We start from the raw sequence: 204720 nt of genomic DNA on the forward strand, positions 1-204720 counted from the left end.
CCTTGAAGACGTATGTGGCTGCTACTTAAGGTTAAACTTAAACTTAGCTGTTACAATCACTGTTTTGAACATAATGATTTACAAGTAGGTGTGGTGTAATCAAAGAAGGAGATTTTCTGCTTCCACATTCAGGTGCTCCGTTGCCGTTTTCTTTCTCAGTTTTCTGACTGTGAGCATAATTTTAATCCGGCTGAAAAAAGAGACGTTCTTTCATTTTCATATAAGAGCCACTTTCCCCCTGCCAGAGTCACCATGAACTCAAAAACTGTAACAGTACTAGTGAACTGCCTTATTTATTCATGGCACAGATTCAGCAAGGTGATGGGAAGATTCCTCTGTGATTCTGGTTGATATTGACTTGACAGCATCGCACAGTTGCTTAAGATTTGCTGACAACACAGCCATGACATGAATCTCCTGTTCCACCACATCCTAAAGATGCTCTACTGGGTTGAGATCTGGAGACTGTAGAGGCAACTCATTGTCATGTTCAAGAAACCAGTTTGAGATGGATACAGGGTCCTCATGAGGGCATGGACATGGTCAGCAATAATGCTGAGGTAGGCTGGGGCTTTTCGTCATTTTGGTGAGCCCACGCTGACAAAAGTGTGGTCTTCTGCTGCTGTAGCCCATCTGCTTCAATGTTTGGCTGTTTGTGCACTCGGGATGCTCTTCTGCATACTTTGGCTGAAGCAGAGCTGACGGGTTATTTGAGTTAGTGTTGCTGCTCGAAGCAGTCTAGCCATTCTCCTCTGAACTCTGGCATCAACAAGGCATTTTACACTCCACGAACTGCCGCTCATGGGATGTTTCCTCTTTTTCAGACCATTTGCTGTAATCCCCAGAGATAGTCATGTGTGAAAATCCCAGCAGATCAGCAGGTTATGAAATGCTCAGACCAGCCTGTCTGGTACGAACAAACACGCCATTATCAAAAGACACTTAAATAACCTTTCTTCATGATTCTGATGTTCAGTGTGAACTTCAGTAGGTCACCATATCATTAGACAGAAGGGCGTACCTAACAGATTTCCCAGAAGTGTATTTTGATTATTTATTTTAATCGTGCACCCAAATGAAGGTGTACGTAGCATATTAGGATTTCAGTAGAATTTTTAATAACAACATTGACTATTCTGGATGTTATCAGAAGGTCTCTCCATTCATGAACATCCATTGCAAGTTCATTGTAAAATATCTCGGAACAGCTTTATATCCTTATGTTTATCATTTTATGACCTTACTCTAACCTAACTGATTTTTTTTTACGTATTCTAAATGGGGTCAAAAATATTAAAGAGCCATTCAGACTTTTACGAAACACACTCAGCTCTGTAAATTAAGAAGGCCAGATTGGGAAAAGTATGAAAAGAGAAAACAGTAAGAGGGGTGGAGTGATGATACCGAGATTGGGTGATAAATCTTGTTCTGATCAGGTTTCTCTGGTGCCCTCACACCTCAGTCTCTTTCTTGGGGTAATTAATCAATCCCAGACTGGAGCCATTGATCGGCCTCTTGTAGCCCTCGGTATGTTTACACTCCTCGATTGTATTTGCCACTAAGCCCCTCGCTGCCGCTCAATCTCATCGGCAGAAAATGTGACACTCCGCCCTCTGATGCCTTCAGCAAAACAGAGCATCGATTGACATCTCGATGAAAATCAATCTACCTTTTTTTTTTTTTTGCATGGGGGATTAAATTTTGTCATAATCCTTTGTTGTAAATCTGTTTTTCGGGTTGCAATGCATTAAGTTTATTGTGAGCACACAAGTGTGTGTAACTTGTGTGTAACTTCTCATGGAAGTTAGCTGTTGTTCATAAAATATATATATAATAAAGAATATTTTAATTACTTTTATCAAATACAATGTAATCAAATGTAATAGAGAACACTGAATATGATTTTCAGATTCATGTGCATAATACAGACATTAGAGTTACTATAGGTACAGGTATTTATTAAAAGTGCCACCACATAACTTCTAAATGTAATCACATTTATTTACATAGCGCCAGTTCACAACAAGAGTTCCCTTAAGGCGCTTTATATTGTAAGTTAAATCTTACAAAACATCAGAGGGAAACTCCAACTCCAGGATGATACCCTAAGAGCAAGAACTTGGCGACAGTGGGAAGGAAGAACTCAAGTATCTGTTACTTAAAACCTTTTAGACTCTTAAGTAAAAACCACCGTTAGTGGAGTAAAGAATACACCGTTTTATTCTGAATAATAAATCACTGGAAATAATTTGCAAATGAACATAACAGTAAAAAACCTGAATGCACTTTTGACAAACTGCATTAAAGTTCATTTTTTCATTTTCAAATATTTTTTTCTTGTTCCTCCACTGTCTGCCTTACATGTTTATGTTTATTTAAAAGGGTCAGTGCATATAATGCTGCACTCCAGCTACCTCGGAAATCAGATGTCGCAGCTCGGGAATGACAGAGAAGAAAATAACTGATGTTATGTTGTGTAGCCCAAAGAGCTTCTAACGTGATAACATACATCTCAGATTTTATCCTGCATTGCTTACATTCCCAGAAAGAATTAAAGCAACAAGCAATGCTTTCCTTGTACATATGGGTGGTCTGTGTGGCTGTTATGAAAAAAAATCTCATGTTCTGTGCTTGTTCTTATATGTTGTAGAGAAATTTAAATATATTTTTAATACCTGCAAGAACTGCTGTTTTGAACTAAAGCTCCTCTCAGCTTCCACATTTCATCCCTGGATCTCTGATTGCCTCCCCCAACAGTGAAGTGGAATGAAATAACAATTCCACCTGATTATCAAGCCGTTAAATCTCAAGTGAGTCATCTGGACTAAGTAGTTATGTTGCACTTCTAAAAAAATGTTAAAAAGCAAAGCATTCATATAACTTTTCTAATTATCTTCTTACTGAGTCTCTAGGCAGCAGCTCATGATTCAACATCTTATTCAGAGACTGTTTGTGAGATGACAGCTTTGTGCTGCTGCTGCTGGAGGACAGGAGGATGCCGCAGAGAAGGCAACATGATTAGGAAATTAGTTACAAGAAATGGTACCCCAGTCATTAATGCTATTAAATAAGAAGCAATTTGAAGCACTGTTATTAAAGGTGTTCTTAGATATATATTTTTTGGCACTTTTAATATTTAAGAAAACTTTGTATCAAAAAGCCTCATTATTGGCTGACGTCAGGCTCTCTTTGATCACTTGGTTTGACACAAATAAAAATACAACAATGACCCGTTGACAGCGCCAAAAGCCACTAACATACTTTATGTCTGATTTAATGTTTGAAACAAGGTGATTTTCAATGACTCTCAAATTACTGAGATATTGTTTTTTTTTCTCTAAAATTTAGGAAAACACTGAAAGGGGGGAACGGTGGATTTCTGTTTATGCATTTGTTTTCTAAGATTTCTCGTAAAGATATTTACTCAGCCCGTTTCTGTTTGTTCTCTTCTGGTCAGTTTGGATTTCAGTGAGATTTTTGACATTTTGATCTTCTCGGATTACAGGGAGACGTATGGAAACTTGCATCAGCCAATTAAAAAAAAAAATTACATTCAATATTATGTTATGATTATGCCAATATTATATTCTCAAACTTGAGTCACATTCTCTGAAGTTTAAGTCTGTAACTCAAAATTTTGAGATAATTCTCTTAAATTCCGATGCGCTTCTATAGAAACATGAGGAAACTTGGTAATTTACATGTGAAAGTTTATACAGTTCAGAAACTGGCCTGTAGAAGGTGCTAAAATATCTATAGCTGAAAGAAGTTCCAACGTGTGTGTGTATACTATTCCATATTTATGAACTCTGATCCAGGACTTGTTTTTCTCTGCACATGAGTCAAAATGTGCTTGAAGCTCTGAATAGGTTGCTCTTTTTTAAAAACTTTTTTATTCATCTTTCACTTTTAGGAATTATAAGCTTGCTTAATGCTTTTGCATGTTAACAAATCTAAATTCAGTTTCTTCTTTTAAACTCTCACGAGGTTACTATCTGAGCTCAACAAGGAGCTTTTTTTAAGCTTTTAATGAAGACATATACTCCAAGGACAGCGGTGCAAGGACATGAACACATATCAAAAAGGCTTTAAGTGCAGCTGTTTTCTGGGTAACTGGAATGAAGTGAAGAAATCAAAGAAAACAATCGCAGCCAATCACGCCCTGATTTTCACTTGAATGAAAAGCCCTGCTCTCCAGTCCCACCCAGGACATTTGTGATTACTTCTCCTTCTTAAATACAGTAAAAGACCAGCTTTGAGTGGGTTGTGTGGTAACGCACGCTGCTTCCCCCCCCGTGGTGCTGAACTGTTGAGACCAGCCTTTTTTTCCCTTTTTTTCTTCTTCTTTTTTTTTTTAAACTGGCTTTCAGTGGAAAGAAAAATAAACAACCAAATTCTGAAAGAGCAGCATGTGAAAAGTACATGCATCTCCTCACAGATACCCAGCACACATGGTGTTTTATCAGTTGATAAACACTCTGCCGTCAGCGGTCACATAATATTTCTCTTTATATTCCTGACTGCTTATGAGAGGTCCATTCACTTTCCTTCCCATTCACCACATAAATTCCTTGACAAACCTGTCTCGGCTTTGATTGTCATAACCACAATTGAACCCTGCTTAGCCAATCAGGTCAGGCTACCTAAAGGTCATACATATTTCATGCGGCATCGCATTTATCTGACAAAGTTTTTTTTTTATTTTTCCTTGTTGAATTGAAATCACGCCTCATATTTCATTAGACACTCGGAAAGCCGCCGATCTGTGGTCAGATGGGCTGTATGTTTTATTCATGTCCTCTGAACATCTGCTTGTCCGGGTGTCAAAAATCATCCGATTCCCAGAGGACTCCTGCCTGACTGGTTGTAAATGAACTCCGAAGCTGAGACTCAAAACAACCTGTCAGATCTCCTCACCGCCAGAGGAATCTCTCCGCACAGCTGCAGAGGTGGGCTGCTGAGATCTACTGCTCCAGTAAAGATTCATTAAAGTCAGCTTTGGACACATGCAAGTTGTCTCTTTCTCTCTTTTTCTTTTCTTTTCTTTTTTTTTTTTTGAAGTAAAACATAATATTTAGACTCTGATTCATGATACTGTGAAAAGCTTTTAATACAAGTTGTGCCTTCTTCCCACAGCTTTTGGTAAATTTTGACACTGCTGTTCACTCTGGCTCTTGGTCGACAAGTCTCCCTGAGTCACTGGAGGTTTGTGCCAACTGGAGGGAAAGAGCCTGACCACTAACAAGTGCTCACTGACTCAGAGCCGCCACAGTATGTCCCACTGTGTTGGTGCATGTGTGACTGTGCATGTGCGTTTTATATACTAATCAATTATATACCATTCTATTTATCACTTTGCACCCATCCCACAGAAAATGTGTTCTTTTAGAAATGTTCATGTATTTTAGCTCACACACTGTGCCCTTAAGAACCACGGCTTATCAGCAACAACACCTAATTGATAAAATGAAAGGATATAAGAGTAAAAATAGATCCCAATTCAACCGTAAAGAGAGTCTTTACAATAACTTTTCACACAACCTATGATCTACGGTATAATTTTGCTTCTTTGAATCAGCTGCTTAAATTAGATATTGTGAAACATAACATAACAAAACATACTGGAAAAAAGGTAGCAATTTTAATATCTGGAGAATTAAGGCATTATTTTAACGAGTACTTGCGAGCACATTACTGGGTCACAAATAGATACTGAGAACAGTAAATGAGAAGAAAAATTCCCTGTTAATTTTACATTTATACACACATTTTTCTTACTGCACAGTTAAAGGAAAAGAAATCTTAAAGATTAGTTCTAGATGTAGTAGATTACTTTTTTAGTTACACTCTTAACTAGGGCTGCCACGATTAGTCGACTAGTCACGATTACGTCGACTATCAAAATCGTCGACGACTGATTTAATAGTCGACGCGTCGTTTGAAGCTTTGTAAGATCACAAAAGACGCAGGAATAAGTAGCAGGATTTAAGAGTGTAATAACGGACTGAAACAGAAGATGGCAGCACTGCATGTACAAGGATGCCAGCTGCCGTTAAACCCCGAAGAAGAAGAAGAAGAAGCTGTGTCCCAGAATTCATAGCGCAGCCCAGTTCAGTTTCCAACAATGGCGGCAGCTAGTTAGTTTTAATATTACTCTTATTATTCTTTCTGGGTTACAAAATAAACGTTTAACATATTTTCAGGCGAGAATGTAGCTGTGTAAACCTCAAATATCTGCTCAGTTTATCAAGACACCACATATTTTCAAAAGCGCTCCGACGCTTTCGGAGACATCTGTTACCCACTAGCTGATAGCTAGCCGGGAGCTAGGCTCACTAGCGCCGTGAGAACACCGGACTCCCGGCAGATCGTTTTCAAACCCACCGCCGTCTTTCACTACTCAGGTTAAACATGATATATAAGTCACTTAGATAACTTAAAAATGTTATTGTTTGGCTTTTTTCAGTATTTTATTTGTTCCTGAGTAATTCGGCTGAGTTTATTAAACTTCACCAAAACAATCTGCACATTTAATTAAAATTTAATAAACTACCATCTTGTCTTTATTTTTAGTTAGCAGAGACCTTAAACACTTAAAGCTGTAAGCTAATGATAGTTATATAAGAGCAGATGCTGCTGGTGCAATAAGCTGTCGTTTTACGTCCAATGGATGATGATCTGATTAGTCGACTAATCGCAAAAATAATCGGTGACTAGTCGACTATCAAAATAATCGTTTGTGGCAGCCCTACTCTTAACAAACCTCTCAACCTATCACTCTACCCTTTACAACCTGCTTTATCAAATTTCCAAAAGCTTGGAAATGTCCTTTGATTCATTCTTCTTTGTATATTTAAGTATAAAACATGAATTCATGTGAAAAAGAAAGTTTTCATAGGACTCTGTGTAGCCCTTTGAAAAACTCAGCTCAGTAGCAGGAATTTGAAGTGATTGTTTTCTGTATGGCTTTATCGGTCTCTCCGATCATTGTGGGGGAATTTTGGCCCCCTCTTCTTTATAATGCTGCGTCACTTCATTCAGATCTGTGAGCATTTGTTTATGCACCGCTCTCTCAAGATCCCACCACAGCATTTCAATGAGGTTGACGTCTGGACTTCAGTGTTGGTGTCATTACTCAAAAAAAAAAAAAATAATAATAATAATATTTTGTACATTACTCATTACTTTTCTTAAAAGTAATGCAGTATATTACTTAATTACTCATTTGGAGAAAGCACTTTGTTACACTACTCGTTACATTGATTCCTTATCACGCTTTAAAATGACCTGAAACACATTGTCACATAATTATCAGTTAACAATACAAACCTTAGGCTACACCCCCACACACCAGCACAAATCCCTATTCTATATTTTTTCTTTTTGTTCTTAGTTATGAAAAGAAAGCCAGCAACACAAAGACAAGAAGAAAACCAGCACAAACAGACTTTACAGCGATCGCCACAGTGATTCTACTTTAGAACCACGAACAGGTAGAAATAAAGTTAGCTTAGCGTTAGCATACGGTCTGTGCAGATGCTTGCACTCTCGTCCTTTTGTGCTATAAAAATGAAAGTAATGTCCATGTCTCCAACCCTATTGACAGTCCACTGTTTTCCATGAACTGAAATCAGCTGATTGTAGCAGAAATGCACATAAAGAAGAAAGTATTTTTGTTAGATTTTTTATTTTTTCATTTTATCCGCCTCTGCTATGCATTGCGATCATTGTCCCGTTGCATGACTAAATTTCTTTCGCTTTTCTGATAAACGGGCTAATACTTAACTCTAGAATATTTTGGCATACAGAAGACCTGATGGCTCATATGACTGCAAGGTGCCCAGAATCCTGTGGCCTGTATGGCCTCCCTGCATTGTCAAATACCACTGATATGTGTACCAGTGACATCTGACCCTCCAATTTGGCTAGAGAGTCAGCAACACCAAATTTTTACTTTCTCCCAGAAAGATGATGTCCTCTAGTCCAAATTTACAATAACCCATAAAAAACTATTTTAATGGTTCTACTAATGGAAGAAGACCAAGACAAGGCTGCATGCCCAAACATGAACATTGCATGAAAATGATGCTAGGCTACATCATCTAAAATCATGATTAGGGAAGTTGCACCTCTCATAAATTGTTTTTATGTGGACTAAATTATGACATCAGCACACAAAGCAACCAGCACATATTGTGGGCGAATGTGCTGCTGATGTTTGAAATGAATTTTTCAAAGTAACAAAAACAAACATAAAACTGATGTCATGTTTTATGGCCTTTAAATAAAGAATACCAGCAAATTCTAAGCTTCATATATTTCTTTTCCCCATCAACACTGTGTTCAGGTAGTTCAGCTCTGTGAGTGATCTCAGGACAATATGAGCAAAGGAAACTATAGACTAGAATCGATTTATAGAACAGAATACTGATAGGAGATTCATCTTGAATATCAAAAATGCGTCATTGTTAGCTGGTTGATTATTCCTCAGTTGGAGGACTTCGTCTCCCTCTTTCATAGAGAGGAGGCCTTGATGCATTGTCAGTCTAAGAAACTGATTCATTTTTAAATGAATCATTTAAACCACATCTAAAGCCTGGTTTCCCTTTATCGTTCACTGGCCTGAGACAGACAGAGGTGGAGAGCCTTCATGGCCAAGCTACATGCCAGCCGGTATTCTGGACATTAACTCGCTCACTTTTCAAACTGACTGTGAATGCCCTTCAGAGCCAGACACCGGCTTAAATGCCACTACATGCGGCTTTCTCTGATTGTGAATGTATGCAGGCTTTATTTCCATTTCCATTATTCCCCTTAAATCTGTTATAAAACAAACAAACAAACAAATCCTTGCAAAAATGCTCACACATGTGTAGTTTTTCACACATAGGGATCTGAGGTGCTGCGGTTATCATTGCGGTTGTTGCTTTGAAATGAAATAAATGTGGAAAGAAAAGTATTGATTAGCCTTTGGGAATACGTAAAAAGCCAGATGGACTCTGTGAAACCCTTGATCTGAGGTGGTTTTATATAAACACATAGCATAAATATATAACCTTTGAACTGTTTAGTTGATGGGTTTGATGACCTAAGTTTGTAAAGTAACACCATTTTCATTGTGAAATGTTACACCATTTAAACAGCATATACTTTTAGCACTGCCAGCAGCTTTCTTCTGGCAACTTTTGAGTCGACAATCCCACAAACACACTTTGCATTTTGACTTCCATAAAATTTGTAATCAAAGTTTTCCTCCTCCAAAACAAGCCGGACCATCCGTGTTTTTTCTTCCTCTGTGATCCATCTTTCCCACCTGGCAGCGAGGTGCCATCGACAAAGTGACATCCTCTGCATTCATGAGCACATCATCATCTGCTCTCCTCACCAGGAATTAGCCCGTCATCACTCAAATCTCACAGAAGCTTTAGAAGTGCTTAACTTTTATCTGCATGGGGCACTGAGAAATGGCTGGGGCCATTTGAATCGGGTTAATAGGACAATATTACAACATTTTTCTTAAACTAATGGATGCAAATGGTAAATTCCCACTGGCAATTAATAAGTAACTTCAGCCTATTTCCCATCGAATTGCCTCAGCATTCATTTCATGACTATATCTGTGCAAAGTCATCCTTCACTGCCAGCTCCTAGTGACTCTCCTCTTTCTATCAGTGGCTGTATGGATTTTTTCCAAATGATAAATTGGACACAGGGAGCCGCTGAGGTGTGACCAGGTGTCAAAGGGGTATAGCTTTTTTGTCTTAAATGGTCCTAATTATGCTGAGGACCTTTAGAGCTGTTCCAATAGGCGCTGATAAAATGTTGTGGGATGTAACGCTACAATAATCAATGAAAGTAATGCAAAGCCCTCTGCATTAAATGTTTGTATTTTTTAAAGTAAAGTTGCTCCCTTATTTCAAAATCGACTGCATAAAATAAAATAGTCACGTTTCAGTGCTTCAGAGTTGCATCAGTGTTTGTCTGTCGTTCACCTTCTCTCTTTTGACTGAAGAAACGCACCGATTGTATTCCATCCATCACTTCCATCCATCCCTCCTCCCACTCTTCAAACCCAGAATCGAGTAACGGTTAATTTCTTATCCACTCTCTCCTTTGGCACCGTGGAAGGCAGAAACTTTGCACCGCATAACGCAGACTGGCATCTTCCTCCAAGCGATTCCAAACGACTGATGCTCTTTCACGCGTTGAGAAAGTGGAGATGAACCAGTTCGACGCTTAAAGAGAGGCATTAAAAAAAGTTGTGGATGGTTACTTTCGCGCACAAATATTTAAAGGACTATTTTGTCTCCATAAGTTGCAGGGCTGTGCAGGAGCAGGTCAAATTCTTCCCTCAGCAAACCTATCCTCCGCAGGCAGGCTGGAAGACCATCCACCCGGGAGATCACAGCGAATCCGAAGAGCGCAGATGATCGCATCTGGTGTTTGTGGCGTCGCGCTGGTGCTGGGGTTGGTGGTTCTGATTCCGGTGGTGGTGAACTCCGCCGGAACTCCTGCCCGCTATGAGATGCTCGGATCCTGTCAAATGGTGTGCGACTCCCACGGGACCGCAGCTACGGCTACAGCCAAGGCAACCAACCCGATCAAAGACAACCGCCTGGTTCAGTCGCTTCCCACGTTCATTCAGGGTCCTCAAGGAGAGCCGGGACGCGTCGGGAGGATGGGTCCCAGGGGTCCGATGGGCGAACCCGGGCCACCTGGACCTGCCGGTCCGCCCGGGGAGAGGGGGCCACCTGGCCCTCCGGGTCTACCGGGGGCACCGGGAGCGAACGGGCCAAACGGTGCCATCAGTGCAGCCACTTACAACACCGTCCCCAAGATAGCCTTTTACGCAGGACTGAAGAAGCAGCACGAGGGATATGAAATACTGAAATTTGACGATGTTGTTACAAACCTTGGAAACCACTATGATCCCTCTAGCGGGAAATTCACCTGTTCGATACCGGGGATTTACTTCTTTGTTTACCATGTGCTGATGAGAGGCGGGGATGGAACAAGCATGTGGGCTGACCTCTGTAAAAACAACCAGGTAGGACAACTCACGATTGCTTTATAAAAAAAAAAGATAAAAAAGCTTGATTATTTTGATATTAGTTTGCTTGCAAAAAAGTAGACTTTTTGAGATTTTTACGCACAAGTCGCAGAGCGACACTTCCTGGGTATTGTGAAACAAACAAAGTTACGTGAGGGATTTTTAAAGCTTCAAATCAAGATAAGACGTGGAGCTGTCCGCGGTTCTGATTTCGAAACGAAGCCGTTTCACAAACTGTCACATTTGCCTTTCAGGTGAGAGCCAGCGCCATCGCCCAAGACGCCGACCAGAACTACGACTACGCCAGCAACAGTGTGGTTCTTCACCTGGAGCCCGGGGACGAGATTTATATTAAGCTGGACGGCGGAAAGGCGCACGGGGGCAACAATAACAAGTACAGCACCTTCTCCGGCTTCATGTTGTACGCTGATTGAAACACGGACAGATCTGCTGAAGAGACGAGAGAGAGAGAGAGAGAGACTGGGAGGATAAAAGAGCTTCTCTGCATATAGCTTGCTTCACCGCTCGTGCTCAGTTCAATGTCAGCTGGATTATTAGAGGAAGAGCTCACCGTTTCTATAACTCAAACAGAATCAGCAGTGATGTGGAGGAGGTCATGCAAAAACAGAAAACTGTGCTGGGCAATAGCGACGAGCTGAGAGTGTAATTACAAAACCAAAATAACAGTTTTAATTTGTACAGCACCCACTTGTACCCTTGTCACATTGATTAGTGTTGCTCGTGCTCCCTGAATGAAATGTCGTGCTTTATGAATTAAGTTTGCAGACGGTAGCTCGTGTGGTTACACATGTCCCTGTAGATGGAAAGTTTATAATGTGATGACTCACCTATAGGTGCAAATATGATATTATATATACATATATATTCACATGACCGCTTACAGTGCTGTTAAATCATTTGTGTGCTTTATTTAAAGGCAAAAAAAGAGTCACAGTGGGTGAAATTTGGATGAAAATGTTGAAAAGCTGTAGTTATGCATGTTTAATCAAAATGACGTTTTAACACTGTGCAACATTAGGAGACTTGACAAGAAAAAACTGTAAAGGGCCATTCGTACTGATGCACGAATTCATCAGTGTAACTCGTTTTTCTTGCGTGTGTCAACATGGCATCTGGTTGAGACAACATGGTGGTCTGGTGGTTAGTCACAAAACTGGACAGCCACCGCTGACAGAAATGTTATATAACGCTCATCAATCTGCTTGCTGATTATTAAACTCCTCCAGAGTCGACTGTCAATTCAGATGTAAAATGTAGTGCGGTATTAAATTCTCACGCTCACTTTGTAATCCTCCCCAGAAGATTAATCAAAGTTAGATGGTTGTTCACGCCGCACAGTCAGCTGTGGCGATCGCACCATTGATCATGTGGCGAAGTCACCCTGCGAGGCCACCTGTTCCCAGATGAGAGGAGAACATGTCCTTCATCCGGGCCTGCCAGCCAGTCAGCCTCCCATAGACACGCAGACACCCACCGAGGGGCAACAGGACAACTCATCTAACACAGCCACATTGTGTCAAGAGCAGAGCAGCATACTGATTAGTAATGCGCTCATTATTTCCCTTCCATATAACGTGTTTGCATAAGTGTCGCCTACGAATACAAAGAGAGCAGCTATGACATTGAAATTACAAATAACAATAAAAAAAATTGAAAAAAATCAATTAGCACCGTGTTTGTGAGCACCTGGAAATATTTATCTTGGATTGCAATCACACTTCTACTGACGAGCAAAAGATTTTCTCGTGCCATAACAGGCACCGTGACCCTGCAAGGCCTCCTTTATTAATTTGCTTACAAAGTGAATCATGTATAATCACAAATATTTAAACAAAGAGAACATGTTTTGCACTAAAAGAGCCTCTATAAAAATCCAAAAGCCTGTAATTATTTTCCTTTGAAATATAATGGACGTTTTGTTTTGCTGAAAACTGTGAAATTAAAGAAAAATTTACATACAACGGTGGCAAGCCCGTTGCTATATGAGCCCAAGAACACATTAATGCATGACTCCGGATCGTGATCAGTATTCATTACGAGTCGTCATCAGAAGACGAATAATAGCCGGGTGAATTCGCCCTCCTCGCGCCTCTATTTTTTAATTATTTGAAGGTCAACCAGCATTTAGGATTGTCGATAAGGATCTTGTCCACCTGGTGCTGCGATATGCCCCTCGTCAGCATCTTTGGCACGATGTTCTTCAGGATGTGAGAGTAGCCGTGGCCGCCGTACTTGGTCAGGCGGTTCTTGGTGTGGATGTCATGAGCGATCACGATCTTGTCCTCATAGCCCTCCTTCACCAGAAACGCCAGGCTGAACACGAGAAAACAGTGGGGTGAAAAATGAGGGGCCTCGGTCTTTTAGCCTTCATTCATATATAGGAACAACATATATACATGAGCATAACTTATTCAGCTCTCTTAACGTTATGGGAAATTTGTGTTACTTTAAAAAACAACTACACGATGAGCTCTTCTTTATAGTGAAAGTAAAAGATTTAAGGTGGAGTTAAGCTCCAAACACAAGGATTTCTATTACTGGACTGGACACGGATTCCTGGAGGTTTCAAAATAGTGAACAACACGCACACACAGAAGAAATCCTTACTCACGCTTTCACTCTCTGGCTGTCGCTGGGCATGTCCACGTCCAGGTTGTACGGATAGTTCAGCATCTCAGTTCCAAACAGATCATACTCCAGGTAACTCCCCAACTTAGCAAACTCCAGCAGCTCACCTTCATCCAATATCGTCCTTTTAAAAAGGCCAAAATAAAGCTGATAGTTATGATGCTTTGTTTGGAAAAACGAAGCTGTTGCAAAGTTGCTTTCCAGATAATGATGCATGGCGGATCAGAAAAAAGATGGCGCTTTTTGAAATTTGAATTATCAATCCATGAAACCTGTTACCACTGATATTCATTCCTATTCTTCTGTAATTTGGCACACCTCAATCACTTTCTCCTCATTTCCCTTCCCTAATGAAAAGGCTTCTTGTAAGGCTGCTCAATTAATCGAATTTTAATCACGATTACGATCTGGGCTTTCAACGATCATTAAAAATGACTGAGCCGATTATTAGCCCCTCCCTCATGCTTTACTCTCGCGCTGCTCCATGTGGCAAATCAAGCGCACTGCTCTGCATTTCGAACACGCGTCACAACAATTAAGAGGACCCGAGGGAAGCTCGGAAAGCTAAGCAGAAGTTATTTGGAGAGGAGTGGACTGCCGTTGGTTGAAAAGAGAGGTAAAAAAAAAAAAACTTAAGTGGTGTGGAAACATTATGGCTTCGCGGAGTCAGACGTGGATCAAGTAGACACAGTGTGTAAACTTTGCTATGGTGTCGTAGCTGCACCACAGAGCAACACTGCAAAGTTCACATTTTTCATTTATTTCTTATATTGCAAACATTTGCACTGTTATCAGTATTTGCACACTATTTTATATTATTTTTTAAAGTCATTATTCAATACATTGTTATTGTTAACCCTTTAAAGCCGGTCAGAGCAGCATACTCGTTTTGTGTAACTATTTTTAAATCCCTGTAGAACCTGAACGCTAAGCTAGCACAATAAATTTTTTTCCATATGAAACCAGAGGAGTTGTACGTACTTCTTATGCCATCAGCTTGTCCTCGGTCACGGTTTCCTTCCACATATAGCTTTGCAAAAATTGCATAAAAAGAGCTTGCAGGAACAAAAACATAATATTCCAGAAACACGCTTTGCCGATCCGATCAGCTGTTCTTAACACTTCCCACATTGAAAAAGATGTCAACGTGAACTATCGCAAGTGACGTCATTTTTGCGGAAAATGTAGTTTTTTACTTGTAGGCCTTAGAACTCGAATTGCACTGCTGGAAATAGTTTATTTTGATGCACATGCACATTCTTTGCAAATTTGCATCATAGGATTGTTTTTTCGTTTTTCCTGCAGTATATAAAAATTGCTGTATCTCCAAAAATAAAACTATGAAGACACTCACAATAAGTTTCCTGTTGTTGTAAACTATTTTTTGCAACTTTTTTGTATTTAAAGTTTTGAGGGATAAACCTCTTAAATTTCTCCAAGTAGAAATATATGTAAAAAAAAAAACAAAAACGATTTTCAATTTTTTTGTAGTTTATTGCACTTTTTTGCAATTAATGTAGTTACTAAGGACTTAATGCATACATATTATTAAAATATGGGCTATAACAGTTGTATTGATGTATAGCAACTTGAAATGCTCCCACAAATGGCACTACAGCATGTAAAAAAATAATATAAGCTCTGGCGGACGAAATAAATATCGTCAAATAATCGTGATCTCAATTTCAGTGAAAATAATCGTGATTATCATTTTTGCCATAATCGAGCAGCCCTAGCTTCTTGACATGCTCCCCTCCACTGAAACCATTTCTGATGAGGCTTCAGTGAACAGAAGGACCAGATGCATCTCTGAGGTCCTGTGTCAGACTTTTGTTCGATTTTTTATTATGTCTTAAGTTCATGACTTTCACATCTTGTTCATCTGCTGTACATAGCACTTCCACTTCTTCAGTTTCCTAAAGATTTTTTAAGATTCACTGCACATCATGCTGAGATATTCAAAAAGCTATCAGTTTTAGGCTAAGAGCAACCTTGTTTGTGTAAAAATAATACATTGTGCCTATCAAACTGTTTTATTTTTGACATTTTCATAGGTTCAACTAAAAAAGTTGGAACAAATTATGTGTTTTTGGCGGCTCACAACAAATCCTAAAGATACAATTTAAAACTGGATCTTTGCTAAGTTGCATGTTATACACATACAACACTGATTCATCCCTTAATTTAGATGGGCCCGTGTTAAGTAGTTAAAAAAGCATTCCTCTAAATATGGTCAGGTATACATATAAAAGGTATAAAATTACTGAAATAGCAGCCAAAGAAAAAGAAATGAGGGGTGTCTCAGGACTTTTTGGCCAGCTGTAACTCAAGTCTGAGAACCAGAAAGCCTTCAGCAGCTAAAAATTAGGAAATATGGAGCAAACAGCATCATTTCAAGCAGTCACTGGCAACACAGTCTCACGAGCCTGACCAAGGACACCAAGGTCCAGGCTTTTTCCCCTTCCATCTGCTAAATCACTAAAATGTATTAAGATACTGAAATAAAAAATGTTTCAAATTAAATGTCAGAGAGGGCACGTGTCACAGGAAATTGTGTGTTTGACAGGAAAACGGCGCCCTAATTTTCGCTGTATCTTAATGACTTTATTTTAGTGACATCTCACCTGTCTAGGTGAGACATAACAGTTTTGCTGATGTCACCCCCGGCCTCCTGGAGTATCCGAACGATCTCAGCTGGAGCGGCGTGATCCCGGCCAGGATGGATGATAACAGGACAGCCCAGCTGAGCCTGAGCGTGCGCCGAGGCTCGCAGCACCTTAGTCTCGCTCTCCGTGATGGGCCAGCTGGTGCCGATCTCACCGATCACACCGCAACGGATGTCTGTGCCGTCAGCGCCGTGAAGGACCTCACTGATGATGATGTCTGTAAGCTGAAGGTCAGGAAATGAGGAGCTGGCATGTGTTCATTTATTGAGAATACGTTTTCTAATTTCCCTCTTTCCCTTTACTAAGGATTGAAGGAGATGATGAAAGCATAGTTATAGTGTGTCTAAATATCGCTGAGTACGGTATTCTCAGGGTCATTCTCAGGTGTAGCTACCAAAAGACTAGACAACGTTGTCAGAAATCCATTCAAATCAATCAAAAGGCATGAAAAAAAAAATCCTCACATACTGAAACAAGCATGCTTAAAACTTTCTAACAAAGGTGTGTGAGCTCCAAACCCCACCACAAACTGGGACGCACCTTCTCCACACTCATTCCTTTGGTGGCCTCAGAGTGGGTGCAGTCCACGTAGTACCCTGCACCTGCAATGATGTGGACCCCGGTGTCCTTGGCCAGCTGTCGGAGGGTGGGAAGGTCCCGTTCGATTCCAGTGGTGGTGTTCTCCACTATCGTTCCCCCGCCGGCTCTCCTGTAGGCCAGCAGCTCGTCCCGCACAGCGGCGGTCTCCTGCTTCAGGAGCAGGTTCTCGGGGGAGCTGTACGGGTTTTGCCTGAGCCAGAACATGTGCTGCATCTGAAACGGGTTCTCTGCCACTGCCTCGTCTCCTGGGGGAGGGGGCGAGAAGCAGCACTCGAAGCTCATGGTCAGGTGCTCGTGGGTCATAGTACGGCCAAGCTGGTCTGGATCTACTAAACCCAGCACGGTCTGGACCCTCCCACTCAACTCAGACATGATGCTATGAGGAGTGTTCAAGATTTCCCACAACCTGAAAAGACATACAGTATCATTTTTTATTTATTTTTTACATCTATTTATTTTTTACATCTCTCAGACAAATATTTCAGTTTTTATAGAAAGATCATTGAGATAATTGAGGAATTTGGTCATCCCATGACTGTAAAGCAGAGCTGCTCCTTCTTAAAAATGACATTAGCTACAGTTTCATGTCTGCACCCACGAGGCTTCTTTTCAACATAAAATAGCAACTCATTTAAAAGAATCTCAAACTAGTTTTTACCTCGATATGACAACGCTGTACATGCCTTGCAGATGTAGCCATGATTTACACAGGGGGAAACAATTATCTGATCCCCAGCTGAATTTGAAAGTTTGCTCACTTCCAAAGAAATGGGAGTTTCCCCTCAATGACCTCAATGTGCTTGGTGGTATGTTTTGGGTCATTTTTATGCTGGACGACCCATCTTCAGTGTTCTTGCTGGGAAAAGGAGGTTTTAGTCCAAGATATTATGGTGCATGGCCCCGTCCACTGACGTCCAAATTAATTTATAATTTATAATGCGATGTGATCTTTTTCTAGATCTTTGGTTGACATTCTGTCTCGCTCTATTAAAATGAAGCTTCCATTTAAATTAGAGACTGTTCATTTCTTTGTAAGTAAACAAACTTATACATTTCTGAGGGTCACTGACATTGCTCAGCTTGTGAACACAAACAGCAGGCATCTTTCATTCCCGCCTTTGGCTGCAGCCGGTCTGCTTCTTTCAGCTTCTGTTATCGACTCAATTCCTCATATTTATTTAGGATTACTCATAGACTGTATATAAGAGGATTACCCACGACCCTTTACATAAAACATGATTTAAACCAGCACTGAGTAACAAATGGGCCCCTGTAGACCTGTCAATGTTTGCCACTGTCATCTGTTAGCAACTCCACCCTCTGAATGTGCACGCGCGGAAGACCTGAGCTGACCCTGAGAGCTGTTGTAGGCTTGACAGTCGCCGTCACGTGACCGCTGAGCCTGGTTACCGATCAGTGAAGCCAAATAACAACATCCATCCTTTGTTTTATAGTTCCCGTGTAAAGTTTCGGCCGTGCCGTGCAGCACTGTTACACATCAGACACATGTGTGAGTGCGTGTGTGTTGGCAAAAAGACAACGCATTCGCTCACTCTGCTGACTTTACAGTGCATACCAGAGCGGGACCTTTGGACTGCCAAGTACAAGCCCCGAGCCACACTTTGAAAAGTTGCATTTACTTACTCAAATCTTTGCTGTATGCTCGATGAAAAAAACCCTTCAGACCAGCACTGTACGCGTTAAGTTGTTGCTCTACTGGAACAAAGTAAAACTGCTTCTCTTTAAATAATGTGCAGCGGAGTCAGACCTGCAGCAGTATATTTAGGGGATTTAAACTTTCACCGAGCTTTAGAATAAACTGTAAGACAAACAGTCTGCTAGACCTTGTTTCTGCTCACTTCAGCCCACCTCCTCCTTCAGCCGAGTACGGATAGCTGCTTTGACAGGTTAGCTGAACGCCTTCGGTGATCATCGCGAGACATCGCGAGAATACGCTTCTTGTAGCATATAACAGGGAGAGCAACAAAGTTTGTTGAAATATAACGCCAAATCACAACAGCGGTAACCTCGGTGCGCTTTATTTTGTAAGGTAGATCCTTCAATAATACAGAGAACACCCCCAACAATCAAGCAACACCCTGGAGCAATTAATTTATTGTAATTTTTTGTATTGAAGCAGCTATCTTCTATTTTTTTTTTATTTTATTTTTTACATCCATCCAACTTTTATCTGATCAGGTAAGGTTAACTCAGAGGTTCCCAAAGTGTGGGGCCCGCCCCCTAGGGGGCGCAGTATGAAAAGGGAAAAAAAAAAACACTTGGACACTGCTAGCATAATGGACAGAACTTTTGACGGGGCTCCCACACAAACGCAAAGCAGGAGATGAAGCATAGCCAAATATGTTTTCAAACAAACTTCCTTCTAAGCCAAAGACTAGAAAATATGGTGAAGCATATCTTCCCTTTGGCTTCACCTGCACAAGTGCCAAGGTAGGTCTCCCCTGCAGAATTAGTTTTCTCTGTCGGGAGCACGCATTGGGTTCTCCAAATCACGGACAAACAGTATCCCACATTCTTGATTTTTAGTTCACAAACACTTCTTGTAACCACTAACTACTCTTGACATTTTGGAGATGTTAGCTCTTTATATAATAATGTTACAGTGGGATACAAATATTATCAGACTGATCCTGCTGTAATTTGTTCCCCCGGTTCAAATCACAGACAAACAGCATCCCATCCCACAGTTGTTTATGTTTTTAAACCCATTTTGGACAGAGATTTAAAAAAAAATGTATTGATAGCAATGTTGAATATTATTACACAGGAAAAAATCAACTACACGTAAAATAATTACACCGTGACACCTCTGCCTTTCTAAATGGAGGGACAGTAACTGCGAGTGTATATGTAAGCATGTAAAAACTGCAGATAGTCAGATTAACAGTATTTTGTCTCTATCTGCCATTCTGCAATTCATCTCATGTAAATAACGTGGCAACATGTTACCAATTTCAATGGAATTTGGAAACAAAATATGGGTGTGTGTGTTGTTGGAGGGTGTGTTTTTTTTTTGGGGGGGGGGGGGGGGTGTTACAACATTTTTCTTGTAAAACAAAGGGGGGCCCAGCAAAAAAAAGTTTGGGAACCACTGGGGTAACTAAAGCTCATCCCAGCTGATTGTGAGCTGGACCTTAAAAAGACTAATCAAAAGTGTTATTAAAACACTTTATAAACCTCTTATAGATGGCGATTAATGAAATGTTAACACCAGTTTATTTTGAAAGCATGAGCAATTTAACAGATTTATTCACGTAACCACATCAAATGGGAGGACATATGAAGATGATGCAGGCTTCGGCAGACAGACTGTGACTCTTTCTGTTTGCTCTTCACTCAGCAGATGGTCTCCACAGCAGCATTTGGTCTGCTGGTGCAGGGAACTGCCCTGTGAGCACTCACCATAGCTCTGGCCGTCCCTGCAAATGGTTTGGCTAAATCACATGATGCAGGGGCCCGTGGCATCGATTTGTCAACAAGATGACTCCATAGATCAGAATGATAACATATGGGACTGGGTTCAGTTTTCATGTTCAGAGTGAATAAATGGCCATATGGCTGTGGTGGGTTTTTTGTGTTTATTTTTTCATTTATTTATTTTTTAAGCCCCACGGCAGACTGGCAACCTGTCCAGGGTGTATCCTGCCTCTCGCCCTAAGACAGCTGGGATAGGCTCTCCGCTGCGACCCTGACAAGGATAAGCGGAAAAGGATGGATGGATGTTTATTTTTTTGTCTTGCTCTAACCCAACTGTGGTTCAAACAGGATTGTTTAGGTTTTATTTCATCACCTCTAGATCTTTGTTCCACTTGAAGTTGAAGTTGTGTCCTTTGGACTAAAAATTGTGGAAACCCCACTTATTTTTATCTATTTCTATCACGTTTTATTTCTCTATCTTCCTTAGTTTACTCTGTTGTCTATTCATTAGCATTTAATGAAATAAAAACTCTTAACAATAAATAAAGGAGAAACATTTTGACTCAGTTTTACTCCCCAAAACAGGCACTCAAAATGAGACCAAAATACACGACAAATCGCAGAAATATACAAAAATGAACCTTACACAAAAAAGCACTTATATATATATTTAAAGAAAATCAACCAATATTACTTATAGTAAGCTGAGAAACAAAATCAATGCTGCCAGCCACCGTGACAGCAACTACATAAGCACATAAAATAATCAGGCAAACTAGCAGGAATACAGAATAAAGGTAGTGAGTCAAAATATAAGGATTTTTCCAGTGCTGTTACTCATGAGCCCATACCATACCACTGCAGGGTTCCTCATTACAAGAGAAGATGTCACCTCCCGTTCATCTGCATGGATGACATATTTCTGAGGGTCATAACCAGAGGGAGATTCTCTGGCATGAGTAAAACCATCTCTCATGTGGACTTATACTTCCCGAGGCCCAGCTCAGCCTTTAACAAGCATTTAAAATAGATATATAGTTTGATTTTATGGAGATAATGTTCTTTTGGGGCAGTTGTTCAGTCCTGATCAGAACCATCAGATTTGAAAAGTAGAGTGCAGACTGTTCTTTTTCCAGTTTGGAATGATTGTACAGCATACATCTTTAATCACATGAATTGGTTTGAATTTGTTTAGGATTTTCTCTAATCCACACAGGGTCCAGACCATACACCTCCACTAATATTTGGTCAAATGTCCCTTAGCAAGTTACAACTTGAAAAGACGCTTCAGGCATAACTGTGGCTCGATATTTGACAATTCTTCTTGGCAGAATTGGTAGAGTTTAAATCAGTTTGAGGCAGATTTTAAGGATAACCTACACATTTTCAATAGGATTGCACTCTGGGTTTTGGAAAAGCAATTCCATCAGCTTAATGTTTGGCTGCTTTATCCATTACAAAACCAGTTTTGATGCATTTTCATGCAGTGCTTTATTTTTTTGGTCAGCATCCCCTCAGTCCATGGTGAAAACTCTCCTCACTGTGGACAGTGACAATGGTGTTCCAGCAGTTTCCAGTTCATGGCAGGCTTGAGTCTTGGTGGCTCTTTGGTTATTCCTGAACATCCTAACAAATTTCTGCTCATCTGAGGGTGACAGTTTGGATCTTCTTCCAGACCATGGCAAAGTGATGACAGATCCAAATCACTTCTACTTATGTAAAACAGTTTGAAAAAATGATCCTGGAATCTGCAGTTGTTTAGAAAATGCTCAAAGAGACCTTCCTAACTTTAAATCTACAGTTATCCTTCTGACGCTTTCACCCAGTTCCTTGGACTTTCCAATTGTTATGGGTAATTGGTCAATCCAGTGAGTGCTGTCAACATCACATATTAAAATATTAATGTGATTTTTACCCGGTGTGGATAAAAGAAAATCCAAAATAAATTCAAATTTGTGCCCCCAGTTCTTCTTTGTTTTTGTTTTTAAGTCATTAAAGATGCATGCTGTATATTATTTCCATCCTGGAAAAGGTTTTTTTTTTTTAAAAATCACTGAAAGCCCAAACTTACCACTGCGTTCGCGCCAATGAATAGTGTATGGAAATGTATTCCCTATCTTATTTTCATTTCTCCTTTTTTCACTGTAATTTAGATATAAATTCAAGATATGATTGCGCATAACCTAAAATCATTACTGTGACTGCTAAAAACCCTCTGAGACTGGACTTCAGGCAGCACGTCGAGCAGAAAATAGAGCAAACGTTGTGCTCTGGCGCCCTCTGGAGGCAAATTAAGCAAACATCAATTGTAGTTTTATGTGAAAGGCAAAAGATAAAATGCTTTAATCGTTTTAAATACCCGCTGTTGTCCACTGATGTAAGTAAATATACACATAGCTGTACTCTTGCCTGAGGGGGGGACTGTGGTTCTTTCAGTCAATAACTCTGATGTGAATGACAATAAAAGCTGTGGCCGCCTGATTGTTGTTTCTGGTCTGTGTCACATTTTCAGGCTGGTTAGGCTGACCAGTGCTTCAGGCTCTGTGAATCAATAAATTAGTGTCAAGAAATAAAAGTGAGACAATGGATTATGAGGACAATGAACTGTGATGTACCGCAAAACTCACCCTCAAGTAGCTACAAAATTCAGGCAGAGGCAGAGATTTCTTGATGGTCCACAGACAAGAAAATGTGACTGAACACTGACCTTCCATTCAGGTTTTATTCATTAAGATTGTTCTATCATTTAAAAGACACATCCTCATTATGCCTTTCTTCATGCCTGGTTTGATTTAATGGCAGGAAATACATAAATCCAACTAAAGTAGAAGAGAAAGTACATCTATAAAGATTCACCATACAGCATCTGAAACACTGGATATCAGTTGAGTATCAGCTACAGCTTACGCATTAATAAGTCACTGTAACAGTCACCACTCATTTGTGAAGGCTTTCCACAAGATCTTGATCTCTAGCTGCAGGGCTTTTTATCCATTACATCATCAGACGCATCAGTGAGCTCAGTCTGATGTTGGCTTGTTAAAGCATGGCTCGCAGTGTACTTTATATTTAAGTGTATTGTGGTAGATGTGCATGCCTCAGGGTTGTGTGCATGCTCTTGGTTCTTTGTTTGCCAAAGAAAGTCAACTCTTTTTTTTTGAAACGAACCGCTTTTGTGTGCAGGAACACTTGAAACAGGAGATGTTAAAGCTCAGTTTGAGATCTTTTTCAGCCAGAGGGCCCAAAAAAAGAAAAAAAGAGATAACTGAAGTGAAATATAGTACCGAGTTATGTTAAATTTCCTGAATCTGATAAACACGACAGACTGTTTAAAAAAAAAACCAAAAAAAAAAACGGCTGTGTGCCCACACAGACGGTCAGAGAGAGTCCATGTTTCAAAAAAGTTTCTGTTGGAATCCAATTAAATATGAGTCCAGACTGGAGATTCAACATAATGCTGCTTTTACTGATTTTAGGGGTTTTGTTTTCTTTTAGGGATAAAGAGATTTAAACTTGAAACACAATATTGTGTAAAATATTAATACAAGCAATCATTTTAAATCATCATGATGCACCGACTGTTTCTTCTTGCACTGTGCGATGGGACGCTGATTAGAGGTTTCTAAACTCCATGAAAATGTACTTTCTTACTATAAATCCCAATCGATTTCTATGGGCCATGAATTTTGCATAAAGCATCATGCTAATCCTTTCATCACAGGTCGACATGACAAGTTGATGGTCTTCAAGTTGCTTCTTATCATGTGATCTCCAATATAAAAACCAACTGGGTAAACATCCTTCCAGTTCAGCTTCTGGAGCAAAAAAAAAACTTCATAATGGCTCCGAAAGCTTTGGTTGTGGTTTGTGCTCTGTTTATGGGAATGTGCATCATCACAACAGGAAGACCTGCAGTTGCAGCACACGCCTTCTGCAAGATTATCTGGTAAGAGTTAATTTATCCATGACTAGACAGACTTCAGATTTCCTTCTTTTAGCCAACAGTGATTGATAGATAGATTACATGATAGACTTTTTCTTTTTTTTATTCTGTGCCCAGGTTATTTGGAGTCCTGTGTGATAAAGTTAGCCTCACCATTGTGACACAGATTAAAGCCATGGGTTCATACAAGGTCAGAAGACTGCTAAAGTATTGTGTTCTTTTTGTAGGGTGAAATAAATATTTATAAATAAAAAAACATTTGACTGAATTTCCATTCCAGCTGGGCCCTGTGACTCCATTCCTAATCCAGGCCACACTTCTGCACTCGGTCAGGTCGAGAGCGTTAACTTCACCATGATCTCCACATCTATGAGCCTGGGCTGCCATGTAGAGGTAAAAGATGTTTTCCTCCACCTGATCAACACCTGATCAACACAAGATGATCTCTGACTTAACTCTGGTGCAAAATGTGCTAAACATGCTTGTTTTGATTACTGATCAGGGTTCATCTGTGTCTGCATTTTGGTACAGCTTGTTTGACAATGGCACTAATTACTGCAATCTGCACAATGGAATACAAGGCACGTTTTCACACACTCTGACTGGATTCATTCTTACGCTAATATTAAGCTCTAATGTTTCTTATACGCAAAGAAAACCTTCCACACAAAGAAAATCCAGTTAGAATCCAAACCTATGATGTGTAAATGAGTTCGGTAACTGTCTGTCTTACCTTTTTGTCTCCTATCTGGATAGGAAGTGGACTTACCAAAGCTCCAGGCTTTATTGAGTTCACTAATGAGTGGCTCTGCCTCAGATTTGGAGTCTCTGCCTGCAAATAATCAGGAGATTTAAAGTGATCTGTCACCGTAACTGGAATTTCTGACAATATTTCAAACAATAAGAAGAGGTTCACTGAAATCAAAGCCACCGTTTCTGCGTTAGCAAGGGAACTTCTTCTCTGAATGGTTTGGTTTTGAGTAATCTGTCTCAGCTCATTTTTGCATTTTCTGCTGCAAATATGTGTGATTTTATTTTTAAAAGTTTCATCTTATCCATCTATATTATACTTATTTTTCACTGAAAGATGACAAATGTTCCAAAAATAAGAATTCAAATGTGCCAGCATGAACTTACTTGGAGCACAAATCAGAAGCATGATAACACAAGACCTCTTTATCACATTCATAAAAAGAGGTAATAATAGACTAACTGCCTTAAGTGGCAAACAAACACCTTACTGACAATAAACAATAATCCTTTATTCTATATTTTCATTCAGTTTTAATTTAAGGCATATAAAATCCAGAGCGTTGGTCATTTTGAATATATTAAAAACCTTAAATGTTGTAAATAAATAATAGTAAAAAACAAACACAAGACCATTAACAGACTTTTTTCCCCCCCACCTACAGCATGCTGTGCTCTGACTCTCACAGGCTTCGGGTCATGCTGAGCAGATTTATTGGATTTTCTTTAAGAACAGCTCAGTTATTAGCCTCACAGAGTTGGGGTTCACAATTATTAAGAATTATTGACAACTCTTAGTTGAATTTCAGTAAACACTGTTATCATTTGCTTGATTTTGCAAGTCTTGACTTCATCGTCTGTGTTTTCTCAGCGGCGTTGTTTTTCTTTTTTTGCTTTTTTTCTGTTAATCTGATAGCAATCAAGCATCAAATCAAACGTGCTGGCCTGCAAAAGCCGCCTGGTCAAAAGTCAGAACAGCAATCTTAGTTGGTCACAGCATGTAATATTCTCATCTCTTATCTTCTCTTCACTTCACTAAACTGTGAACGGGTTCGACGAGAGGTCGCCCGACAGCGACTATAAAGTGATTATACACATAAAAGCGTAGGAGCGCAACACTCTGACTTTGTCATGCAAGCCACAATATTCTTGAGCAGTAGGAAAACAACCGGTCATGGTCGGTTTCATTTGTTTTCCTTATCAGAAGAATTCTCCTCTGCCTTCTGGCTGAACACAATCAGGAGGCAGTTAGTCAATCTGATTGGTGTATTATTGTTGCGAGATCAGGTTTTAAGGAGGAGGTAATATGTTGTTACAGGCTCGTAGATCTTCACTGCAGTGTCAGTGTCTTCATTTATCCAGGCAACCAGAAAGCAGCCAGCACTCCAAACCTGAAATGATTAGCTGATCAATGAGGTAGAAATTTGGAGAAAAAAAAATCAGTGCGAGTTTTTTCTTCAGTTGGTTAAAAGTGCTGTCAAAAAAGGTTGGGATCAGCTTGTCCTTTATGTGGAATAAAGCTGAATTACCCCGTTTATAATCCAACCATGTGTAAAAGTATACTCCGTGTTCCACTCCTTTTGACCTTTTGACAAAACTTTTGCCCCCATTTTGAAATAACGATCTTGAGAAATGTACAAGAAATAAAATTCACTTGGGTTCGATGTTTATGAGCACTATTGACTTGAACTGGAACAGAAAAGTCAAATTCTCAGCCCAGAGGATATTTGGGCTTTCTGGTGATTTATTGGTTTGAGATTGTGGTTTAAGGGGCATAAAATCTGATGTTTTACTGATATTTTCATTACTAGTACATCCCTACTGTACAATGCAGTTCGGTCTGTTTGTGCTGTGGGCAAACTGATATACTTAATCACTTAGAAAGGGGAATAAATACAGGTGGTGCAACTTGTTTAAATAGATATGATGTGTATAAACACTGTATTTTTATATACATCAAAACGCATTTGCATTTACGTATGACTGAGAAACCACATATGCAACCATAGTGAAAGTTATGGTTGTATATTGTATGTCCACTGAACAAGTGGATGAGAAAGAAGTGGCAGGCCAAAAAAACAACAACAACAAAAAAAAACAAACCCACTGCAGTGGCTGAGCATTATTTGAAAGTCACGTGCTTAAGAAATAGGGGGGGAAAAATCAGAACCTCAGAGATGTATCTGAGGCCCTGAGTGAAGTGCTCTAATGGACCCTTCAGTTGGATCAACTGAAGGGTCCATTAGAGCACTTCACTCTCATACTGCAGGCTTACTTATTGTTCCTAGAGTATTTAAAAGCAGAATGGGAGGGAGAGCCTTCAGTTTTCAGGCCCCTCTTTTGTGGAGGGGTATTGAGTGTTCCTTCTTGAGTCACTTGTCTCACTGTCTATGTGTTAATAGACCTCCCTCTAATGAATCATACTTGTTATTAAGCTCAGTCTCTCTCCCACAGCATGTCTTTTGTCCTGTCTACCTCCTCTCACCCCAACCAGTAGCAGCAGATGGCCCCGCCCCTCCCTGAGCCTGGTTCTGCTGGAGGTTTCTTCCTGTTAAAAGAGAGTTTTTCCTTCCCACTGTCACCTTGCTAATAGGGGCTCATACGATTGTGAGGCTTTCTCTGTATGTATTATTGTAGGGTTTGCCTTACAATATAAAGCACCTGTTGTTGTGATTTGGAGCTGTATAAATAAAATTGAATTTAACTGATTTGGACTATTTACTACAGAAATGTTCTCAGTAGAAAGGAGACTGTTTCATTAAGGAAAGGTAACCAGAGGAAAATACTGAGGTATGACAAGTTACACCTTAAACATCATACATTTGACAAAATGAGTCAGGTTTACAGAGCATAGCTACGGATCCAGATCTCACATCAGCGCAGATTTTAAAATTGCACTTTTTTTTTAAAAAAAGTGCAATGCTCTCATCATAAGTAGGGGCGATCGTGGCTCAAGAGTTGGGAGTTCGCCTTGTAATCGGAAGGTTGCCGGTTCGAGCCCCGGCTTGGACAGTCTCGGTCGTTGTGTCCTTGGGCAAGACACTTCACCCGTTGCCTACTGGTGGTGGTCAGAGGGCCCGGTGGCGCCAGTGTTCGGCAGCCTCGCCTCTGTCAGTGCGCCCCAGGGTGGCTGTGGCTACAATGTAGCTTGCCATCACCAGTGTGTGAATGTGTGTGTGAATGGGTGGATGACAGGTTGTGTAAAGCGCTTTGGGGTCCTTAGGGACTAGAAAAGCGCTATACAAATACAGGCCATTTACCATAAGTAAATGAGGCTTCTTACTAAAATCAAATCAATGTTTATGGAAATTATTTTTCCATACTGTAATACTTTCATGATGGTTCCCAGTTGATTTTGTGGCTCAGGAGGTCTATTAAGAAGGTCAGCAGTTCAATCGCTGCTTCCCAGTCAGCATGCTGAAGTGTCTTTGGGCAATGTACCAAACTCCAAATTGCCTCTGATGCTTCTATCAGTGTGTGAGTGTGTGTCTGAAAGATAAAGTGTGTATGCATGAAAGCAGTGTGCAAATATGAGCAGCAGTATGCACATTCACATAAGTCATTCCTGTTTTATAAAAGATACTCACCTGTCAGCCAGTTTTAGAGGCTGCGGTGGTTGGAGCCACTGGATATGAGAATACGAGAGAAGCAGGATGACCCTGTATAGGAAGAAGGTTAAAATAATAATGTTTTATGTCCTATTTACTTGATTTAAAGGACTGACTTATAAAAACACTGCCACCACCTGTTTTTTACAGTTTATCTGATCATTGCATTGTCTGACCTTTGGGTGAACTTACTGGGATGTCCACTCATAAGAAGATTGGCAGCAGTCTGGAATGTTTTCCACATGTGAATAATCCTTCTCAGTGTATAATAAAGAACTTCAAAATGTGTTGGAAATGACCTTATGACCCTTTCCAGATTGCTGGGTAAAAACAGTTGCTTAATGTCTTTCCTCCTTGGCATTGTGTTACTCTCCTCCTCTCCTTTCAGACCAGCCAAATGCCAAAACTTCTGCTTTTATATAAGCTGCTGATGTCCTGGCTGTTACTTACCCTCTTAACGCCATTGGAAGCTGTAATGGTATGTTTAATTTTTGACACTCTGCTTCTGAATTCTGGCTTCATGTTTGTTGAATAAATATTGATGTAATGTAATTTTTCCTGTGTTCTGAGGATGTATTTAAATTTTAAGATGAGATTATTTTTATGCCATTTTATGTAAAACCTTTGAACTTTTTTACCATGACTGTACAGCGATTCACCTGGAAAAAACAAACAAACAAAACAGGACTGTAAATCACAACTAATCATAAATGGTTGTTGCTATGTCATGTGATTACTGAATCGCTCACAATTAAATGTGTCACGTTCAGACGTCCTGTTTGAGAGAAGTAAGGCAGTGGCTGTCTGAGCCTCACGGGTACTGCTCCACTTTAACTGCATGATGAAATCATGTCCTCTCCTGTCCTCAGCACTATCAGCCATCGCCGCGGCTTAAACGTGGCCTAAGAGTAAATTTAATCAGGATATTCTCATTTGCCCAAGTCAAACCACAGCCGACAGTGACTAATGTGAAAACCCAGTTCTACTATCCTGTATTAATCCACATGAGGATCAGAAGAGGGCAGTGACAGTCTGCTTTTGTAAAGATGTAAAGAGATTTACAGAAATCTCTTTACATTGAAGAGATTTTATCGGTTATTTAAGTCAATTTAAATACTTAATGCTCAACCTGTAGAGCCTCATTGAAAATAAACAAAAGAAGATTAGACCAAGTAATTTCTTCTCTGTACTTTATCAGGCTTTTCAGGTGGCAAGTTTGTATCCCAGGCAAAACCAGTAGTTGGTTAATGCCATGAAGTCCAATGCAGAGGTGAGTTCACTTACTAGAATCAAAATGAATTATTTAGGATGTTCCACCTTCTTCCAAATAATCAAATAGTATGTGTTTATTCAAAAAGACCCTGGCTAGTACTGACAGCAGGTTGGGCACGTTGCTGTAACTTTGGCTGTTATTAAGAATGCTGCTGAATCCATAAGAAGTAGACTGGGCTTGGAAAGTCATTCAAGTACATAAACAGATCAATACAGAACTCGTATGCATTCGCATATCATAGAGGCAAATTAGAGCTTCCTGGTAGGTGGAGTTAATTATTACAACTGGGAGCACCTGGCCAGTCTCCCTGGGCATCTAAAAGTTTGTTTGGTTGGCTGCGGCCTGGTTATTTTAGGTTTTCCTCACACATAACACTCTGCACCTAACACTCACTCACTCCTCCAACTGCTGACACACTGGTGAAACTGACGAACGCATGTTATGAACTTCATTATGATTTATGATTAATAAAGGGAATCTCCCAATATTTGTTTAGGAAAAAACTGACATATAACCAACAGCAACCAAACACACAGATACTCAGCTCAAAGAAATTGTTAATCTGTTTCAGCTGCTTTGGTGTTAATGGAATAAAAGCAGGTGCACTAGAGGGGCAACAATGAGAAAACCCCCTAAACAGGAACAGTTTTGTCTTTTCCGACTGTTTTTTTCACTAATTTTTCATATGACTAGGCTCAGTATCACTTCTACTATATAGCATGAGGTGATACCTGGACCTTGCTGAGGTTGCACACATCGTCTAACTCCTCCATCAAAATGTACCATCGCCAGAAACATGGAGTTCCTTTTGGTGAGCTGCACAAGGCTGTAGAGGGTCTGGTATCTGCTCCTTTGTGCAAGGAGGAACAGGATGAGCACTTCCAGAGACAGATACAGACTTCATGAGGTTGGCCTGAGGACCTGATGTCCTCTAGTTAGGCCCTATGCTCACTGCCTGGCATTGTGAAGCCCAATTAGCATTTGCCGTAGCAGATTTTCAGGACCACCGCTGGTGCCCTATGGTTTTTACAAATGAGAGCAGCCATGACAGGCATTATGTTATGTTATGTGATGGTCTTGGAGACATATCCATGGAGGGATGCATACTAAGCAACAGGATCCTGACTGCCATTAGGTATCAGGATGAAAGCCTTGGGTTCCAGCTGGTGCCCAGCTATGCCCGTACTCATGGCGAGAGTATGCAGGCAGTTCCTGAAGGATGAAAGAACTGATCCCATTGATTAGCCCCACGCTCGCCTGACTTAAGTCTAATAGAACACCCCTGGGACATTATGTTTCAGTCTGTCCGACGCTGCCACGTTGCACCAGCGAGCCCTGGTCCAGATCTGGAAGGAGATCCTCCAGGATACCATCTGTCGTTTCATTTCCAAACATTGTCAGGCAGGAATTCAGACAGAGAGATATCCTTTTTTTTAAAAAAATTTTCCTAACATGCTACCCAGTATCTATGTCTGTAATGATATCCAACATGCCTTCTGTTCTCAATGAGGTCTGATGTGTTTTTAAAATGTTTCTTTATTTTTTTTAACATCACTACAACATCAACAGAGAAATCATCATTTAGACAGACTGGTTCGTTCGTGGGGTGGTTTTGCAGTTACAGGCACCTCCTCTCATTTATGTCTTTCTGCCATCACTTTGCATTTTCAGGCATGACCTAAAAACAAACAAGCCTAACAGCAAAATTTGTGCATGAGCAGCTTTTGCATCTTAAAGTTTTCCTCAGTATTTTGAACACATTTTTGTCATTTTATTTTACTGAGGCGGAGCAGTTTCCCATTTCCATGGTATTAGCACAGAAAGAGCAAATTTATCATGCCAAAGACATGCTACTAAAATTAGCTCTACACATAAAAATACATTTATTTGCTCCCTTTTTTCTTTAATAATCTGGATGTGTAAGGCATGAGAAGTGTAAAGGATCTATTGCTCAGGTGAAACTCACTTTGCACTGTTGCATTTAAAAAGAATGGGTTGTCAGGCTGTGTGTGTTTAAAAAAAGATCCCATCCCAACTGATTTACAGGCTCTGGGTCTGTGTTGTAATGAAAGGTGGCCCTGCTCTGTCATCCTTGTGTAGCAAGTGACGCAAATATTGCTTTTTCTAATTAGACGTCTTAAACATCTTTGATAAGGGAAAACGACATGCAGGTGACTGGCGTAATTTTTTAAAGCTCAACAGTTACACACAGCTCTCACAGCCATGTTACTGTTATTAAGACCGATGTGTTAATAAAAGCTTCAGTGTAATGAACAAAATTAGAGCCATAACTATCTCTGAAGGCTACATAGCAACGTGGTAGAAATTTGGCTGCAGAATTCAACCCTCAGTATGTTGTAGTGCTTGGAGTAAATGTTTCCAGCCTCAAAAAGTCTGGTGAGTCCAAGAGAAACAGACTGTGCCAAATTAAAATGCAATTAAAATGCAAGTAAACAGGATTTCTAAAGGATACATGCTGCTGAGTTTTATATAACTCTTTTACTAATGATCATACCTACAAGCAATTAAAAGAAAAGGTAAATCAGGAAATGATCTGGGGTGGAATCAAACCCGAGTTACCTGCCCTGCCATTAACTTATTTTGACCTTTAATGACCATTAATGTCTATTAATGTAATAATCCATCCACCTTCTTCCTGTTCACCTGGAGCATGGGATAAACTATCACTTGTTATACAGTATCAAGTATAAACATGTCTCCCTGGACTGCTGAATCACAAGATGTAACGCTAAGGGAAATCATGTTATTTGCCAGTAACTACTGTCCGACTGTGAAATCGAATAATCGTGTGATTTCACACAACATAGCCATGACAGGCCATGGTTATTACAGCCACACACATCTCCAAATACCAGCACTCACACTTACATGCAAACTCATAAACAGTCTCCCACTAGAGAAAGTGAAACCAGGTCATTCAGTATTTGTTTATTCTCTTTAAAGAATTACACCTGCAGCGCTGATGTAAGCGATACTCAGATGCGAACAGGCCCAAATGTAATAAAACCTTGAGAGGTACTGTGTCTTGCTGATTTGCTTGAAGGCTGCTTGTTTTATTCGGGGCTGACATGTTTACTTCCTCCACAGCTGTCTTGTTGTGTTAGAGGGGTTTTGTGTGTCCTTGCAGTGCCCCTGCAGCACACTATGAGCAATACGGAAGCACTAATTAATCAGCTTAAAAATGTGCAGAGTGTCCACTGGAAAGTGGGGCACCTTCTGGCAGAGGTGAGCATCTGGGGGCAGAGCCCACACCCATGGGCTTCGACTTGGACAGACTAAGTTCCCTGTCCCAGAGAACTGGCTCTGGAACAGTCCAAAGACCAGAGAGTCACCTCCAAGCACACCCAAGGTACAGGAAGGAAGTCTGTCTGTTGGGAAGGAAATGGCAATTGAGGCTGTTTAGGTGGTTTGAGAATTTAGTGAGGGGTATAGGAGACGGTGTGATTAGGGGACTTCACAGTTATAAAGTTGCACAATAGAAGGGAGTGGCTTGTTTCATAGCTCCTGTGATCTGTGCTACATTTAAGCTGTTGACATTAATTACACTCCTATATGGTTTAAAGAAGAATAATTATTATTTTATTTTATTTAATAATAATTTATAATAATTTGAAGTATTCACCCAGCAAAATAGTTGTGAAAAGCGTAAAATGTACTACCTTGCAGCTTGTGTGTTGTAATTGCTGTCTGAACTATAGGCAGGAATTACTGTTCTCTGTAAATGTCAAGCATTCAGGGAAAGTTTGTGTATTTTGGTCAGCAATTATTTTCCTTCACGTATAAGCTTTGCTGAGTTTTACAGTTCAGAGGTTCTTCATCTGCTTTGAAAGGGTAAAAAATTTCTATGCTCACTTCTAAACTCTGTTTAAAATAAGTACAATTTCTAATGTCAAAGGTATTAGTGTTCCAACAGTCAACATACACAAATATGAGCTGGGTCTTTCAGTAATAAATATGACTTTTTTTTATTTTGGCCAAACCTTTAGAAAAAGAAAATCACTTCTGGATTCTTGAATAAGGATTTCTAACCAGGAATTTAAACTTTTTATTTAAAAAAAAAAAAAAAGAATGTTATTATTGTTAAAGGTTAAACCTTTCAGTTATCTATTGAAGCAAACTATGGTGAAGTGCTTTCATTTCTGTAAGTCAGCTGGTAAGGTCGTGATTTAAAAGAGACAATAATTGAGCCATGTAAAGAGGCACTGCAGTCGTTTGAATCACATTTGTCTAATAGACAGATGGAGTCTTCACCACACACAGAGGTTAATTAGATATGGAGTTCTGCAGGGTTCCTTGGTAGGACCAGTTCTGTTTACACGACATGCTTCCATTACGTTTTTGTTATTAGAAGGTATAGCATGCATTTTCATTGCTATGTAGATGATACCCAGGTCTATCTGTCAGTGAAGCCAGAAGACAAACACCAGTTACTTAAACTGGAATATTTTGAAAACATAAACATAAAGACCTGTTTCTAAATTTAGATAAAACTGAGGTAATTGTAGTCTACCCTAAAAATCTTAGAAATATGGTATCTAACCAGATGCTTAGTCTTACACAGTGTTACTGGACGGCATTTCCCCTGGCCTCTAATAACAATGTGAAGAATCTTAGAGTAATATTTTACCAGTATATGTCCTTCAAAGCATAATGCATATTAAATTAGGGCTGATTTCTTCTGTTTGTCCAGTATCTCTAAAATGAGAAGCATCCTGACTCAGAGTGATGCTGAAAAACTAGCTCATGCATTCTAGGATGGACTTTTGTCATTTATTCTTGTCAGGTTGCCTTAAAAGCTCCCTGAAAATTCTTCAGTTGATCCAGTGAGAGTAGTGACAGGGAGAGAGAAGGTATTAGCTATATTGTCTTCGCTTCATTGGGTCCCTGTAAAATCCAGAATCAAGTTTAAAAGACTTATTCTCACATACAAGGACTTGAATAATCAGGCCCCATCTTATTTTAAACACCTCACATACTCTATTATCCCAGTAGAGCACTGCAGGTTTACTTTTGGTTCCTAGAGTATTTAAAAGTAGAATGGGAGGGAGAGCCTTCAGCTTTCAGGGCCCTCTTCTGCGGAACAAGGTCCCAGTTTGAATTCTGGAGACAGGCACCCTCTCGACTTTTACGATTAGACTTAAAACTTTTCTTTTTGACAAAGCATATAGTTAGGGCTGGATTAGGTGACCCTGAATCCTCCCTTAGTTACACTGCAATAGACTTAGGGTGCTGGGGGTATTCCCATGATACACTGAGTGTTTCTTCTTTACTCACCTTTTTTCCACTCACTATGTTTTTATACACCTCTCTGCATTTAATCAGTAGTTATGATTCATTTCTTTCTCTGTACCACAGCACGCTTTTGTCTTGTCTTCATTCCCCTCACCCACAGTTGGTCATGGCAGACAGCTGCCCTTACCTGAGTCTGGTTCTACTGGAGGTTTCTTACTCATAAAATTGAGTTTTTCCTTCCCACTGTCGCCAAGTGTTTCTCATCGGGGGTCATGTGGTTGTTGGTGTTTTCTCTCTATTATTGTAGGGTCTTTACCTTAGAATCCAAAGTGCATTGAGGCTACTGTTGTTGTAATTTGGTTTTATATTAATAAAACTTTCTTTTACTTCTGTTTTTCTCAGTCTATAGACATGGTAGTGTATTCACAGTATTTATTAGGTTATTACGACATGTTTAGTAAGACTCTTGACATGTAAAACATTGTGCGTCAACTGCTTTCAGTAGTTGTGTTTTGATTGTGGTACCTGTACTGATTTTACTAAATCTTGCCTCTATGCAATAATACTTAAAATGACTAAACACTGAAACTAATGAAAATTAAAATAAAAAAAAACCAAACCCTAAAACACACAAACTAATTAGAAAACACAAAACTATAATGACTCTCATTCAAACCATCAATTCTTCCTCGGAAGTGATGATGCTAACCATCACACGAATCACTACTGCATATATCGGAGACAGACATGTTTTATTATGAAAATCATACCTTTGTTGTCCACCTATTCTAACACTGGAGTTTGTTCATCTTTACCAGTGGTGAAACCATAACCCAGTACAGCAGTTCAGGTCAGTCCATTTCCTAAAATCAAGAAATGGATACAAACAAGGTATTTCCACACTTGAAACTCAGAGAAAATAAGCACCTACCTTCTTTAACATTTAATTCTAACATGTGGAAAATTTGAACCAGAACATTTTCTGCACTTTTCTATTGTAACTCTGAAAGAAAGCGGAGAGTCCCACACAAAAGGCTACATGTTGAGTAGGCTTCCTTATCCTGCATGTGCCATCGTCAGTGATTTAATAATAGCTTTAATAATGTGATTTTTTTAATCTTCTCAAAATCAAGGCCTAAAAGCTTGGAACATTGAGTCTTCTTGATTGCTTTTGTCACTGTTCATTTCAGACATGCTAAATGTATCTTGTGCAAAACTGAATCCCAGTTTCTTAAATAAATTATCTTTTAATGCTGCATATAAATGTGCCTTTGCATGCTGTCGCTGTAATGGAGAGACGGGTTATGTTTGTGTGAGAGCGTGATAACAGGACACGTTCATTATGCACTTGTTTTATTTACAACACACAGCATGTTCTTTATCCATGAAATGGATGGATTAAAAACAGAACTGCCTGAAGGAAACAGTATACAGTCTGGCTTATATATATATATATATACATATTATGCCAAATGTTTACTTCTTATACACTGTGCCTTGGAGTATATATGGCATGTACTGCATCTGGCTATCACATCTAGACTGCAGTGACTGCAGAATGCTCCTCGTCTCTTGCCTCTCTGGTGTAATGACTGCTGTCTAATCAGCCTCATCCACTTCCTTTAATGACACTCTAAATTAGCCCTAATGCTTAGCAGCATGTGTCAAGGCAGACCTTAAAAAAAGCACTCAGGAGTCTGGGGACAACCAAGGACATGTTGACGCGCTGTGACCTTCTGCTTTTCACATATCTAAAAAAAAGTCCAGCGGTTCGTTCACTTGATGCATGACAAAGTTCACTGAAGAGTTTTTAACCTTTAAACATTTGGTCTCCCTCTCAAAGACGGAAAACCATATGCCACATGAAATGGTTTGTTGCTTAGGCAGTAACAGAAGGACAAGGATTACTTAGTAGCTGTGAGACTAGAAAAAATATTGCATTTCACTCCCATTTTATTGACAATTTCTTGCCCTCAGTACAATGCAATGCGAGAGTTGAGGTTCTGAGCACACAGGAATAAATACGGCAATAAATACAGTACTGACCTGCCTCACTTCACACGCTCTGGCGCCACCAGATCCTCACCACAAACACACAAACTGATAAGACATCATACACGACACTGAGCCAAAGGCTTTTGCTTCAACTTGATCATGGATCGACAGGGACTGATGTGCACAGCGATTTAGCACTGCTTCGGGAAAGCAAAGCTGCTCCTGTCTTTACATTTTCTTTCATTACTGTTGACTGTTGCATGAAAACTAGAACAGCAAGGACAGAGAAGGAAGCTAGCCATTTTTACATGGATCATATAGCATGACTGCCAATGCTTTGAGCAGAAAAAATCCAAGTCTGACCAACCACTTCATCTAAATACCGAGGGAAAGACTGGTACGAGGATGACCCACGGGCAACGGCTATGAAAGAATGACATCTTAGTTTAAACACGGCATGCATTGCCCTTATTTAAGATTTAATTTGTATCTGTTACAAATTATGTATAATAAAGGTTTTAACCCATCAATCACAGCTCCATACATGTACCTTTCAGTAGATCATTCAAAGATAAGAACATTTTCAATCTAAAATTCCCTATCTGATATGTTATAAAATGGCATTGCCTCAATATCAGCGGAGGGTTATGTAAGATATCCTGTACAGTTGGTGCCGAGGACCATTTCAAGTAAAAGAGTAGCAAAAAGAACTGAAATCACATCATGAATGGAGATGGATCATCTGGCATACTCTGAGAAATGCTACGCCGCACAACCCCGTCGTTACATATATGGCAGACCGACATATTAATTAGGATCCAGGCTGTATTGCATTTATAACACATTATATGGTGACAGAAAAGCTTTTGCTCAGTTTGGCTCCATCTCACCTCGGAGAGAGCCTGTCTTTTTATGTTGTTTTGTTTTCCTAAATTCATAAGATTTATATATGTACTATGCATATATTAAATGACACATATTATACTGTATATGAGAAATATTTTAGATTAAATTTAGCTGTTTTTGTTTTTCAAATAATCCTGTTAATTCCATTTTTTATTAGTTCTATAAACTGGGATTAGTAAATTGTTAATGTAACATAGTGTTTGTATAGTGGTTAGTCAAGAGTTAGATTGCATAAAACAGCCTGAGTTTTAAAAACACAGACAAACCTGGTTAAGAGTTTTTTCAAATATCAAAAAAAGTTAGTGTCTTTATTTCTGCTTTTTAATTCCTCTGCATGTTTAGACATATTTTCTTGATTACAGCAGTGCTGTGCATCAAAACCTTGTTGCACAAAGTAGTGAGACGATGGAGCAATCTGGGCAACAGCACTGGCCACTGATACGTGTTGTGCTTGTGGTAAGTAGAGATTGTTTGCTTCTATTAAGAAATATGTTGTCTTCAAAAAAACAGGTGGATCAAGTTATTTTGTTCGATATGAAATATTATGTAAACTTACAAACCTTGTACCAAAAAAACATGGATTTGTAAAGCTTTTTAAAATATATGGATTAACGCTGTTTGGAGTACTGTTGTCCAAACCGGGCAGGTAAAAAGGATGCAGGTTGTTGGTTGTTCAATATAATAGTTCAATAATAGTACAGTACATCTATAATGTGGGTATCCACCCCTCTTTTCCCTCAAACATACACTGTAAAAAAAATAGTAGAAATGCAGTACAATGTACGGTTTTAAAATGAATTAATTTTCCATATTTATATTTTACTCATGGTTTGTTTTTTTAATGACCTTTCGATTTTACCACTTACCGTTCATGGAAACTTCTGTAAAACCAAAAACAACAACAACAACGAAAACAGGTAATGCACAATGTAAATTACCCGCACATTTGTGCCTTTTTGTTTGTTTGTTTGTTTTTTACAGTGTACAACAAACGCCCTCCTCTCTCATACCCTCAGGTGATGGAGTAAATGAAAGCTGATAGCCTACTTTCCACCAGGCACAGCTTAGCACACTTCAAGAACAATAAACCTCCTCAAATACTGCTTTAACGTCTGGGCAGTAAGGAATTCACTCAGCATCTTCAACTCTCTGGACCAGAGAAAAGGAGAAAGAGAGCAAAGGGAACTTTAAGCAATGTGTGGTTAAGGCAGTCTCATGAATATTGCAGAGAGGTTTTTTTGGCCCCTGTTTTGGAGATAGACTCCACAACAGTCTTGAATTCCTACCTCTAACGGCTGCGTCTTATCCCAACAGATTAGTGAGCAGACGGGTGGATATGAATAGACATGGCAAAAGAAAATCAGAGTATGGTCCACGAAGTTTGATCCACGCAGGGGAAAAAAAAAATCCCATCAAAAACAACACATCAAGCAGTAATCCTCTTTGGAAGAAAAAGGTCATATTTGGTTCGTGTGTGAATCCGCAGCACAATGAATAATCTTTTACAGGGGACCCTAAATTAAGGAAAGCACAGCTCAGGGCAATTTAATTAAGAAATGAAAGCAAAGTAGAAGCCTATATCTAATTTGTCCACTGAAGTTAGTGCTTGGGGCTTTTTAAGTGGCGTGCAGAGATGGGGATAGACAAAGGTCCCACGTACACAAGCTTAACTCTGTCTCACTTAATTGAGTTCATTCCAAGATACAGAAAAAGTCAAAGCTGATACATACATATTAGTTAGACATAGGTGTGGCTCCAGCACCGTCCTCGTTTGAGTTCTGCTGATCGTTTCACTTCTTTGCAGTTTGCATGTCACGAGTTCGAGCAGTTCTGAAATCTGCCTACATGGCAAACCTCATCTGCTGTACCCTTTACAGCGCTCCCAATTACTGTACTTAGGGCTTGGAGCAATAACTAGACCTTTATCAGAGGTTTACAACCCTTTCTATACAGTGCAGCGACAATCCCTCAGACCCACTCCTGCATGGAGCGTTTGCAGTACAGTATGTGGCGCTGCGTGCTCTTCCTCCTGAACTGGAAAACAGTGTAGAGGAGGACCATCATGCACAGCGCCAGAACGCAAGGGATAGCAATGGCCACCGCTTTCTCCGTACCTCCAGCGCTGTCTAGTTTGATAACAACGTCTGCATCACCGTTGTCATAGTGGCGCTCCTCTACCACCGTGGGGCTCCAGTCCCAATCGGGGTCGGCGGGTAGGCTGTCGCAGCCCATGAAGTCCCTCAGAATGGACCTCGGGTAGTTAGGCTCCACGCGAAGCAGCTGGTTGTTGAATTTCCAGTACTCCTTTCCTTTGTAAAAGTAGGTGAAACCTGGGGATTTAGGGATATAGGCAGTCTTTTAAAGACTTTTTGGGGATATTTTGAATTTGTTAAACAGTGTAGAGACAGCTGGAAAACAAAGTAATGGATTGCAAGATGCACCAAAGGTCTCCAGCTGGAATCAACATGTCTTATTCAGCTGCCCCCGCCGCCCACTCAAAACACATTACTTACTCTAAATGTATTTCACAGCTGGTTGCACTACTTTATAGTACTACATACTAGTCAAAAACAAACTGGATATTGCCACATAAACTTATCAACTTCCTGTTTTTGTGTTTGTTTTTATTACCTTTTACAGGCATCTGGTATCACATTGTTATTTCTTACAGATTTTACAGTCAGTAATGCAAACATACCGTTGGCCTTGTCCACAAAAGCCCCTTGTGGAGAGTCAGGGATGCCCTTCCAGATGGTGATGGGTTTTGGGTAACCCGGGTCCATGGTTCTCATATCCTCGTTGTACCTCCAGTATCTACAACAGGACAGGCAAATATATCAAAAAAGAGTCAATACAGAGGTTCAGGGACACCTGTTAGTTAGTGCAGTAGTCATAATAAGTATTAAAAAATGTTAGCACACTTGTGTTACCATCACTTAGTCACTTAAAATGGAAACAATAGATGTATTTGTCATTTTAACAACCCTGTAGCCTTGAACATCACAGGCATTAATATCATACAAGGAGTTAGGACTACTTTCCTCAAAACACACTTAAATATTTTTTAAAAAAATTGTCGCTAAGTTTTTCTTTTACTCGACAGCTCCCTTAATCGGGACTTCACAAAGGCGTTGGGTGGCAGTGATTTGTAAAGAACTGCTGGCCAGGACCTCAATAATGACATTGACGTTTTAGCTAATTGGAGATATTAATACTGATGGCGACAGATGTTTTGAAACACTCTTCACACATGAGCAGGGATCATGCACATACAAGCAGCCATCAGTGGATCAGTGGATAAGACATAATAATCAGACGCAGCATTAAAAGGAGAAGTTGGGATAACAGTGGGTTGCAAAAGCAGCTGACAGACAGGATTATGCTGAGCTTGACATCATGGCCTGCCTGAATTTATGCTACAGCTCTGTTTATTTGTGTAAGATATAAATTATGCAATATAGAACAAAACCACTTGGGAGACAAAGTCTATGTTTAGCTTGAGATAATCAGGACTCACCAACATGTCTGCAACACTGAAAATAGGTCTACTGCTCAGTAGGTCAACCAGTTCAACACAGAACAGGCCTTCATTTCAAGTTGATCTGCTTAAAAGTCGCACTAAGCCCAGAAAGCAATAACTGTAGTTCAGCATTTACCTTCAGGAAAACAAAGACATCATAGCCTGGGATGACGAGAGCACTGCACTGGATTTCTGCTTACTGTCACAAACTCATATCTATAACTTGCAATCAAATGTCGTTTTTTTCCATGTGACTATTTAACGATCAGCAACAGACTTCAAGTATTTCACATGACCACAGAAAGTGGTAAATCAATCATCCATGCTCTGTGTGTATCTGCCACATAGATCTGTTTCACTAGTAGCTGTGATTGATGTGCTTCTCATACACTCGTGCTCACGCACATAAATCTCGCTGCAAACTGTCATTTCTTTGAATTAGAACAAACACCTCCCTGTCATACACGCGGGGAGAGAGAGAGATAAAATCACGCTCAAGACAAAATGTCTTGTTTGTCAAAATGTGGCAACTTGTGGTTTGGGATGATAGTATCATGACAAAGCATTTTGTCAGCTCCCATCACAGCGTCCTATGACCTCTTAGGATATGATTTAACTTGACAGCTTAACATGTGAGTCACTCTGGCATAAACTCAAACTTTAGGACTTGCAACACACTCAGATAAACACCAGATTCTCATATTTGGTGTCTTGGAATGAATCCTTGGATTCAATTCAGTTCAAACTGCAGGTACCCAATTATACTCTGCATGAATCCATGCACAGGATAACATACAGTCCAGATGCAAAGCTTTTAAGATCAAAGAAGGTAGTAATCTCCATCGTTCCCAAATCAAAGAAATCTCAAATCCCCAGCGGTTCCTTGATCTGGCCAAACAGATCAAACTCAGTAATCTGCTAACTAAGAACCAAGTGGTTACTTTGAATCAAACCATTCCTCATGAGGGCCACCAGGCATTTGCCAAAAGGTACCTTAACAACTCCAGAGAAGCAACATTTTACAGACTGAAGACTGAAGTATATCACCATGATTCTAGGCTGGAAACCGCCCACTGAGCACCACCTCCACAAACCCATCTGCACAGTCAAACAGCGGTGGCAACCTGATGCTGTCAGGAGGCTTTTCAGCAACAGGGACTGGACACCTTTTCCAAAGTGGTCCAGCTTAGGCAAAAGCTCACGTCTTGAATTCTGGACCCAAAACAGCATTTCTGGAGAGACTAGAAAAATGGGAGCTCACTGACAATCCTGATCGAGCTTAAACTGTTCTGCCAAGATGGATGAGAGATAATGTTTTTAAAAGAGAAGATGTGCCAAGCTTGACGGACACTTGTAGGAGACTTCAGGCCATCAATGCTGCAAAAGGTGTCCAAACCAAGCATAGCCAAAAACCTTCCCCTTATATCGCAGTGGAGGAAGAGGAAAGCACAAAAGATGCTTTCTTTTGTCTTTAGGATCTGCTGCGTAACATAAAGGTTAAAACATTTAAATTGAATTCAACTTTATTTGTATAGTTGTGAATCACAACAACAGTCTTTATATTGTAAGGTAAAGACAATAATAGAAAAAGAAAACTCTAACAAACAGACGACCCCCTATGAGCAGGGACTTGGCAACAGCGGGAAGGAAAAACTCCCTTTAACAGGAATAAACCTCCAGCAGAACCAGGCTCAGGGAGGGACAGCCATCTGCTGTGAACGGCTTGGGGTGAGGGAAGGGAGACAGGACAAAAGGCACACTGTGGATGTGATGTAATCAATATATGAGTGTATAATAGATATATAATCTAATAATCATATGCTATCTATAATAGAATATGTTAAAAAACATTCTATCCTTCAAATGTCCCCATGGTGCATGGTGTTTTTACTCTGAGCAGTTTCAGTTCTGTCCAAATCTTTACACGACTAATAATCTACACAGACCTGTCTCCTTTGAAGAAGTAGGTTTTGGCGACATCCTCCCACCAGACAGCTGTCTCAATACTCTGTGTGGGCATGCTACTCCCGAACAGCGAGATGTCCTGAGGGTACGAAGGCTGGAGAGTTGTGTCCTTGAAGACCCAGAAACGGTTTCCTAAAATACACGGGCAAAGTTAGATTGCACTGGGACAAAGCAAATAACTAAATATGAGTTCAAAAAAAGCACCACGGGCTTTCAGCTCATTCAACTCTTTTGTGTTGTTGCTTTTCTTTCTTTTCATTGAGGCTTTTTTCCCCTGCTCATGTAATTTCAAGAGTCAGAAGATGTCACCTTGTTTTAAGAATATGTGTTCAGCAGGAAAATCTATGCAGTGTTATCTACAGTACAATACAATAAACAGCAAGCTGATGCTCTGAAGACAACTCTACTGAGACTTGTTGTGTTGAGCTTTATTGAAGCTATTGTTGCATTTAATTCAGTTTGATCATAAATGCCTCAGGCAGAGCAAAGAAGGGCTGCTGTGCAGTAAGTAGCTCGACGCTCACATGCACAAACCCACCAATACACACACACACAGTTAAGTCCCTATGAGTGAATAAATAAAGCATGAGGCACTCTGATCCCACAGAGTGACAGATGTCATGTTAATCTGCCTGGTGGACGGACGGCTCCACTGGACCTGCACTCGTTCTCCTACCAGACAGAAAGCAAAACAACCTCACTGTCGCCTGTTACAGTAAAAAAAAAGAAAGATATGTACTGTAAAGCTTGCCCTGCTCCCCAGATTTTCACATTCCTTTGTATTTTGTGCCTTAATGCTTTGTTTCAGTTCCTGTTTGCTCCCATTAGTATTCTGCTTATGCTTTATTTTCTGCAATCTCTCGTTCTGTCCTTTGTGTCCTTCTGTGTCAAGCTTAAGTCTTGTTGCGGTTTCTTGAGTAACTTCCTGTTTTATTTTGATAGTCTGTTGTCACTCATGTAGTGCTATTAGTTTTACCATGTTAACCCTCAGTGTGGTCCTAGTATAAATAGCTGTGTGTTTTAATTTGTGCTCTGTTGTGTTGCCTGTCACCTGCATGTCTGTTTCTCTATGCGTTTAGTTGTGGTTTGGACTCACTGGCCTTCATCTTGGATTAATCTTTGGACTAATAAACGTTTTCTCTGCGCTTTGAATATCAGGTCTTTACACACACATATACATACCAACACAACATGCCCTTTCCAGTGTTCTTGAAGTGATGGTATGCAATAAAATATTATTTTAATTAACCAGAATATGGAATTTCTGCAGAAATTGTGGTGGGATTGCTTATCCTGCCTAATTTGGTCTGTGGCTCGCTGCTAATAAAAAATTGGATGTAAACAGCTTGGCTACAAACACAGAAGGAAGATAGATGTTAACATTTAAAAGCCTAAAAACTTGAAAAAAATAGTTGGGTTGTATTTTTAAAATGTGGAAAGAGGTAGGCTGTTAGAGACTATTAGCATATTTGGACTTTTGTGCATGTGTGTGTGAGAAAGAGGCAAACAGGAGCAGCTTTACTAGTGTCTCTGAATTTCTCATTCTGTATGGGAGCACACCCATGGATTAACTCTCACCCAGGTGTGCTCTGGGATGCCTAAGAACTCATAAATGACTAAAAAATACTGGCATGTTTGTTTATCCCATGTTATATTCCCATAGTCAAAATCGCAGACATTATTAGATACACATATGTAGCCGGTGTGTACCCAGGATACTTAATAAAAGCACATTTTGTCCATTTTTTTATTGGTAGGAACATTTCTTTAGTTTAACTTTTAGTGGCAAACTGTTCGCTACATATATTGTAGTTAAGGATAAAGAAGATTTGTTGTATAAATTTGTGTTTTTTACACTAAAATGTTTTTTTTAGTAAAGCCTGGCAAATATGAATGCATTTCCTTGCCCCAAAAGCATATGTAATTTTAAACGTAGCATTGTTTTTACATTTATTGTCATATTGGAGCAATAGCTTCAATTTTGGCATGTGTGGATCAACCAATCAATCACACCTCTGGTGTCTCCAATAAACAGGAAATGGCACACGCGCACAAAAGCTGTCACTTCGTCTAATTTGCTTTCCTCTAAATAGGCTCAGTTCACGCTAAACTGTGGTAATTCTGGTAATTCTGGCCCTTTTGATTGCAAAGTATAATATGATTAGGTCCGCCACTGAAGCTATAATAAACAGCCATCGGTAGCGATGAGTGCAAAGGCTGATTCTGATTTTCTTACATTTTCTTAATTCTTCTTTTTATTGAAATTAATGACCTAATCATCTCAGAGAATATTTGATGTCTCGTTCTAAAATGGTAAAATTGCGAGAAATTTATTAGAGGTTGTTTGTGCAGTATCACACATTGCCCCCCTGCTCTTTATGGCTTAGTTTTTTCTTTACCTACCTTGACTAAAATACACCGTCATATTTACATTCATGTTTAGAAACCTACATTATTTTTTGGTCCTGCAGTCATTAGACTGTTTGGTGCCCTAATGCCATGAACAGATCATTTAGGACCAGTTAACGTAAAGGGGGTGTTAACTACCAGTAGCTGAACTACAGTCACACCCACACACACACACAAAAAATAAAGAGCGGTTGCTGTTATTACCTTTGAAAAAAACAAATTTCCCTTCGCTGTTTTCATACACGGCATCAATTTTGGGAGGTAAGCCATTCCAGAAGTAGCTTATCTGCATGGGGTAGCCAGGAACTACTGAATTGTCTCGTACCCTCCAGAACCACTGGTCCTGTAAAAACGGACAAGGTCAAATCATCACTGCTCTTTATCGCCACCGATGAAATCCCAGAATGCTCTGATGTGATGACCGATTTTACCTTGAACACAAAGAGCTCATTTCGGAGAATGGCCAGAGTGTTGAAGCCTCCATCACAGATGTTAGGTTTGGAGTTTGGGCTGGAGGGTTTGGCACTCAGTGGAGGCCGATGGGGTCTGGCATGGCGATCGTGTTTACGTGGGTCGGAAGGAGGGTGAAAGCGAGGAGGTGGGACTGTGGGTGGAGGCCGGGTGGGCTGTGGGGCTCTATCCGGTGGACCTAAAAAACCCAAAATAGAACGTATTTTATCTGTGTAGCTGCCGTCATAGGCAACTCTCGCATTTAAGTTCATTTTATTAGATATGTAAGGTTGAAACAATTAGTAGTTGAAATATTAAGAAATAAATCAATAGTAATTCATGTTTTGTTCATTGGATTTATATGTTTAAATGTGTTATTTTTACTAATTGTGCAATTAGATAGGAACCTTTTCTATAGTTCCGTCTGTTGTTGCTAAGAGGGTATTTTTGGCTGGCACACTCAGCAAGCTAATTGAGACGAGCCACGAGGTTTGCACGTCCACAGTAAGATAGTAAATAGTAAGATAAATAAAAGAGTGCCTTTTTTGGACCTCCCCACGATGTAAGGATTAAAGTTTTATTCCCTTTGAGTGAGGCCAATGAGGTAAATGTTTTCTTTTGTTTATTTTCGTTGTATGTAAATATGCTAGTGTTGCGTGATATTCTAGTGCAATTACCACAGTGTGAGGTGTAATGTGTATTTTATTGATTGTTTTGTTGGAATGTTTCGCCATATATAATGCTTAGGGGCTTTATTAAGAATATTCATTTAAGTTTGTATTTCTTTTTAGTTCTGACGGCATTGTATCGGCTGTGGTTGGACATCATTACAAGTTAAGGCATGTCGAAGAATCCTCCTGTCCGAAATAAATGTCAGTTAAAACACAAGGAACAAGTTGAGCTTTATTACGACTCGAGGGGAGTAACAGTCAGAACTCAGCCTGCTTCGTGCTGGAGGAGAGAGAAGGAGAAAGAGGTCTGCCGCAGCGGAGCCGAGCGGGAGCGGAGCTGAGCCGAGTGGGAGCGGAGCTGAGCCGAGCCGAGCCGACAGCGCGCCGGGTCACGTGATTAAGCTCGCGTCTCTCTCAAGCATCAAAGACGCTCAAACACACACACAGACATCTCATAAAGCAACCAGAGTCCAGCGGTGCAGCTTGGTTAAGCTACAAAGAAGTAACACGTTTATACAAGTTAAATGTGGAGAGTAGATTTCTTTAGCTCATCTTAAAGGGACTCTGTCAAGCAATGAAAGTGGAAGTGTGGTGGTTTGGAGTAAAAGTTTAAGCTCATGTTATTGTTGTTTATGCTAAGTAACTGTAATTAAGGTACGTTTAAGTTGATTATAAGGGTTTGCTTATTTTAAGACTGCATTAGATATTTAAAGGTCACATTATAGTATTTTGTTTGACATTGAAGGTTATTTTCTGTTTTACTACAAGTGAAGAGCAATTTACTATTTTGGTTTAAGAGTTTGTGACATATGTTTAAGTTGACTCTTTAAAGTAAAGCAATTTAAGGTCCTAGGTGCTTCATAAGGTGACTATTCACGTATTTAAGTTGACCTAGGTGACTTGAGTGTAGTACAATACCTTTGACTGTCTGTGACATGGAGCAAGAAGGCTGTGACACTGAAGCTGTGGAGCAGCAAGAAGCTTTTGAAGAGCAAGAAAGTTTGCCAGAACCATGCACAAGTAAAGCTACTAAAGAAGGAAGTTTGAGGAAAAGTCAAAGAGTTAAGAAGTTCACTGAAAGGGGCCAAGCACTACATGATGAAAAGGTGAACAAGCTTCAAGCTCGCTTCAAAGTCAGTTATGAAATGTGGAAAGTTGTTGCAAAACAAGGCAAAAAGGCACTTGAAGAACCTGTTAGTGCAAAACTTAAAGAGCTTATCGGCCGAGTTGAACATACCTCGGCAGAAGTGAAACAAGTTTATGATGAACTGCGCAATCATGAAACTCCTGATGCAGACACTCGCCGCAGAGTGGACACCTGTGATGCGGTTTCTCAAAAGATGATAAAGCTAGCTCAAGAAAAATTAGCAGCAGAAGAAGACGAAGAACTTTCTGAGAGATTGGTTCACTGGAGTGATATAGGATCAGCATTCAATTCTGCCGCCTCTCAAAGATCCAAAGGTTCGAATAGCAGGCAATCAAGAAGCTCAAGTAAGTTGTCTGTAAAGAGGCAAGAAGCAGCTGCAGAGCTTGCAGCTACTGAAGCAACTCTGAAGATTATGGAGGAATTGGAAAGTGAAAGAAAGGCACTTGAAATCCTTGAAGCAGAGAATGCTGAGAAACAGAAGGCCTTAGAGCAAAAGCGAAGAGAGCTTGAAAGGCTAGAAACAGTAAAGAGAATGAATGCTGCTAAAGCACGTTTGAAAGTGTACAATGACGAAGGAAGCTCAGATGAAGAAATATCAGACCTTCTGCACGAAAGGAGCAAACGGAGAAATGTCACAGCTAAACCGATGAATCAGTTTGCACATTCGCAACTTAATGCAAATGCAGAGCCGTTTGATATGCCACAAGCCAACTTAAGGTCACAACCAAGAGAAAGCAAACAGGAAGATAGTACCACAACATTGGCCCAAGCTCTAGCTGAGTCCATTCACATAAGTCGCCTACCAGTACCAGAACCTACAGTCTTCAACGGAGATCCTCTCAAGTACAAGGATTGGAAAATGTCGTTTCAAATGCTGATAGACAGAAAGAACATCCCAGTGAATGAAAAGATTTACTACCTTCACAAGTATGTTGGAGGACCGGCGAGAAAGGCTGTTGAGAGTTATTTTCTGTTGGGAACAGAGCGTGCTTATTACTCAGCATGGAACATTTTGGAGGAAAGATATGGAAGTTCATTTGTAATCACCAAAGCTTTCAGAGATAAGTTGACATCATGGCCAAGGATTGGGAACAAGGATAGCGTTGAACTTCGAGAATTTTCAGATTTTCTCAGAGGATGTGAAGCGGCCATGCTTCAGGTTAAAGGTCTTGAAGTTTTGAATGACTGCAATGAGAATCAGAGAATGCTAAGCAAGCTACCTGATTGGTTGTCAGCAAGATGGAATCGAAAGGTCATTGAAATTGAAGAACAAGATGGTTCTTTTCCAACATTTAGCCACTTTGTTGACTTCATTGCGAGAGAAGCCAAGATTGCGTGCAATCCAGTAACATCGCTTCATGCACTCAAAGCAGGTGACTCAGAGAAAATGAAATCTTTCAAGACAAGAAGTGTTGGAGCAAAGGTGCTAGTGAGTGCTGCAGAAGAGACGTCCAACACAAAAAAATGTGTGTTTTGTGAAAACTCAAATCATAGCATTCACACATGTAGGAAGTTTATGGACAAGGTCTTGAGTGAAAGAGTCAAATTTGTGCAAACTAAGGGACTGTGCTTTGGATGTCTAGGCTTTGGACACCAATCAAAGAAATGTGAAAGGAGAAAGATGTGTGACACATGTAAAGGGAAACACCCGACATGTTTGCATGAGGAACGAGACAAAACCTCAAAGAAAAGGAAAGAAAAGGAAAGTGACAAGGAACCACAAATGAAAGAGATGGAAGGCAATAAAGAGAGTAGAGAAACCAAACCCAAGGAAGCACCAAGTGAAGCAATATCAAACCGTGTGATTCAAAGTGACAGAAGTAATCTCACATCTACAATCATTCCAGTTTGGTTATCCACAACAAGCAATCCTGAACATGAGATTCTTCTCTATGCTCTTCTTGATAGCCAAAGTGACACGACATTCGTCTTGAAGGAAAAGGCAGATGCTCTGGATGCAGAGAAGGAATGTGTGCAGTTAAAGCTCTCGACAATGTCTTCTAAAGACACTTTAGTACCAAGTCAAAGGCTGTCTGGGTTACAGGTCAGAGGTTTCTCTTCTTCAAGGAGAATTCCTCTTCCTGTGACATACACAAGAGAGTTTATTCCTGCGAATTTGAGTCATATTCCCACACAAAGGACAGCAAGAGCGTGGCCACACTTAGAGCACCTGGCTGAAGAAATCGCTCCACTGATTGAATGTGACGTAGGCCTGCTCATTGGTTACAATTGTTCACAAGTGTTGGTACCCAGAGAAGTTGTGGCGGGAAAAGATAATGAACCTTTTGCCCAAAGAACAGACCTTGGCTGGACAATAGTTGGAGGAGCTAATCCATGTGTTGACTATGGGGATGCCATAGGATGTAGCCACAAGATCATTGTCAAGGAAGTGACACCCAATCAGTCAGCTGAGCAGTTGGTCAAAGAAGTGCAATACGTCTGTCGCACACAAGTCAAAGAGGTGGTCACATCTGCAGATGTAATTAAAGTGCTCGAGTCCGACTTCAATGAAAGAAAGGTGGAAGATTCACACTTCTCACAAGAAGATTTAAGGTTCATCTCCATAATGGAAGAAGGAGTGAAGATGAAAGCAGATGGACACTGTGAGTTACCTTTGCCATTTAAGGAAGACAGACCAAGTCTGGCAAACAACCGGAGCTGTGCAGAACACAGACTCAAAAATTTGAAGAGAAGATTTGAGAAGGACAAGCAATACCACAAAGACTACACAGAGTTCATGAGAGAGACTATAGAGCGTGGTGATGCAGAAAGAGTTCCCTCTGTAGACCTGGACAAAGGCCCTGCCTGGTACATTCCACACCATGGAGTGTATCATCCTCAAAAGCCTGGTAAAATAAGAGTGGTGTTTGATTGTTCAGCAAAGTACGGAGGGGTGTCCTTGAACGACTACCTGCTTACAGGGCCAGAGTTAACCAACTCTCTAGTGGGGGTCCTGTGCCGATTTCGGAAAGGTCCAGTTGCAGTGATGTGCGACATTGAGCGCATGTTTCATCAATTCAGAGTCAGAGAAGAAGATCAAAATTACTTTCGCTTCTTGTGGTGGGACAATGGAGACTTCAACTCTACTCCATCTGTCTATCGCATGCGCGTACACTTGTTTGGAGCTGCTTCTTCCCCTGCCTGTGCGAACTTTGGTCTCAAGTATATTGCTGCACAAGGTCAAGGCAAGTTCAGTGAAGCTACCATAAGATTCATTGAGCGAAATTTTTATGTGGACGATGGTCTTATCAGTTTCCACTCAGAAGAAGAGGCAATTTGTTTGGTGAAGGAAGCAAAGGAACTTTGCAGCACAGGAGGCTTGCGACTTCACAAGTTTGTTTCAAACAGTAAGCAAGTGCTTAATTCGCTACCGGAAGAAGATTGTGCAGAAACAGTAAGAAAGGACTTGTCACTGGGCGAGCAACAAATTGAAAGAGCCCTAGGTGTCAAATGGTGCATCGACTCGGATTATTTCCAGTTTCGAGTAGTTGTGAACGAGCAGCCACTTTCCAGAAGAGGAGTGTTGTCCACAGTAGCCTCTATTTACGATCCACTTGGCTTTGTGGCACCTTTTGTTCTACTTGGGAAGCAGATACTACAGCAAATGTGTCGAGAGAAAGCAGATTGGGACGAACCACTCACAAGCGATCTGAAGTCACGGTGGGAGTCCTGGTTGTTGGATCTAAAAAATCTAGCAGATGTCAAAATTGACAGATGTTACGTGCCAAAAGATTTTCAGACAGTTCAGAAGTACGAGCTTCACCATTTCTCAGACGCAAGTGTTTCAGGGTATGGTGTTTGTACGTACCTGAGAGCTGTCAGTGAAGCAGGACAAGTCCACTGCGCTCTTGTCTTTGCCAAGTCCAGAGTAGCACCCACGAAGGTTACTACGGTGCCACGATTGGAGCTGTCTGCAGCAGTTGTAGCAGTGCGGATTAGTGACATGCTCAAAGCAGAGTTGGAGCTAGAAGATGCTCAAGAATTCTTCTGGACAGATTCTCAAGTTGTCTTGGGATATATCAACAACGATGCGAGACGTTTCCATGTTTTCGTTGCAAATCGCATTCAGTGTATTAAGGAAAGCACTCAACCGATGCAATGGAAGTTTGTGGTATCAGATCTCAGTCCAGCAGACCTATCACCCCACATTTACTCAACGATCCTACTGGACCTCAGCCACTTACACCTAATCTTCTGTTGACCATGAAGTCGTCAGTAATACTGCCACCACCAGGAGACTTTGTAAAGGAAGATTTGTATCTTCGCAAAAGATGGCGTAGAGTCCAGTACTTGGCCAATGAATTTTGGCACAGATGGAAGAAAGAGTACTTATTGAGCCTACAACAAAGACAAAAGTGGCACAAAACAAACAGAAATGCAAAGATCAATGACATAGTGATCGTACAAGATGACCAAGCATCAAGAAACGACTGGAAGTTGGCCAAAGTTGTTGCCATACACCCGAGTGAAGATGGATGTATACGCAAAGTACAACTGTTAATGAGTGACTCATTGTTAGATGACCATGGAAAGAGACTGAGTAAACCAGTTCTACTTGACAGACCTATACACAAGACTGTGACACTATTAGAAGCAGATTAGTTTACATTTCATAAGTTCATAGGTGGAAATCACAAGTGATTTGGTGGGAGTGTAGCTGCCGTCATAGGCAACTCTCGCATTTAAGTTCATTTTATTAGATATGTAAGGTTGAAACAATTAGTAGTTGAAATATTAAGAAATAAATCAATAGTAATTCATGTTTTGTTCATTGGATTTATATGTTTAAATGTGTTATTTTTACTAATTGTGCAATTAGATAGGAACCTTTTCTATAGTTCCGTCTGTTGTTGCTAAGAGGGTATTTTTGGCTGGCACACTCAGCAAGCTAATTGAGACGAGCCACGAGGTTTGCACGTCCACAGTAAGATAGTAAATAGTAAGATAAATAAAAGAGTGCCTTTTTTGGACCTCCCCACGATGTAAGGATTAAAGTTTTATTCCCTTTGAGTGAGGCCAATGAGGTAAATGTTTTCTTTTGTTTATTTTCGTTGTATGTAAATATGCTAGTGTTGCGTGATATTCTAGTGCAATTACCACAGTGTGAGGTGTAATGTGTATTTTATTGATTGTTTTGTTGGAATGTTTCGCCATATATAATGCTTAGGGGCTTTATTAAGAATATTCATTTAAGTTTGTATTTCTTTTTAGTTCTGACGGCATTGTATCGGCTGTGGTTGGACATCATTACAAGTTAAGGCATGTCGAAGAATCCTCCTGTCCGAAATAAATGTCAGTTAAAACACAAGGAACAAGTTGAGCTTTATTACGACTCGAGGGGAGTAACAATCTGCATTCCTTTATATTCGTCTTTTTCAAAACTTTCATCAAGATTTAAGTCGGTGTCCAGTGAGTTTACAGCTTTTTGGCCATTGCGCCTTTTATTTTGGCACGGAAACTGTATCCTTTTTTTGGCTGAGCATTAGTGGACTCACGTTGTTTTGAAAGCATAGATTGGCTGCCCTCTTTAACAGCTGACAAATGCTGCTTACTGGCATCGAACCCAATATGACTGACGCAGCAGCATTTGAATAAGCAAGTGACTAAGCTTCAGCGCTTGTCTATTTATGTTGTTTTGCTATACAGCTTCAGTGAAGTGTTGGAACAAAACAAGACGTAAGAGTCTTGATTACGTGCTCTTTCAGACTTTCAGCTCGTGCTCTGAAGAGAAATTCACTTGGGAAAGTTACCGTAGATTTTCTGGATGCCCTGTAGGTCATCGTGAGGTAGTTTGAAGTCCTCAGTGTCCATGTACTGATAGAAAGGAGCCATGATAGCAGTGGGGTCATTGGAATGCTCCAGACCGAGGGCGTGGCCCAGCTCATGAACCGCAACCAAGAATAGGTCGTTACCTGGAGAGAGGAAGAGGATGGCATGAGTTAGAATCCAAAAGTTCAAAAACATAAAAAATAAAGAGAGATTACACATTATGATAAAACAGAACAGGCAAATATTAACAGTATTAACACTCATGATGGTATGATGACCCTGATTCTTGACCTTTTCAATTAAAATCTGTTTGCTCTTGAGTCCAGGTGAACCTGTAAACACAGGTCTCCATCCACAGCTATCACCAGTGCAAAAGCTTAACAAGTGAAAAGTACAGAGACACCCTGCAAACTAGATTCACAAAAAAGAAAAAAATACTGTGTGAAAAAAAGTTTTTATGATTACCTAGCATCAATATGTAACCTGCTCTGTGCAGACAAATCCAATAATTGTTTAACCATTTATCGAGCCCAAAATGCCAAACAAGTACTACTCACAGGATTTTAAATGTGAAAATTTGATTCTTTTTATTGTTTTGTTATTTAAAATCCTGCTTCTTTTGGATTACTGTTGATTAAAAATCACAAAGTATTTTCAAGGCTTTGCATTCTCCAGGTGCAGCTTTCACAGTTTTTCTTTTCTTTTCTTTCTTTCTTTTTTTTTTTTTTACAGACTAACCATTCAGTGCATAATAGTTAATTTATCAGCAGCGAAAATCATAATTACTCACTGCCATCTGCTCCAGTTGTACCTCCACTGAGCTAATGTGGTGCAAAAAGTTACAAGGAAAGCGAACTGGAGGTAAAATATGAAACAGGTGCACTTTTTCTCTTTTAGTACTTAAAGGAAGATAAGCCACATGAGAGCATCAGCAAGCGGGGAGGGACACACTCAGATTGCTGCCCAGGGCATCGGGCAAGAAGCGCTCATTTATTGCACCTGAACCCATATGAATGTTGGCGCAAACAAACATTGTGAGTCTACGTCCCATTGCATGCAAGCGCGCGCGCACACACGCACACAAATGGAAAAATAAAAATGTCACAGTTGGTACATATGGCCAGCGTTCAGCTCATAGTGTCAACCTGATTTAGAGAGAAGTACACCATTTAAGTACAGCTTGTGACTGAAGCTGTCCCCAGGAGATTGTTGCCCTTTACAACATGATATCCCCCTCTGCCAGGAGCGCTGCACAGACCAGCGACTGACCGTCACCCAGCAGCTAAAAGGTTACCCACCCCCACCACCATTTATCTAACACTACCAGCCTCTTCCACCTAACCCAAATTGTCCCATAAGGACTCCCAGGAGACAAGCCCGAGCTACCATTAGCGCACATGTCAACATGCAACATTTACAATTACACCGCTGTGAAAGCCCATTAAAGGCTGCAAAGCTTTCCAGACACATAAGCTGAGACGGGTGCTTTTCAAAATCAGCCCCAGCACTCCAAATGGATAACCATGGGATGCTGCACAAGGGTGAACGTGAATTCAACTCAGGAGCCTGAGACAGTTACCATTAGGGCATGAGAAGAAAGGGAGAGGAGCTGATGGGTGGCAAACAGGTTACCAGAACAAACACAAAGTGAACTGTAACCCCTCCCCTGCCTCCCCTCAACCCCAATAAACCGGATGGGATGGGAGAATGCAAGCACTTAGCATATGGATATTAGCAAAGTAGCCTAATATCATTAATATTAAATTATATAATGGTACAAATACCAGTGGGCTACATCAAATTCAATAAAACTGAATAAGCCAGCAACCACTATCTTAAAATAGTAGGGCCTTCTATCCTCTCGTGTGAAGAGCTTATTACACCACAAAAAAACATCAAAATCCTGACAGATGGAGTGATGCGTCTTTACAGAGCACGGGCGGATCAAAGACATCTCTGCATTCTTAGTTTTTTGGTTAAGCATCCCTCACACTCATGCCCTGTGATACCATCTCTGTCATATTGCCCTCCTGCCGAGCCATCTTTATTTAGATGGTTTTCCTTCAGTCAGTCCTCATTTACCTCTTTTTTTTTTTTTATTTCTCTGTGCTTTCCTCACATCTTCCATGCAGTTTTTGTTTATATACCTTCCTGCCAACATTCAGCATTTAAAACCCTTCTTTTTTTAATTATCTTAAAATCCCCCCTGCCCACCTCCCTCCCCATCCTTGCTGTAGCTTCTCCTTTCTTGTGCTTTGCTTGCTCCATTGTTGCCGGTCTTAGTCACCTTGTCTCATCCCTCACGCCAGCTTTCCCTTTCACTCACCATCATGGTTGGGGTTCCCAAGCGTCCAAGGCTCATCGGAGTCAAAGTGTGTATCTCCTCCTATGCCTGGGCCCGGAAAATAGGCGTGGGCGAGGAATCCTCCCTCCCCATCGAAGGGTGAGCTGTCACCGTGAAAACCAGAAGCGAAGATGATAGTGATGTCTACGTCACGCCTGCCAGTCTCCAGGGCGCTGTACGGAACGGCCTCGAAGCGTAGGGGAGTCACACCCTGCCACACGTCAAACGCCCGCCGGATGGCATCGTGAGTCTCACGGGCGCCCACCTTCGGGGTAACATTTTTTATGCTGCGGGAAACCGAACAAGCATACCAAGTGAAAAGATTGCTGAAGAGGTGGTCGAGGAACTCGCTCTAAAAATACTCTGCAAAGTCCGAGTTTAGATAAAGACACAAATCGCATATAATTCCAAACTTCAGGGAGGAAAATAAAACACATCCTGCTTCATTGTCCTGTTAATTTGTCTGATCACCCTCCCCCCCACACACACACTTTTCAGAATGAGAAGAAGATCCTTAAAAAAAGTTGCACTTGACAACTATTTCAAGCCCGGCAGCTTTTTACTGAACTTTTAACACAGCAGTCGTTATCAGTGTCTGGCAGGCAGAGAGGAATGGGAAATCTTCTCCTCGCTCCCCGTTCATTTTCACGAATAAAGTGCAGTCAGCAGCGGCAGCACTGGCTCAGCACTGATTGACATTCCATTAGGAGAGGTGGCTCATCAATTCAAATTCAGGCAAGAAGGGAGGATTTGAATAAATTGCCAGTGTTATCGTCTATTACTGCAGAAACCTGTCAATTTGCAGTTGTGCCAAAGACCCGTTTATCGGTTCTTCTCAGAACCTATTAAAAGCGTGGGCTTAATCGGGCCTGATAAGGTGAGTGTTTAAATATTTCTGCTGAGATTATGGATAATTTACACTGTGAATTTTCAAACAATTTAATATCGGGGAGCGAAAAGCCCCCATTTCATAAAACAAAACGGCTCGTTTTGTTTTATGAAAATGATCGAGCAAAACAAAAAACAGGAGAAAAAAAAGCAAAACAAAACAGCCTGATCTTGTTTTGTTTTTTTGTTTTTTTGGTTTCGCCACCAAGTTATTTATAACTGTGGAGCAAACATACTCGCAGCACACATGGGTACATTTATGTGTTAATTTATGTGTTTCTGGATGTGTGATTATCACTGTATTTTTGTGCGCGAGCCCCCCACACACACGTGACGTACTTGCTCGGTCTCTATGACAACACGGAGCATGTGATCCCAGGTGGTTAAAGAGGAGGAGATGAGAGACAGAGGAGAGCTGAGGAAATTAACACTAGCAGATCTGAATCCGTAACCTCCCTATGACAACATGCCTCAGCCGTCTGTCACCTGTAGGTTATGTGTGTTCGCTGCCACTTCTGTCCCGTCAGAGCGTATCTCCGCCTCCGTGACCTTGACGTGCTTCTGAATTTGTCCGGAACACCGCAGCGTGGCTTTTGCATCCAGCTTAAAAAGTGAGAAGAGAAGAGAAGAGAAGAGAAGAGAAGAGAAGAGAAGAGAAGAGAAGAGAAGAGAAGAGAAGAGAAGAGAAGAGAAGGTGACTTAAGTTTGCTGACTAAAAAACTTTGGATCTCAGTTTTGCGTCACAAGACAACAGGAATCATTGAAGTGAACTCAGCAGTTCTCTTCCTGACAGGTGCCAGAGAATCACAGAACCAAAATAAGGAATGCAGAACAGCGCTAAACTACTCCAAACTACAGCCCTTCATGTTTCTCATTCATACCCACATCACAACTACAAAACAAACACAATACATAGGCAAAACTTTAATTCTCACCTCAGGGTGATATCACTGCATCATCATGCAAAATGAGAAGAGGGAGAAGCGTTAAAACCTTCAACTGAGGTTGTGTGAGGTGAGGTGACGCGAGGTGAAACAAACATCTCTGTCTCTTTACTAATTCTTTGCAATACTGATAGTCCGTCCTTCTGCATTTTAAATGAACGAGTGGAGCATAATGCATTAACATGACATTAATGGCCTAGTGGAAGTGCATGTGCTGCTCAGCTGTTTGTGTTTGCGCAAGTACGTCCACCACACATGTATACACTCACTCCTTGGTTTTCTCATCCAGTGTCCCTGTGACATTGAGCCCGTAGACACGCTGCATGGCAGCAAGAGCTGAGTGCATGGTTTGGGCCGATCGCAGGACAGACATGCCTGGTTCTGTGCGGGGAAGGTAGCCATACCTCTGTAGCCATCCCTGCAAGGGGTGAAGAAGGAGAAAGATTTGAGCCATCATATTTTGTTTTGGTTTAAGACCAAAGCTCAGATCTGAGAGAGGAAAACAGGAAAGATTACACTACAGTGTTGCACATTTTGCAAGTTTGGGAATATTACAAAAGGCATATGATTCACCACACAACACACATATCCACCAAACTCTTGTAATGTATACAATACATTAAAAGTGGGAGTATAATAATAATATGAAAGTGCATCATTCATTGTGCATCTCACAAGAGACAGTGACTAACCTTTGGCTACAGTACTACTGAATATTAAATAAAATAACAGAATGAGCTGCAGCAGTGTTTTATTTAACATCACAGTATGCCTGAGAGTATCAAAAGCTAATTTTGAGAAAAACACACATATACAATAATTTATAGTCAGTTATTTAGTTAAATTGTCTATCAAGCACATTTTTTTGGGTTTAAAGGGTTGCTTGTGTGGACAGCACTGCTAAAACAAAAGCAGCTGAATCCCTGCTGCTGACCTTAGTCAGTGTTCGTGTCTTGCGGCTCTCGGTCAGTGTTCATGAGCAGGACTGTGGCCCTGCCTCCTCCTGCCCTAAAAAGCCAGAGTGTGATTTGATGCAAACAAGTGAGGTGAAGCTGAGAATCATTCAGGGGCACCGGCAGGTTCAGTCCTGAAAGTGAGCTTGGCACCCACACTATCCACAGCTGTCCACACACCAACCAGGTGCCTCCCTATCACCACACAGCCAATGAGATATGTTCCAGCTAGCTAATCTGACTAACTGTCTCCTCTGCCCATCCCTCCCTTCTGCCTCTGTCCCTTACTCAGCTTTGCTAAACGCCTTTTTTTATCCCTCTTATTTTTCCCGGTTTCTCCCGTGGTGTGTTTCCTGTATGAGTTGTGTTTGTTCAAAGGCACAGATTTCAGAGAGATATCAGGCAAGATTTCATTGAGCCATTAAATTGAATAATGGTGTGTGTGTGTTACTGTCAGCTTCAGCATTTAATTTCTTCCGAGTGGTGGGAGGGGAGCCTGTGGTGAGGATGGAAATGACATCAATTAATAAGGTAGAAAAAAGAAGCAAATCCTATTATGCAACTTGTGTCATTAGATGTTTTATCTCCTCCAACACTGTGATGCTGCCAGAGCACATCTCACTTCATGATGACCTGTCAAAAAAGTAGCTTCTCTAGCAATACAACAGACGCGCTGAGGCATTTTTGGGTTCATTGTACTTTAAATAGACGGATCTCAGTGCATTCATATGTGCACATTTTGGATCAGTGGGCTGGATCACCTCACTTCATGAACCGCAATGTAATAACCTGAAATGAGCATCCTTCTGTTTCATTGCACCCAACAAATGAGGGGTATTTTTTTCCAGTGCGTGAGCTGTCCTGACAGGCTTGGAATGTCTCCATGTTATGCTTTATCGCATGTGCCCACGGATAGCGTGGGTAACTCAACATACATGTTCTGTTCTGTTTTTGTTTTGTTTGTTTTTTTGTTTTTTCCACGCTGAGGCAGACGATGTGGAGGAGAGAGCACGGTCATTTATGATTCTCAGAGTCGGGGGGAGGTGGTGGTGGTAGGGGGTAGGAGGCCATTTATCTTACCTCAACGCTGAACTGATGATCCCCCTCTCCGGACACGGCACACGAAATCCAAAGCAAAAGATGCAAGCAGAATGCTGCCGCGTAAAAACAATCCGATGGTTTTCTTTTACTGGAGGATACTAAGGTCATAATGACCCGTTTTTCCCAAGTGTTTATTAGAAGAAGCCGCCCGTCTGCTTTGTGTCAAATGAAAACCATCGGGCGAGCTGTCAAGACAGATTCAGATGAAAAAAACGGACCCCGCGTTTTTCTTTCTTTCTTCTTAAATATAATCCCGATGGTGTGATGTTCCGATGTCAAGCAGAGATAACTCGGCGTGTCAGACCCGCTGCCCTCGCCATTCTTATTTACATCGGGGGCTACATCTATCCAGCAGCATCAATGGCCATGTACAGTATCCAGCCTGCGCAAGATAGGCTCCCTCCCGACTCGACGCCTGCGCTTTGATTTCTCACACAGCGCAGCGCTGCTTGGCAGCATCATAAGAGCTGCCCTACAGAGTGCATACGAGATAAAAACGCAATTTCTCAGCACTGCCTGCACATCTGACGTTTACATTGCAAAGGCGACGGCTCTGTGCAGTTTGAAGCGCACACGTAGCCGTATGTTTTGATCTTAAATGCCGAAAAACAAAGGCCGCAAAGCCAGATTTTAAACTGTGTGGCTTGCATTTTCGCTCTGATAAAGCAGGTAACTGCCTTTATGCGCTAGACAAACTGCTAAATAGTCCCGTGCCACGAATAACCATCAAATACAGTGTATCAGGACAGATGCTGATCAATTGCATGATCGTTTATCTTTAAATGTTGGTCCTGCACTTATCCCACTATGTGCCCTCAATCTTGAGGACCCAGAATAGAAGACCTGATCGACATTTTTAGCTCAAACGGCACCAAAAACCTGCCTGAAGCATAACGAGCCACCAGATGGCAGCATTTCGTTGAAGAAAGCGCCACTAGCTGCTTTTTTTTTTTTTTGCCAGGACACTGAAGACAGGACAAACTGAGACAGGAATCCACCCCATATAAACTAATGAGGCGAGAAATTAATCCGACATTCATTTGATATGGCACACAGAAAGGCCCTAGGCCTGTGGGAAGGAGTGCAGTAGGAGCTCATGACAAAAATCAAATCAGACTTTAGAGTTTTTTAAAAATATTATTTTATTATTACCATCATTATTAATGTTTGCACACAGTTTGCACCCAGGAGGGAGGCAGGTGTGATTTATTTGCCAGCAGACATGAAAAATAATTCAGGGACTGAATAAAAAGATCGTATGGAGACATCAGGGAAAGCTGAGTGGCCTAGTTAACGTTTAAGCCTCCCAGCGTGTCCTATCCTGCACTCTTCTGTCTGACCTATGGACAATTTCAAAAGGAATTCTTGTTTTTCAAAGTGTCTGAATCTGATGTTCAAGTGGAAAGAATGAGGCTACCTGCAGAGAAATGTGAGCTGATTAAATCTACGCTGCATTTCTGATCTGTCACTTGCACAATACAAGGTTGGATTAAATATCACCTGCATTGTGCATTGCTGCAGCCAGTCAATCACTCACGAATGACTCAAAGTTTCCTGTAGTCACGCACACTGAATGACAGATTTGAAGAAATATGATGGCATGGGCACGGAAGCGATCAGTGTCACCAGATTTAGGAAAGTAACCCTCTACCCAGCTGTGATGCTGAGAAATGAAAGCCTATTAAGGAGCACACACATAAGTGAAAATGTCATCTTAGATTCTAACCATTTATTATGACTATTATGCATATTTAGATGTTTATAAGAGTAAATGGTAAATGGCTTGTATTTGTATAGCGCTTTACTAGTCCCTAAGGACCCCAAAGCGCTTTACACAACCAGTCATCCACCCATTCACACACTGGTGATGGCAAGCTACATTGTAGCCACAGCCACCCTGGGGCGCACTGGCGAGGCTGCCAGACACTGGCGCCACCGGGCCCTCTGACCACCACCAGTAGGCAACGGGTAAAGTGTCTTGCCCAAGGACACAACGACCGAGACTGTCTAAGCCGGGGCTCGAACCGGCAACCTTCCGATTACAAGGCGAACTTGTAATTGGAAGGCTCAACTCTTGAGCCACTCTTGAGCCATGAGTAAGACTAAATATACTCAAAACATCAAAAATGAACATATTCTTAGTGAATCTGATCTTTTAATCATAAAAGACTCCATGTCAGACTGTCAGACTCCTGAACTCTGTCTCCTGACATCTGACCCACATTTAACTCATGGACTGAACACACACACACACACACACACACACACACACACACACACACACACACACACACACAACCACCTATAACTGAACACACACACAATGGACAAAAACAAACATGGACTGAACCACCACTCACAACCACTTGCACTTTATATACCCACTATAGAAATTAGCCACATATCACTAATCTAAACTGCACTACTGTAAATGCTGTACAGACAATCATTCTGTACAAAACAATAATTATAGTTCTACAACTTTTTACAACTGTTTATAACTTATATAGTTAATATTTCATATTTCTGTATAGTTTTCATATTTGTATCCTGTTCATAGCCTGTACATACTTATAGTTATAGCATATTCATAACAAACCTTCATACCGTGTACATTGTAACATACCTATAATAGACCCTTTTTTGTAATATATCTATATTATTGCTAAAGCACTTTCTGGATGGATGCAAACTGCATTTCGTTGCCTTGTACTTGTGACGTGTGCAATAACAATAAAGTTGAATTTTATTCTATTGTATTCTAACATATGTGTATTACTTTGTTGGTGTATGCGTTTACTACACACACTTATATATTTTGTAAAGTGCTACTACCAGTATGGCTTCTTCATCTTAGCTGCACACATCACAATACTAGAGCTACACAGCTAAATTACCTGTGAAGCCTGAGCACACACAACCTTCAGGAGATTATTGCCATTACTCATAACTGTGAACAAGCTGTTCCATGTTTTGAAACAGGATGTGACTGGTTGAGAAGTTGAGAAAGGGACGGTCATTGGTTTAAAACCGTTCATTCATTTACTTTGAGGTGTTTACTGTGTAACGCACTGAGATGTCATGGAGACCACATGCTCCGACAAGTTGAACGTGGCTCAGGGCCAAAGACCAGGGGCCTCATCAGGAGAGGTAAACCATAATGCAATAAGACGAGCATGCACGAGCACACGCGCGTGTGTTTGTTTGTGCGTGTGCACGTGAACTCGGTATTACAAAACAAACAATTCCTAAAATCAAATATTTGCCTTTTACTATTTTATTTACTAAGTTTAGCTTAAGGAGACTCGCCTTGAGGGGGGCCAGATGGTGCGATACAAGGTAATCTCACTGGCTTCTCTAATTAAACCTAATTAATTGGTGGCTGACAGTTTGCTGTGAATGCCTGGGGCTTTTCAACCATACCACTGCAGACAGGATTTATCATGCTATTATTAAAGCTTTTAGGGATTCACTCACATCTAATCTCAGCCTTGCAGTATCTCACATGTCATGAATATGGCAGCCATGACAGTCCAAACTAGAGCAGTGAGATTCACAGGAAGGAGTCAAAGAGTTAATGCTATACACTCAAAGCAGATTAATCTGCATTATGAAGATGCTGAAACAAAATTTGATGGTTCCGCTCATCATTTTCCAGGAGAAGCACCTAATGTACAATAATGCTTTCTACAAAAAGGTAATCGTGAGTTCTCAAATAAATGATCTACTTATTGTTGTGCCTTATATCTAATTTAGGGGGGGGGAAAGGTGTCTCACATTTAAATGCAAAACAGTAGAGCTTTCCCAGGGTTTTATTCCAGCTTAATTAAAATGCATCCTTTTGTGAGGACAATGTAAAAACACAGTATCATTTCTGACAGCCCATTGTAAATTACTTTTTCCCCACTCAAACAATAGGCCAAAACATAGTTTGTTTTGTGTTAATCTATCACACGAGCAAAAGAAAGCATTAAACTTCCCGTCTGAGAAGCTGGAACCAGCTAAAGTTTGTAGAAGATCAAAAACTGCTGCTATGCTACTAAACTGCTTCATTTGTGTTGGTTATCTGCATCCTCCTTCTTTGGATCATAACTAGGGATGCTATGGCTCCGAGTGACAGCTGATCCTGTATGATCCCGTATTTTTTAATCCTCTTTTTTGCTTCTTCAGCGCAGTCTCAACCCTGCCATGTACAAGAAACAGCACAGCGACATAACAACAGCAGCAGCGGCGGCAGTGGGGATTGTTATTTTGTTGCACTTGTTTTAAAACTATATATATTTTGGGATGTTGCCAGCCCACCTGGGCTTTGTCATGCTTATCAGATATAAGACCTTAGGGATAAAGGGGTAATCTCCATCAAAAACATGGTCACATACTGTACCAGTTCTGCCTCGTTGAACCACTTAATAAGAGTCCTTGTATAAACATTAGTCAAAGAAATGTTTTTAGAGGTTGAGGATTATTTATACTGCTCAACTTTTACTGCACTTCAAAGACCTCAAGCTGCGAATATGAGCTTGATTAATTAACTCGTACTGCTAATCTATAATCTTACTTGAGGAACAAATACCGCAACACGCAGCGCTTATTTAGCATGAGAGATGGAAAATGTGAGACTATTACAAGGTAGCACATGCAATTATTTTACCAGCCGTAGCTGTCATCTCTCATCCTCTGAACACGTCCGCCTCTCTCTTTCTTTATCTTACTCTGTTTTGATTTCCTGGTTCTGGCCATTATTCTTGTTTGTTCAGTGTTTCTGCTTTGTCAGCTCTCCAAGACACACAGAGCCTCAGAGCAGAATGTGGATGGCGACTGCAACGCCTTTCTTTCAGACTGTGAAACATTTCATAATTGAAATATTGGCCACTGGTGTAGAAATTGGTCTCTGGAAAGAAGCCGAGGTGATTTCTCTCCCCCTTTTTTTCCTCTCTGCCTCAACTGTGGCTGAGTGTGAGACAAACCTTATGATGCATGCTCAATCATCCAGGTAAGTAAATCTCCAAAAGTTGATTCTGTTCATCTGGATGTAGCGTTTTGTGGGAGAAACGTTTTGTCACTTCTTCAGTCTCAGCTGACTGCCAGTTTCCCCAATCATATAAACAGTACATTTGCATAATGACTGAAACCAGCCCACTGAAGAACAATTGGCTGGGAGGTCAGTTCCTTAATCTTAATTATGCAAATTCTCATGACCATTGATCAACAACCACTGACCAAAACCCACTGATCAATGGCCATGAGTACCATTCACAGACAGTTGGGGAATGGCTGCAATCTCAGCATTGTAAGATGGCGAAAGATGTACCCTTAGGCCCCCTCCTCGATTCAGAGATGGTCTTTACCTTTTCACGTAAATTGCCTCCTTGACTCCGCACTCAAACCAGCGTTCCTCTGAATCTTTTAGTGAAATTTATTTCACTGAAAGTACAACAGGAATATTTTACCTCCCTGGTAAAATCGCTCGCTTTATGAACTTTGTACCAATTTATATCTTCATTGTGTTTCCTTAGTTTACAATATTGGTCTTATTGGTATCTTATCTTATTCGTATATATGTATGATTTCTATACATTGTACATCAGATGACCACTTTGGTTGTAAGATTCTGAATATTATGTATTAAAAGCTAGATATTTTAAATGAGAATAAGAAAGAAAATTATTTCTTTGTGCCCCTCTTTCCCTGTTAATGTCCTGCCTGCCCCCCTGTCAAAATTTTGCTAGATCCTCCTCTGCACAGTTACCAGCTGTCAGCTACTTAGAAAAGTATCCTGGGGTTATTTGTCTCTCAGAAACAGTTCACCACTTCCCTTCAACTCATTCATGTCACCTAAAAGGTAAACCTGTTTCTCCATCACCTGTTCAGCTCTACTGATTAAGTAAGGACATCTCCTGGTTTCATCTTCACATTTCCCTCTCAACAGATATCCAAACCGACATCATGACCAGCAGCTTTTACCGATGTGGCTCCAGCAAACATCAGCTGATACTAGAAATTAATATTAAATAAATTCTAACAACAGCGTATCAAGCTTAAACGTACTGCTGTTGTTTCACGCGACATCCGCTGATTTCCTCGTTCTGGCGCAAAATGGGCAATAAACAAACAAGAGAGACGAGGCTAGTGGTGACAGAAAAGCCGATCAGCTGATCACTGATCAGTTTCATGATTGAAGTAGCAACAGGAGAGAGAGGGGGAGAGGATGAGAGAAGAAGAGGCAGCAGCGTAAAGACAAAGAATAACTCCAGCTTTGTGTTTTTTTTTTTCATTCTAACTGAAGAAAGGGACAAATCGCGTTCCTTTTCACCTCAATACCAGGTGGTCGGTTGCATGTGTGCAAACCTGGTGACATCTATAAGAAACGTGTTCCTGCTGTGTTTGTCAACAAAGGTTTCTCAACAAAGAACTAAGTCAGGTTTTGCTTGTGGATCAAATGCTCATAAACAACAAGGGCCACTGACTTTTTTTTTTTTTTTAAGCAATCACAATACGAAGAACAGTCAAATTGACAGTTGCACTATGACTATAGCACAGGGAACAAAAGCTCACTGTGCCGTCTCAAGTGAAACGTTAGCCTCGCATTAGGTAATTTCTCCTCGAGGAGAATGGTTATAATTTCACCAGACACAATAACCTCTTCCTCCAACAGTACGAGCAAAGACGCTTTGCTGTGCCATTAGGCTGCGATAATGAAATAAACACCAGTGTGAAAAATGATTTCCATCACTCCTGTCCCCATAGAGTCTGATATACAACAACAAACACATCTGAGCAGCTTGACGTCCAATTAGGCTCAGCTCTCATAAGACAGACACTCTGTCAGCACTCTCAAGACATTTTGTACATTCAACCCCTGCTTGACACTGATTCTGACGACCGTCTTTCATACATCGCCAAATGAATACGGATAACATCGAAACAGGATGTCAAAACTTACTGTTGGCTTTGTTTTTATGGGCACATTCAGTGAGGCCTCTAAAAGTTATAGGCCTTGGTATCCTGGATGAGTCATCATCATACTAGCTTTTTCTGCCTAGGTGTTTACTTAAAATAGATCCAGGTCTTCTGCAAAGTGACAAAAATCCACCAGTAAGGAGGCGTTTGGCTGTAAAACAATGCTGTACGTACATATTTGTCTCTCTATAGTCCAGTTGCAGCCACTTGGGTCAGTGTTATTACATAAAAAACACCAAAGGATTGAAATCACACCAAAAACAGACAGAACCAGTCTCTGTTAAAGCCGCATTAGAAAACTGGGCCAAGGAATGTGGCCACCTTTCAGTAAATATTGGCTTAACCAGCAGGAAGTACTGGAAAACCAGTCAATGTTTAACCATTTTGTACTATCCTTATTTGCAATTCAGAAAATATTTATTTGTTTTTTAAAGTGAATATGTATTTGATTTTGATTAGATATCATCAATTACTATATAAACTAATAAATATCAGTCTGATTTTAATGCAGCTATACATTTTTGTAGTTTTCAGTATGATTGCACTCACTGGGCACCTTATCAGGTAAATCTGCTCAACTGATTGTTGATCCAAATATCTAATCTGCTAATCACATGGCAGCAACTCAGTGTACACATGATCAAGACAACATGCTGAAGTACAAATTGAGTATCAGACTGGGGCAGAAATGTGATTTAGGTGTTGAGGTCAGCCGAGCTGGTCTGAGTATTTCAGAATCTGCTGGTCTGCTGAGATTTTCCCACAAAGCCATCTCCAGGGTCTTTTTCTGGTCTGGAAAAGAGAAATAAAAAAATCCAGTGAGTAGCAGTTTTCTGCACAAAAATGCCTCGTTCACGCCACAGGTCAGAGGACAATGGCCAGACTGCTATAAGCTGAGTGGAAGGAAAAATTGAAATGAACACTTATTACAACCAAAGTGTGCAGAAGAGCATCTCTGAATGCACAACACAGCAGCAGAAGACCACAACGTGTCATACCTGTCAGTAAAGAACAAGAAACTGAGGCTCATCACAACTGAATTCAATTCAATTTTATTTATATAGCACCAAATCACAACAACAGTCGCCTCAATGCGCTTCATATTGTACAGTAGATCGTACAATAATAGATACAGAGAAAAACCCAACAATCATATGACCCCTTATGAGCAAGCACTTTGGTGACAGTGGGAAGGAAAAACTCCCTTTTAACAGGAAGAACCCTCCGGCAGAACCAGGCTCAGGGAGGGGCGGGGCCATCTGCTGCGACTGGTTGGGGTGAGAGAAGGAAAACAGGATAAAGACATGCTGTGAAGAGAGACAGAAATTAATAACAGGTGCGATTCAATGCAGAGAGGTCTCTTAACACATAGTGAGTGAGAAAGGTGACTGGAAAGGAAAAACTCAATGCATCATGGGAATCTCCCAGCAGCCTACGTCTATTGCAGCATAACTAAGGGAGGATTCAGGGTCACCTGGTCCAGCCCTAACTATATGCTTTAGCAAAAAGGAAAGTTATAAACCTAATTTTAAAAGTAGAGATAGTGTCTGTCTCCCGAATCCAAACTGGAAGCTGGTTCCACAGAAGAGGGGCCTGAAAACTGAAGGCTCTCCCTCCCATTCTACTTTTAAATACTCTAGGAACAACAAGTAAGCCTGCAGTGCGAGAGCGAAGTGCTCTAATAGGGTGATATGTTACTATAAGGTCATTAAGATAAGATGGGGCCTGATTATTTAAGACCTTGTATGTGAGGAGCAGGATTTTGAATTGAACTGAGCATCCTTCAAAAGCCACAGCCTACCTGAGGATCGTTGCTGACCATGTCCATCTTATTATGGCTTCTTACAACCATCAGACAGCTCAGATTTTCTCAAACTGATTGCTTGAACATAACAATATGTCCTCTGTACTTATACAGCCTCCAGTTACCAGATTCCAGTCCAATAGAGGACTTTTGGAATGTGATGGAACAGGAACTTCGGATATGCAGCCGACAAATCTGCAGCGATTGTGTCATGCTTAATATGGACAAAAATCTTTGGGGAATGTTTCCAGCGGATTGCTGAATCTATGCTACAAACAATTAAGGTGGTTATGAAGGCAAATGCGGTCCAACGCGGTGTAACTGTTTTGTGCCAAAAAGCAGTGTTTCTATTTTCTATGTGTAATGGCAAATGCTGACCATAGTCAAGAAGATTTTTTAGGGAGACATATATAAAATAAAGAAATAGCCTGTTTTCCAAGTGTCTTCATGACTCTGATGTGTTATTTGCTTCAATTTCCACTGGTCTCATCTGTTGATGAAGACATTTTTAATGTCAATTACACTTTTATTTACCCAGATAAATAAAGGATATATAAAAGTCACTTTCAAACAAACAAACAAACAAACAAACAAAAAAACTGATTGCACCTTCTATGCTCTGGCTAAATATGGTCCACAACTCATTTACCACAATTTAAATACAATCATTTTTGGCACAAAATTAACGAGGATTTTTTTTTTTTTCCTTTTGCTTATTTATTTATTTATTTTCGTATTTATGACAAATTTCAAAAATAGAAATTAAAATGTACTGATGAAAGAAAACAGCTGATATTCCATTCATCGAATATCGGCGAGGCTCTTTCAGGTTGTCAATGACTTTATGAGGGACATCTTCCTCTTTTGCTTGTTTGTCTTTTTCTTCACCAAACTAAGAAAACAGACCATAAAAGCCGGTGTTTCTGTTCTGCAGCTACTAAGCTACTGTTATTGCCTTTGTTTGCTCAAGGAAGTTTATTCAGCTTTTTTTTTATTTGTACATGTTTTAATGCACGCTGTAGCTCACATTATGGCCACTTTTCTACAGTGCAGTCCATTTTCCGAAAACACTGCCTTTCTTTCCCCCTTTTTTTCGTTTTTTCCTGTTTGGTTTGTGCAGTTCTTTGTACATCCGGCGTGTACCTGCGCGAGAGGCGCATCTGTCCTACCTCGTGGTGACGTCAGATCAAGCCAGTAGTTTGTCCTCAGTCGCTGCCTGAGCTGGGACTGGTGAAGATATCTGCGAGGAGGAGGAGGAGCTGTCAAAGTTTGAGTTGCCCACAGAAGGAAAAGTCTTTTTTACTCAACGAGCAGAGAGAGAGAGGGAAAGGCGACGTTTTTAAGTTTTGGGAAAGCGGAATATCTCGGCTTGTTGGCATGGAATGACACCTTCTCACCGGGAGCTTCAAAATAACACGATGGCAGCCCGTTTTCTCAAGTGGATCAGTCTCACGTCTCTGCTTTGGCTGAGCTTCTGCGGTCTGGCGCAAAATAAAGGTATGTGAGGTGTACGTAGTTGGGTCTTAATGGTAAGCAGGCTTTCACTTTCTTCTCTGTCAGCGTTAACTTAAAATCACAGAGAAATCTCGGGCCGGTCACGAAGCCGCAGAGAAACTTGATCCAGAATAGGAGGGTGGAGAAAGTTTCTCACAGTCTCGCTGCTCCGGCTGTAACCTGGTTAAAGCTACAGAGGGGCTCAGAAGAGGTTAGTCACTGAAAACGAACACACCGATTTTATTTTTTATTTTTTTTAAAGAAAGAAAGAAACGAGAAAAAAAGTGATTTTTCCTTTTAGTCAATTGTTCAAATCTTTCCCCACCAAAAAAAATCTGGCACTGACCGTACCGAGAAAATCTGCACCACTCTTGAGGATCATGCAGGCAGGCAACGGATGTGGATTTGGGAAATTTCTGCCTTTTAATCTCGTCTGTTTATGAAATGTGCGAGCACTGTGTGAGCTTTCCATACTCCGTTTTGTGACAAAACTCTTACTGGCATATGCTGAAGTACACTTCATAAATGTGGATTTCTTATCCTTTCTCACAGACCAGATCTCACACCAGCGGTCACATTTGTTTGTTAGTATTTTAAGCATCTTCAGACGTGATAAACATCTGATCCTAGATCAGCTCGAACATTCTCCTTAGTCGACTTGCGCAAACGATATGAAGTTGGGTTTTGTTTAAGTGTTCTTTTGGCCCTGAAAATAAGGTCAAAGTAGTCTTATTATTTTTAAAGATAGCAGTGTTATGACTGTTCCTTTACTTTTCTCCCGCTATTTTCAGTATCCTTGAGTTATTTGAAAAATCAGTAGTACATTAGTTGTTAGCCTACTTTCAAAAACTTACAAATTATATATATATATATATATATATATATATATATATATATATGTTATTTACTCCTTGTTGGTTTGAGTTACTCAGGACCCACAGAGGGGAGATGTTAGGAGAGAACGTGACCAAACATATCACTTTAATCCCTAATGGATTTAACTTCCTATTCTCGTGAATCATGTATCATTACTCATTACAGTGTTGTTCCCCTTTTTAAGCGGATAAGCGTGTACTCATAGTGCCACCGGCCCACGTGCAAGCCCCATCTCTCCTGTCTGGTTCCACGAGTGGAGACCAGTGCCGCTCTGAAGAGAACCATAACAAATCAAAAGTGTTTGCGAGCCAAAAAGACAGAGTCCCTAAATATTTCTGGGCTTCTAAACAAACTGGACATTTCATGCAGCAGCAAGTCTCCCACAGTAAATAAGGATTTTGGAATTTTATTAAGACAAGAGAAGATTAGTGATGAGCAGCTGTGATGACAGATACGCTGTGCAGTACTATTAGGTTTAATTACACTTCTTTTTGTTAGGTTTTTTTTTTTTTTTACAACTGATCCCATTTGAATTTCCAGTGAAGTGTGAGCTGCAACATATGTTTTTGACAGTTCAAGTTGTTGTTGTTGATTCGTGTGTTTTTGGCCAGGGGCTGAGACAGATGTTTCTATGTGCCACGCTGTGTTTTAACTAGCACACAGTGTCCAGAGCAGTCAAATTGATTTGAACAAGATGGCAAATACATCTCCATGACGCTCCTTTGGAATCAAAAGTCCAAATAACAAACTATTGGATATTTGGGCTGTTGTGCAATCGTAATAAACTCAAGTAACATGTAAATGAAATCATGTTATTGATTAAAGAAAGAGTTACTAGGGGGGGTCGTGCCATCGCTGTGCTGCAGGTTTATCCAGTAACTTGAGAAGAAACCAAATATGGAGTGAGTTTATTAATAATTACATGATGAACACTTGAAAACTTGAGCTGTTTAGTGCTTGGATTATAGTCTTGTCTTGGGGAGATTTACATGTGTATGTGTAAAGACATGCTGATACCAGTCTACTTACTGTAGGACTGGATATACATGATATTACTATGGTAGTAATGGGGGCGCGGGTGTGTTACGCCTTCTAGTATTTAATTACTTTTCCTGATGTTTTACATTTTTACGGGCACACCTTCTCAATATTTTTATTGTGATATTTGTGGAGATATCATATTCATACATTTTCTTCTCCAAGGTCACACTTGTTCTGAAAACTATACTGGCTGTCACAGGGCAAGAGGTGGGGTACATCCTGGACAGACAAAGACATATTTTCACCTATGGGCAATTTAGAATCACCAATTAACCTAGCATTCATGTCTTTGGACTGTGGGAGTACCCACACAGGACAAACTCCCCAGTAAATGCCCCAGATGTTTGGTAGATTTGATCCAATGCCTTTTTTGTTGTAAAGTGATGGTCATCACCATGCCACTCCAGCTTAAGCTTTAGAAAAAAGTAGGGTCGTTTTCTTAGGACATCAAGGAGAGTGTAGTCCTTGGACTTTAAAAAACAAGACCGGCAGATGCACATTTTCCAGGGATGCTTGACTAGTCAGTCTAACTAAGCAGTGTCTGTTTGACCTATTAAAATGTGTTTGTGTTGCTGGGAAGCAAATGAACATCTGGCCAGTGGTTTACACTTAGAAGAAGCAAAAAAAGAAAGAAAGGAAAATGTAAGTTTAGAACAATTTGAAATTGGTTGCGATCATGGAAACTTTTTTGCATATTGTTCTGTGTTTGAACTCCTGTTTTTTAATTTTTTATTTTTATCTAAGTTTACAGATCATGTGACCTATTTCACCCTGGAGGTCTCTGTGCTGGAACTGAGTTTCTGTCATGGAAACACAATCAGCGGCATTTTTTTTTAAAGGTTTCACTGAAGAGGCCACCTGGTAGAGCTAAAATACATGCAGAACTGCCGTGCTTCAGTTCTGTTACATCAGATTTAGGAGCGTTACAGTTGAGATCAAACTTGTGGTCGCTGGCAAGATTCAAGAAGCATTACAGATGTAACTTTGTATTTATTATAATCATAACTTCATATTTATAACAATATGTTTGCAATTTCCTAATGTTGTAAACCCGCTCAACATTTGGCAATAAAACCCTTTCTGATTCTGATTCTGATTCTGATATTTACTTTGGAGGCATAGCTCCGGTAATCCAAAGAAGCATTTAAATCAGCCAAAGTTGCCATCTGTGATGATTTAGCTTATTACATTTCTCCACTTTGCTCGCCCATTTAGCCCACCTGTTTCTAGGGGTGCTACTGACAGGCCATTAAGGCTTTTGGAAATGAATTTGAGATTTGATAATGCAGAAGCTTTTCCCTCAGGACGCCCGCCTGTCACTCTTGTGTTCCTGCTGCAAAATGGAAAAGCTCCTCGTTCCTTACACTGGCATAATTAGTTTGTTATTGCGAGTAATGCCCACAGCTTCGCCCAGCAGCCGACCGCAAGTAATAACGGATGATTTATTTCACATTCGCTAAATGGTTTTAGAATGATTACTCCTTTGTGACTGTTTGTGACTGGCTTTGTACTGCAAAGGCGATGATTATATATTTTTTTTATTGTGCACTCAAAAATTTCTAAGCACTTCTACTTTTTTTGTAGAATGATGCCAAGCCAGAAATATGCAGTAAAACCTTCCTAAGAGCCACTCTAACTGACACATGCGTTAACCAGTGAAAGATGAAACTAATCACAGGAGCATGTCAAGAGCTAAATCCTTAATCCCAAATCGAGGCTCCCTCGCTTGCTTTTGACACAATGTAACCCGCTTATATCAATATGCTTCCCCCCCAAGTTAATCAAGTTCTTGACAGAAAGCGATAGAAAGATAGGAGGAAGTCTGCCTCAATCACTGCATTTACATCTGCTTGCACACCTGCAAAAGTTAAGCTGACTCATGACAACATTTCAGTCCTGCAGTGCATCCTGAGTAAGTGCTTTTCCCTGTGTAACAAGCCAGCTTCCCCCATAAGTCATCTGTTTTTTTTTCTTTTCTTTTTTCATCACTTTAAGAAACCCATTTCTTTTCTAGGATTGGATGAATGTTAGTAGTGAAATATAGTTTATGATCTTGTGTAATCCTAGAACATCTTGCATGCATTTTAGTGTTCTGAGTGATCCAAGTACTGCTGTGGCTGCTGCTATCTCTTGCAGGTCCGCTGATGACCTTCCCAGATTTACATCTGCTGCAGTCATTGTCAGAAATCATGTTGTTTTTTTTTTTCCTTAATGTTTGGGCCATGGGAGCAGGAATATAATTTCTTCGTCCTTCTTCCGCCTTCTCTGCTTGCTTTGATGAACTGCACCAGGTCTGAGCAGCATAGACTGCTGCAGAGGTGCAGGATTTCGGTTTCACCCTGTGACAATAGTGCCTCTGTAGAAAGCAGGGGATCTGGCAGCACTGATACTTTTGTCGAGCAACTGAGATCTGTGCTGTGTAGCAGACGCACCCGAGGCTAGACATCCATGTCATCAAGAGGAAGCCTAGAAGTGAAGCAGCTTTTGTTCTTTTTACCTCATTTTTTTTTCTGAAAAGACAATAAAATCTATTGTGTTGACCTACAAGTCAAGTAGTATTGCACTTCTGTAAATGTTATGCATTCGGTTCCACTACCATGAAGCATAAACCCAGAAATCCTCGAAAGCCTAAAGAAGTTTCTTCAATGAGTGATGAAACATTTCTCCAGATGAGCAGAATTAGCTTTCTGGGGTGTAGCGTGTAGACTTTAGGCAATATTATCCATTAAATGCTCCAAAAGCCTCCAACACCACAAACAGAATCTTGTTCATTGAAGACTCGATAGTTTATAGACAGTAACCAATGGATATTCACAGCATTTATGCAAATGCCATCCCTCCTTACCATACAGACTGTTTACCTCAAGGCAACTGAGGCTTGCTCAAACATGACTGGTCAAAAGAATTCAGACTACAAAAGGAGGACAGATTGAAACCAAACAGCTAGAATACTAAAAAAAACAAAACAAAAAGAACTGCAACCATTGCTGCAGATTAATGTTCATATTGAGATATGTGTTTATAGTGGCAATGGGGATTGTCTGGCTTTTGGAGTCAGCCTCAAGTGGGGTGGATTGCAGTCTTTAAAAACTTTGTTTTCTCAGTCAGTAAGCCAGTGTTTTTACTGCAACAACTAAAGATGCTACCCATTCTGTAGTTTATATACATTAACGAGAAACCAGCATGGAGTAAGGGGCTAGATATGTGGGTTACTTATTGGGTTACTTATGGTAGCAAAGCCATCCGCAGCACTTTATGGCCTTTCCATGATCCGCTGGTTGTGCATGGAGTATTCAGTGGAAAGAGACCCAGAGTTGAGCTGGAAAAAAAGGCTTTCTGCTATCTGTCATCTCATCAAGTGCAGTGTCGTGTCAAAAGGGAAAGGAGGCCAAAGCTCCAATAGTTTTATTATGACTGCATTTGTATGTCTTAAAGAATGCTTTGCTGAGGTAGGGGGGGGGGGAAAGGGGCGTTGTGGGATTGTCACACTTTTGTCTGATTTCATTCTTTTTCCTTTTGGAGTAATGCTTCAAGCCCTTGTTTGGCTGAAAAATGTCTTTATCTTTGGTAAACATGCCATACAGCAGCTCACATCTGATTCATAATGTACTAGAAATTCACAGTGTGTTGATAATCAGTGTTTTTCTAGGAGTGCCTCATGTGTAAATATGAAACTTGGGTTAAGCTGCAGTGAAACTGCTGAAACAGTAAGCTGACTTTAGCTGGAAAGTGGGCGCTGAACATATTTCCATCCTGCAGGCTTTTAGCCTGAATGAAAGCCATGGTTCTGCCACACTGCATAGCCTGTTCTGAAACACGTTTTTCTTTAGAAAGAAATAGGTTGCTGTATTTGTATTCAGTGTGGAGCTCTATAGATGTGCATGTCATTGAGATGTCAATGGGACGGACAGGGGTTGTGCACAGATCAAAGGAAGAATCGCAGCAGCAGAGACAAGCAGGAAAGTCGGGATACGCAAACAAACATCAGAAGGATGGAGTGCGATCTTTGACTTTGTTATCCGTGTCCTCGTTTAATTGTTCATCAAAGAGGCCTCGTCTTCTTTTTTTAGTTTGCTGCCGCTTCAGTGTAGCATCCAAATTGCAGATGAGAGTCTCTCAGCATTATCCTGCAGACCTCCTGCAGGTGTGTCGTCACCTCTGTTGACCTCCACGTCATTATGAGGCGCGATGCTTCAAACTGCATCCCGGCTAGAAGAGGAATCCCCTACAGGGACGAGAACAATAGCTTCACAAATAAATGTCCATCTCAGAATATTTCAGAAGAAAGCATTGTTTGTGAGGGGTGGTGGCCGATCTCAGAAACTTGCTTCCCTAATAGCATTTAGGCTCTTCCTGTGCGGTCTGAGCGTGATTCACTAATGTGAGACTGTGTTAGAGGTTTGGACCTTGTGACACAATATGGTTAATTAGTCCAGGTTATGTATATGAGTCCCAGCGTTTGTCAAAAACTATTGCATTAAAGGTCCAGGATGTTTAATTGTTCACCACTTTGCAGTGTAAAGAGAGGGGCTTTCCTGCTTCTCTTCCTGATTACAAAAGGATGTTAGAGGTCCCCAAGAGCATTTAACCAGAAGCATTATGCTATTTTTTTTTTATTGGCGTGCATTGGCTTTGGTCCATTTTTTTGCTCAAAAGATTTGTTTTTTCCATGTTCACTCCTAACAGTGCTGACAGATACTGATGTAAAATTGTTCTGCTTCAACTGATTTAAATTGACTTCATGCAGCTGACTGTGTAAAGCTTGGCTTGAGAGTGAACATCAAACTTTATCAGCTTAATTTTTTGCAAACATAAATCCTGATGCCTTTCAAAGGAGTTCTGATCAGGCTTGTCTGGTCCGTAGTTTTTATTATCTATGAAAAAGAGTGTTTCCTCTGTTATTAAGGCATTATATGCTCCATTAAAAGTTTGCATGTCATGTCAATCAAGACAGACAAGACAAGACGACTCCCTTTTATACATTGAAAAGGTAGTGCTGTTGAGTAATTTCTAGTCAAATAGAAAACAAAAGGGATTTGTCTTGTTTTGTCCAAAGAATTTGGCATGTACTGTGTGTTCAGTGTGGAAAAGAAAAACAGGTTCAGTGATGTTTTTACCTTTTCTCTGTCGTTCAGCTCGGCTTACACTTCGGCATTAAGATAAAATAGGCTTGTTGACTTCATGAATTTAGTTTAAACTCTATGTACACAGGAAAATTGTGTGGTCATGTGCTATGCTCACATCTACAGACATTCAGAATCTCTTAACTTATTTCTTTTATTCCAGTCTAGACCTCCTTTTCCTGTCATTGAAGATTGATCTGAGCTTACTGGGTGCCAACTGTGGTGAGCTTCCCTAACAGGAAGGATTCTTTCCTAAAGCAAATTTTAAAGCTCGAAATGAAACAACATTCATAGTCTGTTTGTGGCTGCCTTCTAAATAAGGTAATAGGAGTGCGCGCTTGACTGAGAAACGCACACAAAGAAAAGGAAACATGAATACATCAGCCTCAGAAACCCCAAGTCTGGACAAAGGGTTCCTTATTCAAGTCTTTGTCGTCTTCTTTGACCTTATCTTGTCATGTGGACATGACTTTACAACCCTGTGTCAACAGGGAGAAGAAAGGCATGCCTATTAGCTCAAATTCATGAGGCTGCTGCGTGAATAGCGGAATCAGTTGAGCTGATATTGAATCAGGGCAGCAAATCCAAGTTAGATATAAGAGTTTTTTTGGAAATGAAAAGCTCCACTAAGGCACACAGTGTTACATATTACAGTGCTAAAACACTGATATTTAAGTATTGTTTTAACTGTGTTAATGATCAGTACAGCTAATCATTCAGATTCCTATACAAATAAAGCTGGGACAGGTCTACTGATATAACTGAATGTAATAGATTGTAAAGCAGCACATCCAATAGTCTAATACAGTGGTCCCTCGCCATAACGCGGTTCACGTTTCGTGGCCTCGCTGTTTCGCAGATTTTTTTGTGTGCAATTTTGCATGCTTTTTTCTTTTTCTTTTTTTTTTTTACAGCGCATTGTGTTCTGCGTCCTGATTGGCTGTAGACAATTGTCAATCAATCTCGTGCCGTGTCTCCTGTACAGTACAGAATGCGTTCAGCTTGTCAAATTTACGTAAATCTTTGATTGCTGGCAGGGTGACTCTGAAGTGCTGTACTGTATGTTTGTAAGTTTTCTCCACAACAAACACAACAATGATGACGAAACGTTTGCACCGTCGAACGCACCTGTGGTAGCACCCAAAAGGCAGAAGAAGATGCTAACCATCACTCAAAAAGTTGGACTTCTGGACATGCTAAAGGAAGGTAGAAGTTACTGTATTTTACAGATTATAAGGCGCATTAAGCGAAAACAAAACATTCAGATAAGTCAAACTTTACTCAACTTATTCTTCTTGCTTCTATCACTTCCATACCATTGATTCATTAATGTTGAATTCTCTCACAGCTGCTCCATTCCCATGTTCTGAACCAGAAAACAGGGTTTGATCTTTGGTTTCATTCTATAATACTGGACTTATTTTTCTACGAAGGTCGAACTTTGAGAGTGTTTAAACAAGAGAGAAAAGTGTGACAATGTTCATGCCTGTCTAACAAAAGTGTATAAAGTGTGCAGTGAGGGGTTTTATAGCCTTAAAACATCTATATATATAATTGTAAAAAATAAAGCTGACTACTTCGCAGTTTTCACCTTTCACGGGTTATTTTTAGAACGTAACTCCTGTGATAAACGAGGGACTACTGCACCACAAATTTCAGCCAGTCATTCATATCAAAAGAAGAACCGCTGGACACCAAATGCATTAGGACTTATCGTTTAGTCCTTGTCCAGTTTCTTCACATTCTTTTCAGGACACACTGCTGACCATGCTGAGATATGCCAAGTTCTCAGCTAATAGCTCATTGGGATTCAACCTGTTGGTGCTAAAAGACTATTTTTATGCTTATCAAACTCAAACTGCGCTATTGTTGGCATTTTTTGGGAGATTCGTTGAAAGAACAAATTATGTATTTCTAAAATCACTTTAAAAAACTACAAGTAAAGACATCTCATTGGAAGCAAAACATAAAGAAATGAGGCTTATGTTTATGCCTACAGGTTTGTCTCCAAAACAGAAAGAGCTCTGTGATTACCACCAGGTTATCTCCTGATAGCAAGTAAAGTACAATTCTGACAAGTGAATAACCGTCCTTCCTTATGATAAACCTCTGCCTCAGTTACGAGCAGTTATAACACTGTTGGCAGTTTTGTGGCAGGGTGTGTTAGAGGAGGAAAAGAAGATCAGCTCTTCTCTTGCTTTGGTTCCAGCATTTTAGAAGCCAGCATCACCTCTCGCCGATTTCATCACCATCGTAAAACGTGTTTCATCGCAGCCATTTATAGATGAGCTGACAGCGTTGTTCATGATATTGTAGCTGTGGCAGTGACTTCTACAGAGTTGATCCTTGATTTGTTTTACTCCAGCAGCACTAAAATGTAATATACTCAACGCCCCTCGTGAGGTACCTTTTCTAATTGCCTGGTAGGTTTCACAACACCAATGTTTCGTTGAGCTCAGAATTAATTTCCTGGTGGGACTTTGAGCGGAACATCTTCATTACTGCATGTTTTCATAATTGAAGCCAGAGGCTTGTAAAAAAAAAAAAAAAACAAGCACTCCTTCACTGGCAGCGTTTCCTTCAATAAAAAAAGATTGAACCCAACCCTGTCGTTGCGAGACTTCCCACTAAACCATTAGTCAAGCTCACATATTTTATATACCCACAAATCGTATCACTCTTAAAGCATTACTGATAAATGGTCAATATATACACCTCCATTTTCATTTTCATAACAAACCACTTCAGCTGGGTGGAGGATGGGTAGGGCTGATATGCCCTGGAGAGTGCAAACCTGGACCAGTGCCAGGAAGTAGGATTAGCCCGCTGAACTGTCACTGTATCCACTTCATCAACAACCTCTTCCTGAGCTGATTAGGCAGGAGTCTGAGATTATTATTTTTTTGTCATATCAATCCACTTGTTTTAGTATTATTCTTATTATCAGTCACCAAGATTTACACAAGATTAAAAATACTTAAAACCAAATTGGGTTTTCAGGTCAGAGGACACGTAAGCAGGCGACTAAATTTGATTCCTTTTAAACACTCGAGTCACTGACAATATTGATGTTAGAAAGCCGTCTTTGCTGTCTTTCTTTCTTCCTTTTTTGTCCACGTTGGTTACTGTTTAATCCACTGATTCCTTATGCTTCTGAGCTATAAAATGATCAAAGTAATAAATGTTTGGCAACTGCTGGTCAATTTGAAAAAGAAAGTGACAAATCTGAAATGGGATTCTGTGTTTGGAGTTGGAAGCATCTTTACATCTGCTGAGCTGTGTTTAAATCACGGTTACTACAAGGTTCACTGAGGAACTAGACTGAGGCTTTTGATTATGGTAGATGAGACATTCAGATTTCCTTTTTCCGCCACTTGAGAGACCTTCTCGCTTAAAGGTTAAGTCAGTTTAACCTCAAGGTCCATTTAGTAGCCGCTCTTGAGCTTTCAGATATGTCAACTTATCTATGCCTGCTCTAGAAATTTGCACTCAAGCAAATTTCCCTAATTTTATTTGTTTATTTTAAAGGAAATCTACCTGGGAGAGTGGGGATTTAGGCTTGTGCATAGTCAGAACTGAGTTTTAACTTATTTTTAGCCAGTATAAAAGACATGCTTAGGCCGCATGCCTGTCTGTTCGAAGACAGGCATGCGGCCATAGGGGAAGGCTTGAAGATGGTTGCCTATTTTTTTCTTCTTCTATCTCTGCAGGTTTAATGTTGGAAAGTTTTTTTTGTTTTGTTTTTTTGTTTTTATCCCGGCGTGCACACTTATCGTCCATCCTCTGGTGTAGTCATTAGAATTTGTAGTGTGTGTTTTATACACTGTGCATCCGAGCCGTGGTCCTTGTGTTCAGCAGTGTAGCTGATAGCGAGAAAAGAGTCTAGTCTGCCAAGTCTTTGATGACTGACGCAACGCAGCCAGGCCTGAGGTTGTGCAAACGCCCTTCTCTGTCTCTAGTGAGGGGGTGGCCTCCTCAGTCATAATCAACTTAAGCAAGCAAGCTTTGGACATTGTTTTGGAGCTGCATGTGTGATGTGCTTTTTTTGTCAGGAAAAGGAGAACGCCCCGCACGTTAACAATGGAAGAAAACTGAGCTGTGGGCTTTGGAGAGAGGTGTTCGATGAAAAACTACCAACACTTTCTGTCAGTCCCTGCTATTCATGCTTCTATTGTGGAGATGAAAATACTCCAAAGGTTTTAACAGAGCACTCCCTGGATTCATGTGCTTGGCAGCGGCCCACCATAGCATCTCAAGCATTTTTAGCTGTGTGTCACCAGGAAGACGTAGCTCAACTGTAAAGCATTTCTGTGCAAATTAAATCGGTCATGCTTTTGGCAAGTACAACACAACACGCAACTAAATACCCTTTCACAGCGCTGAAAAATTATGAGAGTTCCTCAGCTTTACAAACTTATTCCCTGAGCTCCGTTTGTCCCTGACACTTGCCCTCTGCCAATGTGGATGAGGAAGAAACTACTCATCGGTGGACTTGGGGCCTGCTGATGTGTAAAGCGCAGGCTGAATTTGTGAGTAAGGGATGAGCCACAGAGCAAGGCTTACTAACACAAACCCCAGGGCTTTTACAGAATATTCCTTTTATGGGGTCACTCTCTGTGAAGACTCCAGTGGGGCAGAATTGCTGGAGACATGACTAAGGCTCTAACAGAGTTGTTGGCAGGCAGCGCTGTGAAGCAGTGGCTAGAGCTACACAGAAATGAGCCTGTCAGCTATCGGGCTAAAAATAAGAAGTCCTTAAGCAGAAAGGGTGTCTCGAAGAGCGTTTATCTCTTTTGTTTGGATGAACTGAGGACTTCAGTCGATGAGAGTTATCTGTCTGTCCTCTGTGTTGAGGTGCTCCAACCTGGGGGCAGTTGAACTGGGCTGGGAATGCTTAAACCAACAGGGATTTCCCGATCCACATCTGCTTTGTCTTGCTGGAACGATGTGTGAAGTGTGTGGGCTACTTTTGCTAGTGGTTGTTGGTTTTCTTTCTCGCTCTCACTCACCCTCATTTCTTCTTTTCCAGGCATGGCTCAATGATGATTGTTGGAAAGGAGGATTTTGGGGGGGGGGGGGGGGGGGGGGGGGGGTTGGACGCCCACTCGCTCAGTCTTCCTCTCCAGCTTCCTGTGGGATTGAAGAGTAGTATGGTTTTAACAGGGAAGGAGAAAGAGAAGGAGAAAAAGTCGGGGGGCTGGGAGTTGTCTTGGCCAGAACGGTCTTCAATAGGGAGAATGTCTGGATGTTAAAGAGGGAGTGGGTTAAATGTCGGAGCATTTCAGGGGAATGGTGGGTGCATTATTGGAATGTAAATGGGGATGAAGTGGTGAGTTTTGAGTTACAGCAGTGGAGCTGATGGGTGCCTTTACTGAGCACTAATGGACTTTCCAACAGGCTATGAAGGAGACTCGCCTAATTAAAACTATTCCTCAATTATTTCAGCTGTTCTTTTATACTCATCATTTATACAGGAAGTGTTTCAGCTCTGGAGTAGAAGGAGCACAGTTTTGTTTAGTTCACTCCGGAAAAATCGACTTTCTTCCCACAAATTTCCTTCTGAAGGTTTATCTCTTCTGTTAACTATGAAGAGAAATGTTGATTATTCACAGGAGAAGCTCAAACAATAACTAGGATGAAAGTCAGTGAGTTAGGCCCCTTGTAAGTCAATAGGCACATACAGTAACATATTTATTTTTTAAGGATTGGGTGAACTTTGTTCACTGAAAGTTAAAGAAAACCAACACACTTTTTTCTCTCTCTTGCCTCCAGCAAACAGTTGCTTTTGTTTCTCTAGTTTCTCCTTCTCTTTGTCTGAGACTTCTGCCCATGGTGCCCCCCAAAACACATCATTTCATTCAACAGCAACACAGCAGGCTATAAACACAAAAATGACACATATAATCACACGATGAGTATTTAACAAACACAAGCAGTAGATAGCAAACAAAGCTTTTTAAGGATTTTCTTTTTCCAAGCAACTAGGCAAACAAAACTTTGGCATCCACTGTCCCTTTCATTCTGTTTTGGTTTCTATTAACTTCTAAGCAAAATCATGTTTGGCGCAGTGGAATTATTGTGCAATAACCTAAACTGCTGGACCAAAACGGTAAAGCTGTTGGATGAGAAACCAAAACAATGAGCTGATAGAGTTTCGTGGAGCTCAAGGTAACTTCATAATCAGGTGTTATTTCTTTGTCGAGGTTTGTCCTTTCACACACTGTGAGCTGACCTGTTGTTAATATTAAATATTGATTATTGTTGCCTAAATTAAGGAAAAGTAGTAGTTTTTTTTTTCGTTTATAAATCGAGCTCACTGCTTTCTCCCAAAGGTCAGTTGATTATCCCATTAATGTAGCCTTTCCAGCACTGTGTACTGCCTTAAGGTCTTGAAAATGCTGATCACAGTATGCAGCAGTGAGTATACATACTTTTTTCCTGTGTTTGTGCAGAACCTAAATCCACAGTTTCCTCACACTGAGGTGGAGAGTAAACATTATGATGGGTCCAGCCACAGGTATCTGGAGTGTCTCAGTGACTGGTAGAGAGGAATCATCAGGAGCAGAGAGTAAACACGAGCCTTTTTGGTCTTTATTTGGTCACTTTGCTGAGCTTTTAACAGCTAAACTTCACTGACTGCGCTCCATCTGCAGTGGGGCCAACAAATGCAGTCACTGGGACTGAACTGTTATGAGGACATGTGATGTATTGAGTAAGACCCTCCATTTGCTGGTCTTCTACAGCTGTCCACCCCTATGTTTTGTCCCCTTTGTTGGTCTTTAGGGAAAGGTCATCCACGGCCATACGTCAAGTGTTCAGCTTTACACCCTCTTTCCACAGTTTGACCCCACAGCCGGGTGTCCCACATTTACTTCTCTGTTGGCTAAACCACAAACCAGTCCTGACATTTTTTTTGTTCTTTTTGGTTTCAGTTTTTTTCACCCCTGTCATTTCCTTTCAGTCACTTCTTATTCTCAAATAGTACATGAAGTTCAGTTTAAATCATTCTTCGTGTCCTCCTCTCCCTAAAGACGACTGTTAACAACCATCTGGTTCAGTGTTGCGGGGTAGCCAGCTAACCCCATGCAAGAGCAACTTCCTGAGATGTCAGAGGGCCTTGTGTTTTTGCATTCATTGGGGATAGGGAGGGAGAGTGTCTCCATGTGTGTGTGTGGAGGGGAGGGTATCCTCTGAGTCCACACTGACCCCTTTTTCTTTTCTGAGGCCCGAAGATGTTTTCTCTTAGGGATTGATATGACTCCCACGCAAAGGAAGAGTGCATTTCCCCTCAGCAAAAAAAAGCAGGACTTAAAAATTCCTGATATCCTAACTACAAAGTATGTTTATATGAATGAACACCACTGAATGCACATATGACCACTTGTAGTGCCTTCTCAATCTCAGCCAATCAGAAAACATAAGCGAGGGAAAAGGGAGCTTGAATGTACTTCTTTGAATTTTTTTTTTTGCATCATTAACTTACTTGCCTTTGGGAAATTTATAATTCCCTTAAATCTGAAGGTTCAGGAACTAAAATAACCACAACACCAGTAATCGTCAACTTGAAACCGAAGCCAACTAAAGCAGATGGTTTCTTCTTCTCTTCCCATCACTATCCTCTTACAATACACATGTACTTCTAAATAGGTGAATTAATCTTGGCATCGATTTGTTATAAAAGTGGCGGATACACTGGAGATTGAATTGTGCAAGATATTTTACCGTAATGCTGTTGACTTGAGAGAGTCCTGTCACTTAGCATCGTTACCTCCCTTTAATCATGTATACGTTTTCAGGTAATGTAATTATGAGACTCTGGACAGAGCATAATTGAATCGCAGGTAGTGAGTGAGAGGAAGAGAAAGTGGCAAGACCATTTCTGTTGTCTGCAGAAAGGTATAAAGCATTATGATTTAATTTTGTAGATGGCGGCTCACTTTGTTGGAGGAAACCATTAGAGGGATATCAGGGAAGTTTGGTTTACTTTCGTGAGGACTCGTTATTGCCTTAAAGGGGGGGGGGGGGGCTAAGTTTCATCCAAACATGCAAATAAGACCTCAAATGTAAATTTGTACAACTGACTTTTTCTTTTCTTGTCTGGGTTTAGTGAGTAAGATTGTACATTCGATCTCATCTTGTTTGGTTAATGTCTCTCAAATGTTTACACTATATTGTCTGCTTTGACTGTGGTGTTGTGGCCCGTTGCAATTTGTACCCATTTTCTCAATAAATAATTATGATTTTGCCAACCATCAAAGAAAAGGTTTACATTATATACATCAGTCTACGAATATAATCTAAGAATATTTATGCTAACACAAACATACGACAGCCCTTTAGTCGTATCGGATGACGATATAAAAACGTCTATCGTTTCATTCATTGACTGTAGAAAACATGGTTTCATTTTATGCTATCGTTTGTTTCGTGGTGTCGCAAAATTTTACGGCAATATTTTTTTTTCATCGTTTTGATGGTCACTGTAGTGGCTATATTAATTTCTTAAAGTTCTCTCTTTCTCTTATATTTAATATAACCACACTACCGACGGACAAGTGCCTGTTTTTATGGGTTGTCTTAGCAACAACGACGGTAAAACCATCGCATGTCCGCTTGTTTATTTTCCACATAAACCTTTCACAATAAAGCTCAAGATCCTGTTGAGACTTTTCAAAATAAACGGAATCACGTGAAAAAGTATGCAGAGTGTTTACAGATGAAAAGCAAAAAAGAGCCGTCAGGTGCTAAAAAATCAACCTTAGACTCAAACGTTAGAACAGGCTTTTCCCCGCAGCACGCCGTGTAATAAATGCTCACAAAGAAAACGGCGGCCGTTACAACTTATGTCTAAAAATGTGTAGTATCGTGCATCGGTTAAAACACTCGACTCCAGCTACACGACGCCCAGCTGGAAACACTTCACGCAAGTCGAGCTGCCCGAGATTCACAGAATTTACAGAAAATATTAAATTTTTTGTGATTTATATCGTTATCGGGACGATAGATGTTTTATATCGGGATATAAGATTTTGGTCATATCGCACAGCCCTACCCTTTAGTTCATGTGTCATTTTAAAGATTTTTAAAGGAAAAGTGCAAGATTTGGAGCTCAGCAAACATTATTTACCAGGATAGAGAGTGTTGATGTTCTAATGTAACCCCTACATCAGAAAACAAATGTGCATTCGCCAAAACGTTGACCCATTCCTTTGAGTCCTCAGTCATACAGGCCTAGAAACCGATCAGCAACCACCGGCTGCTAATGAAAAATGTGTATTCCCCGAATGGTTGGCTAATGGTAGCTGGAGGTTGATGGTGTTGCAGGAAAAGCCTCCTTGTGATTGCTTTGGTTGTTAGCAGGTTGCCTGTAGTTTTCAAGGAATCTGCTCATGCGAACTAGTCATTGAGCCTTAGTGGAACTTGAAAAAGTATGACACAATCCAAAACCTGAGACGTTCGCCTTCACAGTAAAACTTACACATTTTACCGCTACAGCTAACCTATTTCAAAAGGTGCAAGGGAAACGGTGTTTGTGATTTCACAGTTTTGTTACCACGCTATGAGATTGAATGCAAAGCGGTCGCAGCAAGGCCTTTGGTGCAGCACATGTATATCTTCACCTAGCAACTGCTAGCGGCCTCCAGCAACACAAACACATTTTTCTTTGACAGCTTTAAGCTGACAGGTGAGTCATAAAAACTAGCACCAGTATAGTTTTTATAGAGACAGGAATTAGTTATAAAGGGAGGAATTGCAGTTTTTGGCACTTTTGCCTTGACTTCATTTTTCAATGCTGGATGTTGCAGCTCATATTTATGCTTTACAGACATTCAGTCTCAATTCTCTCCAGCCCAATTTCCAGGATTACTAGTTTGCCTACTCGAACATTGACTTGAAATCTCAAGAGGAGCGCATTTGACTAATTTAATAGAGCACCTGTCGTAAAAACAAAAACCAAAAAAACAGAAGTCTTTTCTAAATCTGTCATCAAAAAATGTTGAAAAAATATAAAAGATGTTGTTCTTTATTAGGCAAATAACAAACCAAAGTCACCTATATTTGAGCTGGCACACAGGACTTCTCTGAGAAGTAAAAAATGAACAGAACATTCAACTGCAAATATACGTTTTCTCTTCAGGAATCCATTACTTGTGTGGTGTATTTTCAGCTTTTTTGCAAAACAGTAAAATTAAAGATTCATGCATAACAACAATAATTGCACTTTAGCATAGCATTTTGATTAAAGACGGCTTGCACACACTGATTTATTACAGCAACACAGCAAACAAGAGCAACCAGAGAGCACAACTTCCCCTGAAGGGCAAGGGCCATAGCCTACTAAAACTCTGGTGTTTTATGATGTTTTTATTACAACATGCTGACATCAGCCTTTTGTATACAACACGCTGATGACTGAGCTTTGACCATAACCTTAAAGTATTACATATTAAAATGGTGTATTTTATTATCTTTATCCATATGATTGAAGCAGGATTGGCAGAATTTTTTTGGCTTCCAGAAGCTGAAAAAATTAGAGATTTTAAGATATATTCATGTTGTGTGTGCTAAGCTGCGAACAAACAGACAGACAGACAACCGATTAACCCCCTTTGGGGGAAGAAGGACTTTGGTCATTACCAATACTGTTTATTTATTGTTGTTTTGTATGTGTGTATGTATGAATGGTGAACCAAAGACAATTTTCCATTGATCGGGTTAATAAAGTTATTCTATTCTGTATTCTCTTTGTAAATGTTTATTAAAGACATAATGAGATAATTATCTCAAATACTAAACAATGGTTTCTTTTTTATGTAGTGGTGCAGATGCCATAGCCTCCAGAAACAGATATGTGCCCGCACACCTTCGACTTCCAGCACTAGTTCCCAAGTAAACATCAAAACATGCGACTGGACGTTTCTGCAAGTTTAGATGACTCGTGATCGGGTTTATCAGGTCCTTTGTCATTCTCTGACTGGGTGCTGATCAACGGAGCTCAATCCAGCTTGTGCCGCTTAGAGTGTTGCACACTTGCATATATGCTAGTGCACACACCCGCACACTCATGCCGTACCACTCCCTGCACCTACCTCCTGGACGTTTTGTGACGACAGTACAGCTGGAATGAGTGAAGCAATCTGCAATTAGTCTTTGTCACAGTATCAGTTACATCATAAGAAACCCCACCCTTAACCTTGCATTATAGCAGGCTGCAGACAGTAGGTTACATTTCAGAATCAACGGTTTATGGACTAAAAAAGCAACTAAACAGGTTCCTGTCATTTCCAGTCTGCATGTTCATTTCCTCACTAGCAACAGTTTGTCTCTTTCAGAGCGAAGGTAGCTTACCACGTCTGCAAACTTTTATTGTAAATGTGATTCAACATGAGTCATTTTCACTTGGAGAAGGTTCCCAGGTTAAAGTCTAACACAAATTATTCCCAGCACAATTATAGAGCACTCTTTCAGATTTTAACAATTATGTCCCACAGCTTGACCTCATTTGTTTTTTCTTTTGTTGCTCCTGGAAATCCATTTATGGTCATAGAATATCAGATCATTTACCACCTGCAAGAGAGTTGTGAAATCACCAAGTGGACAAGGAGAACCTTTACTGTGGCTGTGTGCCTGCTTGCTCGGCCAATTGGCTGTTTGCTTTACTTCCTTGTTTGGCACTCAAGGTCTGATCTTCCCTTGGAGGAGATTTGTTGAACCATCAGCCTCACCTGTCTTTTTCCACCTTCACTGCTCATAACTCAAAAAGGGAGCAGGCTGCTTATATATAACTGGGAGATATGCATGTATATATACTCTAAGTGATTGTCTCTGTTTGCAAAATAGCATTCACGATGTTCAGATCAGGTTTATTAATATTCACAGCTGCAAAAACCCGACAACCTTTTGTTTATTACAGTTTGGTTTTCACAATCTGAGTAATAATTAGAGGGCTAATTACAACTCACGTGGCTCTTCTAATTAAAACTGTCAGCTTGCTTTTGCTCATCTGCCTCTGTTACTCTGGTGTTGGGCTGCTGGACTGCAGGGTTCATGTCAGGGAGAACCCTCAGGGACCAGCTAATGAGGAGGAAGAAGAGGGAGGGCGGTTGACAGCTGTTTGTGCCTAATTCTCACTGATTAGCTTCCTTTTGCGCTTAGTGTGTATGAACCCAGCACAACATCATAAGTAAAACACACAGTGCGATTGAAAAACGCAGTTTTATCCTTTGATACCAGTTGAGAAACCCTGTTCTTTTCCCTCAGTGATGTGAATCACATGTGTCTTGGTTAGCACAACTGCATGAGCTGTTATGTGTTGTGAGGTGTGTCTGAGAAATCGGACCAAGTTGTTTGGCTTTCTTTTGTCAAGAGCAGGCATGTTTGGGAATGTGCTTTAGGGATTACGCCAGCACCGCAATTTCTAATAATCACGAGGAGGAATATTTTGTTTTTCAGAGTTAATTGCTCAAGTGAACCCATCATTTAAATCTCAATCAATGACTTGCTTATTATGCGTGCATACACTGTATGTGTGTGTGTGCGTGTGTGTGTGCGTGTGTGTGTGTGTGTGTGTGTGTGTGTTAAAAAGCTGTTGCGGTGATTAACTGATGGCTCTCTCTTCATTGCCAGTCAGAACCTGTTTCACCAGCTTGGGGCCTAAACATGCATAAGAGAAGATGAGCTGTTCTAAATAAAATCCATTCATTCATTAAAACAAAAAAAAAGAGCCTCCCTGTTTGTTGCACTACCTTCCTTATTCACTCATTGTATTACGTAACATTAAATAGGCGAATTTATCAGCCCATAGTTGTTCTCTGGGAGCTGAAAACTCAGAGAGCATTCATTTATCAACATTGTTTAAGCACTAAATTGTCATTTCGTCATGTCATGAATCCTGCGATTGAGTCAAATATGGTTAAACTAGAAATTAGACTTTTAATTTTGAGATGTAGACATGTGAATCTCCTCTCCAAAAAAACAAAAACCTACAACTGTCATGGAATTTGTGACACACCAGAACTTTTCTGGAGAATACCACAATGGGTTGGACTTACTGGTCACAGGGATTGTTTTAACCAGCCTTCATACAAGTGGAAAGATTGAGACCTTTGCCAGCATAAAAACACGCAGCTGACTTTGACTCGCGGGCCAGAACTTAACTCGTCACTGAGATTTGATTTTGTTGCAGATGCAGCCCAGATCTGTTATTTTCACATGAAAGCATGCCAAGTTATGACTGCACAGACTAAATTCTCCAACAGAGATACACACACACACACACACACACACACACACGCACACACACACACACACACACACACACACACACACACACACAGAAAGTCATAAACGGAGCCAGCATGTTGCATAAGCAGGGAATGTTTCTGTTTCTGACTGATTGCACTGTGGGCCTTGGTTTAAATACTTTGGTGACTCTCCACTGCAATTCCACATGATTTACAATCTGAATCTTTTAACATTTAAATGAAACAATGATGAATTCTCCTTTCTTGCAGTGTGCCAAGGTGTAACCAATCGTTTAAACCTTTTGGGAACTAAAGAGGACCACTACAGGAACATGGTGAAGACCTACAGCAACTGCACCGTAGTCTTGGAGAACCTGGAGATCACACACATGGAGGATCACCGTGACCTGTCCTTCCTCCGGGTAAAAGCCGCACTTTGTTAGGAGTTGAGGATAAGCATGTATATAGCAGATTAGAGAAAGAGTGCGATTAAAAGTTGTCCAAGCCCCTTATACTGGATGTGTGTAGCCTCTTGCATCGCTTCAGTTCAGATAATTAAAATCAGTGGAGAGTGAATAGGTATGATGATTCGGTGTATTTATAATGCTGTGGATGGAGCTTTGCTTAAGGTTGTATAGGGGTTTGCACACTGGGCACACACACTCTCATGAAGGGTTGCACACACAAAGACAGAAAAGCATACAGTCAGCAGATATTATTCAGAGGTTTTAAGGCTTTATTTCCACTGATATTAAGAGGAAGTGTCTTAAATGATGTCACTTTTAGAGTCCTATTTTTTCATCCTTACTTTTCTCTCTCATCACTTTGGACCTGCCCAGCGTCCACAGTTCAGATTAGCCCATCTCTATTGTGGCTCTGTGTATTACCTATTGAGCAACATACTGTACATACTGTGCTAACCATTCTACTGGTGGGCTGTCTGTAGCCCTAGAGGTAGACCTGAGGCAATATAGTTTGGCTGAAAGTTTTATGATTCAGTGCCATCGACACATGTTTTTGGCTTGTGAGCACATCTGTCTATTTCTTATGTATTTGATATGTGAAGAGCTCGTCGAAGGAATCCTTTACATGAAATATCTCAAGAAAGATGTCAAAAATAAAGGTCACCCTGACTTCATGAAACACATTATTTTGCCATAACTTAAGCATTCATATGCTATTGATGACCGCTTTTCACCAGAATAGTACAGAATAGAATTAAAGGGATGACATATAAAGTGAAACTTGACTGGTTAGCAAATACAAACAACTGTGAGTCTTATTCTAGTTGGACAGAAAACCCGATTTGATTTATAAGATTTAGAGTTGACATTGTGGAGTTAACCATACATCTCTTAGCTTTTATTTATATTTTCTTATTTTTAGCATCCATCACATACACTGTATGAACAAAAGTATTTGGGCCACACCTCTTAATCTTTGAACCCAAGTGTTTTCAGTCCCATTGCAACAGGCGTGTAAAATCGAACGCCTACCAATGCAGTCTGCATTTACAAACATTTGTGAAAGAATGGGGAAAGAAAAGACTGAATTTGACTTTGGTGCTATTTTAGGATCCCACTGTTGCATCAAGTCAGTTTGTGAAATTTATTCCACCATCAACTCTATGTGCTGTTATTGGAAAGTGAAACTCAGCCTGAAAGTGGCAAGTTACCAGTCACCAGTACCTGAGGAGCACGGTGTGCAAAAGTCACCAACACTCTGCCAGAGGAGGTTTAAACATCCTCTGGTATTAACATCAGCACAAAACCTGTGTGCTGGGAGCTTCATGGTATTTTTCAATGTCTAAGCAGCTCATTTAGGTGATATGTGTAGGTGTCCCTGTGCTTCTGAACATTAATTTACACACCTCTATCAGACAAACTGAATGTGACTCTAGCACAATAAAAATAGGATTAATCTTTGTCTACCAGTGTTATGGACCACCAGTTTCACAGTTTTCTCTTAAAATATTAATGTAAATGTATATAAATGCAGGTCGTTCAGAAAATACAAAAGTTTTTGTTTTTTTAATTCAAAAATGAAGTTTGTCTTTTTTTCGTTCCAGTCAATCAAAGAAGTTGGTGGCTACGTCCTGATCGCCCTCAATACAGTATCCAGGATTCCTCTGGAGAACCTGCGCATCATTCGAGGCCATTCTCTCTATGATGGAAGTTTTGCTCTTTCTGTGATTTCCAATTATAACAAATCTACAAATAAGGGCACCGATCAGATTCTTCTGACCAGCCTGACAGGTAGGTTAACCCCTAAATATAATCATGTTTTATATGACACTCAGTATTATTACAAACTATGTAAATATTCCAACGTGTGCATGTTTGCGTAGTAGTTCATATGAAGTTTTCTTTTTGCAGAAATTCTTAAAGGAGGAGTAAAATTTTTGACCAACCAGCTTTGCAATGTGGAAACAATCCAGTGGTCTGATATTGTTAATGTTGGAAACATCAGCATTGATCCAACTCCTAGCAAAAACAAAAATTGTAAGTATTACTTTACACCAGAAGACAGAGATATAATTTGTTGTGAGTTAAAAGGTTTTTAATTTGGTGCTTCGCAATGTTTCTTTTTCAACAGGTGGAAAATGTGACTCAGGCTGTTTCAATGGCTCATGTTGGGCACCTGGTCCTGAAAACTGTCAGACTTGTAAGCACTGTTTTATTAATTGTTAGCTTATTTACTGCAAACAAGAGCAAGGTAAAACAAATCTGTGCGCACAATCCTCCAATTTTTCATAATTTGAACATGTTTAAAGTACTGTAATGCACGGTGATGATAGGGCATCAGAATCAAAAGAAGAACAAATTCATTCCTGGGCTTGGACACTCCACTCAACTTCTGCTGCTCTCATCTCCAGTGACAAAGCTGAACTGTGCCCAGCAGTGCTCCAAGAGGTGCAAAGGACCTTCACCGAGTGACTGTTGCAATGAGCATTGTGCCGCGGGGTGCACGGGACCCAGAGCTGAAGACTGTCTGGTGAGACAAAGGCACTTTTAATGTTACTGTGTGATATCATACAAACATGTGACCAAGGCCTGTGTTCACCAGCTAATGTTTTAGTTATGCCTTGCTAATATAGGTCGGATCCCCTTTTGTCTTAAATGACCTTAATTATTCATGCCATTGATTTTACAAGGTACTAGAAACTTTCTTCAGAGATTTCGGTTCATGCTGACATGATAGCATCACACACATTTTGCGACACAAAATCTTCTTTTGTCCAATTTTGGTGAACCTTGTTTGAATTGTACCCTAATTTTCCTGTTTTTAGCTAATAGGAGCAGCCATTAGTGCCACGTGATTGGTTGATTAGATATTTGCATTAACAAGAAATGGAACAGGTGTACCTGGTGAGTGTAAGACTCCCAGTCAAACAGAAACCAACACAAAGACACCAAAACTAATAAAAAACTGTTCCTAAGTGCAACACTACACTACATAATTCTGCTACTCTGTAGGTTCCTGAAGAAGACCTTCCAACAGAATAAAGCTCTCACTCTCAGACATCTGTTTTTATCATCCGAAGTTTGTTATTGGTTTCAGTAGAGATGAGATGTGGAGCGTCTGATTAGATCTTGCACTTGGCAGTGCCTTGAATAACAGCGTCTGTTCTGCCTCTCTGTGCAGCTATGAGTATTAAGCCAAGGCTGTGATAAAGGAATGCAGTGTTATCATTAGTGCGGGGCTCTGTTTTGGTCCCAGTGTGCTAGATGACGCTTGTTTGTGCTGCAGGCCTGTCGGGACTTCCAGGATGATGGGGTGTGTAAGGACTCCTGCCCAGGCCTTCATCGTTACGACCCCAACCTGCACCAGCTGGTTCCTAATCCGCATGGAAAGTACAGCTTCGGGGCCACCTGTGTCAAAAGCTGCCCACGTAAGGCCGGCTTTAACCAGATAAATTTTTAGGTTTTTTTTATTTTAGGTTTTTTTTTGCCAATTTCAGTTAAACTTTTAATCCTGCTAGACAGATATATTACATTAGCCTACATTGATGCGTGCATTGTAGCTATGTCTCGACAGTCAAGATAAATAAAAGTAAAATAATGGGTCCCAATCGGCAGTATGAAGCTCATCATGCATGATTACACTTTTGTTCCATATTGCGGCATGCTGACTTGCAGAACAGTTGCCCAGGTTGTCCTTCAGGGTGGTTAGACATTCAGTCGTGACAGTTTGTCCAAGTTTAATTTTAAACTGTATAAACAAGAAAAGCAAATGATTGAGAGTGTGTTAATGCAACAACTGCGTTTTATCATTTTAACTTGCACAGGTGTGTCCCTGTATTTCTGTGTTTATATTCTGTCATCATTATGCATTAGAATAGAGAATAGAATAGAATAATCCTTTTATTGTCCTACAAGGGGAAATTTGGTTGTAACAGCAGCAAGAAAAAAACACATATACAAACAAACAGGACACAGGAAACAGAACAGAAACATACACCTTTTTTTTTACATATTTACATCAAGGACAATAGTTACCAAAAGCAGAGTACTGTACAGTTATTAAAATTAAATATGTATGTAAACAAACATGTTCAAATGTGTTTGTTGGGAGCGGTTTTGATTGTACAATCTGACAGCTGCAGGGCGGAAACGCTCCTTCATGCATCTAGGATGCAGCAGTCTGTCACTGAAGGAGCTCTGCAGTTCAGCAACATTGCTAGTTAAGCTGCTGTATAACTAATAAAAGATTATTTGCTACAAAAAAGCTTTTTCCCCCCAGATATTTTAATATGATTTTAAGATGATTTAAGATCCATCTAGTGCACATGAATATGAGATTATCAGCAGCAGCAGCAGCTTATATTTTGCATATTCTTCCAGGTAATTATATTATTTCTGATTACGGCGCATGTGTGCGGACGTGCAACGATAACACATATGAGGTGGAGGTAGGAGGAATCAGGAAGTGCGCCAAGTGTGACGGGCTGTGTCCAAAAGGTAAGAAGATAAGCTGTTACTGTGCAATCTGGACAAATATTTCTCACCGTGTACAAAAAACAAACTGTTTGTAGCTACGCTAAGAACAATTTCTTATTATGTTGTTTTCACAGAGGTTAAGCTGTAAAATGTAAATACGACAGAATGCAGTAATTTGTAAATAATTTAACCCTTTTTAATTGAAAAGAGTGAAGGAAAACAAATGTTTCATTGTTTTTAACTTGATGCAAACGTCTTCAAAAAGTTGGGACGGGAGCATGTTTACCACACTGTACGTTCTAATGGAAATGTATATAACTCCTGCCAAGTTGAATCTTTATAATGAATGCACATTAGACACATGCACTAAATGCACATATGATTTCGATTTCAAAGACATGTCACTCATCCTTAAGCTATTTCTGTTTGGTTTTATATTCAGAGGAACACAGATACAACTGAACAACATTTTTATTAAACTCAGTCATTTTAAGGCATTTTAAACAACTGAGATGATTTTTTTTTAAGCAAATGGTATTGTTTTGGTGAAAACTCATAGGCCAGATTTTATGCACCGACTTGTTAAAATGTATGTAACTCCTGAATCTTTATGATGAATGAATGCATATTAGACACATGCTCTAAATGCACATAAGATTTCGATTTCAAAGACATGTCATGCATCCTACGTATATTCAGAGGAATTTTAAACAACTGAGATGAATAAAAAAGCAAATATTATTGATTTGGTGAAAATTTATAGGCTATATTTTATGCACTGACTCACTTCATTAGGTGTGGCTTATGTTCAAGATGACCTGCTGAGGTGAGCATCAGAATGGGCAAGATTTTAGTGACTTTGATTGCACCAGACGGGTTGCTCTGAGTATTTCAGAAACTGCTGATCCACAGAGAAAATACCCAGTTAGCTGCAGATCTCTATGCAATTAATGCTGCCGCTGACCATGTCTTCCCCTTGACCACAGTGTTCCCATCTTCTGATGGTTGCTTCTAGCGAGATAATATTTCACATCACAAAACTGAAATTATCTGAAATTGGATTCTTGAACATTTTGAGTTCGCTGTACTGAAATGACAAATCGGGAATAACTGTGTGATGCTATCACATTAATATGGACCAAAATCTATGAGAAACTATTATTAAACTATTATGATTCTTTTTTATTGTTATTAACTACCGTAGTATTTTTTTAAATGTTTTTTTTAGTGTGTAATGGACTTGGAACAGGAGACTTGGTTCACACTCTGTCTATCAATGCCACAAACATCGGCTCCTTTGAAAACTGCACCAAAATCAATGGAAACATCGACATCATCCACACATCAATTAATGGGTAAGTCTGGGCTATGACTAGCATTGCTGCCTTTGTGCTCGATCACCTTTATCAGCAGTCAGTACGGTGTATTTTCTCATTTTCAGGGATCAATACACCAAAACACCAAAGATGGATCCTGCCCAGCTTAATGTGTTTAAGACAGTTAAAGAAATTACTGGTAAGACTGCGTAAGGGCTGAGTCATGCATCTAAATGCGTGCATCTAAACAGTTTTAAGGTTAACAAACCTTGTTGCTTCAGGGTACCTGTGGATTCAAACGTGGCCAAATACCATGAGCTCACTGAGTCCTTTTGAGAATCTGGAGGTCGTTCGGGGGAGAACTAAACGGTATGTTCCTTGTAAAGACCCCCTGTTGATTCAAACCGCAGTGTTATTCAACCCGTCACAAAATGTTTTGTTTTTTCTTCTTCTTCTTATTTTGTTCTCGTTTCCCATTTGGTAGCGGAAGCCGCAGTTTGGTTGTGGCTGCTCTACATATCACCCACCTGGGCCTGAGGTCCCTCAGAGAAATCAGTGATGGAGATGTGTTTGTCTCTAAGAACTCTGAACTCTGTTACACCGATGCAAAGCACTGGCAGAAGCTTTTCAAATCACCACACCAAACTGTTAATATAGAGGGCAATGCCAACGCTGCCACCTGCGGTAAATTCTGTTTGTCTCACACCGGCTTCAGTCGGATCTTTGCTGTTGTTGTTGTTTTTGATTATGCGCTGCACGAGTAAGATTTAATTACAGGATCTTAATTTCAAAATTGGATAATTATGCAGGAAAGAGCTCTCGCTGAGATTGTGTGTTTGGGTTTCAGCTCTGAGAAACGACACTTGCGACAAGAAGTGCACGGCGGACGGCTGCTGGGGTCCGGGCCCCAGTATGTGCATTTTGTGCCGCGACTACAAGCGCGACGGGAGCTGCGTCGACTCCTGCAACATCCTGGAGGGGTGAGGGAGGCATCTCTCTGACTGCCTTTAATAAGCTTTGAAAAACAAACAAGCTAAAAACACAACAGGTCTCCATGCTGTACAGTTCACTCCTTCAGAGTCTATTTTTGTATTTCCAAGACTTTGACGCTACACGATCCTGAGAATTAATTGACAGAAAAAGAAAAGCAGATATGATCCGAAGCATTTTGAAATTCAGTCTCCAGTGGATTTAAGACAAACACTGGAGGCGAAACGACATAGTCGCTCACATCTGTTTATCTTCGGAGACCTCTGTCCAACAAAGAATCTCGACGTGCTTACAGTTTAACTCCTGTCCTCAAAAAAACTTTAAAAATAAAACACATATAATAGTTTCAAACTAGGCATGTCATGCTTTTTATTGTTTGTTTTTTCTTTCTTGTTTTTGCAGAGAGCCGCGCGAGACAGCTGTGAATAAAACCTGCATCAAGTGCCACCCCGAGTGTCAGCACATGAACGGGACCGCAACCTGCAGCGCGCCTGTATGTTTGCCATCAGCAGCTAAACTAATATTACAAAACAAAACACTTTGCAGTTGTGTTAAACAGTTCTGTGAGCGTTGCTTAGAAGAGATTAACATTTGCACAGCGTGAAATCCAATCCAGACACGTTAGTTCTGCGGATTTGTCAGTCAGCAGCAGCTTTGATCGGCTGTAATGCAGCGCAGCCACAAAATGTGCAATCTGGTTGTTTTCTTTTTCTTTTACTTTGATAACTGGGAAATAAACCCTCTAATTATCAAAAACAGAAGCACAACCTGACAAAGAGAGAGTGGGAGGCAGATCTGGGAAACGTATTAAATTACCGCTATTTTATTCAGGCATGATCAGTGCATTGAATCATCTTTTCACTAGCCTGAACCAAAAAAAATTAAAGATGAAGAAAAGAAAAGAAAGATCTAACTTGGTTGTATTTGCCAAACATTTGCTTTGAGAAATTATTACTATGAGACAGTGTAGTTTACCAAATATTTATAACTGCTGTCAATAGAGTCGTAAACATAATAAATCTTTATCTTCTTTTTTTTCCACTTTCAGGAGTCTGCTAACTGCACTAAATGTGCTAACTTCAAAGATGGACTGTTCTGCGTGCCCCGCTGTCCCCAAGGCGTGCTGGGGGAGGACGACGCACTAGTGTGGAAATACGCAGATGAACAGAAAGTGTGCCAGCAATGCCACAAAAACTGCACTCAGGGGTAAAAAGCACTGCTCAGCTGACCTGAGAACAGGCACAGGCATTTTCTCTGTTTTGGAAACATTTGTCTGTTGTAACACTGATGCAGAAATGTGCCCCGAGCTTGAAGCGTCTGCTGAGGCGGTTCTTGGACTTCTGATTAAAATCAGACACCCCAAGAGACGAGTTGTTGTTCTAGACTGCAGGACTTTTGTGTGGTTTTGTGTGTTTTTCAATTTAAAACAAACCGATTATGTCTGACTTAATTTCTTCTTCTTTTAAATGCTTTTTGGACCTAGAAGGTTTACAGTCATGTGAGGAGGCTCTCTGTGAAGAACTAAGAACACCTTGTGATGCTGTGGCTTGTATAGGCACCTTCAGCAGCAATAGCAAAAGTATATATAACACCTCAGCTATACCAAAGGAAAATTATCTCATGTCTTATAGTAAATCTTGTTAAACACAAGAATAGAGGCCTCATATGAGTTTTTTAAATAAAGGTTTTTCTGTCTTTGAGCGTATTTTGGTGGAAGACAAAGACCACCTGATTGCTTCAGAGCCCTCATGGCAAAAAGATGGGCTAATTGACAGGGAGTGAGGTACACAAGTCCTCTGGACCTCCTTGGAGACCCATCAGAGACAGTATGAGAAGGTAAACATGGAGAAAACTGAAACATACGGTACCAGATTTTCTGAATACCTGCCAGAATAGATCAAGAAGGAGAATTCACTGATTGGGTGAGCTAGGTCGACTCCCCTCGAGAGCCCCACAGCAGGTCTACCTTTGATTGTGTTCAAGTATGTTTTTGGAGGGTTTTTTAGAGGAAGAGGTATTTTCCAAACAAGCCATACTTAGTCTTTTTCTGATTGTACTATCATGAACTTCACTTTCATTTAACATCCTAACTGAGGCCTGTAGAGTCTGAGATGTAGCTCGTGGAATTTTTTTCCAGTTTCTCTGACCTTGGGGTGAGTTTGCTGGTGTACAATCCTGGGAAGCTTGTGGCATTTTGTTAACACACACCTGAATGCTCCAGAGATTCTCACACTTAGTGGTGATCAGTTAAAGTGCTTTTGATTAGCTGAATTCCTTGAGAGGACTGGATTAGATTCCTGTGAAAAACTTTCCTTTTCAGACAACTATATGTTGTTTTTGCAAATCTGTAGTACTTTTGAGAACAAAGAAATAATAGCAACAGCAGAACTAAAAGCAGACACAGTTTTCACAATGATAGAGGATCAGTGTTAAGCCCAATGAGTAACTTGGGAAGTCGTCTGAGATACCTTTAAACCACCGAAAGCTGCTGTGTAAATGAGCCTCAGTGACTGTTACGAAGAAGAATAGGATATGTGTTTCCACAACTGGGTTTAGTAGTTTCATAAATAAACCACTGGACTGCGTGGAAATAAACAGTCCCCGGTTGACCCCAGTGACTGATGCATTGATTGAAAGTATTTAGTTTTGTAGGCATTTTACAGACGATTTTGGTGCTTTATGTGGCAGAAATGAAATCAAGTACGCTGGGAAACATAAGCGTGGCAACAGCATTGGTTTCTGATTGGTTGCAAAGGGTTTTTCATAGGAAAACAATCCCTCTGTGCTGATTTTGTCAGTTGCATTAGACTCTTCGCACTCATTTGTTTACAGGTGCATTGGACCAGGTCTTGAAGGCTGCCACAGCAAAGGGTGAGTAAACACAGCAACACAGATCACCACTTCTTAGGGATAAGTTAACTGAGGTAGATGTGTTAATCACATTTCTGCTGAAACTCACAAACGCACTCTGTTTGACAACCTCCCCCCCCCTTCCTGTTTTTCAGCCCCCTTGGTCTTTCCATGGTCGCGGCTGGTGTTGTCGGTGGGCTGCTGGCCGCTCTCATCGCAGGCCTGTCTGTTTTTGTGTTGCTCCGCCGACGCCACATCAAGAGGAAGAGGACCATGCGTAGACTGCTCCAAGAGAGAGAGGTAAGCTGAGTCACCGCGCTTGGAGGAGTACATTAAGATGATGAAGGAAATGTCAGCATTCATTTACAGCTGAGACAATATGCAAGACTGTGATTTCTTCTCTCTAGTTGGTCGAACCCCTCACTCCCAGTGGAGAGGCACCGAACCAGGCTCTGCTGCGGATCCTGAAGGAACCCGAGTTTAAGAAAATCAAGGTGCTGGGATCAGGAGCTTTTGGTACTGTTTACAAGGTAAAAAAACAAAACAAAAAGCGGCACCCTGGAGTTGTTTCTTTTTTCTTATAATTGAACCCCAGTGCTGAGCTTTACTGAATCTGGGTCTCTCTCAGAGCCAGAACCAACACACCGTCAGCGTTTTCACTCATCTGCTACATCTGTTGTCAATTTTTCTGTTATAAAACCACATTTTTAACAAGCCAGGTCATGCACGGGTGACTTCAGTCTCACTTTCGGTGCTCGTGTGTTAATTTGGGTTTATGCGTTTATGCAGTGACATTCTGGAAACTCTCCTTCCCTGTGGGGACAAAACACTGGTCTCCTCAAGGTTAACCATTTATTTTAGGGTTCGGTTTTAGGTTAGCGTAACTCTCCAGAGAGAGAGGGAGAGACTGTAGGTCAGCTCGATGTTCTGCTTTGTATTTCTGCCTGTTTGTCGCTTTTTGACCTTCGTAGTGTGGACAGTTTTGCAAAGAATGGACTGCAAGCAGAATACAAATGCACTGTTTACTGTATGTTTGAGAGCAGGTGTAGCTTTGGCTTGCACATGCATGTCAATATTTGTACTTGTACTGCACAGTGTATGCTAACATTTACACATATGCTTGTGCGCTCACTTGATGATTCAGGTCTAATTGCAGCACATAAAATAAAATGCTTGTGTCCATGCAGGGTCTGTGGGTCCCGGAGGGAGAGGACGTGAAAATCCCGGTCGCCATCAAGGTTTTGAGAGAGGCCACGTCCCCTAAAGCAAACAAGGAGATCTTGGATGTAGGTTCACTCATTTTATGTGGTAATTTTTGGCCTCTGTGCTTACCGTAATACTAAATTGGAGCTGAACACAACAGCTCATTTGAAATACTCCCTCCCTGCCTCCTTCTGTTAAGGGCTGGAAATGAAAGTATACATTTTAAAAGTTACAAATGTTACGCACATTTTTTAAGGAATTATCACAATATTTTGACTCAAAACTACATCAGCCTTAAGGAGCGACAGTTGTTGGCTGCTGGTTGTCAAGTTTCCACTAATGTGTCCTATAATCTAGCTAATGGCCACTTTTCCTTGTAATGGAGAACGTGTCTGTTTACATGGCATTCATCTTATGGGACTGCTGGAAATGGGATTAATTCATGGGAAGGCAGCGAGTGGGCGTTGGTGTAATCCAAGGCTGAGGTGTTCTGGAAAGGAATGCAGCGCTGATGCAGTGCCGAGAAAGCAGCCTGTGTTAAATGCATTATGCACACAGACAAATGTGCATCTTGGATCCTGTGATTTTGTGGTTCTGCTGCTCAGTCACTGCACGTCCACTCGCTGTGGTGGACACAAATGTCCTCTCAGCTTCTTAACTTAAGGGCAGTCTTTCACTGTAAAGTAGAACGTGTTTGGAAACCTTGTTTTCATCAGGCTGTCTGAATTGCGTAGCCCCAAGCCGAGAATTTATTGAGCAATACTGATATCGTATTAGGCGTGTAGACAATATTTTGCATGCATTTCTGCTTTCATGACAGGAAACTAGATAAAGTTCAGTTTGAATTACTGCTTGCAGTGGTTTCCTTATCCCCATTTTTTAAATTCTTAAAGTACTTTGTCTCTTTTGATAATTTCCACTGTCGAGCAATAAAATACACAGCTGTTGGTGCTGTATTACTGCTCCTGAGAAACTTATCGCCTGATAACGGGTATTTAAAAAAATGTCTTGTTTATCATTCACAAGGATATCTCTACCAGCCAATAAGTCACAGGACCTTTGAATAATTAAAAATGTATTTTTTTGCTTTTGTACCTTGAAGGGAACCTGTGCTTTCCCTTACTTACTTACAAAATGTGGACAAAGTTTGCAAAAAATGAAATTAAACACACATAAAAGTATGTGTCCTAAACACTTGGTTATTTGTTTACCTTGTGTTTTCTTTTTAAGTTTTTTTCTTTTAATAATCTTACATGAATCCGATGCTAGCATGGCATGGATTTCCTAAATGGCTTCCATCACCGGGTTTCCTCGCAGAAGTCCATTAAAAGGAAGAGGGCGCTAAGCAGACACGAGCTCAGGGGCTGCATAAACAGCCAATACGTAAAGAAGAGAAATAAACATAATTTTGAATTGTAAATCATGTAAATCATTTATGTCATCTTACAGGAAGCTTATGTGATGGCCAGTGTGGAGCACCCCCACGTGTGTCGTCTGTTGGGCATCTGCCTCACCTCCACGGTGCAGCTCATAACGCAGCTCATGCCTTACGGCTGCCTGTTGGATTATGTCAAAGAGCACAAGGACAATATTGGCTCCCAGTACCTGCTCAACTGGTGTGTGCAGATAGCCAAGGTAAGAGGGAAAGTTCATAAAGGTGTCACGTTACAGTTGAGTAATCTGTTGATTAGGTTGGACCTGTTGTTGCTGGAGTTGTTTTACATGCGCATAGCTCTGTATCAGCCAATGAAGATATAAATCTAGGCATTTTATTTATTTTATTTTCAATAACAATAATATTAATCACATGCTTTTGTGGGTTTAAGTCTTAGTGGGTGTGCAATTTCAAAACATACGCTTAAACTTAGATTTGCAGAGCGAGTCAAGTCGTCAGCGTTTTTGTTAGAGGTTTTATAAAGAACAGCCGTTTTTTGTAAAGAAATACCGTTTCTTTTATCTGAGTAATCAGATTATCATGACAAGTCTGTCGTGACAGATGTCATTTTTCACTTTGTCTGAGCAAGCGGTGTTTTCACGTTTCCAACAATATCGGCGAGCCCGTGAAAGCACGGCTCTTATGTAATCTGTATTTCACTATTTGTTTGATTAAAGGGAATGAACTACCTGGAGGAGCGCCACTTAGTGCATCGTGACTTGGCAGCCAGAAACGTCCTGGTGAAGACTCCTCAACATGTCAAGATCACTGACTTTGGTTTGGCCAAGTTGCTAAAGGCAGATGAGAAAGAGTACCATGCGGATGGAGGAAAGGTTAGTTGGGTTTTTTTTTTAAATTTATTAGTCAGTTGTTGTGAGCACTGTTGCATCACAGCGGGTGATCCCAGAAGTTTAGAATCCACTCGGCTTCCTCCCACAGTCCAAAGACACTGATGGGTTTGTGCTAATTGGAAATGCTAAATTGACCTTAGAGTGAATGTGAGTGTGAATGGTTTCCTGTCTCTCTGTGTTAGCCTTGCATTAGACTGGTGGCCTGTCTAGAGTGTACGCTCCAGCCCCCTCACAACCCTGAATTAGATAAGTGGAAGAAAACTGATGGATAGAGTTGTTGCTGCACACAAATGGGCCTAAATATGAACATGATCTTGTTTAATGAATTTATAGCCAGTTGCCAACTGACAGACCGCTTCCTGTAGTTCACTCAGCTCGACTGCATAAAAGATATATTTTTGTACTTTGTTTTGTTCTGTATCTCATGCAAGTGGTGCTGTATTTAAATAGCTTCTGTCAGTGAATTACATTCAGAGAGAAATGACAAATCAAAAGGGTTTCTTGTCTTTTGTTTCCTTTGGGAAACTGAAGGATTCCTTACTCAAGAACATGCTGTGCTGTTTGTTTTTTTGTGCCTGTAACTACAGGGTGAGCAGTGCATGTTATATCAGATGTAATTAGGAGAAATAATATAATACAAATTCAGCCCAGACATCTCTCTGTATTGCCTGTCAACACCAAATGTGCAGGTGTGGAAAAGAAACATCTGGACAAATCCAGATGAATCACTAAACTTCAGACACTCTTTTGTGTAGTGCAATTAAAAAATATATAATTGGCTTATGCAGAAAAACTGCCATAAGGTTTGTGTGACGGTCTTTACATACCTTAAGTCTGCCTTAACCTCCTAGGACCTGGCATCCACATATGTGGACATCACATTTTGGGTTATTTAGACCAAAATACAAAATTTGCTCTACAAGGGCCTGATATCTACTTACGAGGACATTATACTGCTACTGTTCTATCAAAATTTTAAATGAATATCCTAATTTTTCTTAGAATCAAAAATCAGTTAAAAAAAATCTGGTAATTCTTTGTTTTTACATTCACCGGGTCCCAATATGCCCAAATATCAAAGAGAAATTAAAAATGCATGCAGTGGAAGAGTTCGGGTCTCAAGAGGTTAATAATAAAAAGAGACTTTTGTATATCTCACCATTAGGTGGCAGCAAAATTGCATCATAAACTCTAATGAATTGGCCAGAGACATTAATCAATTTCAGAAATATAAAGATCTGCAGCGTTTTAAGTTGAAAACATCCCTGCAAATACTTGATGCAAAGTGATGCCAAAAAATAAACTCACTGTTATCAGTAGTGTCACATTTAATTCATCCCATGCATGCATATGCAACATGATATACACACCATACATTATAAACGTGTTAGTGGGTAACTTGTCATTAGTTTAAGTGCACACGGGTTTTGCATTCTTTTTAATCACACTGTAATGATTATTCCCACAGGTGCCGATAAAATGGATGGCTCTCGAGTCGATCCTGAACAGAACTTACACGCACCAGAGCGACGTATGGAGTTACGGTGAGTCACAAGGAAAGAAAACCTCGCTTGCGCTGTCCCAGATTGAGCCCGAATCCTTGTGTAACTTCTGATAAGTAAAACAGCTGGCCCTCCGTGCTCCTGAGCATTGGTGACATTCTCACTGGAGCAATATTCATTCATCGCTAAATAAAGCGTTTTAACAGAAAGTGAGGCAGGGAGCGGGCAGTCGTTTTGAAGCTTCGGATAGCGTGTTGTTTTTGGAGTCAATAAAGCTCATCAAACAGGGAGTGAAAAGGGAGAACATCTTGTTAGCATCTGCAATTTTAGGTAGCGCACACCTGCATGCTGGCAGTCTCGGATGGACAATTTCACATCAACCCACATATACAGTTCTACCAGCCCAGGAGCACACACACACACACACACACACAGAAACCAAACACAGTACAGCTTTTTTTGTGGGCCAGCTTCCAAATCTTCTTTCCCCGAGGGTTTGATCATGCTTTCCGCTCAGTATGGCAAAAGCATCAGCAGACCCTAGAAGAAGTGGCGGGCTTCCTTTTCTCCTTTTCCCTTTTTCAGTTCCTCCAACGCAGAGAGGCATCCTGCTCACTCCCACTCCTGCATGCAGAGCCAATTTGTCAACATAGCTATTTTGATACTGTGCAATACTTAAGAAGCGTACATCCTGTCACTCTCATTTCTTCCCTTCTTTTTCTTTTCTTTTTTTTTATTGGGAGCAAAACAAAGTCAGTGACAGCTCATCAAACTGACATTTACCATCTGTCCTCGTCTCTGTACTGTAGGTGTAACAGTTTGGGAGCTGATGACATTTGGGACCAAACCATACGATGGGATTCCAGCCAGTGAAATAGCTGGGATACTGGAGAAGGGAGAACGCCTGCCTCAGCCACCAATCTGCACCATAGATGTCTACATGATCATGGTGAAATGTAAGCTCGTGTACAAAACCCGTGTGCATTTATTACTTTATGTAAGAGCTGCAGTAATTACTAGTCTGTTTTGGGGGGTGTTTTTTGTCTGTTTCCTCCAGAACAAACACACGTGACAGTTAACAGCAAATGAATCAGGAAGGAAAAAGTAATAATTAGTTACATCACCATTTGTTTTATTGTTTTTAAGACATAATGCACTTTAGCAAACAGTTGTTTTTTATGTTACCCCTGTACAGCCTACAGCAGGGGTGGGAAACTCCAGGCCTCAAGGGCCGGAGTGTTGCAGGTTTTAGACGTATCCTTGATCCATCACAGCTGATTTAAATTGCTAAATGACCTCGTCAACATGTCTTGAAATTTTCCAGAGGCCTGGTAATGAACTAATCATTTGAGTCCGGTGTGTTGACCCAGAGTGAGATCTAAAACCTGCAGGACACCGGCCCTTGAGGCCTGGAGCTCCCCCACCCCTGGCCTAGAGTATCATATCTGATACGCGAGACTCCTACATCATCGATGTGATGTAGCAAATATGATACAAAGCAATTTCTTTTTTGTTTAGTTTTTTTCGTCAGAATGTTCAATAAACACTCAAATTTTATGGCAGTTGTTTTGTGGTTCAGGCTTTTGTTCTAGTTTTGTCTTTATCATCCGTCTTTCCCAGTTCTGCTTCCTGCTGACCTGCTGTTTTTACAGATTATGTCTGCTAATGTACTCACAAATTTAAAGCTTCATGTTACTGAGTCAACCCACCCTGATGATCTCTGCTGATGCATGTGTGCAGGTTGGATGATTGATGCAGACAGCCGCCCTCGTTTCCGAGAACTTATAGCGGAGTTTACAAAGATGGCTCGGGATCCACCGCGTTATCTTGTCATCCAGGTATAATTTTAAGCCACTTCTTTCTTTAAAATTGCTTAAATATACAGAATATCTGATGATGAGCAGCAGTGATTTTTTACGTATAACAAAAAGGGTAAACTCTTTGATTTTAGGGGGATGACCGCATGCACTTACCGAGTCCTTCAGACAATAAGTTCTACCGCAGCCTGATTAGCGGGGAGGACATGGAGGATGCCGTGGATGTTGATGAATATCTGGTGCCACAGCGTGGCTTCTTCAGCAGCCCGAGTACCTCCCGCACCCCACTGATTCACTCAACAGTAAGACCCTTTATGGAAATGTAAAATCAAGTCTGTACGTGGTTTACAGTAATTTAGATTTTAGAGAAATCTCATAAATCATGCAATCCTTACACAAAAAAAGAAATGGCGTGAAGCTTTTCTGCTTTGTCAGGACAGGCCTGTAAGAGTAAAACTAAAAATCATTAGAAATTATGCAAAACTTAGGAGTGTTGGAGAGCGTGCTCCTGCTTAACTAGTGCAGCTCAACTGAAAGCGAAATCAAAACTGATGTAATTACGAGACGGGAAATCATCACAACTTGCGTTGGTGTCACACTGAGTAGTGATTACTCCTTATTACACCCACAAGGTGACGCAGCTCACCAGAAACCCACTCTATCGTTCTTGTGAACATCACACAAACTGACTGTGCTGTGTGCACCTAGTAATCAAAAGGCTGAAGTCACTGCTGCTGTGAATACTAGGAACTAAAGTACTGTGCAAAAGTCTTGAGCAATTCTTCATTTCATCACATTTTCCTTCCAAGGAGCCAGACTGTCTTGTAATTTTGTAAGTGATCTTGAGCAATAGTTCTCCAGACTTTCTGAAAGGTTTATTAAGTTTTTCATTGGCTGCTTTTTCACTCATTTTAATCCAGTCCTTGTACATGACCATTTTCCAAGGAATGTTTTTTTGTTTTTTTAATCCTCTTAATACTTAATAATGTGTCATTCGAGCATAAAAAGGCACCTAACTCAGGGGATGAGGCAGTGTTGTCTACACATAACAGGCAACTTAGGGAAATAAAACTTATTTTAAATTGTTTCTTCAAGCATTTTGTCTACAGCAGATGAACAGTGTCTGAAAAATCCAGGATCTGAGAGATGCATCTGCCATTTTTTATGAAGGGAAACAGGAAGAGTGAGTGAGGCTCAGTAAACGGTGTAGGCTCTGTCATGGTTTGGATCTTGCAAAATTGATGCAATTATGACTATAGACACAGAAAGAGCCCTTATATACTTACAATATATCCTCTCTCTACATATATATATATTGCTGTCCCTCTATTAGCACAAGGCTGAAGCCAAATGCTGAACTGCTGACCTGTTTCAGCACGTTCACTTCTAATTTTAAAAGATTTTGACACAAATACAGGATCCACATGGAAAATATTGCCACTGTATTTTGTGCTGTGAGCTGTAAGGCCCCTAATGAGCCATGTAATGGTGCGTTTACCACAGACACACACCCACACCAGATTCACTCACACTGACCTTCTTGGTTCACACAGCTTTAGCTGTGAACACTTTACCAACAGGCAGTCAACTGTTTGAAAATGTAATTGTGCTGTGTTAACTGTGTTTTGGGGAAATGAGATTTCGGCATAAATCATTACCCTGTGAGTCTGGATGGAAATAAACACAGTCATTATTTTCTTTTACTGTGTTGAAAACAATTGCTCATGCCTTCAGTCAGGAGAAACAGAGCTGCAGCTGCTAAACTCTACCACAGGTGTTTAGACAGAATTTAACTCATTTTACTGACTTGAAGTGGGAAAAGGCTGCTTTTGACCCCAGCGGCCCTGCTTCTGTTTACCTGGCCTGTCGTGACTGCCACCCACTCGCCCTCCTTAATCAGCGCCTCTCCCACGTTTCCTCCCAGTTGTCCTGTGATTGATGAAGGTGGAATAAGCAGAACTCTTCTACTGCAGGTTCAGTGAAGGCCATGCGTAGGTCTGGCTCTTTTACCTGGGATTATTGCTGGCCACTGACAGCCTGGTTAGTCCATATGAGGTTTCAGGTTTGATTACCTTTACAGGTGCCTTTTTTTCCCGTTGTTGTTTTTTATTTCTGTCCAATAAAACTTCAGAATAGGTCTGTTTTTGTAATATTACTGTTGGGACATGGCCCAGTAAGGCCTTCTTTCTTTCTTTTTCCCCACATGGTCAGTGCTTCAGCGTATTTAATTTCCTTTTCTTGTTGAAAGTAATTGCATTGCCACAGCTGTCACCCTGTTTTCCCTGTTTTCCCATTTTTCATGGTTTTATGCCACTCACAGCCCTTTGATTTGGACACAGCAAAGCTTGTCAGATTGTCTGAATCCATATGAATCTGCACGGCGAACGTTTATTTTGATCCCTATCAGCTTGTACTAAGAATGGCAGCTATAACTTCTCGGGGACCATAAAAACACGTTCATGTCACAGTTCAGAGAGAACTTGCCGTCCCTGTGTCCAAAAGAAACATGCAGTAACAAAAAATAAGAATAAAAGAAACTAAACAAAGCAGCCTGTCTTTGTACGGTGCCTTATGCCTGCTTAATAAAATGTTAAACCTTCCTCTTCACTCAGTGGCTGCTTTATGGTTTATAGAGGATTATTTAATTATGTTATGGCTTCATAAAACACAATTTCCTGTGTCGCATTTGATGTGGCATCATCATTTGATGATTAACAAAACGTTTGCCGTACCTATTTTTCAGAGCCTCAACAGCAGCATCGGGACGTGCCACAGCAGAACTGGCTTACTGGTGAGAATGCATTAAACCCTTATTATACCTGTAAAGAAAAGGATTTTTCTCTTTGTGCTGGCCTCTTTGCAATATTTTCACAGGGAGTGCCACAGCCCTGAAAACCTCTGCTCTTTGTTACAGAACGGATTCCCGAGCAGAGATGGAAGCATGGCCCTGCGATATATTCCAGACCCCACAGACAAATTTCTCGATGAAGCCTTCCAGCCGTCTCCAGGTTAGTAAACTTCAACTAAATGCCATTACTTTTTAATTTAGTTCAAGAGAAATCTCAACATGGCTTGCCTCTGTGTTCTTTGGGTGATTAAGTGAGGAAGGGGGACATCTAGTGGCCAGCAAGTGTACTGCCCCCCTCTTCCTGTAATGCTGTTAGCAGAACATGCAGTAACCCATGTATTGTTTACTAGTTACATTAGTGTTTTTGTCAGACGTTGTAAGGCTTTTGCATATGTGTCTTTAATGCTTATCAACCTTGACGTGCCACACCTATTCATGTCCCAGTTTCTTTGGAGATGAGAGGGAGGCAGGTGAAGCAGGGATGATGTGAGAAGTAGAGTAGCGAAGGGAGCTGACTTTAAATACCTGGGGTCAACCATCCAAAGATCAGACAGTGCACAAGAGAGTACAGGCAGAGTGGAGTGGGTGGAGACAAGTGTCAGGGGTGACTTGTGAGATAAGGACAGCAGTGTGAAATAGAAGGTTTACAGGATGGTGGTGAGACCTGCTATGATGTACGGTCTTAAGACGGTGGCACAGACAAAAAAAAGGGAGGTGGTGCCGGAGGTGGCAGAGTTGAACATTTTCATCAGGAGTGAAAAGAATGGACAGGATTAGAAACGAGTGCATCAGGGGGACGGCTCAGGCTCGGAGACAAAGCTAGAGAGGCCAGGCTGAGATGGTTTGGACATGTGCAGAGGAGGGATCGTAGATATACTGGACAAAGGATGTGAGAGATGGAGCTGCCGTGGATGTAATGAAAGAGGACACGGAGAGAGGGTTAGTGATGATGAGGATGATAGGGACAAGGTGAGATAGAGGCAGAAGAAGAAAAACAAGAAAAAGAAGACTTTCTTTGTTGGATAAAATGAGTCTTATTAATGCCTTTCTGCATAGATTTGTAGATTTGTAGCATTTTGTCTTCAGAATCAGAATACTTTATTAATCCTTATGAAAGGTATGTGGTTACAGTGGCTCCAAGGTAATAAGAACAGTAACAGACTGAACTAAATTAAATAATACAATATATATATATATAATAATATAAGTTACAAAATATAAGAAATAGCTCTAATATATGCAAATAGCTCAACGTAAAGATTACAGCATTATTTGGGAGCTTTCGGAAAAGACCTGCACTGATGGTTTCAGCTCGTGGCGCATCAAACCAGGGGTCTCTGCTGCATGTCATGACTCATCTTTTAGCCTTCACTCATGCCATGTCTAAATAGTCAGTTGATCTAAATAAATAAATACCCTAAAATATGCGGCGCTCCTGTTATGATCAGAGAAATTGTCTGGTGCCCTCGTTAATGTAAATGCCTTTCTTGCAGGCTACATGAACCAGAATCCCATCTCAGATGTGGTGAATCCTATCTATCAGCATCCCGGTCCACCTCGCACCCTTCTTCCCACCATCTCCTCGGACCATACGGAGACAGAATACCTGAACTACTTTAAGAACGGGGCCGCCGGACCAGAATATCTCAATGAGATTCTGTCCCCGGCCGTCCTCCCGCTCACGTCAAACGGCACGGTCCACAGCATTGAGAAATACCTGCCTCAGCAAAGCATAGACAACCCCGACTACCAACAGGATTTCACTCCCACCTTCAAGACCCACACCAATGGACACATACCGGCAGCGGAGAATGCAGAGTACCTGGGCCCGGACTGACTTAGTGGAATGTGACAAGAAATAAGAGACTACTTATGAAAGGCGTTATCTTCAGTATCTTGGCTGGATTGCTGAGTGGTACCACCCTACTCTGTCCTATCTTATGGAGTCAGCTGACAGTTTGAGCAGCATTGTTGGCATGCTTTCAAGTTAAACCAGTCTCATTCCAAAGACTTTTTTTTTTCACACCACCTCCAAACTACCAATGAGAACGACAAAAGTTGTTTCGCATGTCTCAGCTGACCTTAAGAGACCAGATAGACTCCACCTTTGTGACGTACCTCCTGACAGGAAGAGAAACTCTCTTCTGAAAATGTGAGAAGTAGAAATGTGTAGATGCTATGCACAAAAGATGTTGTGATCCAAATGTGTTGGTGGAGGAATGCTATTAAAAGCGTGTAAACACCTCCGGTAATATTTCAAGAACGCCGAAGCGGGCAGCGCAACCCAAAAACACAACTTGAGGTACATGCATTGTAGACTCGCTAGTTAGAGGCTGTTTCTCTGTGGTGAAGTCAAAAAGATTAAAGGGAGGTTTTTTTTTAAAGATTCCCCAGAATTCCTTTGGCACCCCGCCTAGAGGATGAGTCAAATACCTTGGAATGTAGGGAATGTACAGTCGGCATAAAGGGGAATTCTGGTGAATTGTCATTTTAATGTGTGATCTTTATGTTCTAAATTAATTCTGTATGTATTAAAAAAGACTGTCGCATCACCTGGCATAGAACAAGAGAGCTGAGCTTCTTGTTTTTCCCTGTCGTAACTATGTGGAGAATGTGATGGTAAATACAGCAAATGTTCCCGTTCGTCCTGCTGTGTTTTGTAGCTCAGAATCGGCAGCGTTCTTGTAACATGAAGCATATTTGTGGAGACCCACAAAGCGAGATAGTCTGAGGTTTTTTTATCAGTGTGTCATACTAAAGTCTGAGTATTAAGGAAGTCATTTGTAGCCCTCATGACTGAGTACTTTTCAGAAAACAGCTGGGTTTTTTTGTTTTTGTTTTTTTATTTTGGGCAAGCAAAAACCACATCATAGATAGACAAGTTGGGGAAAAATCTCAGCAGCACCAGTTGTGATCTATATATATAGTACGTTTGTCTTGTTTGTACCATGTTTGAAATGCTGGTTGACCTGTCTTAGGCCGTTTGAGTAAATTGTTTGAACTGTAGCAGTAGTTGCACTTCCCTGGGACATATTTTAGAGATGAATGTTTCTGACGCCCGCGGTCTGTTATTATCACCAGAACCCCTTTGGCTGGTTCCTTGTTGTTTCGCAAAAAATGTTGACAGTCCATCTATGAATCTGTTCCTAGCTTTAAAGCCTTTTTTAGTCCTGCAGCAGCATTAAGCCTCACAAATATTTATTCCTAGTTTTAAGGGAATATAGTTTTGTAGCAGCCTGTAAACCTACCTTTGCAGATTTTACACAGGTACATGTACAGGTAACAGTGTGTATGCTGTAATATAACCCGGCATAGTCGCCTGTAATTTATACTCAGTACACAGTTTTGTCATATCATATGTGAATATGCACTTATTCCTGAATTGTGATTATTTCATTCAAAAGTGTAAATGAATAAATCTTATTTTCTATGGACATGTCTCCTGTTTGTTGTTATTTCAGTGCAGCCTGAATGCTTTCCCGTTTCTGTTTTAGTGAAACAACGATGCATTAAGGTGTTCTGCTCACAGCTTTAAAGAGATCCGGACATCAAGATATGCTCTTGATTGAATTTTAGCTGTGTGCATAGACTAAAACATTCAATTTATTTGGCAGAACAAATTACAGGTTTATATGTCGCTTATGCACTTTTTTCTGTCCTAGCAGACGACTTTTGGTGGACCTCAAAAACTAGGAATGTGAAGGGAAACAGAGTCATTACAAAAAACACAAAAGGTTTCTTGCAGTACCAGGACATGAGATAAGGTAATGACTGCTGGGTTGTGGGCAGAAAAACTTGAAATTAAAACGTCAGCCTGCAGGAAAGAATTATTTAAATTAGATTTGCAACTGCAGAGAGCCACTAACATCGCAGCAGGATCAAAGGTAAATTAAATCGTTTGGCTTCAGGGGAAATGTGGAAATATCCTCTGCTTTCTTGAAGTTTCTGTCCTGTCTTTGGACATTTCCAGAATACATAATTATAACAGTAATATAAAGCTGTTCAGGTGACACATGAGCCAGAACTCTACCCTGTTTTGGTAAAATATTCAAACTTGTGTGTTTCAAAGGAATGCTGAAAACACATGTGGTTTGTGGTATCAGAATAAAATAGAAATGCTCACTTCCTGGTTGGCAGTGTTTAAAAATAGTTGGGAAAAGGAAGGCCAAGGAATGCCACATCAACCCCGGGACAAATCTTGAAACAAACAAACTCTTGGCACACATATTTACATAAAGTACAGTCACTTTTTTAATGATTGTATTTATGACATAGGTCAGGGTAGGGCTGTGAGTGGTAAACTGATACGGATGATTGACTACTGTATGATATGTTCCATAGATGTTAAAAAATGTTAGATTTTATTATAAGGTATATATGGTTTCCCCTTATAAGCTAAGGTTAAATAATTTTTCTATTGTCTTAAAATAAGGTAAATCATTTATTATGTAAGCAAGGAGATGTCTATCACTACAACCCAAATGTATCTGACTCAAGAACACTCTAATCCCTAGTTTAATCATGTGAATTCACGTGAAGACAATAAAAAAAAAAGGTAACGGGGATTATTAAATTAAATGGGGGAGTTCCTTTCGTGGCCTTCGTGGTGCAGTGGGTCATCTTAGTCGCTAGGGGGCAGCGCTGGGATAAATATTTATCTCCGCCCCAAATAAATATTGGGAGGAAGAAGAAGAAGAAGAAGAAGACAGTTGTGAGGAAATGTAAAGTTTACCTGAGCAAGTCAGTTGAATTTGATCGTTTCAGGCACCGAGATGGGGCTCATGGCAGGGAGAAGCTTCTTAAGTCTGCTCTTCCTCGTTATATTCCTGGCCGAGGGTTATTTTAGATCGGTAAGTTTGATTTAACGTCACCGCTCTCGTGACTGTTTAATGACTCAGCTCAGGCGTAGCTAGTGTTTGTTTATCAGTTGTCGAGGGAAACTCGGATTTAGGCTGAGTTGAGCTATTAAAAGTATTCACCCTATTTTGCATATATTGAAGACAATATTAGACGATAATTGGCTTAATGTCGGTTTGAACATATAGCTGGGGTTAGTACTGCTGCTTTGTTGCGGACTAACATGAGACCGGCGGTGCGTGTACAGGTTCTAGGTTCAGCGATTGTCGAAACCAGATTTGTGTGCTGACTAATGGCTCCCGAAATGTCATCACAGCTATGATAAATGTCGCTAAAATCTCAAGCCTGTCAAAGGGTGAACAAAACCTGCGAGTTAAAAGCTAGCTAGTTAGAAGGAATAGCTGTGGTGAAAAATTCGCTTTTTATTTGGATGTATCAAGTATTTGAACTACACGTCATGTAGCTGATGTAGTAACCGCGGAGCTGCTGGAAAAAAATGGTGCAATGAGAGAATACAGACGCTCATGAGACTTGAAACTACTGGGGTTTATTTTGAGATTAACATCAATTCACATTAAAAAAAAGCACAGTTTTGTGTGCCAGCTTCAACTTCTGCATGTATTGATAAACGTTTAAATTACTGCATCTCCTTAAGAAATACCCATAAAATAATTTAAGATCAGTTTAAAGGATTTTTGATCAAAGCAGACAAAAAAAAGAATTTGTCTGTGATTTAATCAGATGTAGATAATGCTAAGCCTCCCAGCTCCTGACTGTCACTGCATTGTTTGCTCTCCTCATGATGTAATTAGGTCAGTCCACTGACTGCACTTTTTTGAAATCCTGCTAAAACACCAGAATCTGATTAATCATTACCTCTTTAGGATAAGATATCCTGACAGAAGCAGCAGGAATGTCAAAATCAGTGAAAGAGTATTGATTTGTGGCTGCTGTGGATGAAGCTGAAAGTATTTTAGCAAAGGCTCTGAGTATGCATGGCTCCTGAGTTGAGGTGAATTTCTCTGAATATTCCCAGGCGGAGTTTTGCTTTTTACCCTGAATTAACAAGACTTAATTTTGATAGATGCAGAGTTTGGTCACTAGCTCTGGCTGCACTTTCAATTTTTAGTGATATTCTAATGTCAAGTGTCATCTTCGCACCACAAGACACGAGTAGGACAAAGTGTGACAGGCTTTCCCATAAAAGTTTGTGGAGTAAGTGAATCAACTTCCTTAAGTTACTCATCGGAAAGCAAAAAGCATGTGAGAGCGCACTGATGCTGAATAAACAGAAAAAAAAAAGTTTAGTTTTAAATCTTTATGTAAGAGTATCTCTCCATGGTTGACTGATTGGAAAACAAAAACTGAGAAATGTGTCTGTCTGCTTTTCAAAGGGTATTCTTAAAAATACCAGATGAAAAGAAAACATGTTTGCAGAAGTGAAGTGACTATTTTCAGACATACAAAGCACAAGATACTAGAAACACAGGAAATGAGACCCGGTCTGATATTTAACTCTGTTAAATGTCGTCTGCATCCAAATTTGTTAAATCCCCTTAAGCAGTTTCAATGAAAGTCACACAGTCTGCTGGAGGAAAAGCTGGCGGAGAGGAGTGAAAGCAAGGAAACCTCCCTCTATTCACTTCAGCTCTTCACCCTCTTGGAGGGATGACAGGAGAGGAATGGAGAGAGACAAATGTGGCCACTCTTTGCGTTTGTGTAAGGGAAGTGAGAATCTGCAGTCATGTACCGATGAACTCTCATTACTCTCAAACACAAATGCAAGAATGCATAAATGTGGCTCTGTTAAGGGGTGGTCTCTTTTCACACATATTTGAACGCTCGTAAGGGCCACCCACTTCTGCTGTGGCTCAGGAGGTAGGTTGGTGGATCGATTCCCCAGTTAGCCCCAGCCTGGGCACAATGCTGAACCCCAGTTTAAGTTGGTGTGTGTGAATATTAGACCTTATAGAAAAAAGTGATTGAGAGTGAGTGAGACGAATTAAAAAAAAAAAAAAATCACTGTGTAAGTGCTAGCATTTCTAACTGCTGCCACTGTTTCAAGTCTCATTCCAACATCCTGAGTTGATATTTAATCTTGTAAACTTTTATCAATTACATTTAATCACAGTTTTAGTTTTTTGGTGTTTTTTTGTTTTTTTTTCTTTTTCATAAATCTCTGCAGCCCTCAAAGCACACTCACTCTGAAAGTCTTTGAGGCGGAAATGTATCTAAAGGAAGTCAGGTCATTGGTCTACAAAGTCATATGGTCTGCTGTAGCCTTTAGAGAAACTAAATGCGTCTGGGCTTTCTCTTTGCCCTCTTGGTTTTGACCATATCCTCACTTGGTGAAAATTGAAGTTGAGTCACATGAGTTAAAAAAAACAAAAAACATGTTGTACTGGACTGTGCAGCTGAAACGAGCATAAACTTGCACTGCAGTTGTCGCTGCGATCACTAAATAAATGACTTCTGATTTTCTTGTTTTACAAGTATCATGTTGCGGCCCATCACTGCGTGTGGTACGGTGAGTGCGGTAACTCGCCTGTGCCTGGAAAAAAGTACAACTGCAACTACACTGGTCCACCTAAGCCACTACCACCTGATGGTTATCTGCTTCTCACTGTACGTACAGCCCTTTGATGTTTTTTTTTTTTGGGGGGGGGGGGTTTCTTCTCTTATTGCTCACATTTTTTGACACCTAAAGCATCCCACAGGTTTCCTCTTACAGAAATCTTCTTATAAAGTGTTGTCATTCTCTTTGTGTTTGAATATGAAGGAGCTCTGTCCTGGGTACGACTATGGAAACAAAAGTCTCTGCTGCAACGTTGACCAGTTGCGAACCCTCAAAGGCAGTCTCCAGCTGCCACTTCAGTTCCTGTCTCGGTACGCAAAGATGTTATATAATAAACTGCCAGAACACATGACCTGCTTAACTTGGCATCATTGTTCCCTTTTTTAAAAATTTCTGATGATAAACTCTGCAGTGGCACACAGCACACAGTGTCAACGTTGCATTTTCCAGTTAATTGATTTAGACATGGACTCGCTCAAAGGCCAAAGGAATTTCATTTTATGTCAGCACACTTTTGTTTTCTCCAAGAAACATTTACAGACTTTTACACTTGTTTTATTATTTTGTGAGTTATAGCAGCAAATCTGTTTCCCTGTTTCTGTCTGACTGTGCGGCTGCCTGCAGGTGCCCGGCGTGTTTCTACAATCTCATGAACCTCTTCTGTGAGCTGACTTGCAGTCCACACCAGAGTCAGTTTATGAATGTCACCAATATTACTGGCGAAGACGTAATGGCAGTGCAATACTATATTGGACAAACATTTTCTAACGGTGAGGTTTTTAGCCAGAATTCCCAGTATTGTAACAGTAGGGAGCTTGATCAGTTCTATACAAATTCTTGTGTAATTGTTTCATTTTTGGTGACTGATAATTATAACATTTAAATTTGGAGTTGACTTAATTATTTATATGCCACCTTTTTGTTTTTTGCCTTGTTTTTAAAATTATGTCATTTGACTTCTGCCAGCCATGTACAATGCATGCAAGGATGTCCAGGCACCATCTAGCAATGTGAAGGCCTTATCTCTTCTGTGTGGCAAGACTGCAGAAGCATGCAATGCTACCAACTGGATCCAGTTCATGTTCAATACCAAGAATAAACAGACCCCTTTTCCCATCGATCCAAAATTCACAGGTCAGTATTTTTCAAGTACTTTTTTTTTTTTTTTCCCCAAAAGCAGTAGTTTTCTGAGCTTGAGTATTTTTAAGTGTCTGATCCCTCTGTTGTCCTGTGATGTGCAATGTCTTTACTCTAGATGTCCCGTTGGCTGGTTACACTCCCATGAACAACAATACGTACGCCTGTAACGAAAGCCTGGAGGATGGTTCAGGTCCGTGCTCCTGTCAGGACTGCGCCAAGTCCTGCGGCCCGAAACCCGTACCTCCACTGCTCCCGCCTCCATGGACCATCCTTGGTATCGATGCCATGGCTGTCATCATGTGGATCTCCTACATGGCTTTCCTGCTCATCTTTTTTGGAGTTCTTCTGGGAGTGTGGTGTTACAGGTAATGGAATTTTTTAGCTTTGAACACACACTGTATAGTTGGATGTGGAGAGATTTGTATGATGACACACTTCAAGGAAGGTTAAGCAGGGTTTTTCTGGTACGAGATAAGCCTTGAGGGTTGACTGCACGCGCATGATGGGTAAAGGCGATGACTGTGTGAAGAGGTTTGATGCTTTGCGAGGCCTTAACTGCAGCTGGTTTCAGTTGTCAGGTTTTTTTGTTTTTGTTTTTTGTTTTTCTGCTTATGGTTTGGTTTTCATCTGGGGAAATACATCGTCACTCATGCTGATTTTGCGTTTGTCTGTCCAAAGAGTTGATGTGATTCTTTTAAATTATCACTACTGTTCAAAGGATCCTGCAAGCATCCACCACTTTTGCCTTGAGTTGGAACTCGAGCCTTTTCAAGTTGCCACGTTTTGTGATTCATTTTATTTTTCCCATAAGTTTACCAGACTGTTTATCCCACTACTGATATTCTCTCTCTCATTCATTCACTCAAACATTCATATGAAAAGAGCAGGAACCGGTGTTGTTTTTATAGCATAGGAATTGTCTGATTTACTTGCCCTGAGAATTCATTTAGTCGCAACTTCCAAATGCAAATGCCACTCTCTGAAGTTAAGCAGGCAAAAGGTCATAAACTAATTGATCAGGCAAATTTAAAAAGAAAAAGGGCGGGGGGCGGAGTGCCTTGCACCTTGCTTTACATTGAAATTGTAACTGCATCTTATAATTCGTTGAATAATTAAAATAACAAATCTTTCTGATTGTATACTGTTGGGTCCTGTGTCAAGCAGTACATAATGTAGCTGAATATATTTCATAGTGGAAAACAGATTTGGATGATATCGTATGTTTGTCCTTCTTTGCAGGAAAAGAGCTATCACATCTGAGTATGGCCCCATTTTGGACAGTAATAACCCACTGTCACTTAACAGTGATGATCCTGATCAAGGTACAGCTATGAAATGTCATTGAGACTGCATAATTTCTCCAAATGTGTCTTGATGTAATTACCACACAGCCCAAACTAAGTTCTAGGTATTTCCTACCTTTCAGTAAATGCATCATGCTGTGAAACGCTGGGTGAGCGTTTTGAGAATGGCCTGCGGATGCTCTTCAGCTCCTGGGGTTCCTTCTGCGTGAGGCATCCATTTCTCATCCTCTTCTGTTGCCTGGTACTGGTGGGAGCCTCAGCTGGGGGCCTGGCCTACATGCGCATCACCACCGACCCCGTTGAGCTCTGGTCATCTCCCAAGAGCCAAGCTCGTCAAGAGAAGGATTACTTCGACAAACACTTTGGACCTTTCTTTAGAACTGTGCAGCTCATCATAACTACTCCACTCGAGCTCAATGAGACCTACAATCCGTATTTTGGAGGATCTTTCCCATTCGGTTCGGTTCTGAACAAAGAGCTCCTGCATCAGGTGAGTTGAAGTCAGACTGGTTTGAAAAAAAAACAAAACAATTGGCCTGTATTTGTATAGCGCTTTACTTAGTCCCTAAGGACCCCAAAGCGCTTTACGCTACATTCAGTCATTCACCCATTCACACACTGGTTTATTTTGGAAGCCTGTTCAGTCTACTTTGACAATTTTTGACACATATAAACTATATAGAAGTTTAAACAAAAGGTATTAACGAACCATCCAAATATTTCAATGAGGTTAGATATGATTTAATGCTCTCCCAATGTACACAAGCGACTTTCTTATCTTCAATAAATAAATAAATACAGCACCATGGTGTCTCTGTTTTGAGCGTATCCTTGGCTAATATATTCCACATTAATGGCATTGGCTGAACATGCAGACTCACGCAGGTTTTCAACCAGAGACCGTTCTGCTATGAAGCAACATTGCTAACCACCGAGCCACAATGCTGTCAGTGTGTAAATTCTGTAACAACGTCACTGTTTCCTTTGTTAGATAAAATAGAAGCTTTGCACGTGAAAAGCAAGCAAATTTTTCATACGGTGGTTAAAAGGTTCTCCTTTCTTTTTCCATTTTCTTTCAACTTACCAGGTCCTGGATCTGCAGCTTGAAATTGAAGGCCTCGTAGCCTCATATAATCAAGAATCCGTTACCCTGAAGGACATCTGCTTGGCTCCTCTGGCTCCGTACAATGACAACTGTACAATTCTTAGTGTCCTAAACTACTTCCAGAACAGCCACGCTACACTGGATCACTTAATGGGAGATGAATTTTATATCTGGGCTGACTATCATGACCACTTCCTCTACTGTGTCAGGTAAAAGTATTTGTATCTGTTTTATTGATAGATTTAGCCTTTACTTTTCTTATCAGCTTGTTTTAATTGCTGTCACATTTGTGTTAAATGTCTAAGAAATATTTTTAAAAGTTAAAAAAAGCAAACCAACAGTTGAAAAATGGCACCTGCAGTTAACAAGAATCTCCTTTGTGCAGTTGAGGTCACTGAAAAAAGTGTCTTCTTAAAATAGTGCACTCAAACTTCCTCATTCGCTGTCATGTGCAATAAATGTTTATGTGACGCAGATTTCTGCAAACCCTTACTGACGGTTGTCTTTAACATAATTGTTTTCTCTTTGCTTGTGCAGTGCACCGGCTTCCCTCAACGACACCACTATGCTACATGACCCTTGTTTAGGCACCTTTGGTGGCCCTGTCTTCCCTTGGCTTGCACTGGGAGGATACGATGGTGAGTTGTGAAGTATATTCACATGACTTCGGTTTGACACAACTTCAATCAGAGCATGGGGGTTATACTGGCACAGCTTTGTATGTTAAAAGTTGTTTGGACGCCACCCTGGTAGTTAAACTGTTGCATTGGGGGGGAAACTTGCGTATTCACCAATTCCGAATTTTGTTTTAATGAAATTGTACTTTTAAGTTGCATGCAACACGTTTCATAGAAAAGCAATTCTAAGTGCAAATCATTACTGCTGTTTGTCCCAGAACTGTGGGAATAGTTTTTTGTTTTTTTTCTCCCCTACAGTAGTTACATAATTGGTTTACAGCTTCTCGTATTATTCCTTTATTGAGTTTTACTGCGCTGAAAGAAACACTTTGGTCTTTGATCACTCGCTGTACTCTGCGTATAAACTTTCCATTTGTAGCAGTGTATGGAGGGCCTAAAGTGCCAAAAATTTGATTAGAAATTATAATAAAATAATGGAATAGATTTAAAAAAAAAAGTGCCATGAAATGCATACAAAACAAACAATGGAAAAAAAAAAAGAGAGATAATTCTGTGCAAGTTAAAAGCAGGAAAAATCCAACGGGGGAAATAACATGTGTCTAAATTTCAGTGGTGTTAAGTTATAAAATATATAAATAGGTAAATTAAAAAATAATAATAATAGTACTACAGTGCATGATTGTTGTAGAAGAAAATGTCTGGCCTTCCAAATGACTGATTATATAATTCATTTATACCTACATTAATTTAATTTTATTCATTTTATGTTGTAATATTTTGTTGGAGTTACCATGGAAGGATGGGTTTTGTAATAACTTTAGAGGGGACAGCTCAGGTTGGAGACAAGTATCGGGGCGAGGTTTAGATGGTGTTGGGCTATGTTGCAGTTGTAGTAGTGTTGATTCAGAATAAACTGTGGCATTGCATTTATTATAGTGTAGTGCAACATCATTAGAACTGATCTTGTACTACAATTAGAAAATGAAAAACAAATGACTCAAGTACTAATAGCAAGAATATGGAGCATTACTAGATCTGAAATGTTGCATCCAAATAAAGCCTAAATCAAAAGTAAGAACAACTTCCCATTTTTGTCTTCAGCCAAGTGTGACGATGTAATTTAGAAGCCATTTTAATCTGTACACTTTTTCAAAAGGAACATTAAGCAATAACTGTCAGTTCAGTAATCCTAATTATTATGATTGATAAATGAGAAGCATTTTAAGTGGTTCATGCATCTTGTTTTTTGTATTCCTTCTTTTCCCACTACAGACACAAACTACAACAATGCCACTGCGCTCGTGATCACTTTTCCCATCAACAACTATTTGAATGATACCGTCAGACTGGAGAAAGCTCGGGCGTGGGAAAACGAGTGAGACAACAAACGATCAATAAGCTCACGGTAGCTCAAGATGCTGCTCCTACGTTAACATCTGGGTTTTTTGCTTCCATTTCAGGTTCATCAAATTTATGAAGAACTTCAGCAACCCCAACCTGACCATCGCTTTCAGTGCAGAGAGGAGCATTGAAGATGAGATCAACAGAGAGAGCAACAGCGACATCAGCACTGTGGTCCTCAGCTATGGCATTATGTTCATCTACATCTCCTTGGCCCTGGGTCACATCCACAGCTTTAGAAGAGTGCTGGTAAAAATTAAATTCTTTCTCTTCACTGTGCATGTGCTTTTAATGATCAGTGAACATAATCCATGCCTGAAATAGTTTGACACATTATGCTTTGTAACTCCTCCTTCCTGTTTGTGACCATAGAATTTAACACATGACTTTAATTTAGCTAAACTGGATCAACATGATTGGCAGCTTTTTTTCTAGTCGTGCATAAAGTGTGCACATAATGGGCTTTTTATACTTTTGCCCCTACAGGTGGACTCTAAGATTTCCCTGGGTATAGCAGGTATCCTGATTGTGCTGAGCTCTGTGGCCTGCTCACTGGGGATCTTCAGCTACTGTGGTGTCCCACTAACGCTCATTGTGATTGAGGTCATTCCCTTCCTTGTGCTGGCTGTTGGAGTGGACAACATCTTTATCATAGTACAGACATACCAGGTAAGCTCTTTCAATCCAGTCCATTAAACTGACACATAATTAACAAGTGGTTTGCCATATAATGTGGTGCTACTCTAGACCTTTATTAATATTAAATATAAATTATTGTCCAGTTTTCTGTCTCTCTATTATGTTTTGTTTTGTTTTGGTTTTTTTCTTATAAGCATAACTAAACGTTCAAGTGATCCATGTTTGCCAAAAGGTCAGTCAGGCTGACAACCAATCAGAGTAAAGAGGGGGTGGTCTAAATAGAAGGGGAGATAAGATGGCATGTTTCAGATGGATGATGAACTGAGGGGCTGCGCTCAAGCCCAGTGTAAGATTAATAAGGATTATTTCGGACGGTGAATCATGTTAAGCTACTCTGGTGAGTCCAAGAATAGAAAAATGGAGCTGTAAATAAAAATGGGTCCCTTTTGTACCAGCTACGTGTACTAAATTGGTTCTTCATTTGTATTTTCGAACAGAGGGATGAGCGGATGCCACAGGAAGAACTCCACCAGCAGATCGGTCGTATTCTTGGAGACATCGCCCCAAGCTTGTTTCTGTCCTCCTTCTCTGAGACTGTCGCCTTCTTCCTGGGTAAAATAGATCGGTTATTACATTTTCCTTTATTAATACATCAAGTACACAGAGAGCTCTCAGATCAAACTGCTCTTTTTATCATCAATACCTACCCTGACATAGTGTTCATACAACAGTGATTGTATAATAAATGCTCTGTAACACTGTTTGTACTGATGGGACTATTTCAAATCTCTAACAACTGAGTCACTTGGCAGTGACGGTGCTATTTATTTCACTCTTCTGACTGTATGCCAAGGCTGTGTAACGCTGATTGTCTGAATCTTGATTCTAATAGTGTTTGTTTCCATTACACTTATCAAAGGCATTAAAAGCTGGAACAATTTTTTTTTTTTTTTTTTTTGGGTCCGAATTGTTGCCATGGCCACAAAATGTGTCAAAGTGCCCTGGTGAGTCACATACTGATAAAATAATTCTTTTCTTTTTCTTTTCCAGGAGCACTGACCAGCATGCCAGCAGTCAGGACGTTCTCCATGTTTGCTGGCTTGGCTGTTTTTATTGATTTCCTTTTGCAGATCAGTTGCTTTGTCAGCTTGCTCGGTCTGGACGCTAAAAGGCAAGAGGTGAGACGATCATATGAACAGAGTTAGAGATTTACAGACTGAGGGTTTATGGAGATGTTTTGCCAAATATTTAAGCTGAAAGTTTCAGTCCCAGCAAACTCTTAATCTAATTTTGAGGAGATTTAAAATGAAATTGGTGCAGTGATGTTTCTTCTTATTGTTCAAATTTCCTAGTGGAGTTTGGAGTGTATTTGAATCTCAATAACAAATGTTTGAGTGCATATTCTTGATAGTTTCAGACTAGGTCAGTAGTGGTAACGTACACTTATCAAATGCTTTGTTGTTTGTGTCTAATAGAGGAATCGACTTGATATCTGCTGCTGCGTGACGCTGCCAGAAGGACAGGAAATCAAAACAGATGGCTTCCTGTTCCAGTTTTTCAAGAAAGTCTTCGCCCCATTCATCCTCACAGAGTGGGTGCGACCGGTCATAGTGAGTACCTCAGTGCAGTCATGCACGCCTGCCTTTTAATAATTAGCTAAAAACAGGTTTTTGGGTTTGATTTGAAGAATTGTTTATCATGAGCATGCATTCATGATCATTGTTATTTATAGGTGGCAGTGTTTGTGGGAATGCTCTCCTTCAGTATTGCTGTGGTGAATAAAGTTGAGATCGGACTGGACCAGAAATTATCCATGCCGGATGTAAGTTTTATGTACACCATTTCAACCATTTTGATACTTTTGGAAAAGTTTGTCTACAGGTTGATTGTAGCAACATTCAGCAGTGACATTGAAATTTGTAGTCTGGTTAGTTTGCTGCTTAGTCATTCAGGAAGCTAAATCATGCATGTAATGTGCCATAATTTCTCACAGCTGTGTGTGTGGGGGGGCATGGAACAAGCACGATATCTTGTCTCACATCCTTTTTCCTGCGGGCAGCTCTGACAGTTTCTTTCTCTCTAGGACTCGTATGTATTGCAGTACTTCAAGAACATGAGCGAGTATCTCCACACTGGAGCACCTGTTTACTTTGTGGTAGAGGAAGGTCTCAACTACAGTAGCCCAGAGGGTCAGAATGCTGTGTGTGGAGGGGTGGGGTGTAACAACAACTCCCTGGTGCAGCAGGTCTACACAGCCTCACTTATAAGCAACTAGTAAGTCTGAGCTCCTGATCCAACTGTTTAAGTGTTTGTGTAAATTAATATATCAATTGCTAAACTTTAGATCCTGCAAAGGTTTTGAAACCTGTCTGCTTTGATGTTGTGATGCCAGAGCTATTTATTTATTTGTTCTTCTGCTTATAGCACAAGCATTGCCAGCACACCATCCTCCTGGCTGGATGACTACTTTGACTGGGTGAAGCCTCAGTCCACCTGCTGTCGGTACTACAACACCACCGGGGCCTTCTGCAATGCCTCCGGTAAAGTTTTATTCAGTGCTTTGAACGCTTGTTTCATAACCCCATAACTCTGCCGTTACAATGGGCCAGTCTGGCCAAAGGTTTTTATTTCTAGTTCTTCATATGAAACAATGGCTGTAAAACGTATAATCCATGCCAAAACAACAAGGCAATATAAGAACTTAAACAGTTAAAGTAAGGTGCATTACATTTTTCAGAACAAAAAACAGGTGCAGGAATCTGTATCCATGGTGATGATAATGGTAATCTTAGTAATAATGTTGACAGTGTGATCTGTATATATTGTATGTTAATCACCTCTATGTTGTATATCAGACTTTCCAAAACATTCACTTGTTACTTTATTAGTTTTCTGTTCTTGTGTTTTTTGTCACAATAAATGTGCAGAATTATATGTACTGATTGATGTATTTTTCCAGTGGTGAACTCGTCCTGTGTATCCTGTCGGCCGATGACTCCCAGTGGAAAAAAGAGGCCTGAAGGAGAAGACTTCATGCACTTTTTACCCATGTTCCTGTCTGACAACCCCAACCTGAAATGCGGAAAAGGGTAATTTTAAAGCTCTGTCGACATCTCCTCCTTCTATTGAAAGCACGGTGTACCAGCTTTGTTGTGGATTATGATGTTTCACTTCTTCCCATATTCCTCTAGTGGCCATGCAGCCTATGCTGCTGCAGTTGACCTGTATCCCAACAACACAGGGGTAGGAGCCACGTACTTCATGACTTACCACACCATCCTAAAGGAGTCCCCAGACTATGTAGAGGCTCTGAAAATGGCTCGAATCCTGGCCAAAAATATCAGTGAGTCCATGGACCACAAAGTTTTCGCCTACAGGTAAGACCTATCGTATCAACCTGCCGCGCATATATATATATAAATCATTTTATAGTTCTTTATTAAAGTTTGTTCCAAATGAAAAGTTTTCAGTTTCAGCCGCTGTTTTATGGTTTATGGTGGTGTATGCTGAATTTTTTGAACTGAAACTTTAGGGTTATCAGAGGTGGGGAAGTAGGTTGTAGATAAACACACAGCAAAGAAAACAACATTGCAATACAATACAGTACAATTTTATTTATATAGCAGATTTAAAACCAAAGGTAGACCAAAGTGCTTCACAATAATGCAATAAGTTATTGATATAAAACATTAACGAAGTACAAAAACAGGTAGGAAGCACCAGGAGTGGGGGCTAAATAAAATGGGTACGGCACCTCAGGGTCAATTCAAAATATAAAAATATTACCTAGGAGAATCAGGAATAATGCAGTGAAAGGTTAACATTTATGGAAATGCAGATGTTTGACATTAAAGCGTTTTCTGTTCTCTACAAATTTCACTTTATTTTTTTATGAAATTACATTTGCTGTTTGTCAGAACAGGATGATTGGTAACTAGTTTAAAAATGCAATGTAATAAAGCGACAGTTCCTTGTTGTTTTTAAACATATAGACCAATATTTCAATACAAGTATTAAACACATACTCTTTTTATCTATTGAGATAACAGTTTATTGCTAACTAATATGTCTTCTCCTCCTTTGCAGCGTCTTCTACGTGTTTTACGAGCAGTACCTCACCATCATGAATGACACGATCCTGAACCTGTGCGTCTCGCTGGCAGCCATATTTGTGGTGACGACGGTGCTGCTGGGCTTCGAGCTGTGGGCAGGCGTGCTGGTCAGCATTACCATCGCGATGATTCTGGTCAACATGTTCGGTGTCATGTGGCTGTGGGACATCAGTCTCAATGCAGTATCACTTGTGAACCTGGTTATGGTAAGAGCACCTTGAATTCACTGGACTCGGAGTTTAGGTTTGATAGAGTGAGCCTGTTTTACACTGTAATCATGTGAAAGTCTATCATTTAACCAAAATATCCACTTTAATACAGTGGAAAACCAAAAAGCTTTGTATTTTAAACCCAGATTTTGTTGATTTTGTTTTCTATTGCATGCTTTTCACAATACAGTAACAACTAATCCTAATATACTGGTTCATTGAGCGTTAAGTGTTTTATATAGGTGTTGTTTTTTGTGATATTATTAAAGATATAACCTTTAATAGCTCAGTCACAGTAGGAGAAAAATGCCTTTTTTTTTTTTTTTGCAAATAGGAGTAGAATCTGTGGTTGCCCAGTGATTGCACTGAATTCTTTATTTATTTTTTTTTAAACTTTAACATCCAGCAACTCATTGTAAGCAGTTCCAGCAGCTACTTGAGTCAATTGCACAGATTGCCTTGTGGGAGGCAACCTGTCTTCAAACAATCACAGTCTGACTGCAATCAGTGAGACAAATTTCCAAAGAATTCTCTCACTGTTAAACGCCTATAGATTGCAAACACATCTTTGCAATCAGTGATTCCGGTGGCTGCCAGCTTGACTGTGTTCTCGGTATATTTGTATATAAAAGCAAGGTTGCCATGGCCGATGTCATTTTGTGCTGCTGCCTCCAGCCACTGTTTCCCCAATTGTTACTGTAGAATAGGTGAAACGGAACACAATGTAGGTGTAGTCAAGTTTTGTTCCTGTTTGCATCTGGTTCACACGCTGTACCCTTTAAACTGGGACTGTTTACATTTTCAGTCCTCCAATCAGGGATTTTGTCTTTGCAATGTAACAGTGTCCCTAAAGGTTTGCAGATGTGTTGGCAAAGTAATATGTTGTATTAATTAAAAAAAAAAAAAAAACACACACAAAAAAACCACAAAAAAAAGATTAGAAAACCTCACACAGAATAGAACTCCTGAATGTTCATGTTGGTGGTGCTGAGGTGTTTCCTGTCCTCTGTTGCAGAGCTGTGGGATCTCGGTGGAGTTCTGCAGTCACATCGTGCGAGCCTTCACCGTCAGTGTGAAGAACAACAGAGTGGAGCGTGCTGAGGAGGCCCTAGCTCACATGGGCAGCTCAGTAAGTTTTTCACCTCTCATTAAATCCACAAGAGGGCGTTGTATTATGATCTCTTTTGGCTTAAAGAATAATTTTGGCACTTTGGTAATGCAGCGCATAAAAAAAACTGCTAGATGAAAGGGTCACGTTTACTTTTAATTATCACTGCCTCATGTAACTTTTTCCTCTTTCTGCAGGTTTTCAGTGGGATCACATTAACAAAGTTTGGAGGCATCTTAATCCTGGCACTTTCCAAGTCGCAGATCTTCCAGGTCTTTTATTTTAGGATGTACTTGGCCATAGTGCTGCTGGGGGCGGCGCACGGCCTCATCTTCCTCCCTGTACTGCTCAGCTATATAGGTCAGTAATGCGGTAAATAGAAGAAACAAGTGCACCAATATAGAGGCTGTTTATACTGACTTTAACGTGTTTGACTCTTCACAGGTCCGTCAGTGAACAAAGCAAAGGTGTTTGCTGCTAAGAAGAGCTGGTCTGGCACAGAAAGGGAGCGCCTACTCAACTACTAGCAGCTTGCTTGAGCCAGTGAACAATGAACTAACTATTTGTCTGTGAGCGACATGCGTGGGTGTGAGCGCGAGCAATTTCTGTGACCACTGACGCACTCGTCGTCATTGCCACTACTATGCATGGAGTTCACTCAGGAATATACTTTGGGAATGGGAGCGCCAGAGGCCTTGCCCGAATACATACTTACCGAACTTCCTCCGAAGACTTTGGATCCCACCAATCCTCCTCCTTCCTCTTCCGCCTACTCACACTACAGGATAAGTATGACTTCAGAGTTTGAAGCTTGAGCAACATACCACAGAACAGACACTTTGCCAGTCTGAATGTGGGAGATTCACCACCCCCGGCATCATTTTACAGACAAATCCTCAGTCAGTTCCAAATGGTGCGTGTGGTTCTGATTCGAGAAAACTAAAAAGGGTGATATTGGTTACTTTTATTATAAATGTATATAACCACAAAAACATGTAAATGGATTTTGTCAAAGCAGGACTTTTATATAGCTATTTGATATTATACAACATTAGAGCTAATGATGATAATGGTATCACAGGCTCTTATGATATCTGGCATTAGCATGAATCATAACTTCAGCTTCACATCACACAAAACGACACATCAAGCAAATAATGATCCACCACATTTTCCAATTCCAGCGATTTGACCCCAGTGGGCTGCGTGTAAACATTTTCTAAGGTTAATCAGGTTTAACAAAGCAATACAGAAACTATGCTTAGCAGCAGCGTTAAAGAAAGAGGACTTTTTCTGCATCTGGTGGATATAAACGCCATCAGTGTTGAAACACTGTGACACAGAGCCCAACCAAAACATTCCATATATGTGCATTCCGCATTGTTTGCTTCCACATTGGTAGTTGTCGCTTTTTACTTTCAAACCTGCTTATTTATCTTTAGTGCCTCAAGCGACTGCAGATGTGGATTGTTGGACTTAAATGCAGCCAGAATGCATGTTGATGCCAGGTGCAAAGGGAGCCATGGTGCTTAGAACGGTTTTATATTGAAGTGTTTAGATGCAGTTACAGTGCAACGTGTTGCACCAAGAAGGTGGAGAGATGCGGCTTCACATTCAGCCATGAAAAAGCTTTCACAGGACTGAATTAAAATACACTTATTGTGCTGTGCTCATCTAGAGTCATCCCTTCACCTTTTTAATTTATTATGTAGTTGATTTTTAACTATTAAAGTTTTGTTACCATGCATTACTGTCTTAGAATTCCTTCTGGTGTCCTTTTAAAAACAAAAACAACTAATTTGTGGGCACTCTGAAATTGTAACTACATTCCAGGACCTTGTTCACTTGCTTCACCCAGGTCACAGCACGTCTGATACGGGTGACGGCGTCTCTCCACTAAAGGAGGTGAACTTTTTTTTTTTTTTCTTTTTTTTCACACCCACGGTATACTCTGCTGACACCATTAATACCTCCCATTGCTTCCCATTTATGGTTCCATGTTTGTTTTTTAGTGATGCAGTGATATTGTTTGGAATTTGAACTGGATATGAAGAATGCTTTTGCACAGCTGATGTAATCATTAATAATGAATTGTGGTGTTTTTGTTTTCTTTTAATAGAGCTGTGCTTTAACACAGTTAATCGCGTCTAAAATGATGAATTTTGTTGTCAAAACTGAATTTAACAAACCTTTGGGATTCTTAAGTTTCTAAATATTTTAAAATAAAATAAATGGTACTTTTAAAAATACTGCAGAGCCTACTTCATGTTGTTTTCAGAGTATATGCTATAAATCTTGCTGATGTAGCTTTTTGTTGTTGTTTTTCTTCATTATTTTCAGTGCTGTGAACTGTAACTGTAGCAGACGTTAATGTAGCATAACCCACTCAGTAAATGTAGCTGAGGCTGCTCAGACTGACCACTGTGTGGCGCCTGAATCCACGCTCTCAGTTATGTAGTGGAAGTGACCTAATTTTTATGGTTTGCAGAGAAGCGGTCCTGCAGTGCTTTTAATTAGTCAGTGAATCAGTTTTCTGCAGCATGTCACCATTTCACAGCTACACAGACGTCTTAATGGAGCTGATTGTTTAGCATCTAAGTTTTGCAGCTTTTTGGAAATCAACACCAACACTTTGGGGGCCATCAGTCACAGTCGCATCCCATTTGAAAGCAGTTGCCAAACCTAGAACTGTCTTCTTCCTGCCAGCATGTGTTGTTGTGACTGTCTGTCGAGCACTGTTGTCACACAATCCTCCAGCTCATGACTTATTTATCCACTGCCCCGTGAGAGCAGGGAGTGTTCTTTGAATCAGGCAGACAGGTTGTCGGAGGACTATTATGTAAGATGTGCGAGGCTTGCCTCTCACTGGACTCTGACCTGTCCTCATCTTTCATTATGACAGAGACAGATGTGCACAGTAAGGTTATTTTAGAAAAACAGGAAGCATGGCAAACATTTCGCTGCAACCGTGTGTGTGTGTGTGTGTGTGTGTGTCTGTCTCTCTCTCTAAAATCAGCTGGTGTGAAATTATTTCCTCTGCACTACTGTACAAGAATCTCTTAAATACGAGACAAATTTTGCTTGGTAGTAACGCCCAGAATAGATGACTCATGATTATTCCTGAAACCCAAAACCTGAAACTAAAGTGAAAATCGAAAATTGTGGTCTGGAATTGAAACTAAAGATTAGTTGATTTACTAGTGTGATTGTAATCTATAATTTACCGGCAGCCCAATAAAATTCTAGTTATTATTACAGCTGCTGAAAAGTTTGGGTTACCCATGTTTTGTTTTTTCAAAAAAGAGAAGCACATTTGTTTTTATCTAGCTACATTAAATTGATCAAAAATGTACATGACCATGATTAACAGCGTCATTCATGACACATTGTTTATAACTTGTAATGTAAGCTTGTGTTGGCACAACTAAAGCTGTTTTACTGATTAAAGAAGCAATAAAAAAGGGTGGTGTTTTTCTGCAACTCATCAGCATTTTTAAGCTTCTAACAGATGAAGGTTGCAAGCAGGGAACTCAAAGCCGAAGCTTCCATATTTACTTCTCCCTGCACAAACCAGCACAGCTTGGCTCTGATAACTTTTCATTAAGTTAACCCTTGAGGTGTCCGTTTGTCAGACTAGAGAGTCGGGGATCCTGATAAACCTCTGGGGGGAAAGAAAAAAGAACCAAAGTTGTTTTCTACTGCTCTGCTCTGTCTGGAGCCAGTGTGCACGGTTTTGTCAAAGGTCTCAAGTGTTTTTAGCCATTCTCTTCATCTCTTACAATAAACGATAGAACAAAATTTTCTGAAGAAATTTCTTCGGTTTTTTTTTTTTTTTTTTTTTTTTTTTGTTCATTTTTTTTGGTTTTCCCGAATAGATTTTGGACATCGAAATTTGTTGCATCTTAAGATTATTCTTTGAGTCAATCAGCTTTTTAACATGCTAAACCAGGGGTGGGCAATCTAAGTCCACGAGACCTGGTTTTAGATGTGTCCTCGAACCAACACAGCTGATTTAAATGGCTAAATTAGCTCCTCAACATGTCCTGAAGTTCTCTCAGAGGCCTGTTAAAGAACTAATCGTGTGATTCAGGTGTGTTGACCCAAGGGGAGATCTAAAACCTGCAGGGACACCGGCCCTCGTGGACTGAGATTGCCCACCCCTGTGCTAAACAATGATTGTTGGTTTAAAAAAAAAAATGGGTCTAGTTGTGTATATTTTCTAATAACCACTTATATTTCATCTTTGCAATACCATATACTTTTTGTGCAAAGTGTGCCAGCTCACCTAATCGCAAATCTACTCGAGGTAGATTTCATTTCTGTGAAAAGGTTACAGTATGTTGTGTAAATCCCCCACATACAAAGTCACCGGGGATGATTTTATTATTTTAAAAAAAATCTCATTGTATAATTTGTACTGTGACACTGACTGCTGTCTGGATGAAGGTGACTCTGGATTATCAGCAGCTGGAAACTATATTATTTTTTTCTTAGGTAACAGGACTATTCTACAAAATAATCTGTTAGCTAATACTGACTGTTTTTAACACAAGTGTATCCTGGTAGATTTTAAATTCTGAAATGTCATCTATTACCATCGCATCTGCTTTCAAAGATCAAACGTAAAGCCTCGTCCTTGAACTCGCACTGGAGCGTCCACTCAACCTACTTAAAAAGTTGATCTGTGTGTCCATCAATAAATAAGTGGAAGAAGCGTTTAATGACCTGCTTTGCGTCACTGGTTTTTTGTTACAGTGGGCTCAGTTGTCCCTGAAATAGACTCTTGGGGTGGAACAAAAGAGATTAGGTAGCCTCGTCAAACATGAGGAGAGGATCAGATTTTTAAGTCTGCCTGCAGAGTTTTCCTCTCCTGACCGTGCAGCAGCATTAGAAAAATAGCACAGTGGTTACTGAAAGATGAAGCAGATGTGAACAAAGAGACCACCGAACTCGCTGCTCAACAGTAATTTGCCTCAATCCTTAGCTTTCATCGTTTCCTTGTTTACAAACTGTACATGATGGAAAAGCCCTGAGTCACTGTATCATGACAGGAAAGGGGGCAAAATGCCATTTCAGCCAAATGTTATTTTAAAGGGAAGGGCAATAGGCTGCAGCTTGCCCCAAACGATGGTACACATATTTTCACAACGAGGGTCACTTATGTGTGAGCAGGGCTCAGGAAGGGCTGTCAATAGATCCCTTTATGAGGTGGTGAGGGGGGAATTAGGCCCTCAATGGAGGGGACTAAGCCATGTAGGACATGTGCCCACACTCAGGCCTGACCTGTTTGTTTTGATGGCAGCACGAGACCGGCGTGACTGCAGGCCTTGTTTACTTTGGACGTGTCAGGAAGAGGACAGTTCCCACTTGATAAGAAAAAACTAAGGTGGCCCGATGTTTTGTTTTTGTTGATTTATTTATTTTTAAATTAAAGCAGTAGTTACAAAACAGGGCAAATGGAAAGAGAGGGGAGACATGAGGTCTAAGGGGGTGCTGCAACTATGGTCACTATGCTAACATGCTAAGTAGGTGTAATGATTAGCATGGTTCAATTTAATATTTTTAGCTGGAAATATTCATTCCCTCATTTACTAGTAATAAAAAACTTATCATATCGGAACAATATTAAGTTTGATGACGCTGGAGCCAAAGAATTTGAAACTTATTGGAAAACAAAGGCAGACACACTCCACTAAATCTAGCCACCATCACTTATGCGCAGCAGATTTGGGTAAAGCAAGAAAGAAAAAAAGAAGCATGCATCAGTCTTTTTCTGTTTCAACTGAACAAGCAAAGCAATTTATTTACACACACACACACACACACACACACACACACACACACACACACCATTTAGTGTGCATCTTACAACAACATCTTTGGGCTTACAAACAAACATAAGCTCAGCATTTTTACCCAACTTTGAATCAAGACAATCAAAAGCGGTTTGGTTTCGTCTCGTGATCATTTCAGCTCATAATGCTCTGAGTAGCATCAAATACCATCTTTCTCTGTCGCCTCAGCTTCTGATTCAGTGGAACACTGGTAGTGTGCGAGACAAGTGCAAGGTAGGAAGCAAAAGATCAAGTTGTGAAAGTGACATGCCAGAAAAATGGAATGAATCACCTTTAAGTGGTCGCGCCGGTCGAGATGTTCAGTACTTTTTGTTTTTTAATAAAAAACATTGTGGATTTCAAATCAAATGATGATTCAAGGTATACGTAAATGTTTGATCTATGACTAGATCCCACGTGAGATTTTGCCTGGATTTTTCCCCTCTGCAGAGATCAGAGAAAGGTCAGAGGTCAGGGTCAGCTAAAGAGATGCATCTCTGCAGCCTGTAGGGGCTCAAACACACTTATAGTTACTGGCATGTCCTCTCGGCACCCGAGCATCCTGCTGATACTGATCACTGGTCAATAGCGTGTCCTCAGAACAAGCATCTGTTAAAGCACTGTAAACGTGCTAGCGATACACTCTAACATAGAGCACAGAAAATTCAACTCTGATAAAAGACTGTGGTAGAAAAATGAATGGAACACTTCAGTGAAAAACAGGAAGTCAAAACTTCTCGGCAGGTACCTGCGTACAAAGAATCACTACTTTTCATGCAGACTGTGGTTGGAAAACTGTGAATAAACCATAAGAGAGAGAGAAAATAAAAACTGAACAGTCCGTTCCAATGTCTTCTGTACGGTGCTTACGAAGACCGCATACTTTTCAGCAAGGGCTACTTCAGGGTTAGTTCTCAAGCTTGTTAAAAGTCTGAAAAACCGTCACCCTGCCCCAGTGTCTTCTTCAAAAAAAGTGCACTTTTAATGAAAACATGATTCACGCTGAGGAATAACAGTCCAGCCACAAAACCAGCCTCTTAAAAGGCTTCTGTTTAAATTGTATGCAGCTCATGAGGCAACCAATCATAAAAAGTTTACAAAAAGATTAAAGAAAGGATCAAATTGTTACAATCACGGATTGTTTTAACTGACAAAGATCACTATCAGATTCAGTTGTTTTTTTAAAAAGAGCCTCGTGTCAACATGAGGACTAAGAATACAAAATGATGAAGGATGCGATGTGAGAGATGCAAACTAGAAAAACCAGCTTGCTTCCAGACGGTTGAACCCTTTTCTTTCAGTCCATGTAGTGATGCCGAATGCAGAAGTCAAACAGTGTTTAAAAACACGTGTCCCTTTGGCTGATGTCGGTCCAACGAGGGGAAGGAGCGGGCTGTCTGTAGTGATCAGTGGCTATGGCTCGCCAACAGCCAGAGGTACCTTGAAGTGATCAAACAGAGACGAGGAGAGAAGACAGAGGATGGATACTGTGGTAAATGTGGAAAGCTGGGAGATCAGAAGGAGAACCTGGCGGTCGTCCTCCTGATGGATCACTAATGCTAGGAGGTCTGCAGGAGGCGTCTGTAGTGAGGCATGATCTCGTGCTCTGGCAGGTGCAGATTAAACTCCAGCGCCACCAACACGGGGAACTCGAAGGCTATCAGCTCTCTGCGGTTCACTCTGAACCTTTCCTCCAGTTTCTGGCAGAAAAATAAAGCAAGTCCGTGTGAGAGGAAAAAAAAAAATGCTTCGACTCATAATCTTCTTATTTAGATTTATTTATTTTTAACCCTGGATGTGGTAACACCTGGCCCTGCACTGCTCACAGCACACTTGGCTCAGAAGTGTAAAAGTGACGGCTTTATATTTAGTTGCCGTGTGCAAGAAGCCAACAAATGGTCACAAAAAGTGGAGCATTTGCTACTCTAACAGGGCTTTATATATTAAATATTTCCTTCTCTCATAATCATACGATGCACTTCTTTTATTCACTTGAAATTGAAAACCTGAAACTGCACTTTTTGGAGATTAAACACATTGAAAACTAAAAATATTTAAAAGGTTTGCTTTTATTATGCCGCTGTGGTAATGTGGGGGCGGACTTTAGGACCCTGGGGAACTGGGTGGGGTGTGCATCCAGGTACCAGGTTGCCAGGTGCAACTCAGCACATATCTCACCACACCCAACCAGAGGTTAAGGGTTCAACACTAATTCCCTTGGATTCCCAGTTAAATAAAGCTGTTGTTAAAGCATTGAAGAGACTAGCAATGTGTTACCCTGTAGGGGGGAAAAAAACAAAAAGCTCTCCTATTTAGAGATTCGAGCTTCAGGCCCTGTTCTCACTATTTTTTTTTCAGGTCAATTAAATATTAGTAAGTTTTTGAAACACTTTATCTTGTAGACGGCTTATTACAGATGATTTTATTCCATTATGTTATGTTGTGTAGGCTGTTTAAAGTTACACTTGAACCCTGAGGGGTCGATTTTGCCTCATCAGCTACCCACACCCAGCCCAGTGGACTCTGTCACTGAGAGCAGTGAAAAATGATGCTCAAATATTTGGAAAGAAAGCCCTCTCCCTTTGATCAGAGTGAACTGACCCTTTGATCTCTTGTACTGTAATTAAACATTGGGGTTGGATGGGGAAGGGTTGGATGTGTGCATGAGGAAGCTTACATCTATAAGAAGTTTGACCTCCTGTTTCTTCAGATCACCCCCGATCTTGGCTGCCAGCAGGACACAAGCTCCAGCGCAGAGTTTACGGTTCTGCTTGTTTAGTTTGCCTTGGAGAACGAGTTTTTCAAAGTAGACGAAAGCCATGGCCACCGTCGGTTCCTCAAAGCCACACTCATCCTGAGCCAGTTTTCTTATCTCCCTTTTCAAGCTGCACAGAGTTAAAAAAAAAAAAAAAAAAAAAAAAGAACAAGGAAGGAAAAATGAAGAGAAAGAAGTTGGTAAAGAAAACAAAAGAGCTTCTGTTAAGGTGAATATATTCTGTGTGGTGTTTGTTTTACCTCCTTATTTTGCTGAGTGTCAGCTTTATGTGTGGGAATTTTTCCTTGAAGGTTTCGTTCATGTCCTTTTTGAGGTCAGAGGGTTTCACGTATTCGATGACCGTAGTCTGGAAAAGAAAACCAGAGGTGGTGTCAAAATGACCACACTTTCAATCGAGTAATTAATCCTAACACTTCACACATGATACATTATACTGTGTCAATATTTATTTGAAGAAAAATAAAAAACTAAATGCAGGAGCAGCTGTGTGTAAAGCTGTAGTTGCATAGCAGCAATAACTTGAAGTAACTGCTTTCTCTGGAAAGTTGTGAAAGACCTTTGGCCCACTCGTCTTTATGATGTTGCTGCAGTTCATTGAGGATTGTGGCCTTTCGTTTATGCGCAGCTCTCTCAAGGTCCTGCAGCAGTATTTCAGATGGATTGAGGTCTGGACTTTGAGTGGGTGCAATACTGTTTTCTGTTTCACTCATGCTGTTGTAGGTTTGCTGCTGTGCTTGGCATCACTGTCCTGTTGCTTGACCCAATTTGTCCTACAGCCCAAATCATCACCGCGCCACCACCGTGCCTGACAGTTGGCAGTAAGTGTGTGGCCACAATGCACAGCACCACGGTAAAACAAATAAAACAACCACAAAAATTTCCAATTATGTCTCGTCCATTTTCTCCTGGCATGACTGGTAAGTCTTCTAAACAAGCTAAACTTGTTCACCACCTGGCTGCTACTTTCCCTCTTAATTCCTATGGAAGCAGTGAGGGTGTATTTAATTTTTCACACACTGCTTCTGCATTTTGACTTTGCCTTCGTTAAATAAATAATGACATTATATAATATGTTGTTCTTCTGAGGTTGCATATGAAATGATTTTGGAACCTAGTAGAGACCAGATTAATTTTTTTATTATGTCCTGACACATAAAACCATAGAAATGATGAAAGAGTGTGTGGTTTGTTTGTTTTTGGGTTTGTTTGTTGTTGTTTTTTAAAACCAAGACTGTAAATTTTTTTAAAATTGCTCCGTGTCACAAAAAGTAGCATTAAAAGACAGTAACAAGATAAACTGATGCCTTTGGCCAAATTTTAATTCATCATGACGGCCACAAACTATTTAGCAGTCAATCCCACACAGATGGTTCTGCTGCTAAAAGCAGGATTTTCAGTTTCTCTGTATCTTTCCATCTTATTTTAGCATTATTTTAATCTTAGTTTTCAGTTTTATATGGTTTATAGATTTTTTTTTTTAACTTGCCTTTCTAATGTCTGTTAAACAATCCTTAGCCACATCATACTCAAAGCATGCCATAACAAGCACTGAGTCACACTGGGAGAGCTTAATGTGTGGGTGTGAGTTTGGGCTAGGAGTTAGATCCCCGTCGAGGCCTGTCTATTAATCCCAGGATTAAAGGTCCATAAAAAAAATTGCTTTTGTTGCTCTGGGATGGTGAATTTGTAGTTTGAGAGCTGATAGGACCAAATAGGGAACCTTCCTTGGGTGCAACCCATTTACTATGCAACGTCGCCAGAAATACAAAGAAGACTTTCAATATGCACAGATAATTTTATCCCCTGTTTGAACCTGAAAGCTTGAGAGTCAGGTCTCCCAAGCAGCCTGTGTCCAATTCCTGAAGTGCTGAGAATTCACTGCTTCCATTGCGGTAGTAAACACAATAGCTATTGTTGTCAAGAGTAATTGGAGGAAGAGAGGACAAAAAAACCCTGGCCTTGACTAACATTTCAACTATGTCAGTACTCGTTGTGCATTCTGCCAGTCTCCACAGCGAAAACTGAACCCTGGAAAGAATGAGGAGGGAATCGGGCCGTTTTGTTTTTTCCCTCGCTTTTCAAACCAAAGTAAAACATCCGCGCTTTTCCGGAAAAGTAAAAAGAATGATTAGTGTTGAGGGAGAGCCACAGTAGCTCTTTAATAGCTACTGCCAACTACACAGAGATAAAGTATCTGCATCGTTTCAGGCCCAAAGCGGTGGGAGAGCGTCTCATCCAGTGACCTTGCTGATAAAGACTAAATAAGCAGATAAAACTGAGGATTTTTTATTTTTGGTGAAGGAACCCTTAGACAAATATTTCTGGTTTTATTGTTCTCTGTTGTGGTGGGAAAACTGAGCACAGAAGCCCAGCATGATAAAAAAAAAAAAAATTAAATAAAAAATACCAGTGAGATATTTCAGAACATTTCAACAAAACATCTCAAAGCAAATGAAGCTGCGGATAAAAACCACCATTCCTTTCTGCTCTCAAGAGGCTACGAGGCAGCAGTTGCTGCTGCTGTTGTGATTGTGATGTATTAGATTAGTATTTTCTCACCATGTAGGAGGGGAAGATGAGGACTCTCTTGTGTTTACCACAAGGCCATTGTGGGTCATCCAGCAGATTAGGGTCGTACTCGCGAAAGTCCCCGAAATCATTCCCTGCCATTTCCACGCAGACAACGAAGGTTGAGTCAGATTTAGAATTTCATGCATTTCCTTTTTCAATAAAAATATACAGTTAGGGCCAAAAGTGCTCGGACAGTGAGACCATTCTTCTATTTGTACACCAACACAGAGCATTTTAAGATCAAATAATCATGGTGTGACTGACATGTGGACTTTGAGCTTTAATTCGACAACTTTACCCAAAATATTTGGCATTAAATGTTTAGGAATTACACCGAGCTATAGACAACGAGCGATTATGGTTGAAAGACTCAAATACAGACTGAAAATGGAAGAAGAATACCAGACTGGGAGAAATAGTTGCCATACAAAGTGAAGAAATTACTTAAATTAAAGTAACTTAAATTATTAGAAGAGGCAGATTTGCTCCAACTCATTGTTTTTCTACATATAAACAAAGCAAATAAAATAAAGTTATAAATGTTTAGGAATTAACAGCCATTTTTATTTGTAGTCCCCCATGTTCAGAGGCTCAAACAATCAGGTGACTGACTGATCCTTATCCACTTGTACCGAGAAGCGTCGTCTCATCAGTTCTGCGGCGTTTGGCTGAATCTGAGCAGAGAGCATAGCCCTGGCCACGTCACAGTCCAGCCTGCTATCAGCGCTCACATCATAAACAAACACTAGTGGCCCAGTTGCACTGGCAACCATACAAGCCCACAACACAACACCTCCTGTAGCACATTTAGCAGGTAATGTGGTTGAATCACAGACTGTTTCTTTTCACTTTATTTGAATATAATTATTATTATTATCATTATTATTTTGTACACTATTCTGATATGAGGAAATCTTGCTTTCAAGATTTTTCTTTTGGATTGTACGGGCTCTTTTAAGTTTGTTTAGATGCTCTCTGACAAAGTCTAACTTGTCCTTCCTGTTTTTATGTGTAACCAATAGCTGTTGCTGATCTGGATGGTGAAATGCTTCTTTTTAAGAATGAGACAGATTTTTTAGCCTAATTACGGCCTCTCAGCTCCAGACGTTTTATCTAATCAGTTTGTCGTGAATAACAGGGTCTCACCTGGCCTAGAAATGCTCATCAGTGAGCTGTCCAATTAATTTTGTGCCTCTGAAAGATGTGCAAGGCTTTTGTTATACCCTATGAATTAAAGCTTAATGTTTGTACTTCAATCACATCTTGATTTAAAATAAACTGATGTGGTGTACAGAGACAAAATTGCCAAAAAAAAAAACCCCAACAAAAAAAACAAAAACAACAAGCCCTCATTGTCCAAACACGTGGACCCAACTGTAGTAAACGATGAAAAGGTAAAGCCTGCAAACCAACCTGTGTCTAAGCTGCTCTGGTTGCTGTTGGCTCGGGCCAAGCTGAGGCTGCGGTGGCTTGCGTTGCGAGACTGAGAGAAGGACGAGGTGGAGTCGATTGTGTTTCTTCGGCCACCCAGCACATAAGTGGGATACAGGAACTGGGTGTACGACACAGTCTGCAAACACAGATACAAATTATTATGTCTATTCAGTAGAGCCAAAAAAAAAAAAAAAGACTTGCTCGCTCTGATGTTAAACCCGTTCAACCTATTAATGTTATCAGATCCGTTTTCCAGCACAAGAGGACCACAAATAAGTATTAGCACTAACAGTGTCCCAGTATAACGTACCCATGAGACATCACACACAATAACAAGAGACTGGAACTGACTTGGCTAAAAGGAATGCAGTTGTTATTAATGTGCTTAATTGCACATGGGGCGTTTGGACTCCCCTGACAGCAAAATAGTGCCAAAAAAAAAAAAAAAAAAAAAAAGGCTCATTGCACAGGGTTCTGAAAAAAAAAAAAAAAAATCATCTCGCTAAGCACTAAAAAATAAAAGCCTTTCACTTCATTTTCCTCATTTATGAAAACTAAACAATGTTTATAACCAACATTAATATTTAAATGGAAGTAATTTGTGCGAGAAGAAACTTTTATAAAATTCTACCTTCTGTAGCAACTAGCAAGCTAGTTTGCTAGCTAACGTCCATCAACAGTACAACACTTCTGAACTATTACGATGCTAATGTGCCATTTTTAGCCAACCTTAACCATTTTTGGCCTTTCTGTATGTGCAATAATGTGCACAAGTCCCTCATTTCTTTATAATTTGCTGGAAAAATGAGAAATCTTTGCTAAAACATATGTACAGTTCTCCAGACCTCTATAAGGACATTCAAAGCTCTTCTTTGGATGTTGGCTAACAATCTCTGTTGAGACGATCACACACTGATTCAAAAATGTTGACGTTCTGGCTCTGGAGAGGCCACGACCAAAATCTGACTGCACTTCATGCATTCATAATTCCATCAGTTTTGATAAGATCTCAAACACCACTGGCTGAAATGCAGACTCAAACCATGACAGAGCCTCCACCATATTTTACAGACAGCTGTAGACACTCACTGTTATACCTCGGTCCTGACCTTTGTACATAAAGATGACGATTTAAACAAAAAAATTAATTTAAAAAAAATGGATTAATAACTCCATAAGACCTGTTGCAGATGACCTTCAGTCCAGTTCTTGTGCATTTTGCCCCTTTCTCCCAGTTTCCTTTTCCTAAAAATGGCTTGATGCAAACACTGACACAATTTTAGCAAATAGTATATGGATCAACTGAAAGGACAGATGTAGCTCTAGACTGCATTTTTACTCATTTCTTCAGGCCATGCTTTTCAGATATTGTCCTTGTTTTAGGTCAGCCACTTCTTTTATTTTCCACCTGTCTTTGAGTTTCTGGCTAATAGCTCTTTTGAAATCCCCTTGTTGGTGTAAAAATCCTGTTTTATGCTGTGTTATCTTTGGCTTTCTTGTAGATTCAAATAACGAAGTGAGAACAATTTATATGTTTTGTAAAAAGTAAGGCACTTGTAACAAAGTTCCTAAAGATACTTTGCAAAGTTGTTGGGTATTTGTCGATGACACCCTCGAGTTAGGTGCCTTTTTATCAAAGACAAACTTAAAAAAAAAAAAAAAGCTTTAAAAGTTATACCAAAGTCTGACTTTTGGAAACAAGATATAAAGAAATGAGTGGTGGTTTAAGACTTCTGTATCAAGTATCCAGTGAAGTGTCCCAGTAAACACACCAATCTATATTGATCCACCACACATACACATATTTGCTGGTTTCTCACCTTTCCATCTGCTCCCAACTCCACTCCCTCCAGCCCAATCACCATCTCCCTGGCGCCTCCTGAAGGATGCCGCTGACGCCCTCCTTCCAGCTTTGCATCCCTAACGAGAACAAGACTTTTTTTTTTTAAAAACACATCTTTCCTGATACAAAGTTTTCCTGCAGCTTCTTTAAACTCCTTTTCCTTAGCAATCTTTCAGAGGCCTGTTCTAGCTCACCTCTTCACTTACACACTCTCCATTTCACAGATTTGGGTCCTGCATCGATCTGAGCTCATCAGCTGGCCTAGTTTCTTTAACTGCTCGTGTCTTTGGGTGCATCTCGGGGCAATCAGTAATAAAGTGCGCCCTTGGGAGGCAGGACGGAGTAGAGTACGGTTTCGTTCTAGCAGGCAAGCCTCTTCAAACTCAGCTGCTGCCTGAAATGCCATACTGCTGTGGGAGATTTGTAGGTCAAAAGATGGCCAAAGAGGGAAGTGTGTCGGTGGAGCTTGACCGACACATGGCCCAAATCAAATATACCATAATTAAAGTAAACACTGTTTACTGCTAAGATTTAACTTGATGCGATATTTTTAGGTCGCTGTCAGTAAAAGCTAATTTAAATTGTGTACAGTGACAGAGAAGATTACATGCCTGCAGTCTGCCACAAAGAATAACCGATAACACTGATGGTAAGCTGAAGGCTAAGTCTTTCCAGCGATTTGTGATTAAAAGGTTGGTAGAAAATTAAAATGCTCTAAGCAGGAGCTGATATTCATGTTCTCCCATTTTTCCTTGGGTTGAAATAAAGTCCACAGCTATTAAAATGTGGCCTGTTTGCTGACAGATAAATTTCCACCTGTGTTTGTGTTACATTAACTTTAGCCTTATCTCAATATTTGTACTGTTGCAACATTTCACAGCGGCGGCAGAAAGTACAGGCTCTACACAGTCTTGTTTTTCTGCGGCCCCCTTATCTTTCCTTTCCTTTGTCTTGCATTCTCTTTAAAATGTCGTTCATACACAAAGCGTTAACGACACGGCGGTTCCTCACATGACTATGCCAGTGTTTTGTTGACATGTGGGGCCAATCGGCTTTCATGAAAACAGCGTTATCTGGCAGACGGGCACGGCAGGACACGATGATGACAGATGCATCGTAGACACGGAGATCCCCAGGCAGTGGACCTCTTACAGAACAGTGAAAATCAAAGAAGAAAGGGGGGAAAAGAAGAGATGGGAAGCTTTCTAGGGAGAGCGCTTTTCTATGAAGCCATCCAGAAAATAAAAAGGTTTTGCTTCATTTGGTTGAGAATACAGAGAAATGAAAGGAAATGACAGGAAAAGCTGCTCAGCAGCATGCACGAATAGGAATCACTGGCGCCAAACATCTGTATGTTAGTATTGGTGAAATTCTTGCAAAGTGTTCGTCACGCATGCTTCGAAATTCAGCGTCAAGAAAGTAAAAATAACCACAGCTTAAACAACTTTGACCCCATTACAAATACTTCATAGTTCACACGAACAGTCGAGGGTGACTGCTTCCAATTATATTCCAAAGTCTTTTTTTTTTAACTTCAAATATCCCTGTGAGGAAATTCATCCCGCATTCGATCCATGTAATTTTTTCCACTCCGATGCCAGAAGTGTTCCTTAACGTGCCAGAGAAACATCGGAATCCAGCGCTGCTAAAGAGGAAACATGCAAAGTCTACACGGGAGTGTTTGAACTCAAAGAATTAGCCCATGAAAAGACAGTGATGACCCACAGCCTGAGGTTTAACCGCCTGAAGCCTGCTGCATTCCACCTTCTTAGTTTACGAAAGTCCGAGCTGGACTTTGAGCTGCAGATTTAACCATGTATTTAACTTCTGTATTGAAAATTTGCAAAATTACTCAAGATGCAAGGCATACCAGTCTGCTGAATGTACTCTGAAAATAAATAAATAATTTAAGTAACAAGTTGTCTAATAAAATATTTTTGAGTTTTGGCTGTCCCAGCCAAAGTCGAGCTGGAAATGGGCGATTAGCGTGAAGGAGCAGTGAAACATGCTTATCGGAGAGCCCCGGGAGGTTTATTAACCCTTGACCTTGCACTGATTGGCTGGCTTAGGAAATTCCCCGCTCTTCACTAAGCCGTGGTGTGTTGCTTTTCTTTCTGTGCATTGTTTCCTCTGGTGTTTATCTGTCGCCCTTTCTCTTTCACTTCCTCCAAAACACACCTTTTTTTTTGGGGGGGGGGGGGGGGGGGGGCGTCAGAAGTAAGGCCATACAACAGCTAAACTCCCCAACACAGGGCTCATGTTGCTTTAAAAGAAAAGCAGGAAAAATTATCTATAGATAAGATCTACGCCGCTAAGACATGTAAACCCTGGCAGTTAAAAAAGAAGTGGTTAATAACATGTTATAAGTGTGCAGACAATAGAAATCCTAGTCTGTCAGCACAGTGGAGAATTAAAATCAGTTGACTACACACCGAAAACGTCTATTTCTAATAACCAGGTAAGGTTCATATTAAATGCTGAATAGCGAAGCCAGCAACAGCTGCAACAGACAAGAATGGGTTGACTTGAACAAAGAAGGATGAGTGCCCAAGAGCCACCACGGGAAAAGTATCACAAGCAACAAGCATTAGGCGACAATCTAAGTCTTAAAGTCCTTGTTAGATTACTTTAAAAAAAAAAACATTTTTATTAACCTATTAAGATAAAAATGCATCCACCAAAACAAGAGGGATGAGGAAAACAAAGGGAAAGAGGAAGCACAGGTTGGAGGACGTTACGACGTTCGGCATGCCGTAGGATACATACCCCGCTTGGCTACAATCTCGATAGGGCAGGACAGAAAATACACTATAGAAGGATCTTCTGCCACTGATAAGGACTATCCTACAAAAACAAAAATGGCAAACAAGCTAATCAACATCTATCGGACAAGATGCACAGGTTACACTTGGTAATAGTTTGCAGTAACAGAATGAACTGAACATTCTTGGTGTGTTATTCTGAGTTTCTTGCAGTTTGGCACATACACTCAGTTTGTGTGTAACAGTGATGCGTTTGTTACAAGACCTTATTTTTAATAACTAAGGCATCCAATCAGAGCCCATTTCCCGATGACCTGAGGTCAACAGCACAGCGAGCAGAACGGCTCTGACTTTAACTACAACAACCTCATAATTCCAGCTTCCTAACTCGGGCTCGCAGACACGTGGTGAACCTTATTACTACAAATCAGCATCAGGAAACAAACTCCACACGAGGGTCTCAAAAAGCTGAGTCTTTCAACATCAGCTGAAAACTGGATAATAATTTCAGAGGTGGTACACTGCAATGTTATCCAAATGTTGGATAAAATAAGTGAAGACTAACTCATAGAGCTACACTTTGAGACAATTGAAAATCACCAGAGCACGATTGTGCCACGCAAATCACCGATAAATAAAAGCTAACTGAACTCTCGTCTAAATCCAAACGAAGTGGCAGTGATAATAAGAGTCACCCCGTCAGTATTACACAGACACGCTCCCTAGATACGTTGACCTCAACGTCAACATCAGAACATTTCTGCCAAAATTTGTTTGCATTTAAAGATTTGCGTGCTGCATTCATGCTACAGCACAGTCATCTTATAATTTAGTAGCGAGTGATTTGTGGCGTGATTACAGAATTTGTGACAGTGATCAAATAAAGATTAACATCAAAATTCATCAGATTCTTCTGCACGTGCAGGATTGGCAGTTGCATCTATCTATAAGCTGAAACTGTGGCCGGGGCCTGGCCTGCTTGTCTGCGATGTGGCTTGTAATGTGAGAAACATCCATACTGCAGTTCATTGACTGGGGCAGCCTCCATTATTCAGTGAGGACTTGTATCGACTGCGGGGAGGCGATGTTTGGCTTCATACCTTCCATTGCGCATATCGTGTTGCCTCATGTTCTTTACGAAGTGAACCTTCTTGAAGCTCTTTGGTCGGGGTGAACCCGATAGGGTTCGGCATCTGAAATGTAAAACAAACAAAAAACTTAGAAACAGACAGTTCCCCCCAAGTGGGGCGCACGACACTGTGCTAAGTGACTCATGTTGAGACACAGAAATACACAGGAATGGTAAAAAGAAAGCAAACCTTTTTTTAGCTTTAAGGTTTTACATATTGGTACATTATACATTTTTTTTTTTAAAAATAAAATCATATAATCCTTACCAGTAATACTAGGGCTGTGCGATATGACCAAAATCTCATATCCCGATATAAGAATTCTATCGTCCGATAACGATATAAATCACAAAAATGTAACATTTTCTGTAAATTCTGTGAATCTCGACTTGTGGGAAGTGTTTCCAGCTGCGCATCATGTAGCTGGAGTCGAGTGTTTTAACCGATGTATGAAACGGTTAGTTATGTCTATAACTTCTATTCCCTGAAGGAGAGGAACGAGGTACAACACATAAGTATGGGATATCACGCCCTCGCGTGTCCTGGCTGAAGAAACCTTTATTCACGCCTTTACGGCAGATGACGTGTGATGACACGCGCAAGGCCCCGCCCGCACATATAGCCGCTGCCATCACCGTCATCCCTCAGTTCGATAGCCGCTCTTCACCGAGCCAACTGCTCAGTGGGGCCACCCTGTGTTGTACCTCGTTCCTCTCCTTCAGGGAACAGAAGTTATAGACATAACTAACCGTTCCCTTTCAGTCGATTCACTCGGTACAACACATAAGTATGGGACCTATATACACGCCCCGCAGAGCAGCCACCGAACCGGAACGGGACCACCACATCCTTAGTGAGTGGTAGACCCAGCAGAAAGGACAGCATGAGCCACCGAAGGGGCTGTAACGTCCAACCGATAAAACCGCACAAAAGTGTGCGGCGACGCCCAATTAGCCGCTGCACAAATATCAGCCACAGGCACCCCTCTAAAAAGAGCCCATGAGGTCGCCATCCCCCTGGTGGAATGAGCTCCCACCCCGTGGGGCAACGCAAAACCTCCGGTGCTGCATGCCAGCGAGATAGCTTCTACAATCCAGTGGGACAGCCTCTGTCTGGACAGAGCTCTACCTCTATTCGGATTAGCGAAGCAGACAAACAACTGGTCACACAAACGCACATCCCGAGTGCGCTCAATGTAGGTGCGTAGCGCACGCACCGGACAAAGAGAATGCACCCTCCTCTGCTCCTCAGATTCAAAAGGAGGGGAGCAAAAGCTCAGCAACTCAAACTCCATTGAACTATAAGATGCAGGCATGACCTTGGGAAGATAGGCGGCATTCGGACGCAATACGACCTTGCGGCCATCAGGAGAAAACTGTGTGCAGGCAGGATGCACAGACAGCGCATGAAGGTCCCCCACTCGCTTCGCCGAGGCCAAAGCGAGAAGTAATGCGGTCTTATACGAAAGAAGTTTCATATCTACCGACTCAACGGGTTCAAACGGAGGGCCACAAAGGGCCTCCAGCACCAAAGACAAGTCCCAAGCCGGGACACTGGACTTAAGCACGGGCCTCAGCCGGCGAACCCCTTTCAGAAAACGCACGGCGAGGGGATGCGCACCTGGTGTCACCCCGTCAAAACCGATATGACAAGCAGATATAGCCGCTAAATAAACCTTGATCGTCGAAAACGAAAGGCCTTTATCCAACAGCTGCTGCAGGAATGTCAAAACATCCACAATAGAGCACTGAAATGGGAGAGTGTGGCGGTCCTGGCACCATCGCTCGAAGGCTCGCCATTTGTAAGCGTACAAGCCTCTAGTAGACGAGGCCCTGGCGCTCTGAATCGTCGCTACCACACTAGGTGGCAGACCCTTAGCAACCAAGTTTAACCTCTCAGCAGGTAAGCATGAAGGTGCCACAGATCCGGGCGCGGATGAAACACTTCCCCCCCCCCCGCCTGAGAGAGGAGATCCCTGCGGAGAGGAAGCTGCCAAGGACTTGCTGCAAGCAGGCTGATTATTTCTGCATACCACGACTTCGCGGGCCACCAAGGGGCCACCAGGATCAGAGAGAGGGAATGCCGACGCACCCTCTCCAGAATTGGAGATATCATTTCCACTGGGGGAAATGCATACAGGAGCACGTCTGGCCATTGGTGCGCTAGCGCGTCCAAGCCCAAGGGTGCATCGTGGTCGATTATGGAGAAGTACAGGGGGCAGTGAGCATTCACCCTGGAAGCAAAAAGATCTATTTGCGCCTCGCCAAATAGATCCCAAATCTGAGCCACTATTGAAGGGTGTAACCTCCATTCTCTCACCAGAGGACCCCCCCTGGAGAGAAGGTCCGGCCCCAGGTTCAGGTGGCCCGGGACATGGGTGGCTCTTAGAGTCAGAAAATGAACACTGCACCATAACAGCAGAGAGCGAGACAGCTGCAACAGGGGAAGAGAGCGTGTTCCTCCCTGCCTGTTTATATAAGACACCACTGTTGAATTGTCCGTCCTGACTAAGACATGCTGGCCCTGCAGGACTGGACGGAAACGCTTTAGAGCTAAGAACACTGCTAACAGCTCTAAGTGGTTGATGTGCAGCTGGCGCTGAGCCGCGGACCAGATCCCTCTCACTGACGCACCCTCGCACAGCGCTCCCCACCCACTTAGGGAAGCATCTGTGGACACCACCTTGCGAAACAACACCCTCCCAATCCGAGAGCCCTGGTGCAGTAGCCCGGGCTCCCTCCAAGGACGGAGAGCTAGCATGCAAGACGCAGTTACCGGCAGCCTCCTCCGGAGGTGACGCGAAGCACACAAACGGTGAGAGAGAGTCCAGCGTTGAAACGCTCTCATTTTCAACAGCCCAAGCGGCACTACGGCGATCATAGATGCCATCATGCCCAACAAGCGCAATATCGTCTGGAAACGCAGTCTGCGTCCCAGCTGAAATTGAGCGAGGCAGCGATGAAACGCGGCCACTCTGTGCTCTGACAACCGTGCGCGGCTGGAAAGAGAGCATATTTCCAGACCGAGAAAAGCGATCTGTTGACCTGGGATTAGCGAGCTCTTCTGAAAGTTCACAGAGAACCCCAGTGTCTGAATGTGTGACAGAACCCGCGACAGCTGTGTCTCCGCCTGTTCTCTGGAGCAAGCCACGAGAGCCCAGTCGTCCAGGTAGGCCAAGATGCGGATGCCCCTCTTCCTGAGGGGCGCTAGCGCTGCCTCGGCACATTTCGTAAAGGTGCGGGGAGCGAGCGACAGCCCGAACGGCAGCACTAGGTATTCGTAGGCTACGCCCTCGAATGCAAACCTCAGAAACTGCCTGTGTTTCGGGTGTATAGCGACATGAAAATAAGCATCTGTTAGATCGATTGTCGCAAACCAATCTCCCGGGCCGACTGCACTCAGGAGCTGTCTGAGTGTTAGCATCTTGAACCTGTACGTTCGCAGGTACGTGTTCAAGACTCGCAGGTCGAGGATGGGACGAAGCCCTCCCCCTTTCTTCGGAATGACAAAATAACGGCTGTACCAACCTTTGTCCGTCTCCGAAGCGGGGACCACCCGTATTGCTCTCTTCTGTAATAGCGCCTGTATTTCCTCTCTGAGTACCAAGGCTGCCTCGGGGTTGACAATCGTGTTCACGACTCTTTGGAAACGAGGCGGCTTGACCCGGAACTGCAACCGGTAACCCATGGCAACGGTTTGCAGCACCCACGGAGAGGGGGCGCAAGCGCGCCACTGAGGGAAGTGAGCAGCCAGCCGGCTGGCCTGCAGCACTGACGGCGGGGCGCCGTCGCCCCCCAGTGTGTCTGCAGGGGACTGCATCCCCTGTCTGACCTGGCTCATTTCGCCTGCAGGTTGAGCATTTGAGATTGTTTGAGAGTAAACAACACTCTTTATTGATTGCAACATGGGAACATGTACATTTATACATTTTGTTGGGTGCACCTTTTCCGGGGCATAACAATGAAAAACAGCGGGAACACTCGATGTGGTCGCTTGAACATTCAACACATCTGAACCGTGTGCAGGGGTTATGTGCTTGGGAGACCGCGATAGGGAAGTGCAGCGCCTTCTGGGGCTGACAACCTGAACAGAACTTAAGCGGCACCTCTTGTGCGGCAACAGAGGGGTAAGAGCAGCGTCTCCCTGCTGCCGGATCCCTTCCCCACTCGCAATCACAGCTAGGAGGGCTGAGGCTTCTTCCTCCTGGGCGTCGGGTCCCGTCGGGGGCCCGGGGGAGGGCCTTTGCCCCAGGCCGACTGGCGTGGAGCTCGGGCCGGAGTACGTGCTCTCGCCGGCGGCCCTCCCACTCCAGCAGTGGGCGCCGGTCTCTTGCCAGCTGTCAGAGGAGCGGCGGGCCTGTGAGAGCTAGCAGTGGGCTTGGGCTGGGGCTGGCGTCTGGGGATGATGTCGCGCAGAGCTTCCGTCTGCTTCTTCCTCAGATCGAATCTAGCCTGAATGGCTTCAAGTGAATGTCCGAATAACCCAGCCGCAGACACTGGTGCGTCCAGATACACAGCTCTGTCTCTATCAGGGACGTCGGAGAGGGTCAGCCACAGGTGCCTCTGCGCCACCACTGTCGAAGCCATCCCTCTGCCCAGGGAGAGCGCTGCACAGCGAGACGCACGGAGGATGTAATCCGTGGTGACTCTAACCTCGTTAAGAAGAGGTGACAGCGGGCTGTCCTCCGGAACCAGCGATCCAAGCTCCGCCAGGCACATTGCTTGGTACGTCTGGAGCATGGTGACGGAGCTCATGGCTCGAGCGGTGCCGGCCTGAGCCCGATAAATCTTCTCCAGCTGCGAGGCCGAGAATCTGCAGTGCTTGGACGGCAGAGTTGCGGGGCCACCGACACCATGGTTATGGGGCGGGGCCAGATAAGCAGCCAGAGACGGCTCCATAGGGGGTGGGTTAGCTAAACCAGCTCCCTCGGCGCCGTCCAATTCCATGTACTGTCCATAGCCGGGCACAGTGACGCGGGTAGACAGAGGTTTGTCCCATGACGCTGTTAGCTCGCAGAGAAAGTCTGGGAACATGGGGAGGCAGTTTTTGGCCGTTGCGGGCTCCGGTGGAAGGAAAAAACCCGCAAACTGCGACGGCTTCCGAGCTGGTGGAGGAGAGGGCCAGTCCACCTGCAGCTTCTCAGCGGCACGGCGAAACAGGGAGAAAAGAGAGGTGTCATCGTGGCCGACCGGCGCAGCAGCGGCGGCATATTGGGTCGACAATGAGCTCTCCTGCTCATCCTCCGACAAACCATGGATGTCCAGGCCGATGTCCAGCACGTCATCGTCTTCCTGGGGAGCGCTGGCGGGCTTCAACCCAGGCTGAAGCCCGTCAGCGCTCCTGCATGGTTCCGGTCCGTCATCGGCTAACCCGTCAACGTATTCCATGTGGTCAGCCCAGCTAATCGCGGGGACATCGACCTGAAAATTTTCGTCTTCGGACTCGGACGAAGCCGGGGCTCCAGACTCGGAAAGAAGAGGGTCATGCCGTGCGACAGCCGAGCGTCCCAGCACTCTTTCCACAAACGTCACCCGTCTTTCCAGGGTCGAGCGTCGGAGCTGGCGACAAAACGCACAAGCTTCGGGCTCCGTCAACGCTCTCCTAGCGTGGACGATCCCCAGGCAGACAGGGCAGGCATCGTGCTGGTCGCTGTCGTGCAAAGAGAAACCACATCCCTGAGGACAGGGGCAAACAGAAGATTTCTGCTTTGCTCGCTTCGGTTTGGAGTCCATTCCCAAAACGCAAAGCGAAACGCTGCACAAGAAAAACTTGAAAATAGCGCTCCGCGGGCAGCCTACGCACCAGCTGGGCGGTGGAGGCTAACACCAACAGGGGCAGTTAAGCTAGGTTCAAGTTGGCAGACAACGGAGCTAACTAGCAGTAGCTAGCTAGCCCAACTCAGCAGAGGTGTTCTCAGCGAGGTGAAGAGCGTAAGAACTGAGGGATGACGGTGATGGCAGCGGCTATATGTGCGGGCGGGGCCTTGCGCGTGTCATCACACGTCATCTGCCGTAAAGGCGTGAATAAAGGTTTCTTCAGCCAGGACACGCGAGGGCGTGATATCCCATACTTATGTGTTGTACCGAGTGAATCGAATGAAAGGGAACTATACATTTTTAGACATAAGTTGTAAAGGCCGCCATTTTCTTTGTGAGCATTTATTACACGGCGTGCTGCGGGGGAAAGCCTGTTCTAACGTTTGAGTCTAAGGTTTATTTTTTTAGCACCTGGCGGATCTTTTTTACTTCTCATCAGTAAATAATCTGCTCTGTCATGTGATTCAGTTTATTTTGAAAAGTCTCAACAGGATATTGAGCTTTATTGTGAAAGGTTTATGTGGAACATAAATAAGCAGACACGATGGTTTTACCGTCGTTGTTGCTAACGACAACGCATAAAAACAGGCGCTTGTCCGTCTGTAGTGTGGTTATATTAAATATAAGAGAAAGAGAGAACTTTAAGAAATTAATATAGCCACTACAGTGACCATCAAAACGGTGAAAAAAATATTGCCGTAAACAGTTTATTTTGCGACACCACGAAACAAACAATAGCGTAAATGAAACGATAAATGTTTTTATATCGTCATCCGATATATATCGTTATATCGAACAGCCCTAAGTAATACTGTGCAATACTGCAAAAATGTTTGTATCAAACAAGGTAAATACAGAGCCAGTAATGTCGATACCAACACTGACATAGATACTTTTGACCTACAAAAGCACCTTATGTAGGCGATAGCAGTGTGTCATGGTTGCTGAGATGATCACCATCAATTTGCAAATTGTGAACATATTTTAATGGACGGCTAAATCTCTGTGATTTTTACTTTTTTTTTTTTTTTTTTTTTTAAACTTCAGCTTTTCGTGTATTTGAAGCGAGGTTTTTGGAGACCAGGGATGTAAAAGTGTCCGTTTCCAAAAAAGCAAATTATTTAACTAAATTCAGTGAGCTACATTCTGAACTCAGAGGATAGAAACAAAGTATCGATCTTATCGTGCCATTATCAATCCAATACCAGCATACTGATACTAATCAATATTTGAATTGATCTGCCCACCTCTACATACCAGACCTTAAAGTAAGCTACATACAGCCTCAGAAAACACATAGTCCTTGTTTAGTTAAGAAAAACTAATATGCAGAAGCAGTGTGGGAAAAGCTAAGTGCCATAAGAATTAAGAGAGAAAGAAGCATCCAGGTTGTGTTAATCAAATACATTTGTTTTATTAATCATGAGTAAATGTGAGTAAATGCCTCTATAAAGGCAGTCATTTTGGCAGTTTGCATGTCTGGGGCATTGGGGTGTGTGTTAAATCAATGTCTTCTTGCAAAGCCTTTGGACAGACGAGACCAAAGCTGAGATGTTTGGCAGAGGGGTGATGATTTGAGTGGTTTTTGCAATCAGAGGATCTGGGTAACTTTCAACCACTGAGGTAAGAAAAAAAAAAGAAAAAGAAAAAAAGAAAAAAAAGGAATCAAGGTGTTGCAACGGCCCAGTCAGAGACCAGACCTCAACCTGATTAAAACGCTGTGGAGGGACCTGTGCATAAATGAATGAATGAAATCGACTAAACTTCCTCTAAAATTTTGAAGAGACTGATGAAGTCATACAGAAAAATATTACATCAAGATATTGCTGCTAACGTTTCTACCTGATGCAGCTGTGCACGTAGTTTTTCACACTATGAATGTGTGACGATTTTGTTTTTAAACACGTCCAAATATGTAAAAGCTTAATGAAAGAAGGTGTTTTTCCCCCCTTTCCACATGACTGTAGTAGCAGTGTGAACATGTAAAGCGTTTACCTGCGCAGAGGAGCATTTTCTTCAATGTCCTCTAGAGTTTCAAGCGACGAGCGCTGAGAGATGAGCCTTCGTCTGGGGGGGCACATAGAGGGGAAGTTACATGTTACGGGATATGAAGAAATATCAACATCACACCAACACTTCACAAGTTCAACAGTCAGCTTTAAGAGGAACTACCTTTTGAATAATTCTTTCCACTGGGTCAATGTTATATTTTTAGTCTGTACTCAAAAAGGTTGAATGTTTAACACCCAGGTTTAAAAACAATACGTGTGGTCAGCAGTGGCCTGGAACAAAGGTTAAACTGTGGTTTCCAATTTTAACTTTAATTTTAAGTTTCTATAAATTCTGAGATTAATTTGCAAACACCGGTTTTGGATGGTTGACTTATAACTGTCATCAGCGAACGCCACTGTGCCCCTGTGTGGTCAATGATCGCCCCCCCCCCCCCACTCAGTCTTGCGTGGATCACAGTGAATTTTCCAGGATCAGAGCTGCTGAGAGGATAACGAGCTGGCTCTGCGAGCACTTTGTGTAACACATTTGGTCACAGATGGCCTTTATTTCACACTTAAGTTGCTCGACTCAACAGTCTAATTCTGCTGGATCGCTTTTATATGATCAGCTGCCAGTTTCAGAACAAACCCACATGTGACAGCTAAGAAGGTCTGAGCCGTGCCAAAATTAGGTTATAATTGCACGTTTAGCACCACAATAACAACACGTCCTTCAAAAAAAAAAAAAAAAAAAAAGTGTCTACATTTAAAGGAGTGGAAATTAACGTATTAGAGGTCAGATAAGAAAAAGCTCACACATTTCCCCAGCGGGTTATCTGTCATGACGTAGAAGACAAATCTGTAACAGTGCCAGAGGGTAAATATACTTACTACTGTATACAACGCAGGACTTTTTCCTGCAGAGAGAAATTTGCAAGCAGTCTGTGTTAATTGGGGTTTGGATCGCTTGAGCAAACTATCTGAATTAGCATAAAAATGCAAACATTTCTGTCAAACAGAGGTTGCACACACTTTGACTTTACTGTACAAGGACAGATAATGGTTATGTGCATAGGCACGCTCCCCCCAAATGCCCATTCTGAGCCAGGAAAAAGCCTGTAATTGTGCAGCATCCAATTCTCCTCATAAATCAAGACGTGCTATAGCGCTGCAAGATGCTGCAGCATCAAGACAAACCGAAGACGTCCAACCGGACACACTTCACACCCGCCGGAGCGTTTCAGCTGACCAAAGGGAGAGACGGTAGAGTGTAAAGTAAAGCGGCTGGTTAATAAGTGACAGAGCGTGCAGACAAATGAACAAAAAATAGCTCCGTCCTCGAGGATCCAACACAGGCTGAGTGAACAGTGTATACTAGAGGAGACTGGGTGAGCTGAGTGTTTACATGAGAAGCCAGGCCACTGGAGCAGACAAAAAAAGCTTAAGGCCTTTGTACTGACTAACCTTCTGCACTCAATATAATGGGCCTAATGATCATAAACTGAAGGGGAAAACATCAAGCCTTCATAAAAGACATGAGCAGTAAAATCGGAGTCTAAATGATAAGAATGATCAGACCTGTGGGCAGCTGACACAAACTCTGTCTCCTGCTTGCGTGAGTTGAAAGGGCCATAATAAAAGGGTTTGGCCTGACCTCTCCGTGAGGGTCAGACAAGTGGTGTCATGTGATTTATGGCCAGTCTTACATCATCCTCCTTCAGTGATAACCCTGAGGGATGGACTGGCTGGGTGATTTGGGATCTATGAGTGCAGATACGGAGGAAAGTAAAGGCTTCTCTACTGAACATCGCTTCATTCATTAAACTACTTTATGCTGCATGAGGCTCTTAGATTCAAAACAGGTTGATCGTTTTATATGGAGAATTGTCAATTAACAGTACAGTCCTCTTCAGCGTTGCAGAGCACTTTAAGCTTTTCCAGCTCCTTGTTTTGACATTATGGCTGACAAATTACCATTTTGGTTTGCTCACCACTTTTATCCTCTTTGTTTGCAGCTGCAGCATTTTAGCAACTCAGAAAACGCACACCAGACTCCAAAAGCCCTCCACTACTACTAGTGTATCCTGGTTGTGTAAATAAGCCAGTGTTTTCCAGCAATAAGACCCATGTTAAGGGTATTTCCATGTTGTTTTTAACAGCCCGCATGAAGGAAATTTTTTTTTAAAAAGTCACAAAATGAATCTTTAAACAGGTTTTACTTGCTTTTCAAGTTTATCTGCATGTATTACTCACATGCTAATGAATCCACTGAAAAAGTTATTCTTTACTGTAACTGTTCTTCCACATGGATGTAAAGAGAGGAGATAGAATCCACATTCCACCAAGACAATGTACAGGGAGTGCAGAATTATTAGGCAAATGAGTATTTTGTCCACATCATCCTCTTCATGCATGTTGTCCTACTCCAAGCTGTATAGGCTCGAAAGCCTACTACCAATTAAGCATATTAGGTGATGTGCATCTCTGTAATGAGAAGGGGTGTGGTCTAATGACATCAACACCCTATATCAGGTGTGCATAATTATTAGGCAACATCCTTTCCTTTGGCAAAATGGGTCAAAAGAAGGACTTGACAGGCTCAGAAAAGTCAAAAATAGTGAGATATCTTGCAGAGGGATGCAGCAGTCTCAAAATTGCAAAGCTTCTGAAGCGTGATCATCGAACAATCAAGCGTTTCATTCAAAATAGTCAACAGGGTCGCAAGAAGCGTGTGGAAAAACCAAGGCGCAACATAACTGCCCATGAACTGAGAAAAGTAAAGCGTGCAGCTGCCAAGATGCCACTTGCCACCAGTTTGGCCATATTTCAGAGCTGCAACATCACTGGAGTGCCCAAAAGCACAAGGTGTGCAATACTCAGAGACATGGCCAAGGTAAGAAAGGCTGAAAGACGACCACCACTGAACAAGACACACAAGCTGAAACGTCAAGACTGGGCCAAGAAATATCTCAAGACTGATTTTTCTAAGGTTTTATGGACTGATGAAATGAGAGTGAGTCTTGATGGGCCAGATGGATGGGCCCGTGGCTGGATTGGTAAAGGGCAGAGAGCTCCAGTACGACTCAGACGCCAGCAAGGTGGAGGTGGAGTACTGGTTTGGGCTGGTATCATCAAAGATGAGCTTGTGGGGCCTTTTCGGGTTGAGGATGGAGTCAAGCTCAACTCCCAGTCCTACTGCCAGTTTCTGGAAGACACCTTCTTCAAGCAGTGGTACAGGAAGAAGTCTGCATCCTTCAAGAAAAACATGATTTTCATGCAGGACAATGCTCCATCACACGCGTCCAAGTACTCCACAGCATGGCTGGCAAGAAAGGGTATAAAAGAAGAAAAACTAATGACATGGCCTCCTTGTTCACCTGATCTGAACCCCATTGAGAACCTGTGGTCCATCATCAAATGTGAGATTTACAAGGAGGGAAAACAGTACACCTCTCTGAACAGTGTCTGGGAGGCTGTGGTTGCTGCTGCACGCAATGTTGCTGGTGAACAGATCAAAACACTGACAGAATCCATGGATGGCAGGCTTTTGAGTGTCCTTGCAAAGAAAGGTGGCTATATTGGTCGCTGATTTGTTTTTGTTTTGTTTTCGAATGTCAGAAACGTATATTTGTGAATGTGGAGATGTTATATTGGTTTCACTGGTAAAAATAAATCATTGAAATGGGTATATATTTGTTTTTTGTTAAGTTGCCTAATAATTATGCACAGTAATAGTCACCTGCACACACAGATATCCCCCTAAAATAGCTAAAACTAAAAACAAACTAAAAACTACTTCCAAAAACATTCAGCTTTGATATTAATGAGTTTTTTGGGTTCATTGAGAACATGGTTGTTGTTCAATAATAAAATTATTCCTCAAAAATACAACTTGCCTAATAATTCTGCACTCCCTGTATATTGGAGCTAAAGCTAATTTAATACTGGGACGGATAGAGTTGGTTTCTTTGTTAGATAAATCAGGCAAGCTTTCAAACTTACATTCTTGGCAGTCTCTCTTTATGACCGTGTGGTGCTGCAGTGAATGAATTGCATTAGAAGCCCACAACTCTGCAAGTTACCTGCTTCATTTCATTATCTTGAAAGTTTCTGAGCTACATTTCTTTCCAAATTCTATCAATCAAGTTACCAACCGCTCCATATGCATGTAGGACTATAACAGGAAGAACCCCCCCACCCCCCTTAAAACTCTGCAAAGAGTGTGCTAAATGAGAAATAATGTCTCTACATGAACATCAGCAGCAGCACGTGCTTTTAATGCAAAAGATGTTTTCCAAGCTGGTGCAAATCCTGGAAACAATAACACGGGACAGGCCACTCATTCACTTCAGACCCTGCTAGGGAGGGTTAGAGCAATCCGTTTCCATCCAGTCTGGCATTAACTAGGCCCAGTGAGAAGGGTCAGACAAGCGTCCGTGTAAATCAACAGCAGAGTCTCTGAAAGCAACTCCTGCCACTGTTGCCTGGGAAGTGATTTTATTTAAACACCTTTTCTTGAATGAAGTCAGACACAGTGTAAAATTATTTTCACTACAAATGCACACCATGCTCCTGCAATATAAAAAAGAAATGTTTTTGAATGCTATTGACAATCCTGCTAAGCAATGAAGCCGTAAAACTCAAGTTGACTGTTTAGATGTGGAGATTAAACGGTTTCACGCGTACGACCTGTTGGCAGCTTGCCACAGGACACAGTCTTCCATTTTCCTGCAGAGTCGCTGAGTGAAAAATACATGTAATGTTGTGGGCTTATTCACACAAATATAGTCAGGAAAAAGGGAAATGTGATTACTGTGATAAAAAAAAAAAAAAAAAAAAAAAATATAGCACTCTGGGGAGTTCAGCCCGTCTGGTCCGGAAAGGTTCAAAAGTATAATGAGTACAAACGGGATGTAGCAACAAACGCGAGGAATGAATGGGCAAAAAGGAAACAAGAGAAAAAATAATAATAATAATAATAATACAATAATTACATCAAAATAACTTTCAAAACACGTTTCACACACAGGCTGATCCTGGTTAATTTTGGGGGCTTTTCTTAGCTTTCCTTTTATCCACGACTCAGACGCCGAAAGATTCAGGGAAGGAAAATGAGGCATTCTTATATAATCCTGAGATTATGCCAACCATGACCTCAGCGAACAGCAATCGGCCCCATAACCAGAAGTATGTGACCCGAACACACAAGACTCCAGAGAGCCATTACGGTGGCTTGTGCTGCTTGTTTTCCAGCCACAGTTTTGCTTCCACATGCAAAAAGGCCTGTTAAAATACTTTAAAGTACGTGTTTCTGGGTAATCTAATAGTGATGGGAAAATAACCCACGCAGGACGTGATAAGACTCAACCTGCCTGTGTTTTACAGGGGAAACAATATAATGAACATTGCTCTACACCTCAGGCAGACAGCACCAGATGGTACTCACTATTATATATTTAAAGCACAGCTCTTGGCTGATTCTTGATGGATGAACGCTGAGGAGTGGAATATGAAATTAGCTATCGTTTCCACGCATTAGATTCTGATGAGGATATTGTCTGAAGCAGCTTTGGGCTCAGAAAGTCTATTTTGGCGGCACATCAGAGGCTCTTCGGCTTCCTCAACGAAAGCAGGATTGAAGGCCAAAAAGTCTGAGGGGAGAGTGTGTCTCCGATTCCCCTGGGAGAGGAAGTGGAGGACAGAAAATACAGAGCTGAGAGCCAGAGCTGCTCCTCAGAAAGCCCGGGCATCCTGCCTCTCCCGGCGAGGGACCTCTGTACACGTTTCCACCAGCTGCCCTCAGAAAACAGACCAGGCACTGTGCAGAGCGCTCGTCTGTCCGCACGCTGGTAGAATATGGCCGCGCTCAATCAGCAGGTTGCATATTTCTCGACATCAGAATTCATTTTATGTGGGCGTCCTTCGAGCGGATATCAAAAACAGGGGGTAAAGTCAGGCTTTAACAAATTCTGACTGTATTTGCAAAGCAGAATAAGAAGCATCAAATCCATTTTCTTAACCGCTTATTCAGCTGAGGATCTTTGGGGGATGGAGTCTCTCCCAGCAGAGGCGGGGTAAAAAACACAAACCGGTCGCTGGTACATCACATGGCAAAGCAGAAACTGGATCCAACATGTGCAACACTGTGGCTGGAACTCAGTATTTCTCGGGTGCTGAGCTTATTAGCACAAAATATGAAAAGCTGGCAGGTTTGTACAAGCTGACTTCCAAGTATTTAAAACCAGCATTTCAAAGCAAAAGCTTATCGTAATCTTTAAGATGTGTAATGATTAACATTTGAAAAGTTTGGCTTCTAATGATCTGCAGCCTGACTAATACTGGATACCAATGTTTTAAAGGTGAAAAAAATAAAAATATGATATCAGCAATGAATGTCACAAATCAATCTGCAGCTTACTGTGAAGACGCTGCTTCACTACTAGGGATGGGGCAACAATACAGCATAGTATGGTGCTATTATGCATAGCGATATTGTGTGTGTAAATACTCTGGTGATGCTACTATACTTTAAGAAGAGGGCTAATCTCCTGCAATATATTAAATCAGCTAGCTCGCAACAATATCGTGTTGAGAGTAAAATATGGGATGATTCCCCTTTCTACTGATTGATGAGCTCTGATGCTACTCTGCTACCTGTGCTACAGACAGCATAGAGTAAACAGGAGCTGAAGCCCTCTGCTGGACAAACTATGTGATGACACCCTGATCAACTTAACAGAGATCTGCATGTTCTACAGGTTAGTTTTCATACTAGTGAATACTGCACAACATATGAACCAATACCACTTCTTTTTTATTATTACAGCAACTCTCATTAGTAGATATGTTGTTTGGTTCAATAATGCTGCCTCTTGTAAGCTAAACAAGTTAAAATGTGTTAGTGATGTAATGATGTCAGTCATGCATTTTCCCCCCCCCCAATATTTAAATATATAGCAAAAAAGAAAAGTAGAGAATAAGACATTCCAAACAAGTTGATTTGACAAATCAATTTCAGTGCAGTAACTAGGCTCATGAGCGTTTCCCTGTGAAGCAGAACTTCCTGAGAAGTCTGGCACGCCCTTCAGCAGGAGGCGAGGATTTGGATAAAAGACGAGGGGGCTCTGAACAGAGAAGATCTGACGGCAGGTTCTGACAGTGAGAGAACCACAAGATGATCCGCACTGACAGTCGTCCCTCTTCGAGGTGGAGACCTCCAAACTCTCCCCCTTGTGTGAAAATAAAGTAGACAAAGAAGGCAAATAAAAAGACACTCGTGTGAAACAACAAGCCCCTGTTGCATGTGGAGCTGGACAGCAGTGCAGAGTTACAGGATGTTTGCGTCACACAGAAATGAAGTAGACAGCAGGTGTGTGCCAAGTTTTGTCAAGACACTCACTAAAAATAAGCTGAGGACAATTTGACAAAGAGCCGAAGAACGTTTATGTAAGAAAGACAAACAGAGACTGAATAAGATGCTGGATTTTCTCCTCGGGGGGAAACGAGGGTGCACAGCTCCATGGTTTGCTGGACTTGTGATCAAACCTATCTGCCCCCCATCCCCTGTGCATATCAGTGAGTCATAAGCCTGCAGGCACCTGCATGGAGTAAAGCATACAGCTGAACTTTTTCCTCATGCTGTGTTGGAAAGACTGATTTCTCAGAAGTGCAAGTATCTTTTGAAAACAGCTGATCATAAGAAACCTGCAAGAAAATTGCCAAGAGTCCATTTATTTGGACGCCCCTCCGTTTTTGTCACACAACAATGAGAAACTACTAAATCAGGGACGCTTAACTTAAGAAAAATAATCTCCTTCATATTTTCAAGACCCATGCAGTGGGGCTGGTGCCCCAAAAAGTGATTTCCAGTGTTTCTGTGTGTTCTTATGTCTAACACCTCTGTTTATTATTGATAAGCAGTCTGCAGTCAACAGGATTTCTGAAGGGGTTATATATGAGATAAAGAATTGACCTGTTTTGCAAGCATCTTTATGACTCTGCGTTATTGAACATAACCTGTGTTGTACCTTACGATGAATCCAGTGCTTTTTGATGGCTTAAAATATCTTTATATAACTGTTACATGATATTTGTTGCAACTTCTACTGCATCTCTTTTGAAAAAGACATTCTTAGTGTCGTTGATTGTTTTCCATTCATAAATAAAAGGATGTATAAAAGTCACTTTGCAAGAAAGTGACAGCAGCTTCAACCCCCTAACAGAAATGTTCTTTCTGGCCTAAAATTGCTCAATGTCATTGACGAGAGATAAGTTTGACAAATGTTTCAAAGATCATGGGCCAACAAGTCATTTACAACACCGAATTGGAGTCCTTGCCTGGTTGAATATGGCCCCTGGGGCTTATGTTTGACACCCCATTTCTAAATCATAACATAATAAATAACAACTGATGTAGGAAAGTCTGGAAAGCTAATCATCCTTAACATTTCCTTAAGAACTTGCTGGAACACAACATACCCAATAAAACTGATTTTGGAAAGTGCCATGGTGCTTTAGAAATACTAACAGATATGCAACATACAGTGAGTGTGCAAACACTTTGCAACTTGTTCTCTAATGTGTGCCTTTCTCTTATTTTGTATATATAAGTCTCTTGATTGTGTATATATATTCCTGCTGCCTACTATTAATATTTCATTCCTGCACAGTTGCTGTAGAGCACCCACAATCTCGTTGTACAAGTACAATGCCAATAAAGGGCTATTCTATTCTGCTGGCGAGATTTTAGAAGTGAAAAAGAAAGGTTTGCCTGCGAGATGCACTTCGTGTGCAGTTTAATGAGCAGTCTATGGCGATCCTGCAGTGCAGAAGTGAACTTTGGTCGTTGTGCGCTCAGACAGTGAAGTAAAACCGTTGTGTACACAGTTACCTTGACCTCTGCTGCTCTATCTGTCCGCCCTCCGGGCAGTAGTTCTGGGAGACTTGCCTGGAGTAGGTCGCAGGTAGGATTCCCTGAGTGTACGTCTGCAGCCTCCCTCTAGTCGAGGGTGGGACCGCGGAGAAAGGCGAGCTGAACGTCGAGGGCACAAAAGCGTCGCCCTCCGCGTCTGTACCGACGGGGGGAGCAGTGGGACCCGTCCCAAAACTGGCCCTGCTGCTGGCGTGGAGAGCCTGGTTTGCTAAAGCGAGCGCCTGGGTGGCTGTGGTGGTGGCCGCCGCCGCTGCAGCCGCCGCGGCCGCCGCAGCAGCAGCGGCTCCGTACGCCGAGGGCTCCGTAGAAACCAGGCTCTGTCTAGTCCGAGCTTCCAGCGGGGTTTCCCCTTCGCTCTGACTACCCGCATCGTCCTGCACGGGCCGTCCATCCAGAGAAATGTTGCTGAGAAAGGACAGCGCCGCTTGCCTCCTCCTCGGGTCGATGCGTTTCCGCGTATGCTCGAGACTGGAGTGCTTTATCTGAAGCGTGGCTGTGGATGTGTTGCTGCTCGTGGCAGCCGCCATGGTCCACTTCCAGGTGTCCGAGTCCCACCCTCAGCAGCGGTCTCACCTCGCGGGCATGAGTGCTGATGGGATGGTCGTGCTTGTGTTGGCGAACGGTGGTGCCCGTCTTTTTAAGTACACGCGTTAAACTGGGTGAAAACAGCGAGGTCACGTGTGCGCAGTATTGTGGCAGCACAGGGAAAATTTGGACCAATGAGCTGTCGGGAATACATGTGGGTTTTTTTTCTTTTTCCTGACTGCTGAAGCCTCCACTTCTCTGATAGTGCGTGCTAAAATTACATAAACTCCGAGATGTTCGTAACATCTTCAATAAACTTTTTCTACCTGCTGTATTGTTTTTGCAGCCTTCACACTCCTGCAGGGTGAAAACTTTTTTTTTATCCTTCTTTGTGCATTTCTAATTTTATTCATACATGTAGAAACTGGACTTTCTAAATGTGCAGACATGTGTTATGTGCGGGGATCGTTGTGCGCTGATAGAATGGGGGCCTTGCTCTGTTTGTTTTGATAAAATCCATCGGTTTCGTGCACCGTATGAGTCAGCATATCTGAAGCGATAGCGCCATCTGTCCGCTTGTCATGTACTGGGTATGCTTTTTTTTTTGGCCATAACCCAATTAAATATGCCATCTAGTGGAGTTTTTTGACGGGTGCTTGCAGCAACCAGCATATTTTAGTCTAGAGCTAAAAAGGGAAATTTGGAGCATGTTCAGTGTTGGGCCTAATGTTTGATACCCCTGTACTACATAGTTAGCAAATCAATTATAACGAATAGAAAACACACATTAACAATAATAATAATAATAATGGTTGTAACAGTGATAATAAAAAATTAAATATGACAGGAAGACATAAAAAGGGGTATCTTGTCCCATGCCTTGTAGTCTACTACATCTACACTATGTTTCCAAAAGTATTCACTCACCCACCCAAATCATTTAATTCAGGTGTTCCAATTACTATCATGAGTGAATAAAACCAAGCACCTAGGTGTGCAGACTGCTTCTACAAACATTGTAGGAAACAGTTTGGGGATGACCCCTTCCTGTTCCAACATGACCACACACCAGTGCACAAAGCAAGGTCCATGAAGATGTGGCCAGAACTTGACTGGCCTGCACAGAATCCTGACCTCGACCCCAATGGCGTGTCCAGCGGGGTGGCCTGGGGGGGCACAGGCCACCCCCCCCAACCAGACTGGCCACCCCAGGTGCCACCCCAAAGGCAAAACAATAAAATTCAATCAAATATCAAATGTCCGATTATGTTTTCACGGTGACGCTCAGATATCCGAGTGTAAGTGAATGCAGCATCGGCTTCTGCGCTATGTGCATCACGTTAGCAAAGGTAGGAGAGCCAAGCACGAAAGACGGCACTGCAGGAAACAATTTTTCGGTGAAAGAAAATGAGGACAGAATAAATGTCCCGGTAAGTAATATTAAGTTTGTTGAGTTTAGTAAACTTCGGCGAAATTAGAATACCAAGGAAAAAATAACACTTAAAGAATTATTGCAGCCGTGGAATATTTCAGACAGTATGCTACAGAGGGGAGCTAACATAAGAGTTATGAGTTATAAGATGTAATCTAAGTCATAACATTGCTGTATGGAGCTGCAGATTTGGTTGCAGGTTAACATAGCTGGACTGGCCATCGGGCTTATTTGACTTATTTTTTATTTTTTTTGTAACGGCATGAACAATGAGAGGTGGTGGATTGGCCAGATGCAGGTCGATGTGTAGAAATAACTCCGTTGTTTGGTGGTGACTATGACGGGGCTTCCACAGAGGCAGCAGGTGGATGAGGGAAGGGGAGGCAGGAGGAGAGCCCCGAGGCAGCCGCCAGTCCGAGTGTCAGGTGAACTGAACTTCAGGTAAGAATTTATGACCTGCAGTCTATCTGGGTCAGATATGAACTAAGTTTAGGTGGAGTTTATTTTCGTTGTGCTGACTTTTTACTGTCAGTTGCAATAACTCATACTGCGTTCTAGCCAGCTTGGAGTTTTTATACAGCTGTTCGGTTGCTATGATGTTACTGATAGTGAACTTTATTTTATTCATAAGGTTAGTTAGTAGAGTTGCCAACGGCTCCTTAAAAAAATGGAATGGTCCCTCAATCAGAGAAAATATTACGTGTTTCGTATTGAGCTGAGAAGAGACGCAGTTTGTCCCGAACTTCAGCTAGAATGGAAAAAGACACAAAGCTGGATTTATTCTGTCGTTACGCTGCACAGCTGCCTCGTCTCTCATCCTGCCTCTCCTGTTGCTACTTCAATCATGAAACTGATCGATGATCAGCTGATCGGCTTTTCTCTCTTGTTTGTTTATCGCCCACTTTGCGCCAGAAAGACGAAACCAGCAGATGTTGCGCTAAACAACAGCAGCACGTTTAAGCTTGATCGGCTGTTGTTAGAATTTATTTAATATTAATTTCTAGTATCAGCTGATGTTTGCTGGAGCCACAGCTGTAAAGCTGCTGGTCATGATGTCGGTTTGGATATCTGGTGAGAGGGAAACGTGAAGACCACCCACCAGGATCCTTTTTTATGTAGCTGACAGCTGGTAACTGTGCAGGGGCGGGTCTAGCAAAGTTTTGCCAGGGGGCCAGGTAGGGCATTAACAGGGAAAGGGGGGCACAAGGAAATACTTTTCTTTCTTATTCTCATTTAAAATATCTAGATTTTATTAAATAATTATCTAAATCTTACAACCAAAGTTTTTATCTGACGTAAAATGTATAGAAATCATACATATACCAAAAAGACTGTACATCACTGTCACAACAGGGTTTGTTTTCATTCAAAGGCTTTATGGCTTTAATACCTGGTGGGTCGGTCTGTAGTCAAAATGCCCGATTTTCTGTCCCAGTCCAGCCCTGCAGGTTATACTGGCAGTGTCACCATGCCAGCTGAATGTATTTCATCATCAGCCAGTGTTGTTCTTTATCAATATTACCAAAGTTTACCATAAGGCAGCATAGAAAGTATTTACTTGCTTTCAGGTTTTATTCAAATATTAGTCTTGTCAGTTGTTTCTCCACTTTTTTCCTGTTTCAAAATCAAACACCAGTTTGTGAGAAGATTATCTTCTTTTTTTAACAGGCAGAGAAAGTTTTACATTGGAACTGGCTAATTTGTCAATTGTTTGCTACAAATGTTCGTATTTTAATATTCAAAAATGTTTTTGCCCAAAACATATGTGCACTATATGTCAGTAAAAATACTATGCAAATATTGCTGTCCTTGAATGCTGAGTAAACACTGACAAAGCACTGATTGTATCTCTTGTACTTTATCAACGCAGTATCTAAAAACTTTGCACCGTAGTGGTTAAAATCTCATTCTAATAAGAGTTAAAAGTGCATTTGGTTATTAGGTTTATAGGATTATTGAATTATGGTTAAGGGTTGGTAGAATTTTTTTTTAAACATTATCTGCCAATTAAATCTGCCACCCTTCTCCAAATCTGTGCCCCTACCTGGCCCCCCCAACAAAAATTTTCTAGACACGCCACTGCTCGACCCATCAGAACACCTTTGGGATGAATTAGAGCGGACACTGCAAGCCAGGCCTTCCCATCCAACCAGTGGCGTGTCTAGAAAATTTTTGTTGGGGGGGCCAGGTAGGGGCACAGATTTGGAGAAGGGTGGCAGATTTAATTGGCAGATAATGTTTAAAAAAAAATTCTACCAACCCTTAACCATAATTCAATAATCCTATAAACCTAATAACCAAATGCACTTTTAACTCTTATTAGAATGAGATTTTAACCACTACGGTGCAAAGTTTTTAGATACTGCGTTGATAAAGTACAAGAGATACAATCAGTGCTTTGTCAGTGTTTACTCAGCATTCAAGGACAGCAATATTTGCATAGTATTTTTACTGACATATAGTGCACATATGTTTTGGGCAAAAACATTTTTGAATATTAAAATACGAACATTTGTAGCAAACAATTGACAAATTAGCCAGTTCCAATGTAAAACTTTCTCTGCCTGTTAAAAAAAGAAGATAATCTTCTCACAAACTGGTGTTTGATTTTGAAACAGGAAAAAAGTGGAGAAACAACTGACAAGACTAATATTTGAATAAAACCTGAAAGCAAGTAAATACTTTCTATGCTGCCTTATGGTAAACTTTGGTAATATTGATAAAGAACAACACTGGCTGATGATGAAATACATTCAGCTGGCATGGTGACACTGCCAGTATAACCTGCAGGGCTGGACTGGGACAGAAAATCGGGCATTTTGACTACAGACCGACCCACCAGGTATTAAAGCCATAAAGCCTTTGAATGAAAACAAACCCTGTTGTGACAGTGATGTACAGTCTTTTTGGTATATGTATGATTTCTATACATTTTACGTCAGATAAAAACTTTGGTTGTAAGATTTAGATAATTATTTAATAAAATCTAGATATTTTAAATGAGAATAAGAAAGAAAAGTATTTCCTTGTGCCCCCCTTTCCCTGTTAATGCCCTACCTGGCCCCCTGGCAAAAATTTGCTAGACCCGCCCCTGCACAGTTACCAGCTGTCAGCTACATAAAAAAGGATCCTGGTGGGTGGTCTTCACGTTTCCCTCTCACCAGATATCCAAACCGACATCATGACCAGCAGCTTTACAGCTGTGGCTCCAGCAAACATCAGCTGATACTAGAAATTAATATTAAATAAATTCTAACAACAGCCGATCAAGCTTAAACGTGCTGCTGTTGTTTAGCGCAACATCTGCTGGTTTCGTCTTTCTGGCGCAAAGTGGGCGATAAACAAACAAGAGAGAAAAGCCGATCAGCTGATCATCGATCAGTTTCATGATTGAAGTAGCAACAGGAGAGGCAGGATGAGAGACGAGGCAGCTGTGCAGCGTAAAGACAGAATAAATCCAGCTTTGTGTCTTTTTCCATTCTAGCTGAAGTTCGGGACAAACTGCGTCTCTTCTCAGCTCAATACGAAACACGTAATATTTTCTCTGATTGAGGGACCATTCCATTTTTTTAAGGAGCCGTTGGCAACTCTACTAACTAACCTTATGAATAAAATAAAGTTCACTATCAGTAACATCATAGCAACCGAACAGCTGTATAAAAACTCCAAGCTGGCTAGAACGCAGTATGAGTTATTGCAACTGACAGTAAAAAGTCAGCACAACGAAAATAAACTCCACCTAAACTTAGTTCATATCTGACCCAGATAGACTGCAGGTCATAAATTCTTACCTGAAGTTCAGTTCACCTGACACTCGGACTGGCGGCTGCCTCGGGGCTCTCCTCCTGCCTCCCCTTCCCTCATCCACCTGCTGCCTCTGTGGAAGCCCCGTCATAGTCACCACCAAACAACGGAGTTATTTCTACACATCGACCTGCATCTGGCCAATCCACCACCTCTCATTGTTCATGCCGTTACAAAAAAAATAAAAAATAAGTCAAATAAGCCCGATGGCCAGTCCAGCTATGTTAACCTGCAACCAAATCTGCAGCTCCATACAGCAATGTTATGACTTAGATTACATCTTATAACTCATAACTCTTATGTTAGCTCCCCTCTGTAGCATACTGTCTGAAATATTCCACGGCTGCAATAATTCTTTAAGTGTTATTTTTTCCTTGGTATTCTAATTTCGCCGAAGTTTACTAAACTCAACAAACTTAATATTACTTACCGGGACATTTATTCTGTCCTCATTTTCTTTCACCGAAAAATTGTTTCCTGCAGTGCCGTCTTTCGTGCTTGGCTCTCCTACCTTTGCTAACGTGATGCACATAGCGCAGAAGCCGATGCTGCATTCACTTACACTCGGATATCTGAGCGTCACCGTGAAAACATAATCGGACATTTGATATTTGATTGAATTTTATTGTTTTGCCTTTGGGGTGGCACCTGGGGTGGCCAGTCTGGTTGGGGGGGGGGTGGCCTGTGCCCCCCCAGGCCACCCCGCTGGACACGCCATTGCATCCAACATCACCTTACAAATGTGCTTCGGAAAGAATGGTCCAAAACTCGCTTAAACACACTCGTAAAGCTTGTGGATAGATGTCCTCGAAGAGTTGAAGCTGTTACAGCTTCAGAGTGGGCTGGCATCATATTAAACTCTATGGATAAGGAATGGGATATTAGTTAAGTTCATGTGTTTGTGAAGGCAGAAGAGAAAATACCTTTGGTATTATTCACCATAGTTCTTCTCTTCTAGAAGCCCTTTTCTCAGGCCTGAAGGTAGATACTATAAAAAAGTGACTAGACCCTCAAAAACAGCTCATTTCCTTTTATAGTTGCATGTAGTTTTTCATGTGGATAAATTAAAAATTCCCCGGTACCAAATGCTAACACTTGGCAGAGAAGCTTTGATTCAGTTGTGTAAAAACCAACTTTCTGCCAATTAAAAGAAGCTTCTCCAGATGTCTGTAATGTGCTGTGGGTAGATGCAACTCTCTAGAGGGCAGGCCTAAGAGTGAAACACCAAGATCCTTTTTTATTATTTGTACTCAATTAAATTCCTTAGAAATAAATGTTCAGAACCTGGAAATCAATTTACACTCCCAGAAGTAGTGAAAATATGTTCGCCTATCAACAAGGCATTTCTAAACATATTAGTTTTCTTTAGAAAGTGTAAATTATTTCTATTTGCACACAATACCAGAATTATTTCAGAACAATGAAAAATTACCAGGGTCAACATTATTAGCCACCTAAAAAACTGATCTCTTTATGGAGCCATAGCACAAACCACTGTTGTGCAACGGTGTGCTTTAACATTGTTATGGTCAAAGCTTGTAAAATCCAGTTAAAAGTTTGCACACAATATAGAAGGATTTGAGCTTGAGAAAGCATCATGCACAAAACAAAAGAAATCAGTTTAGACTTGAGTAGAGTAGTTGATATACAAAGTTATCACAGCATTTCCTGCGTCATGAACTAGAGTGAGAAGCATCATCGAGAAATTCAAAGAGAGCCACACAGTGCAGCACAAGCCTGTCAGAGGCAGGAAGTGAAAGATTTCGAAGAAAGAAAATTGAGGTATGCTAAAAACAACCTGAGGAAAGATTACTCATACTGGAAGCTCGTTCTTTGGTCAGAGCTTTGGTTTGGCCACAGAGATGCACTCAGAAAAAAAGACATTGAGTGGTTGTTACTTTTACAAGAGTCTAACTTGTAATTTGAACAAAAAAATCAAATGTTTCTATAGTGAATGTAATTAAATCTTTTATGATCTGCATGAAATTTAACAACTTAATTTGTTCTTGTGGAGATGACATGATGCAATAGTGGTTAGTTGCCTGGACTCGAGAAATTCACAAGATGACATGAGATTTCAAACCCCAGGAAATCACTGGGGTTATAAGAGGCAGAAAAGCACATGCACACTTGTCTGCTATTAGTATTTATTATGGTTTAACCTGTCAAAAACAAAAATCTAAAGAAAATTCTGTAGCAAGCTTTGTCGTCATCGCTTTCCTACTGTTTTTAAAGTATGGATTGACAGCTTGCTGGTGCACTTTCTGTGTGGAGTTTGCATGTTCTCTGCATGTCTGCCTGGGTTCTCTCCTGGTACTACGACTTCCTCCCACAGTCCAAAGACATGCAGTTAGTGAGGTTAGGTTAATTGGTAACTCTAAATTACCCATAAGTGTGAATGTGAGTGCAAATGGTTGTCTGTCTCTCTGTGTTAGCCCTGCAATAGACTGGGAACTTGTCCAGGGTGTACCACACCTCTCACCTTATGACATCTGGGAGAGTGTCCAGTCCACCCCGTAAGATGGATGGAGTAACCAGTGGAGTAACACTGGAACTGGGAATCTTGTCAAGCCCCCAAAAGTTGATTCTGTTCATGTGGATGTAACGTTTTCAGTGGGAGAAACATTTCGTCACTCATCCAAGTGACTTCTTCAGTCTCAGCCGACTGCAGGTTTCCCCAATCTTATAAACAGGGAGGAACGCTGGTTTGAGCGGGGAGTCAAGGAGGCCATTTACCTGAAAGGGGAAAGACCATCTCTGAACTGAGGAGGGAGCCTAAGGGTACATCTTTTGCCATTTTGCAATGCTGTGATTGCAGCCATTCCCCAACTCTCTGTGAATGGTACTCATGGCCATTGATCAGTGGGCTTTGATCAGTGGTTGTTGATCAGTGGTCATGAGAATCTGCATATTAATCATCAAGGAACTGACCTTCCAGCCCATTGCTCCTTCAGTGGGCTGGTTTCTGTCATTATGCAAATGTACTGTTTATAAGATTGGGGTGACGAAATGTTTCTCCCACTGAAAATGCTACGTCCAGATGAACAGAATCAACCTTTAGGGATTTACTTACCTGGATGATTGAGTATGCACCAAAATCTTGTCAAGGCAGAAGGAGTCATGAAGAAACAGGGAAGTGAAGATTTTGAAAGAAAACCTCCAGCAGTCAGCAGCAAGACTGGCTTGAAAGACATTTTCTTTGTCTTTCAATGCGACAGTGACTCAAAAGATACATCATTCCTGGTGAAGAACTACCTCAAGGATCCAAAATGAATGTTATTGACTGGACGTAGGTAGCACAACTTGACTGGGGAAAAAAACAGTATTCACAAAGAACTATTGGCAAAAACTTTGCATATCTCATCATAGTGTTCACTGTGTTCTTAAAAACTGAGGAAACTGGACAAGATGAGGACAGAAACAAATGAACAGTTCCTGAAAATCATGTTCTTAAGAAACAGGAAAAAATTTGTCCTGACACAGGACCGGATAAATATATCTGACCCTTCAGTTGTTTGCTGAAGCCTCATCAGAAATGGTCTCAAAGGAAGGATGGCTGTCAAGAAGCCATTCTTAAGGGGAACAGGGCAAGAAGCTGTAATATGTCAGATTAAACAATAGCTGGAGTAAAAATCATTGGCAACAGGTTTTATAGAGTCATGAATTCAACACACACTGATGACAATTTACCACCAAAATTAAACCAATTTAAACAGTGTGTACGGAGGACGTCGGCAGAGAGGTACAGAAGTGAGTGTCTACTGCCAGCTGTAAATCAATGTGGAGGCTCTGTCATGGTTCAGGCAGTGCTGTTGGGGATGTTGCCAAAATGTATAAAATCATGAATGCAGAAAAGTGCCATCAGATTTCGAACCACCTTACAATATCATCTGGAAAGCAAATGGTTAATTTTCTTCTAACATGGCAATAATCCCAAACACACTGCCAGTGTGGTAAATGCATACCTGGATAGAAAACCATGCAGTGCAACACTATCAGTCATGGACGGGGCTCCCCACAGCCCGGAGATCAACATTACTGAGGATCATCTTGACAGGAACTAGAACAAAAGAAAGTAACCACAGTTTGGTTTATTTTGATAAATGCATTCAAAAGAATTTGAAAAACAGTCTAATAAATTATATCTGCATATATCCAGTTTTATAATTGTCATTCTTGGCGAATGAAAGCTTTCATTTAGGTCAGTTCAGGAGTTTAAACCATACTTGACTACCTGATGTCAAAGAACCGATAACTTTAACAAAGACTCAAGAACCTCTGAAAGGCTTGACAGTGTGACAACAAGCCATATCATCTCACTGAAGCCAAAACAACCGACTTTCGTTTAGCCATCAATCCCTTTATTTGCTCGTTTATTTGCACCTGTTCCTACACTGTGACCTCTGTGACGTCTGTTTAACAATGTGTGCAACTTGTGAGAAAATACACACTTGAAGCCAAAATGTTAAATTATCATTATGGTAACGGAAAGAAAACAAGAAAATAATACAGTCTGTCCTAAAGAAGAAAACCGGTTAAATCAACTTAGAGCAGATGTTATAAAAAAGACAAAATGGGCCTACTGGTCGTTCTGCTCTTAAAAGATTGCAAGTAGCATAACGTTTTGTTACCACTAGAGGTCTCTGTTGCACTGTGTTGCATGTTTCCGACTGAATGCTCTGCATTGCCAAGAGTTTATATTAATTTATACTAACTGATGTTTATGACACTTGTCGCCACATGTATATAATGACATTAGTAATAAAATCCTGGCAGTGTTTTTTTTTTTTTTTAAATTTTAGATATATCATAACTAGGTTAATATAATAATGGCATTGACAATTTTGACCTTATATTTAAGGTTATGTTAATGATATTTAAAACTATACAGATTTAAAGACTGATTCAGTTCAGTTCAGTTTTATTTTATTTATACAGCACCAAACCACAAGAATAGCTGCATTAAGATCCTTCATACTGTAAGGTAAAGACCCAGTAATACAGTGAAACCCAACAATCAGACAGCTTCCTGTGAGCAAGTACTTGGTGATGGTGGGAAGGAAAAACTCCCTTTTAACAGGATGAAACCTCTGGTAGAACTAGGCTCAGAGAGGGCCATGATAATATATTATAGTTACATAGATAATACTAATTTTACCTTTTGACCTGGTTCCCAACATTGAAATCCATATATATATATATATATATATATATATATATATATATATACTATCTAAATTTAACAGTAGGCTCTTTTTTTTTAGAACACTAGACCATATAGATCTATGCAGCGATGTCTTTCTGTAGACAGTCTGGACAACAATGAAGAGTAGGAACTGCAGGTTCTTTGGCCCCCGTTAATCTGAGCAGCCCATCAGTCCCTGCAGCGCCACAGCAAAGACTCCTGCCCTTGGTGAGAAACAGTGAGCTTCCTGTGTTTGTGTGAAATTTCCTACTCATGAAGTACTTCAGCACCTCATTGTGAGGCTCTGCGCACATGACTCTGCTATTACGTGCACAATGATTAAAGAAAAACATGCAAGCATGCATCATACATTTTCCTTGCCCAAAGAGGTATAAACACAATACAGTCAACTCGTCATGGATATATTACTGTGCAGCACAGCAATAATTAGGAGAAAGGAGAGGTCTGAAAGAAAAATGAGATGAAGGTGAGAGGGCAGAATGTGGAAGGAAATGGGTAAAGATCAGCCACAACAATGGGAAAATAAAGTTGAATCGTCCATAAATTTACTGTACTATTAAAATCATGGAATTTCACTCTCAGTGGGAGAAAGTGGTTGCCATGACGTGCACTTGAGTTCCTGGTAATTTACACCAGGAAAGGTTAGCCTTTTTGGTTTTTGGTTTATTTCTATGCCAGCAAAATTTTGAGCCATTGCAGGGTAAAGCAATTAAAATGCCTGTCAAGCTATTTCAGGCGTGCTAATGTCACTGCTTGCCTTAGCTGGCCTTACTGGAACACACATTTGACATTGATACATCACACAAACACTCATTCAAACACACGCACACACACACACACAGAGGAATGCATGACAGAAAGAAGAAAAAAAAAGCAGAGCATTAAGTCTTTATTCAGGGATTTGAAAAAAAAAAGGTTTTGATTTTTTTGACACTGAGTTACTCCCGAGAGAGAAATCTATCAACATTAACAACTGTGATCAGATTAGGTGTGTGCAGATGAAGGATTTAGATAAGAGCAAGTGTGTGAGGCCAGCACAGAGCTCTCAAACGGAGATGGCCGGTCTTAATGGGCTGGGGTCTTATCAGAGGAATCTAACGAGCTCCCTGAAGTTCACCTCTGTTTAACCACGTGCTTTTGAATGACACTTATACGGCTCAGTGATGTGCTCTGGCACGAGGACCATTCACTTTCACCAGAGTGAGCATCATGGGAAATAAGTTTGTGACACAGAGAAGGGGGGGGGGGGGGGATTAAATTAATATTCATTAAATCCCTGAGGATTCTACTAGAAACGGAAGATTATAAGAAAATAAATATGAGGAATATTGGACTTTTGGGGACTTTTTGCCAACACTTTGAATAGAACAGATACAACACCTCATATAGAAAATATGAAACCAGCTGTCAGCTTAGAAAACAAGAGTAAACCGCTCGCGTGCCTCTCTCTTACCAGCACACCTAACTCTCAGAAACTTGTGTTTCAACAGGAGGATTGTGTGCCACACTATTTCTTGCAAATTCCAGCGACAGTGACTTCCTGAAATCTTGTTGCCACTGTGCGTTTTGATTTAGGAATGTGTGTCTGTGTGTCAAAAGCTTACAGCCTCCCAGCCTGCACAGCTGTGCCTGACACAGGCAGATATGCTTATCCTGGTTGAGTGTTAATGCTCTGTGGTCAAGAGGGCAGGGCCGGTTGTGGTTGGATACACCAAATGAGGAGAAGGTGGGTTTAGGGAGGGGGGTGGTGGATATATTTGGCAGACGGTGTGACAAGGTAGTTGGATGTGCAGTGGTGTCCCAGGATTGATGTCTCCGTCATAGAAGGCCCACCCATGTGACACAACCCCCACCCCCAACATCAAACGTGCCGTATTACGTTGATCTATGGAGATGGCTGGGCAGCACTTTCAACCGAGTCAGGCCAGGTCCATCAAAGGATTTATCTCTTCACAAGATTAAAGGAGGCCAAGGCGTCTGCCAAACAAAGACTAACTCTGAGGGTCAGCCTGGGTCCTGAACTGAGAGATTTAAACTGATACAAGCTTCATGTCGTACTAAGAACCAGGAGAACGCTTAAAATCAGACGTATCCTAGCTTATACTCATGATTGTCAGCGATGATTGATACATTAGTAGTTTCTGCATGTACAGCAACACTGTAAACACATTAGCGCATACTTTCTGCCAGACCTTAAGTCAGGCAGGGTTATTCAAATCCTCCTTTATATTTCTGACATGTTCCTGGCATCTTTCAGGATTCCTCAGTAATGAGGAAATCACTTTTTGGGAACATTAAGGTCAATTATTTTTTCCTGTTTCCCTTTTAAATGGTACGCTGGACTCTATGTACGTGAAAATCGGAACCGCCTTTATACAAATTCATGTCACGTCCAGTGACTTGTTCCTGTTGCTTTGACCTTTGCACTCCTTCCTATTAGTCACTTTGTAGTGTTTTTGGGTCTAGGAATGCAGCCTGGTTTCACTGTTTCACTGTTTGGCTGAGACAGTTTGGCTAATCTAACAGATTAAATGCCAAAAACAAACCTGCATATGTAGAAAGTGGTTTCCAGCATGAACATAATTACTGGATTTGTGCCTTGTTCTCATGTTAACGGTCTTCCTCACCTTACTCTTGTGCCCCAGCTGTTCTGCAGTTTGTACTGAATGCAGACATGAAAAAAATAATTTAGCTACTTCTCTGTTTTTCTTGGCAAGAATTTCCTTCTTTTGTTTTTCTTTTACACGAGCTTGCTCTTTTTAAGAGTATTAGTGTTTTTGGTCACATAGTTTGCTGTTTTTGGTCTGTCCCACAGTGAAAACACTCATTTATATTCATTTGGAATTCAAGTGGGTGAGAGACAAAGTGGACTGGTAGTGAGATACAATCAGGTACTGGATGACGTGGCTCCTTTCATATTAACGTGTAGGTTTTCAAACGAGCTGAGAGCCCGAACATGAACGAGACGGCCTTAAATCAGGATAAAACATCCTCAGGAATGTAGCTTTGCATACCTTGCAGTTGCTTTCACGTGGGAATATTTGTCTCACTTATAAAATCAGTGGCTGAGAGTGTCTGGTGATGTTAATGGAAGAGCGAGATGAAGGAGAAAGACGACTTTTATTTGAGTTCTTTTGTTCTTGTGGAGCAGCTAATCCATAATAATTATACAGTAGAGGAGAAATGTGACCCGTGCTGACTTCTTTTATGCACTATCATCATTCAGCTGATTCGACTGGCGGCTTGCAAGGCGATGTCTGGTTCACAGCTAACAGTGCTGCTATGCGCTGCGCCGCCAAGCCTCGCCCATAGTAGGAGGAGAGTGCAGGGCAGGGTGAGCACTGTGGAGGAGACTCTGTGCCTGGCACGGAGACACACACACACACACACACACACACACACACACACACACACACGCACACTAGATAGGTAACCTTGGGAATCACAGCCAAAGCAGAACAGAATGTACATTAAGGAGGGAATTTCTCCTCCCCTTTTCTTCTTATTTCTCTTCCTGCAAAACTCTCTCCTAACTTCACGGTGAGGCCGAAAAGTTCCCCAAATTCTCTTCCTCATTTAGGCAACTTTGTTCCCTCTTGCTTTTTCAGTGGCGCAACCTGCATTGCCTCCATTTTACTGCAGCAATGTTTGCTTCTCAACATCAGGCGCGTTTAAAGGTTGAAGAGCACTACGCCATAATCAAGCCCTCGCCCTGCTGCTCCCTTCCTCCTTCACTCACTGTCAAACAGTTCAAGCGCGGGAGGTCACATGGGTAAACTTTGCCTTGTAAACACCCATCAGAGGGTTTTACCTTTGTGTTAAAGGTCCTGCTTTAACAGTTCACCCAATGAGGGGCAGATGACGGCAGTTGTGCCAGTAAGGGTGTCTGTGTGTCAGCGTCAGGTGTGCTGTCATGCTGGACGCGGAGGATCTATTGCAGGTCTTTGGTAATGTAGGATTAGTATGAGGAGAACAATGCTCTGTTTTGCAGTCAAAATGCCAAACTTTATCCTTAAAGGTAACTGACCCACCGAACACAGAGAATTTAAAGCCAAGGAAGCATAAAAAAGCTGCGCCTATAAAAGGATAATTCTCTTTTATTAGAGGTTTGGAGGTCTTGGCTTTACAGCTTAAAGATGACATGAGAATTTCAAAATGTCATTGTTTTTGAGCATAACTACATACCCCCAGTGTTTCTTATGAATATGATGCTTTGATTTGGACCCTGCTGTGGTGTCAAAACAGGCGAGGCTCCTCCCCAGCTGGAACAGACAAAGGGTTAGATAGCCAGATGGTGACGTTGTTTCCACATGCAGAAACGGTCCAGTTAGACTCTTTCTTTTTTTAACCTATTTTTGAGGCTTTTTAGCCTTTATTGCATTAGGACAGGAAAGCTAGGTGAAATCCCAAGGGATCGACATCTTAAAGCAGATTCAAACTTGGGCATAAGCAACAAGCCTTCCAACATTCACCCAGTGAGCTAAACCAGCATACAGTTAGGCCATTTCTTAAAAATCAGGAAATATTAATGATATTGTAACAATTAATGCACATACTGGTATCTGTTTGATTGAAAGCAGTTTTTAAAGATGAAAAAACCCATTTATGTATAAACAGTATACACGTAAATTATATTCTTTGTTAGGTACACCTGTTTAACTGCTCATCATCACAAATATCAAAGCAGATGGCTGATTACATCACACCAGGTGTACCTACCAGACTCCTGACTGGTAGGTACAGGAAACTGAGGTTAATCAAAATTGGGAAAACATTGCCTGGTGGTTTAATGTGTGTGTGTCCCCTTAGTACCAGCTGAGACATTTAAACACCACAGCCTGCCTGAGTCATGCTGATGACCATGTCCATCCCTTTATGATCACAGTGTACCCATCTTTTAATGCCTGCTTCCATCACATAATACACCATGGCGCAAAGCTCAATTCATTTCGAACTGATTACTTGAACATGACAATGAGTTGTCTCTACTCAAATGGCCTCCACAGTCACCAGATCTCAATCAAACAGAGCATCTTTAGGATGTGATGGAATAGGAGATTCCAATCATGGACACGCAGCCAACAAATCTGCAGCAACTGTGTCACGATGTCATGTTAAGATTGAGACATTTTTCCAGTGCCTCGATGAATCTGTGCCACAAAGAATTAAGGCAGTTCCGAAGGACAACCTTGTACAAGTAAGGTGTACCTAATATAGCGTCCACTGAGCCCATGTGTACTGTTACATCTCATAACATCCGCCCTTTTTCAGTTCCCATGTCAGCCATATAAGCCTGTGATTTCAGTGTGTTGAGTGCTTAGCTCTATAGACGTGTTTAATTCTGAATTTCTTTGTCTTCCAGTGATGTAGACTTCTTTATTTTGTTTTCTTCAGTTTTAAATGGATAATATACAAAATTTATTTGCACAAACTTCCCCTTGCTAAAATGTCCAGGATGGATGTCCAGCCAACAATAAAGAAGGACATTGAACAGACGGTGAGGTAATGTCGGTGGCATCCACACAACTTTAAGTTTGAAACAATTTTTCAACCAGGACTAGATGTCTGAAATGGACGGTCAGCCAACGGTTATTCAGCACTGAAATGTTTTCCGGGAAACTGTGCCCTGAAATTCCAACCTAGCAGTCGCTTTGCTGTCTGTCATTTATTTCATTTTTAATCGCACTCCAAAGCTGCTTCTGCTAACTCTCACTCTAAAGTGTCTCAGTTAAATTTGGGTGAAAGATGTACAGCGTTCATTGGAGTTTCTGTTCCAGCAGAAAGGGTGCCGGCATTATGGCCATTATGGGCCAGGATACCATGGGTATTGTACGGTATTTGAGCTGGAACTTGAAAAACACAATCCGGCGACATGTCAAAGTTAAAGTAGCTTTTTAAAATCATGTAGGACCTTTAAGTTGTGATTCTGAATGATAACAACAACACTCTGAACCTTTTAACTTTCTTTATATTGGTCTGGTGATGTTACAGAATTGTCCAACTAGTATAGAAAACAGTGTTTGAACCAAAGAGTCGAGAGTAATCAAGCTTACTTCAAAGATAAATCACAGGTGAATGACCTGTAGTACCTACATGTACTGCTGTTTTCACTTTCAGTTTTGCTCCAGTAAATACGTTTTGATAATCTGTTCTCCTATAAGTGTTGTTAAAAACATGTGAGTGTGTGACTGTGATTGTTTTAATTCTCAGCTCCATTGCACCAAGCACAATATTATCATACCCAAAAGAAACGAAGGACGAAATTACAAAAATAAGTCTGAGAGCAAAATAAAAGATGCAAACGATTGGGGGGGTTTGTTGGTGGCTAAGTGGTATTTTGTATAATTTACATGAAGCGTCTGCAGGTCAATTTTGTTTGGGGATGTTAATCGCGTGTCACTTTGTCCCAGTAAATCAGAACTGCCGACTTCTTTGTCCTGCTATCCCTTTTTCTGTTGATGAGAAAAGGTTGAGGGAGAGAAGAGAAAACACAAGCAGCAGATTTCAGGCATTCTACAATGCATTAGGTCATGAGAATTGGAACTCGTACTGTTTAAATGATGAAATGGCTCACCAAAGGGACCTCAATTGAGGTCTACACGATTTGGTCACCAAGAGGTCATTTCCATTCGAGAGAAGAGAAGGAATGATAAATACGCTTGGCTCCACACAATTATTAAATTTCTGTGTTTTTCCCCCCCTCTCTCTCATCAACAGTAAATGAAGTTGTTCTCGAGGGCTGTTTAGATTCGAACATGAGCTTGGTCTTCGTGTGGGAATTCAAAAGTGACAGACGCACAGAGAGCGACGAGGGCCAGAAAACAGAGAGGTCGTAGCCAGACATCAGAGCTATTTTTGTTTGTAGAAATTCAGAAGTGGTCCTGTTACCCTGGAGGCGGCTCGTGTTTTCCATATAGCTCAGCGACTTGGCAGGCCTCTGGAAGGGGCAGTTTCACATTGAGCCCCCCTCTCCTTCCCTGCTTTATCCTTCCCTCCTCCTACCCATCACCCCCACCCCCTCCCACCCCTCTTCTTTCCTTCTTATATCCTCCAACCATGCTGCTCTCACCCCCTAGCAGGAAAACGCTCGTGGCCCGCAATGGAGACAGCCTGACTGCGCAGGCGGCCCGGCAGATGCACTGGAGATAAGTTTGTGTGCGTAAGCTAGGCCGCGACCCTCGGCGGCAGGACATTGACCAGATCCTGTCAGTGAGAGGGCAAGAGCCGGCCCAGCACCTCCTCTGTTCATATGTTTCCATGCTGCCCCCCACCCCTCCACCCCCATCCTACTGTCTCCACGCCTGATTTCCCCAGGCAGCCCAGGATGGGGCAGAGGGAAGGACAGGCCCCCCTGGAGCCACAACTTTCCCCTGGGATCCAAGGCTGCAGCCTTGGTCTCCCCAACACCCATACCCAAGCACAGTACGAGTGTCACCAACTCAATTAAACACAGTCAAAACTCCACCAGACACACAATAGGTCCCCAAGACAACTTCCCCTGTCCCAGAGAAAGATAATGGATGGTGTTGTGTGGCAGGCTTTGTGACAGAGACGTCGAACCACTTATGAAAACACCATCCTTCATGCTACATCAGCACTTTTTGGTTTCTTTTGTCCCTGGAATGGTTTTGGAGGAAGCACCTAGGCTGGCTGGAAATGTGAATGATTTGTCATGTGAAAGCATAGCTGGTGGCACCAAGTGGTGACTGTGAGAGAAAGTTGCTTACGTTTTTGTATAGTCAGGGTTTTTTCTCCCCCCAACAGTTCTAATGTAGTCTATAACAGGATTTCTTCCTGTTTGCAGACACTGACTCAGGGAGTCAGTGATAACTGAAAGTAAAGTTAGGACAAACTGCACCATTAGATCACAGGTTACAGAAAGAAAGTTTGGCCATATAAGTGTTCCTACAAGGATGGTTGTTTCTATGTCGTATACAGTGTTCTGTCTGTTTTTCCACATCCCAGAATGCCAACTAGTACCAATGACTTCCTGGCTCCATCTAAGTGCCTGCTTCTCAAGGACCATGTGTGAGATGAAAGAACTGGCACAACTTGAAATGCTATGCGGAAGTATTGACAATTTGGCTGCTTTGAAGTACAGATAATTGAGCTTTCACTAGTTTTTATCTCCTCCTGCTGTGACTATATTTAAACCAGTGTGCGCTGGCCAATGTCATTTAGATCTTGCCAGCAAATGAGTGTCCAGATCTCTCTAAACAGAAATCATGCATACTGCACTATTACAGCAGTTTGCATTTAAGGGAAGTTCAAACAGTAGTTGACAGTCATACCTCAGCATTTCACAAACAGGGATGACAATTTTAATCTACACTTAGCGTCCACTTCATTAGGTATACCTGTTCAACTGATCCTTATTGCAAATATCTAATGAGCCTTTCACACGGCAGCAATGCATTTAGGTATTTGTCAAGATGATCTGCTGAAGTTCAAACTGAGCATCAGAATGGGGAAGAAAGATGATTTAAGTGACTTTGATTGTTGAATAGTTGTTAGTGCCAGACGGGTGTATCACTCTCAATCATGTGTTGTTTTTGTTTTCCCAGTAAATGTAGACATAGAACTTTTTCTCTTTCCATTACTGGCATTAGTATAAAGGAAGGTTTTACCATGCAGACAACTGCAGCAACTGAAATCAAAGATTTCCTAAACTAATACTAATGCAAAACATTGCAACCAAAAATAGTCCTGGTAAAATTAACAATAAACCTCATAAACATAATATAATGGAAAACAATCTAAAGAGACAATAAATTGTGTAAACCCCCCCCCCCCCCCCCCCCAAAAAAAAAAACAAAAAAACAAAAAAAACAAAAAAGCAAAACAAAAACAAAACAAAACCCATCATGACACAATATATAACAGTTTAGCCAGTCTAGGTTTGTAAAGTAAAATAACCAAATTTACCACCTGAAGGTCAGGGACACAAAAGAGGATCTTTTTGATGTCTTATTGATGTCAAAGGGCTGAGGAGAATGTGCAGACTGACAGGAAGGCAACCAAGGTATATAGACGAACATCTCTCAACACACAACACGTTGAACCTGGAAGAGGATGGGCTACAGCAGCAGAAGACCACACTGGGTGCAACTCCTGTTAGCTAACAACAGGAAACAGTGAGTTTACTGTATTCAAATGGCTACCATATTCATGCAAATGCGCTTCTGGAAGAATGGTCAAAAATTCCCATAAACACACTCATAAACCTCGTAGAAAACCTTGCCAGAAGAGTTGAAGCTATTATAGCTGCAAAGAATGGACTGACAGCACGTTCTCTATTGCAGTTCAACTAAGGATTGTCGTGCGTCTAATCACAGTATGCTGAAAGGAAAATACTTCTACACTTCCTTCTTCTCTGAATCATAAACCACCACTAGAATTCATCTCTTCACTAGACAAGCAACTCCTCCACACAAAGCAATATGAAGCTAAACCCAGCGCCTCATAGCTGGGAGGTTAAACCTAGTTTGTCATCAGGGAGGGATGAAGACATTGTGCAAAGAGCAACCAGGTCTGTTAACAGGCAGAGTCAGACTCCTACTGACACCTTTTCTTGGAAATCTCATCAGCAAATTTCCTTTAAAACCAGATGCTTCATAACTTTTAATATGAGTCCTCTTCTTGCTCCGTAGTTTTTCTGGGAAAATTATTGAATAACAATTCACTGGTCTCTACCTAACACCTGCAAATGCAAAACAAAATTACATAAGTTTGTGACTGAATAAATTTATTTTAAGGGAAAGCTTGACATATTTCGTTCTAAGTGTTGACTGTTACTTGTATGTATTAGTATGTCTAATATAAATCTGGAGCCAAAAAAATGTGAAAAAGGAAGCACTATATGGCTTTTCCAACAGGTGCACATCAGTAGGACAGAAAGACTCTTCGGAGTAAATCTGGAGTCATTAAAAAGATATGTTAGCTTAGTATAAAATGCATGTAAGCTAAAACAAACTGTTACTCCCCAAAGTTAACAACATCTATGTACAGCACCTCAAAGTTTTCCAGTTAATATTTACAGTATTGTTACATCTTTGCTAACAACAGATTATATGCTAGCTATACGCTAGTCCAACGATAGCTTAGCCTTAGTTACGCTTCAATAGACTTATAGGCCTGTGTATCCAGGTCCTTGTTTCACCTGACCCTACATTGCCACATGTCCAAAATGTGAACGCAGTAATGTCAGATAGTTACACGTGGTGACTGTAAAACCTTAATACATATGTAAGAAAATTAGGCAGCACCATCTGAGGCTGAAAATTGCAACCAACATGGTGGCTCTGAAAATAGTTCTCTTGGTCACTTGAGGCCAGTTCCACAATTATCTCAATCCCCATCCGGTCGCATGTTAAAATACTACGAAAATAACATTTCTATAGTTTTGGTTTTTATAGCCATAATTTTCCTATTCATCCAAACATATGGGCGTTATTATGTTTTCTTTAGAAAACTTTACCTCTTTAGGTTTTGTTAAAGCTTAACATTGGGTGTGTACTCCTGCCTAATGAAGAGTCATGCCCACACAGGCTGCTGTAGGTGATGGTTGTCTCTGCTAGGTGTTACCTTTATATCCTTTATATATCTATATCCACTTTCTGAATTGGACGTTTGACTATGTTTTGGAGTATTTTAATGAAATTATCTGGGAAATAGTACAGGCTATCGAAGAACTTGGTGTTTCAGTTTTGGTTAGTGGAATTTAAATATTTGTATGTTACTTGCCAAAAATTAGCAGTTTTTTGCTTCTATGGATGCAACCAGGCTTGCTAGTGTTAGCTGATAACTTAGCACTAACCCTCTCATTTAAATATATAAATGTGAACATCTGGCTTTTAAAAAGTCATGGCTAATACTCTAGTTTTAAGTATTTCAAATGTGGAAACAAATGGCGTGAGCATTGTTAAACCTATGGTAAAATGAACTCTTGGCACTGGCAGGTGGAGCACTGAAATTAGTTCATCTCTTTCTCAATCACTTCACTGTGTGTGAGTCACACAAGCTGTAAAAGGCAGCAAGCTAGGATTGGTCCTGGTTTAAAATGTAGTCACTCACATATGACCCTATTGTAATCTGTCACTATGACTGTGTCAAGCAAAATAAAATGGTCTGCTCCCAGAATACTTAAAACATCCAAGGTCAACAAAGGTGAGTCACTAACTCTTGTGAGGGAGAGAATTACACTTAAAAAGTCTGCAGCCAGCAGATGTGTTCTGATTATGTTTTGAATGGTCGCTCTGTGGATCTAAAACTCTTATATTTACAGCAACATTTAACCTGATTGTGTAAAAAGATGATTTTAAAGTACATCAGTGTGATTAAAAGCTATTTTTGCCAGCGTCAAAACAAATACCAGCATCATACTCACTTTCTCATGTATTCATGCAGGCAAATGAGGCAGATTTAGATATTGACAGCAACATGTGGAGGTAACAGAGTCAGTGAAGTTGCTTATCTATTGTTGTGGCTGAAAATAATAACTTTACAACAGAAGTAATGCAAGCAGTCACACTCCCTTCTATCTTCCCATGAATTTCCTGTTTCATTGCTCATTATTTGAGAGGCTGTGATCCAGAGTAAATATTGCTCTAACATGATTCACTCTCCAACGCTTAAATGGCGATTTTCTTAGTCATCAGTATGCTTCTGTCCCTGGACGCAGTAGCGTGGTGTGTTTTTATGTCATAGTGGGAGTGTATTAAATGTATTATCTTGTGTCAGGGTCAAAACTAAACTGTATTATATTTTATATCAGCGTTGGTTGCATGGCCATTAGATTCAGTCTATAGGTGCAGAGAGTCCTGCTGGAGCTCAGTCATGGAAAGTAACTAAGTACTGAAGTACTTCGCAGCTTACATGTTTAGTTGTTTTGTTTTGTTTTTTTCTAAGACTAAAGCTACACTAATTGTGGCAGGTAGAGCTAACAAAGAAAAGATTCCTGTGTCCTGCATGCCAAAGGTTGTAGATGTGTGTGAATGTTTGATTAGGCACAGAGGAAACGTGCTTTTATGAATGCCTGTGTGAACGAGGCTTTGAGTGAAGGTTGTATAAAAGTACCAGCCTATTTTCCAAAATGGGAAATAAGTACACTAATCTATTAAAAAATGTGCAAACAGAAATAGAAATACAGTAACTTACGGAGTTAGTACCATTCTTACAAGCTTGAAAGTCAATGTTTGGTATGACCACCTTTATTCTTCAACACAACCTGAACTCCCAGGCAAATCTTTCGGTAATTTCTCTGAGTAGTCTTCAGGAGTAGTTTTCCAGGCTGCTTGCAGGACATTCAAAGCTCTTTTTTGGATGGTGACTACCTTTTGTTCTGTTCTCTATCAAGATGATCCCACACTGCTTTAGTAATGTTCCGGTCCTGGCACTGGGGAGGCCAATCCACGACTGATGGTGCTCCATTGTGTGATTTTCTATCTAAGTATGCTTTTACTGCATTAGCGATGTGTTTGAGATCATTAGCATGCTGAAAAACAGCACTGTTGCCAATTATATGCTTTCCATGTGGCATTGCATGGTGGATCAAAATCTGACTGCAATTTTCTGCATTCATAATTCCATCAATTTTGACAAGATCTCCAACACCACTGGCTGCAATGCAGCCCCAAACCATGACAGAGCCTCGACTTTTGCAACTCTCTCCTGAGTTTCTTACATACTGACAATGATTTCAACCAGAAATTTCAAATCTCTCTTAGGCAGCTTTCTTGTCATTTATTTTAGTAGTCTTCAGGAATAGTTCTCCAGACTTCTTGAAGAACATTAAAAGATCTTCTTTGGATGCTGACTACCTTTTGTTCTGTTCTCTATCAAGATGATCCCACACTGCTTCAAGAAACAAGTTGCCAATCACAGGGCTACCACAGAGAGACACCTACGGCCTATTTAGAATGACCAGTTAACCTAACCCCACTAACTGCATGCCTTAGTACTGTGGGAAGACGGCAGAGTACCCAGAGAAACCCCACACAGACATGGTGAGAAAATGCAGACACAGAAAACACTCATCGAGACTGTAATACTGAGAAAACCCAACAATCAACCCCTCTCTGCACAACCAATTGGTGACAGTGGGAAGGAAAAACTTCCTTTTAACAGGAAACTTCTGGGAGGGGCAGCCATCTACCGCAGCCAGTTGCGGGTGATGGCGGTTATTTTTCTTCTTCACCATTCAGTCTTGTTTACATAAGAACTATAGTTAAGTAAAAAATAAAGATTTAGTTGAAACTAGCTCATCCTCAGCCGGCATCAGCATTTCAGTTCTGCTTGCATGTTGCTGCCTTAGTGAGATTAATATCACTGAAGTTACAAATTGAGAAAAGCTCTGATTAACTGTGTTTGTTCAGTGTTAGGTAATACACTCTCACTGTCTACTAAGAGCGTGTCGCAGATAACTTCTTCCTGTTTGTTTTCTGTGCCATGAAAATTAATACAAAATGCTTTTTATGAGAATTGGTTACGCCATAAGTCACATTAGTATGTGTATCACCATGGTCCTCAGGGAGGCTCTTGTTGCAGTTAACATGCCATTTCTTTGTACTGTGCTCGGCAATCACGGGAATATGTTTTTTGGTCTTAAGACTTTGTCTTTCAGCACGGGCAAGGTTTTCCAAGCTAAAAGATTTAATGAATATTACAAAAATGTTGGGTTACTTCCTAGATTAGAAGATCAATGATGTTCAAATTGTTTTTTCCCTTGGCTCTTCTGAGAATGACAGAAACATTAGCATGACAGATGTGGCATATTTTCTGCAGTTATGGATGAACTTTGTTCAGTTTCTACTGAAAAACATCTTTATTTAATTTCAGGCTACCAAACATGTTTGGTAATGGTAAAGCATATGCTTTGAAATACATTTGTTGTTAATAATTAGGAGAATGTCAAGTGATTAGGCCAAGGTTATTCCTTATTTAAATATTTTATTGAGTTTTCTTTCTTAAATTAAGCCTAATTTAACACATCAGAGGCAAACATCAGTCAAGTAGTACACCAATAATCTGCACATGTTCATATGTCATAATAACAAGCATAAAGAAAGTAGGAACGCTCTATTTTGCCACTATTCTACACCCAACTTTACAACTTACAGCTTAAAAGTAAAAACATGATGAGAACAAACTGCATGCTCACAATCCTCGAAACCTTTTACTCAAAACTAAATAGTAGAAAGAAAACTGACTGACACCAACATCCGCTGACTAAACCTGAAGTGGGTAAAATATTGTTCTCTGCTGTTTACCTCAAACAGTGACTGCCTTTTAATCTCTAATCCTACTCTGAGCCATAAAACAACACGAGCCAGAGGATCCATTGTATGGAATTCCACGTTGCTCTCTCAAGGTGTGTGATTAACCCCTACTGTACATAAGAGTAAATACACCATCAAAGGCCAGCCACAGAGGGAGTCTGCAGGTGCCGGGTCAGCCAGAGGTGAGGGGTCTGATGAAAAACGAGCCAACAAACGCTGGTCATTATGTGATAAAGCGGACAAGACACATTCATCAAAGAACTGGCTGAGTAAGCTGTGTGTCTGGGGTAGGCACAGATTTTAAGACGCTGTTCTTGTAATTGGCTAATTTGCAATAGCTGTCTTCTCCACAGTTTAATATACACTCATAAAGTCTGTAAAACATATCCAATACTAATGTAAATTGCCTGTGAAGGTGGAAATACAAAACAGACCCATGTTTAATGACATGAAACATGTTTTTGTTAACATTATTTTCCTGCATGGTTCACACAGTTTAATAAATGATTTGTTTTCTTAGTCTTTGGTTTGCTGTAATGTGTTGTCGGTCTGTCTGTTGTTACATTAGCTTTCAATTTTGTTCCTTATGCATACCGTATACAGTCTGTCAGATCAAGTTCTGAAAGTCCAGTTTGCAAGACCTGGATTATAAAGGATCATTCTAGTTGAGTGCACTTTGGGTCTTTGAATGTTTATTGCTCTGCAACTGAACTGAAGAAGCTTCTCGGATGAGAGGTGAAATGCCTTCAAGCAACTTAAAGAAGTCCAGATGCTTTTCTTTCCAAGCTCCTTAGAGCACGATGACGTGGATAGCTGAGAACCTTTACAGACATATTCCTCTGCAACCTCATGCAGCTGTGCAAAAAAGGCAGAAATGCAGAAAAAAGAGGAGACACTTGAAGTCGTTTATAGTTCAAGGACTACACTTTCATCCGCAGTCACACAGGACCACAGGAGCTCGCTAGCAGTTGAAATTGGTTTCAAAGAAAACCGTCACGTGATTGTTTTGGTTGCTAGCAGATTGCTGCAGTCTGCTGTGTCTATAAACACTCGTCAAGTGGTGGTGAATCTGTAACAATTGCAATGACAAATAATTGAGACAGTTCCTCATCAAAGTAAAAGTAGCATGTCTTGGTTGTGTTACTTTTAAGGCAAATGATCTCTCTTTCTATCTTGCATTACACTTGTTAAAATTTCACTACTTCTCAGTTTCAGAGTGTTTGCAGGTAATGCAGCATCTCCGATGCAAACTACGGGCAACTGCAGCAAAGTTCTAGGAACCAGAACAACAACAACAGACAACCATCTCAAGCAACCAGTCAGCAAGTGTAGCAACTCTGCTTAATTGAAGGATTTAGCCAATCTCCTCTTCAGCTTGTGGGAGAAAAAAATCATCGAACAGCTGAATCAAGAACTCCAAAGTATTCACAAGTGGGGGGTTCCCATCAGGTCAGGAGAGTGAGGAGAACATTCAGCACAAATGACCTTCACCAAGGTGCATACCATCATGGACACACTAAAAATTCCCTCCAACACAATGATCTCATTATCACCTCTACACATCCAGTTTAGCTCACTTTAACTTTATCCAATCCCTTACAATGAAAGTTCAAGTTGAAGTGTTGGAGAGCTGCTCAAAGCTGAACAACCAAAATGTTTCCTTTTTTAAAATCAGTGGACTAATTCAGGTTGATAACGTTTAGTTGAACTAGTATACTGAATATCATGTCATACCATAATGTAATGTAAAACTAGTACTTTTAAGCATACATCACAACTACAGATCAAAGCTCCTGGTCCAAATTTGAGCCACCATTGTGTGAATGAATCTCATGCAATATCTCACTTTGAGATATTATTTCCACTGTGTTTGTTTTTTATGCTTTGTAAAAATGTATTTCTGTCCTGCAGATACAGGTGCAAGCCCTTTTAGATACTGAGGTGATAGCCGTACTTGGCAGGTGGCTGAAACCGAGTGGGGTCCCGATGCTGTTGCTCTCCATAAACAACAAGAGAGTGAGCACAAAGACACGCAAATAGTCTCACACCTCTTCCCACCAACAGAGAGGTTGCCACAGGACCACACAAACTGTATTTACACCTTGCAGTTCTCTGCATAAACACTGTTGCTATTAATTAAGTGCCTGCTGTTTGTATATTGCTATGTGTTGCTCTTGTTGGCCTTGGAGAACAAAGTCCTTTCAGAGCCCTCCTCCTCTCCTCGATGCACTAATTGAGTGATTCATAACAGGGCTCAGACACGACGCCCCTGCGACTCTGACTGGGATATTATCGGAGTGGCTGTCAGACAAGGGTCCAGAGAAGCTTGAGAGGAATGCGGTCTACAATAGTGGGCCAGCAACAGCCTCTCCTCTGCTTCTGCGGACCCTCAGTTCTCCCTCCTTATTCCCCCAAACCACCTCAGGCCAATCAGTCAACAGGACCCCAGGGGCCATTTTCAAAAACAATCACTCTCTCTAAGTAGTCAAGAGGTGCCAGGGCTAATTATAAACAAACTATTGATGTTCTAGCTAAGGATTGTGCTGCACCGTGCCAGCGCGGTAAATGTTTGTGTGTGCGTGTGTGCGTGTGTTTAAGGGTCACTGGAAGGTCCTGCTTGACAGAGCATTCAATTGGCCATTTAACAGACCTCACCCGAAGAGAAAACTCAGTGAACATCTACAGACTCCTAATGACAAGTGCTTGGATTTCCCTAGAATAAATAGAAAGTATCTGTAAATAGGAGGGGAAAATCCCATTATTAATTATTTTTGTTAATGTTCCATCATTTTAAAAAGAAATTTAGCATTTTAATAATTAGTGACTAGTACCATGGACCTTTTTATTGTTCAAGTGCAGTTCCTAGAAATCTCAGTATTCTATGTACTAACACATTAACACAAAAATTATGAAAGTTAAAAAATGTAACTAACTTTAAAAAGCAACTAAGGAAATAATGTATCAACATTTAAATCAAGTTTAAGAGTTTTTATGTAGCTAACGCTGCAATACTAAATTGAAGGATTGTAACATGTTAACTTAATAAAGCCATGCAAAAATCTGAGGCCACCCTAATTTCTTTATATGTTGCCTCCAAGTAGGCACTGTTTTTTAAGTGTTCTTGAGCAATAATTCTCCAGACTTTTTGAAGGTCTTTCAAAGGTTTTCTTTAAGCATCGTCTGCTTTTTCACTCATTCTCAGTCCAGTCGTTAAACCTGACCCTTTTCAGAGGAATGTCTTTAATTTGTTTGTTAAACCACTTAACACTGACCTGATGAATTAGCAGTGTGTGTAAACATAACAGACAACTTGGCAAGGAACTTGTTTTAAATTCTATCTTTAGGCACATTTTTACTACCAACCACTCACAAAAACATAACTTGTTTTAATTTCTTCAGCTGAATATATGGAAAATGCCAAACATGACACAGACTGACATAAAATAGTATTTTTGTGCCACCACGGTGATTCCCAAAGACCTATTAGCTGAAAACATGCCATATCTTTGTTGTGTTCTAAAAAAATTTAGGAAAGTGGATAAGAAGAAGTAACAGGTCTTAAAAAGAGTTTTTGATGTTCTTTAAGAAGTCTGGAGACATAGTCCTGAAAACTGCTTAAAGAAATTACTAAAAGTTTGCCTGGGAGAGTTCAGGCTGTGATGAAGAGGAAAGCTGCATTTCAAGTAAATATTGAAAATATTAAATATTGACTTTCAAGCTAATTAGAATTGTACTTCCATTTATTTATTCAATTTAGGGGAGTTTTTCCTTTCCACTGTCACCAAGAGCTTGCTCAAAGCAGGTTGTTTGATTGTTGGGGTTTTCTCTCTATTATTGTAGGATCTTTACCTTACAATATGAAGCACCTCGAGACACCTGTTGTTGTGATTTGGCACTATATAAATAAAACTGAATTGGGTTGAATTCATGTTTGCACATTTCAGTAAATCGATGTACCTACTTCCTACTTCATAGGAAGTAGGTACCAAGTTGCCAAGTTCTAGACATTTGAAGTGCACAGGGTTGAGGCAAAATTCTGTATCTTTTAATTTGTATAATTTTTCCAGGATTTTTGTACCAGTTCTTAAGCATAGGAGTAAGACACGTAACATTTTCATGGCTGTTTAAAAACCACTTAACGTGTCCCAATCTAAGCTGTTTTTTTTTTTTTCATTCAGCATGATTTTTTTCTATAACGAACATTTAACATCAGTATGATGGGATAGCTATAGCAAACCTGTACAATTATATTTGACTGTGACTGTGAATAACAGAAACAAGCTTTTGTCTATTTCTGATAATTCACCAGAGAAAACTTTAAAAACATCTTCTGTAAACACTGTAAACCCTCAAGCGTCGTATCACCATGTGGGATAAGTGGCAGGTCAGAATAAGTTATAGCAACTACAGGTCTTGTGTTTACCTTTATTTTATTCTTGTCTTCTTGGCGTGATACCTGTGGATATAACCAACATAACCAATCTCAGAAATGTAGAGCCAACACGACTTAAAGGTTTTATAGAAGATACAAAAATGGCCCCTAAAACCCAAGGAATCGAGCTCTTGTTCAACCAAAACAACTCCCAATCTGCAGCCAGGGAATCTGGTTTCAAGCCTGAGTGTTGTGGATGAAGGCAATCCACTTTAAATTAATGTATTTAGGTCTAAATCATGTGATAAGAGTGTGAGCTGCTGGTCTGCGCTGTGTGATAGAGACAGAGAGCAGAGTGACAGACACTCTGCAGAGCCAAAGAGTTCCATCCTCCTCCGGTTAAAACAACAGCCTCTTTTGAGGAGCTATCGCTATGACACATAGTCTGATCCAAAAGGGCTATATTTATTTTGGTATGGGCTACATTTCTTTCCTTTAAGTAATGAATTAAGAAAACACGGGACCTGGCGCTGGGATGTCGAGATGTGTGGGAGAGAACTGCTAGCGCTGTCTCGCTACAAATGGGTAAAGAATGGAGCTGGGGAGTGTTGGGGTTGTGAGGTATCCAAGGATAGAAGCATTCCCCTCATCCTTTCATCCTCTCATCCTTTCATTTCTTGACCTTATAGCCTTTCTTTCTGTTGAAGTCATGTTTTCAGTCATGTGTCCCAGAGAGAAAGCCAAACTTGGGAGAACTCGATGATGTGGGAGCTTGAGACTAGAGGAGTTCCAAGGGAGTCGGGGGCGGCGGCATCTTGAGAACAGTCTAAAAACACTTAATGTTTGAGAGAAGACAGCAACTATGTGTTTCTACATTATACCAATATATGCATCTCCATCAGCTTTCCTGTGTGTACTTCTGAGGTTTCAGTTTGTTGGTTAATGTTGGCAACAGGTCAGACGAAGAGATTCGGGAACAGCTCCTTTTCCCTGCACTCCCTCTAAGAGAACACCTTCTGCAGAGAGGTTAAATAAATGTTAGTGGTGTGATAACCACCCTGTTTACTGAGGGGCCTCTAGCAGGACGGCTAGTAGGCCTGCTTGGGTTTCCTCTCTGATGATGTCATACCACCAGCTCACTGATTTAGCCAAAGCATTTGTCTCATCTGCTCTTATACAGTCATGTAAAAAAACATTTTCACAGGACTCTATGCAGTCTTGTCAAAAACTAAGTACAGCCTTACTGCTTCCATATGAATTAAGAGTTTAAGTAGCAGCCAGAGACTGCTAATCAAATGATTAATTGATCATCACATTATAAGTGTGAGCAGCTCTATAACAGCATAAGCTTTGCAAAATGCGCAGGTCTGGAATATTCAGGTATGTGTTAACACAATGCTTCATTCTTCCCAGGAATGGATTTCACAGCAAATTCATCCCAAGGTCAGACAAACAACCCAAGAGCTGCAACTCAGGTTCTGCAGGCCCCAGTTAGAAGGTTGAATGTTAAGCCAAACCAGCTTATAAAGTTCTTTAAAACAGCAAGTGATGTGATTAAAATTAAGAACTGAATAAAAGTACGAAAAGAAAAATAATAATAATGTATGAGACTGATGACATCATATAGAAAACAATACTAAGTTATTGAAACATGGGGTGTATTTAGGTTTTCACAACTTTCTGTTCCACATGACTATGAATGTAAATACATGTAAACTAATAACAATGAAATTTAAAATGATCCACTCGTGTTTTTACTTGAATAGTATGGCATCAGCTTTAATGCAAGCATGTCCGTGCAACCAAATATTAGTCGCGGAATCACATGTAAAGGAATCATGGCAGAAATGAAGCTCACAAAAGTTCAGATTTTTCTGGTTTTTAGAATTTTCTGGAAAACTATAGTTAAATTATTTTGTAGTTTTTATAAAAATGACAAAAATAATTTTGTTCTTTCATCCACCACATTTAATCCATTGACAACTGTTCTGCTGGGTGACACACATCACCCGGCAGGAGTTATCACACACAAATTGCACACCACCAAGGGATTAACATTCCCCCAAAAGACCTACATTACAACCGAATAAGATGGCCTGTAGATGTAATAAAAACATAGTTAAGTTAGAAAAAATATATTTTTGTATAAAGAGTGGTAGGATGGTATGAATCACAGGCTTTTTTCCATCCTAGCTGTTAATTGAGATAATGTGAAGAACTTTCTCCAGAAATGTTTGTTGGACTCTTCCTACTTGCCCCCCACTCACACTGTTCTCACAACAGCTCATTAGCGGATATCCTGGCCATGTCGTTATACAGAATATCCTGTGACTGCTTCTTTTTGAAATAGTTCTTGTATAGTTTGGAGCTGTACTTTGTGTCATTGCCCTGCTGCAGGAGGAAATCGGCTTCAGTTAAACATACATATGGAGTATGGCATAGTGTTGCCAAATAGAGCAATAGCCTCCTTTTATCAAGTTCCCTTTAATTTTGTACAAAATTCCCAATTCATCACTTCCAAAGCACAGCACAGCATCAAATGTCCTCCTCCAAAACACTTGACAGATGAAAGACTTTAGTGTATTGTTATTTGTTCTACATATCACATTTTCTCTATTACCGGAACAACTAAAATTTTGGACTAAGCATACAGGAGCAACCTTCAGAGAATACACTCAGACTAGTGTTTTGGAGATACAAAACTATTACCAGTTGACAGCTTGTAATGCATCTCAAGCTAGAGACTCTGATGTTCTTGAACTGGTATCCAGTGGTGCACCCTGGCCTCCCGTTTCTCTCTCTACTCTGGTTAAAGCCTGGTTGTATTTTCTGTTGAGGGGGTAGTATATACCAGTTTCTTTTTATTAGCGTCTTGTGTAGAACAACCTTAATTACTTAATTTTTCCATGTATCACTTCATTAATCATCGTAACAGTATGTAACTATGGCGACATGATTGTATGTTTTTCTCTTTTAATATGATCCATTTATGTTAACCTTCTGAGGTTTAAATTCTCACTGGTGACAGCTCTAATCCTAGCTCCAAATCCTAACTCAATGTTTTCGAGACAAGAAAAAAAACTTTATTGGAATTAAAAAAATAATAATTTTGATGTGTGTCAGTTATTGTGCCAGATTACTTTTTGTCCTTTAACTACCAATACTTGGGACAGCAAATTCAACAAGTTTAAGATTAGGGTCATCGCTGATCATGACTTAGACCTCAGAGGGTTAAGAAGACAATGAACCACTGGAAGACATGAAGGGCTGTGTATGTACAGTACTATACAAAAGTCTTGAACCACCCCTCATGCTTTATGTTTTGATGGGAAATCGGTGCAGCGATTTATTGAAACATGCAAACACAGGTGGAAATGCAGTATGTAAGGCAAAAAAAGAGTTTGTACAAGTCTGACGAGCTTAAAAGTCAACATCAATATTGTCAATAAAAGTCAAAAGTCAGTATTTGGTATGACCACCTCTTGTGTTCAACACAGCCTGCAAGCCCTCTTGTGATTTCTTTAAGTAGTCTTCAGGAGTTCTCCAGGTTTCTTGAAGGACATTCTGCCTTTTGTTCTTTTCTCACACTGCTTGTATGTTTAGGTCCAGGCTGGTGAACCACTGTGTGCCTTTCTATGCAGGTATGCTTTTACTGCATTATCAGTGTGTTTGGGATCATTCTTGTGGTAAAAAGTGAAGCCACTGGCAATCAGAAACTTTCCAGATGGTATTGCAAGGTGAATCAAAATGTGATGGCACTTTTCTGGATTCATGATGATTAGAACCAGAAATTTTAAATTTGCATTGATGTTTCATAAAACCTGTTCTCCTTGATTTGCTGTCCAGTACTTGTGCAATTTAGGAAAGTCTCAGTCTCTGTTCCTGTTTCCTTTGATTAATGAAATAGCTTCTTGACAGCCACTGTGACCATTTCTGATGAGGCTTCGGTGAACAATAGATGAATCAGCTGAAGGGCCTGATGCATCTCTCAGGCCTTGCGTCAGCTTGTTGTGGAGTGTTTTTCTATTTCTTAAGGAAATGACTTTCAGACAAAGGCGTAGATTTGGCATGGACGGAAGGGACATGTCCCCAGCAATATCCAGCGATTATTGAATTGTGCCTACCAATAATTTGATTTATTCGAGTAAAGAAAAACAAACCGATGGAAAGAAAAAAAACATCTGTCAAAGTCTAATTCACCCAGCGGTGCAGAGTTAAATTACGTTCTCTACTGGAGTCCTACGTCATGTGACAAATATGGCCAATGTGATTGGCTATGCTTTTCAGAGAGCTCTGTTTAGTTTTAGCAGCGGCAAGCCTGCGCTGCGAGGACCTGCAAGGAGGAGAGGAGGATGGCAGCACAAAGGAAGAACCTGGATATAAGAAAGTATTTTTTAAAAGAAACCTGTAAGTCACTTAAAGCCAAGTAAACCAATAAAATGTGTCCGTCATAATAGCGTTACAGGCTATGCTAGGCTTTGGCCCACATCAGTCTAAAATTGTATGCAACCAATAATAACGTGTTTTGGAAACTAACTGCACAACATGCAGCACTATTAGTTATCTCAGTCTCCCAGAGTAGCATTTCTCATTTTGATTGAAACTGTCAGGGAAAACGGCAGAGGCTGTTAAAATTACGTTACGTTAAAATTACGTTAAAATGTTGGTGACACAACATTGGTACTGACATATTCATAGGTTTATTTTTGAGACAATATATCATGAGGTAGTCATGATTTTGCAAATATTCCACCTTGTAGTGAAATGAGTCAAGATCTGCACAAATTGACAGAAACCCTGAAGCAGCTACACATTTTATTCTTATTGCCATGTATGTCCTATTTGTCAGGTGACAGAAGAACCAACACAAAGCTCAGAGAGCAATGGTGACACAAGATCACAGGTGAAATTGGATGATGACCTGGTGGACAGAGGTGAAGAGGCAAGGTCACAGGTGACTGACTGATGATTTGGTGCTATAGATTAACTAGTATCATGACAATTGTTAGGCTGCTGATGTAAATTGATTCATTAGTGTATATTTGACAAAGAATCTGAATTGACATGTCTCACTTTTTATATGGCACGAATCAATGTGGTATTTTATCAGGTAGCAATATGTCCTAGTGCAGTCAGAGGGGAAGAGCCAGGGCCAAAGATGAGGCACATCATGGGGCGACTGTGGCTCAGGGGGTTGGGAAGCGTATCTGTAACCGGAAGGTCGCCGGTTTGATCCCTGGGCTCTCTGTCCTGGTCGTTGTGTCCTTGGGCAAGACACTTTACCCTACCGCCTACTGGTGTTGGGCCGATGGCGCGATATGTCAGCCTCGCCTCTGTCAGTCTGCCCCAGGGCAGCTGTGGCTACAACCGTAGCTGCCTCCACCAGTGTGTGAATGCGAGAGTGAATGAATAGTGGAATTGTAAAGCGCTTTGGGTGCCTTGAAAAGCGCTATATAAATCCAATCCATTATTATTATCAAGCATACAATAATAATTGTAATCTGCATTTGTATAGCGCTTTTCTAGTCCTTAAGGACCCCAAAGCGCTTTACACTACATTCAGTCATTCACACACACATTCACACACTGGCGATAGCAAGCTACATTGTAGCCACAGCTGCCCTGGGGCGCACTGACAGAGGCGAGGCTGCCGGACACAGGCGCCACCGGGCCCTCTGACCACCACCAGTAGGCAAACATGGGGTTAGTATCTTGCCCAAGGATATTTGGCAGGCAGCCTGGGATCGAACCACCGACCTTCTTATTAGTGGCTGACCTGCTCTGCCACCTGAGCTACAGCCACCTGCGAATTGTAATTTTAAATGATTTAAAAGCATGTAGAATAGCATATAGGCAAGTATATTTCACCTTTTTCTTTTATCAAGAAGCAATGACAAAAAGGGGGGGAAAAAGAAACAGGGCAGGGTTCGGTGGTTGCATCATTCGTCCCCACCAATGCCAAAACCAAATCTACGCCCTTGCTTTCAGATACTGTTCATTTGCTGTTGGTAGTTGTTTAGGCCTGCCACTTGTTCTCCACTTGTCTAGTTTCCTCTGAATTTTTTGCCACTGAAATCTCTTTGCTGGTGCAAAAATACTATTTGATGCCTGTCAGACTTTGTTATCTTTGGTATTTTTCTTTTGTTACAGAATGTGTAACAAGCCATTTGTACAAAGTGACTAAAGATACAGTTTACAATTGGTTCTTCGTTGTCTGTGACATGTAACAGTGGTTCATCCCTTAAGTTAGATGAGGTTTTATGCTTCAAAGGTTCACAGATCAGTGTTCAGTGACTTAGTAAACAAAAGAAAACTTCCTATGAAAAGGGTCAGGTTTAACAACTGGACTGGAAATGAGTGAAAAAGCAGCCAGTGTCCAAAGATCCAAAGACCTTCAGAAGGCCTGGAGAACTATTGCTCAAGACCACTTAAAATTTACAAGAAAGTCTGGCTCCTTGAAAACAGCAAAATATTTAAAAAAAATGGGGGGTGACTTTTTTGCACAGTATTGTTTTTAAGCTAACTAATATGCTTGACTTAAAAACTATAATTTCTTACTGACCTTGGTGCCTGTGACCGTTCCAATACTGACTACTATTAACTTTTTGACTCACAGCAGTTTTAAAGTAATAAAGTTATAAATCATCAGGCCTTGGAAACGGTGTGAAGATAACACCTTTTGTCTGTGTCACATTGCATAGTACTTCTAACCGTTTTGCTCTGGCAACCAAAGTTTAATGGCTTCTTCACCGTCATTGTGTGGAACTGAAATCAGTCGTGTTTTTTTTTATTTTTCTCCTGTAACATCACTGATGTGACACAACAGAAAGTTTTCACCTGCTGTGGCTTATCAAAGAATGAGTCACACTGGAATGAAAGCCAAGCCAGGACTGTTTCTGATGAAGTACTTCATGTATATTCCCCCATTAGAAATGTTCCGGCCCTGCATTTGCGTCCACATACGTCTTCACTTTCCCCACCTTTTTCCTGTTTCCTCGTGAACACAGAGGGTGAGGCCTGGAGTTTCAGGTTCAAAGTTGAAACGAGCACAACGCTGAAAAACACCGGCAGGCTTTCTGCTCTAAAACACTCACTGGAGATTTAGTGTAAATGAAAAAAAAGGGGCAGACAGAGTGAAAGAGAGAGAGATTTGAAGTGTGTGAAGTGTGTGCTGCTGCTGCAGACTCTTCTGGCAGTAGTAAAGTTGTATAGGGGAGCACAGTATGTATATCTGTGCATGGATCGAGGCCAGCCAGTTGAATTGTGCAGTGTAAGTGAAAACTTGACCTCATAACTGCTTAGTTTTAAATACTGCAGGAATTCATTTTCAGGAATTTTGTTTTCATAAATGAGGACAGGAAAGGGTAACAGTGGAAGCATAAATCAGGGATTTTTTTTTCTCTTCCCTCAGAATAAGGGACTTACATGAGTGTAATAATAAACATCTCTGTCAGAGATTGATGTTGGATGGGTCTGACTGAAGGCACGTAGTAGCTAAATTGTGCTTTAGCTGTGACCAGCCCGGGCACCAGCTCTCCCCACAATTCCCACATTACGCGGAGGTAAAGCAGGAAGAAATGACAGACATAATTTCCCTCTGATCAAACACTGTTGATCCGTACATTAACACGACAGATGCAATCTGTACTGGGCGCAAAATAATTGAATGTGCTGAAATTAGGAACTATTTTGAGGCATTTCCTCTCTTTAGAGCAGCAGGGCAGATTGGCTTAATTAAAGAGGGAAAAACAGGAAGTTTTAAAGTCGCGTCTATAATTAATTGGTTGCCTCAGCCAAAGGGTCTGCCTGGTCAGGGGCGCACAAGGAAGCAGCTCTGTTGTTGAACTGAGCCACTGGGTTCATACTACAGTCAAACTGTTGGCATACTTTAAAAAGAAACCACAGTTTGAGGTTAATTTTTTTATCATTGTGTATCAGTTGTGATGACTTTGTGCACACCAAAACAAATAACAAATAGGATCCGTTGGGAAGTTGAACACCAACTGAGAGTTGTTATTCTTTATTTTGGGGTAAATCTGTTAAAAAAAAATGACTGAAACACAAAAAAGCGAAGACAAGAGCTGAGCAATAACGGATGTATTTGGATGTATTTATAACCTATAGCGCTTTAACACAAAGAAGTCCCTTTCATTCAAGGTTTCGCACACCCACCCACCCTCACACACACATACACTGACAGCAGCAAACTACCATGCAAGGAAAGATTTTTTAGAAAGGAATGTATGTTTTTTTGTTTAAAGAAAACAACAACTGGGGTTTGGCCCAGTTTAAGAGCAGAGCACAGTGGGAAGCAGGGTAGGGTTCAGTGTAATATAGCTTTTTTGTAATTCAGTAATCACATTACAGTTACTAAATAATGATGTCGTTACTCGACTTGTTCAATTATGTGCACAATGGACGGGTAGAAAAAAAATCATCAAAAGTGCCCTTTTCCTGCACTTCTCTTGCAATCAGCTGACTTCAGTTCCTGTTGCGAGATGAGAAAAATAATAAAGCCGTCTGCAGCTTTTCAGGAGTGGAGATGTGGACAGTACTTTTTAAAAAAATTTTAATTTAATGGAAGAAAAATGCCAGTTGTGCCCGTGACATAAACTCTGTGCTAACACAGAGCATGCATGAGACCCACAGTCATGTATGCTGAGTCCAAGCTTGATCTTCAGCAGGCAATAAAAACATTGATGAGCATACAGACTTGTAGCACTGAAGTCTCTGTTTAAACCTCTTTCTATCGTCACCGTGGCCACAGCATCTTCTGTGTGAGGTCTTTGGGTTTGTTTTCAACTTTCTGTCAGCACTGAAATGCTAAAAATAAGATTCTATGTGTGTGTTCCCAATAGGACAAGGACTTGTGCCTGTGTTTGGAACTGTAGCTTAGGGTTTATATTATTATTACAATAAAAATAGGACAAATATAATAAATCTACAGCTTCTTACAAAAGCTCCATACATTTGTGCACATACATCTCTTTTAGTTTATTGCATATGGCTTGTATTTCTACCAGCTGATCCATCCATTCTGTTAACTACTTACCCAGTTCAGGGAGGCTGGGTACATCCTGGACACATTGCCAGTCTATAACAGGATTTTGATGAGATTGAAGTAGAAAGAAAAATAGTTTATTTCAAGCAGAGTTACAAAATACACTAAACATATCTCCTGTAACACATAAAAACCCATAAAAACCACTATCAGACTCACTTCCAGCCTAAGATAACAAGCAGTCATTACACTAGTAGATATGCTCCACAGATTGTATACAAAAGGCAGCTCTAACCATGTGCCATCACCTTTTGTTTTGTGAACTGGCTGTTTTGAAGCCCGCTGAGATTTATCCTGTTAGATTTTTGGAGTCAGAAGGTCAGCTGGCAACGTGCATCTACAGACTCTACAAATGAATCACAGACTTCTCAGATGGTCTTTTAGTTATTAATTACACTTGTATCCTATAAAAATGCTCTAAAAAGCACCAACATCATAATGCTGGCTGAAAAGTCCAGTTCAGTAGGGCTGTGCGATATGACCAAAATCTCATATCCCGATATTAAGACATCTATTGTCCGATAACGATATAAATCACAAAAATGTAACATTTTCTGTAAATTCTGTGAATCTCGGGCAGCTCGACTTGCGTGAAGTGTTTCCAGCTGGACGCCGCGTACCTGGAGTCGAGTGTTTTAACTGATGCATGAAACGATACATTTTTAGACATAAGTTGTAACAGCCGCCGTTTTCTTTGTAAGTATTTATTACACGGCATGCTGCGGGGAAAAGCCTGTTCTAACGTTTGAGTCTAAGGTTTATTTTTTAGCAACTGACGGCTCATTTTTGCTTCTCATCCGTAAACACTCTGCATACTCTTTCAGTGATTCAGTTTATTTTGAAAAGTCTCAACAAGATCTTGAGCTTTAGTGTGAAAGGTTTATATGGAAAATAAACAAGCGGACACGTGATGGTTTTACATCAACGACAACGCATAAAAACAAACGCTTGTTTGTCTGTAGTGTGATTATATTAAATGTAAGAGAAAGAGAGAACTTTAAGAAATTAATATAGCCACTACAGTGACCATCAAAATAATAAAAAAATATTGCCGTAAACAGTTTATTTTGCGACACCACGAAACAAACGATAGCGTAAAATGAAACGATAGACGTTTTTATATTGTCATCCGATATATATCGTTATATCGAACAGCCCTACAGTTCAGTATATTGAATTTTTGTCTCATTTTCAGTATTTAAAATAAGAGTTTATACAGGTTGACATATTTCTCAAGCCAGCCTCAAGTGGCAGCTCGAGGTACTGCAAGTTTTGATATCT

At 41.0% G+C, this 204720-nt stretch overlaps 6 protein-coding genes across 10 annotated transcripts; 3 read left to right on the forward strand and 3 right to left on the reverse strand.

Annotated features, from left to right (window-relative positions):
* The first annotated feature begins 10354 nt into the window (after nucleotides 1–10354).
* Nucleotides 10355–12301, forward strand: c1ql3b (complement component 1, q subcomponent-like 3b). Its single transcript, XM_085438730.1, has 2 exons — nucleotides 10355–11047; nucleotides 11305–12301. Exons 1-2 carry the CDS (start codon nucleotides 10427–10429, stop codon nucleotides 11482–11484), a joined length of 801 nt encoding a protein of 266 aa, XP_085294856.1. The 5' UTR covers nucleotides 10355–10426; the 3' UTR covers nucleotides 11485–12301.
* A 506-nt stretch (nucleotides 12302–12807) lies between these two features.
* On the reverse strand, nucleotides 12808–18912 carry pter (phosphotriesterase related). Of its 3 annotated transcripts, none has more exons than XM_085438728.1 (5): nucleotides 18810–18912; nucleotides 16906–17371; nucleotides 16324–16589; nucleotides 13683–13823; nucleotides 12808–13384 (listed from the first exon to the last, which is right to left on the reverse strand). In XM_085438728.1, the coding sequence occupies exons 2-5, from the start codon at nucleotides 17335–17337 to the stop codon at nucleotides 13174–13176; spliced, it is 1050 nt and encodes a 349-aa protein (XP_085294854.1). In that variant the 5' UTR covers nucleotides 17338–17371; nucleotides 18810–18912; the 3' UTR covers nucleotides 12808–13173. The 3 variants fall into 3 exon arrangements, with proteins under 3 accessions (XP_085294854.1, XP_085294853.1, XP_085294855.1); XM_085438727.1 differs by having other exon boundaries at nucleotides 18610–18912; XM_085438729.1 differs by having other exon boundaries at nucleotides 18835–18870.
* A 17654-nt stretch (nucleotides 18913–36566) lies between these two features.
* On the reverse strand, nucleotides 36567–60752 carry mmp16b (matrix metallopeptidase 16b (membrane-inserted)). 2 transcript variants are annotated; one of them, XM_085440376.1, is made up of 11 exons: nucleotides 60272–60752; nucleotides 58508–58656; nucleotides 58230–58244; nucleotides 57781–57897; nucleotides 56389–56693; nucleotides 54044–54205; nucleotides 46457–46674; nucleotides 46230–46368; nucleotides 43598–43748; nucleotides 40830–40945; nucleotides 36567–40461 (listed from the first exon to the last, which is right to left on the reverse strand). In XM_085440376.1, exons 1-11 carry the CDS (start codon nucleotides 60398–60400, stop codon nucleotides 40100–40102), a joined length of 1863 nt encoding a protein of 620 aa, XP_085296502.1. In that variant the 5' UTR covers nucleotides 60401–60752; the 3' UTR covers nucleotides 36567–40099. The 2 variants fall into 2 exon arrangements, with proteins under 2 accessions (XP_085296502.1, XP_085296503.1); XM_085440377.1 differs by lacking the exon at nucleotides 58230–58244.
* A 9524-nt stretch (nucleotides 60753–70276) lies between these two features.
* On the forward strand, nucleotides 70277–114020 carry egfra (epidermal growth factor receptor a (erythroblastic leukemia viral (v-erb-b) oncogene homolog, avian)). The gene is made up of 28 exons (XM_085437875.1): nucleotides 70277–70553; nucleotides 91105–91256; nucleotides 92903–93089; nucleotides 93210–93335; nucleotides 93430–93498; nucleotides 93710–93828; nucleotides 94585–94726; nucleotides 95679–95795; nucleotides 97003–97129; nucleotides 97216–97289; nucleotides 97372–97459; nucleotides 97575–97774; nucleotides 97938–98070; nucleotides 98483–98573; nucleotides 99129–99286; nucleotides 100913–100951; nucleotides 101086–101230; nucleotides 101338–101460; nucleotides 102118–102216; nucleotides 103583–103768; nucleotides 104246–104401; nucleotides 105888–105963; nucleotides 106731–106877; nucleotides 107662–107759; nucleotides 107873–108040; nucleotides 110482–110529; nucleotides 110653–110746; nucleotides 112080–114020. Exons 1-28 carry the CDS (start codon nucleotides 70439–70441, stop codon nucleotides 112421–112423), a joined length of 3621 nt encoding a protein of 1206 aa, XP_085294001.1. The 5' UTR covers nucleotides 70277–70438; the 3' UTR covers nucleotides 112424–114020.
* A 1258-nt stretch (nucleotides 114021–115278) lies between these two features.
* On the forward strand, nucleotides 115279–131923 carry npc1 (Niemann-Pick disease, type C1). The gene is made up of 25 exons (XM_085438508.1): nucleotides 115279–115436; nucleotides 117937–118068; nucleotides 118223–118329; nucleotides 118643–118788; nucleotides 118985–119152; nucleotides 119274–119523; nucleotides 120398–120480; nucleotides 120585–120952; nucleotides 121550–121776; nucleotides 122105–122205; nucleotides 123478–123580; nucleotides 123666–123855; nucleotides 124093–124275; nucleotides 124743–124857; nucleotides 125296–125423; nucleotides 125721–125855; nucleotides 125978–126067; nucleotides 126329–126519; nucleotides 126670–126785; nucleotides 127205–127334; nucleotides 127437–127622; nucleotides 128332–128563; nucleotides 129582–129695; nucleotides 129872–130034; nucleotides 130119–131923. Exons 1-25 carry the CDS (start codon nucleotides 115359–115361, stop codon nucleotides 130199–130201), a joined length of 3819 nt encoding a protein of 1272 aa, XP_085294634.1. The 5' UTR covers nucleotides 115279–115358; the 3' UTR covers nucleotides 130202–131923.
* Nucleotides 131924–135460: 3537 nt separating this feature from the next.
* On the reverse strand, nucleotides 135461–165434 carry cables1 (Cdk5 and Abl enzyme substrate 1). 2 transcript variants are annotated; one of them, XM_085440378.1, is made up of 10 exons: nucleotides 164722–165434; nucleotides 155836–155907; nucleotides 147995–148087; nucleotides 146899–146976; nucleotides 144110–144209; nucleotides 142269–142425; nucleotides 140844–140947; nucleotides 138524–138630; nucleotides 138186–138393; nucleotides 135461–137208 (listed from the first exon to the last, which is right to left on the reverse strand). In XM_085440378.1, the coding sequence occupies exons 1-10, from the start codon at nucleotides 165288–165290 to the stop codon at nucleotides 137068–137070; spliced, it is 1629 nt and encodes a 542-aa protein (XP_085296504.1). In that variant the 5' UTR covers nucleotides 165291–165434; the 3' UTR covers nucleotides 135461–137067. The 2 variants fall into 2 exon arrangements, with proteins under 2 accessions (XP_085296504.1, XP_085296506.1); XM_085440380.1 differs by lacking the exon at nucleotides 146899–146976.
* Between the last annotated feature and the right edge of the window lie 39286 nt (nucleotides 165435–204720).

Source organism: Copadichromis virginalis, linkage group LG18 (genome assembly GCF_057382275.1).
Source record: "Copadichromis virginalis isolate Kocher_CV1m ecotype Utaka linkage group LG18, C_Virginalis_male_GT1.1, whole genome shotgun sequence".
Lineage (NCBI taxonomy): Eukaryota > Metazoa > Chordata > Actinopteri > Cichliformes > Cichlidae > Copadichromis > Copadichromis virginalis.

What these genes read in the sequence shown, in the direction of transcription:
- cables1 (XM_085440378.1), bottom strand. Translation starts at nt 165,290, where the DNA reads ATGGCGGCTGCCACGAGCAGCAACACATCCACAGCCACGCTTCAGATA. An exon ending in CACGATATGCGCAATGGAAG is followed by an intron (nt 146,977 to 147,994) that starts GTATGAAGCCAA and finishes TTGTTTTTGTAG; the next exon opens with GATAGTCCTTATCAGTGGCA. An exon ending in CGAGATTGTAGCCAAGCGGG is followed by an intron (nt 144,210 to 146,898) that starts GTATGTATCCTA and finishes TGTTCTCGTTAG; the next exon opens with GGATGCAAAGCTGGAAGGAG.
- egfra (XM_085437875.1), top strand. Translation starts at nt 70,439, where the DNA reads ATGACACCTTCTCACCGGGAGCTTCAAAATAACACGATGGCAGCCCGT. An exon ending in TCCTAGCAAAAACAAAAATT is followed by an intron (nt 93,336 to 93,429) that starts GTAAGTATTACT and finishes CTTTTTCAACAG; the next exon opens with GTGGAAAATGTGACTCAGGC. An exon ending in ATCCACACATCAATTAATGG is followed by an intron (nt 97,130 to 97,215) that starts GTAAGTCTGGGC and finishes TCTCATTTTCAG; the next exon opens with GGATCAATACACCAAAACAC.
- c1ql3b (XM_085438730.1), top strand. Translation starts at nt 10,427, where the DNA reads ATGATCGCATCTGGTGTTTGTGGCGTCGCGCTGGTGCTGGGGTTGGTG. An exon ending in ACCTCTGTAAAAACAACCAG is followed by an intron (nt 11,048 to 11,304) that starts GTAGGACAACTC and finishes TTTGCCTTTCAG; the next exon opens with GTGAGAGCCAGCGCCATCGC.
- npc1 (XM_085438508.1), top strand. Translation starts at nt 115,359, where the DNA reads ATGGGGCTCATGGCAGGGAGAAGCTTCTTAAGTCTGCTCTTCCTCGTT. An exon ending in GCCTCACTTATAAGCAACTA is followed by an intron (nt 126,520 to 126,669) that starts GTAAGTCTGAGC and finishes TTCTGCTTATAG; the next exon opens with CACAAGCATTGCCAGCACAC. An exon ending in TGTACTGCTCAGCTATATAG is followed by an intron (nt 130,035 to 130,118) that starts GTCAGTAATGCG and finishes GACTCTTCACAG; the next exon opens with GTCCGTCAGTGAACAAAGCA.
- mmp16b (XM_085440376.1), bottom strand. Translation starts at nt 60,400, where the DNA reads ATGACCTTAGTATCCTCCAGTAAAAGAAAACCATCGGATTGTTTTTAC. An exon ending in TACTTCTTCAAAGGAGACAG is followed by an intron (nt 40,946 to 43,597) that starts GTCTGTGTAGAT and finishes GTCCTGTTGTAG; the next exon opens with ATACTGGAGGTACAACGAGG. An exon ending in TTTTGTGGACAAGGCCAACG is followed by an intron (nt 40,462 to 40,829) that starts GTATGTTTGCAT and finishes CTAAATCCCCAG; the next exon opens with GTTTCACCTACTTTTACAAA.
- pter (XM_085438728.1), bottom strand. Translation starts at nt 17,337, where the DNA reads ATGTCTGAGTTGAGTGGGAGGGTCCAGACCGTGCTGGGTTTAGTAGAT. An exon ending in GTTATGTCTCACCTAGACAG is followed by an intron (nt 13,824 to 16,323) that starts GTGAGATGTCAC and finishes CCTTTTTAAAAG; the next exon opens with GACGATATTGGATGAAGGTG. An exon ending in GACAGCCAGAGAGTGAAAGC is followed by an intron (nt 13,385 to 13,682) that starts GTGAGTAAGGAT and finishes TCTCGTGTTCAG; the next exon opens with CCTGGCGTTTCTGGTGAAGG.